Source organism: Lithobates pipiens, unplaced genomic scaffold, assembly GCF_037356315.1.
Source record: "Lithobates pipiens isolate NorthernLeopardFrog02 unplaced genomic scaffold, aLitPip1_a1.2 Scaffold_8, whole genome shotgun sequence".
Lineage (NCBI taxonomy): Eukaryota > Metazoa > Chordata > Amphibia > Anura > Ranidae > Lithobates > Lithobates pipiens.
Genome location: NW_027507903.1, coordinates 372,373,972 through 372,619,618, shown reverse-complemented (window position 1 = coordinate 372,619,618; position 245,647 = coordinate 372,373,972). Strand labels below are relative to the sequence as shown.

The window sequence follows — 245,647 nt, the reverse complement described above, 5'->3', positions numbered from 1 at the left end:
AGGTATCGATCCCCTCAAGATAAAACGCTCCCTCTGGTGGTGGAAGGACAGGGAGAACCTAAACAAAGGGGTTCATTGGGTCCTTCCTATCACTTCAACACTAACAACGGATGCGAGCAGTTGGGGCTGGGGAGCCCACCTCGGCTCAAACTGGGTCCAGGACAAGTGGACCCCGGAAGAGAAATGTTTCTCTTCCAATTGGAAAGAGCTAACAGCAATCCTGAGAGCTGTTCTAGCTTTTCACCCCACAATACAGGGTCACCATCTACAGGTCCGTTCAGACAATACGACGGCTGTAGCATACATAAACAAACAAGGAGGTACCAAAAGTCCTCGTTTGATGTTGGTAGCCAGACGCATTTTCCAGTGGGCAGAAGCCAATCTGGAATCTATTTCTGCAGTTCACCTGAAAGGGGAACTGAACAACACGGCGGACTTCTTGAGTCGACAAAAGATTTCGAACCAAGAATGGTCCTTACACCCAGAGGCATTCAATCTCATAACAACTCACTGGGGAAAACCAGAGGTAGACCTTTTTGCGAACAAAAAGAATGCAAAAGTTCCAAATTTTTTCTCGCTAAACCCAGGAGATCAGCCCCTGGCTGTAGATGCCTTGCAAACTCCATGGACTTTCAGTCTGGCGTATGCATTTCCCCCTCTTCATCTCATTCTGAGGGTCCTAGCAAGATTCCTCAAGGAGAAAACCTGTTTGATTCTAGTAGCACCTTTTTGGCCCAGGAGACCATGGTTCACAACGTTGCTACAATTGACAGATTGTCCGCCTCTAAGGCTTCCCTACAGACAGGACCTCCTGTCGCAGGGACCCCTTTACCATCCACAGGTCGCCACACTGAAGCTTTCAGCGTGGTTACTGAAGAGGAAATCTTAAAGAGTAAGGGCCTGACAGATGAGGTAATTGCGACCTTACTACAGAGTCGCAAACCAGTCATGAGGGCTATTTACAAAAAAGTCTGGAAAAAATTTAATAGCTGGCTGAATAGCCGTGACATAAATACGGCTAATATTCTACAGTTTTTACAGGAAGGCGTAAACAAGGGTTTAACCCTAAGTACTATTAAGGTACAGATAGCTGCCTTAAGTGTGTACCTAGATGAACGCTTACAGGAAAATCCTTTTGTCGCTAGATTCTGTAAGGCAGTCGCTAGACGCAAGCCAGTCAGAATCACCAAAGTCCCATCCTGGGATTTAGCAGTTGTACTAAAAGCTTTCTTGGGGTCACCCTTTGAGCCTATCTCAGAGGCCTTCTTAAGGCTTATTACATTTAAACAGTACTCCTGGTGGCAATCACTTCAGCCCGTAGGGTCAGTGAAATCCAAGCCCTTTCCATCAGGGAACCTTTTCTACAGATCCTAGAAGACAGTCATACTAAAGACAGACCCTGGGTTCTTACCAAAGGTAGCATCTAGCTTCCATAGGTCCCAAGATATTGTCCTCCCTTCATTTTGTCAAAATGCAGCAAATGAGAAAGAGGAACGTTTTCATTTATTGGATGTGAGGAGGTGTATTCTAGAATACCTTAAAGTAACAAATCCATTCAGAATCTCAGACTCCCTTTTTGTCCTTTTTTTCCGGACAGCGTAGGGGACAGAAAGCTTCAAAAGTAACCATAGCTAGATGGATTAGGCTAGCTATAGCAGAGGGGTATAAGGCCTTGAATAGAGATCCTCCTGAGGGTGTTAAAGCTCACTCCACAAGAGCGTTGTCTGCATCCTGGGCAGAAAGAGCTGGTGCCACCCCGGAGCAGGTATGTAAAGCAGCCACATGGTCAAGCTTTTCCACCTTTACAAGGCATTACCGACTGGACTTAATGTCTAGTCAGGATCAGGCCTTTGGGAGGAAAGTCCTCCAGGCCGTGGTCCCCCCCCTAATCTGGTAAGTACTTGGGGATCCTCTCAAGGGCTGTCCTGGAAGAACACTTGGGAAAACTGGAGTTAGTACTTACCGGTAACTCCTTTTCCGGTGGTCTTCCAGGACAGCACGATCCCACCCTTTATTTGATTATAGTGATGTACTAATGTTATTACCTGTTATGGTTTATATGTTTTTCAGTTCCATCCTTCGGTTCTTGGTGAATGACTGACCAGGGACCTGAGGGACCGCCTTTTGAACTGTGGCAATGTGTTTCCTGTGTCGATGGGAGGAGCTCCATCTCTCAAGGGCTGTCCTGGAAGACCACCGGAAAAGGAGTTACCGGTAAGTACTAACTCCAGTTTTCGGCAATTTGCCGAAAGAGAAAAATGTCCGAAAATGGGGTGGGGCTCCACCCCCGGTGCCGCCAATTACAAGGTTGTCGTATAGCGAGGAGAGCCACCGCCTGTTTGATTACAGCGCCAGTGCTCTGAATAGAAAGGTCCCCTCCATTGGATAGTATCCGCCCCGTACTGCGCAGGCACAGCGCTTGCGCAGCAAGGAGGACAAGGAGATGCTGAAAGTCTCCAAAGTTGAACAGCTGACCATCAGCTGCACATGGCGCCTGTGCACTTAATGGTCACCGCTTTGTAACGGCCCCTCACTTCACTCGCCGCGGTTCGGGCATGGCCTCTCTTCCCTCGGCATATTTTTATTCTAACTTTGTCCACTTGGATGGTGGGGCTTGAACCTGGACTCAGTGTGCAGGCGCGGACGATCAGCTGTTCACCTTCGGAATCTTTCAGCGTCTCCTTTGTCCTCCGTACTGCGCAAGCACAGTATAGGGCGAGCACTACCTGATGGGGGACAGTATTCGACAAGATACTGGGAACATCACAGCTTTCATCTCAATAGCTGTGTGTTCCCTGCCGTGAGCGCCATCATATACAGCCCCTCCCCCCTTGTCCGGGCACTTTGATAGACATATCACCCGTCTCAGGATTGGACGGGTGATCTGTCTAAGTTACCCGGAAAAGTGGGAGGGGCTGTATATGATGGTGGGCACAGCGGGGAACACACAGCTATTGAAATGAAAGCTGTGATGTTCCCGTCGCTGTAATCAAACAGGTGGCAGCTCGCTGAACACACTGGCTGCACAGGGGACACTGGCAGGCTGGGCTTGGCTGCACAGGGGACACTGGCAGGCTGGGCTTGGCTGCACAGGGGACACTGGCAGGCTGGGCTTGGCTGCACAGGGGACACTGGCAGGCTGGGCTTGGCTGCACAGGGGACACTGGCTGGCTGCATCTGATGGGCACTTGCGAGGCTGCATTGAGCTCTTGTACCATGACCCCAGTCTCTGGCCATCTCTTGTACCATGTCCCCAGTCTCTGACCATCTCCTGTATAAAAATATTTTTTAAAAACAGTAATTTTCGGTATCAGTCAGTTTCGGTTTTCGGCCTAGTGTATTTTTCATTTTCGGTTTCTGCACCAAAAAACTCATTCGGTGCACCCCTAGTTTTTACTGTGGAGAGAAGCTCTCCCTATCTCTATTTTTCGTTGGCGGGGCCTTAGGGTAGGTACCATTCGGTCTGCTGTTTAGCCAACCCAGCTTCTCCTGAGGGTGAGGAAGAAGCTTTGGGGGTCCCGTTCTCATTCTGTCCAAGGGGGTGTTGTCGGTGGTGCACCGTTCCTCATCGCATTCTGTGTGACAAGTGAGGGAGCTCGAAGCTGGACCAGACGACGTAGTGAAGTCACGTCCGGTGGGGGCGTGCACTTCTGCCGGGGCTGCTGTTTATGAGAGAGGGCTAGGCTCTGGCTGGAGCAAGCCTGCAAACACTTTAGATGTCAGCAAGCAGCTCAGGAAGGTGGGAACACCACGATCCTCAGCGGGAGATGTCTGCAGCCCAGACTACTCCTGATAATGCCAGCACCAGCCACTAAGGTGAGAGGAACCCTGGGGTGGGCATTCCCTTTCCCTTTTACTCGATAGCTCCATGGGTGTAGACCCCTCTGGTGGTCGAGGGGGTTGGGAGGTGGTACTGGGACCTTAGAGGCGTTTGGTCCTAGGGGCACTCCTGGGGACATTCTGCTTTGGAATATGGCCTTGCATTTGGTTTTAAAAGTGAGCTGGAGGACAGCGGTGCCCAGCATGCCCTTTGTGCAGTAAGCCTGAGGAACTGCAGTGCCCAGCATGCCCTTTGTGTAGTAAGTCTGAGGAACTGCAGTGCCCAGCATGCCCACTTGGTGCAGTAGGACTGAGGAACTGCAATGCCCTTTGTGCAGTAAGCCTGAGGAACTGCAATGCCCAGCATGCCCTCTGCGGTGAGCCTAGGGAACTGCAATGCCCAGCATTCCCTCTGCAGGGAGCCTGAGGAACTGCAATCCCCAGCATGCCCCTATTTTCAGTCGGGTTCAGCCCCAGGCTGCCCCCCCGCCAGCTCAGCAGAGTATTGCACCTGCCCACTGGTCTTATCGATAGGGTACCATGACTGGACGCAGCCTTCTATCAGGTTTCCAGGCATACATACCTTACCTGGTAGAGATCCCATGGACAAGAGGATGCACACATAGGGACAGGACGGAGACAATCTTGTCGTCCTTTCCCATGCTCTCACGGGGGGTGGCATATAGTGCGAATGCCTCATCTGATTCATTGCATATGTCTGCCAGATCCTCAGCCCTAGTCATCTCAGTTAAAGCTTAGCAGTAGGACAGTGCATCCAAGGCTAAGTTCTGTGGGATTCTCATGGGGGGCTTGGTTTGGTCCTGGTCTGGAAACCGTTTAGATCGGATGGCTGATGGGTGAGAGTTCTTTGCCATCTGGTGTAATATGGGGAAGCAAGCAAGGAATAAGTCTCGCTCTCAGAGAGAATTCAGGGTCACAAAGACCGCATTCCAAAGAGGTCTTGGGGTCAGAAAAGCGGGGCAAAATGTATGGATTTGTCATCCCAAACAGTCCGAAGGAAGATTGGAGGCCTTCCTCCCATAGCGGGTAGTGGTCTCCTCAAAATAATTTTTTCTAGGGATGGTAAGGAATGGTCACCGGCTTGATTTTGCAAGCCTACCCTTCCCGACCACTCATCACCAGCTTACCAAACGGATGTATGGAAAAGCATCAGCCTTACTACCCTCCCAGGAAAATCCTAAACATTGTATCAACAGTGGCTTAGTGGTTGGGACTCCAGACTAGCAGCACTCAAACCATAGATTCAGTCTCGGACAGGGTATGGCCTGCTTGGGGCTTGAATAGTAAATAGCAGAGTACCCTGAAAATAGGCAAGGGCCTAGTTACCAATGCCACATCAGTATGTTGTTTTAAAAGGGTGTTCCCGGTCATGGAAGCCATCAAAGGATGGCAAGACTGGGTCGTGAGTGTGCCGGCGGCTACTAGGAAGAGAAGCATGGTGGATTTTTAGATAAAAAAAATAAATAAATCGCCTCAGGGGTTAAACTTGAGGTGGGATCTGGGCTTGCACTTGCATTAAGAATTCCTCTCTTTAGCACTTCCTCTCGTTTTTCCTTTTCTCTCCTCTGGGGTCTTTTCTCAAGTCATCTTCCAGGACGGCACACCTGAGAGATGAGAGGCTCCTCCCTACAGGAAACACAATCAATCGACAGCTGTTTTAAGTCCCCACCCTTCCCCTTGATCCTCAGTTTTTGATTGTGTTTCTCCCTACACAGCGAAACTGTTTGTTTTTTTTCCAAATGACCCGAAGCCTGGGGCTGGTGGTCTCCCCCTGGGAGCCGGACCACAAGCCTGGGAAGCCTCTGGGTCTGGTAGGATATTCTTGTCCTTCCTGGGGGGTTCCCCTATCTTTTCCTCAGCAGAAATTGGAAGAGCCCCCCTGAGAGCTGAAGGACCCTGGGTACAGTGGTGTACCCAGAACTTCAGGGGCCATTATCCTGTCTCCCCCTCCTTACCTGTACAGGTGGTTGTTCAGACGGGGGTGCTGGCCATCGGTTCTTTCCAGGGGGATCTTGTCCCCGACTCATGGGTCCCCGGTAGCTCGCGTGGGCTGCCGGAGAGGGCGTGGCAACAAGCACCCGCGTCATTTTCAAACTTCGGGAAAATGGCGGCGGCGTTCTTACCCAGGAGGGAAGGCTGAGAGTCAGTAGGAGCAGGCGCCCACATCCTCCTTTCTCTAGAGCGAGGAGGCACCAGTTTACTATGGTGGATGTCTGCCTTAACCACCTCAGATATGAAGATGGGAATGAGGAATGGAAGGCATTGCCCCCCCCCCCCCCCCCCCATGTATATAGACTGACTGGTACAGTGCAGGACACAGCCTAACCTGGCACCTCCCTATGGGGACAGCAGTTGGGGGGGAGCACTTTGGCGGCTATCCTCCTTGCGTGTGGACCATAAGGATGGAAAAGCAAGCCCGCTGGCTGTGGCAAAAAGAGGAAGACGACAATGGTGAGTACTTTACTTTCCTTTTGCCGTGGGAATTTAGCTGCAAAATCCCCAATTCCAGCCAGAGGGTTTCTGGGCATTTGAGATCTCACCTGGGGTCTGGATTCAAATAGCCCTTAAGCTTCTGCTAAAAACACCAGCTGCAGCCCCTCTTACATCAGAGAAGCTGTATGGTGGACAGGTGGTGCAGAGGAACGAGTATGCCTAAACCACCTCAGATGAGAAAGAGGTAGGTAGGCCATTGCTCCCCCTTCCCCGTGTATATACTGACTGGTGCAGTGCAGAACCTGGGGTCGGGATACAAATAGCGCAGACACCACTGCTAAAACCACCAACCACAGCTCCCTCTTACAGCAGAGACACTGTGGTTATCGCAACAGTAGGTTGCCAGCCTCTCCCTACATGCCCAGTTGTGGTACATTTAGTAGGGATGAATATAGCGTACAGAGGGGACCTGGTAGATACAAAGTTACTTACAGGCCAGGTATACCACTGAACAGGTTATTAATTGGGCAGTGGTTGGTGGATTCAGAAGCTCCCCTGGTCAGCAGGTGCACTAGGTTACCGGCCCTATTAGCCCAGCTGCTAGGAATCTGAAGTTGCTTCACAATGTTTAAAAGCTGACCTAACATTCAAGGATGGGCAGAGACCAAGCTTCTGTGTGGCACAGTAGGGGTTCCCTTGTCACAGATCCTCCTTTTGGGGGTTGCCTGCTATAGTTAAATTTCATAAGCTCCAACCTCCCACTCCACCTTTACACTGTGTTTATATTATAGTGTAGGAGGTAAGAAGAGAGTTTTTTTTTTTTTTTTGGTTTGGGCTACAATCCACTCAGTGGCAGATCTAAAGGCGATTCACCATAGATCGCTCCCTACATCCTTTTAATTGAGGATTTTCTGTGCAAACCTATGCAAGAGCTACATAATTGATTGTTTGAAGCCTGCAAATAGCTATTTACCTCCCAGGCTAAACTGGTAACCACCTCTTCTAGAGAGGTCTTAAATTGGTCTCTAGGGCTGGGCTCATTGAGACTTTAGTTGCTAATCAGCACCATCTGGATATGTGCTGTCTAGCGTTTGCTCAGTCTATGGAGGTAAGGTAGGACAACAACTACTACTAATAGTAGGGTGTCCAACCATTTTAGGATCTGTTCCTTCACTGGTGGTGAAGGTTTAGTATCTACAGCCCAGGCTATGCCTATGAAATAAATTGCCTGTTGGTTATTTCATAAAGGGATAGACCATGACTCCTCATTGGCTGCACACCAGTAGACCTCAGTAGTGAAGGTTTGTGCTTGCTGGGATGTTTTTGTAGCACAGCAGAAATACACATTGAGATTTGTGACATCTCTGCTTAATAAGGGCTATATTGCTGTACATCAGAAATGCACTGCACTGAAGCTTGTTTGCTGTCCTTTATATACTAAAGGTACTGCTTTGTTTGGCTACAGATCAGAAAAATACAACAGTGTAGGTGGTCTGTACTTTCTGGTTTTGTGTTGCACAGCAGAAATGCACATCATTGAGTCTGGTGACATCTCTGCTCATAATGGTTATATTGCTGCACATCAGACATACACAAGATTGAGGTCTGTCTGTGGGGCTTTGTGTCCTGTTTTACTGCCTTGTTGGTTACTTATCAGAAAGACAGCAGTGAAGTCTGATGGTCCTGATTTGCGTGGCGTTGTGCTGATTCAGACAGTGCTATTAACAGCAATGGCTGCCGAGTTTAAACATGCGATTTGACATGTTGAGTCGCATGACAAATCATTTCAATATGGATGTGCTATCTCTATTCATAGTGTTTTTTATTGTTGCACTTCAGATTTATACAGCATTAAGGTCTGTGAGGTTTTGTGTCCTGTATTACTGCCTTATCAGAAAGGCAGCAGTGAAAATTTATGGTTCGAATTTGTTGGGCTACATAGCAGAAATACAAATTGAACCCCTGCCAGGTGTAGTACATATACTGCCTTTGGTAATCCATGTAGCACCACAAAGTGGTGTTGTGCTGATTTTTAGCCATGCGATTTGACATGTTGAGTCGCAAGGCCAAATCGCTTCAATATGGATGTGCTATCTCTATTCAGAATTGTTATATTGTTGCACATCAGACATATACAAGATTGAAGGTTGTCTGTCCTTTTTATGTCTTGCATATACTGCCTTATTGGCTGCATATCAGAAAGGACACAGCAGTGAAGGTTGCTTGTCTTTTTCTGATTTTGTTTTTGCTGCTCAGCTGAGACACATTGAGGATGGTTGCATCTCTGCTCAGTATTGGTATATTACTACACATCAGACATACACAAAGATTGAATGTTTGTGTCCTGTATGTCCTATATTTACTGCCTTATCGTTTGTATATCAGGCACAGCAGTGAGCAGTGTTTCTCATGGATCTACCTTTCTGCATCTTAGGGATACACAGCAGGGGTTTGTTGGCTGCAATCCTCCAGGGAGTCACAGCATTGGGGACCCCTTACTTGTTCGACCTGAAAATTGCTTTTTTTTTTTTCCCTGCGACCTGTGTAATCTTGAGGTCTGTGGATCCAGGAATCGGGGACTGCTGGTGTCGCACATACACAAATGGTACCCATTGGAAGCCATAGTATATGACTTCTCATGCGTCTTGCAGTCCCAAGTTGCAGGTTGGGTCGCACGGGTGTGGGAACCCTAAACTTATCTGTCCCTTCTGATTGAGGTTTTGCTACACAGCAGGAATACTCATCATGGCATTATTGTTTTATTTTGCAGCAGACCAGAAAGATTGCAGCTGTAAAGGCTGTCTGTCTTTTCCCTCAGTGTCTGCTTTTATGTTGTTGCACAGCAGAAATACTCAAGATTGAAGCTTGTTGGCGCTTTCTGTTTCAGAAAAACACAATGCTGCAGGTTGCTTGTGTCCTTTCTCAGTGTTGGTTCTATCTGAACTACACTACAGAAGTGCATGACAGAAAGGATTGTCTTGTGTTCCATATTTTTCCCTGTGGCATAGCAGAAATGCACAACACGGGAGTTGGTGTTCATATTAATCTTATAACTGTGGTGGTTTGTCAGAAATACACAACATAGAAGTTTGGGTCTTTCTGTCTTTATATTTATAGCCTTGTTTTGCTGTACATAGGTAAAGCACAACAGTAAAGGGGGTTCCTGTCCTTTCCGTATTTATATATCAGTTATGACCTAGCTAGCTGCACTTTAGAAATACGCAGCATTTAGGGTTTGCTTGTGTCTTAATGTTTTTAAGTCTTGGCAGCACATCAGAAAACCAAACTATGAGGACTGTTTGTCTACGTTGAGGTTCAGATTTGGGTCTCTTCCCATATTTGATATATTGGTTTAGCTAGTCACACTCAGGCACACAACATTGTTGTCTATGCTTGTGTCCTTTCTGTCTAAATCTATTGTGCCGTGCCCACAATCTATGATCATTTTATTTGTGATATTAATAATGCATGTATCACCTTTTTGTATTTCAGCCTTCTTTTCCATGGAGGGGCCAGGAGTTCGGGCTGCAGATGCCACATGTCAGAAAACCTTGACCACTTGCATTCAGGGATGCCAGAACCATTTCCTAGGGTTGAAGCCCTGTAGGGTTATGGGACACTGGAGGAAGGGGATAATGAATCGCCCTGTTTAGTAAGAACTTGGAGAGTTCTGTTCAGAGGAGTATTAGGGCCTGAGGATGAAGTATAAAGATGTATACACGATCGAATAGGTTTTGGCTCGGTGCATGGCCTTCATTTTGCCCTTTTAGCAAAACTAGACATAGCAATATGGGTAGTCTACTCCTGCTAGGGACTTTAATCTCCTGAAGAAGGCTCTCAGGCGTAAGTAAGGACATAGATTGGGCATGCCTTAAACCCAGGGTTCAAGCTTCTGTTAATCCATTTCCCTTAAGTAGGCTTCCCTTTAGTCTTTTGCTGACATAAAGATAAAAAGGAAGCAGTTTTATTTCCCTCAACAGGATAGTGTTAAGACAGGCCCTCTTATTGATTAATGTAGTGTCCTTGTCTTACACAGGTCTCTTATTTATCTTTTTAGTGGTTCTAAGTAGCACTTACAGGCATAATAGGCCATGGTTGTTAGATGTGTGAGATAGGCAACATTGCTAACCTGCAAGTTTAACATGTTTTCTGATTCCATTTTTAAGAGCCCATTTCACCTAGATACTGCATCTGAAGCGGAAAAGGCAGGAACATCTGTGGAGCAGACCTGCAGATCAGCCGCATGATCCAGCTAAGATGCCTTCATCAAGCATATGAGCGTATGGAGTGGAGCTAAAGCTCACTGCAGAGCCAAGGTTCGCCAAGAGGGTCTTGCAGTGGCCCCACCCTAAGGTAGGCCTGAGGTACTTGTTTATCCTCTCAGGTGTGCCGTCCTGGAAGATGACTTGAGAAAAATACCAGTGACTTACCGGTAACTGTCTTTCTGGGAAATCTTCCAGGACGGCAGGCCTACTTCCCGCCCGTTGGAGGAGGGAAAATTCTAGAACACTAGAAGGTGAGTACCTATGAGGAATGATTTCCCTTGTGAACCTGGTTCAGGAGTTACTTCTCTACAAACTGAGGATCAAGGGGAAGGGTGGGGACTTAAAACAGCTGTCGATTGATTGTGTTTCCTGTAGGGAGGAGCCTCTCATCTCTCAGGTGTGCCGTCCTGGAAGATTTCCCAGAGAGACAGTTACCGGTAAGTAACTGGTACTTTTTTTTCACATACCTGGATTATTTTCATTATTTTATTTTTTTTATTTGTTTTTCATTTTATGTTGTGTTTTCTTATGCATATGTGTATACGTGTATGAATATATGCACATAAACGTACATCACCGCAAGGTGTGTGAAAATTGGTGGCGTATACATGGATCACCCTAATATGTACTGCAGATGATTCTTTTTTTCGAATAATTTCCTGCTGTCAATCAAGACAATGGGTCTTGATTGACAGCTCTGATCTTTAGAGCTACTATTTATTTAAAGTTTTGTCTGTAAAGTGGTTATGACTAAGGACTTACAGGCTGAAACACATGTCAACTGACTTAATCTGCATTTGTTCACTGTGGCTATTTAATAAAATTAAGAATTTTTAAGAGCAACAACCGGAGTGCGGATCATTTTTTTTTCAACAGTAATGGCATTAGTGTTGGAGAAGGATGCATCAGCAACACTGGTGGAATTCAGGCTGCTCTGAGCCTGGGAGGAGGAAGATTAAGCAAGTTTTGTGAAGCAATAAATTGTGTTGTGGCTTGAAGGCTTGAAGGGTCTGCCACTTTGGGCAAAAAATACAGCCATGCCATGCCTGTTCTACGTGTGACTCTACCACTAGGTTGTGCTGCACCTGCTTGTTGAGTTGATCCGCTTCCATGCCCGGCACTGCTGACTCTTCACTTAGGCCTGCCTTTTTTTTAATGTTAATGCTTAACTTTTATTTTTAAAATGAGCATAAGGTATGTTGTTAGTGTAACATAGCTTTTGTATTATCAACTTAAAAACAAACTACCCATAACAATCAAAACCCTAAAAAAAAACATCAGTACTGCCTTATCTGTGCCTATGGGTGCCACCTTATCTGTGCCTATCAGTGCCCACCAGTGCCGCCTCATCAGCGCATTTCAATGAAGGAGAAAAATTACCTGTTTGCAAAATGTTATAACAAACTATGAAACATGATTTTTTTTTTTATTTTGCATCTTTTTTTGTTTGTTTAGCAAAAAATAAAACTCCCAGCTGTAATTAAATACCACCAAAAGAAAGCTCTATTTGTGGGAAAAAAAATGATAAAAATTTCATTTGGGTACAGTGTTGTATGGCCGCGCAAGATCCCAGGAGCAGGGAGGGTTGTTAGCACAGGGTCTGCCCCCCAAGTTCTGTGTATTGCGTTACCATTTTTGCCTAGTTCTCCTAATGGCAGGCTAACAAACCCATTTAGTTACAGAGAGGAGCTGTGTCGAGGGGATGAACCCCCTGATGAAGTCACGTGACCGTGACGAACACGCGTCGGGACGCTACCGGAAGTGACGCAATCGAGCTCGAGGCTCGTTTATACACTGCATATGAAACTTGTCTGCTTGTGAGTACAAAACTGTTTTGCTGTAATAAATCATCATATGTGTTAAAAATTACTACACTATGGGGCTCCCTTCCTCCTTATTTCTTTAACCCCGTACATACGCACCAATTGCCGAGGTAAACCACCCCCCCCCCCCCCACGCTGAGTGCTGCTGAGCAAATACTTAAAGGGACCAACACAGCGTGATAGGCAGGAGACGCCAGGATCTGTGGATACCAGGATCTGTGGATATCGGGACGAGACCTCGAGGGATAAAGAACAGGAGTTCAGAGGAGATATATATCACATGCTGTTACCTTACAGCTGTAAGGTAAGGGGACACCCATACTCCAACCACACAGGACCACGTGGGATATACTCACCTCTCTCACCACCATCACCGATTATATTGCTCTGTGCACATATATATATATATATAGACACTGACACTATATGCGATTTGTTGATATATGCGACTTTTGACATAATCGCCACTGGTTATCGCACAAAGCAGAATGGACACACTCCGATAAATGTTATTGTTTCATTTTTTATATAATTTCTTGTAGGTATTGTACACAGTTTTTTGATTATTTTGAGGGATTTTCTTTACTCCCCTAACACCAACATTGCTTATGCGTTTACTTTGATTTTCTGTCATTTTTCTGCACAATTGAATTATTGAGCTGCTCACTGTCGCATGAATATTGTTCTGATTATTTTATGGTAGAGGACACCCGCACGGATCTTGTTCTACCACTTTTGTGGCACTAGCACTTTATGCGACTTTTGTCAGCTACAACCCACCACTTCCTGCACATATGTTTTATTGAGTTGGTGACTATTTTATATATATTATATAATTTACCTTATAGTGTAGCAGAACATTTCACGTACCCATTCACCTTTTAGCACTGGCACTGTATGCGATTTTGTCAGCTTGAACAAATCGCATTGCGATTCACTATTCTTTGTGACTGCTTTAAGTATATTGTTTTATTTACTCTATGGTGTAGTAGATACCTCCATGATTCTATTTATCGTCTAGCACTGGCACTTTATGCGATTCTGTCAGTTTTAACAAATCGCATTAGGGATCACTAGTTCTAAGTATTGTGATTCTTTCCTTTTTTTATGCTTATTTATTACATTTGTCTCTTACCCTGAACATCATTATGCTATAGTGGTGAGAGTCTTCCACCACCCCCTCATAAAATACGCACAACTTTTTATATACCTTCTCTTACTTTATACGGGAATATATATATCACTCACAATCTTAGTGCCTATAGAATTTATTAGCCTCCTAGGCCAATTTCCTGTCACAGTACCGTGCATCACTACTTTTTTATCTTTTTACTCTGTTACTGGGACTCAAGCACCCCACTTCAGTGTATGCAGCAGTACGAATATCGGATTCTTTTCTGATTAGGCGCAGGAATAACTCTTTTCTCATAAATGGGTTTGTTAGCCTGCCATTAGGAGAACTAGGCAAAAATGGTAACGCAATACACAGAACTTGGGGGGCAGACCCTGTGCTAATAGCCCTCCCTGCTGCCCAGGCAGAACAAGTTTTATTTTGTCTAGTGAAGGAGAATGACCTAGGAACCCTGTGGGCCCTATGGTTTATTTTTTTTGATGCAGGTTTGATGTTTTTGCGCAAGATGAAAGATTCTGGGATCTTCTATCAACTGCCGGCTGGGTGACAGGCTGGTTAAGTTATCCTTGTAGTCTCCCCAGTCCAGCCATCGAGCATGTGCAGGCTGCAGCTAAGGCTCGGCAGGCCACGACATACCTCAGCTCCAGAGGTGGTCGGTGAGCTTCAATGCTCCGGGGTATACATATGACCGAACTACTGATGTCTGGATCACAGTATACCGGGCCAACAGCTACGCTGTAACTGCGCAGGAGTAGATCTGTGATGGAATGTCTCCCAGCTCTTCAGGACTGGTAAGTACGGCTCTCCCTGCTTCGGTGGGGTGAGCAGCTGGGCATTCCCTAGGAGGTCGATTCGGGGGCCACCTCACCTTCTCTTCTCTCCCACGTCCCTATCTCCCCTCCTTCCCCCCCCCCCCCTCTGAGGGGGGTGGCTGCATGTGCTGCGGGCAGTGTGTGTGTGTGTGTGTGTGTGTGTGGGGTTCGCTGGGTCCCTCACCTGTAGGGGGCTTTGTGCGGCTAGCGTTGGTCCCAAAATGTGTCTGTGGAGGTGTTCTTGCTAAATGCAGGCAGCACTGTTCTGTGATTTTTTTTTTTTTGTTTGTTTGTTTTCCTGACACCTCATGGCGCTGTCCGGCGGCCATTTTGACTATGGGCAAAGCAGGTTCCCCTTGTGAGCCTCAGCAGCCATTTTCTATAGGATTGTCCTATTAGTTGCATTGGCGGCCATTTTTTTTGAAGCCCAAGCGCTCTTTTCACCACAGTTCTCTTGTGACAGCATTACATGTGCTCTCACATGCTGTTTCCTGTGTCCACTGTGTATACAGGATGCTGGATGGCAATTCCCTGAACGCTGGTGCAAGCTCTGCAGATCGTTTCACCACTATTGTCTACAGCTGCTGCCGGCACAGTTTCCTCACTCTGCACTTGGGTAACCTCCTCGGGTCTACAGGCACGGCTAGTGACCATCACAGAACGCCCCAGGGTGGTGAGTCTGGCACTAGGAACCCCCCTCCCCCCCCAGGTGGCGGCAGCAGGAGGGTGGGACCTTCACTGTCCTAAGTCCCCTTGCAGGTGGCAGACAGGGTAGGGTCAGCATGGCTTCAGAAACTGGTGTTTCTTCCCCCAAAATCCAGGCTATTGCAACCGGGTCACCTGCGGATAGCACTGTGCCCATGGACACCCTGACGGGGGTCCTTAACTCCTTTGTTGCTAAAATAGAGGCAATGCATTGAAGGAAAGGTGCGCGTAAAAGGCCCCTACCCCCCCCCCCCCCCCCCGTCCTCTGGGGAGAGCTCCAATGCAGACTCGGGCCCTGCTGCGGCTGGTGACCCCTGCTCTGACCCATCAGACGAGGCTGACCAGGACCATTCGGACAGTGAGGATGATTGCCCATCCGGGTCCGGAGCGCGACAAAGCACTTGTTGAAGCACTTATCACAGCTGTGCATGATACCCTGAAGATCCAGGAGCCAGCGGATCCCTCTGCTGATGCACCTGTCCCTTTTGGGTCCCGCAAGCCAGCACGTTCACCTAAGGTGTTCCTGTATTTCGCTTATTTTGAGAAGTTCATCTACAGGGAATGGGGTCGGCCGTACAGGACCTTTTCGGTCCCCAAAAACATGGCGGTGCGTTACCCCTTTGAGGAAAGCCTTCTCAAAAAATTTTCAGCTCCTCCGGTCGTGGACCCCCCAGTATCTAGGTTAAATAAAGTAACCACGATCCCAGTTGAGGGATCTCCTGCATTCAAGGACCCCACGGATAGGAAGGCCAAGGCGGTGGCTCGTTCCTTGTTTACGGTTGTGGGATCAGCCGTGCTACCAGTACTGGCATCCGCACTGGTGTTGCAGACACTGACTGAGTGGGCAAAACTTTAGCACCGTGAATTGGGAGAGCAAAACGCCTCCCCTGTCTGCGTGGAACTAGCAGACCAACTAGTGCAAGGCCTTAAGTACGTTTGTGACGTGGCCCTAGATACTCTCCCTCTGCTATCCAGGGCTTCAGTGTCAGCTATGGTGCTGAGGTGCCTGATTTGGTTGAAATGCTGGTCTGCTGACCAGGCATCCAAAAAAGCCCTGACGGATCTTCCCTTCCTTGGCGACCGGCTCTTTGGAGCTTTGTTGGATGACATTATCAAGAATGCCATGGGTGGTAAGAGTACACTACTCCCACAGGCCAGGAAGGCTAAGGATCCACGCCGCAGGCAAGGGCCCTCTTTTTCCACTCACAAGCGGCTTTTTCGTCCACCCGGTGCTTCGACAAATGTTCCCAGCCCGACAGGACGTCCACGGACGGTCAAAAGTGTCCCTGGAACCCCAAGCCTAACAAGCCTGCGAACAAAAGTGCTACTGCATGAAGGTTTGCCCCCACCCGCGTATCTGTGGGGGGTCGCCTTCAGGAGTTTGCAGCCCGGTGGACCTCCCGGTTATCCGACCAATGGATCTGCGACCTGATTTCCACAAGAAGTACAAGATAGAGTTTCTCTCTTGGCCGCTAAACAGATTCTTCCCCTCCAGCATACCCACATCCCTGGTTCGCCAGGAGGCCCTGCTAGGGGCAGTAAGGGACTTGCTGAATCAGGGGGTGATTGTACCAGTTCCGGAATCGGAACGCTTCCAGGGGTTCTACTCAAATCTGTTTGTGGTTCCTAAGAAGGAAGGAGTACGTCCAATCTTGGACTTAAAAACCCTCAATCACTTTGTAAAAGTGCAGCGGTTCAGAATGGAATCAGTTCGCTCAGTAGTTGCTGCACTCCATCAAGGGGACTCCCTGGCGTCTTTGGACATCCAGGATGCGTACCTGCACATACCCATATGCCTTTGGCATCAAAAGTTTCTGCATTTTGGCAGTCGGGGAAGCCCATTACCAGTTTGTGGCTCTTCCCTTTGGCCTGGCAACAGCCCCCCGAGTCTTTACCAAAGTACTGGCTCCAGTATTGGCGTTGCTGCGACAACGCGGAATTGCGATCGTGGGTTACCTAGACCATGTGCTCCTGAGAGCGTCTTCCGCCTCAGAATTAGAGGAGGATTTGGCGATCACCATGCAGACCCTGCGTGAATTTGGGTGGCTGTTGAACCTAAAGAAGTAGGTGGTTGTGCCGACCCAGCGTCTGGAGTTACCTGGGTTTACTATTGGACTCCAGGGAAGTGTGGGTCTTTCTCCCCTCAGACATATTGCAGACTCTCAGATCCACGGTCAAACTACTGATGAACCGCAAGTGGTCGTCGCTCCACTTTTGCATGCGAGTACTGGAGCTCAAGGTAGTCTCCTTCGAGGCAGTACTTTATGCCCAGTTCCACACCAGAGTCCTGCAGAAGGAGATTTTGACAAAATGGGACAAATCTCTGTTGTCCCTGTATCGAAAGTGTATCGAAAGTGTCACGAGGATCCTGCCAGCAGTGGTCAGTCCGGACCTTCCGCTGCGCGCGGGTGTGCGCTCGTTGGCGCCAGGCGGGCTATTTAACTCAGTTGGTCACATCCAGTTCTTGCTGTCTGATCTACAGCGTGCGAGTACCCTGATGCTGAGAACCTGCCTTCTGTGACCTGTTGACCCGGCTTGTTTACCTACTACTCCTGCTATCCGCCTTCATCTGACCCCGGCCTGCCTGACTTCCCCTCTGCTTGATCCTTCGGTGCTTTTGCTGCCTGCCCGTTTACTGACCCGGCTCGTCCGACCATCCACCTGCTTGATCCTCCACTGACCGCCTGACCTCCGACCCGGCTTGTCTGACTGCTCGGCTTCCAGCCTCCTGTTCCGGTGCCGTCTGCTGCTCTACCTCCAGTAGTGGTTCCAGCACCTGCCTGAAGTCCTGCCTCTGCCAGAGTTCTGCATTGGTGTCCTGGTCCAGCCTCTCTGCCTGCCGCTCTGCTTCAGCTTCCTGCACCTGCCTGCTGATCCTGTTTCCCTCCGATTCCAGCCATCCCCTGATCCAGCTGTTGATCCTGCCAGACACTCGTGCCACTCTTGACTCTTGTGTTACCTGTATACACTACCAGGGCCCTTGAGTCGGAGCCATAAGAAAGGTCTCCTCCTGCAAGTCGGGCTCTACCACCAGGTACGTGACAGTATCAGGCAGCCATGACGGAGCCCGCGCAGGGAGCCTCTCCCATGGACGAACTTTGTTTGCATCTGGCTGGCCTCACCCAGGCTGTTAAAGAGGAAGTAAACCCCTTCAAACCACTTTAACCTACAGGTAAGCCTAGATTAAGGCTTACCTGTAGGTCCAAGCAATATCTCCTAAACCTATATGGTTTAGGAGATATTTGCCCGAAAATGGGCACCGCTGTCTACGGCGCATGCGCCGTAGACAGCGGCGCGCAGGCGCACTAAATGCGGCAAGTCCAAGAATGGATTTGCCTAATTTGTCGACTCCCGTGCGCATGCGCGGGAGTGACGTCATCGCGGCTTCGCCGAATGGCAGCGGCGGAGCTGCGAGACGCGACGCGCATGCGCGGGAGTGACGTCATCGCGGCTTCGCCGCTGTCATTGGTCGTGGCTGCGAGACGCCACCAGCAAGATGGATGCGGCGGACTACAGGGATCAGCGGCGACTTCGCTGGCTCCTGTGTCAGGTAAGTGACACATAATGAGCTACTATGCGATGCATAGTAGTCCATTATGCTTTACCTTTGCAGGGAAAAAAAGAGGAAGTAAACCCATCAGGGTTTACTTCCTCTTTAAGAGTCTGCAGGCGGGATATACTCGTTTGGAGGAAAAGGTCCAAGCTCTCACTTCACCCACAACCGCTCAGGGGCCTCTTCCGTCCGCTTCCGTCTCCAGCACCTCTTCTCCGACAGTGGTAATGTTGCCTCCCGAACCCAGAGTTCCCACGCCTGAAAAGTTTTCTGGAGAGCGAAGTAAATTCAGAGCATTCCGGAACTCTTGTGAACTGTACTTTGCCCTACAGCCTCGCACCTTCTCACTTGAGGCCACCAAGTGGGATTCGTGGTGTCCTTGCTCCTGGGAGATCCTCAAGCTTGGGCTCATCGTTTGGAACAGAAAGCAGAGGTCCTAACCAACCTGACCACCTTCTTTGATACGATGGCCCAGCTCTACGAGGACCCTCAACTCTCCGCCACGGCCGAAGCCGCCCTGCATACCTTTCAACAGGGGCGTAGGGCCGTAGAGGACTATGTCGCTGAGTTCCGCCGTTTGAGTACAGATACGGACTGGAATGATGCTGCCCTTCGTTACCAGTTTCGTATGGGGCTCTCAGACCCACTGAAAGATGAACTGGCTCGTGTGGGAGTCCCAAAAACTCTGGATGCCCTGATTAATCTGGCCATTCAAATTGATCGACGGCTGAGGGAGCGAAGAGCTGAAAGAGGTGCTGGGTCTACTCGTCCCTCCTGGATGCTGCCTCGGGTACCTAACTACTCTCATCCGGCTCCCACTCCTAGTCCTGTTCCAGCACCTGATACTTCCGAACTTATGCAGCTCGGAGTCCTTCGCCCTGCTCTCACGATGGAGGAACGCCAACGTCGTCGGGTCAACAACTTGCGCCTTTACTGCGGGGAACCTGGGCACTATGTCAGGAACTGTCCTGCCAAGCTCCGTAAGTGCATGTCTGTCTCGTCTGGCTCTACTACTGCTTGGCTTAAGACCTCTTCTCACCTCGCCCTTTCTGTCTCGTTGCAGCTCCCAGGAAGGACTTTGCAGGTCCCCGCTATCATTGACTCGGGGGCTTGTAGCTGTTTCATGGACTCTTCTTTTGCCAGTAAACACCAAATCCCTTTGCTGTACAAGGCTCAAGGACTCTCTATCCACCTGGCCGATGGCTCAACAATAAAATCTGGACCAGTTGCGCAAGAGACTACCCCCCTTTCAGTTTCTGTCTCCAATCTGCATTAGGAACTGCTTCGCTTGGACATTATCCCATCTCCTTTGTTTCCAATCATCCTTGGCATGCCATGGTTGCAGGCCCATAACCCTGCTATAAACTGGGTGACCGGGGAGATCACATTTTTCTCTCCTTATTGCCAGCAGTACTGTCTCCTGAAGAATCCTGGCGAATCCTCTGCCTTACTATGTCTGGACTCTGATTCTGAGCTTCGCCAAGCAGTTCTGAAGTATATAATGACTACCTAGACGTCTTCAGTAAGAAGGGGGCGGAAACTCTGCCGCCCCATCGGGCATATGACTGCCCCATTGAACTCCTTCCCGGGGCTGAAATTCCCTTTGGCAGGATCTTTCCACTGACCGAACTGGAACAGGAGACTCTGAAAATTTACATAGACGAAAACCTGAAGAAAGGCTTCATTCGACCCTCCACTTCCCCAGCGGGTGCAGGCATCTTCTTTGTGGAAAAGAAAGACCATACCCTCCTGCCCTGCGTTGACTACAGAGAGTTAAATAAGATAACAGTAAAGAATCGATACCCGCTTCCTCTGGTACCAGAATTATTTCAGAGACTGGGAACTGCCTCTACCTTCACTAAGCTGGATCTCAGAGGGGCCTACAATCTGGTTTGTATCAGAAGTGGGGATGAGTGGAAGACAGCTTTTCGTACCCGCTTTGGACATTTCGAATACCTGGTGATGCCCTTCGGATTGTGCAATGCTCCCGCTACCTTCCAGTATTTCATTAATGATGTCTTCCGGGACTATTTAGACTTGTTTGTCATTGTCTACCTAGACGATATCCTAATTTTTTTCCCCTTCTCTGGACTCTCATCGCAAACATGTTAAATGTGTCCTGGACTGGCTCTGGCAACACGGGCTGTATGCCAAAGCTGAAAAATGTGCTTTTGAACAAGAAAGTATCTAATTTCTGGGCCTAGTTATTTCTGTAGAAGGAATAAGGATGTATCCACAAACGATTTCTGCAATTCTTGACTGGCCAGCTCCCACTGACAAGAAAGGGGTCCAACGTTTTGTTGGCTTCGCCAATTTTTACAGGAAATTTATCAAGGGGTTCTCCGCTATCATCTGCCCAATCACGCAACTAACCAAGCAAGGGGTGCGTTTTCATTGGTCCCCGGAAGCTCAAGCCGCCTTCGAGTCCCTCAAGAGACTGTTTACCTCCGCGGATGTCTTAAAACATCCCGATTCTTCTCTACCATTTGTCCTGGAAGTAGACGCCTCAGAAATCGCTGTTGGAGCTGTCCTCTCCCAACGACAAGGTACCAAAGCTTCACTTTTTCCAGTTGCCTTCTTTTCCCGAAAGCTGTCCCCCGAGGAGAGAAATTATGACGTAGGTGATTGGGAATTACTGGCCATAAAATCTGCCCTGGAAGAATGGCGATACCTGTTAGAAGGAGCTGCTCATCCTATCCTGATCTGCACAGATCACAAGAACCTGGAATACCTGAAGTCTGCAAAGAGGCTGAGACTGCGACAAGCTAGGTGGGCCCTGTTCTTTTCCAGGTTCTCATTCCATGTTACTTACCGGCCCGGCTCCAAGAACACGAAACCCGATGCCCTCTCTAGGATGTTTCACAAATCCGAAGAAACTTCGCCCCCTGACACTATCCTGGCCCCAGGGAACTTTCTCCTGCTACAGGAAGATCTGCTCTCGGGGTTGAAACAAGCTTCCATGGGGTCAACACCCTTCGTTGGAACAGAGTTACAGGTCAGGGATGGACTGTTTTGGTACGGCAGCAAAATCTTTGTACCCGAATGCTTACGGGTGGCCATTCTCGAACTTTGCCATGATCATGCACTAGCAGGGCACTTTGGTGCCTACAAGACTGCTGATCTTGTCCAGCGTACTTTCTGGTGGCCCCAAGTACTTAAGGACTGTAGGAGTTACGTGGAGTCCTGCACCACCTGTGCTTGGAGCAAAACCCGTAGGTCCAGAGCCTGGGGGTTACTGAAACCTCTGCCCATTCCAGACAGGCCTTGGAAGATGTTGTCTATGGACTTCATTGTCGACCTACCCCCTGCAGCTGGGCATACTGCCATCTTTGTGGTGGTAGATCGGCTGTCTAAAATGGCCCATTTCATTCCGATGATGGGTACCCCCTCTGCTTCTGAGACTGCCCAGATGTTTATCAGGGAAATAATTCGGCTTCATGGAATCCCGACCGCGGAGCGCAATTTAACTCGCGGTTTTGGAAAGCTCCGTGTAAAGTCCTGGGAATTACGCTATCATTCTCCACCGCTTACCATCCTCAGACAAATGTTCAGACCGAGAGGACCAATCAGACCCTCGAGCAATACCTGCGTTGTTTTTCATCCTTTTCTCAAGATGACTGGGTCACACTGCTTCCGTTGGCCGAATTTGCTTATAACAATTCCATGCATTCTGCTACCAAGCAAAGTCCATTTTTTGCTAATTATGGTTTTCATCCAGCTTTCCTTCCTAATTCCATTCCTGAATGTTCTGTGCCAGCAGTCTTGGAAACTATACATTTTTTCTCCTCGAACAACCAATTATTACAGAAGACCATGGCAAGATCCCAGGAGCAGAATAAGGAAGTGTTCGACAGGAAGAAGCGGGGTGAATTGTTGCTTGAACCAGGTGACCGTGTATGGTTATCCTCTGCGAACCTTAGATTGTCTTGTCCTTCCAGGAAATTGGGTCCCAAATTCCTGGGCCCTTTCCCTGTAAAGAGGAGAATTAACAAGGTGGCTTATGAGCTGGAGCTCCCGGATTCACTCAAAATCCATCCTGTTTTTCACGTCTCCCTGTTGAAACCCTTTGTCCCCAATCCTTTTCCTGACCGGAATGTGAATCCTCCGGACCCTGTAATAGTGAATGGGGAGGAAGAAGTTGAAGCTATCCTGGATTGTAGGAAAAGGAATAACCAAGCTCAATTTTTAATTTTAAATGGAAAGGCTATGGCCCGGAGGAGAATTCTTGGGAGCCTGTGGAGAATATCCATGCAAAGACTTTAATCCAAGCTTTCAGGAGATTGCACTCTGAAAGATGGGCCCGGTTGGGCATCCGGAGGCTGCCCCTTGAGGGGGGGCAATGTCACGAGGATCCTGCCAGCAGTGGTCAGTCCGGTCGTGCGTGCGTGTGTGCGCTCGTTGGCGCCAGGCGGGCTATTTAAGTCAGTTGGTCACATCCAGTTCTTGCTGTCTGATCTACAGCGTGCGAGTACCCTGATTCTGAGAACCTGCCTTCTGTGACCTGTTGACCCAGCTTGTTTACCTACTACTCCTGCTATCTGCCTGCATCTGACCCCAGCCTGCCTGACTTCCCCTCTGCTTGATCCTTCGGTGCTTTTGCTGCCTGCCCGTTTACCGACCCGGCTCGTCCGACCATCCACCTGCTTGATAATTGGTACCTCCGCTGACTGCCTGACCTCCGACCCGGCTTGTCTGACTGCTCTGCTTCCAGCCTCCTGTTCCGGTGCTTTCTGCTGCTCTACCTCCAGTAGTGGTTCCAGCACCTGCCTGAAGTCCTGCCTCTGCCAGAGTTCTGCATTGGTGTCCTGGTCCAGCCTCTCTGGCTGCCGCTCTGCTTCAGCTTCCTGCACCTGCCTGCTGATCCTGTTTCCCTCCGATTCCAGCCATCCCCTGATCCAGCTGTTGATCCTGCCAGACACTCGTGCCACTCTTGACTCTTGTGTTACCTGTATACACTACCAGGGCCCTTGAGTCGGAGCCGCAAGAGGTCTCCTCCTGCAAGTCGGGCTCTACCACCAGGTACGTGACAGAAAGGTCCAGGTGAGCCAGCCAGTCAGGGACTCTCTGATCTGGTGGTTGAGGTCCCCGGTGTTTCAGTCCGGAAAATGCTTCCTTCCGCTGAAATGGACGGTGATCACTACAGACGCCAGTCTCTCAGGCTGGGGTGGAGTGATGGGGATTCAGTCGACTCAGGGCCTCTGGTCGACCAACGAATCCAGGTTGCCGATCAATCTGCTCGAATTGAGAGCGATCAGGTTGTGCCTCCACACATGGTCGACGTGTCTTCAAGGACGTCCGACCAGGATACAGTCAGACAACACCACGGCTGCGGCGTACATAAATCACCAAGGGGGAACAAGAAGCTCAGCCGCTGCTCATGAGGTCGCTCACATACTTCGGTGGGCAGAGTGACACGTTTTGGCCCTGTCAGCCATTTACATCCCGGGGATGGAAAATTGTAAGGCGAACTGGGTTGCTGGACCCAGGAGAATGGGCGTTGCATCCGGAGATATTCAGGCTGCTGTACCTGAAATGGGGCACACCAGATGTGGATCTATTGGCCTCCCGTCTCAATCGGAAGGTGCCGAGATTCATGTCCAGGACAAGAGATCCGTGGGCAGGCGCATCAGACGCGCTGGTGGCTCCATGGGATCAGTACTAGCTGATCTACGCCTTTCCGCCACTAAAACTGTTGCCACGTCTGCTTTGCAGAGTGGAAGCCGAGGGGATCCCAGTAATCCTGGTTGCCCCAGATTGGCCTCAGCAGACCTGGTGCATCTGGTGGCAGACGCTCCCTGGCGACTGCCGATGCGAGAGGACCTCCTATCTCAAGGTCCAATCTTTCACCCTGCTTTACCATCGCTGGCTTTAACGGCATGGCTATTGAGAGCCAGGTGCTGAGGAATCGGGGTCTGTCGGACTCGGTGATTCCAACTATGCTGAGGGTGCGGATATCTTCTTCTCGGAAGATATACCATCGTACCTGGAAGGCCTACATCTCCATGTGTGAGGAGAAAGGGTGGCATCCGCGATCCTTTTCTATATCCAGGATCCTGCTGTTTCTTCAGCAAGGAGTAGACCAGAAATTGGCGTTGAGCACCGTTAAGGGGCAAATTTCAGCCCTGGCCGTCTTTTTTTTTTTTTTTTTTTTTTTTTTTTTTTCAGTGACCCCTTGCGTCTCACTCATTAGCGAGTACCTTTGTTCAGGGGGTATGACATGTAGTCCCTCCGGTGCGTCCACCGTTACCCCCATGAGATTTGAACCTGGTGTTGGCGCTTCTGAAGCCGCCATTTGAGAATATCAGGGAGATTCCCCTGTTGACCCTTTCACAGAAAGTGGTCTTTCTAGTGGCCATCACATCGGGCAGGAGGGTTTCGGAATTGGCGACCTTGTCATGCAAGTCGTCTTATCTGGTCATCCACAGGGATAAAATGGTGTTGTCTGCAACTATCCTTTTCTACCGAAGGTGGTTTCTGCTTTTCATATCAATGAGGACATTGTATTACCATCCTTATGTCCTAAGCCGAAGCACCCCAAAGAGGTGGCCCTTCATGCTCTCGATGTGGTTAGGGCTCTGAAGGTGTACTTGTCTGCCACGGCTCCCTGTCGGAAGTCAGACTCACTGTTTGTTTCGGTGGCTGGTCCAAAGAAGGGTATGGCAGTCTCGGCCACCATTTCCAGGTGGATCAGACAGATTGTAGTCCAAGCCTATGCCTTGAAGGGGCAGGTGCACCCCCTTTCCAGTCAAGGCCCACTCTACAAGAGCAATCGGAACGTCTTGGGCCTTCCGACACCAAGCGTCTGTCGCTCAGCTGTGTAAGGCGGCGACCTGGTCGTCTGTCCATACGTTTACCAAGTTCTACAAGGTAGACGTCAGTGCATCGGCTGATGCCTGTTTTGGCAGCAAAGTTTTGCAGGCGGCCGTGTAGTTGCAGTTGAGATTTTTTCCTGTTTTTTTTTTTATAAAAATGCAGTACTGTTTGTTAATGCACTGTTGCATTACTTCCGCAAAAAGGTTGCAGTGTTGGGGATCTTTCCTGTTGAGTGCCTGGTTATGACGGTGTGTTTTTTCTATACACTGCTGTTGTTTTTTTTGTGAGTTTAGTTTCACTAGTTCCCACTTGCCATGGTGGATGGTGTTTTAATGCTGTTTTTTCCCACCCCTTGTTTGGCACTGTTTGGGGACGTCCCATTTAGTTACAGAGAGGAGCTGTGTCGGTCGGTGAATATAAGAGAAAATTAGGATTTTTGTACTCACCGTAAAATCCCTTTCTCCGTAATTCACAGACCATTACACAGCACCCACCCCTCCTTTTCTCTACGTTATACTGCTTGTTGATGTACTGAGTTCTGCCTGGGCAGTAGGGAGGGTTGTTAGCACAGGGTCCGCCTCCCGGGGCGGGACTAAAGTTCTGCGTATTGTGTTACAATTTTTGCCTAGTTCTCCCAATGGCGGGCTAACAAACCAATTTAGTTACAGAGAGGAGCTGTGTCGGTCGGTGAATTACAGAGATAATGATTTTACGGTGAGTACAAAAATCCTATTTTCTCTAAGTGTCTTCCAGGACAGCCCATGAGACCTAGGACTCCTCCTATTAGGACAGGAAAGACATTAACCTGAACCAGATAAAAGGGCGGTCCTCCAGGCCCCATGTCAGTATTAGTATTTTCTCTGGATGGAGTGTAACATGTTCCTGGAACCTGGTCCCTTAAGTCTCATGAGCAGGGGCTGTTATGGCTATTGGGAGGATTACTAACCTTTCTCCTCTGCCAGAAGCAGCATCTTCACTGGGGAGGTTGGTTGTGGCTGCAACTCCCTGTCCTCGGTGCTTGGGGAAGGCCAGGACCACGGTGACATCAGGCCCATAGCGTGGCTCGCAGAGTTGGCATGGGGCATCCTTTCCTCACTGACAGCGTGGCTGCTATGTGCAAGGGAAAGAGGAAGCTGCAGCGCTTGAGGGGGCTGAGCTACTGCTATCCAAGCTGGCCCACGGGATGTATCCAGTGGGGTCACTTCTGGGGCATATGACATCAACGGGCACCGGAGACGCTGGTTCCAGTCTCCATAAACAGCATGGACAGGGGACACTGGCTCTGGTGTTTAAAAAAAACAATGAAGAAACAGCAGAGGCTGCAGCCCACCAGAGGGGCAGGATGGATTCCTCTGCAGTACCTGCACAGGCAGTGAATACAGTCCCCAACACCAGCACCTCACAGGTAAGCCTGGAGTGTTTTGTGACCCTCTTGCTCTCTTGTGAGAGTGTCCCCCCCCCCCCCCCAACCAGTGGGAATGGGTGTAAAGGGACACATTTTCCTCCCTCCTGCACGAGGTGTTATGGAGTGATTGGTGGCTTAAGTTACATTGTGGGTCATCTGTTTTCTTGCAGACCAAGACTCAGGACAAGGCCCAAGCGTAGCCACCAAAAAAGGAAATGCCCGGTTTGCAGAAACAAATTGAGCTCCTCACGGAGCAAAGCAGTTTGTTGCACTTGTATAGACAGCTTTGTCAAAGATAATCCAGTGGTTTCCTGTCAGAATATGCCGACCTTGGTTAGAGAGGAGCTAACGTCTACGTTCAGCTCATTCAAAACTCTGATCGCTAAGATCAGAGTTTCCTCTCACAGGGTCAATCTCCAGATGGGACTCCAGCCCATCCTAGTGCTCCACAGCAGAGAGTGAGGACTCTGAGGAAGAAGCCAGATCTACCTGGTCTTCCCTGGAAGAATCAGCATCAGATGCAGGGCCCAGGCATAGACAATCCATCAGGGGCTCAAGGTATAAGTTATCATTAGAAGATGTTGATGACTTATTGAAAGCTATCTATACAACCTTTGAAATGGAGGAGGAGAATATACAAATGTCTAAACATGACCGTATGTAGGAAGGCTTGCATAAGAAAAAGGCTAATGTTTTCCCCATGCATAGTTCCCTTCTTAATACCATCAAGCTGGAGTGGGAAAATCCAGAGAGAAAAACGTTCTTTTCCGGTAACCCAAAAAGAAGGTTTACGTTTGAAGAGAACACACTGCGCAGCTATGAAATAAAAATCCTAAGTTAGACGCACGTCTTTTTCAAAAGGTTTCAAAAAAACACGCTTAGGGATCCTATGTATAAAGGAGGAGATATTCTTCTACGCAGGGCCTGAGACTCAGCCATTGGGAATCATAAACCAGCCCTAGCCTCTACTTGTGTAGCCAGAAATCTAGAAGTATGGTTGACATAAATACAAACACATCTCTTGGCAGAAACCTCTAGAGCAGTGGTCCCCATACTTTTTGCCACCAGGGACCTAGAGGCGATTCAGTTCGCATTGTGCGCTATACAAGTATTTCATTCATTCAGGGACCGGCTGCATGGAAGAAAATTGCGTGGGAGGTAAGTGATTTTTCGCTGGCAATTTATTGGTGCAATAGCTGGTGTTCTGGTGTTGGTGGTTCAATTATCACGGCCCTATGATTGGTATGGTGTCAGAATGATTGAAGCACATTATTACTTATATTACATTGTAATATAAATGAAATAGTTCAACTCGCCATAATGCAAAATCACTGGGCGCTCCTAGTGTGTCATTTGCCACACCGCCTGCCACCAGATGAGGAATGCCACTTGCCATGCTGCCTGGCACCACATGAAGAATGCCACTTGCCATGCTGCCTGCCACCAGATGAGGAATGCCACGCTGCCTGCCTCCAACTGAGGAATGCCACTTGCCAGTACCACAAGATGTAGATTTTCACTGAATTGCTGGCACTGATTCATTTAGCACAGAGGCAGGCCACTGTGCAGTGGGGGTTTTTGAGTTGGGGCAGGAGAGTGGCGATGCGGGACGGGCAGCGAGAGATGATGTCATCTCTCTGCTCCCCACCACACCTCCGACTTTCTGCAAGCTGCGAGGGTGGAAGAGCGGTGATGCTAGTCGGGCGGAGAGAGATGGTGTCATCTCTGGTCACCAGCCATTTCTCTCATCCGCCTGCCCACTTGCCTCTCTGTTCCAGCAGGCTTTCACCCACCCAGTAGCCTTGCAATATTATGTGGGCCAGTAGTGGGTTGTGGTCCGGTGGTTGGAGATCCCTGCTCTAGAGAACAGGTTCTTAAATCTTGCCCTCTCTTCTTTCGTGCAGTTTTTTTTTTTTTGGCTGATTCTTCTGCAGAATCGGTAAGAATGATAGCTAGGACCTCAAACTTGGTGAATTCGGCCAGAAGAAGCCTATGGCTTAAAACCTGGTCAGGCGACACTGCCTCAAAGTTATACCTATGTGACCTTCCCTTAACAGGCGATCATCTTTTTGGTCCAGGTCTGCAAGAGGCACTGGAATGCACTAAACCACTTGATCAGGTTTTTGATCAAAAACCTGCTTTACCAAAACACACTGTCTCTGCTAAGGTTAAAAGGGATAACTATTATCCCTTACCTGGATGACCTCCTAGTGGTGGCGGAGTCATACCAGAAATTATTAGGGGATCTCCAGACTGTACAGGACTTCCTTCAATCACTAGCCTGGATAATAAACAAAGAGAAGTCTTTCTTGATTCCAGCCCAGAAAGTGACATATTTGGAATACGAATTTTGCTCAGTAGACAAAAAAGTTTTCCTCCTGCAGGAAAAAGTCTCCAAAAATGATTCAAACAATGTCAGCCTTACAGACCAGTGCGTTTCACTGAGGGAAATCAAGAGCAGTGGGTCTGATGACCTTGCTTTCCCGCAGTGCCCTGGGCAAGATTTCATCAACACCCACTACAACTGTTTCTACTAAGGAACTGGGATGGAGTTGAAAGTTCCCTGGAAAAAAGGGTCTTGTAACCCTCCAGAGTAAAAAGAAGCTTGTGGCAGAGATCACACCTATGCCTAACAGGTGTTCTACCATGGTCCATTAGAATATCCCAGAGCATTACAACGGATGCGAGTTCCTGGGGACGGGTAGCCTCTCTCGGCAACAGAATGGCGCAGGGAAAATGGTCCTCAAGGGAAGCAAGAACTTTATCAAATCGGAGAGCTTCTAGTGGTTCAGAGAGCATTGCAGGCATTTCATAGAGATCAGGGGTCACAATCTCCAGATTCTATCCGACAAAATTGGTACTGTTGCATACTTCAACAAACAAGGATGTACGAGTCGTCAGATACTTCAATCTTTTGCCCAGGAGATTTTATCATGAGCAGAAGGGAATCTGGCCTCATTTACAGCAGTGCACCTGAAAGGGATGCAAAATTCAGCCTCTTTTACGCCTTCCCTCTGATCAGGCTAATTCCGGAAGTTTCTTTTAGAAGAAACAGATCTCATCCTAATAGCCCCTTTTTGGCCCAAGGGGCCATGATTTTCCCTGTTGCAAAAAGAAAAAGGACAACCCCGAAGGAGGTGGGACTTTAAAAAGTGACTAGAAACTTGTTAGAAAAGTTTTAAATGTTTATTATGTGACTATTAAAAAAAAAAAAACAATAACCCTGAGACTGATTTTTAAAATGACTTCTGAGCACATTGTTGTATTAACTTGCTGTATTTTGTTTTAACTAACTCCATAGTAAGTTGTAGGATGATTAGGCTTAACCATATATGGTAGCATAAGATTGTACAGGAAACCCTAATTAGCCAAAATAAAGTACCATCATGTACCAGGCACGCTATCTGTGTTTCCTCAGCCAATAGAAGCATAGAGGCTGTATTATTGTAGGTATTAGAAGGGGGGATATACATTGCTTTGTGTGAGTCTTACTGCATCTTTTGCCTTGTAAGCTTCTCCCTTTTGTGTGAAACATCAGAAATAAATTGTCTGCTTCTCAATACACCTGGAGTTTGACTGATCACAAGAGAAGAATAATCCTAACAAAACTCATGAAATATAAAAATATATATATATATATATATAAATTCCTTTATTGTTATACACCTATACAACATTTAAAAATAATTGAAAATGATCATTTAGAATACAAATCCATATAGGTAATAGATGGATATAGATACATATAGGAGAACTCTCTTTTTGAAGCTTGATGGAAACGTTTTTGGCTTAATGCCCTTCTTCAGGGATTCAATTCAAGCAATAAGAGTTAGAAATCTGGAAACTAAATATAAGATGTGCATTAATATTTTATATATCAACGGACAGCAAAAAGACACATATGGCAGCAAAAAAATCATGTATAAAAGCCAAGTATCTTGCAGCCAATGAAATCCATCCAACATCCCTTATTATCATAAGAAATAGCTGAAAAGATGGTACAAGTAGGCTTTTCCAATCACCACTCCTAGGTTGTTGCCAGCAAGAATCCCATAAGCAATCATTGGGAGAGACCTCCCAAGGATAATCAAAATAATATAATTTAGAGAAATATATCTTTGAATTACTAAAGGCATTTAAGGTATATATACACACACACACACACACACACACACGTGCCCGCACATATAATAGATACGCGCACATATACAAGCAGCAAAAGTTGCTCTCTAAATGTCAGTGCCACGTGTTTGCAGACAGAGTAAAAAGGTTTGGATATATACATACCGTGGATAGTGATGGAGTGAGCAACAATATTAATCACGCCCACAAATATTGTTTGCAGAAGACAACAGGGACAAATGATCCTCAATTCCAGGATAAATTCCTGTGTGAACAAGAGGTAAAGTGATGTATTAGCACTATGGCCTCCAAGGAGTAAATAAATAAAGAAGTATACTTGAACATTATCCAATAAGGAAAAACAAGATTTACCGGATTAGCGGAAGAAATTCAAAGTCCCATGTATGTCTACTAGGGCAGAGCCATGGCAGCTAATTGGGTAGCTCTCCAACGGCTCTTATATAGTCCAGAGAAGGACGCTCACGTCTGCGCATTAGCATGCATAAATGTCAACGTCACCGCGACCATAATGTTGATGGTTGCGTGTGATGTGACGTCACAGCGTACACGCATGTGCAATGGCATCGTGATGGGCCGATGGAGAGGTCAGACAAACCCCCTGCGTCAGGTGACAAAGACCAGGAGTGTATGGAAGGAAAAAGAACCCCAACATAACAAAAATTAAAATACGTCATGTAAGGAATCAAACGGATTCATGGCAAGATAATGAATAGTACAGAAACCAAAAACAAATCAACAGAATTGTATGTGTATAAATTATATAGTAGGAGTCATATCAAATGATAAGAATAATCAGTGAAGGCTGAGTTTATCTTCACATAGCAAGATTTTAACAATATTATTCTTCCCATACCCTTCTTCTTTTCAAGACTATTTGATTAATTAACAGTAAACTTGATCTAGATTTTAAGGTCGCCTTTTTGAAGGCCTTCTTCAAACAAGTACGGGAGTAACCCCTAAGGAGCAATCTATCTCTCAAATCGTTTGCCTTTTTTTAAAATATTGAGTCTTCTGTGCAGCTGCGATGCAAATATTGACTACTAGGGGAGGGATCGAATAAGGGGCACAGGATGAGCGCTATCAACGTGTAGGATAGTGTTGCAGGCTGTGTCCTTGCGATATAGCGAGCTGGTCAGGGTGCCATTTGATTCCTTTGAAATTGTAATGTCTAGGAAATTAACAGAAAAATTGCTGTATGTCATGGTGAAAGTTAAATTATAAGAGTTATGATTCATGACATCCAGAAATGATGTCAGTAAATCAGGTGAGCCATCCCAGACAATTAAAATGTCATCAATATATCGATTCCAACTGATGACATGTTTGGTCATGTCCAGAATAGCATCATCAGCAAAAAGAAGTTGTTCCCACTCCCCCAGGTACAGATTGGTGTAGGATGGGGCACAACAAGTCCCCATCGCTACGCCCTGTACCTGGAGGTAGTGGGAACCATCAAAAGAAAATACATTGTGATTTTCCCTGTTGCAGACTCTGGTCTCAGAGCCTCCACTCAGACTACCGAAGAGACAAGACCTGTTGTCTCAGAGTCCAGTGTTGAACCCACTGGTGGCTTCCTTAAACTTGACGGCTTGGTATCTGAGGAAAAGATACTAAGCGCCCAGGGGTTTTAAGACAAGGTAGTTAAAACCCTGCTAAACTGCAGAAGGCCAATTACTCGAGCTATATATTCCAAAGTCTGGAAGAAATTTAACTCATGGTTATCTGAAAACCAAAGATTAACTCATGATGTTCCATCAATTTTGGATTTTTTTTGAGAGGGTGTTGACAAAGGTCTTTCAGTTAGTACTTTTAAAAGTACAGGCGGCAGCTATCAGCATTTTTCTACAATTTTCTCTCTTGGAAAATCCCACTATAGCTAGATTCTTTAAATCAATATCGAGGTCCAGGCCGGTAGTGGTTAGAAGTTATCCAACCTGTGACCTGTCCCTGGTGCTTCAAAGTTTGGTAGAATTTCCTTTTGAGCCTGGAGGATATTTCAGTCAAATTACATACCTTAACCACTTCAGCCCCGGACCAATTAACAGCCTAAGGACCAGAGGTCTTTTTACAATTTCGCACTGCACTGCTTTAACTGGTAATTGCGTGGTCATGCAATGTTGTACCCAAACGAAATTTGCGTCCTTTTCTTCCCACAAATAGAGCTTTCTTTTGATGGTATTTGATTGCCTCTGCGATTTTTATTTTTTTTGCGATATAAATGGAAAAATTTTGAGAAAAAATAATTTTATACTTTTTGTTATAAGAAAAATCGAATAAACTCAATTTTAGTCATACATTTAGGGCAAAATTTATTCAGCCACATGTCTTTAGTAAAAAAAAAAAAATGTCAATAAGCGTATATTTATTGGTTTGTGCAAAAGTTTTATAGCGTCTACAAACTAGAGTACATTTTCTGGAATTTACACAGCTTTTAATTTACGACTGCCTATCTAATTTCTTGAGCTGCTAAAATGGCAGGGCAGTACAAACCCCCCCCCCCCCCCCCAAATGACCCCATTTTGGAAAGTAGACACCCCAAGGAAGTTGTGGAGAGGCAGGTTGAGCCCATTGAATATTTTTTTTTTTGTCCCAAGTGATTGAATAATGACACAGAAAAAAAAAAAAAAAGTTTACAAAAAGTTGTCACTAAATGATATATTGCTCACACATGCCATAGTTATATGTGGAATTGCACCCCAAAATATATTCTGCTGCTTCTCCAGAGTACGAGGATACCACATATGTGGGACTTTTTGGGAGTCTAGCTGCGTACGGCACCCCGAAAACCAATCACTGCCTTCAGGGTTTCTAAGGGTGCAAATTTTTGATTTCACTCCTCACTACCTATCACAGTTTCGAAGGCCATAAAAGGCCAAAATAGCACAAAACCCCCCCAAAATGACCCCATTTTGGAAAGTAGACACCCCAAGCTATTTACTGAGAGGCATGTTGAGTCCATGAAATATTTTATATTTTGCCACAAGTTCCAGGAATTAAAAAAAAAAATTTTTGTGTGCCTGTGTGTGCCTACATGTCAGTGTAGTGTTGGTGCACACTTACTTTCTGTCTTCTCCTCGTAGTCCGGTCAAAAAGACTGCCCCGAGGAGAATGACATCACTTCCTCCCTGCCTGTGTTTACTATACACAGAGGGAGGAAGCTTCTCATTCGCCAGGAGCGATCGAGAGGGGATGGCCAGAAACCAACGGCCATCCCCTCATCTTGGATCGCTCCTGAAGCGAATCGGACCGCCGTATCCAGCGGGAGGGGGGTCCGATCGGACCCCCCCAACCGCTGGAAGGCAAGCAGGTACATGTAGGTGCTTGTGCCTGCCTGTGCCATTGCGATGACGTACAATGGCAATACAGCGGTCCTTAAGTGGTTAAAGACATTTTTCCTTGTGGCAATTACCTCAGCTCGTAGGGTAAGTGAGTTACAGGCTTTGACGGATCTCGGATACCCCTGCTGGGCATCACCGCCAGACCTGTGCCTCCTATCCTCCAAAATGTATGCCTGCAGACTCGCCATAACCAGCCCTTAATCCCTCAATCATGAGACAAACCACACAGGTGGTGAGGGTTACACATGCAAAGCATAAATTGTTTATTAAATACAAAACATACACCTTTAATTTCAATACATTTTTATTAGGTTTTTCAAAGGAAGAATATACAGAAAGAAAACACAATCAATTAGTGGTTTACAATGACACATCAAACATCACGTTTAAACTTGGACAATAATTAATTATAAAATTTGCTTTGAATAACCCGCTGGGGCATTGCCTCCACCCCCAGACACCCCAACTGGGAGCTAATTGTAACGGAAGGCGGAAGGCAAAAAAACAAAACATACACCTTTAAACACAGTTAGGGACACTACCCATGGCTTTGTCAGAGGGGGTAGGGGACAAGGAAGCCCCTCCTTACACATCCCCTGCTGGGAGGTGTCTCCCAGACCTTTTGTCTACATACTGTGACCCAACACAATTAAACATACCAACAAGAGGGGGGATGGGGAGAGAAGGGATGTAGCATTATATTACATTACATTATCTCAATGCCATTTTGTCCCCAAGTCTCTCAGTCTCTTCTGGGCCAAAGTCTGTGGGAAGGAGGCCAGCCCACATCCCCCTCCAAAACACACAGTGACAGTGGGTTCTGTCACACAGGCCCTTTAGGAAGCCTTTCCTCACAATCTTTGAGGATTGGTTTTTTTTGAAGGCAGAGCTGGGATTTTTGCCTAAAGTGACCAGTACGTTTTACAGATCTCAAGACATTGTACTGCCAACCTTTTTGTAGTACTCCAAAGGGTGACCAAGAAAAGAAAAACCCCAGCAAAGCATGCTCCAATTTGCTACAACGGAGAAAAAATTCCTTCCTGATCCCCCAAGAGACAATCTGATTTTCCCTGGATCAACTTTACCTATAAATGTTAGTACCCAGTTATATTATGTACATTTAGGAAATAATCCAGGCCTTTTTTAAAACAACCTACTGAGCTGGCCAGAACCACCTCTGGAGGAAGTCTATTCCACATTTTCACAGCTCTTACTGTGAAGAAACCTTTCTGTATTTGGAGATGAAATCATTTTTCCTCTAGATGTAAAAAGTGCCCCCTTGTCCTCTGTGATGACCTTAACCACTGGCCGCCCGCCCTATAGGCAATTGACGGTGGCAAAGTGGTTGCATAATCCTGATCGGACGTCATATGACGTGATCAGGATTATGAGCCGCTGCACGCCCCCGGGGGTGTGCATCGCGGCGATCGTTGTTGCGGGGTGTCAGTCTGACACCCGGCAACTACGATCTCGGTAAAGAGTCTCTGACGGAGACTCTTTACCACGTGATCAGCCGTGTCCAATCACGGCTGATCACAGTGTAAATAGGAAGAGCCGGTGATCGGCTTTTCCTCACTCGCGTCTGTCAGTAGAGGAGAGCCGATCGGCTGCTCCTCTGACAGGGGGGTCTGTGCTGATCGATTATCAGCACAGCCCCCCCGAGGATGCCCACACTGGACCACCAGGGACGCCACCAGACCACCAGGGATGCCCAGCAAAAGGTAATCCTCCCTAGACCACCAGGGATGCCAGTCAGTGCCACAATGGATGCCAATAAGTGCCCACAATGGGCATCACTGATTGGCATGCATTATTGTTTGGCACTGGCATCCATTAGTACATTATAACACCAATGCCGCCTATGAGTGCCCACCTGTGCCGCCTATCATTGCCCACCTGTGCCGCCTATCAGTGCCCATCCGTGCCGCCTATCAGTGCCCATCCGTGCCACCTATCAGTGCCCACCCATGCCCATCTGTGCCGCCTATCCATGCCCATCTGTGCCGCCTATCCATGCCCATCTGTGCCGCCCATCCATGCCCATCTGTGCCGCCCATCCATGCCAGCTATCAGTGCCAATTTGGGCCACCTATCAGGGCCCATCCATGTCGCCCATCAGTGCCGCCTATCAGTGCCACATATCAGTGCCCATCAATGCCACCTCATCAGTGCCACTTCATTGGTGCCCATCAGTGCCACCTTATCAGTGCCCATCAGTGTAGCCCCATCAGTGAAGGAGAAAACGTACTTATTTACAAAGTTTTGAAACTGAAACAAAAAAAACTTTTTTTTTTCAAAATTTTCGGTATTTTTTTATTTGTAGCGCAAAAAATAAAAACCGTAGAGGTGATCAAATACCACCAAAAGAAAGCTCTATTTGTGGGGAAAAAAATAACAATTTCATTTGGGTACAGTGTAGCATGACCGCGCAATTGTCACTCAAAGTGCGACAGCGCTGAAAGCTCAAAATTGGTCTGGGCAGGAAGGTGTTTAAGTGCCCAGTATTGAAGTGGTTAAAGTGAATAACTCAACGCCAAGTTCACTATATGGACCACTTATGTATTTGTACATGTTGATCATATCCCCCTTAATCTCCTCTTCTCAAGAGGGAATAAAGTCAGTTCCTCTAATCTTTCCTCATAGCTGAGCTCCTCCATGCCTGTTATCAGTTTGGTTGCCCTTCTCTGCATTTTTTCCAGTTCCCCGATTATTCTTTTTGAGAACTGGTACCCAAAACTGAACTGCATATTTCAGCTGAGGTCTTACTAAAAATTTGTACAGGGGCAAAATTATATCTCTCTCTCTCTAGAGTAAATACAAGAAAGGACTTTACTCGCTTTGGAAACCACAGCTTGGCATTGCATGCTATTATTGAGGTTATGATCTACCAAAACCCCCAGATCCTTCTCCACCATCGATTCCCCCAGATATACTCCCACTAGTATGTACGATGCATGCATATTCTTATTCTTCAAGTGCATGATTTTACAATTATCAACATTAAACCTCATTTGCCACTTAGTTTCCCAATTAGTGCATTGAGGTTGGCTTATAAATTGGAGACATCCTGTAAGGATGTTATTCCACTGCATAATTTAGTGTCATCTGCAAAAACAGAAATGTTGCTTTTAATCCCAGATCCAATATCATTTATAAAGATATTAAAAAGTAATGGTCCCAGCACTGAACCTTGGGGTACACCACTGATAACTTTGGACCATTCAGAGTAACAACCAATAACTACTCTCTGAATTCTGTCTTTTAGCCAGTTTTCTATCCATTTACAGATTGATCTTTCCAAGCCTGAGTGTAGACTTTACCTTACACATGAGCTGTGTGTGGAGAACTGTGTCAAACGCTTTTGAAAAATCCAGGTATACCACGTCCACAGCCACCCCTCTGTCCAAGGTTTTACTTACCTCCACATAAAAAGAAATCAGGTTTGTTTCACAAATTCTATCTTTCATGAATCCATGCTGTCTGTTGCTTAAAATATTTTTTCCAGCAAGAACTTGTCTGTGGTCTTTTATTAAACTCTGCAGTATCTTCCCAACTATATAAGTTAAACTAACAGGTATATAGTTACTTGGTAAAGACTTTGATTCTTTTTTAAATATGAGCACCACATTGGCCCTGTGCCAATCCAGTGGTACCATTCCAGTCATCAACAAGTCCCTATATATTAGAAACAAAGGTCTTGAAATGACAGAGCTCAATTCTTTCAGGATCTGTGGGTGGACGCCATCTGGTCCAGGTGCTTTATCCACCTTTATTCTATCTAAATATTTCTGTACCATGGGGGGAGTGGCCTAGCGCATGGCGAGGACGGACATGTAAGCGACCAGCTCCCGCTCCCGTTTCTCTTCCCGCCGGCAGCAGCAGGGACCGAGGCCGCCACACGGCTCCACATGAGCAGGAGGGGACCCAGCAACACCCCCCGCTCCTCCGGGACTTCAAAGACGGGTGACATAGGGAGCTATTTCCCCGCGAAAGGCGATGGACACAGAGCGGCCTCCACTCCCAAGATGGCGGCGACCCGCTCCGCGGCCGCACATGCTGTCTCAGGTACGGCCTGTGGGCAACTGGCCCCCCTCCCCCCGCTCCCCGGACCTAGATGGGGACCCCCCGTGCAGCCCCTCTCCATCCAGGAGCCCGTCCCCCCAGGGCCACGCACAGAGGGGTAGCTGGGATATGGATGCCTATCTCAAAGCCCTCCCCACTAAGCAGGACATTGAATCCTATATCAACAGGCTGGAAAGGTCTTATGATAGAAAGATGAATGACCTCCGCAAGGATATTGGGCATAGATTGGAAGATATTGAACACTCAGTGGAGGAAACGATCTCTAGGTTATCTGAACAGGACACCATATTGCAGGAACACACTAACCAAATCCAGCAGCTATTTTATGGTTTGGATGACCAGGAAAATAGGAGTCGTCGCAATAACATCCGCATGCGCGGCTTGCCGGAGTCTGTTGAAAACAAGGACTTGCTTGCAGCGGCCACAAAAGTGTTTAACCAACTGCTTAACAAGCCTGAGGACTCCCTGATTGAAATTGATCGCATTCACAGATCTCTGGGCCCCCGCAACCAGAACTTGGCTTATCCTAGAGATGTTATTTGCCGTGTGCACTTTTTCAATCTCAAATCAGACATTATGCAAGCTGCCAGACATCAGGAGACCATCTTGTTTAACGAGACCCCTATCATGTTGCAGACGGAGCTGTCCAGGCAAACCCTTCTGATGAGGAAGGCCTTAAAGCCTGATACTGACGCTCTGCAAGCCAAACAAATAAAATATCGCTGGGGGTTCCCTTTCCAGCTTTCTGCAACCCAGAATGGCAATTCTGCGACTTTCAGCACGTTGGGGGACTTACCCACCTTCCTTGGAACTTTTGAGCTACCACAAATACGGATCCCAGCCACTTCATTCAACCACACCTGGCCTCCCCTTGTCTACTGGCTGGACAAAGGTCACCAAGAAGAAGCGCTCTCGTTCCCGTACCTCTAAATCTCCAAATGGATGAGACTCCCCCAACCCCACCGGCCGGTGGGGATCCTTATTTGCTGACTTTCCTCGGTCCACGAATCTTTGAGATATTTTGAGGTTAAAGTGTATGATGTATATGTTGCATAGCACCTTGGAAGCACAGATTCTTTTAGAGTTTGAACCACTTTGTGGTTCTAGTTGTTCACCGTTGGTTTACGCTTCTCTGCTTCTGGAAGGGTGCTTGATTGCCGTTTAACCTCACATGCCTTGATGCTGCCTAGCAACGCTCCTATATTATTCTTGTGCATTTTTTTTTGTTTGTTCATACTTCTTTTTTAGGTGTTTACACTTAGACGGGGGCGGGATACTATGTTACCGTTTCACGGTTCCCCCCCCTTAGGACTAGCAGAGTCTTCGTTGACTCTGCATTTACAATTTCAGTTAGTTTTTCAGAGGACATCCTTCCTACCAAAATGGACTTTAGAGGGTACCATCCAGCCAAAACTTTTTGTAGCATGTTACATGCCACTCGGGCTTTAACTCCCAGGTGGGTTACACCCATGTGCACTATTTCAGGGCACAACAGGCTCATTTGCACATTATCTTGCTCTAGAACTGCACTCACCCTCCTCCCCTCCTTCCCCACCTACCTTCTCTTTTCCCCTCTGCTCCACTCCATACTTTTCTATTCACTCCGGCTCTGCAGGCTCTCAGACTACCAACACACTTCACACTATCTATGTCCCACCTCATTATGGCAACCCCCATAGAACTTAAGGTATCCTCGCTTAATTGCAGAGGTTTTAATACGCCAGAGAAACGCAGGCAGATACTGCATCACTTCCATAAGGCTAAAACTCTCATACTGTTACTGCAGGAAACACATTTCCGTTCTGACTCTATTCCCGCTTTTCAAGATACACACTATACTAAGTGGTTTCATAGCACCAACCCCTCGGCTAGGACCAAAGGAGTGTCAATAGCCTTCCATCGCTCTTTCTCCCCAGAGGTGTTAGAAGTTGACATAGACCCTAAGGGGAGGTATTTGTGTTTGAAAATTGCCATTCAACAGCTGATTATAACCGTTGTTAATGTTTATCTTCCGAACTAGGATCAGCTCCACTTCTCACCTCCGTGGCTGATATTGGGAGGTGATCTTAATGCTCCACTCGTGCCTAGACTGGATTCCTTTACCGGTAAGTCACACATCACTTCCTCCTCCCTATCTAAAATGAGAGCGATCTTAGCTGATCTGTCTCTGGTTGACACCTGGCGCCTCTTCCACCCTTCCGAGAGAGACTTTACATATTACTCCTATTACTCCTCAGCCCACAATTCATACAGTAGAATAGACTTTATATTTTTGTCCCAACCACTACTAGACCTGGACCCCCAAAGCGACATAGGCTTGAAGTTGTGGTCAGACCACTCTCTGGTACATGTCACTTTGGGGCACAATCCATACCAAACGCGTAGAACCACGTGGAGACTGAATGACAATCTGTTCCACGACAGCATCTGTACTGCAGAGGTGTCGACAGCCATTACTGACTTTGTGCAAAATCATGTTCATGATGAGACCTCTGCTATGAATCAATGGGAAACCCTTAAATGTGTGCTTAGAGGCATTTTTATCCAGCACGGGGCCAGGCTGAAAAGGGAGCATACAGAGGACATTAAACGCTTATTTCACCGACTCCACACTCTCGAGTCCATGCATAAAACTTCCCTTGACCCGGCGACTCTAGTGGAACTGTCCAACACCCGCCGCGACCTACTACGCATCTTTTCTGACAGGGCGCTGACAGCTCGCAAAAAAAGGTCGCTATATCCACTACTCCCAGGCGAACAAATGTGGGAAACACTTGGCCAAGGTCTTACACCCCAGACAGCAAAGACAAAATATCCCATTTCTAGTCACCAATACAGGACAAAAACGGCATAAGAACTCAGAAATTGTATCTGAATTCAGGGACTATTATTCATCCCTCTATAACCTCCAACCGCACGCTGTCAGGGACACGCAGGCTACCACGACCACATTGGACTTACAAGGTTATGTGCAGGACACAGCCCTTCCTACCATGACGCCCGCGGAGGCTGACAATTTAGAACTGCCCCTGACTACCACAGAATTCTTGACTGCGATTAAGGAAATGAAGACGGGGAAAAGCCCGGGCCCGGATGGGTACACTCCACAGTTCTACAAAACGTTTGCGCAACAATTGGCCCCTATTATGTCTCGTGCATTTGAGGGAATAGATAATACCCACCCCCTATCTTCCCACATCCTCCAAGCCCAAATAGTGGTATTGCCCAAGCCCGGAAAAGATCATTCTCACTGCAGTAACTACAGACCCATTTCACTCTTTAATGTCGATCTCAAACTTTTTGCCAAGATTCTAGCCACCCGTTTAGCCTCTCTTTTGCCATCCTTAGTGCACAATGACCAGGTTGGTTTTATCCCGCAGCAAGAAGCTCGCGACAACACTACTAAGATGTTGCATCTTATTTCATATGCCCAACAACGTAACATTCCGACGTGTCTACTGGCGTGTGACGCTGAGAAAGCATTCGACTGTGTAAACTGGTCCTTCCTGCGAGCGACACTTGTACAAATAGGGATGCGGCCAAAATTACTATCTAAGGTGATGTCCTTATATTCTAACCCCTCTGCAAAAGTGGCAACGAATGGAGACTCCTCGGAGTCATTCCCAATCAGAAACGGTACCAGACAGGGGTGCCCCTTGTCGCCCCTGCTGTTTGCGTTCACGATTGAACATCTTGCACAAGCGATTTCGGGCCAACCCTGACATTCACAGGATCCCGACCCCCAGCAAACTCTCATTATATGCAGATGACCTGCTCCTTTACATTACCCAACCTCTAATTAGCATCCCGGCTTTGCTACACGAGCTTGACCGCTTCGGGGCGCATAGTAACTTTAAATTAAATATGACAAAAACGGAGGCCTTGAATATATCTCTGAAACCACGCACAGTATCTTTACTAAAACAGAGGTTCCCATTTAAGTGGCAACCGCAATCGGTTAAGTACTTGGGGACAGAGATACTTAATAATTGCACAGACATCTATGCCTTGAATTACAGCCCCATGTTGGCAAAAATTCGTCACTCGCTGGAATCTTGGCATAACCTCAAACTATCTTGGTGGGGGCGTATGAATGGGCTAAAAATGGACATCCTGCCTAAGCTACTGTACTTATTTCAGACATTACCCATAACTCTTCCCTTGGCTTTTTTCCGCACGCTTTGCTCCTTGGCGGTTAAGTTTGTCTGGCAGAATCACCCACCCAGACTAAGACATAGGATTTTATGCGCCCCTAAAGACAAGGGGGGCATGGGTCTCCTGGACTTTCAGTTATACCACCTAGCTGCCATCTCGTCACGACTCCTTGAATGGTTTCCGCGCCCCTTGACTAAACTGTCCACGATAATTGAACAAACCATGGCTCAGGTTGACCTCAGAGCCCTCTTATGGGGCTATCGTGCGAAATTTCGCACCATGCCTGGACTATCCCCTTTGACGATAGCTGCACTCACCCTATGGTACCGCAAACAAATGGCCCTTCACATCTCCACGGATCCGAGCCTGTTGTCATCCCTATTTGACAATCCGGCAATCCCGACACTGCACACAGGGAGACAATGCGGCTCTTACTCTAGGGACCAGTGGCCTACTGCCAAACAGTATGTACAGGCTACCGCCGGTCTGTTCTGGGCATCTGTAGACCCCGGACCGTTGATTCAGATAGACTGGCTCTCCAGACTAACTATAACGCAATACTGTAAGTCACTCCATCTCTCCGGCCAGGTACATAGGCCTCTCACAACCTTTGAGGATATGTGTGGTCTCTCTCAAACGCCTAAACACTCATTATCTCTGATCTACAAGGACATCCAGCTACATTCTTAAGACACACTTCCAAATTACACACAAAAATGGTCCAGGGACCTTGGCACTGAAATATCCACGACACACTGGAACACATCGTTTATGATCACCCACAAATCTTCCATATCTGGATTCACGCAAGAAAAAAATTACAAGCTGTTGACGAGATGGTACAGGGATCCAGTCACGGTGAGCAAAATGTATCCTGAGGCTGCGTTGCCACGGAGGAGCGGGCACGTATATCCACGTGTGGTGGGAATGCGACCAAGTACGCCCCTTTTGGGATAAGGTATTCAAAATTCATAATGATTTGTATGATGTCTGTGTGTTACCGACACCACAAATAGCTTTACTTTCCATACTCCCAGGTCCCCTGAGCTCACATCGAAAGAGTCTGTTCCGGTTCTTTCTGTCCGCAGCCCGTCATGTCATCTCACAGTTCTGGAAAAAGAATGTTGTCCCCCCGATTGCGAGGTGGACTGATGCCATGAACGATATTATGCTCATGGAAGAACTGCACGCCAAACCACCTGACAAATGGGATAACTATATGTCCCTCTGGTATCCCTGGCTCCTTCACTCCTCATCGGCCCGCTTTCTCAGTAGTGTGGCTTAGTGACAAGGAGGCCTTGCAAACATGGGGCACGGGCAGACTGTTCGGAGTGGTCTCACGGATCAAAGAGCTAAACGCGGACCCCCAGGTAGACTATCTGGGACCGTTCTTGTTAAATCCCTCTTATTGACACCCTGCCCCCCCCTATCTAGATGGACCAAGAGGTCACACAAGCGGCGAACCTGCCTCATGCCACGTAAGCAACCATTTTAGGCTCACAGGCTCCCTGAATACATAGACCCCCCGAACAGGGTCCTTGTATGGACATAACTGTAGAGGAGGGTTTATGATAATTTCCTTCTTGTGTGGGTTTTACTGTATAACTTGATGAGCAAACTGTGCAGATGCCTGTAAGTTGTTTTGTAAGCAATGCACTCCCTACCCTTCCCCAACCTTCTTCATTCTGTACCCCCCCTTCCCCCCTCAACTCTTACTGTATTTAACTGTTACCTGATTTGTAACAATAAAAAAAATTCAACCTTAAATATTTCTGTACCATATCACTTTTAAGCCATTATGGATCATTTGGGGCTGTGTCACTACCACCCCCATTATGGACATGAGCTCCCCATGCTCCTTTTGTATACACAGAGCTGAAGAAAATATTTAAGAAATTTGCCTTCTCTTTGTCCCCAGTCACACACTCAAGATTATTTTGTAAAGGGCCTACATGCTCAGACCTGACCTTTTTTATTATTAATATGTTTGAAGCATTCTTGGGGAGTTGTCCTACTATATTTTGCAATCTGTCTGTTTTGAATTTTTGCGTCCTTGAATTCCTTTTTTACATATTCTGTTATATTCTTTGTAACATTTAAAATGGTTTGGCTTGTACTTAAAACAGTATACTGTATAATTTCTGAAAGCAGAGGACTTGGATAATAAAAATTTCACCCTACACGTGTACTTCCCTCCAATCCACTCCTTCACTACAGAAACGCGCTGCTGTCTTTTTTTTGTTGTCTTGTTTATTTACCTATCTTTCTAAATAAAACTGTGCAGTCCTGCCCCCCCACCATAAAAAGTAAAATAGGAATGGGCAAAGATCCACTTTAACTTCTGTAGTTTGGAAGATACATCAAAGACCACATAGATTTTTTTTTTTTTTTTTTTTTTTTGCTAGAAAATAATCTTTTAAGCAATAGTCAGAATGAATTTACAAAAGACACAAACAAATCTGATTTCTTTTTAGGAGGAAGTAATTAAAAACATAGACAATGTAGTGGCTGTGGGCATAGTATATTTGTGTGTTGCCAAAGCATTTGACAGAATTCCCCACACACTGCTAATGTGTAAATTAAAGCCCTATAGGCTTAGAAAGTATAGTTTGTAAACAGAAAACTAGCTAAAAGGTGTATTCATAAGAGTAGTAGCTAAATGGTTCATACTCTGAGTGGTGTAAGGTTATTAGGGATATACCCCAGGATTCAGTTTTGGGACTGTTTGCAGATGACACCAAGCTCTGCAGTGGAATTACGTCTTCATAGGATGTCTCCAACTTAAAAGCCAATGTACTAGTTAATTGGGCAACTAAACTATATTACTAAAAGTATTGGGATGCCTGCCTTTACACGCACATGAACTTTAATGGCACCCCAGTCTTAGGGGTTAGTATTGAGTTGGCTCACCCTTTGCAGCTGTAACAGCTTCAACTCTTCTGGGAAGGCTGTCCACAAGGTTTAGAAGTGTGTCTATGAGAATGTTTGACCATTCTTCCAGAAGCGCATTTATGAGGTTGGGCACTGATGTGGACGATGAGGCCTGGCTCGCAGTCTCTGCTCTAATTCATCCCAAAGGTGTTCTACAGCATTGTGCAGGCCAGTCAAGTTCCTCCACGCCAAACTCATTCATATATGTCTTTGTGGACCTTGCCTGTGCACTAATGGCAGGCATTTTAGAACAGGGGCTATCCCCTAACTGATTCCACAAAGTTGAGAGCATGAAATTGTCCAAAATGTCTTGGCATGCTGACGCCTTAAGAGTTCACTGGAACTAAAGGGCCAAGCCCAACCCCTAAAAGACAACCCCACACCATAATCCCTCTCCACCAAATGATTTGGACTAGTGCACAAAGCAAGGTCCATAAAGACATGGATGAGTGAGTTTGGGGTGGAGGAATTTGACTGGCCTGCACAGAGTCCTGATCTCAACCCAATAGAACACCTTTGAGATGAATTAGAGCAGGGACTGCAAGCCAGGCCTTCTTGTCCATATCCGTGCCTGACCTCACAAATGTTCCTCCTGGAAGAATTCCTAAACCTTATTGACAGCCTTCCCAGAAGAGTTGAAGCTGTTATAGTGGCAAAGGGTGGGTCAACTCAATATTGAACTCTACAGACTAAGACTGGGATGCCATTAAAGTTTATAGTTTCATAGTTAGGTTGAATAAAGACACCAGTCCATCCAGTTCAACCTGAGTGAGAGTGTCTACAATTGTCCATATCCCTGTACATTGCACACTCACATTGGTCCCTACCCTCAAGGAGCCCACAATTTTTTTATGTGCGTGTAAAGGTTTAATGTGGATAAATGTAAAGTTATGCACTTGGGGGCTAAGAATATGCATGCATCATACATACTATGGGGAGTACAATTGGGGGGATCCATAGTGGAGAAGGATCTGGGGGTTTTGGTAGATCATAAGCTCAATAATAGCATGCAATGCCAAGCTGCGGTTTCCAAAGCGAGCAAAGTCCTTTCTTGTATTAAGAGAGGTATGGACTCCAGAGAGAGAGAGATATAATTTTGCCCCTGTTCAAATCATTAGTAAGACCTCATCTGAAATATGCAGTTCAGTTTTGGGCACCAGCTCTTAAAAGGGATTCTGGGGAACTGGAGAAAGTACAGAGAAGGGCAACCAAACTGATAAGAGGCATGGAGGAGCTCAGCTATGAGGAAAGATTAGAGGAACTGAAGTTATTCACTCTTGATAAGAAGAGATTAAGGGGGGATATTATCAACATGTACAAATATATAAGGGGTCCATATAGTGAACTTGGTGTCGAGTTATTCAGTTTACAGTCAACAAAGAGGACGAGGGGGCAGTCTTTACATCTAGAGGAAAAGAGATTTCATCTCCAAATACGGAAAGGTTTCTTCATAGTAAGAGCCATGAAAATGACTCCCTGCAGAGGTGGTTCTGGCCACCTCAGTAGATTGCTTTAAGAAAGGCCTGGATTAGTTCCTAAATGTACATAATATAACTGGGTACTAACATTTATAGGTAAAGTTGATCCTGGGAAAATCCAATTGCCTCTAGAGGGATCAGGAAGGAATTTTCCCCCCTGCTTTAGCAAATTGGATCATGCTCTTCTGGGGTTTTTCGCCTTCCTCTGGATCAACTGTGGGTATAGAATTGGGTATATGGGATTGTAGGAGATTATATATATATATATATATATATATATATATATATATATATATATATATATACACACATACACACACATATACACACATATGTAATTTTTTTTTTTTTTTGTGGTTGAACAGGATGGACTCTTTTTTTCAACCTAACTATGTGATTTCACTAACAGAGTCTTCTGCAGAAAGCAACATAACAAATTCGGTCAGTGGTCTTAGAAATACTTTGGCCTCATTCGGCTGGAAGATCTTGACTTCAACTTTACAAACATGCTTGTCCTCACTTGACAGTACTCTGGTGATCAGAACTAAAGGCCACTCATTCCTTTATATCTGGCAATCTCTCATGGAGCACAACATCACCAGGTTTGAGATTCGTTTTTTTCACTGTGTCACTTTCTCCTTGGTTGAAGAGTAGAGATATATTGTTTCTTCCATCGACTCCAGAAGGTATTGGCAAGAGTTTGTACTTGTCTCCACTGACATTTTGTAAAGGTCATTTTCATAAAACTCTCTAGCTGGAGCACCAACAAGGGCAGTCTTTTGAGTGAGTAACATAGCAGATTTGAGAATCACTGGATCCTCAGAGTCACTTGAATCTGATGTCAAAGATCTGGCATTAATGATGGCTGTGACCTCTGCCATAAAAGTCACTAGGCATTCATGATTAACCCTTGCAGTTCCTACTTGCAAAAAGATGGAGTCCAGAATTCTGCGGGCTATGCCTAACATCCTTTTCCAAACGCCTCCCATGTGAGAAGAGTGAGGTGGGTTGAAAGACCATGCGCAGCCTTGCTATCAGGGAACCTCCGTAACAAACGCCTGTTCCTGTATGCCAGCCACCAATCTCCGTTCCTCCAATGCGAACGCGCGTTCTCCATCACAAGCGGGAATGAACGAGTCCTGGATCTAGCTTGTGCATCCACCTGAACAGGCATGTGTGTGCATGCGCGCATGCCAACGAATCGTGGCGCACGGTGCCCTATTTAAATGAGGAGCCTGCTTAGTGTCAGTGCTGGATTGTCTCAGCTTGTTCCCTTGTACCTGCTGTTACCTTGCTTGACTGATCCTGATCCTGAACACTCGCCTCTCCCTTACTACTCTTTCGGATTATCCCTTGTCTGCCTGCACTGATCCCGGCTTGGACTTCTGATTACGGCTCTGTCTTCCGATTTTGTACCTTGCTGCCAGCCTGTTACGGACCTCTGCCTGTCCCCGACTAAGAGCCTGCCTCCCGTTTGTGTACCTCTCTGCCAGCTCGTTGCCAACTCCTGCTTGTTCCTGACTCTGCAAGTGACTCCGTTGGACATTTCCCAGACTAGTCCGGTGATTAGTATCTCACCTCCTCCTCAAAGGCTCCGTGTTCCTGATCTGCTATCACCTGTCTGCAGGCACCTGCACCCTTCCGCTGCCCTAGCAGTTTCTGTCTCAACCTCCAGTGGTGCTAGGACCAGGACCGTGCAAGAGGCCGCCCTCGTCATTTCAGACTCCTCTTTTCTTCCTCTTTTTTATTTTCCCCTTAGAAAAAGTTTAAAGGTAAAGAGTTTGATGCCCTGATGGGTCAGTATAGAGAGCATGGCCTGAAGGAAGCCAAGGAATCTGAAATGAATTCTCTCTTTGCACAGTTAAAATCACTGGTGGAAAATAAAGTTTCCCTCTATTGGCAGGTAGATAACTTTGAACACTATATAGAAGACGATATCAATCCTCTAGGTCTGAGGATCCAAATTTATTCGACTTTGGATAATTTGGATAACACCTTCAAAAAGAAGTGGGAAACTAATTTACACCAGTGTACCAAAACGATGATGCGTTTATTAATGGAGGAGTATCAAAAACGGATAAGTGTATTGAGAAGGAGATTGAAGAAGTGTATACAAAATTGGAAATGTTTAAGGAAGCATCTTTGTATAGGGAACAGGAGTAACGCATTAAAACACATATAGATTTGCTGGTTAAGGATTCCATCTCTCTAAAGGAAAATAAATTTTGGAGAGAGAAGGTCGCCTTTAATGAAGGAAAGGCCTACCGCTGGCTTCCCCGGAATCCTCAAGGGTGACAACAACAGAAGAGGACTAAGCCATTCTCTAGACGGACCAAAAATTCTTACAAACATAAGGAGGGGGAGATGGGTTCTAACTCATCTCTCAACTCCTCATCCTCCACATGTTCTCAAACTTCAAAGAAAGCAGTTAATAAACGAAAAGGGCGATCACCTGAACCCATGTTATGGAAGGCCCCGGAGGCACACAAACCTTGGGGGGGGACGGATCGTACCTTGAAGTCAGGGAATACAAGGAGTTGTACATCTACACTGGGGCGCCCGATAGGCGAATCCCCAAATACAAGTGGGAAGAATGATAACATAGAAAGACAATGACAACAAATGGGGGATCCCATCTCGGACAAAACTCTAAATGTGATTAATTCCAAATACGAACTATCAGTGGATGTAAGGAGCTTGTTTCTGCCCTTCCTCCAACACGGACATCTTTAAAGCCATCAAGGACGTGCAATTATTTGCACGGAAATTGATTTTGAATTATTTGTACACCAAACCACAACCAGACAAAACTTCTCATGAGAAGGAGAAGCAGGCTTTGGATGATCTGTTGTCCTTGCTGGAGGAACAAGAGCATAGGGAGGTGATTGACTCCATCGATCTTGATAAGCTTTTAATGACTACCATCACCCCAACCACAACGGGGATTTAGGGCAAATCCTCTTTAAAGAAGAAGTCAAAATAAGTTCCCTCCTTTGGCCCAAAACATCAATTTGAAAGCCTTTGTAACAATGGTGACGAAAGACCTTTCTAAACTACCTAAAAGATCACGCATAGACAACCTTTCTGAATCTGAGAGAAGGGCACTAGCCACACTAGAAAAACAACACCAAATAACTATAAAGCCATCTGATAAAGGTGGCAATATCATAGTAATGGACAATATTCAATATCTCAATATGTGTCAGAAAATTTTATCAAACAAAGAATGGTACCAATCAATCTCAAAAACCCGTATTGAAAAATTCGACAACAAATTTTTCTTACTAGTGGATCAAGCATATCTTAATAACACTATTACACAAACAACATGGGAATTCATTCAAACAAAACACTCCAAGATTCCAATGTTTTACAGCCTCCCCAAAGTCCACAAAGACCTTATAAATCCACCGGGTAGGCCTATTGTTTCAGGCAAAGGCAGCATCTCCGAAAACCTAAGCAGGTACATTGACGAACAACTTCGTCCTCTAGTGACTAACTTGCCCTTAGGGATACAACACATCTGCTACAACAGTTGGAGGGCCTCCACATCCCGAGGACGCTTTTTTGGTCACGGTGGATGTGGAGGCACTCTACTGTTCGATTCCTCACAACAAAGGCCTTGAAGTCATACAACACTTTCTTTCGCAATCCCATAGAGACGATAAGCCTTTACACCATTTTATCTTGCAGGGACTGGAATTAATTTTGTCACACAGCGCATTTGCTTTCCATGGATCCTATTTCCTCCAGATACAGGGGGTGGCTATGGTGACCTGCTGTGCCCCCTCTTATGCCAACCTGTATCTGGGGGAATGGGAGAACTTTTTCAGGCACTCTGTGACCAAATACTTATTTGGTATCGATATATTGACGATATCATTTTCGTTTGGAATGACACCTTTGAGGCCTTAACCCGATGTATGAGGGCCATGGAGGACAACACTTTCAATTTAAAATTTACCATGACGTGCGATCGGGTCAGGGTTAATATTTTAGAATTAACTATTTCAAAGAACTCCCAGGGGCATCTGGTTAGCTCTTTACACCGAAAAGAAACCGCAGGGAATACGATACTCTTTCCAACCAGTTCCCACCCAATCCCTTTAATAAGATCAATTCTGTATTCTCAATATTTGAGAATTCGAAGGAATTGCATGGAGGACTCCACTTTTATGATCGAATCCAAAAAGCTCCAACAACGATTATTACAAAGGGGTTATTTCCGTACATGTCTAAAGAAAGCCTTTAGGCGAGCCTGTACACAGGACAGATGTAATCTACTTAAGGAGAATGTGACAAACACCAATCTTCTAACAAAGAGGTATCTGGGCCGACTATGTTAATTATGACGTACACTGCTCAACACAGGTCCATACAGAGAATTATGAGAAGACATTGGCATATTCTTTCCATTGATCCCGTAATTAGGCAATTTATTCCCAAAAACCCTTCTATTACTTTCAGACGCTCCCGGTCATTGAAAGACCAGTTGGTAAGCAGTGAATATAAGTTTAGAGGTGACCCTTGCAAACGGCGGGGCTCCTTCAGATGTGGAGGATGTCCCCAATGCCAATTTACTAATATGGATCAGAAAATTTACTTACCCAGCCTCTCCACTTTGCAAATTGCCATACACACGGGGTAGTCTACCTATTAACATGCTCGTGTGGCTGTTTCTATGTGGGAAAAACAAAGCAGCCACTAAGCAAACGTATGAGTAGACACGTACTAAGCATGGGCACTTGTAATCCAGACCTGACTCTAGGCCACCATGTACGCGATATACACTCAGGCAACTTCCCTAGGATTAAGTTTATTGTGCTGGATCGGGTCCATCCCAATCCCAGAGGAGGTGATTGGGACAAGATCCTGCTACAAAGAGAAACGAGGTGGATAGTGGACTTATGTGCCACTAGTCCACCAGGCCTCAACGAATGTGTCAGTTTCAAACCCTTTTTGGAAGACTTTACCACAGGCACATAGGATGGCTTATAGTCGGTGTAATTAGTTTTGGACCTGCATTTTTGTGCAGAGGTGCGTTTTGTTTGACCATGTCTGCCCTGTTTCCTCCACCTTTCTCTTATTATATAATCTGCCTTGTTTCTAGTGCAAATAATGGTGTGCTATAGAGGGGTGCATACTTTTCGGGTACTGGTAATTTACACTAAAATATTATAACGGTTAAACGGATATGGAAATCCGGCAAGGGTTTTTTTTGTTTTTTTTGCCGCTTCCTGTGGCATCATTGAAGAGATATCCCCTCACTTCCTGTTCCCGTGACACCATTGAAGAGATATATCTTCACTTCTTGTCTCTGTGACACCATTGAAGAGGTATCACCTCACTTCCCGTCTCTGTGACACCATTGAAGAGACATCTTTTCACTTTCTGTCTTTGTGACACCATTGAAGAGATGTCTCTTCACTTATTGTTTTTGTGACACCATTGAAGTGGTGTCACCTCATTTCCTGTCTCTGTGACACCATTGAAGAGATACCACCTCACTTCCGGTCTCTGTGACACCATTGAGGAGATATCTCCTCACTTCCTGTCTCTGTGACACACTTGAAGAGGTATCGCCCCACTTCCTGTCTCAGTGACACCATTAAAGAGATATCTCCTCACTTCCTGTCTCTGTGACAACATTAGTGCAAATAATGGTGTGCTATAGAGGGGTGCATACTTTTCGGGTACTGGTAATTTACACTAAAATATTATAATGGTTAAACGGATATGGAAATCCGGCAGGGTTTTTTTTTTTTTTTTCCATGGCTGGTTGGTCTGTCCTGATTTTTGTTTTTAAATTTCTTATCCCGGATTATCCATTTCCCCCCGGGGGCCGCGTAGGGGGCTCCGTGTGGGGTATGGAGCCATGGCTAGGTCCGGTTTTGGTTCCCTTCCGGGTTTGCTGCCTCTGATGGGGTGTGGCGCTGTTGCGCTGCACTCCTCCGTGGTTGCCGTTGTGGTGTTGTTGCGGAGTTGCCTCTCCCCCTTACATGAAATCCTTTCCGGCCAGGAAGTGAGGTCACGTCCGGTCTGGATGTTGACACAAAATCCTTGACAACATTTATGAGGTCACTTCCGGCCCGGAGCATGCGCTCCAGGTAATGGAACGCACTGGCGGATTCGCTGTCTGCCCGTTTTTTCCTTTGGCTTATTGGCTCTATGGAAAGGACAATGTGTGATCTTAATGCGATGCGGCATCTATTGTTTTGTAGGCTACTCCGGATCAGGATTATGTTTGTTCCGCCTGCCTTTAGCTCTGAATTCCGGCTCCTCCCCCATGTAGTCAAGGTGTCAGCATAGGATGCAGTTTAAGGAACAAAAATAGGCTTTCAAGGCACTGTGCACTTCATCTCACACAGATTATTTTAGTTAACTAATTAATTAAGGGCCACTGGGGTATACTTATACTCCGTCGTCAGTAGTCAATGTTGCTACATCCCTTTGCCACATACATGGAAACACTCTGTGACTTGTGGGAGTATTTCTGTTTGCCCCACTGTGCTTTCATTTGGAGGATCAATTTTTAAAGCTACTTCTCTTTATAGGTCAATTAATCTATGGGCCGCATGGCCGAGCCCCTGGCTTCAGTCTCTCCTGCGGGCACATTCTCTTTGCAAATCTTGAGCCTATTGAGGCTTTTTGCTTATTTTGAGTAAAATCTTTTGTATATGAGAATTGAGGCACCTACAGATTTGTGCAACCCATTCTTTCTTTACACAGAAGATTGGGTAAGCCATTGTTTGTAATATAGTTTTTGTTGGCTATCCTCACTCTCTAGCACACCTCTGTCTGTCTTTTACTGATTGATTTTTTTTTGTTCTTTTAAGTACATCTTTATGCCTGCATGCTGTGGCCTCTTTTCTCTTTGGTGGAGGCTGGGCCATCTGTGATCTACGTATATCTGGATCACATTGGTTCAGTTCATTCTATTTTGGCCAAACTACTATGTGGTATAGGGCTATTTGAATATTTGGTGATAGCTTGGACAGGAATCTGAGAGGTGGCTCTATGGAATCCTTCTGATCTCTTCTGTTGCTTTTATGGGGTGTAGGCTCTCTTCTATACAGGGTGACCCTCTTAGACACCTCTAGACATCCTTTGGTAGCCACTTGTATGTTTCTTTATAATCTTTTTTCATTTTGCATAGGAAGGGTGGACCAAAAGGGAAGTAGTCATGGCCAAATACCAGTCTGGGACAAAGCCACACAAACCAATGACAGGCATTTGTATGGAATGGTCCCAATACATCTATCTTTGATTTAATATTTCAGGTGGGTTATCTCTTGATTATACTTTATATCCCCCTTTTTTTTCTCTCCCCCCCATTCTCATTCATGCTAGCACATGTAATTTTTTGCAAATTATTGTAAGATTGCATTCTTCTATGTTGTAGAGTTATCAACTTACCACCCAACTTTTTGTTCTTCATCCCTGAGGAAAGTTTTCAGCAACTAGAAACGCATCGGGTCTGGGGTTATCAGCTTAGAGTATGATTAATAATTATTGGTTGTTTTTTTAATGTAATTATGTGTTTATACCATTTTGCTACACCATAGGGACACTGTTTGCTTAGTAGTCGCTCCGGTTTTAATGTATTTAGGTGTATCTTTTGTTCTGTATTTGTTAATAAAATATTCATCTTTTTGATTTGTGTGTGGTGTTGGTGGTCACTTATAATCCCATTTATATAGGGGGATTTTTTTGTTCAAAATGTATCAGGGATGAGACCACCACACTAGAATCTTTTGATCCACTGTGAGCCCCCTTCCCTCTTTCGCTGTAAGGTACGTGACACTTTCTTACTCAAGTATCTATCTACACTGAGTGTGTCCAAGTTGGAAGGAATTTGTAGTTCCTTTGCTGCTCCTACAAAGTTAGTATCTGTCAGAGCGAATGAGTTTCACTGGGCCTCGGATTGCAATGAAGCGTCTAAGAGCATTAATAAAGTGTCCATTCCTCCTATGACTTCAGTATGGCTCGGATAGACATGCAGGTGAATATGACTGCCCAGTGTTTACTGTTTCAATGTACCCCTTTCGTGTACCGGGTTGTGACAGACCTCTCCTGTGTTTGTTTTACTTCCTGCAGAGGCGGAGCCGCATCACAGGGGGTGTGACGTCACCGACACATGCTCAGTAGCCTCGTGAAGCCATCAGCGGCCATCTTGGTAAACCCTGGCCATAAGCTGGCTATATAAAAAGGAGCTATGTGCCTTCATTATGGCAGAGGCTCTCAGTGGGAAGACATCTCCTGGCAGTCTCGTGCTGTGAGGGGATGGAGCCAGCCCAAGGTATTTATTTAAACTATGAAATGTTAATTTACAATTAAGTTGTTTTTAAAAATATTATAAATTATATAAAAATTTTATTTTTGGTTTCTCTTTGGCAGCCACCTCCCGCAGTTCAGGATCACAAAAAGATCCTCATCTACATCTACCATGCCAACCAAAAATCTTTGACTCACTGCCCACCCAAACCGGTCCAGTGGGGGCTCGTCTCAGGACCTACGTTCAAGTTTGGGTGGAATCTTGCACAGATCAGTGGGTCATTCCACGGTCCTCCCAGGCCACTTCTGGAGGTTCAGGCGACATCCACCTTGTTCTTCATTTCTACCCAACAAGATCCCAAGTTCCATAGAAAAAAAAAGGGAGATTCTCATTGAATATGTTCAAACACCGATACGTCAGGAGGCGGTAATCAGTTCCAGAGTCTGAAAAATTTTCAAGGGTTCTATTACCCAATCTTTTTGGTTCTCAAGAAAACAGGAGGCTGGAAACCGGGTTTGGATCTAAAGCATCTAAACAAATTCATCAGTCTGGAGCACTTCAAAATGGAATCGCTCAATGCAGTAATTCTAGCAGTACAGCCGGAGGATTGGATGGTCTCTATTGTGCTCAGAGACGCATACTTTCATATTCCAATTCATCACGATTTCCAGCCCTTCTTCAAAGTCAGGGAACTCTATCTTCAGTTTCGATGTCTGCCTTTTGGCATATCGACTTCCCCCAGAGCTTTTACAAAAGGTATTAGTAGCGTTTCTAACTCCTCTTCGGGAGAAGGGGATATGTATCTTACACTACCTAGATGACATCCTAATTCTGTCCCAACGCAAGGAGACACTCCAAACCCACCTACAAGAGGTAGTAGTCACGTTAACAAGGTACAGTTGGCCAATAAACTATCCGAAGAGTCAGTTTGTTCCAGCTCAGGAAATGATGAATCTGGGTGCTTTTTTCAATAACCTGAAGAAAGCAGTGTCACTCCCTCCAGAGAGGATCCCACTAATTGTAGCTAAGGTGGGGAGAGTGATGTTGAGCAAGACATTGTCAGCAGGGAATTGCCTGAGTCTTCTGGGAACGTTTTCCTCTTGCACCCCCCTAGTATAATGGGCCTGATGGCACCTCCGCACTTTCCAGCGAGGATTTCTCTCCCAGTGGAAAAAGGAGCCCCCTATCCCAGAAAATCCTAATAACTTGTTCAATGAAATCCAGTCTATGGTGGTGGACAAGACCCCACAACCTGCTAAACCAATGCTACCTAGGCCCCATCTGGACCACTCTTACATCAAATGCAAGTTGGCTGGGTTGGGGTGCCCACTTCAAAAGGTCAGTTGGTCCAGGGAAAATGCCAGTTCGACTCGGAAGGCATGGTGTCCAAAATTCTGGAGCTCAGAGCAGCCTGGATGGCGATATCGCATTTGGCATCCTCTGAGGGGCAAATCCATTTGCTACAGATGGACAACAAGTTGGCAGTGGCCTATGTCCAGAATCAAGGGGGGGGGACACACAGGAGGTCATTGTCCAACGAGGAGGCCCGAAGAGAACCTCACCAACCTCAGAGCGTCTTACATACCAGCTTTCAAGAATCACCTGGAAGATCGCCTGTCAAGGAAGTTCATGGACAACGAGTGGTCCTTGAATCAAACATTTTCCAATGGGGCATTCCTCAAGTGGACCTTTTTGTGTCCCCCCTCAATACCAAGACAGCCTGCTTTTTCACAAGGTTTCCAGTCCGAGGTTCAGTGGGAGTGGATGCCCTTGTCCAACCATGGAACTTCCAACTGGCATATGCATTCCCTCCGATCCCTCTGATTCTGAGGTGCCTTCAGCGTCTAACAGAAGAACATCCCCTACTGGTCAAGAAGACCATGGTCTACCCTGCTGCGCAGGCTCTCCCTCTGCAACCCCTTAACACTTCAAGTCACGCACAACCTTCTGTCCCAGGAGGACCTCTTGCATCCACATCCAGAGGTTCTGGATTTGAGGGTCTGGAGGTTGAGCGGGAAAAGCTGAAGAAATTAGCTTGCACCCACAGAGTGATTAAGATATTAGTTGGAGCCAGAAAAGCTTCCACCAGTTTTCGGAATTTGCAGAAGCTAACAGTTTCGACCCATTAAAACCAGAAACCCATGAAGTTCTTTTATTTCTTTAGAAAGGATTAGATCTAGGACTGGGACTTAGCTCACTGAAGGTTCAGGTCTTGGCTTTATGAGCTCTAAAGCCCCGTACACACGAGCGGACTTTTCGACATCCAAAGTCTGACGGAATGATTCCGTCAGACTTTTCGATCGTGTGTGGGCTGCAACGGACTTTTGATTCGCAAAAGTCTGACGGACTTTAGAAAATGGAACATGCTTCAAATTTTTCCGCCGGACCCGGCCCCTCCGAAAAATTCGCTCATGTGTATGCTATTCCGACGGACTAAAACCGACGCTAGGGCAGCTACTGGCTATGAACTTCCTTATTCGAGTTCAGTCGTACGTCATCACGTTCTAATCCATCGGAGTTTGGTGTGATTGTGTGTGGCCAAGTCCGCTCAGTCGAAAAGTCCGTCAGAACTCCGGCAGAACTCTGTCGGAACTCCGGGCAGAACTCCGGGCAGAACTCCGGGCAGAACTCCTTCGGAAGTCTGTCGGACATAAGTTCTCTCGTGTGTACGGGGCTTTACAGACACCAGATGGGCCTTCGATCCACTTATAGAATGTTTTTTTAAGGGCAGTCCTTAGATTAAAACCTCCAAGAAAGCCGCTATATCCAAAGTGGGATCCTTCTTTGGTACTCTCCATACTTGCAGCTCCTCCATTCGCTCCTACGGAAGACATTACTCTAAAGGCAGCATTTTTAGTTGCTATTATCCTCAGCCAAAGAGTCTCAGAGATCCAAGCGTTGGGAGCTGAGGATCCCTATATCCCGTTCTTTCCAGATAGAGTGGTCCTTCAGCAAATTCACCAATTCATCCCAACTCCCAGCCTTTGGAGAAGATCCAAGCAGCTCAAAGTTGCATGAATTAGATGTAGCAAGGACTCTATCATTACATCAGACTAACATCCCCCTTCCATAAAGATCAGTGTCTCTTTGTGATCCTTAAGGGCACAAGAAGGGGAATGGCAGCATCAAAGATGACTTTGGCAAGTTGGATGATATGTCTCATTCAGAGAACATATCTGGCTAGTGGGCTTCTGGTTCCAAAATCAATCAATACAAATTTAACGTGGGGTATGGCATCTTCTTGGGCAGCGTTAGCACGAGTCTCACTGGAAACAATCTGTTGTACGGCGAGTTGGTCATCATTCATGACCCACTATAGTCTAGATCCAGACGTGCTTACTTCTTGTGACTTCGGGAAGAAAGCGTTGCAGTTGTCTGCTCTATAATCTAAATTAAAATGTTTTTTTTGCAGCAACCCTGCCTGTGAGCGAGTTATTAACCATGTGTGTGCTGCCATGAAGGCACCAGGAAAATATTTTTTTATATAATCCTTAAATGTTTGAGTCTAGTTACAGCAATGGCGCATGGAGGGGTGACTCTATCTGTAGATTTAAATTGGTCCTGTGGGTTGGTTGGGGGCGGGGTAACCAACCATGTGTATTCTGCCATGGATAGGCACCAGGAAAGGAAAATTACGGAAAGGTAAGTATTCAATTTTCCGTTTTATGAACAGGTTTCTGGTTGGCAATGCAGTTTATTTCTTTGGCAAAGACTTCTTTCTGTACAGCAGAGATTATTCTGTTTTTGTTCTACGTCAGCTACTGTGTAGACCTTTTTACAGTGGTGCCAAACTCTGAAGTTATCATGAGATAGTGGATCACTTTTGTAGGACTGAGCTATTTAGGTTAGGCAAGTGATAGCTCGAACAAGTGACTTCCAGGTGGAGAACCTGCTAAAACGGTGGGTTTTAAACTGTTTGATAAAGTTTGTAACTAAGGTAGAAACCTGAGGGCGGATTTCCTGATCCTTGTATGCATCTATTAAATCAAATGTGGCAAAGTCATTAGTGTTGCAGTCTGGACTGTGCAGAAAGGTGGAACCTGTGAACCATTAAGTAATTTCAAGGTGACTGGCTCTAACAGATCTGGTTGCTAGGTCTGCAGGATTGCAGTCTGTAGGCACAAAATGCCATACTCCAAATATATAAATACCTGCATTCCTCTAAGTCTTTAAGGTTTGAGGCTAGCTCTGCATGACCATTCTTGAATATTTTCTCCATGAAGGAAAAGAAGTGTTCTCTCATCTCTGGCTTTCTTAGAATGTTGTGTCTTGGGAAGTGAAGCGTTTATATATGTTGTCTTTGTGGCCTGAAGGGAAGAGGTATAGCCCAGCTATTAGACTCATCTTTCTCTATGCTCTTTTTCATAACTTCCAGGAAGAGCCTACCCTCAATGGACATTGCTACCCGATTGTCCTCCTTTGCTTTCTTGAAGACTGTGCATCCTAAGTCATCTTGGTCACCATCATAGGTATTGCTGTTACAGAGGCAGGGGACTTGGGAAAAGAAGAAGAGGTACAGGGTTGCTGCGTGGTTATCTCCTTTAGGAGGATGTGATTTTGACAGGGTTGGAAAAGAGGACAATTATTCTCTAGTAGGGATGAGCCGAACACCCCCCGGTTCGGTTCACACCAGAACTTTCGAACGGACCCCAAATTCGAACGAACTTTAGAACCCCATTGAAGTCTATGGGACTCGAACGTTCGAAATTAAAAGTGCTAATTTTAACTGCTAATATGCAAGATACTGTCCTAAAAAGGGTTTGGGGACCTGGCTCCTGCCCCAGAGGACATGGGTCAATGCCTAAAATGTTTTTAAAAATGGCCGTTTTGGCAGGAGCACTGATTTTAATGACGATTAAAGTGAAAAAAAAAGTGAAATATTCCTTTAAATATGGTGCCTGGGGGGTGTCTGTAGTATGCCTGTGACGTGCCACGTGTTTCCCGTGTTTAGAACAGTCCCTGCACAAAATGACATTAAACGGAAATAACACCATTTAAAACTGCTTGCGGTTTTAATGTTATATCTGGTTCCTGCAATATGGTTGAAAATCATTGAGAAAAATGGCATGGGTAGCTCTCCCTGCCCATTACCAGCCTATTTGGGTCTTGTACGCATATTAAGGGGAACCCTGTACCCATATTAAAAAAAAGGAAATGCGTGTGGCCCCCAGGCCCTATATACTCAGAACGGCAGTATACAGGCGGTGCAAACAAGACAGGGACTGTGTAGGTTTGTTGTGTTAAGTTGAATCTGTTTGTAATTTTCAACTGGTACATTTTTAAAGTGTAGCTCCAGTCAAAAAAACTATTTTTAAGCTTTTTGGAAAACATAGGGAAGGGTTATCACCCCTGTATAATTTGTTTTATCGTCCATTTTTTTTCATCTCACTTGCTGTTGTCTCCTTCCGTTTGCAAGTAGGAGATGTTTGTAAATTGGATGTTTGAAAGTAGGGGCCTGCCCTATATGCTCTGCAGAAATGGCGGAACAAGGTGTTGGTTTTGCCACAACATTGTAAGCCCTCAAAGTGACTCTTGGTGGGCGCTGGAGCGCCCTGCTGTGAACGATTATATCAAGAATTGTAATTACATGCCATTGTTGAACAGTGGTAGAAAAATTGACCTTTGGTGGTTGTGGTGCTGGTGTCACAACACTATAAGTCCTCACCGTTACTCTGGGTGGGCACAGGAAGGGGCCCTCCTGTGAAATATTATATCAAGAATTGTAATTACATGTCCCTGTTAAACAGGGACAGAAAAATTGGGCCTTAGGCACTGGTGCTGGTGCCACCACACTGATACCTCTCCCATATACTCTAGTTTTATTGCAGGAATTAGCCCTGCTGCAAAGCATTGCATCAAAAATTGTACTTAAACACCCCTGTTAAACAGGGGCAGAAAAATTGGGCCTTAGGCACTGGTGCCACCACACTGCAACCTCTTCCATATACTCTAGTTTTATTTGCAGGAATTAGCCCTGCTGCAAAGCATTGCATCAAAAATTGTAATTAAACGCCCCTGTTAAACAGGGGCAGAAAAATTGGGCTGATGGCATCACCCAGAACCAGAAATGTTCTTCCAACATATCAGCGGAGGAGGAAGAAGATAGACAATCAACATAACAGGACAGTCACTCAGCATCAGCATAGGCAGTCTTGAAGGGATGTGATATTTCAAAAAAAATTATTCTGTTACATCAGCTTCAGGTGCTTGGTAGCTGTGGGTGATCCAAGACTGATTCATCTTGATGAAGGTCAGTCGATCAACTGATTCGGTGGACAGGCGCACCCTGTGATCGGTAACAAAGCCACCAGCAGCACTGAAGGTGCGTTCCGAAAGAACGCTGGATGCAGGACAGGCCAGTAGCTCAATTGCATACTGTGCAAGCTCTGGCCAGTGATCCATCCTCAAGACCCAGTAAGCCAGAGGATTTTCGGTGGGAAAGGTGTCCAAGTCTGACCTTGCCCCTAGGTATTCCTGCACCATGTAAATCAGACGCTGGCGATGGGTGCTGGAACCGATCATACCTTGGGGCTGAGGACTAAAAAATTGTCTGAAAGCATCAGTCAGACGGCCACCTTCTCCACCGCTCCTTCTGACCGATGCCTCAGCAACACGTTGTCCAGGACCAGGAGTTTGTAACCTCCCAGTCTCTGGGAACGCGTTGCACAGACCTTTCTGCAAGGCCTCCCGGAGATGTCTCATCCTCTGCTCCCTCTGCGATGGCAAGATAAGGTCGGCAACCTTACCCTTGTACCGTGGATCAAGGAGAGTGGCCAGCCAGTAATGGTCCCTCTCCTTGATCCGAGGAATACGAGGATCCTTCCGCAGGCTTTGCAGGATCAGGGAGGCCATGCAGTGTAGGTTAGCTGAGGCATTCGGTCCGGAGTCCTCTGGGTCACTAAGGACAACATGATCCGCAGCTACCTCCTCCCAGCCACATACAAGTCCACATGTTTCTTGGGACTGTAAATCATCCCTACAAGACTGCTGCTGCTGCTGCTGATGCTGATGCTGAGTGCCAGCCTCCACCTCCATGCTGACACAATCATCCTCCTCCTCCTCCTCTTCCTCCTCCTCATCCTCTTCCTGTGTGATGGGTGGCACAGCAGGAACACTGTCTGGATAAAGGGGGCCTTGAGAGGCAAGGAAGTCCTCCTCTTCCTGCCTCTGTTCTGCCTCAAGTGCCCTGTCCATTATTCCATGCAGCGTATGCTCCAAGAGGTACAGTGTCACTGATGCATGCACTGTCACTGCTCACCATCCTTGTGGCCTCCTCAAACGGTGACAGGACAGTGCATGCATCCCTGATCATGCCCCACTGGCGTGGTGAGAAAAAACCGAGCTCCCCTGACCCTGTCCTGGTGCCGTAGTCGCACAGGTACTCATTGATGGCCCTCTGCTGCGTGTGCAGCCGCTGCAGCATGGCCAACGTTGAGTTCCATCTGGTGGGCATGTCACATATAAGGCAGTTCTTGGGAAGGTTCAACTCCTTTTGGAGCTCAGCCAGCCGAGCACAGGCATTAAATGATCGGCGGAAATTCACACAGAGTTTCCTGGCCTGCTTCAGGACATCCTGTAAGCCGGGGTACCTGCCCAAGAACCGCTGCACCACCAGGTTAAGGATGTGAGCTACACAGGGCACATGGGTCAGTTGTCCCTGTCGGAGGGCGGAGAGGAGGTTGGTGCCATTGTCACAAACCACCATTCCTGGCTTAAGCTGGCGTGGCGTCAACCACCTCTCGGCCTGCCCCTGCAGAGCTGACAAAACATCCGCCCCAGTGTGGCTCCTGTCCCCCAAACAAACCAGCACAAGCACGGCATGGCATCGTTTTGCCTGCGTACTTGCGTAGCCCCTGGAACGCCTACGAAGCACCGCTGGTTCTAAGGACAGAGCACTGGAAGAGGCCATGGAGGAAGAAGAAGAGGAGGGGGTGGAGGAGAGAGGTGTCACAACCAATAGTAGCATTTTGGAGGCGTGGTGGCGGAACAACCTCCAACACTACTGCACCTTGTCCTGCATCCTTCCCAGCTGCCAGAAGAGTGACCCAATGGGCCGTGAAAGACAGGTAACGTCCCTGTCCATGCCTGCTGGACCATGAGTCAGCGGTAATATGCACCTTACCGCTGACCGCCCTGTCCAGCGAGGCAAGGACATTGCCTTCCACATGCCGGTAGACAGCCGGAATCGCCTTCCGTGAGAAAAAGTGGCGTTTGGGGACCTGCCACTGAGGAACCGCACATTGTACAAACTCACGGAAGGGGGCCGAGTCTACCAACTGAAAAGGCAGCAGTTGAAGTGCTAGCAATTTAGCCAAGCTAGCATTCAACCGCTGGGCATGTGGATGGCTGGGAGTGAACTTCTTTCGCCGTTCCAGCAGCTGGGGCAGGGACATTTGCCTGCTATAAATCGGACGTGGGTGTACCGCTAGCAGAGTTCCCGGAAGCACTTGGCTGTGACACACCTAATTCTACACCTTCATTCCTCTCAGAGCAGGTTTCAGAGAGGACTGAAGGTCTAGTGGGGTTGGAGATGCCAGCTGATGAGGAGCAAGGAGAGGTCCGCTTTGTTCTTTGGTGTGGGTCTTTGAGGTACGCTTGCCAACGAGCTGCATGGCAGGTCAACATATGTCTGGTCAAGCATGTGGTGCCCAAGCGGCTGATGTTTTGACCACGCGAGATACGCTTGAGACATATGTTGCAAATAGCAGCGGTGCGATCTGATGCACTCGTCTCAAAAAAGGCCCACACCAAAGAACTTTTAGAATAACGCGCAGAGGCAGCGCCCTGCCCAGGCGGAGCTCTGCGGTGTGATTCAGTCGGTGTGCTGCCCCTAAGCTGGCCCCCGGAGGGCATCCTACCTCGTTGGACATGTGCCTCCTCCTCTCTCCTTCCAGGCACCCACGTGGAGTCAGTGCCCTCATCATCCCCTCCCTCTTCATCGCTGTAGCAAACCTGGCAGTATGCTGCAGCTTGTGGAACATGACTGCCAGATTGCTGTCCTTCTTGAGCATCCCCTCTCTCTGCGCTCACGCTACTGCCTTCCTCTAGCTGAGTGTCATCATCAGAGCCCACAAAACACTGGGCATCCTCCTGGAGCATGTACCCAACACTGTGCTCAAAGAGTTCAGGAGACTCCTCAGGAGGACGTGGTGGGTCTAGGGAAGGAGTCACTGATGATGACATTGAGAGGAGGGAAGACGATGCATTGGTAGCTGCTTTGCTAGTACCCTGAGACTGGGTGAGAGAGGATGAGGAGGATGAGGAGGATGAAGAGGGCTTGGTCATCCACTCTACCAAGTCGTTGGCATGTTGCGGCTCAACATGTCCAGCTGCCGAGAAGAAGGACAAGCGTGGCCCATGGCCACGTGCTGATGACAATGCACCGCGTCCACGACCAGCACTGTTGTCTCTAGACACAGAGCCTGTTTGCCCTCTTTTATCGGCTCGCGCCTGTCTGCCTCTCCTTGCTGGCCTTCCAGACATGGTAATGGCCTGAAGGAAGTTGGGTAAAAAAGCAGTTGGGTAGTGTATATTGTGCTAGAGGCACACAACACCCACTAACTCCTGCAGATGCCTTTATTATAGAACACCAGAGATAAAGGGGTATATACAGATGTATACTGTGCTGTGCTGGAGGCACACACAACTTCCAATAACTCCTGCAGATGGCAAGTGGGCTCAAATAGAGAACAGCTATGTAGGTGGATATAGCGGTATGTACTGGGTACAGAGCACGCAGACAGCATGCACAAGCTCCTAACACTGACTGCAAGCTCTATTATAAAAGATAGATCACTAGCTATATAGGTGAGGTGAATATAGCCGTGTATACTGCGGTCAGGGCATGCAGACAACAACCACTACACAACAGCAAGATCGAAAATCGGCCGAAAACGATCGGTGTGTACTGTGTTGAAGGTACACAGAACACCCACTGCTTCAGACGGCAACACACTACACAAGGCCGCCGCGCTGGCGGCCTTATATAGTGTGGGGCGTGCACTACACAGCCTGAGCTATGATTGGCCACAGGCATCCTGCCTGTGGCCAATCATGGCTCTCCTCGCTGCTGGCGCTGCGATTGGCCAAGCATGCGGGGTCACAGTGCATGCTTGGCCAATCATGAGCCAGCAATGCACTGCGCCATCGCAGTGCATTTTGGGCCGTGAGCGCCACACGAATTTGGCGCGAACGGACCAAAATGTTCGGACTTCGCCGAACGGACGAACAGCCGATGTTCAAGTCGAACGTATGTTCGACTCGAACACGAAGCTCATCCCTATTCTCTAGTGTACTAGTGAGCAAGTTATTGACTGACAGATGTCGGTTTTTGTGTGCCGCCCAGTCAAACATCACCTATAATGAACCACCCAAGACCCAGTTTTTGGGCATATGGGTCATTATGAGGGCCATTGATCTGCTTTCTTGCTTTGTGGGCTTGCAAGATATCTCTCCCTTGGAGCAAGATTATGTGAGCCTGATCATCTAGCTCTGGTATGAGATGTGCTATGTCACTCAGGCGTGTCTGGCGAACTGCTGCATCTCGTGTGGGAAACTCAGGTCTGTTGTCTGGGATCTGATTGCACTCTATTATGGTCAGTAAGGGTAGAGATGTCTTGCCATCCATAAATTCTATTTGTAGGCCATCAGCCCTTTTCCCTGTCCTCTCCACTGTACCTGCACAGGTCCTAAGTGAGTAAGGACAGCTGGGGCTCTTAATGTTTAGAATGTCAAAAACACAGATCTAGCTAGTGGCTTGTTACTCTGGCCATCCAAGATGGCATAGAGCTTAAAGTGGTTGTAAACCCTTACAAACCACTTTGACCTACAGGTAAGCCTAGATTAAGGCTTACCTGTAGGTCCAAGCAATATCTCCTAAACCTATTTGGTTTAGGAGATATTTGCATGAAAACGGGCACCGCTGTCTACGGCGCATGCGCAGGCGCACTGAACGCGGCAGTTCCAAAAATGGAGCTGCCACATTTGTCGACTCCCGTGCGCATGCGCGGGAGTGACGTCATCGCGGCTTCGCCGAATGACAGCGGCGGAGCTGCGAGACACCACCAGCAAGATGGATGCGGCGGACTACAGGGGACAGCGCGACTTCGCTGGCTCCTGTGTCAGGTAAGTGACACATAATGGGCTACTATGCGATGCATAGTAGTCCATTATGCTTTACCTTTGCAGGGAAAAAAAAGAGGAAGTAAACTCATCAGGGTTTACTTCCTCTTTAACTCTGTTGTCTCTGCCACCTTTTGGGTAAACTCTTACTAGACAGATTTTGAAACATGATCTGCCACCTGTAATTGCTTTGCAGACTTCAGTGCACTGTGAAGTCATTGCTATTGTGTCTGTACTAGAGTCCTTGGCCTCCCCACCATACTCATTGTCACTATGGGTATGTGGGGAGGTTCTTGGAGCTGGCCCTGGCAGCAGAGCTGTATTGTGATCTGTGCTGCCACACTCTGTGCATTTAACACTGACCTTACAGTCCTTGGCGAAGTGTGTTGATGAAGAGCAGCACTTGTAACAGATGTTGTTCTCTTTGAGGAAGGCCTTGTGGTCCCGCGTGGTCTTTGCTCTGAAGGTTCTGCATTTCAGAAGAGGATGTTGCATCTTATGCAGAGGGCAGAACTTCACAGGGTCACTGTCTTGTTCCTCTGGCCGAGACTCTGCAAATCTGTGGGAAGAGATTAGTATTGTGCACTGCTACTGGAGCCCTGTGTTTCTTAGAGCTGAAAGAAGTGGCATAAGACACTGGAACAATTAAGCTGGGATCATCTTTTTTTTTTTTTTTTTTCTTCACAAAGCGGGATCATCTTTTTTTCCTGCTTGTATATCTGCAAAGTCCACAAACTCTCTAAAGGGGGGAAAAGGTACATTGCGTTTGTCCGTAGTTACAGCCATGAGTGATCCATCTTTCGTGCAACTCATAATGAAGTATTTGTGCTAAAGAGGGATTCCACTGAAAATAAATAATTAAAAGCCATCAGCTATAAATACTACAGCTGCTGACTTTTAATAAATGGACATTCACCTTTCCCAGGGTCCAGCGACGTCGGCAGCCGAGGCCGATCGATCGCTCAGCGCCGCCATTCTCCGTGAGGCAATCAGGAAGTGAAGTGTTGCCGCTTCACTTCCCGGGTTCCCTACTGCGCATGCGCGAGTCATGCAGTGCAATGGGAATGGTCCGCGCTGTCTCCGGGACCCGTGTGTGTCCCAGCAGACAGCGCGCCGGGACAAGAAACAGCATAGACTCAAGTGGGAGTCTATGCCTGGAAGTGGGTGCAAATACCTGTCTCAGCCGCTGTACACATGGTCGGACATTCTGCCAACCAAATCCGTTGGATTTTGTCCGACGGATTGTGTCCGAAACTGTTGCATACACATGGTCAGACCAAGTTGTCTGATTTAGCGGTTGCCAAGAACGCGGTGACGTAAGCCGTGTACGGCGGGACTAGAAAAGGGAAGTTTAGCACCATGTCCGGCACCCTTTGGGCTCCTTCTGCTGATCTCGTGTCTATCGCGTGTTAGTAGAAGTTTGGTGAGAGACGATTCACGCTTTTCAGATTAGTGATTCAGAACGCTACTGCTCTTCAGATTGTGCTTGTCTTTGCGTATCTGATAATCAGTGCGTGCAGTCATTAAGTATTTGTTTTTCATTGTGGACTATATCTTGGTATAGTACGCTTTGATTTGCATTTTTTATTGTCTGCTTGCTTCTGCTATTCAGGTCGTTCTTTCAGGCCTTGCTGTTTATCGGTGCTTTCTGGTGTCCGCTCTGACCAGCCAACCGTTTTCAAACCATGTTTAGTCTACGTGCTCGTCGTACAGTTTGTGCTGTGCAGGGCCTTAGTGTTGAGGTTCTTACTTTGACACAAGCCCGGTCCATGAACAGGGAGGGGAGGCGTTTGTGGACCAAGAATTGGTTGCGCCAGCGTGACCAGTTCTCGCACATGCCTTTGCTCCGTGAGATCCGGGAGAATAATCCTGATCATTTCAGGATTTTTCTCAGGATGACGGACCCCATTTTTCACCGTCTGCTGGCTTTGCTGACCCCTTATATCAGTAGGCAGGATACCTGCATGTGGCAAGCCATCACTCCGGAGCAGAGGCTCATTGCCACGTTGTGCTACTTGGCGACAGGGAGAAGTCTTCAGGACCTCAAGTTCTCTACAGGCATCTCCCCCCAGGCTCTGGGGATCATTATTCTAGAGACCTGTTCTGCCATCATTCAGCTCCTGCAGAAGGACTATATTATGCTAAGTTTTATCCTTAAACATCACATTCTATGTATTATATGATTGCTAATGTCATGCATTTCTTTCCTCATTCCCTAATTACCATCATTGCAATATGCTCTAATTCATATACTCTGCCCCTTTGTCCTCAGGCATATTTGCCTCACTAACTTCCCCGCCATGCTCTTCTTGGCCCATAAAACTATAGTCTAGTCACTTAACAATGTCTTTTGTCAGCTCCATAGTATTGCTTTCCCCTAAACACCCCCTAAAATCTCTACAAATGTGATGTGTGTGCTTCAATTCATGCAAAGTGACCTTTTTTTTATTTTTGGAGTTGTGCCAAACTCATTAGTAACCCCCCTCTCCCCAACTGCTAGCTCAGCTGATAGCAATCTATCTGATGACTTGACCAAACCCAATACACACTATACCTACCTTTTTCATGATCACATTTATGGACGAATTCACCAAAGCATGTAGTGTAAGGGCCTGCCTCAATACTTTCAAATGCTATTTTTATTTTTTTAACACATTAATTTTCTTGCTATGTACTAGCAGAATGTCAAAATGTGCTTCCATTTAGTTATTATGACACTTCTTACCTGTCCCGTGGGCTGCCAATAGTGTAAGTAAGGAGGGGCTTCCCAAAGTATTACACATTATTTAGCCATTCAGCTCTCCATCAAGTGGAGAGGGTTACCTGTCCTAAACATCCCCCCTCATTTTTTAGCAAGGGCCCACCATATGGGGGGGGGGGGGGGGTTATGACTCTCATTAGGGGACCTTATACTTTAGGCGCTTTAAATACTCACTTCACAAAATGTTATAAGAATTTTGACCAAAAATGTGGGTGTCTAATCTGCTTGCAAAGTTGATTTGTCAGATTACTAGTTGTTGTTCTTGTTTCACTACACAGTGTCCTTCAACGCCACAGGAATGGCAGACTGTGGCCTCCCACTTTGCCAGTTTTTTTTTTTAAGTTGTGCCTTTTTCACCAACAGTGCAAACCCAAGTTCAGAGCGAGATGAGGGGACAGTCTCTTCTTCAGATAACTTATTATGTTGTGGGTCTGCTACACACACCTTCTTTTTGTTAAAGAATGTATGTAGTGCATTACTGACCCAAATCGTGCTCATTTTCAGCACCATGGCTGGAAAATGGCATGATTGTCCAAATTTACACCTCACTGTGGGTTAGGGATGAGCCGAACACCCCCCTGTTCGGTTCGCACCAGAACCTGCGAACAGACCTAAACTTCGTGTGAACTTTAGAACCCTATTAAAGTCTATGGGACTCGAACGTTCACAATCTAAAGTGCTCATTTTAAAGGGTAATATGCAGGTTACTGTCCTAAAAAGTGTTTGGGGACCTGGGTCCTGCCCCAGGGGACATGGATCAATGCAAAAAAAAGTTTTAAAAAACGGCCGTTTTTTCAGGAGCAGTGATTTTAATAATGATTAAAGTGAAACAATAAAAGTGTAATATTCCTTTAAATTTCGTAGCTGGGGGGTATCTATAGTATGCCTGTGAAGGGGCGCATGTTTCTGGTGCTTAGAACTGTCCCTGCACAAAGTGTCATTTATGCAGGAAAAAAAGTCTTTTAAAATCACTTGCGGCTAAATTGTCGGGTCTCCGTAATACAGAGAACACTCAATGAGTGTTCTCTGTATTAGCCGACAATTCATTCATTCATTGATTTAAAAAAAAAAAAAAAAGCGTGGGGGTTCCCCTAAATTCAATTACCAGGCCCTTCAGGTTTGACATGGATATTAAGGGGAACCCCGTGTTAAATTTAAAAAAAAAAAAAAAAAAAGACGTGGGGGTCCCCCTAAAAATCCATATCAGACCCTTTATCCGAGCACGCAACTTGGCAGGCCGCAGGAAAAGAGGGGGGGGACAAGAGAGCGGCCCCCCTCCCTCCTGAACCGTACCAGGCCACATACCCTCAACATTGGGAGGATGCTTTGGGGGTCTGTGACCCCCCTCAAAGCACCTTGTCCCCATGTTGATAAGGACAAGGGCCTCATCCTCACAACCCTGGCCGTTGGTTGTGAGGGTCTGCGGGTGGGGGGCTTATCAGAATCTGGAAGCCCCCTTTAACAAGGGGACCCCCAGATCCCGGCCCCCCCCCCCCTGTTTGAAATGGTAAGGGGGTACAAAAGTACCCCTACCATTTCACAAAGAAAGTGTCAAAATGGTTAAATAAGACAAACACACTTTTGAAAAATTCCTTTATTAAAAAAAAAAAAAAAAAAAAAAAAAAAAAAAAAAAAAGATTCCAGCGGTGCTAATCCACTCTTGCTATCCAGCGACGGATCTCCGGGGTCCAGCGATGGATGATCATATCCAGCGACGGGGGATCTCTCAGTCCAGCGCTGTCCATACATCCTTCTTCTGTCTCCACTCCGGAGACACTGCAGAGAGCCCAGCGCTGACGTTTCTTATATTAGGAGGGCGGGGCCACCCGTCACCTGACCCCGCCCCTCTGACGCTGGAGAGGGAAGCCAGGGGTTCCCCAGTGACGTGTGGGTGACCCCGCCCCCTCTGATGTAACGCAGGTTTCCGTTACATCAGAGGGGGCGGGGTCACCCACACGTCACTGGGGAACCCCTGGCTCCCTTCACCAGCGTCAGAGGGGGCGTGGTCAGGTGACGGGTGGCCCCGCCCTCCTAATATAAGAAACGTCAGCGCTGGGCTCTCTGCAGTGTCTCCGGAGTGGAGACAGAAGAAGGATGTATGGACAGCGCTGGACTGAGAGATCCCCCGTCGCTGGATATGATCATCCATCGCTGGACCCCGGAGATCCGTCGCTGGATAGCAAGAGTGGATTAGCACCGCTGGAATCTTTTTTTTATTTTTTTCATTTTTAATAAAGGAATTTTTCAAAAGTGTGTTTGTCTTATTTAACCATTTTGACACTTTCTTTGTGAAATGGTAGGGGTACTTTTGTACCCCCTTACCATTTCAAACAGGGGGGGGCCGGGATCTGGGGGTCCCCTTGTTAAAGGGGGCTTCCAGATTCTGATAAGCCCCCCGCCCGCAGACCCTCACAACCAACGGCCAGGGTTGTGAGGATGAGGCCCTTGTCCTTATCAACATGGGGACAAGGTGCTTTGAGGGGGTCAGAGACCCCCAAAGCATCCTTCCAATGTTGAGGGTATGTGGCCTGGTACGGTTCAGGAGGGAGGGGGGGCCGCTCTCTCGTCCCCCCCTCTTTTCCTGCGGCCTGCCAGGTTGCGTGCTCGGATAAAGGGTCTGATATGGATTTTTAGGGGGACCCCCACGTCAATTTTTTTTTTTTTAATTTGATGCGGGGTTCCCCTTAATATCCATATCAGACCTGAAGGGCCTGGTAATTGAATTTAGGGGAACCCCCACGCTTTTTTTTTTTTTTTTTTTTTTTTTTTTTATCAATGAATGAATGAATTGTCGGCTAATACAGAGAACACTCATTGAGTGTTCTCTGTATTACGGAGACCCGACAATTTAGTCTCAAGCGATTTTAAAAGACAGTTCTAAGCACTAGAAACATGCGCCCCTTCACAGGTATACTATAGATACCCCCCAGCTACGAAATTTAAAGGAATATTACACTTTTATTGTTTCGCTTTAATCATTATTAAAATTACTGCTCCTGAAAAAACGGCCGTTTTTAAAACTTTTTTTTGCATTGATCCATGTCCCCTGGGGCAGGACCCAGGTCCCCAAACACTTTTTAGGACAGTAACCTGCATATTACCCTTTAAAATGAGCACTTTAGATTTCTCCCATAGACTTGCATAGGGTGTTCCGGCTTTTCGAATTTGCTGCGAACAGCCCAAATTGTTCACTGTTCGCTGAACAGGCGAACAGGCAATGTTCGAGTAGAACATGAGTTCGACTCGAACTCGAAGCTCATCCCTACTGTGGGTGTTTTTTACTAAAGGCACATCCACTATGCACTACAAGTGCACTGCAAAAGTACACCTGAAACTGCACTTGGAGTGCAAAGTGGACTTGCCTTTAGTAAATCACACTCCTTCTCAGCACAAACTCAAATTTGACTACAAATACATTTTATGCGCAATGAAAAAGGAAGCCACACATTGTTGAGAATTCAACTTTTTAATACAAGCACATTCACATGTGCGTTTTGAAAAGGTTTTTACAACAACCCAACAGATTTCAACTTGGAAAAGTGAAGACAATATCAGACATGAGTATGTACAAACTGGGCTGATATTGCCTTCATCACATGGGGTGTCACCCCTGAAAAGAACTAATTTGGAAGATGCACACAGTGTGTTAACATGTGCTATATCCCATCATGGGGGATCAATGTACATGCTTTGGGGCTGCAACCCCTTCATCTCAGCCACTTTCCACAAAACACGTACATTGATCCCCCATGATGGGAGATAGCGCATGTTTACACACTCTGTGCATCTTCCAAATTTTTAATTTCGCAAAATACATTTTTTTTTTTTTAAATAGCAAAAATAAAACCCTATCTAGTTTTTTTTTGTTTCACACTCTCCCCAAAACATCAATGATGTTCTTCATTTTATTTTTAACATCATTGATGTTTAGTTGGACAATTTCCAAATCCTGATTGCACCCCATTATCTCCCGATCAAGATCTGGGCACTTTCACTGGTAAAAGGGGAATCTTCTTCCACATCACCTACAAAACAAAGCAAACAAACACACCATGTAATCCAAATATGGTGATATACATTGATGAGCTTACCGGAAGCTGTGTTCTCCGACACTCACGTGTTGTGGTGACAATTTGTCCAACCTCCACGATCTCTCCTTCCTCCTCCTGCTCCTGCTCCTCTGTTTCTGCTTTTTGGAAGTTGCCCTTCTTTGGGAGGGGTATGGTCCCTGGTGTCCTCATACTTGCCGAGTCTTCTCTCCCCTATGAGAATGTAAACAAAGATTAATTAGCACACAGAGGGCCGAAATAGGAATCAGAAACATTGCTTGGAAGTGTTGTACAATTGTGTTTTTGGGCCGAGTTACAAGGTGAGAACATTATTGGGGACACTTTGTTAAGCTGGAATACTTCCCTGCAGAACGAGGTTTCATACAAACGAACCCATGACTTTGAAAGTGGCCATTTTAAAATGCACAACATGAAATCAAAGCACATGGAGCAGTATGCAAGCAAGAATAATCATATGAACACACAACTACTTACTTTTTTTAAGAACACGCTTGATCCTTATGTACTGCTTGTGCTCCCTCAGTTTCAGGTCTGACCAGCGTTTTCTCAGTTGATCCTTGGATCGGTGTACCCCAAAATTCTTCAGAAGACTCTTCACAACTTTATTCATGATCTTGGCCTTTCTGATTTTTGGGTTTGGGTAAGGTCCATACTTCCCATCATAGTCGGTCCTGTTCAATATGTTGACCATCTCCAACATCTCTCCAAAAGACATATTTGAGGCCTTAAATCTTGTCTTCCTGGATGGGGACATTTCAGACTCCGGGCTTTCCTCACCCTCCTCCTCGTTAGTGGAACTATTAGTGCACACCTGTGCTCTCCCCACTGCGCGGGAAGCGAAGGGGCGGGCGGAGTTTCACGCATGCGGACTGTATATAAAACGCAACACGTGTGTATCGTCCATACGATCTGGGAAGAGAGTGAGGCGCGGACGCGACGAACGTGGAAACGAAGGTAACATTTTTAACTTGGTGCTTCACTAGACTAGACTGCTTCTATCTAGGCCGATGTTGGGACAAGAGTAGGAGGGTTTTTAATTGCATTATTAGTATTTGAGGGTTTGTCTTGTGTTGTGTCTTGCAGACAATATGGATCCTTTCACAAATGAAAACTTTATGGGGCTATTCATAGAACTGTACATGGAGATGCCCTGCCTGTGGCAGTTCCACAACAAGTTTTATACTGACAGAACAAAGAGGAACGCAGCACTGGAGAAACTGCTTGCTTTGTTGCGGATCATGGTCCCCACGGCAGACATGGCCTATCTGAATGGGAAAATTGGGGCCATGAAGCTTACATATCTCAGGGAGAGAAAGAAGAACCTGGAGTCCTTGAGAGCAGGAGATCCAGATGCTGTTTATTACCCCAGGATGGTTCACTTTGACAGGCTGCATTTTCTGGTAGACCAAGGGGTACCCAGGCCACCACTCAGGCCACCACTCTCCAGGCTTCCTTCAAGGCATCCTTCACCCTCAGCTGAGGCTTCTGATGTCCAATCTGGGCCTTCCAGGCAGAAACATGTGGTGGGGCCCAGCTTGAGACAGGTATTGCATTGTTGAACATATTTCTTGTGTTACATTTTAATGATGTTAAATAGATGTTCTTATTGATCAGTAAGTTGTGATTTCTCAAAGTGGGTTACATCTCAATAGACAGTAGTGACCAAAAATGATTGGGACGGGAAAGAAAAATGCTGGGCTCAGAATGATAGTCTGTTCTATGTTCTATTTGGTAACATTCAATTTGCAAAAGCCAGGAGCACAAAATGGTGCGATTGATGATCAAAAAACTAAAACTATGTCCCCTTTTCATACACAGGAAGACCTCAGTCGGGGGGAGGCTGTGGCAAGTGGCAGCCAGGAGGTCGACCAATGCCCTCCTCCTCCTGCCCCAGCTACAGGAGCCCAGCCACAGCCTGGAAGGATGCCTGGTGGGAAGTGCCAAAGGAAGACGAGAGAGTGATGGCCTGGGTTGAGTCTGGTCTGCCAGAAGATGCAGCCTCTTGAAGATCCACATCCTGGGGACAGAAATGGCATCTGAATTTCCTGCTCTCTAGGACTTCGGGACCAGACTTCTCTCCCTGAGATATCTACTCCTCAGGCCACCAATTTTTTCAATTAGAATTTGTTCATGTCTGCCCTGGGGGCCAAAGGCTGCACCAAAGTTAAGAAGTTTCTCCAGTGCTGCGTTCCTATTTTTAGTTTCTAGCGACCAAAATAAAGGGTTTTTTTGTTTGAAGAAAAACTTGCGTATGTGTTTTCCTTCCAAAAGGCCAGTTTATTTGTGAGCAGGCAGGTACATTTCAAAAATACAAAGTGAAATAAACAACAAGGGGTACCAACACTAAACAACCTCCTGTAGATTAAAAAAGAAAAAACAAAATATCAAAAATAGAATAATGTTGTTGTAAGTTTACACACAAAAAAAAAAAAAAAAAAACACAAAAAAAGGAGAAATTAGCAAACTGTCTTTAAAGGAGATTTTTAGGGAATCCCCCCAAAAAAAACATCCAAAAAAGAAATAAAAAATTGTGTAGATGTGACGCAAAATAAAATTGTATTGCTGAAATGGTTAAAAAAGAGTAATGAAATCCGTTCGGGAGAAGTGTGTGTGACTATGAGCATCAAAAGAAGTTGGTTCTTGCAGCATTGTAAAGAACAAGAGAATGCACTTGATGAAAGAATTTTTAACATTGCAACGTGACGAATGTGCTATATCGCTTACGAGCAGTAGTTTTACCTGAACGAGCACTTCCGTGTCTAAATTTGAATGTGAGCATGCGTGGCACCTTATCCGTCGGAGTAGGCTACACATGATCGGAGTATGTCCGACCGGCCCAGTTGGTCGGGAAATATTTCCAACATGTTGGAAAATTGGGCCCGACGGATATTCCGAGGGAATCAGTCCGATGCATACCACACACAGTCGGATTATCCGACAACACGGTCTGATAGGACACATTCCGACGGATTCTCCGACCGTGTGTACAGGGGCTCAGACAGGTATCTGCACCCCCCTCCCCCCTGAAAGGTGCCAACTGACACCGGAGGTGGGGTTCCGATGAGCGGAAGTTCCACTTTAGGGTGGAACCCCGCTTAAGGAGTCAATGCCTCTAGCTGAGTCGAGAAAAGCAAGGCCAGGTATGTCTCCTTCTGCTTTAGCATCTTGTAACTCCATACACAGGTCACTGGATTCTCCGAGTCTCTGGTAACTCCTGCTAGGTATTTTTGGGAAGTCCTCTATCCTTTTAAATCATGTACTCTCTATAGCTTCTGGTGAGCCATAACATCTATCAGTCTGTTCTAGATGTTCGTAAGGCCTATTTCATATTTATATTATATTAATATTATATATTTATATTAATGTCTCTGATTCTCTTGGCATGCTCAGCAGAATCATTGCCAAGCCACTTTACAAGAAGGTCTATCTGTTCCCTGCAGAATAGATCTAGACCTTTAATGGTAGAAGATCGCCATGTTCTGTGGAGCAGTCCTGGAAGAAGCGACTGTCCAAGGAAAATGGTCCAGGACCAAAAGGACCTTACCCATCAACATTCTAGAGATTTGGGCAGCATGTCTGGTCAGGATTTAATCTGACAATGCCACAGCAGTGGCTTATATCAATCACCAAGGGGGCACCAGAAGTCATGCAGCCCAGGGAGAGATAAACCATATCCTAGCTTGGGCAGAGGAGCATGTGCCATGCATATCGGCAATCTTCATTCCAGGGATAGAGAATTGACAGGCGGACTAATTGAGTCGCCAACAGTTGTTCCCAGGGGAATGGTCCCTTCACCCCGAGATCTTCCTGGTCATAGAATAGATAACACATATTACATGAGTCGTAGGTGCTGCACACCCCAATTTGTTGTACTAAATGGAAAATCCCTCAAGGGGTTTAGCAGCGAAATTTGTTTGAAAAGAGAAGCAATAAATTTTTAATAAAAATTTATATTTATTTATTTGTGGCATGGTATCAAAAAGTATTTCCATAAATACACAGGGGTCATATGCTAAAGATGGGGGGTCCCGGATGTGGATCTGTTTGCGTCCAGGTTTGTGTTAAGAACAAGTGATCTACATGCACGCGGAACTGACATCTTAGTGACCCTGTGGGATCAGTTCTCACTGATTTATGCATTCCCTCCTGTTCTGATGCTACCTCGTCTTATTCGCAGGATCAAGCAGGAAAATAAGTCAGTTGTTCTTGTTTCCCCAGCATGGCCCAGAAGGTCCTAGTATGCAGAGATCGTAAGGATGGCAGTAGGGGACCCATGGATCCTACCACCATGTCCAGACCTGCTCTCACAGGGGCCAGTATTCCATCCTACCTTTACAGGTGCTAAATTTAATGTTTGACTATTGAAACCCACATTCTGAAAAATCATGGGTTTTCAGGTTCGGTGATATCTACCTTGATTAATGCAAGGAAGCCAACTTCCAGAGTAATTTATTATAGAGTCTGGGGGGCATATGTTTCCTAGTGTGAATCCAGGGGTTGGCATCCTACAAAATATGTTATAGGTAGAATTCTTGCCTTTCTACAAATGAGATCAGAAATGAAGCTGGCCTTGAGTACCATCAAAGGTCAGGTCTCGGCCTTATTAGTATTGTTCCAATGACCACTTGCTTCACATTCTCTGGTCCGTAATTTCATAGGGGGGGGGGGGGCACAGCTTAATCCGCTGGTTAGGTCACCCTTGAAACCTTGGGACCTGAATCTGGTTTTGTCGGCTTTACAAAAACAGCCTTTTGAGCAGATGCGGCTGGGAAGTTAGCTTTTTTGGTTGCCATATCTTCTGCAAGAAGGGTATCAGAGTTGGCTGCTTTTTCTTGAGCCATATTTAATTATTCACAAGGATAAGGTGGTATGGAGTCCTCATCCTAACTTTCTACCGAAGGTAGTGTCAGATTTTCAGCTAAACCAGGATATTGTTCTACCTTCATTTTTTCCAGAACCCTGTTTCACGGAAGGAAGAAAAGTTGCTACATTCTCTTGATGTAGTGAGAGCAGTCAAAGTCTAGTTGAAGGTGACTGCTCAAATTCAGATAACTGATGTTTTGTTTGTGTTGCCTCAAGGTCCTAGAAAAGGACAGGCAGCATCATAATCCACTATATCTAAGTGGATTTGGCAAATGATTGTTCAGCTTTATGGTTTAAAAAGGGAAAATTCCACCTTTTCAAATCAAAGCGCACTCCACCAGGGCTGTTAGTGCATCACAAGCCTCCATGGCTCAAATCTGCAAGACCGCAACTTGGTCTTCAGTCCATACATTCACCAGATTCTATCAGGTGGGTGTAAAAAGACAGGAGTGTATCGCTTTTGGGCGCAGCGTGCTGCAGGCAGCAGTATAGGTCCTCAGGTCTGATGGCATCCTACTTTTGTTTGTGTCTCCCTCCCCTCAGATAGCATTGCTCTGGGACATCCCATATAGTTACTACTATGGCTTTGTGTCCCGTGATGTACGATAAAGAAAATAGGATTTTTGTAACAGCTTACCTGTAAAATCCTTTTCTTGGAGTACATCACGGGACACAGATGTCCCTCCCCTCTTCTGGTATACACATGTATTGCTTTGCTACAAAAACTGAGGTACTCCCGGTAAGGGGAGGGGTTATATAGGGAGTAAAATTTCCTGTCTAGGGTGTGCCAGTGTCCATCACCTAAAGGTGGCCTATATAACTTGGGCACCAGTTCACAAAAATTATATTGTAGAACTGGAGAAAGTGCATAGAAGGGTAACCATAATGTTAAGAGGCATGGAGGGGCTGAACTATAAGGAAAGATTAGCTGAACTGAATTTATTCTCTTGAGAAGAGATAAAAGGGGAGATATGATCAACATGTATAAAATACATACAGTAAGTGGTCCATTGAACTGTTTAGCTAATTCACTTTCAGGGCATTACAGGAGGACAAGTGGGCACTCTTTTTCCCCATTTACACCTCAGCGTTTGGTAGCTTGAAGCTCCAAAACGCTGGAGAAGAAAAGAAAAATCAGTTCTCTATGGAGATGTTTCACATCGCCCCTCCAAGTCATGTTTGTGCGCAATTTCACTATAGTTACATAGTAGGTGAGGTTGAAAAAAGTCCAACCTATGTGTGATTATATGTCAGTATTACATTGTATATCCCTGTATGTTGTGGTAGTTTGGGTGCTTATCTAATAGTTTTTGGAAACTATTGATGCTCCTCGCTGAAAGCACCGCCTGTGGAAGGGAATTCCACATCCTTGCCGCTCTTACAATAAAGAGCCCTCTACGCAGTTTAAGGTTAAATCTAATTTCTTCCAATTTTAATGAGTGGACATATGTCTTATTAAAAACTCCCTTCTGCGGAAAAGTTTTATCCCTATTGTGGGGTCGTCACCAGTGTGGTATTTGTAAATTGAAATCATATCCTCTCTCAAGCGTCTAGTCTTCAGAGAGAATAAGTTCAGTGCTTGCAACCTTTCTTCATAACTAATACCCTCCAGTCCATTTATTAGCTTTGTTGCGCTTCTCTGTACTCGCTCCATTCCCAGTACATCCATTCTGAGGACTGGTGCCCAGGACTGGACAGCATACTCCAGATGAGGCCGGACCAGAGTCTTGTAGAGTAGGAGAATTACTGCTTTATCTATTGAGTTAATCCCCTTTTTAATGCATGCCAATATTCTGTTTGCTTTGTTAGCTACTCACCCCAAGGTCCATGCCAACAGACCTTACTTTGTACAGTAAATGTTTATGGGGAACTGTGTCAAATGCTTTTGCAAAATCCAGATACACCACATAGCCGTTCAACATGGCACCTCATGGCAAAAACCTGATTGAGGATTTGAAAAAAAGAATTGTTGCGCTACATAAAGATGGCCCAAGCTATAAGAAGACTGCCAAGACCCTGAAACTGAGCTGCAGCACGGTAGACCATCCAGTGGTTTAACAGGACAGGTTCCACTCAGAACAGGCCTCACCATGGTCGACCAAAGAAGTTGAGTGCATGTGCTCAGCGTCATATACAGAGGTTGTCTTTGGGGAATAGACATATGAGTGCTGCCAGCATTGCTGCAGAGGTTGAAGGGATGGGGGGGGGTCAGCCTGTCAGTGCTCAGACCCTACGTCGCACACTGCATCAAATTTGTCTGCATGGCTGTCATGCCACAAGGAAGCCTCTTTTAAAGATGATGCACAAGAAAGCCCACAAATAGTTTGCTAAAGACAAGCAGACTAAGGACATGGATTACTGGAACCATGTCCCGTGGTCTGATGAGACCAAGATTAATTTATTTGGTACAGTGGTACAGATGGTGTCAAGCGTGTGTGGCGGCACCCAAGTGAGGAGCACAAAGACAAGTGTGTCTTGTTTACAGCATGGTGGTGGGTAGGGATGAGCCGAACACCCCCCGGTTTGGTTCGCACCAGAACCTGCGAACGGACCGAAAATTTGCGCAAACTTTAGAACCCTGTTAAAGTCTATGGGACTCGAACGTTCGAAATCAAAAGTGCTCATTTTAAAGGCTAATATGCAAGTTATTGTCCTAAAAATGGTTTGGTGACCCAGGTCCTGCCACAGGGCACATGTATCAATGCAAAAAAAGTTTTAAAAACTGATGTTTTTTCGGGAGCACTGATTTTAATGACACGAAGTGAAAAAAAAAAAAAAAAGTGAAATATTCCTTTAAATATCGTGTCTGGGGGGTGTCTATAGTATGCCTGTGAAGTGGCACGTGTTTCCCCGTGTTTAGAACAGTCCCTGCACAAAATGACATTTTTAACGGAAAAAAAGTCCTTTAAAACTGCTTGTGGTTTTAATATAATGTCTGGTCCTGACAATATGGATGGAAATCAGTGATAAAAATGGCATGGGTAACCCCCTCCCCATAACCAGCCCCTTCGGGTCTTGTATGGATATTAACCACTTGCCGCCCGCCATATATCAAAATGGTTTTAATGTCCTGACACATCACAACTATGATCTCGATAAAGAGTCTGACGGAGACTCTTTACCATGTGATCAGCCGTGTCCAATCACGGCTGATCACAGTGTAAATAGGAAGAGCTGGTCATCGGCTTTTCCTCACTCGCGTCTGTCTTCTTCTGTCGTGTCTGCTCTTCTGACGGGGACGGGGACGGGGGTCTGTGCTGATCGATTACCCCCCCCCCCGAGGATGCCCACATTGGACCACCAGGGATGCCCAGCACCAGGTATGCCCCCCTAGACCACCATGGATGCCAATCCATGCCCACATTATTGTTTGGCACTGATTGGCATCCATCCCTACAATACTGTGCACTACAATGCCGTCCATCAGTGCCCATCCGTGCCACCTATCCCTGCCTATTTGTGCCACCTATCAGTGCCTGTCATATATCAGTGCCACCTCATCGGTGCCCATCAGTGCCCGTCACTGCAGCCCAGTCAGAGTGAAGGAGAAAAAAAAAAAAAAAAAAACTTACTTATTTACAAAGTTTTGTAACGAAAAAATAAAATAAAAAAACATGTTTGGGTACAGTGTAGCACAACCGCAGAATTGTCATTCAAAGTGCGACAGCGCTGAAAGCTCAAAATTCATCTGGGCAGGAGGGTGTATATGTGCCCGGTATTGAAGTGGTTAAGGGGAACCCCGTACCCAAATAAAAAAAAAGGAAAGGCGTGGGGCCCCCAGGCCCTGTATACTCAGAACAGCAGTACAGACAAGACAGGGACTGTGTGTAGGTTTGTTGTGTTAAGTAGAATCTGTTTGTCATTTTGAACTGGTACATTTTTAAAGTGTATCTCCAGCCAAAAATCTATTTTTAAGCTTTTTGGAAAACATAGGGAAGAGTTATAATCCCTGTAACATTTTTTTTTGCTGTCTGTGCACCTCTTCAGAAGATTTCACCTCACTTTCTGTCCCAATGACAAATGTTTTTTGAAAATTTGGGGTTTTTAGTAAAAGAAGGATTGGGATAAACATCAATGGCGAGGAGACACGTTTTTCCCATAACAACTCTTACAGAATAGAATTTCCCTTCCTGGGGTAGATTTCATCTCACTTCCTGTTGTCTCCTGTTTGCAAGTAGGAGACGTTTGTAAGTTGGGTGTTTGAAAGTAGGGGCCTGCCCTTTATGCTCTGCAGAAACTTGGGCCTAAGGTGTTGATGTTGCCACAACACTGTAAGTCCTCACAGTTACTCTTGGTGGGCGCTGGAATGGGCCCTACTGTGAAATATTATAGCAAGAATTGTACAGGGGCACAACAATTGGGTGTTAGGCACTGGTGCCACAACACTGCAACACCTCACAGAAACTCTAGTTGGAGAGCAAGAATGAGCCCTGCTGCAAAGTATTGGATCATAAATTGTAATTACATGTGCCTGCAAAATTGTGCCTTAGACACTGGTGCTGGTGCCACAACACTGCAACCCCTCACAGATACTCTAGCTGGAGCACAGAAATTAGCCCTGCTGCAAAGTATTGCATCACAAATTGTAATTACATGTGCCTGTTAAACAGGGGCTGAAAAATTGGGCCTTAGCCACTGGTGGCAGCGCCCAGAACCAAAAATGTTCTTACAAGCCATCAGTATGATCATTGAGGAGGAAGAGGATAGTCACTCAGCATAACAGGATAGTCACTCAGCATAGGCAGCCTTGAAGGGATCTGACATTTCAAAAAAAATTATTCGGTTACATCAGCATCAGGTGCTTGGTAGCTGGTGGTGACCCAAGACTGATTCATTTTTATGAAGGTCAGGTCGATCAACCGAGTCAGTGGACAGGCGCACCCTGTGATCGGTTACAAATCCTCCAGCAGCACTGAATGTGCGTTCCGAAAGAACGCTGGATGCAGGACAGGCCAGTAGCTCAATTGCATAATGTGAAAGCTCTGCCCAGTGATCCATCCTCAATACCCAGTAACCCAGAGGATTTTCAGTGGGAAAGGTGTCCAAGTCGGATCTTGCCCCTAGGTATTACTGCACCATGTAAATCAGAAGTTGGCGATGGTTGCTGGAACCGATCATATCCTGGAGCTACAGACTAAAAAAATGTCTGAACGCATCGGTCAGATGGACACCTTCTCACTGCTCCTTCTGTGACTGACCGAAGCCTCAGCAACACGTTGTCCAGAATCATGAATTTGTAACCTCCCAGTCTCTGGGAACGCTTTGCACAGACCTTTCTGCAAGGCCTCCCAATGAGGTTTCATCCTCTGCTCCCTCTGCAACGGCAAGATAAGGTCCACAACCTTACCCTTGTAACATGGATCAAGGAGGGTTGCCAGGCAGTAATGATCCCTCTTCTTGATCCGACGAATACGAGGATCTTTTCGCAGGCTTTACAGGATCAGGGAGGCCATGCAGCGTAGGTTAGCTGAGGCATTCAGTCCGGATTCCTCTGGGTCACTAAGGACGACATGATCCACAGCCACCTTCTCCCAGCCACGTACAAGTCCACGGGTTTCTGATCCCTAAAAGACTGCTGCTGATGCTGAGTGCCAGGCTCCCCCTCCATGCTGACACAATCCTCCTCCTCCTCGTCCTCTTCCTGTGTGATCGGTGGGCCAGCAGGAACACTGTCTGGATAAAGGGGGCCTTGAGAGGTAAGGAAGTCGTCCTATTCCTGCCTCTGTTCTGCCTCAAGTGCCCTATCCATTATTCCACGCAGCGTGTGCTCCAACAGGTGGACAAGAGGGACAGTGTCACTGATGCATGCACTGTCACTGCTCACCATTATCGTGGCCTCCTCAAATGGTGACAGGACAGTGCATGCACCCCTGATCATGGCCCACTGGCCTGGGAAGAAAAAATAAATAAATAAATAAAAAAAAAAAAAAAAAAAAAAAAAAAAGCTCCCCTGACCCTGTCCTGATGCCTTAGTCGCACGGGTACTTATTGATGGCGAAAGGAGGTAGATTGAAAATTGTGAAGGTAGGGGAGATGTGATAAAGAGCTCCCTATACCAATTCCAAATTCATGCTAACTTTACTGTTTTTTTCCCAAAAAATAAAAAAAAAACGTGTTTGAGAAAGTGCTGTGCAAAAACTGTGTGAGATAAAAAGTTGCAATGACCACGATTGTATTCTGTAGGCTCTTTGCTAAAAAAACATATATAATGTTTTGGAGTTCTATGTAATGTTCTAGCAAATAAATTATGATTTTTACATGTAGGAGAGAAATGTCATAATTGTCCTGGGTGCTCCACAACGCCTGATGGCTCTCCCTGCATGTTGGGCCTCTGTATGTGGCCACACTGTGTAAAAGTCTCACACATGTGGTATCGCCATACTCGGGAGTAATAGCAGAATGTGTTTTGGGGTGTAATTTGTGGTATGCATATGCTGTGTGTGAGAAATAACCTAATAATCTGACAAGTTTGTGAAAAAAAAAAAAAATCTTGATTTTGCAAAGAGTTGTGGGAAAAAAAATGACAACTTCAAAAAAACTCATCATGCCTCTTACTAAATACCTTGGAATGTCTTCTTTCCAAAAAGGGGTCATTTGGGGGGTATTTGTACTTTTCTGGCATGTTAGGGTCTCAAGAAATGAGATAGGCCGTCAGTACTTCAGGGGTGATCAATTTTCAGATATTGGCACCATAGCTTGTGGACTCTATAACTTTCACAAAGACCAAATAATATCCACCAATTTGTACTTATTTTTACCAAAGATGTGTAGTAGTATAAATTTTGGCCAAAATTTATGAAGAAAAATTACTAATCTGCTAAATTTTATAACAGAAACGAAGACTTTTTTTTTTTTACTGAATTATTGGTCTTTTTTCTTTTATAGCACAAAAAAAAAAAAAAAAAAAAAAAAAAAAAAAAAAACCTAGCAGTGATTAAATACCACCAAAAGAAAGCTCTATTTTGTGAAAAAGGACAAAAATTTCATACAGGTACAGTGTTGTATGACTGAGTAATTGTCATTCAAAAGGCGAGAGCACCGAAAGCTGAAAATTGGTCTGGTTATTAAGGGGGTTTGAGTGTCCAGTGGTTAAATACATTTTTCCTTTAGAAATGTCATTTTGTGCAGGGGCTGTTCTAAACACAGGAAACATGCGCCAATTCACAGGCATACTATAGACACCTCCCAGGTATGAAATTTAAAGTAATATTTCACTTTTATTGTTTTACTTTAATCATTATTAAAATCATTGCTCCCGAAAAAATTGCTCCCAAATAACTTGCATATAAGCCCATAGACTTTTACGGTGTTCTGGCGGCTTCGAACACCGCATATTGTTTGGTGTTCTGCAGAACATCCTAACAACCAAAGTTCTGTCCGAACTTATGCTAGGGCTGAACCGTTCGCTCATCCCTAGTGAACAGACATAGACAATAGTAACCGGTCAATAATTAGTACAGGCTTCCTGCCCGAGGTTAATCACAAACATGTGGCCGTACCTCCCGCAGAATTGCACTGATTCTGGTGGTGTATGGCTCTGAATGACCATTCAATCTAACAAACAAAAAATACATGGTATAATGCAGCTTACCAGTCATTAGATGCCATGGCTACATTCCTTTTTTTCAAACTTTTTGCTTTATTTTCACCTGGTGATTCTGCCAGTAACACACTTTTTGTGCTAGGATGACGATGCTCACTAAAGCCCCATACACACGAGCGGACTTTTCAACATCCAAAGTCTGACGGAATGATTCCGGCAGACTATTCGATCGTGTGTGGGCTGCAACGGACTTTTGATTTGCAAAAGTCTGACAGACTTTAGAAATGGAACATGCTTCAAATTTTTCCGCCAGAACTCTGCCGGACCCAGTTCCTACCGAAAAATTCGCTCGTGTGTATGCTATTCCGACGGACTAAAACCGACGCTAGGGCAGCTATTGGCTACTGGCTATGAACTTCCTTATTCGAGTCCAGTCGTACGTCATCACGTTCGAATCCGTCGGAGTTTGGTGTGATTGTGTGTGGCCAAGTCCACTCATTCGGAAAGTCCGTCAGAACTGTCAGAACTCCGGCAGAACTCCTTCGAAAGTCTGTCGGACATAAGTCTGGTCGGGTGTACGCGGCATTAGTCTTCTGTGTCAGGATAACTAAAACTAGATAGGACTATGAAACTCTGCCCCTCTACCATTTTCCATAACAGGAACATAACTTAAAGTTTGTGGGCCCCCAGATGCAAAAGTTGACCTGGGGCCCCCCACTACCACTCACTGTTTGCCAAAATCCTCCAAGTTGAGGATGAGCAGGATTGAGCAGCACTCCGAGCTGTAAAAGTGGTGGACTTGTAAACCTGTATGTACAAGAGGAAAATCAGCAGGCACTCTGATATCCAGATTCACAGCTCAGAGTGTGGTTTGCTTGCCCCCCCGTGTGCGTACACAGTTCAGCAGGGCAGGGAGAGCAGTGCTAGGTTGGACAGCGAGTGCACCACTAGGGGAAAGAGTTTGCCCAGTCACCCTGTGTAGGTGAAATCAGAAAGGGGGGGGGGGGTGTTAAAGTGTCACTTACCATCACTGATTTTGGGAGTTTTTTTATTTTATTTTATGTGGGGGTGCAAGACTTAAAACATTTTTGTACAGAGTGTATAGTAAATGTACTTCCTCTCCCCTGATGTATCCGAGCCAATGACAGAAGCACTGCCTCCACCCTGCTCTGCACACAGTAACAATGCTACATCCTGTAGACTGGGTGATGCATCTACAGGAGTACACAGAGTAGGATGTACAACTGCGCCCTCAGATCAGCCTCAATTCCTACACCAATTCTTGGACCTCCACAGGATTTGGGGCATCACTCCAAATCCTGCACCTCCACCCCTCATCTGTATTTTCTGCACCCTCATACCTTAGATCACCCCAATTTCTGCACCTGCACAACTCACAAATATGACCCCCAGTTCCTTCATCATCACATATCAGCAGGGCATAGGACAGGGGTCAATGGTCATAGCATGGGGTCAACGGAGAAAAGGATGGTGTCAGCAAGGCATATGATAGGGTTCAGTGTGGCATAGGATGGTGTCAGCAGGGCATAGGACAGGGGTCAGGAGAATGCAGGAAATAGCACACGGTGCAGCAGGGTATAGGACAGGGACAGCAGGCAAGAGGACAGGAGTCAACAAGGCAAAATATGCTGTCAGCAGGGCATAGGACTGGTGACAGCGGGGCATATGACAGGGTCAGCAGGGAAGAGGACAAGGGTCAAGCAGGGCATAGGATGACACCAGCAGGGCATAGTACAGGGGTCAGTGGGGCAGAGGAGAAGGGTCAGTGGGGCTAAAGGGCAGAGAATGGGGTCATGAGAACAGAGGACAGAGGATAGAAGTCTGCAGGGCAGAGGGTGGGGTACCAGGGCATAGAACAGGGGTCGGCATGGAAAAGGATGTTGTCAGCAGGGAACAGGACAAGGGTCATTGGGGTAGAGGAGAATGGTCAGTGGGCCTGAGAACAGGGTCAGCAGGGCAGAGAATGGGGTCAGGAGAACAGAGGATAGAAGTCTGCAGGGCAGAGGATGGGGTCAGCAGGGCATGAGACAGAGGTCAGTAGGGCGAGTGTTGAATCAGCAGGGTAGAGGATTGTGTCACTGCTGACAAGGCTTTCTGAAGTGTTGCTTATCTCCACACTGCACATAGCCGAGGTTGGATTCTTTTACAGACACAGTCTCAATCTGCACAATGTGTAGCTGGCTGTTGCAGTTCTGCTGCCTTTCCGATCTGATGATTTCATAGGTCAGAACTGCAACAGCCAGCTACCTACTGTGCAGATTGTCTGTACAAGTATCCAATCTCAGCTGTGTGTGGTGTGGCTAGAGGCAATCTGAAGACCCCGCCACCCTCAACGTGCCCGCCGGCTCCCCCTTTTCCGAGAAGGAGCTTACCAACTGTCACAAAATCTTTGGGGTGGGGGAGAGTCCAAACCACTGTTTGAGCAGATGGAAACCCAAGCGACAGAGAGGCACATGAGCAGGGTCGCTATTGCAACCTCTGTGGCCCCCTGATGCTACACCCATGCTTTGTGCCATAAAAGAATGTGGTTCTGTAGTCTTCAGAAATGGCTGAGAAGAATGTAATCCATAGCACTCAGCACAGGAAGTTATTATTACAGAAATTTTGTAAGCATATATCAACAGGTATTTTTTTAAACTTACCAGACCTATAACAAAACACATTTATCGGTATGTTTAACAGTCCAAAAAATTACCAAATAACAGAAGTTCATGATTGTTAGGGTTTACATACACTTCACAAGAGAAACAAATGGGGTTAAGTGATTTCACTTTTGAACTAGCTGAAGAGAACGTGTGTGTGTGTGTGTGTGTGTGTGTGTGTGTGTGTGTGTGTGTGTGTGTGTGTGTGTGTGTACACATAGTATCTCACAAAAGTGAGTACACCCCTCACATTTTTGTAAATATTTTATTATATCTATTCATGTGACAACACTGAAGAAATTATGCTTTGTTACAATGTAAAGTAGTGCTGTAAATGTGGTGTCCCCTCAAAATAACTAAACACACAGCCATTAATGTCTAAATCACTAGCAACAAAAAAGTGTGTACACCCCAAGTGAAAAATTTCCAAATTGGGCCCAATTAGCCATTTTCGCTGACCGGTGTCACATTAGTTAGTGGGACTCGTTAGTGTTACAAGGTCTCAGGTGTGAACGGGGAGCCAGTGTGTTAAATTTGGTATTATCATTCTCACTCTCTCATACTGGTTACTGAAAGTTCAACATAGCATCTCACGGCAAAGAACTCCCTGAGGATCTGAAAAAAAGAATTGTTGCTCTACATAAAGATGACCTAGGCCAGTGATGGCAAACCTTGGCACCCCAGATGTTTTGGAACTACATTTCCCCATGATGCTCTTGCACTCTGCAGTGTAGTTGAGCATCATGGGAAATGTAGTTCCAAAACATCTGGGGTGCCAAGGTTCACCATCACTGACCTAGGCTATAAGAAGATTGCCAAGACCCTGAAACTGAGCTGCAGCATAGTGCCCAAGACCATAGAGTAGTTTAACAGGACAGATTCCACTCAGAACAGGCCTCGCCTTGGTCAACCAAAGAAGTTGAGTGCACATGCTCAGTGTCATATCCAGAGGTTGTTTTTGGGAAATAGACATTTGCTGCAGAGGTTGAAGGGGTGGGGATCAGCACGTCAGTGCTCAGACCATATGCCGCTCACTGCATCAAATTGGCCTTCATGGCTGTCATCCCAGAAGAAAGCCTCTTCTAAAGATGATGCACAAGAAAGCCCGCAAACAGTTTACTGAAGACAAGCAGACTAAAGGCATGGATTACTGGAACCATGTTCTGTGGTCTGATGAGACCAAGATAAACTTATTTGGTTCAGATGGTATCAATCGTGTGTGACAGCAAACAGGTGAGGAGTACAAAGACAAGTGTGTCTTGCCTACAGTCAAGCATGGTGGTGGGAGTGTCATGGTCTGAAGCTGTACAAGTACTGCCAGCACTGGGGAGCTACAGTTCATTGAGGGAACCATGAATGCCAACATGTACTGTGACGTACTGAAGCAGAGCATGATCCTCTCCCTTCGGAGACTGGGCTGCAGGGCAGTATTCCAACATAACGACCCCAAACACTCCTCAAAGAGGACCACTGCCTTGCTAAAGAAGCTGAGGGTAAAGGTGATGGACTGGCCAAGCATGTCTCCAGACCTAAATCCTATTGAGCATCTGTGGGGCATGCTCAATTGGATATATGCAGGGCTCAAGTCCTGCGGGAACACATGGGAACAGAGTTCCTGTACTTTTTCCACAACAGGCAGTGGCGGAATTATCAGGGTCGCACCAGTCGCATCTGCGACTGGGCCCTTGAGTTCCGCCATTGTAGGGGGGCCCGCCGCCCGGAATATAGTCATTTACACGGAGAGTCCTGTAAGCCCCGCCCATCCTTTCCGGCTGCTCCGCCCATCCTCCCCGCCCATTCTCTCCACCCATCCTCTGCTCCCGCACTCACGGGGACAGTCCCCGCCCGCACAGTCTCCGCCCATCTTCTCTGTCCCCCCTCCCGCTCCGCCCATCTTCTCAGGCCACACCTTCACTCACAGGCTCTGCCCAGCCTCTCTGCTCACCCAAGACCAAGCACGGAGGAGGAACGAAGTTATCTGCAAGTGAGTGGCACCCATCGCTTAATAACAACACTGCCACTGATACCCCCTCCACACCACTACTGCCCATGATACCCTCCACACCACCATTACTGCCACTGATACCCCCCACACCACCACAACTGCCACTGATACACACCACCATTACTGCCACTGATACCCCTCCACACCACCACTACTGCCACTGATACCCCCCACACACACACCACCACTACTGCCACTGATACCCCCCACACACCACCACTACTGCCACTGATACCCCCCACACACCAACACTACTGCCACTGATTCCCCCTCCTCCCACAACACCACCACTAATACCCCCCACACCACCACTGATCCACCACACCATGACCGCTGCTGCCACTGATCCCATTCTGCAACCACCATCCTTGCCACTGATACCATTCCCTTCCCCACCACTCATCCCATCCCACCCCCCCAACCACCACCCTCACCACAGATCCCATCCTCCCACCACCACTGCCACTCATCCCATGCCACCCCCCTCCAACCATCACCCTTTCCACTGATCCCATTCCCACCACCACATCTGCCACTCATCCCATTCAACCCCCTCTATCACTGATCCCACCCCCCAACCACAACCCTTGCCACTGATCCCATCCCCCCTCACCACTGCCACTCATCCCATTCCCCCACCACCACCGCTACTACTGATCCCATCCCCACCCAACCACCACTGCTGCCACTCATCCCATCTCTCCCTCACCACTGCCACTCATCCCATCCCCCACCACGGATACCACTGATCCTATCACTCCTCAACCACCACTGCTGCCAATAATCCCATCCCCCGCCACCACCACTGGCACTCATCCCAGGGGCGTAACTACAGGGGTCACAATTGCCACTGAACACCTGGATGGGGGGAGGGGGGGCGTTTAGAGGAACAAATCCCCTCAATTTTTCTTCTGCAGCCACTAAAAGTCTGCTTCTCCTCCTGTCCCTCTGATAGGCATTAAGTGACTGCAGGAGGAAAATGGAGGGGATTTGTTCCCCCTCCTATCCAGGTCCTGCTGCCCCCGGGATCAGTGGGAAGAGCCCTGGCTGGAGGTCAGGGGGGCCCTCCATGGTTTCTTGCACTGGGGCCCTGAAGGTTCTAGTTACGCCTCTGACAACAGGAACTCAGTTCCCTTTAGCAGCCACATCCTGCAAATGCCCGAGTAACTGGTGGCTAGGCTGAGCTGCGGCTAAGAGCAAGAGCAGCCCAGCCACAGACACCACACCAGACAGAGCCACACTTACTGCTGGCAAGGATCCAGCCTGTGCCCACTGCCCAGTCAGTGCCAGACAGTCCCGGGGCCGCCGCCGACTACACCTGCAGCCGCTGTAGCACATTGCTAGCAGTGCAGCCCAACTCTGAGCTGCCAGACTTCTCCAGTTCAACTTCTCCTCTCCTGAGCTGAGCCTCCGAGTCCTCCTGCCCACGAGGTCCGCGCGAGTTTTCCGTCCGCCAGAGTCATTGATAAACTTCCAGGTTAGTGTGTTACACACACTTTGTTAGTTACAGTGAGCATGCTCCCTCTCAATTCTGCTGCTGTCTCCCCCACTCCCCCTCCGTTCTGCTGCTGTCTCCCCCAATCCCCCTACGTTCCGCTGCTGGCTCCCCCTCCGTTCCGCTGCTGTCTCCCCCACTCCCCCTCCATTGTGCTGCTGCTGTCCCCCACTCCCCCTCCGTTGTGCTGCTGCTGTCTCCCTCCATTTTTCCTCCATGTCCCCCTCCGTTCTGCTCTCCCCCTCCATTCTTGTGGTGATTATTCTGTTAGTTTGACAAGTTAACTTATTGTGTTTTTGTAAACTGGACCTTACAATAAATGCTGCACTGTATTTATTTTTTTGGGTGGGGGAATGGATCTTGGGTTGGAGTTCCCACACTTTTTTCCCCAGGACTTGACCCCTGGATATATGGGCTCAATAGTTCAACATCCACCAGCTCTGTGATGTCGTCATGGAGAAGTGGAAGAGGACTCCATTGGCAACCTGTGACGCTCTGGTGTACTTCATGCCCAAGAGGGTTAAAGCAGTGCTGGAAAATAATGGTGGCCACACAAAATATTGACACTTTGGGCCCAATTTAGACATTTTAACTTAGGGGTGTACTCACTTTTATTGCCAGAAGTTTAGACATTAATGGCTGTGTGTTGAGTTATTTTGAGGGGACAGAAAATTTCCACCGTTATACAGGCTGTACACTCACTACTTTACATTGTAGCAAAGTGCAGTTTTTTCAGTGTTGTCACACGAAAAGATATAATAAAATATTTACTAAAATGTGAGAGGTACTCACTTTTGTGAGATACTGTATATATCTATAGAAATCCATTACTACACAAATGCCACAAAGTATCCCGCTTACAATACGCCAAATAGCACAGAGACAAGCCTCAAACCTTCTGGCACAAAGTCATTTGGAGTGATTAGACCAAATAAATAAAGTGAAGGTTCTGGAGTGGCCATCTCAGTGTCTAGTGAGATCTCAAACATGCAGTTTATGCAAGACAACCCAAGAATTCACAGGAACTGGAGGCTTTTTGCCAAGAGAGATGGGCAGCTTTACCATCTGAGAAGATAAAGAGCCTTGTTCACAAATACCACAAAAGACTTCAAGCTGTCATTGATGTTAAAGGGGGCAATACATGGCATTGAAACTGGGGTATGTAAACTTTTTTGATCAGGGTCATTTGGGTAGTTTCTGTTGTCATTATGATTTAAAAAGAGTAAACACAGTTGATTGATAATAAATGGCTTCAGCCAAACACTAACCATTAATGAAAGAAAAGTTTGTGTTATCATCCATACTCTCTGAAAAATGGCCAAGAAATCAAATTCTGCCAAGGTATTTAAACGTATGAGTGTATATATATATATATATATTTTACACATATATTTTACACACACACACACACACACACACACACACACTACATATGTAGTAGTAGCAGAGCATCCCAGAGAGAGCCAGGAAAAGTCCTGTTTGGGGTTTATACATTGCCCAGGCTCCTCTCATACAGGTTTAGGGATCTCTGATCCACGATCCAGTTTGGGTCTCCGGCCTCTTCCCCAGGCCAATATATGCTCACCTGAGACAGCCAATGCTCTCAGCCTGGGAAATCAGATAACTCCTGTCTGTGAGAGAAAGAGGTTGGTAAAAGCTAACAAGCTGTGGGCTTGTTCAGCCTGGTAGCAAGGGCCTGTATTTGTGTATATTTGAGACATGGCAAGGTTTTTTTTTTTTTGAGACACTGTACAGCACCTGTATGACACAATTGTCACTACTAGGGATGAGCTCGGTGTTCGAGTCGAACACATCATCTTCGACTCGAACACCGGCTGTTCGGCAAATCCAGAACTTTGTGCACACAGGGCTGTTTTTAAGGCAGGGCAAAAGGGGCAGCTGCCCTGGGCCTGTTATTGTTGTGGGGCCCAAAGCAGCTGCCTCATACTTGCCAACTATCCTGATTTAAATTCCCTTGTCCCTTGAGATATTAGTCATGTGCTGTGTCCCAATATCTCAGTGTGAAGTGCTGCTACTAATGCTGCCCAGCTCTTCTCTATTGTTGTGTACATATGACTCACCTGCAGGCCCTGTGTTTACATGTAAATTATTGGCATTCATATGTAAATAGAGGCAGCATTGATATGTATATCATACCCCCCTGAGGTCATATCCACAGTAATCTCTAGCAACCAGTCAGCCAGCAGAAATCATGTGCTGTAACCTCTAGCAACTAACCAGTGAGCTGTAATATGTTCTGTAACCTCTAGCAACCAGTCAGTGAGCAGTAATGATACACTGCAACCTCTTGCAACTAATCACAATAGCTGCCTGATCTGATTCAGTAATCTGATGTCGAGTCTAGCTGCTATTTATTGTATGTCTCAGAGCAGGTGGAGAGCGAAAACTGCATGGGGAGGGGGCCCCCCCAAGAAAAGTTTTGCCCAGGGTCCAAGCAATATTAAAGATGGCCCTGCCTGCACAGTATATACCTGAAGCTACCCCTTATTGCTGGTGTTGTTCTGTTTCTATAACACAGGCAGCTGCAGCAGTTACAGTGGGTGTATTGGGCATCCTGCACCGTATACACCTGAAGCTACCCCCAATTGCTGGCGTTGTTCTGTTTCTATACCGCAGGCAGCTGCAGCAGTTACAGTGGGTGTATTGTGCCTCCTGCACAGTATACACCTGAAGCTACCCCCAATTGCTGGTATTGTTCTGTTTCTATACCACAGGCAGGCAGCTGCAGTAATTACAGTCGGTGTACTGTGTCATCTGATCAGTGTGCACCTAAAGCAATTGCTGGTTGTCTCATCTCCCTGCAGGCCATTAGTATGTCTGGAAGGCCAACAAGGAGAGGTAGACAGTCACAAACCAATAAAAAGAGGGCAAGCAGGCTCTGTGTCTAGAGGCAACAGTGCTGGTCGTGGACGCGGTGCATTGTCATCAGCACGTGGCCATGGCACATGCTTGTCCTCATTTTCGGCAGCTGGAGGCGTTGAGCTGCATCATGCCGAAGGCAGAGTGGATGATCAAGCCCTCCTCATCATCTCTCACCCAGGCACAGGGTACTGGCAAAGCAGCTTCCAACGCATCCTCTTCCCTTGTCTCAATGTCATCAGTCACTCCTTTCCTAGACCCATCATGTCCTCCTGAGGAGTCCCTCGAACTGTTTGAGCACAGTGTTGGGTACATGCTCCAGGAGGATGCCCAGTGGTTTGAAGGCTCTGATGATGATACCCAGCAAGAGGAATGCAGTAGCGTGCGTGCAGAGAGAGGGGATGCTCAAGAAGGACAGCAATCTGGCAGTCAAGTTCCACCAGCTGCAGCATACTGCCAGGTTTGCTCCAGTGATGAAGAGGGAGGGGATGATGAGGTCACTGACTCCACATGGGTGCCTGATAGGAGGCGGCACATCTCCAACGAGGCAGGATGCCCTCCGGGGGCCAGCTTAAGAGCAGCACACTGACTGAATCACACCGCAGAGCTCCGCCTGTGCAGGGTGCTGCCTGTGTGCATTATTCCAAAAGTTCTTTGGTGTGGGCCTTTTTTGAGACGAGTGCATCAGATCGCCCTGCTGCTATTTGCAACAGATGTCTCAAGGTTATCTCACGTGGCCAACACATCAGCTGCTTGGGCACCACATGCTTGACCAGACATATGTCGACCTGCCATGCAGCTCGTTGGCAAGCGTGCCTTAAAGGCCCACACCAAAGAACAAAATGGACTTCTCCTTGCTCCTCATCAGCTGGGATCTCCAACCCCACTATACCTTCAGGTTCGTCAATAGGTATCAAGCAGGAGAACAGCAGGATTCAGGTATCAGGACAAGCTGAAGATCCATTAACAACCGTCTGGGGTCAGAGAATTTCTTTAAATAGACCGTATGGCGCCAATTGGGGCCATGGGGGCACTCCTGCGTGAGCACGCAGTCTGCCGCGCACTCGCATTGATGTGCACAAGCATCTGCGTGCACCCGCGTGCATGCGCATGAGTGTGCACCAGACGGGAACTAATAGTTCTTACAGTACCATTGCACGTTTATAACTTTTGCTGCAGTTTTGGTGCATACATTGAGGTTTCAGGTGTTCAGTACCAGTTTCTAATGATATTGAGCACTTTTCCTACTACTCACCTGTCTGTATATACTCCCTATGGTAATCAATGAATTCTCAGTTTTATGTGCATATTGACTGCCATCTATGGTCTTCCTTTATATCTGAATTGTCACAGTGTTTTATTGTACTAATTATCTTCTTAGTAATTTTCTGAAGTGGTTAATTGACAATTTGTGTGAGACTCCATCTATTATTACAGCTGGTGAAGTGACGGGTCCCAAAGTTATGGTAAATACACTATAGTGAATCATCACTGTAATCTTTTGTTCAGTTATATTGTGTGTGTGGCTCTCATTTATAACACTACAAGCTTCTCAGAAAAATGAAACATGAGGTGTCAGAGGTGAGAGAGGACTTGCAGAGTCGGGGTAGCCAGAGGGGTTTAGAGTCAGACTCAATCAGCAGCCCCTATGGGGGTACCGCTACATATACATTATATATATTTAAAAAAATTGTGTCAAACACTTACCGTAATTTTCCTTTCCTGGCCCCAAGACAAGGCAGCATACATATGATATAGCTCTGCCCCTATATCCACCCACGGGACCCGTTTAGCTCTATAAAAGTCTGACTGAGAACTACCTCCCCCATTCTCTGTGTAAAGCAAAAAAGATCAGAGGGAGGGTTCGCATGCTGCCATGTCTTGACGTCGGGAAAGGAAAAATCACAGTAAGTACTCAATACAATTTTCCACCTTCCTTACGCCAGACATGGCAGCATACATAATGAGCTTTTGAGAGGGAGGGTTTAATGCTACAAACTTAATCTTTATTTGAGAATAGACATAAAAGCTTGGCTGTTTTCCTTCCAAACTCTACTGTAGTAAGAGCTGCTGGATCCACCCTGTAGTATTTTAAGAACTACAAAGTATTTTTGATGACCAGCTAGCCTCTTTGCAGACTGTCTGCAGAGACAATCCTGCCCGTTCCGCCCAAGAAGATGACATCACCCTGGTTGAATGATGAGCTCTAACCACCCCTGAAGCACCCCTTCTGGCTCTATATGCTCAGTGAATATTTTTTACTATCCAGGCCAAGGTGGTTCTGGCCGAGGCCTCTCTTTAAATTTTCATGATGAAAAAGTCTGTCAGAACTTCTGAATGTAGAAGTAGCCTGGAGATAGGCTTTGAGGACTTTTGGAATGTCCAACTCGTGCAGATCAGCATGTGAAGGCTGGAAGCACCCATTCACTGGAGTGATGAAAAAATCAATGCCACTTTTGGGACAAAATGATCCAATGGTCTCAGCACAACCCTGTCTAGAAAGAACATGGAATAAGTTTCTGCCGCCTCCAATTCTTGGTGTTCGACACCCTTCCCCCTGAAGTTATGGCTAATAGGAAAGACATTTTTAAGTCTATATCCCATAATGAACAGTCTTCTGTCAGAGTATGAGGAGGGTTTGCTAGAAAATTGAGGACTACTGCCAGCTGCTAAGCAAACTGAGCCCCAAATCCAATCCGGTTTATAGGAAAGACAGTATTTGAGATACATTTGGGTCAATAGGGTCAAACTGACATCCAGCTGCAAAGTTTGTGAACCTATACCATATTTTAGAGTAGATGGCATTGGTTGATCTCTTTCTGGAACTCTGTAAAGTGCTAATATCCTTTGGAGAACATCCTAACTCTTGTAACCCCTGCTTTACAATCTCCAGGCTGCCAAGGTCAGTCATGATGGTTGCAGATGTAGGGCATCTCCTTCAGAGAGGAAATGAGGAGTCACCAGCAGAGTAATCGGGGTGCACTCGCTGAGATCCATTGCCAGAGAGACCCATGGTCTGTGAGGCCAGTAAGGAAAAACTGACAACTGTCAAATCTCCTCAGGAATTTTAGGATTACAGAAATTAGAGGGAAGGCATAGGCCAGTTGCCCAACCCAAGGATGGGTAAAGGCAACTGTCCCCTCCGCTAATGGATGAGGGTAGCATGAGAGGAACCAGCTCACCTTGCAGATGGTTGATGAGGCCAAAATATCCATCTTGCTGACATCCCCACTCGTGGACGATCTGTTTGAACACTTCGGCGTGAAGGGATCATTCGTCGGGGTCCATGAATTGTCTGGATAGGTGATCTGCTTCCAAGTTCTGATAGCCTGGAAGATATATGGCCCTCAAATCTGAGAGATATTGTTGTGCCAATGTCATGATTGGTCCCCCCTCTCTTAAGAGGGATTGGCTGTGCTCCCTGCCTTGTTGCTGTATGTAGGACACTGCTGATGTGTTGTCCAGCTGGAGCAGGGCTGGGCGACCCTGTATGTGAGGCAGCAAGGTGGCCAACACCATGAATGCTGCTTGAAGTTCCAGAATGTTGGAAACTAGGCCCTGAGGGGGAAACTCCCCTCTGTCCTGCATCTTGAGTTGTTCGCAGGTGGGCCCCACCCTCATGTGCTGGCATCTGTGGTAACAATGATCCCTGGCTGTGGCCCTAATGGACCAAGCCATTTAGTGTTTTTTTTTTTTTTGTATACCACCAAAGACTGGCGCCTAAAGCTGGTGATTCTGATCGGCAGGGCTAGATAAACTCTTCCACTGCATCAGGAAACCTTGTTGGAAAACTGAGTTTCTATTGAGCCCAGGGGATCATCGGAATGCATGAAGCCATTGTCCCGAGAGGACTCATGCACTGGGATGCTGACATCACTTGTGCAGCCAATGCCTGTTAGAGTATTGAATTGGGCCCCTAGGAAGACCATATTCTGTGTACGCTCCAGCTGGCTTTGTTGATGCCTGTCCCTCAAACGCAAAGCTGAGGAACTGCTGGTATGACTGAAGGATCAGGACATGCGGATAGCAAGTCCACTGAAATCCTCCAGTCTCCTGGATGAATGACCTGGATTATGGTATGGAGAGACTCCATCCTGAGTCTATTCGGATAAATTGATTCAGCCTCTTGAGGTAGTTCTGGAGGCTGCCGTTTGAACAGACAATAATTGCCTTGTGCCACTGTGGACTGAATCTGCCATTTTTTGGCAGTGGTCTTGCCGGCACTTGGGCACTTTGAGCCCCCTGGCTCCTGGGTGGGCCTTGCATTATAAAGGCTTATGGGTATCTTGGGAAGCCGCAGGGGTCTTAGCTCTCTGCGACCTTATGAAGGTTGACTGTGTACCCCTCCAACGCCTTCTGTAGTCCTTGGATTGGCGAAAGCCTCAGAAATCCCAGTACTTGTTTGGCCCCTCTGGCTTCTGGACCTTCGATCTTGGGGCAGAAGACCTGATTTTCCTCCTGTAACCCTGGAGATGGTAGTCTCCAGTTTTTTTGGCCAAATGGCACCTTCCCATCAAAAGGCAATTTATAGCAATTCTGCTTTGAGAATGGGTCAGCCACCCAGGGTTTTAGCCACAGTGCTCTTTTGGCTGTGACTGAGCTGAGCATGGCTCTGGATGACCATTGCATGGTGTCTATAGCTGCCTCACCTGTGAAGTCCGCCAAGAGTTTGATCTCTTCAAGAGTCTTGATGATTTTTTTCTTTTGGCAGCTGGTTTTTGATCGCATACTCCAAGTTCTTCACCCCACTTGCATAGCACTTGCTACGGATGTTAAAGCAATGGTGGGTTTACAAGCACCACCTGCCGTGAGGTAAAACTTTTTTTAAGTCCATGTCAATGCGTCAATCAAGGATATTGTGAAAGGAGGAAGAGTCTTCCATCGGAAGTGTCACATTCTTGGCCAGTATGGTGACTGCCGCATCCACCTTTGGTGGGTTAGATAAAGGAGTCGCATCCTTCTCTGTTAGTGGATACAACTTCTGCAACCTATTTGTTGAAGAGGATTTTCTCTCCCCCTTTTCCCATTCCTCCTGAAACAGGCCTCTTATTTCTGTCATAAGAGGAAATGTAGCTACCTGTTTCTTTAGGTTCCTCCTATGGAACCCAAAGGCTTGTTCACACTTGCAGCAAGATCTGCTATTGGACTGAAAAGCAATCTGTGCTTAGGTCACTTTTCAGAGGCATTTGATATCACATAGAGGGGACAAGTGTTCCTGCTATGCGATTTTCAAAGAGCGATTTGTACACAATGTTGCAACTCGTATGGGGCAGCCCATTCACTTGGTGCCCTACGTGTACAAAAAGAAGCCTCTGTTCCTATTTAGGGGTGACCAGCTTTGCACAATGTTTTTAAAGGCGTGTTCTCCCATGCGACTATCATAGCAGAATCGCATGGCATTTGGGGTGCCCTGAAAGGATAAAGGGACCTAATGCATGTTGTTCAGCAGTTGTCATACAATTTAAAAATCAGATTGTATGGTGTGTGATAATAGGTTTTCTCCTTCTTTGGAGGAGGTTCCAGATGCTCGTATTCCAGTGCAGCTTTTGCTGCCATAATGAATGGTGGCATTAGCGCAAAATCAAAGCCTGAACCTTCAGGATCCTCTGCCGAGGAGGAGGCGATATCTTCTCCCTCTGCCTGGAAGGTTGGCTGTAATACTGGGTCTGGGGAATCAGCCTGCCTAATCTGCTGGGCTGGAGTCACCCCTGAAGTGTCTGGTACCCCTCTAGCTAGAGAGGGTTGAATGGCTTGGTTTAGACCTGGTGCAGGGCCCACACTGTTCATCCACTTCTGTCCTTGGTTGCCCGAGATGACTGGAAATTTCTACCAGGGAGTTGGAGACTACTTTCTTGGGCAAGGTTGACACCTGCTGACTCTCATACGCCTGGTCTCTGGCAAGCCGCCTGAAGCAGTTGCTGCAAAGTAGCTTTCCAGGCATATGGTCATCGCCACATGACCAACATTTGCCTTTTCGGGTGCTGGGCCCTAGGAGGAGAAGCTGTGTACGTTCTCTTAAGTGTACATTTGCGCCCTTTGTACTGGGGTCTGCCTTGGAAAAATCCTGATGATCCAGAGGGCCTCTGGACCTCCTTGAGTGGGTGTGTGAGCGGCCAGGTCTGCAATAAACAGGAAGACATGCTCGTCAGGGCAGAACGCACTCTTTTTCCCGCATCTTCATACTTAACCACTTCCCACCCGGCCAATGCATATATACGGCCGGGTGGGAGCCGTCTACTCCTGATAGGCCGTTCAGGAACGTCCTTCAGGGAGTAGCGGGATCGCGCGCGCGCGCAGCGGCGCGATCCCGATGTGCTCGTGTCACCCGGACACGGCACATCTCAGCTCGGCAGGAGGGCTCTGTGATTGGCCCTCCTGATCACATGACGGCCGTGTCCAATCACGGCCGTCATGTGATGTAAACAAACAGCCAGTTGCTAGGCAATCGGCTCTCCTCTCCTCACACGGAAGTCACTGCTGAGGAGAGGAGAGCAGAACGCTGCAGCCGGCTGATGATCAGTGAGTATGGGCTGCTTTTTACTCACTGATCATCAGTGTAGTGTAAACACACAACACACCACACAGTACACAGTACAGACACAGTCCCCCACAACACACATGTCCCCAAATAATAAAAACACATGTCCCTAATAATAAAAACATGTCCCCCACATATGTCCCACTAAAATCACATGTCCCAATGATTATCTGCACACATATGTACGTGATCACCTGCACACATATGTACATGATCATTTGCGTACATATGTCCGTGATCACACAAACCAATTATTATACATTTAACGGAATTTTTTTTACCAAAAACATGTAGCAGAATACATTTTGGCTTAAATTTATGACAAAATTTGATTTTATTGGATTTCTTTTCAAATAGAAAAAAGAAAATATTGTTTTTTTTCCAAATTTCCGCTATTTTTGCGCTTATATCGCAAAAAAAAAAAAAACTGAGTCGTGAATAAATAACACCAAAATAAAGCTCTATTTGTGCGAACAAAATGATAACCATTTCATTTGGGTACAGTGTAGCATGACCGCACAATTGTCACTGAAAGCGCTGAAAGCTGAAAATTGGGCTGGGAAGGAAGGGGGTGAAAGTGCCCTGTATTGTAGTGGTTAACAAAAGTTGGCCCTTACCTGGTATTGCGGTGGTCTTGGTTATGTGGTGTTAGGCTCATGCTGGAGGAATAACCGAAAAGTGCAAGGGGGACTGCATGGCAACAGAGAGAAACAAGAGAAGTGAGAAAGGCATCCATTACCTGCCCATTTGTTCTCTGTAATTAGAACACCTGAGAGAGAGAGAGTCAGCCCTCTCTCACCTCTGTTATAATAAAAAAAAAAGGGGCTAGTACAATTAGGAGGGCCAACACCCATCCACTCAAAAGGATAATTTTAAACTGGCTACACATCATACAATCCTCTGCAGATTGTTTTCCCTCAGATTTTCCAAAACCACACAATATAAGGTCAAACCTTAAAGGGGTTGTAAAGGTAAATGTTTTTTCACCTTAATGCATTCTATGCATTAAGGTGAAAAAACATCTCACACTGCCGGCGCCCCCAGTCCCCCCGTTTTACTTACCTGACCCCTCGAAAATCCCGCGCTCGCCCCCGCCGTCCTCTTCGCCGCTCAGCCTGGCCGCTGATTGGCTGGAGTGGATGGATTGAAAGCAGCGCAGCCATTGGCTCGCGCTGCTGTCAATCACATCCAATGACGCAGCGAGCCGGGGGGCGGGGCCTTGTGATACAGCGAGCGGCTATAGCCGCCGGTTGTATCACGGGAGCGCGCCCGCAGTGCTTCTCACCAATGCGAGGGAGCTCGCATTAACGTGAGAAGCACCTGCGGGAGGAAGCAGAGACAGCCGCCGAGGGACCCCAGAAGAGCAGGTTCGGGGCCACTCTGTGCAAAACGAGCTGCACAGTGGAGGTAAGTATGACATGTTTGTTATTTTAAAAAAATAAAATTTTTTACTTTACAACCCCTTTAAGAACCTCAATCTGTATGCAGTTAGGCAGGCCCCTGCACCACATGCAAATCCAAAGGAAATCAGACAACAAAAGTTGCACAGTGTGTATGGGGTCTTAAAAGACACGAGAGCAAGAAAAAGGAAAAAAGTTTTATAGAAATTGACAGACCTGAAAAGAGTTCCATAGGAGAGAAGACATCATGCAGTCCCAGCTGCTGGATCCGGACTCCAAAGCAGGCATGCCACAAGAGGATCGTCGTCTCTGATTAGAGAACACCTCAACCCCAAAAGACCACCAGAAGGGGTTTACCACCTTGTTGGTGCATTTAGCGTGCCTAAACCCTGGTGTTGCATACACACGGTCGGACAAAGTTGACGGAAAATCCGACCATTCGGAGCGTGATGACGTTCATTGCGACGGGACTTCGTTGCGGCTAGTAGCCAATAGCTTTGGTCTCGTAATTTGATCTGAGCATGTGTAGCGCTTTGTCCGATCGGAATTCTCTACAAACGATTGGAAAAACTCTGATCGGTTTTTGTTGTCAGAAAATTTGAGGTCCTGCACTCAAATTTTTTCCGTCGGAAATTCAGACGGAAAAAGTCCGATAGAGCCCACACACGATCGGATTTTCCAACAATATAATCCGATCGGACCTTTTCCATCAGAATTTCCGACTGTGTGTACAAGGGCTAAGATGTGGGACTGCGTACTGGGAGAGGCTTGAACCCAGATGGACTCCGACTTAGTCGGCAGGTAAGGGCTTATCCTGAGTGTAACGGTCTGTAGGTGCTGATCTTTTGAGGACAGAAAGGAGAATGGGGGAGGTAGCGCTCAGTCAGACTTTTATAGAGCTGAACAGGTCCTGTGGGTGGATATAGGGCAGAGCTATATCATATGTATGCTGCCATGTCTGGCATCAGGAAATTTGTTCAAACACCATTCGGACACAAGTCTATGGGACACGAACGTGAAAAATTAAAAGTGCTAATTTTAAAGGCTTATATGCAAGTTATTTCCATAAAAAGTGTTGGGGACCTGGGTCCCGCCCCAGTGGACATGTATCAATGCAAAAAAAAAGTTTTAAAAATGTCAGTTTTTTTTGGGAGCAGTGATTTTAATAATGCTTAAAGTGAAACAATAAAAATTAAATATTCCTTTAAATATCGTGCCTGGGGGTGTACTTAGTATGCCTGTAAAGCAGTGCATCTTTCCCATGTTTATAACAGTGCCACAGCAAAATGACATTTCTAAAGGAAAAAATGTAATTTAAAACTGCTCGCGGCTCTAATGTATTGTCTGATCCCGCCAATATAGATAAAAATACCAAAATAAAATGGCATGGATGCCCCCCAAAATACATACCAGGCCCTTCATGTCTGGTATGGACATTAAGGGGAACCCCGCACACACATTTTTAAAAAAATGGTGTGGGGGTCCCCCAGGCACTATTTACTCTGAACAGCACCATATATACTATACAGCCTACCCTATATAGTCTGCAGAAAATTGGGCCTGAAGCGTTGGTGGTACCAGAACACTGTAAGCCCTCACAGTTACTCTTGTTGGGTGCAGGAATGGGCCCCGTTGTGAAATATTAGATCAAAAATTGTAATTACATGAGCCCATGAAACAGGGGCAGAAAAACTGGGCCTTCGGTGGTGGTGATGCTCCACACCAAAAATATTTTTGGATGCTAGCATCATCAAGATTGAGGCAGTATAGGCAGTCTTCAAGGGATCTCACATCCATAGCAAATTCAATCAGTTATATCAGCATCATGATATCATGACTGAAAAATTGTTTAAAGGCATCGGTCAGCTGGCCACCTTCTCCACAGCTCTTCCTCTGACTGAATGAAGCCTTAGCCAAAGGTTGTCCAGGACCAGGAAATGGTAACCTACCGGTGTCTCGAAATGCATTGCATAAATCTTTCTTCAAGACGTCCTGAAGATGTTTCACCCTCTGCTCCCTCGAAGGCAGCATGAGTTCTGCAACCTTACCCTTGTAACGTGGATCAAGAAGGGTTGCCAGCCAGTAATGATCCCTCTCCTTGATACCACAAATCCTAGGGTCCTTTCGCAGGCTTTGCAGAATCAGGGAGGCCATGCAGCATGAGTTTGCAGAGGCATTTGATTCTGAGTCCTCTGAGTCACTAAGGATCTAAGTAACTATCTCCTCCCAGCCACGTACAACTCCTTGGATTTCTGGGGACTGAAAACCATCTCTTGAAGACTGCTGCTGAGAGTTATCCTCTACATCTATGCTGACACAATCATCCTCCTTCTCCTCCTCTTCTTCCTGTGTGTTTGGCGGGCCCTCAGGGATGCTATCTGGATGAAAGGGGCCTTGAAAGGTGAGGAAAAAGTGCCCTGTTCACGAAGCATGGGCTCCAGCAGGAAGACTAGAGGGACAGAGTCAATGATACATGCATTGTTGCTGCTCTCCAACCTTGTGACCTCCTCAAATGGTAACAGGACTGTCAAGTATCTAGTGGTGAGCCCGGAATGCAGAAGGAGACCTCTCTTGCGTCCCCGACTCACGGCCCCTGATAGTGGTGACAGTAGGCACGGGAGTCAAAGGTAGCACGAGTGTCTGGCAGGATCAGCAGCCGGAGGATGGATCAGGCTGACTTCAGGAACTGTAGCTGGACAAGCAGGCCCCAGTGGCAGTGGCAGGAACCAGTAGACAGCAGGAGACCAACAGGAACAGGTGGATCACTCAGGGGCAGGCACGCAGAAGAGTCGGGCAAGCCGGGTCAAACCTGACAGTCAGTACAGGAACAGATGCAGCAGGCAGAGGCAGGAACGTGGAGCAGGCCGGGTCGGTAACAGATGAGCACGGATGGACCAGAGGTTGAGACAGGTGCAGAGTCGTAGACAAGCCAGAAGTCAGAGGCAGGCAGAAGGCACAGAAGGTCACAGGTCAGGCCGGGTCAATACACAAACAGATCAGATTCAGGTAATAGTCTCAGGAACGCTGTAGATCAAGCAGCAAGATCTGGAGGGAGAACTGGGTTTAAATAGCCCGCCTGGCGCTGGTAACCGCGTGTGAACGTGCGCACCAGCACAGGCGTGCACAGACAGGTGACGGACCACTGTCCCCAGCCAGCCTTTCCTGACATTAGAACAATATGGTAACCGGGGTAATTGGCGCTACCTACAAATAAAACTCATTATATGTATGCATATCAATATATGATCCCGAATATATCATGCATTCATCTTAAAGAATATATATATAATAAAAGGAGGTATAACCCCAAAAAACTGCTATTCTGCGATTTTTAATTTACAAGCTACTCAGATGTCCCAAAAAACAACAAAATTCCTACTGTAGATTAATTTCTGGGATTGATAGATAGTTCCAGTAAACAAAGAAAAAGGAAAGAACCAAAAACCAAGCGACAACAAACAAGAAAACAAAAGATTTGTATCTATATCTCTAAAATCGCATTATCGCCAAACTAAGGTTAAGTGAGCAAATTCCCAGTAGGTGGCGTGTGTGAATGTGCTAGTGGAATTATAATCCCAAATATGCAAACTGTAAGTGCAAAACGCTAATATAGGTATATATAAAAGAATTTGTTGCCTAAAATCGCATTATCGCCAAGATATGCAAAAAACCAGTAGGAGGTGTATATAGATGTGCTTAATAAAATTAAAATTCAAAATGATACAACCTATAAATGCAAAATGCTAATATAAGCATATATATGAAAGACCAAAATATTAATGGTACATAAAATACGTGTCAGAAAAGTGCAAGTGAAACAACAAAAAACAAAAAGACAAAAAACAAAAAATATATATATATAAAAAAATATATATATAAAAAATATAAAAAACAAAAAAGCAAAAAAAAATATATATATATATATAAAAATGGAGTGACCTTAGACAACAGGCTATACCCTGGGACATTGTTTTTTGGTTTCCAGTCCTTTGTTTTTTGGGATAAAGTGCTATTAGCGTATGGTTATATTTTTTAATGGACTGTGGTTCCACATCTTGTCTCAATATATGAGATTTGTTTTTTGTTTTTTCCGTTTTATCATTTTTATGTTTTTATTGGTTTATATTTTTGTGGCAATAAATTGATTTTTTATACAAATCACACTATGGAGACTACAATTTTTTTCTTATGAGGATATATGAAATCTTCCCTTGGTTGCGATTGAGGAGCTGGACATCAGCAGGGATTGAGAAAACTCTCTCTGGATGCGAATGAAGAGCTGGATATCGGCAGACTTTGATTTCAAGGCGAATTACCCCTGCAGGGGTGCATTCTTCTGGTGAGTGGGGGACCTTGTGGGGGAACACAGAAGTCACGTTGGAGATTGCACAAGAAGCACTATAGTCACATTTGAACTTTTTGTAATTGCACCATTGAAGATTTTTTTGGAAATTTGGACACTATTTTTGCACTTTTGGTTATTATGGATTGTTTTTTCCAATTTAGGGGTTAATTGACTCTTTGCTTTTTTATATATATATATTTTTTTTTGCTTTTTTGTTTTTTATATTTTTTATATATATATTTTTTTTTTATATATATTTTTTGTTTTTTGTCTTTTTGTTTTTTGTTGTTTCACTTGCACTTTTCTGACACGTATTTTATGTACCATTAATATTTTGGTCTTTCATATATATGCTTATATTAGCATTTTGCATTTATAGGTTGTATCATTTTGAATTTTAATTTTATTAAGCACATCTATATACACCTCCTACTGGTTTTTTGCATATCTTGGCGATAATGCGATTTTAGGCAACAAATTCTTTTATATATACCTATATTAGCGTTTTGCACTTACAGTTTGCATATTTGGGATTATAATTCCACTAGCACATTCACACACGCCACCTACTGGGAATTTGCTCACTTAACCTTAGTTTGGCGATAATGCGATTTTAGAGAATATGGCTTTTTAGCGATATAGATACAAATCTTTCGTTTTCTTGTTTGTTGTCGCTTGGTTTTTGGTTCTTTCCTTTTTCTTTGTTTACTGGAACTATCTATCAATCCCAGAAATTAATCTACAGTAGGAATTTTGTTGTTTTTTGGGACATCTGAGTAGCTTGTAAATTAAAAATCGCAGAATAGCAGTTTTTTGGGGTTATACCTCCTTTTATTATATATATATTCTTTAAGATGAATGCATGATATATTCGGGATCATATATTGATATGCATACATATAATGAGTTTTATTTGTAGGTAGCGCCAATTACCCCGGTTACCATATTGTTCTATTTTTTGGAGGAAACACCTATTGGAGTTTCTTTCTTTGTGGGTGGCAGCAACCTAATATAATTAGTATTTGGCCGTAGCCACTGCTATTGCTATCCTTTCCTACTTCCCACCGTTGTTGAGCGCGGTTTTTCCTTAACTTTATACTTTCCTGACATTGCTCCCTCCCAAGGGGCAGCCTCTGGATGCCCAACCGAGTCATTTTCTCAGGATGGGATCTCTTGAAGGCTTGTATCAGATGCTTGGCATGTATGTTGCTTTCAGGCTCCCATGAGGGAACCGTATCCCTTCCATTTAATGAGAAATTGGACACAGTTATTTCTCTTCCTGCAATCCATTATCGCCTCCACTTCGAACTCCTCTTCACCATTGACCAAAATAGGAGCAGGGGGTTCTGTGGCTCGTCCTGGGAAAGGATTAGAGAGCGGGTTTCAGGAGAGAAACATGAAAAACAGGGTGTAACCGAAGTGATTCTGGCAGTTCCAGTTCGTATGGCACCTCATTGATTCTCCTCTTGACTGCGAAAGGACCCAGAAACTTAGGGCCCAATTTCTTTGAAGGGCAAGCGAGTCGGAGATTAACTGTAGACAGCCAAACCTGGTCTCCAGGTTTCAGAATCAGTTCCCCCGTCTGTTTTTATCAAAAGTCTCTTTGTTTAGCGCTTGTGCTCTGGTCATGGTTTCCCGCAACAGTTTATTGTTGGTACTGAAAAAATCCACAGTCTTGAGAACGGCTGGCACAGAACATTCAGGAACAGAGTTAGGTAGAAATGATGGGTGGTAACCATAATTGACAAAAAACGGGGTCTGCTTGATGGTAGAATGGATGGAATTATTATAAGCAAACTCGGCCAGTGGCAACAGAGAGAACCAGTCGTCCTGAGAAAAGGAGGAAAAACAGCAAAGATACTGCTCAAGAGTCTGGTTAGTTCTCTCTGTCTGCCCATTTGTCTGAGGATGGTATGCAGATGAAAAAGATCAATGCCAAGGGAACTGCATAGTGCTTTCCAGAACCGAGAGGTAAACTGCACCCCCCTATCTGATATGATGTTGGCTGGAACTCCATGAAGTCTGATGACTTCCCTGATAAAAACTTGTGCAGTTTCCGGTGCCGACGGTGTTCCTTTCAAGGGGATGAAGTGTGCCATCTTGGACAGCCGATCCACTACCACAAAGATGGCAGTATGGCCTTCTGAAGGGGGGAGTTCAACAATAAGGTCCATTATTTTCCAGGGTTAATTACCAGGGTCTCTCTGGAGCAGGTAAAGGTTTGAGCAGGCCCCAAGCCCTGGCCTTATTACCCTTGTGGCGATTACAGATGGTACAAGACTCCACGTATCTTTTGCAGTCCTTTGCAACTTGCGGCCACCAGAATGTGCGTTGCACTAGGTCAGATGTCTTGGAGACACCGAAATGGCCGGCTAGTACATGGCCGGGGCAGAGCTCGAGTATGGAGGCCCGAAGATTTTCTGGAATGAAGATTTTGTCCTCAAGCCAGAACAGACCGTCTTTCGCAAGCAGCCTTGCTTCTGCAGGAGGGGGGTCTTCACTGAAAGCTTGCTTAATCCGACTTAAAAGATCTTCTTAAAGAAGGAGAAAGTTTTCCGCTGACAGAATAGTATCCGGAGAGGTAGGTACTTTGGGATCATTGAACATGCGGGACAATGCGTCCGGTTTGGTATTTTTTGAACCCGGTCTGTAGGTGACATGGAAGGCAAACCTGGAAAAGAACAGCGCCCACCTGGCTTGACACGGCTTCAACCTTCTAGCAGATTTCAGGTACTCCAGGTTTTTGTGATCCGTATAGATCAGGATCGGGTGAGCTGCTCCTTCCAGAAGGTACCGCCACTCCTCCAAAGCAGCTTTTATTGCTAATAGTTCTCTGTCTCCCACATTGTAGTTTCTTTCAGGAGCAGAAAGCTTGCATGAAAAGAAGCCAACGGGTGGTAATTTTCTAGCAATGATTTTAACTTGAAACCAACAAATGTCAGAAAAAGGTTTAGTGTTTAAGTGGTTAAACTTCCCTCATTTATACACAGGTCTATTCCTTTGACAAATTGTTACATTGTTTATACTTAAGTTCCACTGCTAAAGAATGTTGTGATTCTTGGCAGACTGCAGCAAAGCAGAGAGAATTCTCTCTCTCAATCTCGATAACGATTCTTGGCGAATAATAATATAATACACACATATACACACACTTTGCATCAAGTGTAGCCTATACCTACAGTGCATTCGGTGGTGTACTGTTTCTAATACACTTCAGGCGGTGCATGTATCAATGCAAAAATAAGTTTTAAAAACTGCCGTTTTTTCGGGGGCAGTGATTTTAATAATGATTAAAGTTAAACAATAAAAGTGTAATATTCCTTAAAATTTCGTAGGGGGGGGGGGGGGGTGTCTATAGTATGCCTGTAAAGGGGCGCATGTTTCTGGTGTTTAGAACTGTCCCTGCACAAAGTGTCATTTATGCAGGAAAAAAAGTCCTTTAAAATCACTCGCAGCTATTATGAATTGTAGGCTCCGTAATACAGAGAACACTCATTGAAAGTCATTGATAAAAAAATAAATAAATAAATAAATAAAAAAGCGTGGGGGTCCCCCAAATTCAATTACCAGGCCTTTCAGGTGTGGTATGGATATTAAGGGGAACCCCGCGTCAAATTAAAAAATAATTGACGTGGGGGTCCCCCTAAAAATTCATACCAGACCCTTTATCCGAGCACGCAACCTGGCAGGCCGCAGGAAAAGAGGGGGGACGAGAGAGCGCCCCCCTCCCTCCTGAACCGTACCAGGCCACATGCCCTCAACATTGGGAGGATGCTTTGGGGGTCTGTGACCCCTCAAAGCACCTTGTCCCCATGTTGATGCGGAGAAGGGCCTCATCCCCACAACCCTGGCCGGTGGTTGTGGGGGTCTGCGGGCGGGGGGCTTATCAAAATCTGGAAGCCCCCTTTAACAAGGAGACCCGCAGATCCTGGACCCCCCTGTTTGAAATGGTAAGGGGGTACAAAAGTACCCCTACCATTTCACAAAGAAAGTGTAAAAAATAGTTAAATAAGACAAACACACTTTTGAAAAATTCCTTTATTAAAAATAAAAAAAATAAAAAAAAGATTCCAGCAGTGGTAATCCACTCTTGCTATCCAGCGACGGATGATCATCTCTCCGGGGTCCAGCGATGGCTCATCTGAATCAGCGCAGCAAATCCATCCATCTTCTGTCTCTACGGAGGATTTGAAGGCTGCAATGTTGGTTCCCAGGATGAGGAAGGGACTAACGTGAGCCTAGAGAGGGGGTGCCACAGAAGGACCAGAAACTGGCAGACATGTTCCCCCAGCTGCAGCATACTGCCATGTTTGCTCCAGTGATGAGGAGGGAGGGGATCATGAGGTCACTGACAGAGGAGGGGGAGGAGGAGGAAGAGGAAGGAGGGAGGACGGAGGAGGAGGCACAACTCAAACAAGGCAGGATGTCCTCTAGGGGGCAGCTTAAGCGCAGCCACCCTATTGCATCAAACTGCAGAGCTTCACAGGTACAGGGTGCTGCTCACTCACCTCTGACTTCTAATGCCGCGTACACACGAGCGGACTTTTGAACATCCAAAGTCCGACGGAATGATTCCGTCAGACTATTCGATCGTGTGTGGGCTGCAACGGACTTTTGATTCGCTAAAGTCTGACGGACTTTAGAATATGGAACATGCTTCAAATTTTTCCGACGGAACTCCGCCGGACCCGGTCCCTCCGAAAAATTCGCTCGTGTGTATGCTATTCCGACGGACTAAAACCGACGCTAGGGCAGCTATTGGCTACTGGCTATGAACTTCCTTATTCGAGTCCAGTCGTACGTCATCACGTTCGAATTCGTCGGAGTTTAGTGTGATTGTGTGTGGCCAAGTCCGCTCAGTCGAAAAGTCCGTCAGAACTCTGTCGGAACTCCGGCAGAACTCCAGCAGAACTCCTTCGGACGTCTGTCGGACATAAGTCCTCTCGTGTGTACGGGGCTTAAAGGTTCCTTGGTGTGGGCCTTTTCGACACATGTGCAGCAGATCGCACCATTGCTGTTTGCAACCCATGTCTAAAGCGGATCAAGCGTGGCCAGAACAGCAGCCGCTTGGGCACCACATGCTTGACCAGACATATGATGAAGTGAACAGCACTTGAAAGACCCACATCAAAGAAAAGGGTGGACTTCTTCTTGCTCCTCATCTGGGATCTCCAAACCTACTATACCTCCAGTCCTCTCAGAAACCTACACTGAGAGGAAGGAAGGTATAGCAATAGGTGTCCCAAGTACTTGCAGCCAATCTGCTAGCAGTACACCACCATCTGATTTTAGCAGGCAAATTTCCCTACGCCAGTTGCTGAACCGTAAAAAGAAATTCAGTCCCAGCCATCCACATGCTCAGCGTCTAAATGCTAGCTTTGCCAAATTGCTAGCACTGCAACTGCTGCCTTTTCAGCTGGTAGACTCTGTCCCCTTTCATGAATTTGTGGAATGTGCTGTACCTCCGTATAAAGTGTACTCACTTATGTTGCCAGTGGTTTAGACATTAATGACTTAGTGTTGGGTTATTTTGAGGGGACAGATAATTTACACTGTTATACAAGCTGTACACTCACTACTTTACATTGTAGTAAAGTGTTATTTCTTTAGTGTTGCCACATGAAAAGATATAACAAAAATGTGAGGTATGTATGTGTGTGTGTATATATATATATATTAGACTGAATGTGTGTGTGCATGTGTATGTATATCAAATACACTGCCACCAACTGAATAACCTGCCTGTTTAATCTAAATCAAGTTGTAGTCAGAGTCTTCATACGGAAATACGATGACCCTAACTACCAAGGCCTGAGGTGTGCCTTGGCCTGGCCAAATAGTATGCCTAAAAGAGGGCAAAAAGACACAAAGTAGGTGTGATGTGAAAGCTACAAAGAAGGCCCGCAACAACCGTTTAGTCCGGAAAATGCGAATGCCCGGCTGACTACAGAAAAGGGGGGTTACGTATGTAGCTGCTAACATGGAGGATCTCCAGCGCCCCATGAACCTGATGTAAAGAAAGGACCCCCTGCGGGACCTACAAAAATTGCCCAGGAACCAGATGAATAAAAAGAAAAGGGTTTAGGATTCCAGCCTGGTTTGGCAAGTAACCTGGACGTGAGAACAACTGTTTGTAGTGAGAGGATGGAGAAAGCGCAGACCCAAGGAATGATGCAGAGAAGGCCAACTTACTTACCCGACACCAAGGCTAAGGAACAGAAATATGACCACAAACCCCTAGCTTACCCATCTATACCAATGAAGGGGAAGTTGTAAGTGGTAAGAGAGAAACTGCCTAGAGCACTAACTGGGAACTGCCAAGGGAAGGAGACAGGAAGTCTGAAACACAACGAAAACCTGGCCGGTAACTGGTAGCCGTGCCAAAGAGAACATCCCCGACTCCCCTCCCTTGGCGGTTAGAGAGGGTGAGCCGCAAAAATGGACAGCTTGACAGGAGTTTGTCGGTCCTGAAAACTGGTCACCTGATAGATACTTCATGGAATTGGCAGATGAGGCCAAATTGCCGATGCAATACCCAGCGAAAGCCATAAACATGAACCTATGAGACCATCCCACCTTGTGAGAAGCCCACTGCAAACTCTGGATAAGAACCATTGGCCAGATTGATTACCCGAGACCACACTGCCCCCAGTTCTACAAGCCACTGTGAGAAATTCCAACATCACCTGAAGGCGCACTGAGAAGAACAGGAGCCGCAGCTGAAACCTCAGTGCAAGCCTAACGGGCTATGAACCCCACCATCCTTACTAACAAATAAGAGTGCATAGAGAAACTGCATGAACTGGGTTGAAGAATCCTGCACGAAACATGCGCTGCACTGGTGGATGGAAGAGGTTGAACAGAGTTGGAAATAACCCCCTGAATACTGCCCCCCCAGCTGAGGCCGGGAAAGGGGTACCTCAGCGATAACTGAGCTAAGAGTTTGGTCCCACCCCTAAAAATGGGGTGCTACCAAGCACTGAACCCCCATGCGACGGTGGAGGGATGAATGTGCACCGGCCTCCTCCGCAACCCACCCCAAACCCTGAACAGAGAAAAACACAACAAGCGAAAAGAGAACAGACAACCAACACATGAAACAATACCCCTACGTACCTGACAAGTATGAGGATGTAAGTGCAGAAATGACAAGACCAACAGCGCGTGAATGTAAACCTAATGCTGACACAACCCTAGTGTATGTAGTGAGTGAGCCCGAGCAACCTGCAGCGCCAAGACAGGTAATTAAAAAACGAACACTCAGAGCTGAGGTACCCACAGACCATGGTGGGTAGTAGTAAAGGTATGGTGAACGTACACGTATGACGTATGGTATACGGACGAGAAGATGGGACGACAATCAATTAAAAACTAAACCTCAGCCCGTATGGGTCCATAGACATGACGGACCCTGGATGTGAGCCCTAGCTAACAGACATACTACGAACATCAAGCTATGACATGAAAGTTACAAACGAAATGCTATGACAGAACAACAGAGACAGATAGCAAACAAACCCTCCGGGCTGGTGTACCCACAGACCGTTGGTGGGTGGACGTACAAGAGTGATGAAATAAGCGTGCAACGTATGACATACAGTATACGGGCGAGAAGACTGCGGGACGACAATCAATTAATAATGAATCCTCGGCCCGTATGGGTCCGTAGACGTGACAGACCCTGGATGTGAGCCCCAGCTAACATACACTACGAACGACAATAATGCTACAAATGGAAAAGCTATGACAGAACAACAGAGACAGATAGCAAACAACCCTCAGGGCTAGTGTACCCACAGACCATGGTGGGTAGACGTACAAGTGAGATGAAAAAAGCATGCAACGTATAACGTATGGTATGCGGGTGAGAAGATTGCGGAACGGCAATCAATTGAAACCAGGGCCAGATTAAGAACATCATGGGCCTGGTGCTGAGGATTTTGGTGGGGCCTTTTATAAACAATAAATAAATAAAAATGCAAACAATTTTTTGTGATAACAAATTAAAGAGAGAGAGGGAGGATGAGAGAGAGAGAGAGAAAAAGAGACAGAGAAAGGAGATGAAGGAGGTGTGAGGGGTAAGGAAGGGAGGATGAGAGAGAAAGGGGGGTGAGAGAGAGAGGATGCACATGAGCATGTGTGGGAATGGCATCAACGCAGCCTGGCCAAGGCAAGTGACGGAAGGCACAGAACCCAGAAGGAAGTCCGGGTGAAGATAGAAGTGCCCGGGCCCCGCCGGACTGATCACAGCATAGCACTGGAGGGCTCAGTCTGACAGGTAAGTGTACCCTAATGTGCTAATATGCTGGGCAAACTTGTACATTATAGCATAACCTACCCCAGGGCCTCTAAAAAGTAGTAATGTTAGAAAAGTTTACTACCACTTTAATATCACAGGAGACTCTCATGGGGCCCCCTACTGACCCTGTGGCCCTTGGGCAGTGCCTAAGTGCATAGTCAACATTTCAAAAATAATTTCAGGGACGCTTTTTTTACAAGTGCTATATTTAGAGTAGCTGACATCCCCTGTGTTCCACTATACATCACAATAGTAATTACAAAATGAAATAAGTACTAATAATGGGGCAGAACAAATATGAGGACTGTGAGATTTCCTTTAGTTGAACTGACAAAAGTGCCCATTCTAGAGCTGGTAACATTGAGGATATTCAGTATCATTTTAAAGAACAGTTTTTGTGGGTAAGAGGCATAGGGGAGGAGTATGGATGGTATAAAAGTGGGAAGTATGTGCAGGTGAGGGAGAGGAATGTGGAGGGTCTAACAGTGGGCACTATGTACAGGAGAGGAGTGCAGAGGGTATGGCAGAAGGAACTATGTACAGGAGAGGAGTGTGAAGGGTATGACAGTGGGAAGTATGCACAGCAGAGGAGTGTAGAGGGTATGACATTGGGCACTATGTATAAGAGAAGAGTGTGGAGGGTATGACAGTCAACAATATGTACAGGAAAGGGGAGGGCATGACAGTGGGCACTATGTACAGGAGAGAAATGTGGAGAATAGGACAGTAAGCAGTAATTACAGGAGAAGAGTGTGGAGGGAGGGTATGACGTGGGCACTATGTATTGGAGAGGAGTATGGAGGGTATGACAGTGAGTAGTATGTACAGGAGAGGAGTGTGGAGGGTATGACAGTGGGCACTATGTATAGGAGAGGAGTATGGAGGGTATGACAGTGAGTAGTATGTACAGGAGAGAAGTGTGGAGGGTATGGCAGTGGGCACTATGTATAGGAGAGAAGTGTGGAGGGTATGATAGTAGGCACTATGTATAGGAGAGGAGTATGGAGGGTATGACAGTGGGCACTATGTATAGGAGAGGAGTATGGAGGGTATGACAGTGAGTAGTATGTATAGGAGAGGAGTGTGGAGGGTATGACAGTGGGCACTATGTATAGGAGAGAAGTGTGGAGGGTATGACAGTAGGCACTATGTATAGGAGAGGAGTGTGGAGAGTATGACAGTGGGCGCTATGTATAAGAGAGAAGTGGTTGTCGCATATTATCTCTACTGACAACTGGTCTTTTGTTGACTTTTGTATTAAGATATTCTCATGAATAGGGGATCCAAGCAGCAGCAGTATTTTGAAACTCTACAGTCTCCAGTAAAGATACGCAATAGTGTATCAGCGCTTGTGTTTATACAAATTATAGACGCAGTGCACGAGAGTATAAACATTTTGTGGATTATAAGAGAGAAGTGTTGGAGGTATGACAGTGGGCACTATGTATAGGAGAGGAGTATGGAGGGTATGACAGTGAGTAGTATGTACAGGAGAGGAGTGTGGAGGGTATGACGGTGGGCACTATGTATAGGAGAGGAGTGTGGAGGGTATGACAGTGGGCAATATGTACAGGAGAGAAGTGTATGACAGCGGGCACTATGTACAAGAGAGGAGGAGTGTGTAGGATATGACAGCGGGTGTTATGTATAGGAGAGAAGTGTGAAGGGTATGACAGCGGGCACTATGTATAGGAGAGAAGTGTGGAGAGTATGACAGTGGGCACTATGTATAGGAGAGAAGTGTGGAGAGTATGACAGTGGGCACTATGTATAGGAGAGGAGGATGAAGTGATCTGGGAAGGAAAAATGTAAAGGTTTGTGGAAGGATGTTTAGGGACTGCGTAGTGCTTAAGTGGGCCAGACATGGATTGAAATTACACCAATTAAGCAGAGACCAGCCATAGTCGATCTATGTATGGGCTAGCTGGTTTTACACAAGTCAACCTATTAACCGACGTGAGTACAACCAGCCTTTCAGGTTTTCCCCAAAATAATCAGTGCTGCCAGCTATAGTTAGCAACACTAATCATTGTATTGACTGGCAGAACACAATAACACTGCGGGAGTGATTGCCCCATTCACAGGTCAGCAGGTGAGAGGGTGTGTGGGGACAGGCTGGGGAGAGATACTAGTCAGTCCCTGGGTAGGCACTGGTTAGTATCAGAGCCAGATACACACAGGTTACATACGCCACCATCGTTAGAGCGAGAGCAATAATTCTACCACTAGACCTCCTCTGTAACTCTAAACATGTAACCTGTAAAAAAATGTAAAGCAAAATCATGCTAACTTTTGTGTTTTTTTTTTTTTTATGAATGAAACTGTTTCTTTCCAAAAAAAAGTTTGAAAAATTGCTGAGCAAATATTGTGTAACATAAAAAGTTGCAAAGACCACCATTTTATTCCATAGGGTGTCTGCTAAAACAATATATAATGCTTGAGGGTTCTGAGTAATTTTCTAGCTTAAAAAAATGATGACTTTTACATGTAGGAGAGAAGTCTCAGAATGGGCCTGGGTGGCAAGGGGTTAATTATCATAAGTAATATACAAATAATTATTATAAGCACTGTGAGTTCATCCTCTCCGTCTGCTGCAGAGTGTTCCAGCTTGTATTTATACTGCCGCTCTGTATGTAGCTTCTGACAGGCTGTGCAAGGAGCCCAGTATCTCCGGAACCATAGATGATAGCAGCCCCATATTTGAACCAGTGCTGGAGTGGGTCTTTGGCTACCTACCCCCCAAATATGGGGTCTCTGTGACTCCTGATTGCCGAGCTATAATCCTCGAAGTCAATCCTTTTTTTTTTTTGGGCTAATGGGCCTATCTTGAGAAAGGGGCCTGGAGCTGCAGCTCCAATAGCCCCTATGTTAATCCGGCCCTGATTGAAACGAAACCTCAGCCCGTATGGTCCGTAGGCGTGACAGACCAGGAAATGAGCCCTGGCTAACAGAAAAGCTACGTACAAAACGCCATGACAGAAATCAGACAGGTAGCAAACAACCCTCCGGCCTAGTATACTCACAAACCGTGGTGAGTAGACGTGCAAAGAAATGAGCGTGCACCGTATGACGTGTGTTATACGGGAGAGAAAATAAAGGGACGACAAACAAAATGAAACAAACCTCAGCCCGTACGGATCTGACAGAAATGCAGGACAGAACGCTATGACGGAAATGCTGGACAGAAACGCTACGACAAAAATGCAGGGCAGGAACGCTACGACAGAAATGCAGGACAGGAACGCTACGACAGAAATGCAGGACAGGAACGCTATGACGGAAATGCAGGACAGAAACGCTATGACGGAAATGCAGGACAGAAAAGCTATGACGGAAATGCAGGACAGAACACTATGCCGGAAAAAAGCTGGACCGAATGATATGACAGAAAAGCTGGACCGAACGAACTGACAGAAAGCTGGACCAAACGATATGATGGAAACCCCTGGACAGAACGTGATGACAGAAGAACGCAGAGACAGAAACTTGGGGCTGAGCGCCGTGATAAACCCCCGTGACTGAAATGGGTGCCTGGACGTGCGGGGGGGGGGGGTGCGAGAGTGCTGGGAGGTGAACAGGTAGGTGAGTGCCCCCCCCCATGAAAACCGGGAAGCGTGTGGGCATCCCCTCCATGGAGCATGACAAGAGTTCCCGGGAGGTGAACTGGCTGGCAAGCGACAAGTGGACAGAAAATGGCTGAGACAGAAAATGCTGGACAGAAACGTTATGACAGAAAATCCTGGACAGAAACGTTATGACAGAAAATGCTGGACAGAACGCTGTGACCGAAAATACTGACAGAAATGTTGGACAGAAAACGCTGTGACCGAAAATGCTGGACAAAAAACGCTTACGACCGAAACCTGGACAGAATGCAGGCTGCGATCGACACATAGACCAAAGAAGTAAATTCACAAGAGACAGCAGCAACCCTGGCAGACCTGCTGTAATAATGATTGCTGTGGGTGGTCTGACATCCTCTGTCACAGCAGCAGAGATGTCAGTGACCGATCACCACCAGAGCACCATCGCCCCCCCCTACTGGTGGAGCGAGAGGAGAGGAGCAGGAGGGGACAGAACACTGACCCCCCACCAGGTGTGCGGCACAGATGCCAATCCCCCCCCCAGAATCGGCGGGAGGCCACCAGAGGCAAGCAGAGTGCATAGGAAGAGAGGAGCTGCCGGGAAGCCAATCCCCCCCCCACACACTGGGAGAAACGGCTGGTGCTCTGCACATGTGAGGGGAGAGGGGGAGCCTGCGGCGGCCGATCACCTCCCCTCCCCCTCACCAAGAGGATTGGTGGGCGCTCTGCACATGCAAGGGGAGAGGGGGAGCCGGCGGCTAGCCGAAGCCCCCCTCTCCCGGGGGAACACAGGCGGGTGGCCCCCTGTGGAGCCTGATCTACCCTGATATGTCAGGGGTCATATCTGTACAATAAATATATGAGACAGATCGGTCCTAGCAATCCTCCCCTATATTGGATATGTCAGGGGTCACATCTGTACAATAAATATAGGAGACGGATCAATCCCAGCAATACTCCCCTATATTGAGACCCAGTAATCCTTCTAATATGTGCAGTATGGCAGGGTGCCCCCTCTATATTGGAAACTGACGGCAGCCGAAAACCCCCCCACCCCCTCTCTCCTGGCGGAAACCAGGAGAAGCGGGCGGGCGGCCCCCTCGAGGAGCCAGACCCCCCCAAGGACAGGGAAGCTGGCGGGCAGCCAAACCCCCCCTCCACCCGGCGGAACAGCGGGAGAAGTGGGCGGCCCCCACGTGGAGCCAGGCCCCCCCAGGACAGGGGAGCTGGCAGGCAGCCAAACCCCCCCTCCACCCGGTGGAACAGCGGGAGAAGTGAGCGGCCCTCACGTGGAGCCAGACCCCCCCTAGGACAGGGGAGCTGACGGGCAGCCGAACCCCCCCTCCCGGTGGAACAGTGGGAGAAGCGGGCGGCCGCCACGTGGAGCCAGATCCCCCCTCCACAAGGGAGCTGGCCAGCAGCCGAATCCCCCCTCTCCCGGCGGAACAGCGGGAGAAGCGGGTGGGCGCCCCCCCGTGGAGCCAGACCCCCCCAGGACAGGGGAGCAGGCCAGCAGCCGAATCCCCCCCTCTCCCGGCGGAACAGTGGGAGAAGCGGGCGGACGGCGCGGCCCCCTTGTGGAGCCAAGCTGATGGTGGCTGAATCCCCCCCGCGTGAACAACAGGCAGGAGGCCCCCTCGTGGAAGGGGGTGATGCGGAGGATGGGCAGACTCCAGTGGTGCCTCAACCCAGAAATGAGCTGACGAAGGCTCTGATGGAGGAGGAGGGATTTACAGCCCTCAGACTCCTCCTACAAATTCAGGCTCGCCTGCGGCCAGCCTTCCAACCTATCTCTCTGTCCGTGTAAGCAGCCTTATATAGTGTGGGGCGTGGACTTATTTCCATGAACTATGATTGCATCAGGTGCATGCTTTGGCCAATCATAATACAGCAATGAACTGCAATCTCACAGTGCATTATGGGGCTTACTGTGGCGCTCAAATTTTCCATGAACACAGTATCTAATAGGGTCCCCCCAATTTCAGTGTCTTCTGTCCCCCTTCACATCACTCTCATAGTGTCTTTTCCCCCCCTTAGAACATTTCCTGTGCCCCCTCAAAGCAGTATACCCTGTCCCCTCCACCCCAGCATTGTGTTCTCTGCCCCAATAGTATCCTCTGCCCCCCATAGTGTCCTCTGCTCCCTGCACCCACGGACACACACACTGTACAGGTAGAACTCTTCTACCGTACACAGGTGTAACGCAGAGTGGCTGGTATCAGGGGCTGGATGGGGATGGGAACAGCTGAAGTTAACTTTTTACCTTTTTATATATTAACAGGCTGGTGATTGGTTGCTAGGATCACCTGGCAACCAATCACCTGCTGTTTAATGTAAAAGGTTAACTTCTGCGGTTCCCACCCCCATCCAGCCCTGCGATTTCAGCCGCTCGCTGCTGTCCAATAAAGAGGACAGTGGCGAACGTGTCCGCCGGCCAATTAATCATGGGCACTGAGAAGCTAGACAATTAGCAGTTGCGGGCCAGGTGCGGGTTGCCAACCCCTGCTGTGTAACATCTACAAGAATAAAAAAAATGTAGATCACTAATGTGCATGTACAAGCTGTGCTTGTATACAGCATGTGCTGCAACAGCTGAATAAAGGTAAACACATGCGTTGTGCATGTATAATTGTGCAGTTCCACCACTTGTGACTACTTGCAGAAATAATTTTGTTCACTTTTGTTTTTTTTAAATCAGGCCCAGTCAATTTTGGAAAATAAAGAAATGAATAGAAGTCCTCCCTAGTTTCATCTTCTATCCAATAAATTATTATTAATTGTTATAGCTTATGTAACGTAACAAAATTCAGTAGTTCTATTTTAACTAAAAACAAGAGTGATATGATTTGTTACATAAATCATGGAAGGTGACTATACCTATATTGTTCTACTTCTACATGCTAACAGTACTAGCATCTCAGTTACCAATGAAATCAACACTGCTGATAACAATTACTTAGATCAACACCTGTGCTGATAACAGCATAAGCCTAGACCTCTAATGTTTCTTTCCTGCTTACTGATTCCTCTGTACTCTTGCAAATACTCTACGTTTGTGCTTATTTCCCATACATCACACCAGAAGAAATATAGGAAGAACAAGGCTAACTTTCTAAAGTCTTCTATTTTATGTTTGCAGGTTGTTCAGAAGCGTATGGCCTTATTAAAATAAATCACTGCACTTCTAGCTTTTTAATGCATTTAGATATTGTGCCTAGATTACCTATCTACATTTTTTTTTTATTTGTGTGAGGGTTTTAATGGCAGTTTAATTGTTTAAAATCTTAAACAGACCTTTAAGGAAATTCATTGGATTCATACCTTACCATTTATGGCCACACACAGTGTAATCGCTGTGATTAATAGAAGCACAGTGAAGTCAGTCTGAATTTGGAATACCAAGTGCACTGCTCTACTCTTTCATGGGATAGATTGCTTTTTTTTTCCGGGATGTGAGTAGAAAGTGACAAATATCTAAAAGGAAGGAATTACTTCATACTGTAAGTATACTTTCATTAAATTATGCATATATAATAACTTTTAACAAGAATTATAAATGTAATATTTGTGTTTTCTAAAGTATTTTGTGTGCAAAAAAATGTTGCAGTTCAAAAAATTTTCAATGCAGTAATTTCTGCTGTGTTACAAAACATATAGAGTTGTTTAATGAGGCAGCTCCATGAGCAGTGATAATCTATAGCCCATAACATTTCAGTTTGATGTTGGTAGATGAATAAAAGGTGGTTACTGTAAGTATCTTGCACGTTGTTGCTTGCTTTATAGTTGTTCTTCAGTCTGTCTTCAATTATTACTAAAATTTTTATGAGATAAGGTATGTTAATGGATTTATTCAGCTAGGGCCTTCCACCACTTTATGGAAAGACGCCTTACATGGAAACACCAAGTGCAAAATATTCCATATTCTTGATTTGTGTTTTTGTATTTGTGCCATATAACACTTAGCATAAAGTTTACAAATAATATGCCACATTGTCGAGTAATAAAAAAAAATCTCATAAAAGAAGCACAATATAATTTAAGTAGATAAAAATATAATAATGTTATTACAAAATGTAATTGTAAAGCCTCATACACACGGTCGGACTTTGTACAAAATTTTCCATGGACTTTTGTACAAAGGGCGTGGTCCACAAGTTTGTATTGCATACACACGGTCGGACTTTTTGACAACAAACACGAACGTAATGACGTCACAACGTACTGACGCCGCTTCAAAAGAGGACGTTCAATGACTCCAGCGCCACCTTTGGTGAACTTCTGTATTGTAGTCTGATCTTTTGCATTGGTTCTGAGCATGCGTGTTTGTACCTTGTACAAAAGTCCGATGCTTTTGCGTACACACGGTCGGACTTTGCTCCATCGGACTTTTGTTGCCAGAAAGTTTGTCCGTTCGCACAGCCAACAAAAGTCCGATGAAAACAGAAAAAGTTTGTCCGATGGAGCGTACACACAGTCGGATGTTGCTCCAAAACAGCTCAAAAAAGTCCGACCGTGTGTACGGGCCTTAAGTGTTATTATAATGCATGTATTCATTAGTTGCACTAGAAATACTGTTGTGATCTCATACATTGCAACTCAAGAACATATATTTGAAAGTTTGCATGGTACTTTAGAATTACTGACTGACTTTAAGGTGAACTGATAGAACATTTAACCATTATAGCAAAAAATTATTTTAATAGTCAAATATTTTACACATTAAGTTCTAGACATGTGCAGAGTGAAATATTTTGTTTCGGAATTTCGTTTTCGTACGAAAAATAAATTTATTTAGTTACTCCCGAAATTCCTTTTTATTTATTTAGTTTTTCATTAAAAAATTGCATTCGTCCGAAAATCCACATGAATTACGGTCGAATCTGTCTTTGAAGGCTTATGATGTCTGTCGAATGTATAAAGAAGAGTCGACGGAGCTGCTAAACTCTATATAGCATACTTAGTGTGAACTTTAGAACCCTATTAAAGTTTATGGGACTCCAATGTTCAAAATCTAAAGTGCTAATTTTAAAGGCTAATATACAAGTTACTGTCCTAAAAAGTGTTTGGGGACCTGGGTCCTGCCCCAGGGGACATGTATCAATGCAAAAAAAATGTTAAAAACAGACGTTTTTTTGGGAGCAGTGATTTTAATAATGATTAAAGGGAAACAATAAAAGTGTAATATTCCTTTAAATTCCGTACCCGGGGGGGGGGGGGTCTATAGTATGCCTGTGAAGGGGCACATGTTTCCCGTGCTTAGAACTGTCCCTGCACAAAGTGTAATTTCTGCAGGAAAAAAAAGTCTTTTAAAATCACTCGCGGCTATAATGAATTGTCGGCTCCTGTAATACAGAGAACTCTCATTGAAAGTCATTGATAAAAAAAAAAAAGCGTGGGATGCCCCCAAATTCAATTACCAGGCCCTTCAGGTCTGGTATGGATATTAAGGGGAACCCTGCTTCAAATTAAAAAAAAAAAATTGATGTGGGGTTCCCCCTAACTATCCATACCAGACCCTTTATCCCAGCACGCATAAAGGACTTTTTCAAAAGTGTGTTTGTCTTATTTAACTTTTTTTTACACTTTCTTTGTGAAATGGTAGGGGTACTTTTGTACCCCCTTACCATTTCAAACAGGGGGGGCCGGGATCTGGGGGTCCCCTTGTTATAGGGGGCTTCCAGATTCTGATAAGCCCCCCGCCCGCAGACCCCCACAACCATCGGCCAGGGTTGTGGGGATGAGGCCCTTGTCCCCATCAACCCCAAAGCATCCTCCCAAAGTTGAGGGCATGTGGCCTGGTACAGTTCAGGAGGGGGGCCGCTCTCTCGTCCCCCCCTCTTTTCCTGCGGCCTGCCAGGTTGCGTGCTTGGACAAAGGGTCTGGTATGGATAGTTAGGGGGAACCCCACGTCAATTTTTTTTTTTTTATTTGAAGCAGGGTTCCCCTTAATATCCATACCAGACCTGAAGGGCCTGGTAATTGAATTTGGGGGAATCCCACGCTTTTTTTTAATTTATTTTTTTATCAATAACTTTCAATGAGTGTTCTCTGTCTTATGGGAGCCGACAATTCATTATAGCCGCGAGTGATTTTAAAATACTTTTTTTCCTCCAGAAATGACACTTGAAACATGCACCCCTTCACAGGCATACTATAGATACCCCCCAGGTACGAAATTTAAAGGAATATTACACTTTTATTGTTTCACTTTAATCATTATTAAAATCACTGCTCTCGAAAAAACGTCCCTTTTTTTAAAAACTTTTTTTGCATTGATACATGTCCCATGGGGCAGGACCCAGGTCCCCAGACACTTTTTAGGACAGTAACTTGCAGATTAACCTTTAAAATTAGCACTTTAGAATCTTTTCTCTCTGTCAAATCTTTTCTCTCTATGTCAAATATTTTCTCTATATAATCTTGGACTAATAGAGGTAAGGTTAGGCACATTTGACCACAGGTTCAATAGACACAGATTGTTATTGTCAGAGTCACGTCGAATCTCCTATTCTATATCGAACTGTTGTAACAACGAAAATGAAAATAAAGCATTTATTTATGTTGGATCTTTCGTTTTTCGGATTCTGCACTTTCGTTATCGTTTGTCAAAACGAAAATACCTGAAATTCGGACGAAAACGAATGCACATGTCTATTAAGTTCCCAAGCCCTTGTATGGGTGTACATTGTAATAAGCCCAGTGAGAATGGGGCCTAAATGTCAGAGGAGTTATCTAGCAGGTATAAACAATAACCACGTGCCTATCGGGCACTTTTACCCCCTTCCTGCCCAGGTCAATTTTCAACTTTCAGTACTGTCACACTTTGAATGACAATTGTGTGGTCATGCAACACTGTACCCAAACCCAAAATCTCTCTCCTTTTTTTTTTTTTTTTTTCCCACACAAAAATAGCTTTTTTTTTTTTGGTGGTATTTAACCACTTGCTGCCTGCCCTATAGCAGAAACACAGCGGCATAGTGGTTTCAAAATCCCCACAACTATGATCTCGGTAAAGAGTCTCTGACGGAGACTCTTTACCACGTGATCAGCCATGTCCAATCACGGCTGATCACAGTGTAAATAGGAAGAGCCAGTGATCGGCTTTTCCTCACTCGTGTCTGTCAGATGCGAGTAGAGCCGATCGGCTGCTCCTCTGACAGGGGGGGTCTGTGCTGATCGATTATCAGCGCAGCCCCCCGAGGATACCCACACTGGACAACCAGGGATGCTACCAGACCACCAGGGATGCCCAGCACCAGGTATGCCACCCTAGACCACCAGGGATGCCAGTCAGTGCCCACAATGGATGCCAATCAGTGCCCACAATGGGCATCACTGATTGGCATGCATTATTGTTTGGCACTGATTGGCATCCATCAGTACAGTATAATACAATACAATACAATTCCGCCTATCAGTGCCCATCCTATCCATGCCCACATGTGCCATCTTTCCATGCCGCCTATCCATGCCAATCCGTGCCAATTTGTGCCACCTATCAGTGCCCATCCATGTCGCCCATCAGTGCCACCTATCAGTGCCCATCAATGCCACCTCATCAGTGCCACTTCATTGGTGCCACCTCATCGGTGCCCATCAGTGCTGCCTTATCAGTGCCCGTCAGTGCAGACCCATCAGTGCCCATCAGTGAAGGAGAAAAATTACTTATTTACAAAGTTTTGAAACAAACAAAAAAAACATATATTTTTTTTCCAAAATTTTCGTCTTTTTTTATTTGTTTAGCAAAAAATAAAAACTGTAGAGGTGATCAAATACCACCAAAAGAAAGCTCTATTTGTAGGAAAAAAGTTATAACAATTTTATTTGGGTACAGTGTTGTATGACCGTGCAATTGTCATTCAAAGTGCGACAGCGCTGAAAGCTCAAAATTGGTCTGGGCAGGAAGGTGTTTAAGTGCTTGGTATTGAAGTGGTTAATCACCACTGGGTTTTTATTTTTTGCTGAATAAACGAATAAAGACCGAAAATTTCAAAAAACAAAAAAGAAAACTTTGAGGCTGGGTTCACACTATCATGAATTGGATGCGGGTTCTCCGCAAAAAATTTGCAATAGCAGGAGATTTTGACCAATGAAATTAATAAATTACAGCGCTCGCAGTGATGAAAATAATATATCACTAAATACAGTGAAAACAATTCATGAGTAGGTGAATGTCCATATATTGGTGAATGATGTGCTCCAATTATTTAGTGCGATCGTGCTCCAAAACTCGAAGTGTGCCACACTCCCTCTTGTGTCCCCACTCACCGGATGAAATGGACCCCCAGCTTTGCAGTCTAGGGGTCGTTCCGGCTTAGAGTGTTGGCCAGGGGTGGCAAATTCACATCAGGATACAAGGAAATCTCCCATGCTCATGACAGTCATGCGTGGATCATGGTGCCCAAAACGAGATAAAGGAAGGGGAGTATAGTGAGGTACTGTATGGTAAAGGTGTTTATTGTGCAAATTAAAAAAGGTACTTACAAGATGTAGGTTAAAATAAGCATGAATTAGCAAAGGATTGCAATGAGAAGCACCGCGAGTGTATATGTATGTATATGTGTGTGTATATATATATATATATATATATATATATATATATATATATATATATATATATATATATATATATATATATATATATAAATAATAAATAAATAAATATTTAATATATTTCTTTCACAGGAGATTTTAACTGAGTCGCTATGGAGCTGTTTCATATATCTCCGCTGTGGCTCCGGTGCAAATTTGCACAGGAGCCCTCTGCACCATTTGGTCCATATCAGGTCTGTATTCAGCCAAAAATTTGGGCTGAAATTGGACCTGGAAAGGTGAACATGCACCGGACTCCTGCTGTGAGCCACATGCGAAGATAGTTTGTTATAAAAATTTTCAAACGGGTAATTTTTCTCCTTCACTTATGTGCGCTAATGAGCCGCACTGTTAGGTGACACTGACAGCACTTGGGGGCACAGATTGGCAGCACTGGTGGTCACTGTTTTGACTGCACTGATAATCAGGACACTAATAATCAGTGCCTTGATTAATGGATAGATTGATAGCAGCACAGCCATTGGCTCCCGCTGCTATCAATCAAATCCAATGATGCAGGGGCCAAGTCTGGCATTCTGTGTCTATGCACGCAAATGCTGGACTTGGGAGCACAGTTGCAAGGTAACCCGCAGGGAAAGCGCTTCTCCCAGGGGATTTACTGATGCAAGGAGGAGCCGCAAGCGTAACCAGGGGAACAAGGTTTGGGGCCCACTGTGCAAAACAAACTGCACAGTGGAGGTTAATAAGATATGTTTGTTATTTAAAAAAAAAAACACGAATGGTTTACAATCACTTGTACATTACATTGTACAGTTAAAGTGTAATGTGTGGGAAGCTTAAAGCGGAATTCCACCCAAAAGTAGAACTTCTGCTCATTTTGTTTCCTCCCCCCCGGTGCCACAATGGATATTGACGGTTCGGCTCCCTCCTCTTCCCCCTGCCAGTAGAAAAGTGTAGCGGAGATTGGGCATGGGCAGTAGGGTTCCCGGCATGAAGCCGAAAGGCTGCAGTACTGGGTTCTGTTACCCGTAATGGCGGTGGCAGCACCCAACAGCTGATGGAAACATCAGCTGCGGTGCTGACATTGCTGGACTCCAGGACAGGTAAGTGTCCTATTATTAAAAGCTAGCAGCTGCAGTATGTGTAGCTGCTGGATTTTTATTTTTGCATCGTTGGGCGGACCTCCGCTTTAACCAGTTCCATACTGGGCCTATTCTGGCACTCCTCTTCTACGTGTAAAAATCATAATTTTGTTTGCTAAAAAATTACTCAGAACCCCCAAACTTTAAATGTGTTTTTCTTAGCAGAAACTCTGGGGAATAAAATGGCGGATGTCACGCGGTATTTGCACAACAATGTTTCAAACACGTTTTTTTTTTGGGGGGGGGGGGACTGTTTCATCAATTAAATACCAAACCTGTAAAGTTAGCCCAATTTTTTTATATAATGTGAAAGATGATGTTACGCCGAGTAAATAGATGCCTAACATGTCACGCTTTAAAATTGTGCACACTTGTGGAATGGTGCCAAACTTTGGTACCAAAAAATCTCCATAGGCGCCTCTTGAATTTTTTTTACAGGTTACCAGTTTAGAGTTACATAGGAGGTCTAGTGCTAGAATTGTTTCTCTCACTCTAATGCTTGCAGAGATAACTCACATGTGTGATTTGAACGGCGTTTACATATGTGGGCGAGATTTGTGTGTGAGTTCGCTTCTGCAAGCACATGGGCTTTTATTTATATATTATAATATTTTTATTTATTTATTTTACACTTTGTCTTTAAATTATTATTATTTTTTTTTTTTTGATCACTTTTATTCCTATTACAAGGAATGTAAACATCCCTTGTAATAGGAATGGTGAGTGACAGGTCCTCTTTGTGGAGAGATGTGGGATCTATAAGACCCCACATCTCTCCTCCAGGCTGGAAGATTGAGATGAAAAAAAAAGAAAAAAAAGACCGATCTTTTTGATTTCAGCCGAGATCTTGGCTTTGTTTACTTTCGCACCCGGGCCTCTGAAGGTAATAGAGATAACTGGGGACCATCTGGTCACCGGAAATCTCTATGATCATCATTCATTTACCCGGGACACAGATGGCACAGGTGAGCCAAGAGAAGCACCGGAGGGCGGCAGAAGGGGGGGGGGATGTCCCTTCCCCACATCTGTAAGGACGATCAAGTGGCTGAACTGCTGCCATGATTGTTCTTACGGTGTTGCCAGCTCTAAAAGATGATATCTGAGTGATGCCTGTGGCTGCAGGCATCGTTCAGATATCCCCACTGAAAGTCAAAGATGTCATATGACGTCCTTGGGCTGGAAGTGGTTAAAGTGACACTGTCAGGAAAATAACGTTTTTCAAAAAAGGTTTTACCCACAAATGAAGATAATACTTTCCTTTCCCACTGCTTGCGCTCCGTGGTTCCTCCTGTTTGCCTCCACATCACTACAGAATACTGTAGTGGTATAGAGGATGGCAGAATGAACCACTCAGCACAGTGAGGGACAGCAGATCAATGCTCCTGGAAGTATCAATTTCTCCTCGGACCTCATTATAAGATTTTTCTTCTAGCCTAGTACACATTGACTGAATGTAGGGAGGCATCAGCTGGTTCAATGAAAACTAGCCAACATTCGACCTGTGTGTACCGCAGTCGGTCCAACAGAAGTCGGCCAGTGTCCTGTCGGATAATGCCTCCGATGATCTGCGCAGGGCGTAACGTCACTCCAGCTGATATGTTGATCAGCTGGCGTGACGTCAACACTGTGCATGCGCAGATCATCGAAGGCATTATCCGACGATCTGCAAACCGTGGAAGGAGAATCGAATTGTCACATTCTGCCTTGCTGTCTGTCTCTGTGCATGAGCAACAAAATCCGCATCAACCCAAATCTACCTTGCAACACACTCAAATCTGCCCAACAACAATAATCTTCTGCCTGTGACTCTGTCTATGACGTCGCTCATGTGCAGAAAGAGCGGTTTGACTCTCCCTCTGCGCTTTGCAGCTTGTCGGATCATGCCTCAGACTATACACAGTGTTGATGTCATGCCAGCTGATCAACATCTTATCATCTGGAGTGACGTTACGTCCTGTACAAGTGCAGATTTTTGGAGGCTTTATGAGATGCACTATTTAACAGAACACAAGCTTCTGTCAAAGGGGCATGTCTGAAGGTCTGCCGCTCAGCTTCTGGCCGTTTCCCTGTCAGAACACAATAGAATAGCAGGGGAGATAGTTGTACTAATGTTGGATAGTTAGTACAGAACCTCCTCCTGAGCTGTCAGTTCCTCCTTTTTTTTTTTTCAGACCTACTGGGTTTCAAAAGAAAAAAATACTACTAGTGTGTACTGGGCTTAAGGTAGCATTCAGGGGTGTGGTGTGGCTCTCCTCTTTGGCAGGGAGATCTAGGGAGTGAAAAGAAAAACTACTATGGTGTAGTAGTTTGACAGATAATTGGATGAAATATAGGGAGAGAAGGTAAAATGCAATGGTGTACTCACATCTATATGGGAGATCTGACAACCTGGAGTGAAAGCCTTCAGGGAATATAACTGAAATGGATATTTTGATGATAGGCAACTCCTATCCTCATATTGATTAGTGGTTCCAAATTAATAACTACTGCAGTAGGGAACAGACACAAAAGATACGCTCAGCATCTTTCCAAATAACCGTTCTCCTTTATTATGACGCATTTGAAGGCTTTTATACACATGATTACGTAGGTATCACATTAATATTACAATTGTACATTTATGGTAACAAGGGGCGTTACATAGGCAGGCTTATTCTAATCAGAACTCGAAAGAATGCAAAACATGTACTGAAAACATTATTAGTGCCGTGTGCACAGTGAGGGCATTGTGCAATACATATAAAATAGAATACAATTATATACAGAACCTACAAATTTCCATTACAATAACTGACTAGAATATGACTGTAAAGCCTGGTTCAACCCAGTGAGCTGAACAAAAAAAACCTGACAGTTCAGGTCTGAGCCACAGTACTAACTATGCAATGTTGGTACAACAATCTCCACTGCTGCTCTATTGTGTTCTGACAGGAGGGACTGGGAGAACACTCTGATCAGTGTTCTCAGCCATTGGCTGGAAAGGCTGACTGGGAGCCAATCGGCAGACCATTTTCGGTCATGCCCCTTCGGAGCGGCTGTAGTACAGATGGGCCATATGTCACCTGGTTTTTATTGAACCAGCCAATGCTGTCTGACATTTGTCCCGTGTGTGCTAGGCTTTAGGTCACTCTCTCAATGCTTGGTGGAGTGGTCTGGGTAATCCTAAACTCTGGTTTCAGGATTCTGGTGTTTTCACAGTAAAAGGTCTATGAGTGCCAGGGCTGGGCTTTTAGCAGCTCCCGTCTCTGTGCTCAGGCAGCTCAGCTGCCAGACAATTGTCAGCAATCATTGATCCTCACGTGGCTTACCTGGTTATCATTACCTGCTACATCCAGCCCCTTCTGGATATTTACCCTGCCTTTGCCTTGGTTAAACCTATCTGGAGATTCTCTGCTGTGTTCCTGATGAAGACTTTGCCCGTACCTTTTGGTTCCTTATCCTGTTCTGCTGCCTCCGACTATGCTAATCTTTGGTTTCCTGATTTACTGGCTTGTCTGACTATCCGCTTTGGCTTCCGATCCCTGGCTATGTTTTGACCAAGTTTACTGTTCTATACCATTTTTACCATTCTACTAAAAGGTGTAATTTATATTTATTTTTTTTACTGCATTTTCTGTCCCAGTCTGATATATGGTTCCAAAGGCCATGAATTCAGAAGATGCAGGCAATCCACCTAGTGGTTATTTTTCTCCCTTCGTCTTTCAGGACAGCACCTGGAGAGAGCGCAGCTCCACCCACTTTCCCAGGAAACACTGCAGATCACTTTAAAAGACCGGACACTTCCACCATGGCCTCAGTTGTAGTGTTTCCTCCGGCCATGGTGGAAGCGCTGCAGGGAACCAAGGGGTGCTGCGCTCTCTCCAGGTGGGGAGGGTTTGAGGCATGCCACTGTTGCGCGGTTGGTACAGACCTGGCCAAGCTTCCTCTCTTCACGCGCGGGGGTCGCTTCGGTGCCCGCTCTCCTTCATACCCAGGGGGGTCAGGCTGTGGAGGTTCCTCCTTCCTTAGACCGGCGGCTGGGTTTGGTACGCGGCCGAGATTCATATCTCGCGCCGTTCGTCAGGCTCATGCCTTCCGGGTCCGGATGGCGAGTGCGTCATTTCCGGCCGGGGGCGGAACTTTCGACGGCGCGACGCGGCTTCCGGTTCCGGCCGCTGGAACGCAGGGAGAGGGGGCCGGTCTCCTCGGCTGACATAACTTCCGGGAGGCGCGGAATTCAAACAGATAAAGCGCCCAGACGCCATTCGATCCTCACTGACGATGGAGGAGGATCAATCGGCGGTGGCAGGAGCAGGAGCCACAATTGTCAGCCAGGCTCAGGTTAGCAGAGGCAGCGGTCTCTGTCATTGATGTTAGAGCTTGTTTGTTTTTTCTCCCTTCCTGACTTGAGGAAGCCTGCAGCATTGTTTTCCTAGAAATGTTATGTAGGAATAATGCTTTCAATGTTTGTTTAGTGAGTCTGTGGGGGGATTCACTGGCTGAAGAGCAAATAGAATGTGAAATCAGTTAAAATCTGTTCTATTTGGCAGCATATCTTCCTGTGTCTACTTTGTGTTTTGTAACTCAGGTTTGGCATCTTTTTTCTTGGTATATTTCAGAAAGCAAAAGAAAAGACCAAGCATGTGTCCCCTCCTAGCAAGAGGAGGTGCCCATCATGTAGAAATGTTCTAAAAGATTCTTGGACTAAGGTGCTATGCAGGTCCTGCATAAGCGACTTAGTCAACGAAGAAGCAGCCTCCAGTACCCCTGCGTCTCAGCAGGGAGAGCTACTAAGTTCTTTCAGGAAAGAATTATCAGACACTTTTGAATCTTTCCGGTCTTATTTAGACAGACGCCCAGCTGCGGGCGGTAGCTCAGCGCCCCGTTCACACTCATCAGCACCTGCACCCAGGGGGGGCAGTGACTCGGAGGAGGAGGAGGAGGAACACGCTATGTCCTCTGTTTCAGAGGAGGAGGCCGAGGAAGCAAAGGAGGCTTCCGCTTCTTCATCCCGGTATAAGTTATCCTTGGAGGAGGTGGATGACTTACTGAAAAATATCCACACGACTCTAAATATCACAGAGGATAAGGCCCAACTGTCACTACATGACAAGATGTTTCAGGGTTTGGGCGAGGTGAAACGCAGAGTTTTCCCTGTGCATAAGTTTCTATCCGAAACTGTCAAGAAGGAATGGAGAGACCCTGAGAGGCCTCCTTTCTTTTCTAGGTCTCTCAAACGCAGGTTCCCCTTTGAGGAGGATAGCTCACAGGTGTGGAACAAGAAACCTAAGCTCGACGCAGCCTTTTCCCAGGTCTCAAGGAATACGGACCTTGCGTTCGAGGACATGGGTATCCTCAAGGATCCCATGGACAAAAGAGCTGATTCCCTGCTAAGGAAGGCCTGGGACTCAACATTAGCAAACCTCAAGCCAGCAATGGCTTCAACTGTAGTAGCCAGAAATTTAGAGCACTGGCTAGAACAGCTAAAAGATCATATTGAGGCAGGAACACCTAGAAAGGACCTGCTCGATACTTTGCCTGTTCTCTTAAAGGCAGTAGGGTATATGGCGGATGCCTCGGCAGAGTCAATTAAAATGTCAGCCAGGTCCTCAGCCCTTATAATCTCAGCCCGTAGGGCCTTATGGGTTAAGACATGGGCAGGAGATACTGCCTCAAAAGCCAAGTTATGTGGTCTTCCGTTCGAGGGAGACTTGGTATTCGGCCCTGACCTCGAAGCTATTCTGGATAGAACGGCTGACAAAAAGAAGGGTTTTCCTCCTAAAAAGAAGGTGATTCCCCAGAGCACAAAGAATTTTCGTGCTTTTCGAAAAACCTCTGAGACCAAAGAGACAGGATATAGGAGGCCCTGGAAGCCTCAGAGGGGAAGGGGCAAGTCGGGAGTGTTATTCCGTCCCCCTACCCCAAACCCAAAAAACCAGTGACAGTCTTCCAGCTGTGGGAGGGAGGTTACAGGCCTTCCTTCCACAGTGGAAGTCAGTGACGGACAGTCTGTTTATCCTCAGTATAATAGAAAGGGGTTACAGACTGGAATTCGATCACTGCCCTCCCGCACAGTTTTACGTAACCCAGGCTCCTCAGGACTCAGAGAAGTCCGTAGCCATGATCTCTATTCTGGGGGAACTGATGCAGCAAAAAGTGATCATGGATGTTCCCCCCGAGGAGAGGGGATTGGGCTGTTACTCACACATTTTTCTTGTAAAAAAACCATCGGGCAAATTCAGACTGATCCTGAATCTGAAGATTTTAAACAAATCAATCAAATACAAAAGATTCAGGATGGACACAATCTTCTCGGTAAAGAGTCTTTTGATGCCAAACTGTTTTATGGCGTCCATAGACTTAAGAGATGCATATCTCCATGTGCCCATGGCCATAGCTTCACAGAAGTATCTGAGGTTTGCACTCAGGACGGGAGGCTCGGTGATACATCTCCAGTTCAGAGCTCTCCCGTTCGGTCTATCCTCATCCCCAAGGATATTTACCAAGATCGTAGCAGAGGCCCTAGCCCCCCTCAGGGTAGAAGGTATATCAATCGTTCCATACTTGGACGACCTTCTAATCTTTGCCAATACAAAACAGCTATTGGAGAGGGACCTGGGGAGAACAGTAAGACACTTAGAGGGCCTCGGATGGCTAATAAACAGGGAAAAATCAAGCATGATTGCATCCCAGTCGATAAAAGTCCTGGGGTACACCATCGACTCCAGGCAGGAAAGGATTTTTCTACCAGTAGAGAAGATAGAAAAGGTCAAGAGTGCTGTGAAGAGGACCCAGACAAACCTGCCTATCTCTGTCAGGGCAGCCATGTCTGTATTGGGCCTCCTCACATCATCCATTCCCGCGGTACAGTGGGCACGCTTGCATGCAAGGGAGCTCCAACAGGCAATTCTGACAAATTGGTCCTACGGGGACTCCCTGGAGAAACAATTCAAGATGCCCCCTCAGGTCCAGAGAAAGCTCTGGTGGTGGAGGGATCACTCAAATCTGGACAAAGGTCTACTTTGGTGTTTTCCGGTAGACCTGAGGCTGACTACAGATGCAAGCTCCTGGGGGTGGGGTGCCCACCTAGAAGGGCAGATGGCCCAGGGGAACTGGACAGTCAGGGAGTCCAGGAGGTCCTCCAACTGGAGGGAACTCAGGGCCATTCTGCTCGGGCTATGGGCCTTCAAGAGAGTGGTTCAGGGACTCCATGTCCAGATCCTTTCCGACAACGCCACAGCTGTATCATATATAACAAGGCAGGGGGGCACAAGGAGCAAGGTGCTGCTATCCTTGGCCAGCCAGATTCTGTCATGGGCAGAGGGCAACCTGAGGTCCATATCAGCAGTGCACCTCAAAGGGGACCTGAATGTGGTAGCAGATTTTCTGAGCAGGGAAAAAGTTCGGGAATCAGAATGGAGTCTGAACCACGAAGTTTTTCAAGAGCTGACTGTGAGATGGGGCCTACCTCAGATAGACCTATTTGCGTCACGAAGCAACAACAAGGTGAGGGCCTTCTTCTCTTTAAACAAACAAGATCAGGCAAGCGGACTCGATGCCCTAGCACACCCGTGGGATTTCCACCTGTGCTACGCTTTTCCCCCCTTTCAATTGATCCCTCTGGTTCTAAAGAAATTGCAGGGGGAATCCACGAGTCTAATCCTAGTGGCCCCCTTCTGGCCCAAAAGGTCATGGTTTGCTACCATACAGAGGATGGCGGTGGGACCCCACTGGGTTCTTCCGCTTCGAAAGGATCTCCTAACCCAGGGACCTCTTCAGCATCCGAACATCGGGCAACTCAATTTGACCGGGTGGTTACCTAGGAGCAAATTTTGAAGAGAAAAGGGTTATCTGATAAGTTAGTCACAACCCTCCTAGGAAGTAGAAAAGATACTACTAGGGCAATTTATTTTAAAACATGGAAACGGTTTAACTCCTGGTGCCTATCAAAGGAATTTCCTCCCCAGGAGATTTTTTCAGTTCTTGAATTTCTCCATGAGGGCATGGAACTAGGGTTGGCAGCCAGTACCCTAAAGACACAGGTGGCTGCTTTATCGGTTTTCCTTGAGAGACGATTATCTCAGGAACAGCTTATTATTCGATTTTTTAAAGCTCTGGCCAGAGCTAGGCCCGTGCCATTTAAGTTCTTCCCTAAATGGGACCTGTCCTTGGTTCTACGGGCATTGACAAAGGAACCTTTTGAACCCCCAGCAGCAACGACTCTCAGGTTGTGGTCGCTTAAGTTGGTCCTTTTAGTGGCCATTACATCTGCTAGAAGAGTAGGCGAACTACAGGCCTTATCAATAGTGGAGCCTTTCTGTTGCATATTCCCGGACCGGGTTGTTCTTAAAACTGACCCGGACTTCCTTCCAAAGGTCTCAACAGCCTTCCATAGGACGCAAGAAATAGTTCTACCCACCTTTTGTCCTTCACCTGCAAACGCTACAGAGAAATCTTTCCATACCCTAGATGTTAGAAGGTGTCTATTACACTATCTAGAGATCACAAGTGAGTTTAGGAAGTCAAACTCCCTTTTCATAGCGTTCTCAGGACCACGGAAGGGCTATAGTGCGTCCAAAAATACTATAGCTAGGTGGCTACGAATGGCTATTAGGGAAACCTATAGTGCATCCGGGGTTGAACCCCCCGCAGGGGTTGTCGCCCATTCTACTCGGGCAGTAGCAACTTCCTGGGCGGAAAGAGCAGGAGCCTCTCCGAATCGAATCTGTAAAGCGGCTACGTGGACAAGCTTCACCACCTTCACACGCCACTACAGGTTGGACCTGCTCTCAGCTTCAGACCAGGCGTTTGGCAGAAAGGTTCTGCAGGCGGTGGTCCCTCCCTAGAGTAAGTACTCTCTTATCATCTCCAGGTGCTGTCCTGAAAGACAAAGGGAGAAAAACCCTAGTTAGACTTACCGGTAACGGTATTTCTACGAGTCTTTCAGGACAGCGCCGATGACCCACCCTATATTGTGTTTGATAAATGTGGTGTTATTGCTATGTTTTCTGCTTATTTAATTTCAGCATGGCGGAGGTACTCTATGAACAACTGAGGCCATGGCGGAAGTGTCCGGTCTTTTAAAGTGATCTGCAGTGTTTCCTGGTAAAGTGGGTGGAGCTGCGCTCTCTCCAGGTGCTGTCCTGAAAGACTCGTAGAAATACCGTTACCGATAAGTCTAACTAGGGGTTTTTTTTTCCAGATTGGATGAGCAAGACCACCCCATGGATCAGTTTTCCATGGTGTTACAGACGCTCCTGATTCGTACTGCTCACCTGGATCCTCCCACTGTGGCTGTTCCAGTGCAACCAGTGTTGCGGGCCGTCCCAGACTGCTGCTCCAGTCTCTGTGCAGGCACCCACTTTGATTATTACCTCTCTAAGAGGTTTGCCTGGTTTGGGGGTGATCCAGCTCAATGCAGAGGGTTTGGGATATACTTAGAGATGCTGCCCCAGGTGTTCTACATGGATAGAAGCAAAGTATGCTTTATTATTTCTTTGCTTTCTGAGCCTTGGCTTGGGCAAATCCTCTATGGGAGACCATGGGCGTCCGCAGAACTTTTTCCGGGGGGGGCATCATTTCAAGGCCACTCATGCTCCGCCCCTTTTTGACAATCTCATGAAAATCTTTCCACTGGTAATACATATGTGTTATATAACAGATAATTCATCTTCACTTTGTATTGGAAGTTACTCTGGCAGCTGTGTTCCATGCCCATATAGCCTAGAGAATGTACATCTTTTTACATTGCAATACATCTGTTGTGGCCATATTTTGATCTGATACTGTCACTGTATAGGCTGTTTTTATCAAGATAAAAAATATGGCAACAACAGATGTATTGCAATGTAAAAAGATGTACATTCTCTAGGCTATATGGACATGGTACGTAGCCACCTGAGTAACCTTGCGGACGCCCATGCTTTCAAAAACCAGCCCTGGAAAAAATTTCATACCAGCCTCACAGCATTATTATACCAGCCCAACAGCATAACGTCATTATTTTCTTGTTCATGAAAGGGAAAACCATACATTTTAAAGCACATTTGATGAAGAGAGTATTAGATATAGATATGAAATCACATAGGGCTTTATATATATATATATATATATATATATATATATATATTAAAATTCCAGTTAATAGTGGTAAGTGATCAATCATCAGGGGGACCCCAGAAACTCAGAACGTGGAGAGTACTGGGGGGGTACAAAGAGCAGGGGGGAGTGGAGAGCAATTGGGGGGAGCTTGAGAGCACCAGTGGGGGCCAGAAAGCACGGGGGACTGGAGAGCACTATGGGGGGTGGAGAGCACATGGGTGGGAGCAAAATGCAGGGGGAGTGGAGCGTACAGGGGTGGGGAGTGGAGAGTGCTGGGGGGAGCCAAAAAGTACAGGGGTGGAGAGCACGGAGGGTAGAGAGCACTGGGGGGGCTGGAGAGCACTGGGGTGGGGGCTGGAGAGTGATGGGGAGAGCTGAAGAGCACTGGGGGGGAGAAAGAACAGGGGGGAGAGCACTGGGGGGAGTGGAGAGCACCGAGGGGAGAGCACTGGGGGGAAAAGAACAGGGGGAGAGAGGAGAGCACTGGGGGAGTGGAGGGCACTGGGGGGGGAGCACTGGAGGGAGTGGAGAGCACTGGAGGGGAAAGAACAGGGGGGAGAGCACTGGGGGGAGAACAGGGGGAAGAGCACTGGGGAGGAGAACGGGGGGAGAGCACGTAGGGGAAAGGACTGGGGGGAGTGGAGAGCACTGTGGGGGGAGCACTGGGCGGAGTGGAGAGCACTGGGGGGAACAGGGGGGAGATCATTGGGGGGGAGAACGGGGGGAGAGCACTGGGGGGAACAGGGGGGAGAGCACTGGGGGGGAAAGCACTGGGATGGTGGCTAGAGAAGGATGGGTAGAGCTGGAGAGCAGCAAGAACAGGGGAGGAGAAAACGGGGGGGGGGGGGCAGGAGAGTGTGATGGTGAAGGAGAGCACTGTGGGGGGGACAGGAGAGTGTGGTGGTGGAGGAGAGCACTGGAGGGGGTGGCAGGAGAGTGTGGTGGTAGAGACCACTGGGGGGGGGCAGGAGAGTGTGGCGGTGGAGGAGAGCACTGGGGGGGGGGCAGGAGAGTGCAGTGGTGGAGGAGAGCACTGGGGGGAGGGGCAGGAGAGTGTGGTGGTGGAGGAGAGCACTGGGGGGCAGGAGAGTATGGTGGTGGAGGAGAGCACTGTGGGGGGGGGGGGGGGCAGGAGAGTGTGGTGGTGGAGGAGAGCACTGGAGGGGGTGGCAGGAGAGTGTGGTGGTGGAGGAGACCACTGGGGGGGCAGGAGAGTGTGGCGGTGGAGGAGAGCAATGGGGGGGGCAGGAGAGTGCGGGGGTGGAGGAGAGCACTGGGGGGGGCAGGAGAGTGCGGTGGTGGAGGAGAGCACTGGGGGGGGGGGCAGGAGAGTGTGGTGGTGGAGGAGAGCACGGTGGTGGAGGAGAGCATGGGGAGGCAGGAGAGTGAGGTGGTGGAGGAGAGCCCTGGGGGGGGGCAGGAGAGTGTGGCGGTGGAGGAGAGCTCTGGGGGGGGCAGGAGAGTGCGGTGGTGGAGGAGAGCACTGGGGGGGCAGGAGAGTGCGGTGGTGGAGGAGAGCACTGGGGGGGCAGGAGAGTGCGGTGGTGGAGGAGAGCACTGGGGGGGCAGGAGAGTGTGGTGGTGGAGGAGAGCACTGGGGGGGCAGGAGAGTGCGGTGGTGGAGGAGAGCACTGGGGGGGGGGGGCAGGAGATTGTGGTGGTGGAGGAGAGCACGGTGGTGCAGGAGAGTGCGGTTGTGGAGGAGAGCACTGCAGCCCCCCCCCCTCGATCCTCCTATCCAGGCACTGTAGCACGGATGGACATCTACTCCTCTAGATGGCTGTGTTCGGCGGCCGCTCTGTAACACAGTCCCACCCCCCCAGACAGCTCGGGTGTGATAGGCGGAACGTTGATTCTATCTACTATCACACGAGCTGGTCTGGGGGGGGCGGGACTGTGTTACAGAGCGGCCGTCGAACATAGCCATCCAGCGCTGTGATCCAGAGGAGAGAGCGGAGGATGCAGCCGCAAGCGGACTCAGAAAAAAAAATGCAGCATGGCGGCAGCGGCAACACCTTGGGGATTCCAGGGGGGGTCTTGACCCCCCTTGCCCCCTGCTGCGGACGCCCATGTGGGAGACACTATTGTCCTGAGTTACCCAGAGTTTGTGGCTTCCTTTTGAAAGGGTATTAGACATTCCCACACATTCCATTTCTGTGGCCCAGATCCTCATGTCCATCAAACAGAGTACAAGAACTGTTGACGATTACGTCCTTGAATTCCGTAATGAGGTCTTAGTTGCTGATTTTTCCCATGGTCTCTTGGATAACATTAACCACTTTCAGACCGGACCAATTTGCTGGTCAAAGACCAGACCACTTTTTGCGATTCGCGACTGCGTCATTTTAACTGACAATTGCGCGGTCGTGCGACGTGGCACCCAAACAAAATTGATGTCCTTTTTTTCCCACAAATAGAGCTTTCTTTTGGTGGTATTTGATCACCCCTGAGGTTTTTATTTTTTGCGCTATAAACAAAAATAGAGCGACAATTTTGAAAAAAACGCATTATTTTTTACTTTTTGTTATAATAAATATCCCCCAAAAATATATAAAAAAACATTTTTTTCCCTCAGTTTAGGCCGATACGTATTCTTCTACATATTTTTGGTAAAAAAAATCGCAATAAGCGATTATTGATTGGTTTGCGCAAAAGTTATAGCGTTTAAAAAATAGGGATAGTTTTATAGCATTTTTATTAATAATAATTTTTTTTTTTTTACTAGTAATGGCGGCGATCAGCGATTTTTATTGTGACTGCAACATTGTGGGGGACCCATCGGACATTTTTGACACATTTTTGGGACCATTGTCATTTATACAGTAATCACTGCTATATAAATGCAGTGATTCCTGTGTAAATGACACTGGCAGTGAAGGGGTTAACCAGTGGGTGGCAGTGTAGGGTTTAAGTGTTCCTAGGGGTGTGTTACTAACTGTGGGGGGGTTGGACTTTAATTTAGTGAACACTGATCTCTGCTCCAATCACATGGAGCAGAGATCAGCGTCACTAGTTGCTAGGCAGAATGGAGAAATGCTGTTTACAACGGCATTTCTTCATTTGGCCGCTCCGTGAGACGATCGCGGGTATGCCCGCGGCGATCGAGTCTGCGGGTCCCGCGACCGGACGCACGGGGGTCCCGACCAGCGCGGGAGCGCGCCGCCGCCGCCGCGCTCCCGATGGCAGGGCGGCAAATTTAAAGGGACGTACATGTACGCCCATTTGCCTGCCCGTGCCATTCTGTCGACGTACATCGTCGTGCGCTGGTCGGCAAGTGGTTAAAGATGAGATAGCAGACTGAGACATACAGATCTGGAGAAGTTGATCGCGTTTGCCATTCTCATTGACTCCAGACTCAGAGAGAGACCTTCCTTTTTAAGGAGCACTTGCGGGAGCCTCCTGTACGTTTTTGGGTCCGAGATTTTCAGTCCCACCAATGCCTCCCTTCCCTCCCATGCCTCGTGGTACTGAGTCCGCCAGTGACGTAGAACCCATGCAGTTCGGTGGTGGAGAGGGCCTTTAAGAGGAGGGAGAGGTGCCTTAATTGTGGCCAGGCAGGTCACTTTTTGAAGGCTTGTCCTACCCGTCCTGGGAAACACTGGCACCTGAGGTCCTGTAGGGGACAGACCTTAGGTGGCTTTGTTACATCCCCAGTTATCCTGAAGGATAAGCCTCTAGTTCTGATTACCCTTTCTTGGTCTGAGTTGTCCATCAATACACAGGCTCTAATGGACTCTGGGACTGCAGGCCTGTTCATAGATAGTGCCTTTGTGTTTAAGCACTTGATTCCACTGCAGCTTCATGCCACTTCACTTGCCATTGAGGCTATTGATGGGAGACCTCTACAACCTGCCCATGAGACTTCTCTGTTGACCATGGCTGTAGGGGCTCTGCATCATGAGATAATCCAATTCCTAGTAATTTCCTCACCTCATTAACCGGTGGTCATTGGTTATCCTTGGTTACAGAGGCACAACCCCTCATTCGATTGGCATTGTGCTGAGGTTTTTTCCTCATCGGCACAATGCAATAAAACATATTTTCAGAAAGTGATTAAGGTCTTGTGCACCTCTTCACTCTCCTCCATGCCAGAGGAGTACCTCAAATTTAGCGATGTCTTTGACAAAGGTCAAGCCGGTAGTCTGCCTCCACACCAAACGTATGATTGCACAATTGATCTTCAACCCGGTGCCATTCCTCCTGGTGGTCGGGTCTACCCCTTAACATAAAATATGCCCATCAGAGTGCCCTTTACATAAAATGTGCCCATCAGCATGCTACTTATTTTTAAGGGTCAGGCTGATGGGCATATTTTATGTTAAGGGGTACTCTGATGGGCATAACAAAATGTGCCCATCCGTGTGCTCCTTAGCATAAAATGTACCTATTAGCGTTGCTCTTAAAATAAAATATGCCCATCAGAGCAAATAAGTAGCATGCTGATGGGCACATTTTATGTTATGGGACACTCTGATGGGCACATTTCATGTTAAGGGGCACTCTGGGCACAACAAATTATGCCGATCAGTGTGCCCCTTAACAAATTATGCCCTTCAGTGTGCAGGAAACATGTGTCCCACATACCTTGAGCTCAGGAGTAGTCAGTAGGGATGGCCGAATTGTTCGCCCGGCGGTCGGTTTGCGGCGAATTTCGGCTGTTCGCCCGATCAGCGGACTATTGCCGCCGTTCGCCCGGCGGACTTACGTGTTTACTGTGTAAAAAAACTTTGACCTATGATGACACATCCATCATGTGGTACAGGACAGCCAATTGAGACATTACAGCACATGGACACTTGGACATCCCCCCTAACTTATAAATAGACCCGATCCGGCGGCCATTTTACATTCTTTCTACTGTCACTATAGGGAGAGGTTGCTGTGTGGAGCAGGGAGAGACTGCAGTGACCCAAATCGCTACCTATTAGGTCCACAAAAGTTCTTTTAAGGACTAGTATGGTATAGGTGTAGTTCAGGATATAGGTTTGAGGCACTGCTATTCAAGTCATTGTTGCAGCAGATTGTCTTTTCTCAGTGCAGATAGGGACAGATAGGACGCTGTGTGTTGCAGAGAGGGACAGTCAGTTTAATCATTAGCTGGTACTATTAGGTCCACAAAGGTCCTTTTCAGGACTGGTATGGTGTAGTAGTACAGGATATAGTTTTGAGTGCTATTCAAGTTATTGTTGCAGCAGCCTGTGTTTTGTCAGTTTAAATAGGGACAGACAGGAAGCTGTGCGTGGCAGTGAGGGACAGTCAGTTTAATCATTAGCTGTTACTATTAGGTCCACAAAGGTCCTTTTCAGGACTGGTATGGTAATAGGGTTGTACACGTATAATATTCTTTCTTCCAAATATAGAAAGGATATTATACTTGACTGCTGCCCTTCTGCTGCAGTAGTCCTTTATGAGTATAGGGACTGAGGTACAGTCTGCTAATCACAACCTACTAGTTCCACAAAGGTCCTTCTAAGGACTGGTAAGATATAGCGTACTACAGTATATAGGGTTGAGTGAGGTACAGTCTGCTAATCACAACCTACTAGTTCCACAAAGGTCCTTATAAGGACTGGTAAGGTATAGTGTACTACAGTATATAGGGTTGAGTGAGGTACAGTCTGCTAATCACAACCTACTAGTTCCACAAAGGTCCTTCTAAGGACTGGTAAGGTATAGCGTACTAGAGTATATAGGGTTGAGTGAGGTACAGTCTGCTAATCCTTAAGGACTGGTATAGGTCCACAATATATAGGGTTGAGGTGCACTACTGCTTACTGCTGCCCTATTCTGCAGCAGTCCTTTATCAGTATAGGGACTGAGGTACAGTCTTCTAATCACAACCTACTAGTTCCACAAAGGTCCTTATAAGGACTGGTAAGGTATAGTGTACTACAGTATATAGGGTTGAGTGAGTTACAGTCTGCTAATCACAACCTACTAGTTCCACAAAGGTCCTTAAGGACTAGTATAGGTGTACTATTTGGTGTGCAGTATATAGTTGTGTAATACACGTATAAAATACTTGCACATACTTGACTTCCTCCTGGGGCTGCTTATTATGAGGGGCTACCACCATCCCTGTGCTGTGCTGACTTCCTCCTGGGGCTGTACCTCTGCTGTGCATATTATGAGGGGCTCCCACCATCCCTGTGCTATGCTCATTATGAGGGGCTCCCACCATCCCTGTGCTATGCTCATTATGAGGGGCTCCCACCATCCATGTGCTATGCTCATTATGAGGGGCTCCCACCATCCCTGTGCTGTGCTGACTTCCCCCTGGGGCTGCTTATTATGAGGGGCTCCCACCATCCCTTTGCTATGCTCATTATGAGGGGCTCCCACCATCCCACCATCCGTGCTATGCTGACTTCCTCCTGGGGCTGCTTACGGTGCAGGTGTCAGTGCTGTATATCATGGTGCAGGTGTCAGTGCTCTCTATCACGGTGCTGGTGTCAGATCACTCTATCACGGTGCAGGTGTCATTGCTGTATGTCACGCTGCTGATGTCAGTGCTCTCTATCACGGTGCTGGTGCCAGATCACTCTATCACGGTGCAGGTGTCATTGCTGTATGTCACGCTGCTGATGTCAGTGCTCTCTATCACGGTGCTGGTGTCAGATCACTCTATCACGGTGCAGGTGTCAGTGCTCTATATCACGGTGCTGGTGAGTGGTGATCATCTCCTGCACCCTCTTCTTTGCCTACCCTGACCTTCCCTCTCCTCCATTGCCTTCATGCGCTCCAGAGTCCTGAATTGTCACAATTTCACATATAAAAAAAGAATGCTTGTAGTTGTCGATCCCAGATTCACCTCATACATGTGTTATGTCATTGGCCATGTGGTGGGACTATGTGTGCACAGCTAGTAATTATTTTGTGGCTGCAAATTTGACCTGTAGGTTTGTAAAGTTCGCCTCCCATTGAAGTCAATGGGGCCCGCCGCAAACGTTACGGTTCGAGAACTATCGGTCGCGTTCGCGTTTCGCGTTTGCGAAACGTCCCATCGGAAGTTCGTCCATCACTAGTAGTCAGCACAAGCTGCAGTGGGGCGGAGAGCTGCGAGATATATCTCACAAGTGAGAGTCAGGACAGGAGCCGGGACCCCCGAGTAGCAGGGGGATGGGGCAGAGCGCGCACCTGATGTCACCCCCGGCTGGGCACTCTTGTGACAGAAAAACAGGAGACTCGAGTAGAAGGGCAGGCGCTCTAGTGACAGAAGACTGGGAGTGTCTGGGCTGTCTTAGGCCGCGTACACACGGGCGGACTGTTCGCCCAACCTTGTCCGCTGAACAGTGTTTGGGCGGACAGTCCGCTCGTGTGTGGGCTTTCAGCGGACAGTTTCAGCGGACAGTTTGACGGACAAAGTCTTTCGGAAATTCCGAAAAACTGTCCGCTGAAACTGTGTTTGAGCGAACAGTCCGCCCGTGTGTGGGCTTGTCCGCTGTACTTTCGAAATGAGCGGACTGTTCCCGCTCGGAAAGTCCGCCCATTTCGAGCGCGTGTACAGGTAGGCGGGGCCCGCGAAGGAGACGTCGCGGGCTCCGCCGCCTGGAATGGGCTTAAAGGGGAACCCCAACGCCGAAAAAAATCGGCGTGGGGGTTCCCCCCAAGTCCACACCAGACCCTTGTCCGAGCACGCTACCCGGCCGGCCAGGAAAGGGGGGCGAGCGAGCGCGCCCCCCCTCCTGAGCCGTACCAGGCCGCGTGCCCTCAACATGGGGGGTGCCTTGGGGAAGGGGGGGCCGCGCGGCCCCCCCACCCCAAAGCACCTTGTCCCCATGTTGATGAGGACAAGGGCCTCTTCCCGACAACCCTGGCCGTTGGTTGTCGGGGTCTGCAGGCGGGGGGCTTATCGGAATCCGGGAGCCCCCTTTAAGAAGGGGGCCCCCGGATACCGGCCCCCCACCCTATGTGAATGAGTATGGGGTACAATGTACCCCTACCCATTCACCTGTGAACTAAAGTACAATAAAAAACACAACACAGAGAAAAAATATTTTATTGCACAGCTCCGGGGGTCTTCCGTCTTCGGGGGTCTTCTCGCCGGACTCCTCCGCTATGTGTGTGTAGCTCTTTTGCTAGCGGAGGAGTCCGGCTTTCTTCCTCCCCGCCGCCGGCCTCTTCTCCCGACTTCGGGGGTCTTGTCCCCCTCTTCGGTTCTTCTGCCGGGCCACCGCGCCTGGTCCGGTGGCCCGGTCTTCTGTCGCCGTCTTCCGTTCTTCTGTCGCCGCCTTCGGTTCTTCTGCCGGGCCACCGCGCCTTCTTGTAGCTCTTTTACAGGCGGTGGCCCGGTCTTCTGTCGCCGCCGCCGCCTTCCGTTCTTGTTCTTCTTCTTGTTCTTCTTCTTCTCCTGGAGATGTTGACTCGACGAGCTCTCCGGCCGGAATGCCAGAGCCGCGCTGTGCGGTCACTTATATAGTGACAATGGGGCGGTGTCACATGGTATATGTCACATGGGTTGGTCACATGGTGACCCCGCCCCCTTACGATGTCATAGTCCCCATGTGACATCAACCCATGTGACCAACCCATGTGACATATACCATGTGACACCGCCCCATTGTCACTATATAAGTGGCAGCGGAGCGTGTCCCTGGCATTCCGGCCGGAGAGCTCGTCGAGTCAACATCTCCAGGAGAAGAAGAAGAACAAGAAGAAGAACAAGAACGGAAGGCGGCGGCGGCGACAGAAGACCGGGCCACCGCCTGTAAAAGAGCTACAAGAAGGCGCGGTGGCCCGGCAGAAGAACCGAAGGCGGCGACAGAAGAACGGAAGACGGCGACAGAAGACCGGGCCACCGGACCAGGCGCGGTGGCCCGGCAGAAGAACCGAAGAGGGGGACAAGACCCCCGAAGTCGGGAGAAGAGGCCGGCGGCGGGGAGGAAGAAAGCCGGACTCCTCTGCTAGCAAAAGAGCTACACACACATAGCGGAGGAGTCCGGCGAGAAGACCCCCGAAGACGGAAGACCCCCGGAGCTGTGCAATAAAATATTTTTTCTCTGTGTTGTGTTTTTTATTGTACTTTAGTTCACAGGTGAATGGGTAGGGGTACATTGTACCCCATACTCATTCACATAGGGTGGGGGGCCGGTATCCGGGGGCCCCCTTCTTAAAGGGGGCTCCCGGATTCCGATAAGCCCCCCGCCCGCAGACCCCGACAACCAACGGCCAGGGTTGTCGGGAAGAGGCCCTTGTCCTCATCAACATGGGGACAAGGTGCTTTGGGGTGGGGGGGCCGCGCGGCCCCCCCTTCCCCAAGGCACCCCCCATGTTGAGGGCACGCGGCCTGGTATGGCTCAGGAGGGGGGGCGCGCTCGCTCGCCCCCCTTTCCTGGCCGGCCGGGTAGCGTGCTCGGACAAGGGTCTGGTGTGGACTTGGGGGGAACCCCCACGCCGATTTTTTTCGGCGTTGGGGTTCCCCTTTAAGCCCATTCCAGGCGGCGGAGCCCGCGACGTCTCCTTCGCGGGCCCCGCCTACCTGTACACGCGCTCGAAATGGGCGGATTTGCCTCCTCCTTACGTGGGCGAGTCCGTTCATTTCAAAAGTTGAGCGAACTGTTTGCCCAACCTTGTTCGTCAAACAGTCCGCTCGTGTGTGGGCAAGTCCGCTCATGCAAATTTTGAGCGGACTGTTTGATGAAACTGTTTGCCGAACAAGGTTGGGCGAACAGTCCGCCCGTGTGTACGCGGCCTTAGCCCTTTCTCCTCTGGGCTGGCCACTCAGCTGTCGGCTAATTGCCAGCTCTCTTCTCTTTCCACAGTTACCAGCTGTTCCCGATAATGCTCGTCTGACCTGCCTATTTAAAGCCTTCCATCTCACGTTTGCTTTGCCTTTACGTTGGTCACATCACAAGGAACCATCTCCTGCTGTTTGTTTCAAGACTGGCTTGCTGACATCCCCCTTGGCTTCTTATCCTGCTTGCAGCTGCTCTCCTTGGATCCCTGACTTATGGCCTGGCTGATTTCCCGATCTGGTTAATGAACTTTGGACTGGCTGACTACCTGATCTCGCTACTGGACTACCCGATCTGGCTATGCTTGACTACGCTTTTTTCTATTTACCTTTTTATTTTTATTAATAAACAAGTGTGATTTGATTGTACTTCTGTCTCTGTCTGTTTCATGGTTTCTGACAGTACGTGAAGGCCATGAATTCAGAAGATACAGTCAATCCACTTGTTGGTAATATTTTTTCTAGATGAGCAAGATCACCGCATGGATCAGTTTGCCTTGGTGTTACAAATGCTCCTGAATGGCACGGCTCACCTGGAATGCCCCACGGTGGCTGCTCCGGTACAACCTGAGACGCAGGCTGTCCCTGCTGCTGCGCCAGTCTCTGTGCAAGCACCCGCCTCGAGTATTACCTCTATAAGAGGTATGTCTGGTTCTGCTCCACTTCCCCAGCGATTTGGGGGCAATACAGCTCAATGCAGAGGGTTTCTCAATCAGGTTGAGATATACTTCGAAATTCTGCCCCAGGCGTTTCCCACCGACAGAAGCAAAGTAGGTTTCGTGATATCTTTGCTTTCTGAGAGAGCCTTGGCCTGGGCTAACCCTCTATGGGAGACACAAAAACCTGTTGTCTTGAGTTACCCTCAGTTTGCTCCGCTTCTGCTGCCAAGTGCCTCATGTCCATCAAACAGAGTACGAGAACTGTTACCGACTATGCCATTGAATTCCGTACTCTGGCAGCAGAGGTTGCTTGGAACAATGAGGCCCTCGTGGCTGCTTTTTCTCATGGTCTCTCGGATTCCATCAAGGATGAGAGAGCAACCCGAGATATACCCACTGAGCTGGAGAGCTTGATCTCGTTTGCCATCCTCATTGACTCCAGACTCAGAGAAAGACTTTCTCGTAAGGAGCGCTTGCGGAAGCCTCCTGTACATTTGCCTCCGAGCTTTGTAGTCCCACCTATGCCTCCCTCACTTCCCTTGCCTCCTGGTACCGAGTTGGCCAATGAAGATGAACCCATGCACCTGGGCTTCATGCGTCTCTCTGCGGATGAGAAAGCCTTTAGGAGGAGGGAGAGATTGTGCCTTAATTGTGGCCAGGCAGGTCACTTTTTGAAGTCTTGTCCTACCCGTCCAGGGAACGCCCAAACCTTGAGTTCCTGTCATGGACAGACCTTAGGTGGCTTTGTTTCGTCCCCAGTTATCCAGAAGGATAAGCCCCTGGTTTTGGTCACCCTTTCTTGGGCTGAGTCGTCCATCGAGATACAGGCTCTAATCGACTTTGGGGCTGCAGGCCTGTTCATTGATGCTGCATTTGTTTCGCAGCACTCGATTCCGCTGCAGCTGCGTGACACTCCACTTGCCATTGAGGCTCTTGACGGGAGACCTTTACAGCCTGCCCATGTGACTCATGAGATGGTTCCATTGTCCATGGCCGTAGGGGCGCTTCACCATGAGATAATCCAATTCCAAGTTATTTCCTCACCCAGATTTATGCTGGTTATTGGTTATCCTTGGTTACAGAGGCACAACCCCTCTTTTGATTGGCTCCATGCTGAGGTTCTCTCCTGGTCACCACAATACAGTGAGACATGCTTTCTAAAGGTATCCAAGGTCCTGTGCACCGCTTCCCTCCCCTTCCTGCTGGAGGAGTACTGTGATTTTGGTGATGTCTTTGATAAAGGTCAAGCCGGTAGTTTGCCTCCACACCGGCCTTATGATTGCGCAATTGACCTTCAACCTGGTGCCATACCTCCTCCTGGCCGGGTTTACCCTTTGTCGGTCTTGGAGGAGAAGGCCATGGAGGAGTATGTTGCTGACACACTTTCTCGAGGTTTCATCCGCAAGTCCTCGTCTCCTGCTGGTTAGGGATGGCCGAACTGTTCGCCCGGTGGTCGTTTCACGGCGAATTTTGCGTGTTTGCGATTTACCCGATCGGCGGACTATTTCCGCTGTTCGCCCGGCGGACATATGTGTTTACAGTGTGAAAGAACTTTGACCCATGATGACACATCCATCATGGGGTACAGGACAGCCAATTGAGACATTTCAGCACATGGACAATTGGACATTCCCCCTACCTTATAAATAGACCTGATCTGGCGGCCATTTTACATTCTGTCTTATTTCAGTGTAGGGACAGGACGCTGTGTGGAGCAGGGAGAGACTGTAGTGACACAAATCGCTAGCTATTAGGTCCACAAAAGTCCTTTTAAGGACTGGTATGGTATAGGTGTAGTACAGTATATAGGGTTGAGTGCACTGCTGTGCTGGTGATTGCAGCAGCCTGTCTTTTGTCAGTGCAGGGAGGGAAAGGACGCTGTGTGCAGCAGGGACAGTCAGTTTAATCACTAGCTATTACTATTAGGTCCACAAAGGTCCTTTTAAGGACTGGTATAGGTGTACAGTATATAGGGTTCAGTGCACTGCTGTGTTGGTGATTGCAGCAGCCTGTCTTTTGTCAGTGCAGGGAGGGACAGGACGCTGTGTGCAGCAGGGACAGTCAGTTTAATCACTAGCTAGCTATTACTATTAGGTCCACAAAGGTCCTTTTAATGACTGGTATAGGTGTACAGTATATAGGGTTGTACACGTATAATATACTTTCTTCCAAATATAGAAAGAATATTATACTTGACTGCTGCCCTATTCTGCAGCAGTCCTTTATCAGTGTAGAGAATGAGGTACAGTCTGCAAATCACTAGCTACTTGGTCCACAAAGGTCCTTGTAAGGACTGGTATAGGTGTACTATTTGGAGGGTTGTGGTGCACTGCTGCAGATTACTGCCCTATTCTGCAGCAGTCCTTTATCAGTGTAGGGACTGAGGTACAGTCTGCAAATCACTAGCTACTGGGTCCACAAAGGTCCTTGTAAGGACTGGTATAGGTGTACAATATATAGGGTTGTGGTGCACTGCTGCAGATTGCTGCCCTATCTTGCAGAAGTCCTTTATCAGTGTAGGGACTGAGGTACAGTCTGCAAATCACTAGCTACTTAGTCCACAAAGGTCCTTGTAAGGACTGGAATAGGTGTACTATTTGGAGGGTTGTGGTGCACTGCTGCAGATTACTGCCCTATTCTGCAGCAGTCCTTTATCAGTATAGGGACTGAGGTACAGTCTGCAAATCACTGGTGTCAGTGCTCTGTATCACGGTGCTGGTGTCAGTGCTCTGTATCACGGTGCTGGTGTCAGTGCTCTGTATCACGGTGCTGGTGTCAGTGCTCTGTATCACGGTGCTGGTGTCAGTGCACTCTATCACGGTGCTGGTGTCAGTGCGCTCTATCACGTGCTGGTGTCAGTGCTCTATATCACGCTGCTGGTGTGGTGTCAGTGCACTCTATGACGGTGCTGGTGTCAGTGCTCTACATCACGGTGCTGGTGTCAGTGCTCTATATCATGGTGCTGGTGTCAGTGCTCTATATCACAGTGCTGGTGATCATCTCCTGCACCCTCGTCATAGCCTACCCTGACCTTTCCTCTCCTCCATTGCCATCATGCGCTCCTGAGTCCTGAATTGTCAAAATTTCACATATAAAAAAGAATGCTTGTAGTTGTTGATCCCAGATTCACTTCATACATGTGTTATGTCAGTGGCCATATGGTGGGACTATGTGTGCACAGCTAGTAATTATTTTGTGGCTGGAAATATTACCTGTAAGTTTTTAAAGTTCGCCTGCCATTGAAGTCAATGGTGCCCGCCGCAAACTTCGCGGTTCGCAAACTTTCGGCCGCATTCGCGAAACGTCCCGTCGGAAGTTCGTCCATCTCTAGTGCTGGTTTCTTCTTTGTGAAAAAGAAGAGCGGTGAACTGAGACCTTGTATAGATTATAGGGGTTTCAATCGTGTCACGATTAAGAATGCCTACCCGATTCCATTGATTTCAGAGTTATTTGACCGCCTCAAGGGAGCACAAAGCTTGACCTGAGAGGGGCATACAATCTCGTGCGCATTAAGGAGGGCGACGAGTGGAAAACTGCGTTCAATACCAGAACAGGCCATTATGAATAACTGATAATGCCTTTTGGCCTTTGTAACGCCCCAGCAGTTTTCCAGGAATTTTATTAACGATGTCCTCCGAGATTTGTTGCAATTGTGTGTGGTGGTTTATCTCGATGATATCCTCATATTTTCCAAGTCCCTGGAAAGCCACCACACAGATGTCTGTCGTGTACTTCAGAAACTAAGAGAGAACAATCTCTATTGTAAACTGGAGAAGTGCGAGTTCCATCGTGAATAGGTTACATTCCTGGGCTATGTAATTTCCACTGCTGGTTTTTCGATGGACCCAGAGAGACTGTCGGCAGTCCTACAGTGGCCTCGACCCGTGGGTTTACGTCCTCTGCAGCGTTTCCTGGGCTTTGCCAACTAATATCAGAAGTTTATTCGTAACTTCTCGTCTCTGGTCAAGCCTCTGACTGATATGACCAGAAAGGACGGTAACCCACAGAGTTGGTCTCCGGAGTCCATTAAGGCCTTTGAGACTCTCAGGGCTGCCTTTTGTTTCTGCTCCTGTGTTGGCACATTCTGATCCTACGTTGTCTTTTATCCTAGAAGTTGATGCTTCTGAGACTGGAGTTGGCGCCCTTCTGTCTCAACATCCTAATTCTGAGAGCGCTATGCATCCGTGTGGCTACTTTTCCAAGAAGTTGTTACTTGCTGAGTGCAATTATGAGATTGGTGACAGAGAGCTGTTGGCGATCATTTTAGCCTTGAAAGAATGGAGACATCTCCTTGAAGGTACCACTGTGCCCGTTCTTATTCTTACTGACCATAAAAATCTTACATTCTTGTCTGAGGCTAAGCGACTCTCTCCCAGAAGGGCGTGATGGGCTCTTTTCTTGTCGAGGTTTAATTACATTGTATGTCTCATTCTTACCCAGTACTAAGAATGTAAGGGCTGATGCCTTGTCACGACAATTTTCCTCCACCTCCAAGTCGGAGTCGGTACCGGTTCCTATGATTCCTCCTGATCGTATCTTGGCTACGGTTCGCACCAGTCTTACTTCTCCTTTGGGTGACAACATTCTTGCTGCTCGGGTCTATGCTCCTCCTGATAAACCTTGTGACCGCTGCTTTGTCCCAGAGAGTCTCCGTACTGCAGTGCTCCAGACTTACCATTCCCCCAAGGCAGCTGGCCATCCTGGGAAGAATCAATTCATTTGGGCCATCTCCCAACAATTCTGGTGGCCTAGTCTACGGGCTGATGTTACTTCCTTCGTAGCTGCCTGTCCCGTGTGTGCTCAGAGTAAGACTTCACGACATCTTCCAGTGGGCCTCTTACAACCCATACCCAATGGAGAGAGGCCCTGGACTCACCTGTCTATGGATTTCATTGTGGAATTGCCCAACTCGGAAGGCAACACTGTTATCCTTATGGTGGTTGACCGGTTCTCAAAGATGTGTCGTTGTATTCCACTTAAGAGGTTGCCCACCTCTAAGGAACTGGCTTCCATTTTTGCTCGGGAGATCTTTCGCTTACATGGGCTACCCAAGCTGATTGTCTCGGATAGGGTGTCAGTCAGTTTGTCTCCGGGTTCTGGTGAGCCTTTTGTGCACAGTTGGGAATCCAGGACGAGCCAATCAGTCCTTGGAGCAATTCCTACGTTGCTATATTTCTGACCATCATAACAACTGGTCTGACCTATTACCTTGGGCAAAGTTTGCTCACAACAGTGCCTTGAATTCTGCCTCCTGATTGTCTCCATTTATGGCGAATCATGGTTTCCAACCTTCCATGTTGCCTGACTTGTTTTTTCCGCAGAGTATTCCTGCGTTAGAGGGGTCTTCGTTCCACTTGGGTACAAGTCCAGGAGGCTTTGCGTCATGCTAATGATAGGTACAAACTCCATGCTGACCGCAGATGCCTGCCTGCGCCTTTCTACCAGGTTGGGGACAGGGTCTGGCTGTCATCTCGAAACCTCCGGCTTCGTGTTCCCTCACTGAAGTTTGCACCTCGGTTTATTAAGCCTTTCTGTATCCTTCGCAGGATTAACCCAGTAGCTTACGCATTGGACCTTCTTCCTAGTATGCACATCTCAAATGTGTTTCATGTCTCCTTATTGAAACCGTTGGTCTGTAACCGATTTACCACCTCGGTGCCACGTCCTCACCCTATTTCAGGTTGAGAACCATGAGGAGTATGAGGTACAATCCATTGTTGACTCCCGTAGGTTCCGTGGGCGCATACAGTACCTGGTGCATTGGAAGGGGTACGATCCGGAGGAATGCTCCTGGGTTTCATCCTCTGATGTACATGCCCCTGTCCTCCTCCGCGAGTTCCATAGACTGTTTCCCCTTAAGCCCGGTGGCCCTCCGAGGGAGAGGGGTCATGGGGGGGTACTGTCAGGGCTGGCTTAGCCCTTCCTCCTCTGGGCTGGCTGCTCAGCTGTTGGCTTATTGCCAGTTCTCTTCTCTTTCCACAGTTACCAGCTGTTCCCGAAGATGCTTGTCTGACCTGCCTATTTAAAGCCTTCCAGCTCACTTTTTCCTTTGCCTTCACGTTGGTCACCTCACTAGGAACCATCTCCTGCTGTTTGTTTCAAGACTGGCTTGCTGACATCCTTCCTGGCTTCTTATCCTGCTTGCAGCTGCTCTCCTTGGATCATTGACTTGTGGCCTGGCTGATTACTCGATCTGGTTAATGAACTTTGGACTGGCTGACTACCCGATCTGGCTACTGGACTCTGGCTATGCTTGACTACCCTTTTTTTTTATTTACTTTTTTATTTTTTATTAATAAACAAGTGTGATTTGATTGTACTTCTGTTTCATGGTTTCTGACAGGCATGACATCTTTTTGACTGCATACTTGCGTAGCCCCTTGAACACCTACGGAGCACCGCTGGTTTCGAGGACAAAGCACAGGAAGAGGCCATGGAGGAAGAAGAAGATGAGGGGGTGGAGGAGAGAGGTGTGTCACAACCAGTAGTAGCATTTTGGAGGCGTGGTGGCGGAACAACCTCCAACACTACTGCACCTTGTCCTGCATCCTTCCCAGCTGCCAGAAGAGTCACCCATTGCGCCGCGAAAGATAGGTAACATCCCTGTCCATGCCTGCTGGACCATGAGTCAGCGGTAATATGCACCTTGCCGCTGACCGCCCTGTCCAGTGAGGCATGGACGTTGCCTTCCATATGCCGGTAGAGAGCGGAATCGCCTTCCATGAGAAAAAGTGGCACTTGAAAATCTGGCACTGAGGAACCACACATTGCACAATCTCACGGAAGGGGCCGAGTCTACCAACTGAAAAGGCAGCAGTTATGCTAGCAATTTAGCCAAGCTAGCATTCAACCGCTGGGCATGTGGATGGCTGAGAGTGAACTTCTTTTGATGGTCCAGTATCTGGGGCAGGGAAATTTGCCTGGTACAATCGGACATCGGTGTACCGCTAGCAGATTGCCCACAAGTACTTGGCTGTGACACACCTATTTCTACACCTTCATTCCTCTCAGTGCAGGTTTCAGAGAGGACTGAAAGTATAGTGGGGTTGGAGATCCCAGCTGATGAGGAGCAAGGAGAGGTCCGCTTTGTTCTTTGGTGTGGGTCTTTAAGGTACGCTTCCCAACGAATGGCAGGTCAACATATGTCTGGTCAAGTATGTGGTGCCCAAGCGGCTGATGTTTTGGCCACATGAGATACACTTGAGACATATGTTGAAAATGGCAACGGTGCGAAACGATGCACTCGTCGCAAAAAAGGTCCACACCAAAGAACTTTTGGAATAATGCGCAGAGGCAGCTCCCTGCACAGGCGGAGCTCTGTGGTGTGATTCAGTCGGTGTGCTGCCCTTAAGCTGGTCCCTGGAGGGCATCCTGCCTTGTTTGAGATGTGCCTCCTCCTCCTCTCCTATCAGGCACCCATGTGGAGTCAGTGACCTCATCATTCCCTCCCTCCTCATCACTGGAGCAAACCTGGCAGTATGCTGCAGCTGGTGGAACATGACTGCCAGATTGCTTTCCTTCACGAGCATCCCCTCTCTCTGGGCTCACGCTACTGCCTTCCTCTAGCTGGGTATCATCATCACAGCCTTCAAAACACTGGGCATCCTCCTGGAGCATGTACCCACTACTGTGCTCAAACAGTTCGGGGGACTCCTCAGGAGGACATGGTGGGTCTAGGGAAGGAGTGACTGATGCTATTGAGATGAGGGAAGAGGCCACGTTGGCAGCTGCTTTGCCAGTACCCTGAGCTTGGGTGAGAGAGGATGAGGAGGATGAGGAGGGCTTGGCCATCCACTCTAGCAAGTCTTCGGCATGTTGCGGCTCAACACGTCCAGCTGCCAAAAATAAAGACAAGCGTGTCCCATGGCCACGTGCTGATGATGATGCACCGCATCCACGACCAGCACTGTATTCCTCTAGACACAGAGCCAACTTACCTTCTTTTATTGGCTCGTGACTGTCTGCCTCTCCTTGTTGGCCTTTCAGACATACTAATAGCCTGCAGGGAGATGAGAACACCAGCAATTGGGGTAGCTTTAGATGCACACTGCGTAGATGACACCGCACACTGACTATAATTACTGCAGCTGCCTGCCTGTGGTATAGGTTCTGAAGAACACCAGCAATTGGGGTAGCTTTAGGTGCACACTCTGCAGATGACACAGTACACCAACTGTAATTACTGGAGCTGCCTGTGGCATAGGATCAGCAGAACACCAGCAATTGGAGTAGCTTTTAGGTGTACACTGTGCAGATGACACAAAACACCAACTGTAATTACTGGAGCCGCCTGCGGTATAGGATCAGCAGAACACCAGCAATTGGGGTAGCTTTAGGTGCATACTGTGCAGATGACACAGTACACTGCCTGTAATTACTGCAGCTGCCTGCCTATGGTATAGGATCTAAAGAACATGAGCAATTGGGGTAGCGTCAAGTGTACACTGTGCAGGTGGCACAATACACAGACTGTAACTGCTGCAGCTGCCTGTGGTATAGGATCAGGACAACACCAGCAATTGGGGTAGCTTCAGGTGTACACTGTGCAGGTGGCACAATACCTCGACTATAACTGCTGCAGCTGTCTGTAGAGGTGTTTGGGGTGCTGTTTCAACCAGTCTCAATACACAGGATATGCACATTCACTTGCGGTTAATGGACTTTACTATGTATAATCCTTAATTGCGTTTCATTTAATTCTTGGTTCATTTATTCATTGTTAATTCATTTATGTATGTCACTTATTGGTGTGGGTTCATCTTCTTTTTCCTATGTTTAAGCACTTGACCTCCGGAAGATTTACCCCCTTCTTTGCCAGGCCAGTGCGATACGGCACTGTGTTAATTTAACTGACAATTGCACAGCTGTTCGACACTGTACCCAAATAAAATTGATGTCCTTTTTTCCAACACAAATAGAGCTTTCTTTTGGTGGTATTTGTTCACCTCTCAGTTTTATTTTTTGTGCTATAAACAAAGTGGTAAGTGTACAGCTTGTATATAGTACTAACCCACCGAAGTAGCCGCTGGCTTAATTGGGCTTACCGTTACCTTCTTTTCCTCAATTCATGTCTAGGGGTGTCCCGTGGTAGATGGCCCAGTAACTTGAGAGACTGATGACAGAATCCGCATAAAGGGATTTTATTTGCAAACGTAGACAATGAACAGTCTCTTAAATTGGGATCAGAAGGTTAGGATCAAAGTTCAGGTACTCTTATTGTCAAAGTCAAAAATGTAAGGACTTGCTTACTTTGACTGCATCCAGAAAATAGCCATTCACAACTGGATGTTCACTCAGGTTGGATAGTCCCTCTCTCACAAGGTCTAGCAGCCAACAAGGTACTTAACTTGGGAACAAGTCTCTGCCACAGACGTTGTTGTAGAACTTGCAAGGATAAGTCTCTGCCACAGACGTAGAACACATAGGAAACTAAACTTGTAGAACACTCGTGTGATACCTGGATCTTTCAGCCAGCTTGGCGATATCCACGAGACCAGATTCACTTTGGTACTTCAGCCCTTCCAGGCTCTTACTAAGAAACCAACCCGTACGTTGTCTTCTTCTGAAGAGTCCTCCCCTGGAATGCTATGAAGCTAATGGGTCTCTCCCAAACCGGAGACGGCACCCAAACACCTCATAACCCTCCTTTAGTTTCCTTGCCTCGGGCTAGTCAGCCCTGAGACAACAAGTCAGGTGGATCAAGCCATAGCCTTGCTGGGGGCTGGTCAGGAGGACCAGGACCATGAAGTCAGCACCTCCTTCTGGACCAGAACCCCCGAACCACGTGACGTCCGCATCTTAAGTACCCTCCCCCAGAAAGCACAGCAAGAGCCCCACTCCCACTGGGCAGGCTCCGAGAGAGGGTAAACTTAAAGCACCCAACCAGACAATAGTTCCATGCCTGCCAGAAGAGACCATGCCCCTGTGGTCAGGCTGAACATCCCATAGTCCATTCAGACTGATGCTGGGGTCCAAATTTAGACAATTTCACCCAAACCAAACTGCAGTGCAGGTGTAACCTTAAATTTATAAAAACATAGCGCATGCTCTTCAGGAGCCAGCGCTACATGTATAACAGTGTAAATTTGTTGTCCCGTCACAATAACTCAACACACAGCCATTATTGTCTAAACCAGTGGCAACAAAAGTGAGTAAACCCCTAAGTGAAAATGTCCAAATTTGGACCAAAGTGTCAATATAATGTGTGGCTGCCATTGTTTTCCAACACTGCCTTAACCCTCTTGGGCATGGAGTTCACAAGAGCTTCACAGGTTGCCACTGGAGTCCTCTTCCACTCCTCCATGACAAAATCATAGAGCTGGTGGACGTTAGAGACCTTGCACTCCTCCACCTTCCATTGGAGGATGCCCCACAGATGCTCAATAGGGTTTAGGTGTGGAGACATGCTTGGCCAGTCCATCACCTTTTACCCTCAGCTTCTTTAGCAAAGCAGTGGTCATCTTGGAGGTGTGTTTGGGGTCATTATGTTTGAATACTGCCCTGTGGCCCAGTCTCCAAAGGGAGGGGATTCATGCTATGCTTCAGTATGCCCCAGTACATGTTGGCATTCATGGTTCCCACAATGAACTGTAGCTCCCCAGTGCCGGCAGCACTCATGCAGCACCAGACCATGACACTCCTACGACCATGCTTGACTGTAGGCAAGACACACTTTGTACTCCTCACCTGGTTGCCGCCACACATGCTTGACACCATCTGAACTAAATAAGTTTCATCTTGGTCTCATTAGACAAAAGGACATGGTTCCAGTAATCCATGTCCTTAGTCTGCTTGTCTTCAGCAAACGGTTTGTGGCTTTTTTGTGTTTTCCATTATCTTTAGAAGGTTTTCTTCTGAGACAACAGCCATGCAGACAAATTTGATGCAGTGTGCGGTGTATGGTCTGAGCACTGACAGGCTGACCCCCCCCCCCCTCACTCCTTCAACATCTGCAGCAATGCTGGCAGCTCTCAAACGTCTATTTCCCACAGACAACCTATGGATATATTGCTGAGCATGTGCACTCATGTTCTTTGGTCGACCACGGGGAGGCCTGTTCTGAGTGGAACCTGTCCTGTTAAACCCCTGTATGATCTTAACCACCTTGCTGCAGCTCAGTTTCAGAGTCTTGGCAATCTTCTTATAGCCTAGGCCAGTGATTCTCAACCCTGTCCTCGAGTACCCCCAATAGGCCATGTTTGCAGGTTTTCCTTTATCTTGCACAGGTGCTTTAAACCAGAGTCAATGGCTTGATATTTTGGACAGCTATTTTATCTAAGAGAAATTCTCAAAACATGGCCTGTTGGGGGTACTTGAGGACAGGGTTGAGAACCACTGGCATAGGCCATCCTTATGTAGAGCAACAATTATTTTTTCAGATCCTCAGAGAGCTCTTTGTCATGAGGTGCCATGTTTAAATTCCAGTGACCAGTATGAGAGAGTGAGAGTAAACCACCAAATTTAACATGCCTGCTCCCCATTCACACCTGAGACCTTGTAACACTAACGAGTCGGATGACACTTTGGGAGGGAAAAATGGCTAATTGAGCCCAATTTGGACATTTTCACTTAGGGGTGTACTCACTTTTATTGCCAGCAGTTTAGACATTAATGGCTGTGTGAGTTATTTTGAGGGGGCAGCAAATTTACACTGTTATATAAGCTGTACGCTCAATACTTTACATTGCAGCAAAATGTCATTTTTTTCAGTGTTGTCAAATGAAAAGATATACTGTATTTATTGGCGTATAACACTAATTTTTACCATGAAAATCAGGTTCAAATAGCATGCGTGTTCTATGCAAATACTTAAATTTTAGCTTCCTTGGAGGGGACAGGGACGGGGGCAGGACAAGCATCGTCAGATTATATACAGTGAGAATGCCCTGTTTACTTGACAACCTCTGTAATAGGAAGTCCCATCTCCTGGCCCGCCATTGGACCACTGTTCTGTCTATCATAGGAGATTCTCACTGTATGTAAGGCTGCAGATGGGCATCGATCAGGCTGCGCTGATGGCAATGGTGAGGCTGCTGCATTGATGTGGACTGATGAGGCTGCATTGATGGCAATGGTGAGGCTGCAGATGGACACTGACCCTTATTTTTCTTCAAAGTTCCTTATTTAAAATCTAAGCTTTTTTTTCCCCTGAAACTACCTTCTTAAAATGAATGTGCGTTTTATACACCGATAAATATGGTAATATTTACAAAAAATGTTAGGGGTATACTCACTTTTGTGAGTTACTGTTAGTACTGTCGCTGTACTAATGACACTGGCTGGGAAGGGTTTAACATCAGGGGCAATCAAAGGGTTAACTGTGTGCCTAACCAGTGTTTTACTATACTGTGTGAGGCAGTGGCGTCACCACGGTTGGTGTCACTAGGTGCGGCATAAATTGTTGTCACCCCCCCCCCCCACCTCCACCAACTATAGTCCCCCTTCAGTACAGACTCTCCTCCATCAGTATAGACCCCTCAGTGCAGAATGTTCTCCATCAGTTCAGCCCCCCCTCAATGCAGACCACCTCTCCATCAGTGCAGACTCCCCTTCCATCAGTGCAGATACCACCCCCCCTCCATTATTGCAGACCCTTCCCTCCCATAGTGCCCCCAGCCTATGTCCATTTGCATTACATTTTTACCGACCTCAGGACAGCGTGGGATAGGCACAGCAGTGTGTCCCTTGGACTCCCTCCTACTCCCTCCTGTGTAGATGTGGGGGGCGGCTTCGGTCCGCTCTGCTGTGTGAGACAGGGAGACAGCCAGAGAGATGTGAGAGACCAGGGTAGGGGATGAGGACCATGCAGGATTAGAGGTGCCGCTACCCTCAGGTGTCACCCCTCTGGTGGGTGTCACCTGGTGCAGGCCGCACCCCCCACCCCCCCTAGAGATGCCACTGGTGTGAAGTGCTTTTACTATGGTAAGAGATGGAATATATTTCCAGCTTTGCAGGGACACAAATTCCATCCCTTCCCACCTATCAGAGCAGCGATATGCCTTGTTTAAATTGGCAGATTGCCGTTCTGTGTCTCTAACGGCAAGTGCCGGTGGATATCGGACATCCTGCACTAGCCGTTTGGCTTCTGCTTTATGTAATCACAAAACAAAAGCATATGTACCACCTACCCGCAAGAGTCAGATCACGTGATCCGGCACAGAGGTGCTGTCCTGTAGCAGTAAAACTGCTATATGAAGGATCTTAAAGGGGAAGTTATGCCTAAGCTTTTTAGGCTCGGCTTCTCCTCTGGGTCACAGGAGTGAAATTTGTTTTGCACTCCTGTGACCTGTTTTCAGCGGAGAGCTGTCTGAAGTCTGCTCTCCGCTGATGTCACTGCCATCAGTCCAGGCAGCTCGCCATCCGACTTCCCAAGTCTGGATCTTCCAGCTGCCTTGATTGATGGCAGTCTAAGCGAGCCACTGAGAGGGACGCTCCCCGCCCCTCCACAGCTCATTGTTCCAATCAGCATGAAAGATCAGAGCAGGAGAGATGCTGACTGACAGGCAGCATCTCTCCACTCAGGGAGGCGTGAGAACCAAGCCATCGGCGACGTTCGGTGGCTCAGTTCTCAGCAGCGATGCTGTGGGACAACTGCAGCATTGGTCTGATGCTCCATCCACTGAGGTAAGTATGAATTAAAAAAAAACACCATACTTCTCTTTTAAGTGTTTAGTTTGGAGATATTTAGAAACACTATGGGTTGATTTACTAAAACTGGAGAGTGCAAAATCTGCTGTAGCTGTGCATGGTAGCCAATCAGTTTCAAATTTCAGCTTGTTCAATTAGGCTTTGACAAAAAAAAAAAACGTAAGCTGGTTGGTTTCTATGCAGAACTGCACCAGATTGATTCAGCACTCTCCAGTTTTAGTGAATCAACCTCTATGCTTTGTATATCCTTTTGTGATGTTATACATGTGTTCCCTTCTTCTAAGCCCTTGTACACACGGTCGGAAATTCCGACCACAAAATCTGTCAGATTTTTTTTTGACGGATTTTGTCCGAAACTGGTGTTGCATACACACGGTCGGACAAAGTTGTCGGAAAATCTGATCGTTCGGAACGTGATGACGTTCGTTCCGACGGGACAACGTTCAGCCTAGTAGCCAATAGCTTTGCTCTCGTACTTTGATCTGAGCATGCGTGGCACTTTGTCTGATCAGAATTCTCTACAAACGATCGTAAAAAGTCAGATCGGATTTTGTTATCGAAAAATTTGAGATCCTGCTAGAGCCCACACACGATCTGATTTTTCGACAATATAATCCGATCAGACCTTTTCTGACGGAATTTCCGACCGTGTGTACAAGGGCTAACAGTTGTGCCGCGTACACACGATCGGAATTTCCGACAACAAATGTTCGATGTGAGCTTGTTTTCGGAAATTCTGACCATGTGTAGGGTCCATCTGACATTTTTTGTCAGAATTTCCGACCAACAAAATTTGAGAGCTGGTTCTCAAATTTTCAGACAACACAATCCGTTGTCGTAAATTCCGAGCATGTGTACACAATTCCAATGACAAAAAATTCCACGCATGCGCTATATTAAGTATGAGACAGAAGCGCTCGGTCTGCTAAAACTAGTGTTCGTAATGGAGATCACGCTGCAAAGTTTTTAATCCTTTAATGCAGCGCATTCGCTTCTTCTTTAGAATGCTCGAATAATTAAGTTTTTTGCTGCTGATATTCACAGAGTTCTGACAAACTGATTTCTTTATTATTTTTAGTGATCTCATGAATCTTTTTTTTTTTTTTTGGTTGATGCTGGTGTCCCTTGTTAATTTCACATTGTCTTTTTGAAATGTACCTGCCTTCTCACAAACAAACTGTCCATTTTGAACTAAAACACGGCCAAGTATTTGTGAAAATAAACTAGGCATTTATTAGGGGTCATAACAAAATAAAGAGGAAGGCATGCTGGACAAACTGGTGAAATTGGGGAAGCCTTTGTACTCCAGGGCACACATCAATTATTTGACAAGCAAAATTGGTAGCCCGAGGAGTCCATTTAATAAGGAGCACAATACGGTCCTGGACTCCGAGATTGGGAGCAGCAGCAGATGACATGTATGTTCTGAGGGTGTGGTCTTACAACAGCCTGCGTCTGTTGTCAGACCGGACTGAACGCAGGCCATCACTCTCTTGTCTTCCTTACATGCTTCCTTCCCTGCTTGCTTCTGGGCTGTGGCTCTGGTGTTGGAGTTGTGGCAGGTGGATGGTCCAACTCACACAGGTGGGTTTTGCATGTGAGTTTACCCCTCAATCCCTTACCCCTCAACCCCTTATTTAGGACCAGATACATCAATTCCTCACAAAAGAGGTGTTGGCCCACCTCCATTTCCTGCATTTTGCTGACTATCATGCAGACCTAGGCCTCTTGAAGATTGGGGTTGGTTCTGAGGGCCGCAGTAGCCTTCCGAATCAAAGAAAGCGGCGACTCCTCCACGTTCCTCCCCTTCCTGGTACTTTTTTTGGAAGGCGGAGGGGAGGAACCTGGGACTCATGCAGGCAACTGGGCCCAGCCACCTCCTGGCTGCCACTTTCCCCCGCCACCTACTGGCTGCCACTTTCCACAGCCTCCTCCTGGCTGTGGCTTTCCTGTGTATAAAATATTTTTAGTTTGTTAAATCATCAAAAATATCCGCGCTTAGGAGAGTGAACTGCAGCCTCCCTATAAAGCCCCACCAAAGTGAAGCAAGAAAAATATATACGTCAACAAAGGGATAATGGCACTGTTCCCAAAAGTAATAATACGTGCACCGTGTGCAAAACAATATATATCCTACCTACACCTCTAGATAAAAGTGTGTATACAAATAGTATCTCTGTAAATAAAGTGCTAGTGCATAGTAATCATAAAGTGTATCAAACACACAAAATGTGCAAAAGGCAGTTGTATGCAAATAACAATAAATGTAAAAAAATGTGATAAATTAATACTCTATAAGTTGATACGTATATATCTTCCTAAAGTGCAAAAATAATTCATTAATTAAATATATAAAAATTGATAACGTGCGTCAAAAATACTGTAAACTTATATATATATATTATTTTTTTTAATATATATTTTATTTTATATATATATAATTTTAATATAATATTTTATTTTATATATATATATATATATATATATATATAATATATATATATAAAATAATCAAAAAGTGCAACAAAAATTATGAATAAAATGTCCACAATTAATAGTGTCCAAAATGGGAATCTCCAAATAGTGATGATTGGAAAAAATAAAATGTAAAAATAAAAATCTTTAAACCACAGTCCACAGGTGAAAGAATGTGCAAATAGAGCAGAGAAAAAAGGTGACTTTTCAGTGCTTCCTCCTCTTGCATATGCACTCACAAGAGCGCCTCACTCCAGATGGGGTAACAGGCGTATACAACCCTTAGTGAACAAAAAATGCATCGCTTAAAATAGAAATAAATAATCACCCCACAGTGAGTAGAGTAATAAGGTGAAAATTGCAAATCAGTGGCATAGCATAAACTAAGCAAAATATAGTGAAAATGAAAAAAACACAATTCATATAAATAAATAAGTGCAAAAGTCCATGTAAAACATATCACGTGAATCAAAAAACTATTAAATTGGATGAATGAATGGTAACTATAGCCTGAAACAAGACCTAGACCATATAAAGAAACAATTGTCCCTTTAACAATGGATGGTTATTTCTCAGTGGCGAATAGCCGGAAATAGCAACAATGCCAAACATCAGGTGGCCGAAAAGTTGGATTGATATAGACACCACCGAGTCAACACCCCTTAGCGTTTCTTCATACAAGTACCACAACACACAGATTGTATACAAGGAAGGTAATGGGTACACTTACCCGAAGGTGTGGACCCACACACTTTAGTGGTGAGTCATTCAGGCATCAAGTTGCAACTAGCAGCAATCAATCCTCTCATGGGGGTGCTGTAGACCTCAGCTGCATCGAGCAATCCTTCGTACTCTCCACAGTCAGGATGTCCAATATGGGATACCACCAACTTGAACTCCACAGAAGTTACATGTATTGACACCCAGGTTAGTGCACGTAAAAAAAACTATATAAAAAAAAAGGGAAACAAAAGGCCTATTTTAATATATTTAATGTATATTGTATTTAATATCCAGTCACTGCCTTACATTACATTACTAAAAAAGAGAGGAGAGGAATATCGGCATTTGTTAGGACAACAGTAGTTGGGTGATCTGGGATTCCTGCTTTTCTCCAGCAGAGACCTGGGAGCACAATATTTAGCAGAGATTACTACCACTTCCACTGGCTGATCTGGGTGGCAACCAGTGCGATGATATGGCTGAACAATATATTAAATGTAATATGTGTACATGTAGATGGTACCAAGTAGGAAATAAAGGTAAACCAAAAAAAATCCATAACAGAAATAATAAATATATCTTCCAAAGAAATAAATATAATGAGATACCACAAAAAAACAAATACATATAATATGAATACTAAAAAAGTAATTCATTTTATGTATACACTAAGGCTTGTATATATATGAAAATATATGTATATACATATATATGTATGTCAGGCCTTCATGGGACGCACAGATGTAGAGAATGGGGATATGTAAGTGGGTGATGACCCTTAGTGATGGCCGAACGGTTCGCCCGGCGGTCGTTTCGCGGCGAATTTCCGACATTCGCGGTCCGCACGTTCGAACGCCTTTTTCCGTCGTTCGCCGCGGCGGACTTACGTGTTTAATGTATACAAGAACTTTAACCTTTGGTGACACGTTTATCATGTGATACAGGACAGCCAATTGAGACATGACAGCACATGGACACTTGTACATTCCCCCTAACCTATAAATACACCCGATCCGGTGGCCATTTTACATTCTTTCTTCTGTTAAGATAGGGACAGGTTCCTGTGTGGAGTAGGGAGAGATAAACCACTAGCTATTTGGTACACAAAAGTTCTTTTCAGGACTGGTATAGGTGTTAGGTGTTGATAGGTTTGCTGTGCTGCTGATTCTTGCAGCAGCCTGAGTGTCTTTTGTTAGTTTAGAGAAAGGGAAAGGACGGTGTATGCTACAGGGACAGCCAGATTAGTCTTTCATCATCATCATCATCATCATCATCATTAGCTGTTACTATCAAGGTCCACAAAAGAGCTGTTCCAGTAACCACTAATCGTTCTCTTTTTTTGCCAATTTGTATAGGGACAGGAAGGAAGCAGTGTTGTCAGGCAGTGAGGGTAATTTTAAAGACTTGCTGTTATTATTAGTTCCACAAAGGTTCTTTTCAGGACTGGTATCAGTGGTACAGTAATAGGCTTGTACATGTATAATATTCTTTCTTCCAAATATAGAAAGGATATTATACTTGACTGCTGCCCTTCTGCTGCAGTCTGCTAAACATTCACAACTCACTTGTTCCACAAAAGTTCTTATAAGGACTGGTAACTTGGTATAGGGTGCTACGGTACATAGGCTTGAGTGCGGTACAGTCTGCTGTTCTGTAAGGACCGCTATCGGTCCACAATAGATAGGGTTGACGTGCACCACTGCTGACCGCTGCCCTATACTGCAGCAGTCCTTCAGCGGTATAGGGACTGACGTACAGTCTGCTAATCACTAACACACAACCTGCTTGTTCCACAAAAGTTCTTATAAGGACTGGTAACTTGGTATAGGGTGCTACGGTACATAGGCTTGAGTGCGGTACAGTCTGCTGTTCTGTAAGGACCGCTATCGGTCCACAATAGATAGGGTTGACGTGCACCACTGCTGACCGCTGCCCTATACTGCAGCAGTCCTTCAGCGGTATAGGGACTGACGTACAGTCTGCTAAACACTAATACACAACCTGCTTGGTCCACAAAAGTTCTTATAAGGACTGGTAACTTGGTATAGGGTGCTACGGTACATAGGCTTGAGTGCGGTACAGTCTGCTGTTCTGTAAGGACCGCTATCGGTCCACAATAGATAGGGTTGACGTGCACCACTGCTGACCGCTGCCCTATACTGCAGCAGTCCTTCAGCGGTATAGGGACTGACGTACAGTCTGCTAATCACTAACACACAACCTGCTTGTTCCACAAAAGTTCTTATAAGGACTGGTAACTTGGTATAGGGTGCTACGGTACATAGGCTTGAGTGCGGTACAGTCTGCTGTTCTGTAAGGACCGCTATCGGTCCACAATAGATAGGGTTGACGTGCACCACTGCTGACCGCTGCCCTATACTGCAGCAGTCCTTCAGCGGTATAGGGACTGACGTACAGTCTGCTAATCACTAACACACAACCTGCTTGTTCCACAAAAGTTCTTATAAGGACTGGTAACTTGGTATAGGGTGCTACGGTACATAGGCTTGAGTGCGGTACAGTCTGCTGTTCTGTAAGGACCGCTATCGGTCCACAATAGATAGGGTTGACGTGCACCACTGCTGACCGCTGCCCTATACTGCAGCAGTCCTTCAGCGGTATAGGGACTGACGTACAGTCTGCTAATCACTAACACACAACCTGCTTGTTCCACAAAAGTTCTTATAAGGACTGGTAACTTGGTATAGGGTGCTACGGTACATAGGCTTGAGTGCGGTACAGTCTGCTGTTCTGTAAGGACCGCTATCGGTCCACAATAGATAGGGTTGACGTGCACCACTGCTGACCGCTGCCCTATACTGCAGCAGTCCTTCAGCGGTATAGGGACTGACGTACAGTCTGCTAAACACTAATACACAACCTGCTTGGTCCACAAAAGTTCTTATAAGGACTGGTAACTTGGTATAGGGTGCTACGGTACATAGGCTTGAGTGCGGTACAGTCTGCTGTTCTGTAAGGACCGCTATCGGTCCACAATAGATAGGGTTGACGTGCACCACTGCTGACCGCTCACCTATACTGCAGCAGTCCTTCAGCGGTATAGGGACTGACGTACAGTCTGCTAATCACTAACACACAACCTGCTTGTTCCACAAAAGTTCTTATAAGGACTGGTAACTTGGTATAGGGTGCTACGGTACATAGGCTTGAGTGCGGTACAGTCTGCTGTTCTGTAAGGACCGCTATCGGTCCACAATAGATAGGGTTGACGTGCACCACTGCTGACCGCTCACCTATACTGCAGCAGTCCTTCAGCGGTATAGGGACTAAGAGTTTTGTCACAGGGTCATTTAAAAAATGACATGCAGAGGAAGAGGCAGGCCCTTCCGCAGGGGTGGTAGGGGTAGGGCAGGAGCAACAGGCTTGAGCCAAAGTGGGAAGTTGCAGAAGGTGCGTTCAATTACTTTAAAGGATGCACCAGACTTGGTTGAGTGGCTCGCTCAGCCTTACTCTTCTGCACCCTCCTCATCCTCTCGATCTGCACCCTCTTCTTCACTCTCTGCTATGTGCACCCCCAAAGACACTACCACCAACAACACGACCACCACCACCACCACCACATACCTTCCGCTTGAGTCACTGGAATTATTTTCCGATCCATATCAAGAGGACATTTCTGATGCGCAGCCACTCTTGGTATTGGATCAGGAAGAGGAGGTAGCAACAAGCGCTACTCAGCAGTCTGACGCCAGTACCCAGATCAGCCCAAGGAGGAGGTTGGTCCCCGGTGTTGCTGCCTACTCCGAGATCTCTACTTATAGCGGTGGGGAAGGTGACGTTGATGATGACGTGTCTAGTGATGTCACGTGGGTGCCCACAAGAGAGGAAGAGGAGGGGAGTTCAGAGGGAGATATGGACCAGCAGATAGGGAGGAGAAGCAGCAATGACTTACATTGCACAGCAGGGACAAAGCAGACTGCAAATGTATCAGGAGCGAGTCATCGACCATGTACGGTCACATCTGGCGCTCCCAGGACACCGGCACATGGCTCCGCAGTGTGGGCTTTTTTTAACGTGTCCGCTGCTGACAATAGCGTTGCCATCTGCAATCTTTGCAGTCAACGCGTTAGTCGCGGTAAGCCCAATACTCACCTAGGGACGACCGCCTTAAGAAGGCACATGAGCAGCCATCACCGAGCCCAGTGGGAGCAACGGAACACACAAAGCCACACTGCAGGCTCTCACCGTCCAGCCTCGTCTTCTACTTCTCCTTCTCCTCTCTCCTCACAATTGTCCTCCACTCCACCTTCCATCACGCCAAGCTCACATTTTTCTGCAAAAAGGCAGGCTTCCGTGGGCCTAATGTTTGAGCGTAAAAAAATGATGATGCCGGATAACCCTCTTGCCCAACGGTTGGCGGCTGGCTTGTCAGAACTCATAGCCCGCCAACTACTGCCATATAAACTGGTGGACTCGGAGGCCTTTCGCAAATTTGTGGCCATTGGAACACCACAATGGAAGGTCCCAGGAAGGAAGTATTTCTCAGAGAAGGGCATCCCAGAGCTATATGGCCATGTTCAGCGGCAAGTGAATGTATCTCTGGCACACAGTGTCGGTGCCAAGATACATCTGACCACAGACACGTGGTCTAGCAAACACGGGCAGGGAAGGTATATCAGTTTTACTGCCCACTGGGTGAACCTTCTGACGGCCGTCAAGCATGTAACCCGTGGCACCCGTGTAGATTTGGTTTTACCGCCACGGATTGCATGCAGGCCTGACTCTTCTTCTCCTCCTCCTACTCCATCCTCCTCCCTCTCCTCCTCAGCTGCCTCCTCCTTTTCCGCTGCTAGCGTCTCTTCCACTGCACCGCCCAAGCTCCCCAGAACCTATTCCACATGCCAGGTGAGACGTTGCCATGCCGTGCTGCGTCTGTTGTGCCTGGAAGCAAAGAGCCACACTGGCCCGGCACTCCTTTCAGCTTTGCGTTCACAGGCAGATGAGTGGCTAACACCGCTCAATTTGACAGTTGGTAAAGTGGTGTGTGACAACGGTGCCAATCTGCTTAGCGCATTGAAACAGGGCAAAATCACGCACGTGCCGTGCATGGCACACGTCTTAAACTTGGTCGTGCAGCGATTCCTTGTCAAATACCCTGGGGTCCAGGACATCTTGCGGCAGGCAAGGAAAATCTCGGCCCATTTCAGAAGATCTTACACGGCCATGGCTCGCCTTGCTGACATTCAGCGGCGACACCATCTGCCGGTCAGACGTCTTATTTGCGATTGCCCGACGCGATGGAACTCAACCTTCTATATGCTTGATAGGCTGCTCCAGCAGAAACGTGCAGTTAACGTCTACCTGTATGAACTCTGCGAAAGAAACGGTTCTGGGGAGCTGGGTTTTTTTTCACCGCGCCAGTGGCTGCTCATGCGCGACACATGCAGACTTCTGCGGCCATTTGAGGAGATCACCAAACTGGTCAGTCGCAGCCATGGCGCCATCAGTGACATGGTACCTTATGCCTTCTTTCTGGAGCGTGCATTGCGTCGTGTCATTGATCAGGCTGTGGAGGAGCAGGAGCGGGAAGATGAGGAAGTCGCAATGCTGGATGAATTCCCAGGGGGGGCTACTCTATCTGAGACAAGTCAACAACAGGAGTCTGATGAGGAGTCAGAGGAGGATGGTGCCGGGGCGGATGAGCAGGAGCAAGAAGAGCATGCTTTAAACCTTTCTGGGATCCCTGTTGTGCGAGGATGGGGAGAGGAGAATGAAGAGGACGACATTATCCTGGATGATGAGCAGGAGCCAGGCCACCACACCGCTTCCACTTTAGTGCAAATGGGGGCCTTCATGCTCCAGTGTTTTAATAGGGACCCCCGTATAAAAAGCATGAGGGTCAAGGACCAGTACTGGGTGGCAACGTACTTAGACCCCCGGTACAAACACAAAATGGCGGAAATGTTACCGCCGTCGCAGAGGGCTGTCAGAATGCAGCACTTCCAGGCCTTGCTTCGAGAAATGCTGCATTCTGCTTTTGCGTGCGCTGGCAGAGGAGCAATTCCCACTCCCAGAGAAGGATTTGCGGGTACCAATCCAACAGCGCCTGCAAGAAGAGGCCGGTTTGAAGATGTGTTGGTGACTTCGGATATGAGGTCATTCTTTCAGCCGACCCATCGACAGGTGTCATCCGGATCCAGCATCAGGGAACGCCTAGACCGTCAGGTGTCCGACTACATTGGGTTAACGGCCGATGTGGACGCTCTGAGGAGTGATGAACCCCTAGACTACTGGGTGGGCAGGCTTGACCTCTGGCCAGAGCTTGCCCAATTTGCAATCGAACTGTTGGCTTGCCCCTCATCCAGTGTCCTGTCCGAAAGGACGTTCAGCGCAGCAGGGGGGATTGTGACCGATAAGCGTACTCGCCTAGCTCACCACAGTGTTAACTACCTCACATTTCTAAAAATGAATGAGGCATGGATCTCGGAGGAATTCAACACATGTGACCAGTAGACCATGTATATGTCTATAAACTATTTTTTTAATCAAGCACACAGACCTTCTTAATTCATTTGGCTCACTTCCTTGACCCAAAAAAGCACACCGTACTATATGCCCCTACCCTCCTCTTTGAAGAGGTTGAGCGGTGTCATATTTCTACTGGGGCTGCTTATGATATCCCTGTGCTGTGCTGACTTCCTCCTGGGGGTTCTTATTATGAAGGGATCACACTATCCCTGTGCTGTGCTGACTTCCTCCTGGGGGTTCTTATTATGAGGGGATCACACCATCCCTGTGCTGTGCTGACTTCCTCCTGGGGCTGCTTACGGTGCTGCTGTCAGTGCTGTATGTCACGGTGCTGCTGTCAGTGCTGTATGTCACGGTGCTGCTGTCAGCGCTGTATGTCACGGTGCTGCTGTCAGCGCTGTATGTCACGGTGCTGCTGTCAGCGCTGTATGTCACGGTGCTGCTGTCAGCGCTGTATGTCACGGTGCTGCTGTCAGCGCTGTATGTCACGGTGCTGCTGTCAGCGCTGTATGTCACGGTGCTGCTGTCAGCGCTGTATGTCACGGTGCTGCTGTCAGCGCTGTATGTCACGGTGCTGCTGTCAGCGCTGTATGTCACGGTGCTGCTGTCAGCGCTGTATGTCACGGTGCTGCTGTCAGCGCTGTATGTCACGGTGCTGCTGTCAGCGCTGTATGTCACGGTGCTGCTGTCAGCGCTGTATGTCACGGTGCTGCTGTCAGCGCTGTATGTCACGGTGCTGCTGTCAGTGCTCTGTATTACGGTGCTGCTGTCAGATGCCTCTATCACGGTGCATGTGTCATTCCGGTATGTCACGCTGCTGGTGATCATCTCCTGCACCCTCTTCTTTGCCTACCCTGGTCCCTGACCTTCCCTCTCCTCCATTGCCTTCATTAGCTCCATAGTCCTGAATTGTTAGAACAATTTCCCAAATAAAATAAAAATGCTTGTAGTTATCGATCCCAAATTCACCTCATACATGTATTATGTCATTGTCCAGATGGTGGGACTACGTTTTACCCCCTAATAATTACCACGTGGCCGCAAATTCGACATGAAGGTTTGCAAAGTTCGCCTCCCATTGAAGTCAATGGGGCCCGCGGCGAACGGTCGGTTTCGCGAACGTTTGGGTCCGTTCGCATTTCGCGTTCGCGAAACGTCCCGTCGGAAGTTCGTCCATCACTAATGACCCTTATACAAATAAAATTAGCAATTATGGAAACCAGAAAAATCGAAGATTAAAAGTTAGATAAGAAACGGTTAAGATCTATATCAACATTCAACCCCCTCGGAAACCAAGGAACCTAAACAATAAATACATTTTTTTTTTTATTTTGGGATACTCAAATTCTGTCTATCATAGGAGATATACTCGGATATTCTTATTACCTCCTCTCCAGTGATCATATATAATATCTATGCCATAAAAAATTAGGCCAGATAGATTATGTAATTCTTCAAAATGCCTAGAAAGGTTATGTTTCGGAAAACCACTTTTTATATTATTAATATGTTCTCTATTGCGAACACATAGAGGCCTAGTTGTCCTACCCACGTATGCAACCGACAAGGGCACTCGATGACGTAAGTCATGTGGGTGCTATTACAAGTGATCAGCTCTCTGATATCAAATTCCTTCCCAGATCTTGATTTAAAGGAGGTTTTGTTCCTCGGTTGCTTTTTACTCACATGGCAGGCTAAACATCTTTGGCATTTGTAAAAACATTTGACAACAACTTCACAGTTTTAGGAGGGTCAATCACATTTTTCACTAACTGGTTCCTAAGGGTTGGTGTTTTTCTGTAGATGAAACAAGGTTTCTTTGCAAGTATTCTGCTCAAAATCCTATCAGATTTTAATATAGGCCATCACTTCCTAACAATATGACCTATTGATTTGTATTGCTTTTCATGGCCAATGTTCAATTTCTCTTTAGTTTTCAATAATGAGTTCTGATCCAATTTTTCTATTTCCTGCTTCAATTTAAGTAACGGATCAATTGTATACCCTTTGTCCACAAACTTCTCTATCAGAGCATCCCCTTGCGTTTGGTAATCTTCCATATTGTAACAGTTCCTATGGACTCTTAGAAGCTGCCCTTTGGGTATATTCTCTTTACATCTCGGATGGTGACAACTCGAGGTGGGTATGTACCGATTGCGATCTGTCTTTTTGAAAAACGTTTTGGTAAATATCTCATCCCCCACTTTAAAGATCGGCAAATCCAAGTAGTGCACCTGATTCTGATCACACTGGCCAGTAAAAGTAATGCCAAATTTGTTCTTATTTATATCTCCCAAAAAGGTGTAGAAGGATTCGGATGTGCTTTCCCACAGAATAATTATATCATCAATATATCTGCAGTAAAATCTAATCTCTGGCCGTTTCCTACCATAGCTATAGCACTCCTCACACATGTCCATGAATGAGTTTGCCACACTTGGGGCATACTGAGCACCCATGGCAACACCCTTTGTTTGCACATAATATTCCTTGTGGTACCAAAAATAGCTTCTCTCCATTGATAATTTTAGGCCTTCCAATAAAAAAACAATTTGTTCCTGCCGGAGGTCCGTGCCCTCATGTAAGGCTTTCTCAACTCCTTCTAGTCCGTCCTTCTGCATGATACTGGTATATAGAGAATTCATGTCTATCATTGCCAGAAGTGATTCGCACCTTTAATTTGTTGCAGTTCATTGATAAGCTGTGTGCTATCCCTCAGATAAGACTTCCCTTTCTTAACAAGGGGTTTCAAAAATGAGTCGATATATTCCCATAGTCTAGAAAAAAGCAAATCCATGCCACTTACACTAGGTCTACCTGGTGGTCTATCTAGTCTCTTATGAATTTGGGGTAGATAGTAAATTACAGGGGTTCTTGTGGATTCTGGCGCCAAATACTTGGCTTCCTTCTGATTAAGAATACCAATTTCCTTCCCTTTTATTTACAAAAGTTCTTAGTTTCTTCCCATATTGGGGTTTAGGATTCACCTTTAATTTTTTATATGTATTTGAAACTTTAAAGAGGTTCTCCATTTCCATATCATAATCCTCCTTATTTAAAATAACCAACCCTCCCCCCTTGTCAGCAGGGCGGATCACAACTTCTTTCCTTTTTCCTAATGCTTTAATCGTTTTCCAGATGTGTCCACCCTTGGCATTCTTTGTCTTCAATTCGCTATGATCAATTTCGACCATCTTCTTAAATGCCCCTATACATTGATCTCCTGGAACTTTGGGGTTCATAATAGAGTTGTTCCTCAGGTTGGTATGTGTAAAATCCGTAACGGTATTCTTTGACATCCCTTTTTCATTAAGGGTAAAATGTTTTTTTATCTTTAACTTCCTAATAAACTTCTTGTCATGGTTATGCAGTGATCTTCCTGGTTGCTTACCTCCCCTCATGTGTTCAGACTAAGAGGCCAGCCACTTCCACCTGGTGGTTTTTATAACCTCTCTTCTAAGCATGGCTCCACCCCAGGCCCTATCATGGAACCTTTATTAACCTGTGCACTGCAAGCCAACAGTGCTGATCAACCATTGTGTATTCCTTTGTGTGTTCAGCTTCCTGTTTCCTGCCATGTGCTCTTCTGTTGTTCCGTTACCAACTTTGGCGTGTCTTTGACTATCCCTGGTTGCCTGTGATCCTGACCTTTTGGCGTGTCCCTGTCTATTTCTGTCTGCTTGTGGCCCCGACCTTGGCTTTGTCCCTCACCATCCCTATCCTCCTGTTGCCTACTGTGGGTGTGAGCTGGGGGACCCTGGGGGTCGCGACCTGGAGCCAGTTGCAGCCAAGTCCATTCTCACCACTCGAGGCTCTGGTGAACACCTGCTGGCTCTTAGACTCCACGCTCCATGGAATCTTGCGCTCTAACCCCGGTGGGACCTGTCTCCCGTCCGCAGCAGTCAGCCGTAGGGTCCACAACCTTGCGGTGCACTCCTGATCCCTACGGTGTGCATCTGTCACCTCGCCTCAAGGTGACCTGACACTTCTGTAAATCAATGTAAACTTAGAATTTATCAATATTTTTATCTGGTGCAAATTTGAGGCCTAAATCCAAAATACGCAACTCTTCATCAGTAAAAACAACATTAATTAAGTTGAAAATCCCTTGTCCTAGTACTCTCTTCTTCATTTTCTTCTTCCCTCCCCTTCTTCCTCTCGTCTGTTTCTTTCTATGCCTCTGTAAAAGGACTCCTGATCCCTTCCTGGATTCCTGGACCATCCATTCCTCATATTCATCCGCTGATTGTGAAAAGGGGGATACCCTTGATTCCCATTCGTCATGTCCTCTCTGTCCATATCCCCTGGAGGTCCATTTCCCCTCCAAAAGCCACTCTGATCCATTTGCTGGTTCCTCCATCCAGGGTCTTTCCCTTGGTCTCCCTTGGAAAAAATCCCCATCCTCTCTATACTCCCTTGTATTCTGGAAGTTCCGATGTTGTGTGTGTTTGTCCTCTTTCCCTAAAAGGGGAAAATCTATTGTAGGTAGGGATATTATACCTTAGAGTGCCAGGGGACCTCCCAAATTCTAGTCTCACATTATCATTCCTTCTTCCCCCCAGAAAAGTTGGATGGTTGATTCGGTGTTGTTGGTGGACCTCCCCTTCTCCCAGGGGGGGGCAATTCAAATCTTTGGCATGTATTACTGGGCCCCCTGTATTTCAACATCAATCCCATCTAATCCAGGACTCTCATCCATTGCGATTTCCTCTTCCTCTTCATTAAAATCTTCCACATCCACTATTATATTTAATTAATGAATTATTTTTGCACTTTAGGAAGATATATACGTATAAACTTATAGAGTATTAATTTATCAATTTTTTTTTACATTTATTGTTATTTGCATACAACTGGTACGGATTTTTTTGCACTTTATTTGCCTTTTGCACATTTTGTGTGTTTGATACACTTTACCATTACTATGCACTAGCACTTTATTTACAGAGATACTATTTGTATACACACCTTTTATCTAGAGGTGTGGGTAGGATATATATTTTGTTTTGCACATGGTGCACGTATTATTTTTGGGAACAGCACCAATATCCCTTTGTTGACATATATATATTTTTAGTTTATTGTTCCATAAACACAATTTTGAGAAATATGTTAAACAATGCTATACCTGACTCAAGCTGGGCTCCTCCACATCTTCTTCCCGGGTAGAAGGCCCAGGTTGGACTTCTGAAGCCTCATCTGAGGTGGAAAGAAGAGTATAAGGAAGGGTTGAGAGTGATTGGCCTGCTTTCAGTCTGGTCTGACAAAAACCGCAGTCTGTCATAGAACCAAAGCCTGGGGACACTTAAAACATCATCTGCTGCTGCTCCTGATCTTGTGGAATCCTGAACCTTCTTGCGTTCCCTATTATATGTGCTCCTCAGGCTACCAATTTTGGCCTTCAAATAGTTGATGTGTGCCATGGGGATCTGCGGCTTCACCAATTCCAGCAATTGATCCAACACTGCCTTCCACAGACAGGGCAGCTCTCTGTACATATCAATGAATTGGGGGAGGAAGTCATGATCATTGAATCGATCCATTTTCTCTACAAAACACAAGACAAACCCTAATGCCAGGCTAAGCTCCCCTAATCTTGTCCCAATATAGGCATCAATCTAGAAGCAGTATAGACCACTGATACCCCAAGTTAAAATTATACCTTCGTTATCACGATTGGCGCTTATGCTACTCTGTCCATCTCTCACATATTGTACGTATGACACACACGTGTTGCGCTTGATATACACTGCGCATGCATGAAACTCCGCCCACCCCTGACCTTCTTTCTAGTATATTCCCCATCCCTTCTCTTTCTGTGCAGTGGGAGAGCACATGGCGAAGCAAGTGCATTCAGAGGAGAGCAGCAACGAGGAGGACGAGGAAAGCCCAGAGCCACAAACGTCCCGATCCAGGAGATTTAAGGTCTCTAATATGTCCTTTGGTGAGATGGTGGACATCTTAAAGAGGGCTGATTATGATGGGAAGCATGGACCTTACCCAAACCCAAATGTGAGAAAGGCCAAGATCATGGTTAAAGTTGTGAAAAGTCTGCAGAAGTATTTTGGGGTATGGCGATCCAAGGATCAACTGAGGAAACGATGGTCAGACCTCAAATTGAGGGAGCAGGATCAGTACAGAAAAATCAAGAGAGTACTGCAAAAAAGTATTTTGTCACGTGTTCCTATTATTATTATTATTATTATTATTATTTTCGTGCTGCTCCATGTGCTTTTCTTTACTGTTGTACACTTTAAATTTGCAAGTCTCAGGTTCGTGGGCACAGTAACCTCGTTCGTTCGTTCGCCCACTAATACAATGTTTTTGGCAGATTCAGGTTAACTACATTTGTTCATGCCTATTTGTATTAAAATAAGTTTATTACATTGTTGTCTAGGGTTTGTAAATAGAATGAAATGCAAACTTGATTCAGTGTAAGGAGAGGATACTCAGCAGCTGTTTACACATCTGCACGCAGGAGCACTAGTGTGGGACACCAGAACAAACTTTTTAGCGTGTCTCACACAGGTGCTCCAGTGTATACTAGGGGTGTCTCCATCTGTGAAACTTGCACAAAAAAGGTAGTTATTCCAGCTTTCAAAAGGCAAAGAAAATCCATGTTTTAAGCTTGGAACTCTGGCAAAATAGACAATTGTACGACACTTCAAGTAATTTTTCATATTCCTATTTCTGGCCTCAAATATGAGTGTGCTAAGTATACCTATTTTTTACTTCACATAGGAGAGAAAAGACTTGGGACGTCTGAGGTCACCGGGGACCCCCAACCTTGGAAAGAAGGGGAACTCACAACACCACAACCTCAGGATGTGGAGAAAGGAGAGGTTCATGAAGTGGGTGAAATAGTGACCACAACAGGTGAGTGTCTGAGATCACAGCATCAGGTAATAGATATATGCCTGCATATTTATAATACGTGATGCGTTTTTTTATTTTAGGTGATGTGGATGTTGTGGAAGAAGAATCTCATTTCACAAGTGCAAGTGCACACGTCCTCATTGGGGAGATCAGGGTGTGCAATCGTGATTTACAGAAGATCAAGGAAGACCTCAATGATGTGGAAAAAAGACTCAAAAACAACATTGATGTTTTAGGCAGAATTTAAAACACCCCAAAATTCTTCTAGTATTTTTATTATTTTCACACATTTTAATTATTTTTTAGAAAGCCAAATTTTGATTTGCCATCACAGGATTTGAAGGTACTCATTTTGTGGGTGCAACCCCTTCCTCGCAACTAAAGTAAATGAGAGGAAGGGGTTGCACCCCTGAACACGTCCATTGATCCCCATGCTGGGAGCTAGCACATGTTGACATTAGGCATGGGATCAGGAGGGAAATCCACATTTTGATTCCCAATTTGTATGCATCTTCAAAATTTTTCTCTTTTACAGGGGTGACACCCATCTGATGAAGGCAATAGCAACACAGTCTGAACATACTATTGTCTGATATTTCCTTCACTTTATCAAAGTTGAACTTTGTAAGTTCCTGAGTTGTGCATGTTTATGGTTTTAACCCCCCTGGCGGTATTCCCGAGTCTGGCTCGGGGTGGAATGTTTATACCAAAAGCGGTAACCCCGAGCCAGACTCGGGACCGCATCGCTGGATCCAGAAGGACGCTTACTTACCTTCTCCCTTGGATCCAGCGATGTCTCCGCTCTGTATGAGCGGCTCGTCCTCCGCTCGATTCATCATGGAGCCGATCTCCGTTCCCTGCGAGTGTTGCGACGCACAGGGACGGAGATCGGCGCCAAATTCAAAAAGTGAAACACACAGTATACATACAGTATAATGTAATTGTACAGATTACATTGCTGTATGTAATTATTTCACATCCCCTTTGTCCCTAGTGGTCTGCCCAGTGTCCTGCATGCAGTTTAATATTATGAAAACTGTTCTTTATGCCTTGAAACTGGAGATTGTCTATAGCAACCAAAACTGTCCCTTTACATCAAAAATGATTTTAGACCAGCTAGAAAACAGTGATAATAAATTGGAATCACTCGCAGAATTGAGCGATAGCGATTTGTGGGGAGATCCGTCATCAAATACTGAAAAGTAATGACAGTGACAATTCTGCAACTGAGCAAATTTCAGTGTTTTTGATTTGATTACATTATTGAATAATTTTTATTATTGTTATATTATTATTTGGTATAATTATTTATAATTATTTATTATATTATAATTTATGATTTCATTTTTCAAACTTTATCATACCCGGGATGTCTGCTAGATTTAAGTGAGTTATTGCTAAGAATTACAGGACTACAATATAAAACACCAAATTTTCATGCAAAATAATTGTACCGCTTTTAGCACCTAAAATCCGAAATAATCGTACCGCCAGGGAGGTTAAACATGCCTGTTTAACCCAAAAAAGGCTATTTGTACAAATATGTTGGTTTGTTCAAAACCACTTTTCTAATGCACAAAATAAAATGTTTTCTACTCAACAAAGTGTGGCTTCTTCTTTCAATACTCAATACCAGTTTTTGTAGTAATTTGGTGTTTATAGTGACAATGGGAGTTATTTATTAACCACTTGACCACTGGGCACTTAAACACCCTTAATAACCAGACCAATTTTCAGCTTTTGGTGCTCACATTTTGAATGACAATGTCTCAGTCATGCAACACTGTACCCATATGAAATTTTTGTCCTTTTTTTCACACAAATAGAGCTTTCTTTTGGTGGTATTTAATCACCTCTCGGTTTTTAATTTTTTGTGCTATAAAAGAAAAAAAGACTGAAAATTCTGTAAAAAAATGAATTTTTCTTTGTTTCTGTTATAAAATTTAGCAGATTAGTAATTTTTCTTCATAAATTTTGGCCAAAATTTATACCACCACATATATTTGGTAAAAATAAGTACAAATTGGTGGATATTATTTGGTCTTTGTGAAAGTTATAGAGTCCACAAGCTATGGTGCCAATATCTGAAAATTGATCACACCTGAAGTACTGACAGCCTATTTCAATTCTTGAGACCCTAACATGCCATAAAATTACAAATACCCCCCAAATGACCCCTTTTTGGAAAGAAGACATTCCAAGGTATTTAGTAAGAGACATGATGAGTTTTTTGAAGTTGTCATTTTTTCCCACAATTCTTTGCAAAATCAAGATTTTTTTTACTTTTTTTTTTCCACAAAATTGTCATATTATCAGTTTATTTCTCACACACAGCATATGCATACCACAAATTACACCCCAAAACACATTCTGATATTACTCCCCAGTACAGCGATACCACATGTGTGAGATTTTTACACAGCGTGGCCACATACAGAGGCCCAAAATGCAGGGAACACCATCAGGCGTTCTAGAGCACCCAGGACAATTCTGACAATTCTCTCCTACATGTAAAAATCATCATTTATTTGCTAGAAAATTACATAGAACCCCAAAACATTATATATTTTTTTTAGCAAAGACCCTAGAGAATACAATGGTGGTCGTTGCAAATTTTTATCTCCCACGGTATTTGCACAGCAATTTTCTAACGCTTTTTTTTGGGGAAAAAAATGTTTTGTGCTTTAAAAAAAACCGTAAAGTTAGCCCAATTTTTGCATAAAGTGAAAAATTAAGTTATGCTGAGTAAATAGATATCAAACATATCACTCTTCAAAAATGCACATGCCCGTGGAATGGCGCCAAACGTCGTTACTTAAAAATCCGCATAGGCGACATTTTAAATTTTTTTTACTGGTTACATGTTTTGAGTTACAGAGGAGGTCTAGTGCTAGAATTATTGCTCTCGCTCTAACGTTCACGGCGATACCTCACATGTGTGGTTTGAACACCGTTTTCATATGTGGGCAGGGCTTACGTATGCGTTCGCTTCTGCATGCGAGCACATGGGGACAGGGACGCTTTAAAAAAAATATTTTTTTTTATTGTTCATTTTACTTTATTTATTTTAGTTTGACATTTTTTTCCCCCAAAAATTTTTGATCACTTTTATTCCTATTACAAGGAATGTAAACATCCCTTGTAATAGGAATATGGGATGACAGGTCCTCTTTACAGTGAGATCTGGGGGTCAATAAGACCCCACATCTCACCTCTAGGCTGGGAAGCCTGAAATAAAAAAAATAAAAAAAAGATTCTGGCTTTGATCGTATTGGCGAGTTGGTAGAAGCAGTGAGGGCGTCTATGGCTGGGTATTGCAGGGTATCACTGAGTATGGCTGGGTATCTCCAAGTATGGCTGGGTATGGCAATTTATGGCGGGGTATTGCAGAGTATTGGCGGGGTATTGCAGAGTATTGGCGGGTATTGGAGAGTATTGGCGGGTATTGGAGAGTATTGGGGGTATTGCAGAGTATTAGCTGGTATTACAGAGTATTGCCAGGGTATGGAGGGGTTAAATTCGATGAGCAGCGATGTGGGCACTGCAGATGCAGCCCACAGCGCTTCTGACACCGATCTCTTTCCCCTCCGCTGTACCGATCGGTACAGAGAGGGGGAGGGAGGAACCGGCGTCATAACATGACGCCGGTTTGTTTACAAGTGATCACTCCGTCATTTGACGGAGCGATCACGTGGTAAACGGGCACGATGAGCAGCCGATTAGCGTGATCCGTGATGCGCCGGGTCCACTGGACCTGTCGGTCACGGATGCTCTCGTGTGTGCGCCCCAGGGAGCGCGCGAGAGCAGAATTCTGGGAGGCCGTTAATTAACGGCCTCTCAGAGTTAAACAACCGCCCTGAAGCCGTTAATCGGCTATGGGTGGTTGTTAAGTGGTTAAAGGCAAATCCACTTTGCACTACAAGTGCACTTTCAAGTGAGGGCAGTTTGGGGACTTAAAACAATTACTTCATGGTGCTGAAAAGGATGAATTTTTTATCATTAATGCATTACATACATTAACGACAAAAACATTGTGTGTGTGTAGCAGACCCACAACATAATAGCTGAAGAAGAGATTGTCACCTCACGTAACAACTAAATTACGTTTGCACTATTTAAGAAAATTGCCAAAAAGAAAAGCCCATTGGAGAACCTAGAAGACAGCTAAAAGAAACAAGCAGTAAATCAAATGAAATATTCTTTCATTATAACAAAAATTTTTATCTAAAAAGGTTTATCAAACATTTTCTGGCATATCAATGCCCCCCCTACCTGCAATGTATTCCATATATTTTTGATGGACCTTGCAGGCACTTTTCCTCAGACCTCGGGGGCAAGCCAGGACGGCCAGCTTCAAGCGCAGTCAGGGTTGTTGTTTGTTCTGGAAATCCAGCCTCAGGCCCAACTGATGCCACATCGTTTGTAGCATTTCTCCTGAGAAAGTTGTGTAGAATGCAGCATGCATGTATTATCTGCTTTAGTTTATATTCTGCCATGTTGATTGGCATCAGGAACAGGGGGAACCACCGACACCACCGCCAACATCACAATACTATTAAACCCCTTGTAATTATAACAGTATGACCCCAAGTTGGGGGTGGCACGATGTGGATGTGTTTCCCATCAATTGCCCCTCTGTAGTTGGGGAAAGTCCCACCGCTGGGCAAATTAGGGAGCCACAGTCTGCCATTACTGTGGCGTTGAAGGAAACTGTGGAGTCAAACAAAGAAAAAAAATGTACTTTTGCACATAACATTGCTAGCAGATGAGACACAAACATTCTTGGCCAACATAAGTATAAAACATCTATTTTAAGGAGTATTTAACAACCTCAATACAGTGCACTTACACCCCCTTTCTGTCCAGACCAATTTTCAGCTTTCAGCTCTCTCACAGTTTGAATGACAAATACTAAGTCATGCAACACTGTACCCATATCAAACTTGCATCCTTCTTTTCACACAAATAGAGCTTTCTTTTGATGGTATTTAATCACTAGTGTTTTATTTTTATTTTTTGTGCTATAAATAAAAAAATACATAAATTTTGTGAAAAAATGCCCTTTTCTTTGTTTGTCATACAATTTTGCTAATTAGTAATTTTTCTTCATAAATTTTGGCCAAAATTTATACTGCTACATATATTTGGTAAAAATAACCCAAATTAGTGTATATTATTTGGTCTTTGTGAAAGTTATAAAGTCTACAAATTATGGTGCCAATCACTGTAAAACTGATCACATCTGATCAGGCCTTCAGTACATCAGTGCAAATACCCCCCAAATTACTCCTTGTTTAGAAAGTAGACATTCCAGGGTATTAAGTAGCATGGTGAGTTTTTTTAAGTTGTCATTTTTTCCTACAATTCTGTGCAAAATGAAGATCTATGTTTTATTTTTTTTTACAAAATTGTCATATTATCAGGTTATTTTTCACACACAGAATATGCAAACAACAAATCACACCCCAAAATACATTCTGCTACTCTTCCCAAGTAGGGCGATACCACATATGTGAGACTTTTACACAGCCTGGCCACATACAGAGGACCAACATTGAAGAAGCACCTTCAGGCGTTCTACAAGCATAAATGACATCTCATTTCTCAACTACCTATTACACTTTTGAAGGCCCTGGAACACCAGGACAATGGAATTGCCCCCAAAATTACCCCATTTTGCAAAGCAAACACCCCAACGTATAATCTATGAGGTGTAATGAGTCTTTTGAACGGTTTATTTTTTCCAGAAATTTTTGGAAAATGTGGAACAAAAATGAAAACGCATTTTTTTTTTTTTTTTACACAAAGTTGTCTATTTATAAGATATTTCTTAAGCCCCATGCACACTATCAGATTTTCTACAGATTTTTTCCTTCAGATTTACTAAAACCACATAACATGAGGTGAAACCTTAGGTGTTTCAATTTGTATGCAATCAGGCAGGCCCTTGCACTACATGGTTTTGGTAAATCCGAAGGAAAAAAATCAGCAGAAAATCTGATTGTGTGTATGTGGCTTAACACATAGCATGTATATAGCAAAAATTACACCCAAAATACATTCTGCTACTCTTCCCGAGTATGGTGATACCCCATGTGTGAGACTTTTACACAGCCTGGCCACATACAGAGGCCCAACATTAAAGTAGTACCTTTGTGCATTCTAGGAGCATAAATTACACATCTAACTTCATTTCTTTCCTACCTATCACACTTTTGAAGGTCCTGGAGCACCAGGACAGTGGAATTACCCACAAAGTGACCACATTTTGGAAAGCAAACACCCCAATGTATATTCTATGAGGCTTGGGCTGCAAATAGATACTCAGGTACTCTGATGGCCTGGTGACAGGTACTCTGGTACTCTGATGGCCTGGTTACAGGTACGCAAGTACTCCGATGGCCTGGTGACAGGTACTCAGGTAGTCAGATGAACTGTGACAGGTACTCTGATGGACTGTGAGGGGTACTCAGATAGTCAGATGGACTGTGACAGATACTCAGGCAGTCAGATGGACTGTAACAGGTACTCTGATGGACTGTGACCGGTACTCTGATGGACTGTAAGTGACAGGTACTATGATGGGTGGTGACAGGTCCTCTATATTGGGGGGGGGGGGGCAATTAGTGTGTGTTGGTGTATACTGTAAGCGGTAACGAGATGTTAACGCAATCTCCTCACACATCCGGTAACATCTCGTTACCGTGGTTTGTTGACATTCAGTGATCGGCTGTGAAAGGATCACAGCCGATCACGTAGATAAACAGCCAGCAATGGCTGTTTACCAGTGTTGGTGATGAGCAGTGTTCCCGGGAACACACCACCACTGACATGCATGCGCAGCACGCTTGTGCCGTGCCCAGTGGGGTGGAACCATCTGTGATCGGCCAATCACATGATAAACATGCCCAATGGCTGTTCACCCCCCTCGTTGGCGAGCGGTGTCTCCGTGACACGCCGAGAAAGGAACAGGGATGCGCGCACACGATCGCACGCATTCCCTGTTTAAATGGGAGGACATCATATGACGCCCTCCCGCAAAGAGAGCCGTGCCGCCTGGCCGTCATAAGACAGCAGGCGGTCGGCAAGCAGTTAAAGACAAAAATATAAGGTCCACCCCCTCGGATGGTCCATTTCAAAATTATAGGGGGGGGGGGATATTTTGGACATGTAACCACTTCATTGAGAGCTGAATGCATAAATAATGAAATAATGTGTGTTACTTTGGCCAGCCCCTCCTTACTTAAACTATTGGCAGCCCACTGGATAGGTAAGAGGTGTCATAATCCAAAAATATGAATACACACTGTTCAAATTGAAGCACATTTTTACATTCTGCATTTACCTATCAAGATAATAGGAGAGCAAAAAACTTCAAACCGTACCATTTGAAAGTATTCAGGCAGGACCTTTCACTACATGCTTTGGTGAATTCATCCATAAATATGACCACAAAAGAGGTAAGGGTAATGTGTATGGGTTTGGCAAAGTCAGCTGATAGAGTATTGGTATTGGCTGACTTAGCGGTTGGGGGGGAAGGAAGGGTTCCAAATGAGTTTGCCCCCCCCCCCCCAAAACAAAAGCCTTTTGCACTCTGCCTGAATTTAAGGACAGCAATAATATTTGTACACATTTTAGGGGTGGTTTAGGTTAAAACACTAATATGGCGCTGACAAAATACATTAACTAAGCTAAGTGTGTATGGGCCCAGGATAGCATGCTGGGGAGGTTAGCGGATGCAAATATGCATGAAGGACAAAAAAAGGACCATAAAAAATTCAAGCATGCATGAAGATAATGAAATACAATACATTAGCAAACATTAAATACATAGAATGTGATGCTAAAGGAGAAAACTTACCCTAATATAGTCCTTCTGCAGAACCTAAATGATGGCAGAACAGGTCTCTGGAATAATGATCCCCAGAGCCTGGGGGGAGATGTACGAGATGTCGAGAACTTGATGTCCTGCAGACTTCTCCCCGTCGCCAAGTACCGCAAGGTGGCGACTAGTCTCTGTTCCGGAGTGATGGCTTTCCGCATGCAGGTGTCCCGCTTGGTAATATAAGGGGCAGCATAGCCAACAGATGGTGAAAAACGGGGTCCGTCATCCGAAGATAATTCCTAAAATCATCAGGATTATTCCCACAGATCTCCCGCAACAAAGGCATGTGCGAGAATTGGTCACACTGGAGCAATCAATTCTTCGTCCATGAACTCCTCCTCCCCCTGTTCATGTACCTGGCACCTGGGTCAAAGTAAGAACCCCAACACCAAGCCCCCACATAGCACGAACTCTATGACGAGTATGTAACCACAACATGGCTTCAAAACGATTGGCTAGTCAGAACGAACCAGAACGCACTGAAAATCAGAAAGAACCCGAGAAGAACGAGCTGAAAATCAACACGAACTAGAAATAGAACACACTGAAAACCAGATGCTAACTAACTACATGTACTGAAAACCAGATACGGACCCACAAGCACAAATTAAAGAGCAGTAACAATCAGAAAAGCACAAGGCTAAAAAGCGTGAATCGTCTCTCAAACTTCTACTAACACGAGATTAGCAGGAGGAGCCCAAAGGGTGGCGCACTGGCCTTCCTTTTTCTAGTCCCGTCATACTTGTTGTACGTCACTGCATTCTAGCCGATCAGAATTTCTAAAACATTTGTGCGACCGTGTGTTTGCAAGACAAGTTTCAGCCAACATCTGTCGGAAATAAATCCACGGTTTGGTTGTCGGAAATTCTGATCGTCTGTATGCGGCATTAGAGTCCTAGAGGTCCGTCCACATACTGAAATCTGCAAGGACATTCCAAAATATAAATGTCCACTTCAGTAGTACAAGAAACAACACTTTTAAATATATATTTTTTGTCTGTAACAGTAGCAATAAATTATTTTCTCTTCTTTATATTGTTTTTTGCTTCTTTACCAGTATAGCATTTCCTACAGGTGCAAAAACCATCCAATCTCAGAAATAAGAACATTGAACAGTTTGGGGGACCTAGGACTGATTTGACTAATTTATCCCTAAGTTTGAACCTCTTCTGTAAATAAACTTTGGAAATTCTGGCAAAATCATGGTTAATGGCGTTCTTTTTTTTTTTGCCAGTGACGCTTAATAATTTTTTCTATTTTTTTTTTTTTATGCTTGTAAATTAAAGTAATATTAAATACAGTTTTTTTTGTTTTAAAACAAATATGTTTTAGTTACCTGCTCTGTGCTATGGTCTCCACCTCCCATCCCTGAGTGGCAGTGCCCCCATAGCAAGCTGCTTGCTATGGGGGTACTCATGCGTGCTTGCTCCCAAGCACTGCTCTGTGTGTCCCTGTTCTCATGAATATTGCTGGATTTAGATTGGGCTCATGCTGCATGCATAAGGTTTGTTACCTTCTGCCTTTATAACCACTGTAAAATCCAGGATGATAGCATCCCATTGGGGATTTCCTTCACAAATCTTATTCTTATCCTGTAACGATTCTTTCCTATCTAAACTGTTCACTTTTAAAAATTTTCTCCTGCATAAATCTTCTCTCATACCCTTTATAGATCAATCTCTTAGCAATCATTTCTGCCTGTTCAGGGAACACACTGAGGTTGATTTACTAAGACCTGGGAGTGCAAAATCTGGTGCAGCTCTGCATAGAAACCAATTAACTTCCAGTTTTTTTTGTCAAAGCTTATTTTAACAAGCTGAAGTTGAAAGCTGATTGGCTACCTTGCACAGCTGCACCAGAGTTTGCACTCCCCGGTTTCAGTAAATCCACCCTATTGTCTTCGGTGCGGTTTGTTTTCAGTCTGAAAAACTACTCCCTGGTTATGTTGTATAACCATGATCCATGATGGCAACTGCCTTTTTGGAATATATCCATTCCTATCACAAGTTTTAAAGTGGTAGTAAAGGCATTTAAAAAAAGAAAAAAAAAACCTGCAAGGTAAAAGGCATAGTGTGCTAGTATGCACCGCATACTAGCACAATATGAAAGACTAGAACCAAGCCTTCCAGCAGCAACCTGCCACCACTGCCCGAGGCTTCCATCTTCACCCAATCTTCCTTCTGGGTTCTGACTGGACGAGCCGTGCCACATGTGCACGGGAATCTCGGACACGGCAAACAGCTCTAAAGGAATGGCACAGGTATGCTTTTCCTTCAGAGCGCATGCGCTGCTGACGTTACTGGCTGCTGTTCTTAAACGGTGCACGTTTGATATTAATTTTACCTATTGGTAAGCTGCATTAAAAAAACGTACCTGTAGGTAAAGATATAAAAACAATGTTTTTAAAATGATCATTCTAATTTTTGATCGCAAATACAAAAACTCAATGGTAGTTTAATGTTGTTTCCATGTCAGACAGATGTCTTTTGATTCTCATTCAGTTTCTGTTTAAATCTCTCCAAGTTCTCATTATCTCCATTCCATATTATCAACTCTTCGTCTATAAAGAGATCATAACACTTTAATTGTTTTGGTTGATTTTTCAAGAAATATTCACATTTTGCCATAAAGAAGTTTGCCACGCTGGGGGCAAACTTTGCTCCATGGCAAGACCAGTCAATTGTTGATAATATTGGGAATCGTGGCGAAAGTAATTGCGCCTCAACCCAAACAACAGGCATTCGATAATAAATTCTTATGTTTGTTCAAGAGATCAGAGTATGTATCCAAAGCCCATATTACAGCTTCAATTGCATCTTTGTGGTCATTGAGAGTATAAAGTGAATTAACATCTGCTGTAATAATTTTACATTGTTCTCTACAACTTACAAACTTTTCTGAAGGACACCAAGCATGTTTTCCAAATTTTGGAAGATCAATTTTTTTCAACAATGGGGCTCTAGAGAAAGTGGAAAGTATGCACAGCGATTCACTTTTTCCAAATTTTATGTTACAGCCTTGGATTCATTTACAAAGACCAGTTAGGTTCTTTAGTAAATTAAGCCTATTTTTAAGTGTAAATGATAATCAGAAGTTTGTAACTATTGTCTTTTAAATGAGGTTCTTTTATTGTCTTGATCATTTCTACAGCAGGAATTTACTGATTGACTATATTGTATTGTTATTCAAATTGGGGTTATTCAACGATTTCTCATTCAAAATGACTAAGTATTTAGTATGTTGGAATGCTCAGTGCAGGTTCACACAGGGGCAACCTGTCAAGCGACAAGTCTCACTTCATTCAGTACAATGAAACGGTTCTAACAGGAGCGACTCAAGTCGCTCTGACTTAGAAAAAGGTTCCTCTACTACTAGGGGGGTAGCTTGCATTGACTTCTATACCGAAGTAGTTTTGCAAACCACGCTGAAGTCACGATGTACTCGGAGACTTCAGAGCCGACAGGAGTCGGGCCACTTTGACGCTGCCCTTGTGTGAACCGGCACTCAGATGATTTTGTATAATAGAGCTATATACAGGCATACCTCACTTTTAAGTACACAATGGGGGTTATTTACTAAAGATGGAAAGTGCAAAATCAGTCACACTTCTGCATAGAAACCAATCAGCTTCCAGGTTTTATTACCAAAGCTTAATTGAACAAGCCAAGGTTAGAAGCTCATTGGTTTATATGCAGAAGTGAGCCTGATTTTGCACTTTCCAGCTTTAGTAAATAAACCCCATTGCGTACTTAAAAGTGGGGTATGCCTGTACAGAATAGGGCATGGAAAAGAATTCCCCATATTTAAATATATCAGCAATGGCAATGATTGATTTTGAAAATGCCTATGTCATGCTTCAAATAAAATATTCACTGGAGTAACTCAAATATTTTATACACATACACACACACACACACACACACACACACACACACACACCACAAAATTAATAATTTAACTATGTAATTTTCTGCAGCCAGGGAACAACTTTCAAAACACATGTACTAATATTAGCACAATCCCATTTTTTTTATTGTATAGGGCAGTGCTGACAAGTGATATCTACCTCTGTTTAACTTTGTGATGTTTTAATTTTCAAACGTAACCTATACATTGTGATATCTTTACTTACAGCCATATAGAAAACACAATTTCTCTGTAAACAGATGAAATAATTATCGTTTGCAGTCCATAAATGAATTTACGATGGGAAAGAAACTTTTTATGGCTCAAAAGCGAGGAGAGACACGAGCAGTATGCTTGGGCATTGGAATGATTATATGTTCGGTAATGATGTTTTTTCTGTTGGGAGTCACCATTCTACCTAAGTATATAAAAAGGTACATTAAATTTATCGTGAAAATATTTAAAATGAGCTTCTTGTATTTACTGTCTATCCTATCAGAAATGTAGTCCTATTCACTGTCCTGCACATTCTGTAGCGTTATCTCAATCTCATTAGAATGTTTGTTAAGGCTACAGGACTCCACCATCCCTGTTATACTGAGAAATGAGAGAGGGTGTTATTAAAGCTGGCTACATATGGGTAGAATTTCAGCCAAAATAATCTGTTTATTTTTGTAGTCATTGGGGATGAAATCAATGGTAATTTTCTACAATAATGAGAAAATTTCTAACAGTGTATGTGGTTTTTGTTCAGTAAAGTCCATTCATTCTAAAATCAAATGCTAAAAGCAAACTGAATATTTTGAATGACATTATAATGTTCTGAGAATTTTCGTATACATTTTTCTAATGCCGCGTACACACGGGCGGACTGTATGGCGTACTTAGTCCGTCGAAACACATTTCAGCGGACAGTCCGCTCGTGTGTGGGCTTCAGCGGACTTTTTCAGCGTGCAGTCTGGCGTACTAAGAATTTCGGATTTTTCGAAATTCTGTCCGTCGTACTTTAGTTTCAGCGGACAATCCGCTCGTCAGTACGCTAGTTCGACGGACTAAGAATGGCGCATGCCCAGAAAGGATTTACACGGTGGAAGGGTGCTTTGCTGTGTATTGGACTTCCTATTTCTAGTCCCGTCGTACGTGCTGTACACGTCATCGTGCAAGCTTTCGACGGACTGTTTGTGCATCCGTGTGTGTTCAAGTCCGTTCAGTGGAAAGTACGACGGACTGTCTGTCGGATTGTATGACGAACTAAGTATGCCATACAGTCCGCTCGTGTGTACGCGGCATTAGACTTCCTAATAATTTTCAGATTGGGTTAATTGGGGTGATTAAACTCAAGTAGCAGGTGCATTTACAATGTCCAAACTGCAATTTTAGGATGTGGCAGCTCACTTTTATTGAGTAAAGGAAAAGTTAACTTAAACATCAGTTGCCCATGCAGGGGTTTCTTCCACATAACATGAATTAACGAAAATACCAAGCCACCTGGCTTATGTGTTGGCAGCACGGCTGCTCCTCTTACCAGTCCTTTGACTGTGTCATTCAGCTCTCTCAGAACACTTGGCTCTCTAGACTTCAGTTGCAGTGCCCTGCTGCTTGGCCCACCTCTGGCCTAAGGATTGTGGTAAATCCTGGAGACCCGCTGGCTTGTGGCTGGGTCCTCTGACTCCTTGTGAGACCTTCCGTCTCCCACACTGGGAGTGATCTCCAAAAATGAGAGCTTTGAGCAATTCTTAGACCTTGCTATATAATGACCCTGCACACCTCTGTAGTGAGCCAGGTTGCTAGCAAAACCTGGACCCAGGTTTGAATGTTCTGATTCAGAACTACCAAATCTGGAGAGATGCTAGTTCTTAACCTTGCATTAACCCTTAATGAGACTCCTGGGTCACCCTTTCCTATAAACTTATAGCGACAGAGCCTCTCTCTATCACACCATCTATGGCTAGCTTCATTTCTAACATGCTTCTAGTCCCTTCATAGAAACAGTAAAGTAAGTGAGCTTTGTTACCATAGGAAAGAAAGTGTGTTACTGACGGGGTCTCCAGGGCAAAACAGGGCAAAAAGCCTGAAAAAAAATTACTTTAGTGACCACATCTAAGGACTGGTAAACTGCAAAACATTATTTTTTTTCGGTTTAGAAGCACTTTAATTTTTAGTGTCTGTTTTACACACCTGAACAATCCATTAAATTTGTATCAAATTAGAAAGGCCCTTGATTATAGGAAGTGGGTGGAAGGTGGTATTGTTATGAGGGAGGTGTGTTCCAAAGTGGTGAACACACCTTATCACACCCTCGTCTGTGATGCGACAAGGATGTAAAGGCTTCAGGGACATGGCCTATAAGAAATGAACGATGAGACAATCTACAGGAAGTAATGGAATCTAAAAATCATTTAAAAAATTGAAATAAATGGATACGATTTTAAACCTCCTGTGGATAAGGTAAGTGAGAGAAAAGCACATTAGGATAGCTGGGCCAGAAATGCACGTTTTTTTACTGCACTTGTCGCCTGCTTTATCATGTGGCAAAATGTGTGTTCACTTCTGTGTTTGGTGTGCCGCTAACAATTACTGACACTGAAAGTGCAACTAGGTAATTTGCTAGGAGGAAACACCATCTAGCCAATCACTCTCTATCCAATCATACAGACCCTTGCACTACATCATGGGTGTCCCTTGGGCTGCATGCAGCCCCAGGGATTTAAGCATGCAGCCTGATCCCACCTGAAGGGACACTGAGGAAGCCAGGCAAATGCATATGAGGAGAAATGCCAGGGGGTGATGTGCAAACTTAATTCCTAAGTGAAGGGTGTGGGCTAATGAAGTCAGCTGGCAAACTTCTTCCTGTGTCCTACTGGTTTCTATGTTTCTGTCTGTATACCAGAAATATAAGAAATATAGCAAGGGTTAAGGTAAGGTCTTGTTCTCAAAATCAAAGAAAGCTTGTATTTTTCTGTAACTGGGCTACATTATTGGTATAGGGGAGCTGGGTTTTAGAAAAAAAGTGAACTTTGCCTTTAAAATCCAATCTGGGTGATGCTGTACAATGGGATTCAGCAACTTGTAGATCACGGACAGGTGACTGGAAGATTGCGGTCTGAGCTTGCTGACCTACCATTCCAGAACATCAGAGTGCTATGCAGAGGGACCACTTGTAATGTTGGAGCTGTAGCCAAAAGCAAGAGCCACATATGTCAATGACTCCTCTGTATTTCTGGCTCCTGTCCCATGCAAAGCAATACCAACTCCCCCTCTTATCCTTGCTAGCAGTCTCCAGAGTAGTGCCAGCAGGAAAGAAGAGATCTTCAGGTCAATGAGAAGCAATAATATATGCGAAAAAAGGTTGCACTTAATGTGCAGCAATACACTGGGCATAATAGCAGCCTGGTGGTGTTTTCGTGTTTTCTCCCCACCTGTTTTAAACCCTTGGACCCCTTTAGAAGCATGAAGTTGTGGGGCACTTGCAGAGTGGCCTCATTTACTTGAATGGGTCACAATTGGGAGGTGGTTGCACCCATCAAAAGCAACAGGGGGGCGTTAATTCGTGCTGCGGCATGTGTACACCAAATGGGGGTAGGGATTGGAAAAGGTAAAACTGGTATTCAACCACCCCTCATCTTTAAGTGTCACGGAGCCCTAAGGGTGCTGCTGCTGAATGCAACTAAGGGATCATGTGCAAGTGCAGCAGGCACTGCTTCTCATCTGAAAAGCAACCTGAGTGTGTTTGACAGGTGGTGATATGTTGCCGCCTCACCACCCGATTTAAACCCATGATTGCTGGGCAATGCACATGATTGCGACACAGTAGTACAGCAATTAGACGTTTTAAATTAGGTGTGAGAAGGAGACACTATGCCCGTTGATCTTTGACTTCTCCCATGTTGTTCAGGTAGATCTCCACCTCTGTAAGGTTGCCTATCCCTGCTGTACAAGGATTGCTAGATGCTGTCAAGTCAAATTCAGATACACACCAGTTGCAATTTATACACTAGTTGTTAATTATATGCAGTGGCGGTGGGTGAAGTTTTAGGATGGGGGGCGCCAGACCCAGCCCTTCCTTTTTGACCCCTCCCACTTGAAAATGTGCGTGGTTTCAACAAAATAGTGGGCGTGGCTCTAAGGTGGTGTGGTTAGTGTCTGAGATGAATGAGGGACGGAGGGGCAGCAGGCCCAGATCCTACACAACATAGAAATATGTGTATTCTAGAAAGTTTAACAATCAGCAGATAAAGATATTCCAAACACCTAGTGTTAGCACTTCAATCCCGGCACCATGGTTGATATGGTGTCAGGATGATTGACACATATTTCTATTATTACATTGTAATATAAAATGAAATCATTCAACTCACCATAATGCAGAATCAGTGAGTGTGTCACTAGCCACGTCGCCTGCCACCAGATGCCATCAGGTGCCATCAGGTGTCCCCAGTGGAGTCTCTCCTTACACCAGGTGCCCCCAGCAGAGTCCCTCCTTACATGCAGCTTGTGTCACATAAAATGCATCCTGTGTCCCACCAAATGCAGCAGCCTGTGTCCCACCAAATGCAGCAGCCTGTGTCACCACCAAATGCAGCAACATGTGTCACCACCAAATTGCAGCAGCATGTGTCACCGCCAAATTGCAGCAGCATGTGTCACCACCAAATGCAGCAGCATGTGTCACTACCAAATTTGCGCAGCCTGTGTCACCACCAAATTGCAACAACCTTGCTGTGTGTTGTCCTCTCCAGCGGTGTCTCCTGTGGAGAGGTCCGTTCCTCTCATACTTCCTGTTTCTTCTCTCCTGGGCGCAATTACAGAGAGACAGGAAGTGACATCAAACTGAGATGTCAATCAAAATAGATACTATGAGCGCTGGGCGGAAGCTAATCGGCGCTCCAGAAAGAGCCACAAGGCGGGCCACACACCTGCAAATGAAGCACCGCATCTGTAATCTTGTGATTGCATAGACATGGCTCTTCCAATAAGTGCACTGTGTCTGGCATCACACTGTGTCCGGCATCCGAACACAGTGCACTTAAGGACCCTTTTTTGTATTTTCTTTTTAAAGGGCCAGCTTTAAAAAAAAGTTTTTATTTTTTTGTTTTTTTTTTACTTTTTTTTTGTGACTGCCTGGGCCGCCACTGATTATATGCATTTAAAACAACTTTGTCACTAGCTGAAACAGGTGAACTGGAACTATCCTGTGCAAAAGATTTGTTATACTTACAAGTCTTAAATTAACTGGCTTCAATCTTTGCAGAGCTACAGCCACCACTGGTATCTGACATATAAAGGTATCTGGTGATAAATTAGGACACCCATGTGATTCGATTTCAGTGCGGGGGGAAAAAGTCCCTGCACTTTTTTCCTGTGAATTTAATACAAGTTCAGCCATACAACTGTATGGCGGAACTTGCATCTCACAGACATTGCATGTGATCAACATCTGCAGTGTGGGTGCGAATCACATGCAATGTTTAAGATTGCGCTAGTGTAAACCTGGGCTCATATGGGATTTTGTCCAAGTGCCACATATGTAGTCAGTAGGGCAGAGCATGGGATCAGTGGGACAGAGGACAGGGTCAGTGGATTGGGTCAGTAGGGCAGAGGACAGGGGTGAGTGGGTCAAAGGATGGGGTCAGCGGGGCAGAGGACAGAATTAGTGGGTCAGGGAATGAGGTCAGTGGGGTAGAAGACAGGGTCAGTGGGTCAGCAGATGGGGTTAGTGGGGTAGAGGCAGGGTCAGGGGGGCAGAGCATATGGTCAGTGGTGCAGAGGATGGGACCAGCAGGACATAGGATGATCTCATACCTGTGACCAATGGTCCGTTGGCATGGACCATAGGGTGAGTACATGTATTGAAAACTGGCTACAGGTGCGAGTTCTGAGGGTGGTGATAAATGGGGAGTACTCAGAATGGTCAGATGTGGGTAGTGGGGTCCCCCAGGATTCTGTGCTGGGACCAATCTTGTTTAGTTTGTGCATAAATGACCTGGAGGATTGGGTAAACAATTCAATCTCTGTATTTGCGAACAATACTAAGTTAAGCAGGGCAATAACTTTTCCACAGGATGTGGAAACCTTGCAAAAAGATTTGAATAAATTAATGGGGTGGGCAACTACATGGCAAATGAGGTTCAGTATAGAAAAATGTAAAATAATGCATTTGGGTGGCAAAAATATGAATGTAATCCATACACTGGGGGAGAACTTCTGGGGGAATCTAGGATGAAAAAAGACCTGGGGGTCTTAGTAGATAATGCAATGCCAAGCTGCTGCTAACAAAGCAAACAGAATATTGGCATGCATTAAAAAGGGGATTAATTATAGAGATAAAATGATAATTCTCCCCTGCTCTACAAGGCTCTGGTCTGGCCGCACCTAGAGTATGCTGTCCAGTTCTGGGCACCAGTCCTCAGGAAAGATGTACTGGAAAGAGAGCGAGTATTAGGGATGAGCCGAACACCCCCCTGTTCGGTTCGCACCAGAACCTGCGAACAGACCTAAACTTCGTGTGAACTTTAGAACCCTATTAAAGTCTATGGGACTCGAACGTTCACAATCTAAAGTGCTCATTTTAAAGGGTAATATGCAGGTTACTGTCCTAAAAAGTGTTTCGGGACCCGGGCCCTGCCCCAGGGGACATGGATCAATGCAAAAATAAGTTTTTAAAAACTGCAGTTTTTTCAGGAGCAGTGATTTTAATAATGATTAAAGTGAAACAATAAAAGTGTAATATTCCTTTAAATTTCGTAGCTGGGGGTTATCTATAGTATGCCTGTGAAGGGGCGCATGTTTCTGGGGCTTAGAACTGTCCCTGCACAAAGTGTCATTTGTGCAGGAAAAAAAGTCTTTTAAAATCCCTTGCGGCTAAATTGTCGGCTCCCCGTAATACAGAGAACACTCAATGAGTGTTCTCTGTATTAGCCGACAATTCATTCATTCATTGATTAAAAAAAAAAAAAAAAGCGTGGGGGTTCCCCTAAATTCAATTACCAGGCCCTTCAGGTCTGACATGGATATTAAGGGGAACCCCGTGTCAAATTAAAAAAAAAAATGACGTGGGGGTCCCCCTAAATATCCATACCAGACCCTTCAGGTCTGATATGAATATTAAGGGGAACCCCGCATCAAATTAAAAAAAAAAATTGACGTGGGGATCCCCCTAAAAATCCATATCAGACCCTTTATCCGAGCACGCAACCTGGCAGGCCGCAGGAAAAGAGGGGGGGACGAGAGAGCGGCCCCCCCTCCCTCCTGAACCGTACCAGGCCACATACCCTCAACATTGGGAGGATGCTTTGGGGGTCTGTGACCCCTCAAAGCACCTTGTCCCCATGTTGATAAGGACAAGGGCCTCATCCTCACAACCCTGGCCGTTGGTTGTGAGGGTCTGCGGGCGGGGGGCTTATCAGAATCTGGAAGCCCCCTTTAACAAGGGGACCCCCAGATCCCGCCCCCCCCCTGTTTGAAATGCCATTTCAAACAGGGGGGGGCCGGGATCTGGGGGTCCCCTTGTTAAAGGGGGCTTCCAGATTCTGATAAGCCCCCCGCCCGCAGACCCTCACAACCAACGGCCAGGGTTGTGAGGATGAGGCCCTTGTCCTTATCAACATGGGGACAAGGTGCTTTGAGGGGTCACAGACCCCCAAAGCATCCTCCTAATGTTGAGGGTATGTGGCCTGGTACGGTTCAGGAGGGAGGGGGGCCACTCTCTCGTCCCCCCCTCTTTTCCTGCGGCCTGCCAGGTTGCGTGCTCGGATAAAGGGTCTGATATGGATTTTTAGGGGGACCCCACGTCAATTTTTTTTTTTAATTTGATGCGGGGTTCCCCTTAATATCCATATCAGACCTGAATGAATGAATTGTCGGCTAATACAGAGAACACTCATTGAGTGTTCTCTGTATTACGGAGACCCGACAATTTAGCCGCAAGTGATTTTAAAAGACTTTTTTTCCTGCACAAATGACACTTTGTGCAGGGACAGTTCTAAGCACCAGAAACATGCGCCCCTTCACAGGCATACTATAGATACCCCCCAGCTATGAAATTTAAAGGAATATTACACTTTTATTGTTTCACTTTAATCATTATTAAAATCACTGCTCCTGAAAAAACTGCAGTTTTTAAAACTTTTTTTTGCATTGATCCATGTCCCCTGGGACAGGACCCAGGTCCCCAAACACTTTTTAGGACAGTAACCTGCATATTACCCTTTAAAATGAGCACTTTAGATTTCTCCCATAGACTTGTATAGGGTGTTCCGGCTTTTCGAATTTGCTGCGAACAGCCCAAATTGTTCACTGTTCGCTGAACAGGCAATGTTCGAGTCGAACTTGAGTTCGACTCGAACTCGAAGCTCATCCATAGCGAGTATAAAGAAGGGCAACAAAGCTAATAAAGGGATATGCAATTAGCGGACCTCCAGCTGTTGCAAAACTACAAGTCCCATCATGCCTCTGCCTCTGGGTGTCATTCTTGTGGTGGTCAGAGCCTTGCTATGCCTCATGGGACTTGTAGTTCTGCAACAGCTGGAGGTCCGCTAATTGCATATCTTTGGCCTAGAGGATATTAGTTATGAAGAAAGGTTGCAAGCACTGAACTTATTCTCTCTTGAAAAGAGAAGCTTGAGAGGGTATATGATTTCAATATACAAATACCATACTGGTGACCCCACAATAGGGATAAAACTTTTTTGCGGAAGGGAGTTTAACAAGACTCATGGCCACTCATTAAAATTATAAGAAACGAGGTTTAACCTTAAACTAAGTAGAGGGTTCTTTACTGTAAGAGTGGCAAGGATGTGTTATTCCCTTCCACTGGCTGTGATCTCAGCTGGGAGCATTGATAGTTTTAAGATACTATTAGAAAAGGAACTGGAACGACCGAAACATACAGGGATATACAATGTAATACTGACATATAATCACACACATAGGTTGGACTTGATGGACTTGTGTCTTTTTTCGACCTCGCCTACTATATAACTATATCAGGGATATGCAATTAGCGGACCTCCAGCTGTTGTAGAACTACAATTCCCATGAGGCATAGCAAGACTCTGACAGCCACAAGCATGACACCCAGAGAAAGAAGCATGATGGGACTTGTAGTTTTGCAACAGCTGGAGGTCAGCTAATTGCATATCCTTGAACTATATGATTGCAGTGTGATCCCTGTAAGTATATACAATGTAGTGTTTGTGTCTCGAGTTTAGTTGCAGCATTTTCCCCTCCTACCCTCTAGTGACAGGCAGCAAGGACACACCTGCAGTGACCTCACACTATCCCTTCTGCAGTCACCTTGTCCCCTCCCCCACCCCAGACACAGCCCAGACAGGGATCCCTCAGGCACCTGCAAGGTGCTTCTCTTGGATGTTCTTCCATAGCAGGCCTTGGTGGTAGAGGTCCTTTAACTTCATCATCATCATCATCATCCTGGCTCCTTCCCTAGATGGCTCTGCATGTGAGTGTCCTGACAGGAGGAGGAGCAGGTGAGAGGCTACAATCGGCCAATGCACTGCTCCAGTACTGCCACATCACCCGGCTCCACTCTGCTCTGCACACAGCCTCTCCCTAGCCAGCCTCCTTTCGGGGATTGGCACTGAACAGAGCTGAACCTCCCAACCTCCGCAGCGGAGCCCTGGGTGGGCAGAACAGAGGGAGGGGTCGGGAGCTGATAATCTTAGGTGGGGATACTGGCAAAGGACTGAGCTGCCCTGCTTAGAGGCAGAGGCGGCTCTTTATTTAGGTAAATTAGGCAGCCGCAATGCCTAATTAAAGAGCCGCCACTGCTCTTCTGCCTGGGGGGCGGCACCGCCCCCCTGAATAATGCTGTCCAGGGCAAACACCTTGTTTGCCTCGTGGTAGATATGCCCCTGTCCATGAAGATTCTGGGCATTGCGCAACAGAGAGGCATTGTGCCCCTTTTTTTCACTTTAAGCATACCATAACAAATGTTATGGCAAATGGGTGGCAAAGTGGTGTAGTGGTTAGCACTCTCGCCTAGCAGTAAAAAGGGTTTGTATCCCAACCATGACACCACCTGCCTGGAGTTTGCATGTTCTCCCTGTGCCTGCGTGGGTTTCCTCCGGGTACTCCGGTTTCCTCCCACACTCCAAAGAAATGCAGGTAGGTTATTTGGTTTCTGTCCAAAATTGGCCCTAGTATGTGAATGGGAACCTTGGATTGTGGGCTCCTTAGGGGTATGGACCAATGTGAGTTTACAATGTACAGGGATAGGGACAATTGTAGACACTCACTCAGGTTGAACTGGATGGACTGGTGTCTTTATTCAATCTTACTAACTATGTAACTGTGTATCAGAAAGGGGTAAAGCATTCATGAATACAATACCTTAATTAAACATTCAAATAGTGATATTAACATTTGTACAATGATGTGAAGGACATTTTGATAAACAATTTTAATGTAACATTTTGCCTTTTGAAGTGTGTGGACTGCAGAATCTACATGTACCCTTGTGCGAGCAACTTTCAAAGACAAAACGAACTGTATCCATAACAGCAATACAAAACCTGAAAGTATTTTAAAATACCCATGCCTGGAAGTGTTGGTAAATCTTAATTTTTCAGAAGACCTTTTTATGCTTTATCATAATGAAGAATCTCCAGAATGGAATAACAAGGTAATGCTCATTTGCTTCATATTTTGCTTTTTGCTTTTTTGGCTACTACTTGCCTAAGGCTGGAATCATACCTATGCAGTTTTAGAGATTTTTGCATTTTGCAGATTTGCACTACAGAACGCGTTCCATAGGAAACCATGTTAAATGGATTGTAGTGCAAATCTGCAAAATGCAAAAAGCACTAAAACTGCATAGGTGTGAATTCAGCCTAATTCTTTGCATAAAAGCAAGGAAACCACCCATTAATAGATTAATGTGGTTTTACTAATCAATTGTACAAACTGCTTAAAAGTACAGGAAAACAATACAAGAGATACAGAGTACTAAAAATAAGCATACATACAATTTAAGATAATCTAAAGGTAATTTATCTTCTGTTATGATTTCCTAGTGAACATGATTTTTGTAGTCCCAACAGTCCCTGAATAGTTTGCACAGATGTTTTTATTCTGTGGCCCAGTCTACATCATTCCCAGGAATTTCTCCTCTGTTGCAGTTCCCTCGACTTCATCATCATCATTTACAGCCCATTGTCTGTTCTACGTGCGCTTAATCAGAAGGTGTAATGCTATACGTGCGCTTAATCAGAAGGTGTAATGCTATACGTGCGCTTAATCAGAAGGTGTAATGCTATAGTTACAGCCTTTTTTGTCCTAGGATTCATGATCTCATCAATTTAGTGAAACACTGACTTCCAAATTCAAAGGTGATCATATGATGTAAAGCTGAATTTAATGGAGGTGCCACTGTGTATAGGCCTCTTTAATCCACAGTCATTACCCTTGTTCCCTCCAGTTTCCATACTGAAAACACTGGAGCAGGGAAAGTGTTTGCAGCAGGCCTAAGGACTCCTGTTCTCAATAGTCTTCTGCTCTCTTACCAATAACCAGTGCCAGTGTGTTCTGCCTTCCTAAACCTTCAACATGCATCACTCCTCCTTTTTGATGGGGTAGGTTTCCTGGTAAAAGCATGACTTCCGCTCCAGTGTCCACTGAAGCCATCACTTGTGTAGGAGAAGATGACTTTTCCAACAGTACAGTGACAAGTGCATATGGGCAATCTCCTGCTCTCACTGCCCTAACTGCTGTAACTGGCCTTCCCATCATAAAGAAAAGGGAACACCGCCCAGTTCTCCCTCCTATAACTATAACCCCTCTCCAGGATAAAATGATTTGAGTTTTGATTCTCCTGACAGGAGGGGTCAATTTTGTTTCATCCAAATACATGCAGGTGTTATCTTCACTAGAAGTTGTCCTAACCCTGATAGTTTTCCCCACTGTTTTCACCTTTTCAGCAATCCTACTTTAGAAATCCCATCTATTTCATATTTAGGTGCTACTGCCTTTAATGGGTGCATCCACATTTATCTCCTAGAGGTAACTAGCCGGGTGTTTTGTGCCTGTGTCTTCACTGACTTTCCATTCTTCTTTGATCTTTTTTGCTTTCTTTCCTTCTGCCAGGCTTTAACCTTATCTGCCTTATATATTGCCCTGACAGGTTTCATTTTAGACACAAATATACATTTTTTGTTTTCAAAATAACATACAATTATGAGAATAAAGCCACAACAAGATTGGGTAGAGTCTTATACATATTGCATAAACCATAATGAACATGTCAAACATAGCCAACAAGCATGTACGTAAAGGCAATGCACATGCAGTCTTGAGGGAAAGAAATAACCCACAAAAATATGGTGGCATAGGCTGTATAAAAAAAATGGTAGATGGGATAGAAAAGAAGGAATAGGAGATGACTTGAGATGGCCGAGACTAGAAAAAGAAAGATAGAGCAGAAGAAGGTAAGAAGGACAGACAGTCTTAAGCGACAAACCAAAGCCAGGAGAATAATAGAATTCATGAAAATGATAAAAATAATAACAATAAGAGAACCACAGGGGGTTACACGACTCAGCAGCAGTGCTACAATCCAGATGTCCTCGTAGGAGATCACTAGTGGGACCTTGTTGCCTCCTGATTAGGAGGTTTGAGATTGCACTTATGTATGAGCATTGTGGGGCAGTAGTATTTCCTCCATAAGCATATATATCATTAAAGACCCACAAGGATAAGGAGGGGGTAACATTTGTCTTCCAATGTAGTGGTATTGTTGTCAAGCTGCTAAAGGAAAAGACATAGTAGGCTCCATTTCTGAGAAGCTACTGATCCCGGGAGTATGGAAAAGAGTGCTATCTCTGGGTTGGGGTCAAGGACTCAAGCATTGTTGTAAAATGCAAAAACGTGACCAAAAGGGCTGGATCCCACAGCATATTTTATATATTTATGTATGTATGTTACTGTTATCTCCAACATGTGACAGGTGTGGGTGGAAACATCTTATGTATTGAGGCTGGGTCCTTGTACCACCACCACAGGAGCTGTCGTGAACAGAGTAGGTACCTGGATGTCTCATGGAGAGAGCATAACTGCTCATACTTGGTTAGTGACTGTTGGGTTTGGACAAAGGCAAGCAATTGCCTACAAAAAGAGGATAAATTTAGTGTAGTAAGCCAATCCCCAGGTCCTCCAGGGAGAACGGATGTTCCCGATTGTGAGCGAATAAAATTTGGCACTAGCCATTTGGCCATCCATACCCTGTGGAAATGAGGGATTGTCAAAGTGAAGTGAAGGGGAGACGGGTCTGAGGATATGAGTATTGAGGCCTCTCCTGGACCAAAAATGAAGGGCAGCAAGCGTCAGTGATGAGGAAAATTGGAGGTCGACAGGGGATAGATCTTGTTCTACCATTGTGGAAGCCTCAGTGAAGTTGCAGGAAAACCATTCAGGTGAGCGTGACAGCAGAGCAGCTTTATGGTAGAGTTCATAGTCGGGTAAACCAACCCCTCCCTGAAGTTTCAGGAAAGTGAGCAATTTATGTCGAACCCTCGAAAATCCCAAATTCCAAATAAAACTTATCGAAAGGGAGCTTTAAGGAGTCCTAAAAAAATGTTTAGGAACCACTACAGGGACAGTCTGAAATAATTAAGCCCCATACACACTTATCTACTGATATTTTCCAGCAGATTTACCAAAACCATGTAGTAGAAGGTCCTGCCTGATTGCATACACATTGAAACTCCTAAGGTTTGTCCTCATATTATATGGTTTTGGTAAATCTGAAGGAAAAACTCAGCAGATAATCTGATAGTGTGTATGGGGCTTTAGAGTCATTTTGGAAGAGTGTCCATTTTTAACCACTTAAGGACCAGTTAAGGACGCAGTTCTGCTGCAGCAGGTTGGCTCCCCTGGGCAAATCACCGTAACTGTACGTTGACCGCTTTAAGAGCTCTAGGGGACACGCGATTGCTCCTGACAGAACAGAGATTTGTCAATGTAAATAGACAGATCTCCATTCTGTCAGGGGAGGAAAGACAGATCTGCTGTTCCTACTGATTAGGAGCAGCGATCAGTCTCCTCCTCCAGGCAGTCCCATCCCCCACAGTTCTAAACACTCCATAGGTAACACATTTAACCCCTTGATCGCCCCTAATGTTAACCCCTTCTCTGCCAGTGACATTTATACAGTAATCAGTGGTTATTTTTTAGCTCTGATCGCTGTATAAGTGTCAATGGTCGCAGAAAAGTGTCAAAAGTGTCCGCTCTGTCTGCCGCAATGACACAGTCCCACTAATAATCGCTGATCACCACCCTTACTAATGCCATAAATCTATCCCCTATTTTGTAGATGTGATAACTTTTGCGCAAACCAATCAACATACACTTATTGTGATTTTTTTTTCTTGAATTGTCTTCCAGGGCAGCTTCCGAGAGATAGGCTCCTCCTCCCTGAAACGGGAAACAAATTAGTCCACTTTCATAAATGTGTTAGCCTTACCTGCGTGCCTCAGTTGTTTTATGTTTCCTTCGGATCCATAGGAGCTGCAAAAAACATGTATTGTTTTTCAAGTCTCTGTGCTTGTTGCAGGAGACTCCCTGTCCAGCATCCCATCCAGCCCAACGGGCCTTGGGATGGTGAGCAGGGGCAGCAATTTGAGCAAATCAATCTGCCTGAGGTTTCACCCCTACAGAGGGGTCTGCAACCACCCCCGAAGCTGGAGCACATGCACTGGCATTCTCCCCGGGATACCGCTCTCCTTGCTGGTGGAGGGACCCGTCTGTGGCTTGCATCTGACCGCCAAATGGCTGCTAGTGGCAGCCACACTGAAAGGCTTCTGGCACAGCCTCTTTCCCGGTCCATCCGCCCCACACACTTACCACCGTGATTGGTGTCCACTGCACTCCGCAGTCTGCCCTGGCTCATCTCCCTCATGGAGGCCTCACCAACGCCAGAAACTTAATTTCCGGTCACGCGGTTCCGGTCGGCGCCAATTTTCTGGAAGACTGGAAGGCTTCTAGGAAAATAATAGAGCGGGGCACTTCCGGTGATGCCATTTACTGGCAGTGGTGCAAAATAAAGAGAAAAGAAAAAAGAGAAAAAGGCAAAAAATCTGTGGAAATCACCCTCCCTAATGGAAAGCCAGGAAGGAGGACACCAGCAGGAGTGGCATGTGCAGGTATGTCCACCACGGGGTCAGCTGGGGGAGGGGCTGGAGCTTACGCAGAAGCAGTTAAAAAGGTCTCTTTAAGCAGAGGATCCTGTTGGCTGACCATGTCTGATGCCTCTCCACCCTGCCCTGCAGATCTGCCCTGGTCCAAGGTAAACCAGAGTACTCTGGAGTCACCTCTGTCTTTACCTCACTACAAATTTGTCTATTTACATGCGGTTTGGTAATTGCCTACCTCACAGGACCTATGTACTTGATTTCAGACAAGGACCCCAGAGGAAAGGTAAGCGAAAAACAGCAACAAAGCATGCCACCATTTTCTGCATTATTGGAAAAAACCTTTATGGCAAAAATGCATAGACAAGATAGTGCCCAAATAATCGCAAGGTTACCTAAAAGACCTGCTCAGCTCTTTCAAAAAAGAAATAAAGAGCACCATGTCACCCCTAAGGTCAGCAATTGAGAAGTTAGAGACTCCGGTAAGTGCAAGCAGGGGTGGCAAACCTGAATCCAGAGATAGCTTCCACCTGCACAGCCTGTACCTTACTAATTTGGTTGACCCAGCTACAAGAGATACTGGAAAGTGACACACCAAGAGAAAAATTTGTAAGAACTATTCCCACACTGACCCGAACTGCATATTTTCTAGTGGATGCCTCGGCTGAAACTGTGAGAATATCTTCAGGGGCCACAGCTCTAGTGAACTCAGCCCAAAGATCCCTGTGGCTGAAGTCATGGGAAGGTGATATGCCTTCCAAGAACAGACTATGCAGAATCCCATTCACAGGGAAGGCGCCCTTTTGGCAATTCAAAACAATTCAACAAGCCGGGAGGAAAGAAGTGCTGGGGACAGCAAAACAAAAAAGGGTGAATTCATCCTCAAGCCTCCTAACCCAAAGAACAAAAAACAATGACGGTCTTCAGGTGTGTGGGGGGCAGACTCGCAGCTTTTGGCCACCAGTGGATGAAAGCAACAGGGAACAAATTCATCCGTCGCACCATAGCAGAGGGCTACGCGATAGAATTTTCTGCCCGCCCCCCAACCAAGTACCTAGTAACCATCCTATGAAAGGATGAAGATCGGGCAAAGGCCTTTCTGAAGTCCCTTAAAAAAACGACTAAATCGCAAAGTGATTTGCCATGTCCCTCAAAAAGAGGAACAAAGGGGTTTTATTCACATATCTTTTCAAAGAAAAAAACGTCAGGCAAGCTAAGGCTCATACTGAACCTCAAGCCACTCAACAAAAGAATAAAATACAAAAAATTCAGGATAGAGTGTATCTATCTATTCAGTCTGAAATATCCTACCACAAAGAACATTCATGGCCACAATAGACCTACAGGATGCCTACCTACATGTCCCCACAAAGGAAGGCCATCAAAAGTTCATTTAGGTTTCCTATTCAGGGACCGGCAACCACCCTGCACCTGCAGTATACAGCTCTACCTTTCAGCATCTCTTCTGCGCCCAGGATCTTCTCAACGATAATGGCAGAAGCTCTAAAGGGCTTAAGACAACAAGGCATTGGCATCATACCATACCGAGACAATCTACTGTTCTTTGTGGATTCATCGGAGACCCTAGAGACCAACCTGTGCACAAGTACTGTATATCGACTCCTGACGGATAAGCTCAACAAGTTTGGATTTCCTACAGGAAGGAGCAGACAAGAACATCTCTCAGAGCACGCTTAAGGTACAAGTGGCAGCACTCTCCTCCTTCATGGACACCAGACTTGCAGATGATCTGCTGATAAAGCGATTCCTAATGTCACTGAGCAGAGCTAGACCTACAAAAATTGGCAGAACTCCAACATGGGTTATGTCCACAGTGCTCAGAGGGTTTCTCTCTTCCCCCCATTTGAACCAATGGAAGACAGCTCAGACATAAATCTTACTTTAAAAACTGCACTTCTAATAGCCCTGGTATCGGCCAGAAGAGTGAGCAAAATCCATGCGCTTTCTATGATGGAACCATACTGTCGGGTACAAACAGACAAAATTATTCTCTTGCCAGACCCAACTTTTCTACCCAAAGTCTCTTCAGCATTCCATAGGACCCAAAAAGTCATCATCCCATCGCTCCCAAAATCTATGGGCATCAAGAAAAGAGACACTTACAATAAGCTACATGTAAGAAATACACTCATAAAATACCTCGACAGAACGAAGGATTGGCAAAGAACTACCTCTCTATTCGTCCTCTATACAGGAGTCAACTAAGGAAAACAGGCATCAAAAAACACGATCAGCAGATAGATAAGAATTGCCATACAGACGGCCTATGAGGCACAAAACCAGACCCCCTCCAAGCGGGATCAGAGCACATGCAACCAGAGTTAGCAGTAGTGCACCTCCTACAGCTGAGGGGGGGAGGAGTCTAGTAATGGTGTGTGTCTGCACCTAGCACGTCAGGTGTGCATCAGGTCTCCCGCCACGGCAGTAATGCCGCCGCCCGTAGCACCGCACTGATCCTGGCTCTAGCCTCACCGTTTATGTGGTAGGGGCCCCCCTCCCTCCGCTCTCTCCCCCTCCCCTCGGTTCGTACATACCGTGTGGCGGCGGTCGGATGTGCTGTCTATGGAAGTGGCCTCTTTTTGCCTGGGAGCGAGTCCGGCGAGACCAGGGAGAAGCCCGCTGGAGAGGACCGGCCTTGACGTTTGGACGCTGTGACTCCTGGACTCCCGGAGCTTGGAAACCTTCGGAAGAACGACAAAAGCGCCGGACGCCCTCTGCTGGGGAAGGAGGCACGGTGCACTTCGCAGAAGTCCCATGGAGTTTCAATATTAACAAAGGAGGACGTTAGAACTCTATGGGAGGCCTTTGCTCCAGCAACATCAATACGAAATCCCCGGAGAGTGAGTACCCGTCTAAAGGGTAGGTGGACTTATATTATATTATTAAGTATTAAAACCGCAGAAAAATGGCACTGTGGAAGACCCTGTAGAGAAGATAATAAGAAGGAGGCATGTGTGCTAGTTCCTGAGGATAGTATAGCAAATAATCATGGTGTGATCAGCAGGAGACCCACGCAAAATAAACAAAAAAGTTTTATACTCAAATCGAATCTTTTTGAACATTAACGGAAAGAGGAATGGGGAAAAAGGGGGGGAGAACTGAATACTGGTATATCTTTATAAGGCCGGTTGCGATATTGCGACAGTAAAGTTACATCATATCGCTTCCCCGGGGTCGCAAGTACTATTCGATAGCACCCAGAATGGAGGGTCGGGCTGGACATAATTAGGAAGAGAGATATTTTAAACAGGCATCAAGGAGGTAAGGGAAAAGGAAAGAAGAGAGGAGGAGAATCATACAAACAAATTAGAGTGTGCCACTGTATCGTGATAAATGAAAGGAAATGAAATGAAATTAGGAAGCCCCGGCGCAATGATTAAATATGTCACGCAAACAGCGGTAATGAAGAAACAACAGTCTGAAAAGCAACAACACACAAGAAGCTCACAGGCTGAAAATAGAGACAAAAGGGAAAGAGAAAGAGATAAGAAACATAAAGAGAAAAGAAGGCATCAAGCGCAAAATAACTCCTCACATGACCAAGATATACTACCTGATATACCACCTGAGGAAGAGTCTGACCAAATACTTGAATCAGACCGTGATACAGAAAGTACACTAATTCACCCGACTCAACAAGAAAACCTCCAAGCTTTGCCTACTAAAAACGAAACAATCTCCATGTTCGCAGCCCTGGAAAATACCATGAAAGCGGAAATGGAAAGACTACACAAAAACTTAGGACATATACTGGAAAGGGTAGATGAGGTAGAAAAAAAGGTGGAAAAAGATACGAATATAATAAAGAAACTAGAAGCAGAAATAGTATATTTAAAAAAAGCACAACAAGAACAAGCATATAAAGCTGAAGATCAAGAAAATAGAGACAGAAGAAAAAATTTAAGAATACGCAGAGTCCCAGACGCACTAAAACGAGAGGATCTTATAGATATAATTAAGAAGATATAACTAATCCAATAAATATAGAAAGGGCGCACCGATTAAGGAAACCTAAGGATCTGCCACAGGATACGCCACGGGATATAATAGTGCGATTTCAAAATGAAGAAGATAAATATCAAATATGGAGAAATATAAGAGCAAACGCACCACTAAGATATGAAGGAAATGACATTCAGATATTACAAGACCTATCACAAGAAACCCTAAGGAGAAGAAGAGCCCTAAAACCATTATTGGCAGTGATGACTGAGAATGGTGTACAATATAATTGGGGCTTCCCCGCATTCCTAATAGGTAGAAAAAATGGTCGAATAGGAAGACAGACATATCGAAGAAACAACAGATTTTTGTAAAAAATTAGATATCCCAGCACCGGGGGAGCAGGGGTGGGAGGTGGGAGACGAGGCGGGGAATTAGTCCCTCCCCCTCTTCCATGAGAGGAGGAGGGGGAGTGGATAAGAGAGGATAAATAAGGACAGGGGCACGGTCCCCCCTCCGTGGTTGTGTGGTTTCTTTTTTCCCCGGGTCGTCTCTTCCCCTTCCCTCCTGCTCCCTCCCCCTTTTCTTTTTGGGGGGGAGGGGGGGCGAGCTGAGAGGTGGGGGGGGGGTGAGCTGGGAGGTGGGGGGGGCGGGGAGGTATGGTGGGGGACACGATGCCCCTGGCATGCGGGATTACCAACTCGCAAGTAATAGGCGAGATGGATTTCGACACCGCCAAACAGAATTCCACCCCAGGGTTAAGGGACAAACGGAACGAGGGTGTTCCTGATAAAATGTCCTGGACCAACGGGTCATTTTTACATCAAAAGAAGGAGCAGGGAGGGGGGGGAAGGAAGGGAGGGTAAATCTGTTGGCATGAATCCACTAAATGTAATAAGAAAATATCTAGACTTGTCTAATGCTGGAGATTAAGATAGCAACATACAACGTTAGAGGAATGAATTCTCCAAAAAAAGGTATAACATTCTTAAAGAGTTGGAGGGATATTCTGTGGATATTGTTTTTTTACAGGAATCGCACCTATCTCAAGATTCCAACATTAGGCTACGCACAGCAAAGTTCCCAACCTGGTACTATGCAGACTCTCTGAGTAAGGGATCTAGGGGAGTAGCGATCGGGATCTCTAAAAATGTTAATTGGAAGGTAGAAGGAATGAAAGCGGACCCAGAGGGCAGGTTTTTATTTCTAAAAGGCAACATAGCAAAGAAAAGATATACATTAGCGAACATTTATTGTCCCAATAAGGGCCCAAAAAAATATCTAAATCTAATCTTGAATACACTAAAGAAATATAAAGAGGGCCATATGATCTTGGCTGGTGATCTAAATTTTGCTATGGACCCTGGCATAGACAGTACGTCACATGGTCTTTCCCAGGAAAATAAACAACACAGAATCCTAAAAAAGAAAATACACACACAACAGCTAATGGATACCTGGTGAATATCTAATTTAGGAAAAAAAGACTATACGTATTATTCCTCAGTCCATGACATGTACGTGAGACTGGACTACATATTTGTAGACCATGAACTATTGGAAAATGTAATAGATGCCAAGATAGGAACTATTACCTTATCGGACCATGCGCCGGTAATAGTAAAATTTAGAGAGCAAGAAATGGAGTGTAGAAAAGGGACATGGAGACTCAACGAGACTCTACTAGAAAATGAGGAAATAGAGAACATCATAAAAGTAGAGATTGAACAATACTTTAAAATTAATGATACTGATGAAATGTCTAAAGCGACCCTATGGGAGGCTCATAAATCCCTAATCCGTGGTAAACTAATTTCCATAGGTGCCGGGAAAAAAAAAGAAAGTGAAATGAAATTTAATGATTTAAAAAAAGAACTCTACGCATCAGAACAAAAGCATAAGAGTCAATTAGATAAAAATATATATAAAGAGATCACCCATAAACGTACACAACTAAAGGACATGATGGAACAAGAATCAAGAAAAGTACGGTATACAAAAACGTAGCCAAAGAAAGATATATGTGGGGAAATAAAACGGGGAAACATTTGGCCAGACTAGCACGGGAAAAAAAAGCCTCAAACTATATAGAAAAGATCAAAAATGCGCACGGCGATATGAAATTTAGAACATCGGAGATAGCAAATGCTTTTAAAACATACTATAGTGCCTTATATTCAATCAGGAATACTGAGACAGGAAAACAGAAGGGGATTAGGAAAACCAAAATCCAAGAATATTTGAGTGAGATAAATTTATCTAAAATAACTCCAGAGATGTCTAAGAGTCTAGAAGACCCGATTACGCCACATGAAATTGACAAAGCAATAAAGGAAACGCCGAATGGGAAAAGCCCAGGACCAGATGGTTTTACCATCAGGTACTATAAGAAGTTTAAGCAGCAGCTGGTCCCAGAATTATGTAAATTTTGGAATAAATTGGGTGAGGAGGAGGTTCGGAGGAAAGAATCACTATTGGCAAATATAACAGTTATCCCAAAACCTGGCAAAGATAACTCTATCTGTTCCAATTACCGCCCTATAGCGTTGTTGAATACGGATACTAAATTATACGCAAAGGTATTAGCGACAAGAATAAAAAATCTTTTGCCAGAATTAATCAATGGCGATCAAATAGGATTCGTACCCGGCAGGGAAGGCCAAGATAACAGCCTGCGGACTTTGTTACTCATGGGGAAAGATAAGGAAAGCAATCCCCCAATGATACTAATTTCGATTGACGCCGAAAAGGCTTTCGACCGAGTTGACTGGAGTTTCATAATGGAAACCCTACAGAATGCAGGCCTCGGTCCAAAAATTTTGAAATGGATAAATAACCTATACACTCAGCCGTCAGCTAGAGTTGGGGTGAATGGGAGTATGTCATCCGCATTTGATATGTTAAATGGTACAAGGCAGGGGTGTCCCCTCTCACCCTTATTATATGTGATCGCTTTGGAGCCATTATTAGCAAAGATTCGAAATAATGCTAACATAGGAGGGGTTAGAATGGGGGGAGAAGAACATAAGGTGGCGGCATATGCGGATGACATACTCCTATACATGACTAATCCACGATTGTCGTTACCCAGTTTAATAAAATAAATCAGAGAATATGGCGCACTTTCTAATTTTAAAATAAATCCAATAAAAACAGTTATTTTGAATGTAGGATTAGACAATCGGGAAGAGAAAATGTTACAACAAGAATTCCCCTTTACATGGGAAAAAAAAAGAAATAACATATCTAGGGATAAAAATTACAAAGACACGCCACGAGTTATATCAAGCTAATTATATTCCATTGGTAAATTAAATTAAAACATTGTTAGGGAATTTAAATAAAGGACCAATTACATGGACGGGAAGAATTAACATGTTGAAGATGGTGGTTTTACCAAAAATTACATATAAAATCCAAATGCTTCCGATCAACATCCCAAATAGTTTCTTTAAAATAATAAAAACTTTGTTCTTAAAATTTATATGGCAAAATAAAAAACCTAGGATAAAATATAACATATTAACCAGGAAAAAAAATAGGGGGGGAATGGCACTACCAGACACTTATAGATATTATTTTGCAATTACTTTGGCGAGATTGGTGGAATGGACAAATTTAAGCACCAAAAAGAAATGGGTAAAAATGGAGGAGTCACTTATTGGTTCACAATTACAAAAAAATATATGGATTCCACCAAAATTTTGAGTAGTTAGCAGTAGGGCGACACTTAAAATATGGGACGTAGTACACCGGAGAAACAAATGGGTATATAACTCACCACTAATCCCTTTAGAGGGCACGATTTTTTTTATTCCAGGAAAGGGCACACAAGTAGGGAAACAAATGAAGGATTTACAAATAAAAGATATCATGAGGGACGGGAAGCTAATGTCAAAACAAGATTTAATAAAGAAGCATAGTTACAGATTCAACATTTCATTAACTCTATCCCAAAACCAATAAGAGATGAAAATATGTTAACACCAATGGAAAAACTTTGTACGGTGAAAATAGCAGTAAAACATAGCTTCTCACAGGTATACGATATCCTTTCAGAAATAGAGGACCAAGGGACTATACTATCTATAGTCAAATGGGAACAAGACATGGGTATCAAAGTAGATGAGACTTCGATGATCGATGCAGTGCACAGTTATGTATCGGATACAAAATCAATTGAGGCCAATTATAAATGCCTGATGAGATGGCATTTAACACCAGATAAATTACACAGAATAGATCCCTCCAAACCTCAGGGCCGGATTAACATAGGGGCTGATGGAGCTGCAGCTCCAGGCCCCTGCCTTAAAATAGGCCCACCCAGCCAGCAGCATAAGCCCGATTTTTTTTTTTCCTGTCCATAAACTTCTATGGGACAGGAGAAGTGTGTGTAAATGTAGGGGTGTCTGGCTGCATCTGTGTTTGCTCACTGTGGTTATTACAATGTCACAGTGCACAGTTCCCCCCCTACACAAATGGAAGAGGCTGAGTTGGCTCTGCCTTTCCCCTCCCCCTCTGTGAAGTCTGTGCAGTGAAGGAGCCGTGTGGGTGGGAAACACCGGCAGATAGAAGGTGATCAGGATATCTGTGAGTGATGAGCCTCCAGGGACCGTCCACATGTGAGCTCAGTGACTGGTTTCTTATATCCCTTTCCCTCGTTATTAACTTTTTTCACCAGCAGTAGCTGTTATAACTGCAGCCAAAGTGTTTAGAATTGTGTCATCAGCCTGTGGTAGTGCTTGGTGGCCCCTTGTGCTTTTAGGTGGTTCACACTGATTTGCTGTGTTTTGGCCCATTGCTGGTGTATCCACAGTTTTCCTGCGTTTTACCCCCAGTCCTATAGATTTCTATTAGGTTGTTTGTTTTTTCTGCATTTTCTGAAAGTGCACCAAAATTCCTGCATGCTGCATCTTTGGCACACTGTCAGAAAATGCAGCAAAAACCTGCAACCTGATATAAATCAATAGGACTGCAGCTAAAAATGCAGATACATGAGCAGTGCAGCCAACTGCAGCACACCAGTGTGAGCCCAAAAGCTTGCACACACAACCCTGTACAACTTGGTCTAAACAAAACTCCTGGCATACATACATACAGCCATACCATCCCAGCTCAGGAGGGGTGGGGGCTCCAGGGATTTGATTGACTATGCAGGCCCTGTCTCTTCTATCCATCTGGGCAGAGTCTTGGAGGCAGTGGCAGGCTGCTGGTGGTAAGTGGCACACTGTATCTGGTGACAGGCTGTGGGTGGCGAGTGGCACACTGTATCTGGTTGCATGCTGGTGGCAAGTGGCACACTGTATCTGGTGGCAGGCTGCTGATGGCAAGTAGCACACTATCTTGTGGAAGGCTGCTGGTGGCACACTGCTGCTGGTGGCAAGTAGCACACTATCTGGTGGAAGGCTGCTGATGGCACACTGCTGGTGGCAAGTGGCACACTGTATCAGGTGGCACACTGCTGGTGGCAAGTGGCACACTGTATCTGGTGACAGGCTGCTGGTGGTAAGTGGCACACTGTATCTGGTGACATTCTGCTGGTGGCAAGTGGCACATTGTATCTGGCATGCTGCTTGTGGCAAGTGGCACACTGTATCTGATGGCAGGCTGCTTGTGGCAAATGGCACACTGTATCTGGTGGCATGTTGCTTGTGTCAAGTGGTACACTGTATCTGGCATGCTGCTTGTGGCAAGTGGCACACTGTATCTGGTGGTACACTGCTGCTGGTGGCAGGCTGCTGATGGCAAGTAGCACACTGTATCTGGTGGCAGGCTACTTGTGGCAAGTGGCACACTGTATCTGGTGGAAGGCGGCTTGTGGCACACTGTATCTGGTGGAAGGCGGCTTGTGGCAAGTGGCACACTGTATCTGGTGGAAGGCTGCTTGTGGCAAGTGGCACACTGTATCTGGTGACATGCTGCTGGTGGCAAGTGTCACACTGTATCTGGCATGCTGCTTGTGGCAAGTGGCACACTATATCTGGCATGCTGCTTGTGGCAAGTGGCACACTGTAACTGGTGGCAGGCTGCTTGTGGCAAGTGGCACACTGTAACTGGTGGCAGGCTGCTTGTGGCAAGTGGCACACTGTATCTGGTGGCAGGCTGCTGTTGGCAAGTGGCACACTGTATCTGGTGGCATGCTGCTGGTAGCAAGTGGCACACTATCTGGCATGCTGCTTGTGACAAGTGGCACACCGTATCTGGTGGCAGGTTGCTGGTGGCAAGTGGCATGCTGCTGGTGGCAGGCTGCTGGTGGCAAGTGGCACACTATCTGGTGGCAGGCTGCTTGTGACAAGTGGTACACTGTATCTGGTGGCAGACTGCTGGTGGCAAGTGGCACACATAAAGAGGGATTCCGCCCCCAAAAAAATAATATAAAGCCAGCAGCTATAAATACTACAGCTGCTGACTTTTAATAAATGGACACTCACCTGTTCCGGGTTCCAGCGATGCCGAGGCCGATCGACCGCTCATGCCTCGGCTGCTGCCGCCGCCATTCGAAGTGAGGGAATCAGGAAGTAAAGCGAATCAGCTTCACTTCCCGGTTCCCTACTGCGCATGCGCGAGCTGCGCCGCGCAATAGGAAATCTCCGCGCTGTCACTGGGACCCGTGTGTGTCCCAGCAGACAGCGCGGCAGGGCAGGAAATGGCGTAGACTCCCGTGGGAGTCTATGCCCGGAAGTGGGTGAAAATACCTGTCTTTGACAGGTATCTCCACCCCCCTCCCCCCTGAAAGGTGTCAATTGTGACACCGGAGGGGGGGGGTTCCGATCAGCGGAGGTTCCACTTTAGGGTGGAATCCCGCTTTAATCTGGTGGCATGCTGCTGGTAGCAAGTGGCACACTATCTGGCATGCTGCTTGTGACAAGTGGCACACCGTATCTGGTGTCAGGTTGCTGGTGGCAAGTGGCACACTGTATCTGGTGGCAAGTGGCACACTGTATCTGGTGGCAGGCTGCTAGTGGCACTGTATCTGGTGGCACACTGTATCTGGTGGCAAGTGGCACACTGTATCTGGTGGCAGGCTGCCAGTGGCACACTGTATCTGGTGACAGGCTGCTGGTGGCAAGTGGCACACTGTATCTGGTGGCATGCTGATGGCAAGTGGCACATTGTATCTGGTGGCAAGTGGCACACTGTATCTGGTGGCAGGCTGCGGGTGGCATCTGGCAGCAGGCAATGGTAGCAAGCGACACACTGCATCTGGTGGGAAGTGACAAGCTCAGGTTCCCACTGATAATGCATCATGGTGAGTTGAACTATTTCACTATATATTACAATGTAGTAATAGAAATAATGGAATTTGATCATCCCGACGCCATATCAAGCATAGCGTCAGGATGATTTTAAGTGCTAAGTGCCATTTGCCTGAAAAATCACCCCCCGCCACCTATTTCCCCATCAACCCGAGACTACATCCCCCCTCTTTTTTTTTTTTGGGAAGGGGGGGATCTCCCTGAATGGCAGTTTGGAAATGTGGTCTCCTATGTTGCTGCTGTTGAGAGACCGCATAGCAGGTGGTATTGGGGGTGTTGCTGCTGCTCAAAGGCTGCACGGCTGATATTACTGGTGAGAGTATATTTAATTTGTTTTAGCAAAACATTTTTGCATTTTCATTTTGTTTCCGTAAAAAGGCCCACCAAAATCCTCAGCACCAGGCCCATGGTGCTGTTAATCTGGCCCTGCCAAACCTATACAATGTTGGAGAGAATGTAAATTACCCGGAACAACATTTCACTTATGGTGGGAATGCCCAGAGATAAAACAATACTGGTGCAATATAATAGCCTGTATAGAAATAATAACAGGTGAAAGAATACCTTGTGGTCCTGGGGAGTGTTTGTTTCTGGGGGCAGAAGAAAAAACTAGTAACCAATTAAAAAAAAATAAAAATACGCTAGTACCCTTTTTGCTCAATGCGGCAAAAGCCTTAATACCTAAAAATTGGTTACAGGTAAAAATCCCCCCCATTAGAGAATGGATACAAAGAGTGGAATACATCAATAATATGGAATATTTAAGTAAAATGGAAGAAAATAAAATAAAAAGATATTGGGTAATTTGGGAAAAGTGGAGAATATTTAAAAAGACAAAATACTATATCCAAGCACTAGCGGAATAAGGTGAAATGGATTCAAGGAGGGCCAACAGATTATTTAGAAGAGGGATGGGGGGATGGGATAAAAATGAAAACAGTAAAGTAAATAAGAAAAAAAAAAATTGAGCTTAAAAGGTATCGTATATATAAATGTAATTGCATTGAAGGAGATGTTACCTTTATTTTTGCTTTTGTTATGTAATAAAATTTGAATTGATTAATTAATTAAAAAAAAAAAAAATCTTTTGCCACAATGATGTGAAGTTGGATAAGAGGGATTCTGAGCGTCAAGCTGATTTGAGTCCGTTGGTATAATGGAACTTACTGAGATGGCAAAAAAAAAAAAAAAAAAAAGAGCACATGCAACCAGAGCCTGGGCCACCTCGGTTGCAGAGAAAGCAGGGGCAACTCCGGAGCAGATCTGCAGGGCAGCAACATGGTCGAGCTTCAGTACCTTTGCAAGGCACTATCGTATACACCAGATGTCCGACCAAGATCAGGCATTTGGTCGCAAGGTGCTCCAGTCTTTATCCCCACCCTAGTAAGTATTGCTTGATATTTCCTCTCGGATGCTGCCCTGGAAGACAATTTGAGAAAACAGAGTTAGGTACCTGGTAACTCTTTTTCTAAGAAGTCTTCCAGGGCAGCACTAGTTCCCACCCTAAAGCAATAATGCCAGGTATAGTGGGGAAGCTTTAGCTTACTGAGAGTTCCTTCATTGCTTTAATAAAACGCAATAATAATAAAATAATAATAATAATAATAAAAGGCACGCAGGTAAGGCTAACAAATTTATAATGGTGGAATAATGTGTTTCCTGTTTCAGGGAGGAGGAGCCTATCTTTCGGATGCTGCCCTGGAAGACTTCTTAGAAAAAGTTACCAGGTGCCTAACTCTGTTTTGTTTTTTTTTGTTTTTTTACCAAAAATATGTATATATTTGAATACATATTGAATACAATATGAATACATATTGGCCTAAACTGATGAGAATTTTTTATTTTTATTTGGGGCATATGTATTATAGCAAAAAGTAAAAAATATATTTTTTTCTAAATTGTCACACTTTTTTTTGTTATTGTTTTATAGCGCAAACAATAAAAACCACAGAGGTAATCAAATACCACCAAAAGGAAGCTCAATTTTATGTGGGCACAACCGCGCAATTGTCAGTTAAAGTGACGCAGTGCTGTATCGCAAAAAATGGCCTGGTCATTAAGCGGTTAAAGTGTTATGTATGTAGCGCCCTGCTCCTAATGAGCAGACGCTATTGTTTTTCAAATTTAAGTTTTCTGAAGCTGCAGTTGGGCTCAGGCTAATTATTCCAAAAAGTTTTGGTTTCTGTACCAGTTCAGCTGGGTTGCACTAGTTTCCACTTGACTGTAGGTGTCCCTGTCACCACCGGTAAGTGTGGAAATGCAGCAAGCTTGATGTATTGAATACCATCTTTTGCTCAGAAATAGCCCAGTGGGAGTGGTTTCCCCGCTGTGTATTCTGAGAGAGGGTATTTAAGGTACCGACACCATTTTGTGGGGTTCTTTTTCTGGGGTTCGCTATCCTGACCTCATGTCCCTTCTGGCCTGGGGTGTGCTGGCCCGAGGCTTTGCAACTGAGAGAGTAGGCCAGAAAAAAGGTCCTGGGGTGGGGTGATCCAGGGGTGGTCCTGTGCTGTCTCACCTGCGGAGAGAGGCCAAGAAAACTGGAGGATCCAGGACTTTTCTAGGAGAGGACCGAGCACAAGGCTGGTATCTCTGGAGGGAAACCTGGAAAGCAAGCAACCCAGATCAACACCCATACAGTATCGCCGGGTCGGCTGAAAGGAAACTGGTACTGCATGGCAGTTCTTTAAATCTCTCAAAATCTCTCAAGAATGCTTTAGTTCAATTGACAAGTCAGTGGCAGAGACTTTGTTTGAGCATCTCACTGGCTGCTAGGTCAAGTGAGAGGGGCCTATCCGGTGGTTGCTGGATCCAGTCTGTGGAGCTGTTTGTTCTGCTGTTTGTTTGATCAATACCTCTAACCCGCAATTATCAGGTGTCTGAACTCCCCTTAACCCTTTGACACTATTGAAAGACTTTGTGTTTATCCCAAATAAATCTTTGAAAAACGACTAATGCCACGTACACACGATCGGAATTCTTGTCGGAAAAAGCTCTGATGGTTTTCCCGACGGAATTCCGACGGAATTCGGCTCAAGCTGTCTTGCCTACACATAGTCACTTCAAATTCTGATTGTTTATAACGCGGTGACGTACAACACGTACGACGGGACTAGAAAAAAGAAGTTCAATAGCCAGTAGCCAATAGCTTCTGTCTTGTAGTTGAATCTGAGCATGCGTGATTTTTGGCGTTTCAGAATTGCACACACACGATCGGAATTACCGATAGAAAGTTTTTCCGTCTGGAAAATTGAGAACATGCTATAAATTTTGGTTCATTTCCTTGCTTATCATGCATCCAATGTACTAGTATAATTAAGGGGAAATCCTTTAATCATCCAACTCAAGGTTATAATATCCCTATAAAAGATAATTTTACATGTCAATCGACATATGTTATATAGATAATTAAATGCCCATGTGGTTTAATTTATGTAGGTGAAACTACACAAAAAAGTCAAAGATAGAATAGTTAGATATAAATATTCTATTAGGGATAAAAATGACAAATTACCCCTTTCCAGACATTTTTTAGAAATGAACCATACGGTTTCTCAATTAAGATACATGGTAATTGATGGTATTCCAAATAACAACAAGACGAGGGGGTATTTGGAACTGAGAAAAAGAGAAGTTTACTGGATAAATCGCTTAGACTCTTTGTATCCTAAGGGGTTAAAGACGGATTTTGATCTTTATCTGTTTTTATGATTATTTGATGTTATGAATCTCTTAATATGTGGATTGGTCGGCTGAAAATTGTCCGATATGATACCACATTATGAGATTGTTTTGGACATTTTTGTCTTTTTGTTTTTTTTGTACATTTTTTTGCATTTTTTCTAAAGCATATATATATATATATATATATATATATATATATATATATATATATATATATATATACATTAATCTGATCATGAATTGATTATGTTTTTTTTATATATTTTTTTTTAGATTAACTATATTATCAAGTATATTATCATCTAGGGAAGTATCCTATTGTCCCATTTTTCAGCTGTTGTTCCAAATGTCTATAGATAAAAAAATGGTTAATAAGAAATACAAAGGATTTACTATGGAGAATGATTCCAGCTAAATTCAATTAACTGATTAGTGGCATTTGTTAGCCATGAGCCTTTATATATGTAGATTGTTATATATTTTTCATTGCAAGTATGTGGTCATGAGGAAGGGCGATATCATGTTTAGCCCGAAACGTCACCTGAATTATACCTGATGTAATGTAGTTTTTATCAATAAATTTTCATTTGTTTGTGCAGCAATCCCTTTTTGTTTTTTTTATATTGAGTCCTTGGGAAGGACTTGATTGCTGGCACATTTGTTTGATTGATCGTTTGTGCATCTCACCCACCATTTTTGCCATATATATATATATATATATATATATATATATATATATATATATATATATATATATAAAATAATGCGACCAAACCACGGTAAGGAGGAGAGGCCCCTGGAATCCAAGTCTTTCCATATACGGCATAATAACAGAGCATAATTAACCGCTAGCTGACCAGCCGCCGCAGTTGTACTGCGGCAGCATGGCTCGGCTGCGTGAATCGCGTTATGCTATGTCGTTAAACAGCCACTAGGAGGCGCTTGCGCGCTGCCGGAGGCATGCACGCGCACCCCCCCACTCTCTCTCCGAGCCAATGCGAGTGCCCAGCGGTCTCGATCGGGCACACGGAGAACCGGGAGCTATGTGTGTAAACACACAGTTTCTGGTTCTCTGAGCAGTAAATTGACAGATCGTCTGTTCATACAGAGTATGAAGAGCGATCTGTTAGTTTCCTGGCACAGTAACATCCCCCAGTTAGAACACTCCCTAAGATACATATTAACCCCTTCACTGCACCCAAGTGTTAACCCCTTCACTGCCAGTGCCATTTTTACAGTAATCAATGCAATTTTAAACGCACTGATTGCTGTATTAATGCCAATGGTCCCAAAAATGTGTCAAAATTGTCCGACGTGTCCGCCATAATGTTGCAGTCATGATAAAATCACTGATTGCCACCATTACTAGTTAAAAAAAAATTATTAATAAAAATGCCATAAAACTCTCCCCTATTTTATAGATGCTATAACTTTTTCAACAATCAACCAATCAATATACACTTATTGCGATTTATTTTATTTTTTTACCAAAAATATGTAGAAGAATATGTATCGGCCTAAACTGAGGGAAAATAAAATATTTTTTTTTTTATCTATTTTTTTGGGGATATTTATGATAGAAAAAAGTTAAAAATAATGAGTTTTTTTTCAAAATTGTCGCACTTTTTTTGTTTATAGCGCAAAAAATAAAAACCTTAGAGGTGATCAAATACCACCAAAAGAAAGCTCTATTTGTGGGAAAAAAAGTTTTATTTGAGAGCCACGTATCACGTCCCTGCAATTGTCAGTTAAAACGAAGCAGTGCCGAATCGCAAAAAGTGGTCAGCCAGCAGTCCGGGGCTTAAGCGGTTAAGGGCATATAGGTTAGTTAAGTCAGTAGGTATTGTAATGACTAACTATGAAATACCTTTGATTTGCCATTGAAAGGAAAAAATGGACTGCAATTGGGATAGCATATTTGCTGGTAAGGAAATGTTAAGGGCCTCTGTTTTGGACATATTTTGTTTAAAATTGCTGAGTGCCCCAAATTTATGAAATTTATGTTAGAGAGGGGATAAATGTATGTGATTGTTGTGTGTGTGTGTGTATATATACTAACAAATCGTCGTCATAAAGGGAAAGTTCATGATGCAGAGAAGGGGTCTGGATAGTTATAATAGCACGTGCCATATGACAGAATAATTCTAATGCTGTGTACACACGACCGGACTTTCCGGCAGAAAACATCCGACGGTCTTCCCGACGGAGTTCCGGCGGACTTCCGACCGAACGGACTTGCCCACACACAAACGGACCAAAGTCCGTTAGTTTTGAACGTGATGACATACGAAGAAAAGGAAGTTCAATAGCCAGTAGCCAATAGCTGCCCCTGCATAATATTTGGTCCATCGGACCAGCATACAGACGAACGGTTTTCCCAATAGAAATTGATTCCGTCGGACAGATTTGAAACATGTTCTATTTCTAGGTCCGTCTGAATTTTTGAAAAAAGTCAGATGAAGCCCACACATGATCGTAATATCCAACGGAATGATTCTATCTGACCTTTTCTTCCAGAAAGTCTGGTCGTGTGTAGGTGGCATTAGTGTTCTATAACTATAATACAAAGTAAGGGGGAAAGTGGGCAATCCTGTCTCTTGTTTCATTCGCAATATAGAACAGTTTGGATGAAGTGTAATTCACTAAAACCGAGGTGGGCTGTTGAGAAAATAGGGACATAACTTTAGCAACAGAGTCTTTCTTTAGGCCAAGCTGTAACTGGAAAAGGCATAGAAACCACCAATTAACCCAGTCAAAAGCCTTCTCGGTGTCTAAGGAGAGAAGGCAAGCTTTTAAGCTATGTCATTGGATGAAGGAGATATGGTGGATGGTCTTTGTGGTGTTGTCCCTAACCTCCCTTCCAGAAACAACCCAAGGTTCAGGGATAATAGAAATGTTGGCAGTTAGCAGTCCTTTGAAAGGTAAGTGGGAGTCATTGGTAGAGTTAAATGCCTTTGCTAGAAGTGGGGCAAGAAGCTTGGTGAATGTTTTGTATAGGTGCGGTGAGAACACGTCCGGGCCAGGACATTTCTCCTGATTTTCGGATTAGGTTGTATAGTTGAGGGAATAATATTGCCAAAAAGAGGTTGAAATCCATTGGTTCTTACACATCTGATGTATATCAGCACTATGTATGAGTTGTATGGGATGGCGTGGTGGACTTGAGTGTAGGACCCTCGCTAAGTGTTGGTCACATTAATTGGCCAAGGAATAATGATAGTTGCGGGCATTTAGTGAGTTTGAGTCAAGGATTTGAAGCAGGTCGCGTTGTGCATTTGTCAGGTCAACAAAAACCAAGGTATCTAACTCCCGTTTATGAAGGGACTCAAGAGTAGCCATGGTAAAGAGCAAGCAAATAATCTCTATCATAGTTCCATAGTTCCATAGTTCCATAGTTACATAGTTAGTAAGGTTGAATAAAGACACCAGTCCATCCAGTTCAACCTGAGTGAGTGTCTACAATTGTCCCTATCGTTCTAGCTTTCTTCAAGCGAGACCCATGCTGAATGAAAATACCCTGGATCACACATTTCAAAGTCTCCCACTGAGTGACCGAGCTAGTCTGATCTAAGTCATGGTCTCAGACAAAGTTCTGTATTGCTCCAGTGATATCAGCAACACAAGGGGAGTCCTTAAGTAGGTTATTATTAAGGCGCTGGGACAAGGAGAAGACATATAGGCCAATTTTAGGTAAACAGGTGCATGGTCTGACCATAAAATGTGGCCGAGGGATGTTTGTAGGGGAGTGTCTAGAAGTGATTGGGAGACAAGGAAATAGTTGATGTGACTATATGAGTTGTGGGCAACCGAATAGTAACTGTAGTCTATTTCCATGGGATGCTGAATGCGCCAGGCATCTACTAACTGAACATCATGCAAGAGTGATTTGATGTGTGATAGTGCAAAATGAGAAATAGAAGACTACCAGAAGATCTGCCTATGGGTGGGGACAATCCAAGAATGAAGTCTCCTCCCACGATAAAACAAGGACCTCCGAATGATGGCAATCTGGTGAAGACTGTTAAGTGAAATTAGCACTGGTCTTGATTATGGGTGTATATGTTTGCCACGGTAAAAACAGAAGTTTGGTATTTCAGTTTGAGAATAAGAAAAAAACATGCAGGGTCTACTAATGAGTCCAGGAACTTCAGAGCAAATGATTTATGAAAGGCAATGGATACCCACCTTACTGTAGATTTAGCCTGTGGATTGGTGCTATGATACCAAGTGTGATAATGGCGATTATGAAGGGTGAGGATGTTATCGTAACGAAAATGCGTTTCCTGCAGGAGTATCATTTTGGATTGGGCAATATGAAAATGGTACAGTACAGGGGCAGACTGGCAGCCCATGGGACCCCCCACACAATAGGAGATCATGGGGGGGCCACCTCTGTCCCTGTCCACACTCAAGCCACACAAAACGCCACCTACTTATTGCACTGTGCCCACATTACATACGTTCATCCCTATCCCCTTTAGCTGCAGTGGCAGCAGCTGGGGATGTACACTTGCTGCAGCAGGAATTAAACCCCTTTTTGCTTTTGGTGGGTGATCGCGACCCATTCAAGTGAATAGGGCCATTCTGCAAACACTCTGAAACCATGTGCACTGCATGCAGTTGCAGCATGCTAGTGTGGGATCCAAGGGGTTAAAGCAGGTGATGAGGAGGCAATACCATGCCTCCTCACTGCCTGCTTTAACCCTTCTTTTTTCCCCCCGTTGTACTGCACAAGGTTGCATGGCCTTTGTAGAGCAGCCCCATTCACTTGAATGGGTTACCATTGGCAGGTGCTACACCTGCCAAGCGTGACAGGGTGTATAATGCCTGCTGCATCTGCAAAATGTGTACACCCCACTGCAGTTAAAGGGGGTGTGGTTGAGGGTGAGTAAACACAGGGCTCAACTATGAGGTTTTACCCCCCCCCCCCCCCCCATGGCGAATGAAAACAAGCCCTTACTGTCTTGAGCTCCCTATCACAGTTGGTGTTTAGGGGACACCTGGGATGAAGACAGAGAGGGACCCCTGAGATGACAGAGGGACCCCTGGGATGAGGACAGAGAGGGTAACGTGGGATGAAGACAGCTGGGAGGGTCCCCTGGGATGAGGACAGCTGAGAGGGTCACCTGGGATGAGGACAGAGGAGAGGGTCCCCTGGGATGAGGACAGAGGAGAGGGTCCCCTTGGATGAGGACAGCAGAGAGGGGGTTCCTGAGATGAGAGCAGAGAGGATGCAGGATCCGAAAATTGTAAGGGAACCAATAGATGCAGCAGAGAGGGACTATCAACAGAAAGTCTATCCGGGTGTACACATCATGAACAGCTGAATAGTAACTGTAGTCCTTCACCGTGGGATGTAGCACCCTCCAGCAGTCGACCAGGTGATGGTCATGCAGGGATTTACGAAAGTGTTTTAGAAAGGCAAATGAGTGAACTGAGCATCCCGAGGAGTTATCCAATTGTGGGCCAGGGCTTACAGTATCTCACAAAAGTGAGTACACCCCTTATGTTTTTTTTTTAAAATATTTTATTATATCTTTTCATGTGACAACACTGAAGAAATTACACTTTGCTAGAATGTAAAGTAGTGAGTGTGCAGCCTGTATGACAGTGTAAATTTGATGTCCTCTCAAAATAACTGAACACACAGCCATTTAATATCTAAGGTCCCATGCACACGGGACGCTGCTAAACGTATGTTCAGAGGCAGTTGGACGCTTTTTTCAACTGCCCCTGAACTCATTCAGTGTTATCCTATGTGACCATGTACGCAGTCTCATTTATTGCCATTTTTAGGCAGTTGCATCTAACAGCGTTTCTTCGAAAGCAAAAAAATGGGTTCAGACGTCGAAGATTTCCATGTTTCAGACACCAAACACAACTAAACGCAGTACTGGCGTTTAGATGTGTTTTTGTTTAAGCGTTTTTAAAGGTACCCTATATTTTTGACCTGAAAAGACAAAAATATGATGGAAAACGATGAAAAAACATTAAAAAAAAAGTTTAAAATGTTTTAATTACTTGCGATGATTCATAGACCATATATATACCCCTTGATGCAATGCAATACACCACTAGCATTGCTGTATCCAAATTTTAACTGGAATTTGACCCATATGTTTAGATTTGACCAAGATGATCCCACCATTGAGCTTGCCCCGACTTGGTATATTATAAAAAATTAAATTAAAGTTTAAATTTGCATAAAATAGACAAAATATATTTTTTTCAAAAAATAAAGGAAAAACAAAAATAATACCTCTGTACATCTATAGATATATAAATATATGAACACACCTGATTGTCACCTGACATTCCTCTGGTGACACACTCTTCCTCATGTTGGTGTCCATGCGTGTCAGACTGGTTTGTACTTTTTCTAGTAGAAGGTCAAATGTGGCAATGGACATGCGTGTGAAATTAAAAAATTTGTCGGGGGAGGTATGCAGCTGTACGTACATGTTGGAAAAAATATACTACCAACATTCACTGCGCAATCAATAGATGGGTCCAGTAGCGACAAACTCTGACTCTGGACCACGCACGCAATTTTCTATGTCGTTCTAGCCTCCTCAAGAGCAATGTCCGGAGAATTTCCTCACATATACTCATTATGGGATCCATTGCAAATAAATCACAGAAATAGAGGCAAATACAAGTATACAGCTGTCCTCTCTGCTGCTGCTGCTCAAGCTGATCAAAATGGCTGAAATACTTAAATAACAATTTTTGTTTTGAGCTTTGGGAGGGTCTTAATGAGGTTATCTTAATAAACGCTTCTAGACGCAAATGCGGTAAAACAACGCTAAATGTGTAAAAACAGGCATTTCTAAACTCTAGTTTCAAGTACTTCAGAGAAGTTTGCCCCAGTGTCCCGTGCACATGGAGCCTAAACCGCTGCCAACAAAAGTGAGTACACACCTTAGTGAAAATGCCCAAATTGGGCCCAAAGTGTCAATATTTTGCCTGGCCACCATTATTAACCGACTTGGGCATAAAGTTCACCAGGTTGCCACTGGAGTCCTCTTCCAATCCTCTGTGACGACATCATGGAGCTGGTGGATGTTAGAAACCTTCTGTTTGAGGATGCCACAGATGATCAATAGGGTGTAGGTCTGGAGACATACTTGACCAGTCTATCACCTTTACCCTCAGCTTTTTTAGCAAGGCAGTGGTCGTCTTGGAGGAGTGTTTAGGGTCGTTATTGTTGGAATACTGCCCAGTCTCCGAAGGGAGGAGATCATGCTCTGCTTCAGTATGTCACAGTACATGTTGGCATTCATGGTTCCCTCAATGAACTGTAGCTCCCCAGTGCTGGCAGCACTCATGCAGCCCCAGACCATGGCACTCCCACCACCATGCTTGACTGTTCACCTGGTTGCCGCCACACACGCTTGATACCATCTGAACCAAATAAGTTTATCTTGATCATCTCATTAGACCATAGGACATGGTTACAGTAATCCATGTCATTAGTCTACTTGTCTTCAGCAAACTGTTTACGGGCTTTTTTGTGCATCATCTTTGAAAGAGGCTTCATTCTGGCATGACAGCCATGCAGATCAATTTGATGCAGCATGCAGCATATGGTCTGTGCACTGACATGCTGACCCCCACCCCTTCAACCTGTGCAGCAATGCTGGCAGGTTGATATGATGATATGATGCTGAGCACCTGCACTCAACTTCTTTGGTCGACCATGGCAAGGCCTGTTCTGTCTGGAACCTGTCCTGCTAAACCACTGTATGGTCTTGGCCACCTTGCTGCAGCTCAGTTTTAGGGTCTTGGCAATCTTATAGCCTAGGCCATCTTTATGTAGAGCAATTGTTTTTTCAGATCCTCAGAGTTCTTTGCCATGAGGTGCCATGCTGAACTTCCAGTGAGCAGTATGAGAGAGTGAGAGCGATAACATCATATTTAATGCAACTGCTCCCCTGAGACCTTGTAACATTAATGAGTCACATGACACCGGGGAGGGAAAATGGCTAATTGGGTCCAACTTGGAAATTTTCACTGGGGGGTGTACTCACTTTTGTTACCAGCGATTTAGACATTAATGGCTGTGTGTTGAGTTTTTTTGATGGGGCAGCAAATTTATACTGTTATACAAGCTGTACACTCACTACTTTACATTATAGAAAAGTTTAATATCTTCTGTGTCTTCACATGAAAAGATATAATAAAAGTTTTACAAATATGTGAGGAGTGTACTCACTTTTGTGAGATACTGTACATTAAAATCACCTCCTAGTATCAGTTGTCCCTCTCTGAAGGGGAAATGGGAGTCTAGAACCAAATCTAGAAAGGTGAGCTGCTGTATATTTGGGAGTACACTACCACAAAAGTAAATTTACACCCAAAAATGGTGCCCTTAAGGAACACATATCTACCATGTAGGTTGACCCTATGGTCTATGGGAACAAAGGGACACTGTTTTTATGGATTGCAATGGCACCCCCCCAGACTTATGGAGCGTTGAGTTGCTCAGGTACCACTGGCTATACAGATAGGTAGGTAAGCGGGGGCGAGTCAGTGTGAAAGTGTGTCTCTTGCAACAAAAGAACATATGCGCCCAGGAGTTTTGCCTCAAGCCACAACTTACTGCATTTGAAAGCCAAGCCCAGACGACAGAAATTATAGGAAAACAATCTTCAGGGAGGCCATAAGGAGAAGAGATTCGTTGGGTTACCCGATCCTCACTGGTAATGTAGAGAAACCTGCAGCATGGCAAACCAGAAGTCAAGGGGTGCTGAAAAAGCATAAAACCAAGATAAGAACCTGGAAAAAAGAAACAGTAATGCTCGAAGGGCATTTCTAAGTGCAAATGCAGTGCTGGTTGGTGAGCTCTGCTCGATCCTGCAAGGAAAAAGCGGGGTCCAGCAGGCAGAAAGGGGTCCCAAACAGGGGACATAACTCTGGAAAAGTTGGTCTACTGGGTGTAGGTGGTGAGACACAAAGTGTGAGTCCAGTGGGGAGACCTGCTATCTAAAGCCTCATACACACGATAGGACTTTGTACAAACTTTCCCTTGGATTTTTGTACAAAGGGCGTCGGCCCTGAACTTGTATTGCATACACACAGCAGGACTTTTTCAGCCAACTTTCACCAAATCATGTGGTTTTTCTGCTCTTTACCACCACCTTTGTTCAACTTCTGTATTGTTGTCTGATCTTTTGCATTGGTTCTGAGCATGCCTGTTTGTATTTTGTACAAAAGTCCTATGGTTTTCTGTACACACGATCAGACTTTGCTCCATTGGACTTTTGTTGCCAGAAAGTTTGTCCGTTCGCACAGCCAACAAAAGTCAGATGAAAACCAAAAAAGTTTGTCCGATGGAGCGTACACACGATCGGATGTTGCTCCAAAACAGCTAATTTGCATGTTTGTTGTCAAAAAGTCTGATTGTGTGTATGGGCCTTTAGAGGTACAAGCCTATACCCCATATTGTGATAAGAATGTTCACAGCAGCCAGGATGGGAGAATCCTTGGTAAAGTAGATGGAGTGAGCAAGGCCCAGATCTCAAGGTGCCTCTCTTGGAGAGGAGGGCTGCGGTGCTGAGTGACATGCACCACCAAGGTTTCTGTTCCGTTCTCTGCAACGTGCAGGATACCAGGGCTGTGGGCGAGCGGGGAGTGGGATCTCCGGTGCAGATCGCCAGTCCACTGAAGGCAACTCCAGATCTTTCTGAGGAAAACCATCTTTGTTCTGCAGGATAAATTGCTGCCCATCTTTAGTGACATCTGTAGATCAGATATGCAACCTTTCAGGGAGTATTTATGGAGCTTGCATATGGTGTCTCATGGCTTATTGGGGTCCTCAAATGGTGGGCGAAGAGCTCTATGTGCACGGTCAATTTCAATTGTAGGTAGGGACTATGTCCCGGGGCACAGTAGCTTCAGGCAGTCCCCTAATGCAGTGGTCATCAACCTTATCCTCAGGGCCCACTAGCAGGCCAGGTTTTATGTATTACCTTGGGGAGAGGAACACTAAAATACTGCAATCGCTGAGCAGCAAATTATATCACCTGTGATATACTTCAGTTATCTTGCAAAAGTGGCCTGTTAGTGGGCCCTGAAGACGGGGTTGATGACCACTGCCCTAATGCAGATGTTCACCATGCGACTCTGGTTTTTTAGATCATCCATTTGATTCAGCATGGGATTTATTCTGAGGTCTTGTGTCTTACATTTCTCAGTAATAATTTGCTCTTTCAATGCATACCATAATTGCAGCCGGTAAATAATAAAGTATACACAGCATATAAATTGTTTCAGACATCCATAGAACATGAGCAATGACAGAAGGTAATACAGATATTTTGACTTTTCAACTAAAACATCAACTAACACTTTTGATCCAATGCATTAGAACCATTTCTTTAACCAACGGATTATGTGGATTTTAGTGCATCATCTTTGAACATGACCTAACCCGTTTCTCCTATCTCCTTCCTTCTCTCTCTCCAAAGCCCCCCCCCCCGCACCCCACTCCCTCGATTTCAGTGATGGGTCTCTAATGCAGGAGTCTATTCAACACCAGTTGCAGTGGAGCCAGACTGGGATCATCAAGCCACGGCTGCCAAATGAGATCTAATTTTCTCACAGCTTTCCTGTGGCTATAAGCTAGTCGCTCCCTAAGAAGAAGTGAATTTACCTAAGTAATCCATTGTTTCCCTGTGGGGACTGTAGATGCCATCCAATATCTAGCTATGTTTCCTAGCCAGGTACAGCAGCCTGGTTATCATGTAATATATTCCACTCGGGTACATCTCCTCATCAATTGCACCTAGTAGGTACACCAGGGGGTTCAGGGATATCGGTATCTGAGCCAATCTAGAAATATATTGGGATACCCCCGCCCAATATCGGTGGAGTTTGGGACATCTCCAAAGTAGGTATATAAAATCCCCCTGGTGTACTTTACATTTTAGACAGAGAGGGGAGTGTCTCCTGCCCCAATCATGGAGTTGTATAAGTGTTCTATAGGCTCTATGTAAAATAAACAATTGGGAGAGTTTGAAATGCTGAGACAGATGTTGCAGGTATTGATTCCAAAGCCATGTCCCATTGATCCCCATCTATGTCTCCAATGTCTTCCACCCACCTGTTTCTGCATTTAAGAGAGGCATGATCTTGGACAGAGGACAACAACTGTGCATATATTTTAGATATCAGTCCCTTCCTGTTGTCCGCCCGGAGGACTTCCATTAGCAAAGAAGAGGATGATACAACCAAGGAGTGTGTTTGTTGCTGTGCCCGCAGTGCATGTCTAAGTTGAAGATATTTATAAAAGCCCATTGAAGTGAGCTGGAATTCTGTGCATGACTGTTTGTATGTTTTCAGGACGGTCCCTTCATAACGTTGAGGGAAGAACCATATCCCTTTCTGTCTCCAGGAAGAGAACCCTTGCAATTCAAGAAGTTCCGGGTACCCGGGATTGTTCCATAGAGGTGTAAAGGGCAATGGGCCTCTAATAGTCAACTTTTTGGAATTCCTCCCATACCTTTCTAAGGAGGTCACCGGTTGGGAGGCAGCCTTTAGTGCGGGATAAGACATAGTGATCAATTTAACTATGGGGTCCTCACCTGTATCCTGTCCCCACCCCGCTAGTTGTTGAATTTGTGCAGCTAAGAAATACATTTTGGCGTGTGGTACTGCCAGTCCTCCCTAATCCTTCCCATATTGTAAAGTGGTCAAACTAATTCTAGCCTTCGTTTTCTTCCATATTAAATCTTGCATTAAAGAATCAATGAGTTTGAACCATTTGTTTGAAATCGACATAGGAGAGTTGTGAAAATGATATAGGCGTTGCGGTGCCCATACCATTTTAATTAGGTTCACTCTGCCTACCACTGATAAGGGAAGCTTACACAGCTAGTACATTTGACTTTCTGTCTGTCCAGTAGTGGGCCCAGGTTCAACCACAAATAGTCCGCCGGATCTGGGGTAACCACTACCTCTAAGTATTTAAAGCTGTTTGCTATAGTAATTTGGTTCAGTCCTGTGGGTAAGGGTGCTGTCAGGGGATCTATGGGCATTAATATTGATTTGGACCAATTTATAGTAAAGTCTGAGAACTCACCAAAGTCAATTTTAATCCCCGTCACTGTTTTCATAGAGACAGCCCTATCTCCCAGGTAAATAAGTGTGTCATCTGCATAGAGGGATATCTTATCCTCCGGCAGGCCTCTATGGAACCCCAAGACCTCAGACGTGTTGCGGATTAAAATAGGTAGAGGCTCTACCACCAGAGCGAACAGCAATGGGCATAATGGGCAGTCAGGGTACTCCAGTTAGAAATTGACTGGAGTAATGGCACTGCTGGAACAGTTAAAGGGCAAAAATTTATAAACCTATTACAGGACAATTTTATGGTCCAGTTTATTGAGGCCCCAACTAGGAATGATGCTCTGTTGGACCTGGTAATCTAAAACCATGCAGAGCGTATTACTAATGTTCCTGGGTAGCAGTGACCATAACGTGATTTGATTTGATGTTAGCTGTAAGCAAAAATCACATACGGGAAAGATAAAAACACTTAATTTCAAGAGCGCAAATTTTCCAAGGATGAGGGCTTCTCTCCAGGACTTAGACTGGGAGAGAATATTGGCACCAATGGGCACAGAACAGAAATGGGAATTCACTGCAAAGTATATTCCCATGGGCAATAAGTTTAAAAGGCTAAAAATAAAACCTACGTGACTCACGGCCAAAGTTAAAAAAGCTATAAACTATAAGAAAAGAGCTTTTAAAAAATATAAAAATGAAGGCACACTAATGTAATTTAAATGTTACAAAGAATCTAACAGAATATGTAAAAAAGGAAATCAAGGATGCAAAAATTCAAAACAAAGACAGATTGCAAAAGATTACAGATTGCAAAAGATTAGCATTGGGATTCAGTGCCGCTTTTGTGAGTAGTATTCTATATTCAATAAACTGGTGTTTTTTTTACAATTTTTTTTTACAAATGGAGAGCACTATATATGTTTTATTGAATTTTACATGGATAATGAATGCCTAAGAGTATGACCTGGAGTTATCGAATGAATGTGGAGATCGATTGAAGGACCATACAGGAAGTCAGCTCTCTACTCTGTGATTACCCTTTAAAGATCTTGGTATGCAGAAATAGTAAAGATGGTGGTAGGGGCCTCTTGGACCCTCCACTATGTCCAGATCTGCTATCGCAGGGGCCTTTGTTCTTTCTGTTAGTTCAGAGGTCCATTCATTAAGGTGAGTGGCTTGTGCCTCTGGTGGTGGAAACACTGAAAAGGATGCACAGTGATTAATACCATTTTCAAGCACCCTGTTATAGTTGTCCACTATCAAGGGTTCTTTTTTCTTCCTGTCGATGTGTCAGTAGTTGACACTTTTTTATTCTTCAGAAGGATGCATCAAGGATGCAAAAATTCAAAACAAAAGACAGATTGCAAGATGGTAGGACAAACCCCCAAAAATTCTTCAAATATATTAATAGTAAAAAGGTCAAGTCTGAGCATGTAGGCCCTTTACAAAATAATCTGGAGTGGGTGACATGGGGACCAAGAGAAGGCTAATTTCTTAAATACTTTCTTCAGCTCTGTGTATACAAAGGAGCATAGGGGAGCTCGTGTCCATAATGGGAGTGGTAGTGACACAGCCCCAAATCCACAATGGCTCAAAAGTGATATGGTCCAGAAATATTTGGACAGAATAAAGGTGGATAAAGCACCTGGATCTGATGGCATCCACCTACAGATCCTAAAAGAATTGAACTCTGTAATTTCAAAGCCATTGTATCTTATTTTTAGGGACTCATTAATGACAGGAATAGTACCACTGGATTGGCGCAGGGCCAATGTGGTGCCTATATTTAATAAGGGAACAAAGTCTTTACCAAGTAACTATAGACCTGTTAGTTTAACTTCTATAGTTGGGAAGATACTGGAAAGATTAATAAAAGACCACATAGACAAGTTCTTGTAGGGAAAAAATATTTTAAGCAACAGACAGCATGGATTCATGAAAGACAGAAGTTGTCAGACAAACCTGATTTCTTTTTATGAGAAGGTAAGTAAAACCTTGGATAGAGAGGTGGTGGTGGACATGGTATACTCGGATTTTGCAAAAGCATTCGATACAGTTCCGCACACACGACTCATGTGTAAGGTAAAGTCTACAGGTTTGGAAATATCCGAGTTTGTAAATGGATAGAAAACTGGCTAAAAGACAGAATTCAGAGAGTAGTGGTTAATGATTCTTACTCTGAATGGTCTAAGGTTATCAGTGGTGTACCCCAAGGTTCAGTGCTGGGACATTTACTTTTTAATATCTTTATAAATGATACTGGGTCTGAGATCAAAAGTAACATTTCCGTCTTTGCAGATGACACCAAGCTATGCAGTGGAATAACGTCCTTACAGGATGTCTCCAATTTACAAGCTGACCTCAATGCTCTGTCTAATTGGGCGACTATGTGGTAGATGAAGTTTAATGTTGAGAAATGTAAAGTTATGCACTTGGGGGCTAAGAATATGCATGCATCATACATTTTAGGGGGAGTACAACTGAGGGGATCCATAATGGAGAAAGATCTGGGGTTTTTGGTAGATCATAAGCTCAATAATAGCATGCAATGCCAAGCTGCGGTTTCCAAAGCGAGCAAAGTCCTTTTTCTTGTATTAAGAAAGGTATGGACTCCACAGAGAGAGATATCATTTTGTCCCTGTTCAAATCATTAGTAAGACCTCACCTTGAATATGCAGTTCAGTTTTGGGCACCAGTTCTCAAAAAGGATATTGGGGAACTGGAGAAAGTGCAGAGAAGGGCAACCAAACTGATGAGAGGCACGGAGGAGCTCAGCTATGAGGAAAGATTAGAGGAACTGAATTTATTCACTCTTGATAAGTGGAGATTAATGGGGATATGATCAACATTTACAAATATATAAGGGGTCCATATAGTGAACATGGTGTTGAGTTATTCGCTTTACAGTCAACAAAGAGGACAAGGGGGCACTCTTTACATTTAGAGGAAAAGAGATTTCATCTCCAAATACGGAAAGGTTTCTTCACAGTAAGAGCTGTGAAAATGTGGAATAGACTCCCTGCAGAGGTGGTTCTGGCCAGCTCAGTAGATTGATTTAAGAAAGGCCTGGATTATTTCCTAAGTGTACATAATATAACTGGGTACTAACATTTATAGGTAAAGTTGATCCGGGGAAAATCTGATTGCCTCTCGGGGGACCAGGAAGGAATTTTTTCCCCTGCTTTTGCAAATTGGATCATGCTCTGCTGGGGTTTTTTGCTTTCCTCTGGATCAACAATGGGTATAGAATTGGGTATATGGGATTGTATATTATTATTATTATTTTTTTTGGGGGGTTGAACTAGATGGACTTGTGTCTTTTTTTAACCTGAATAACTATGTTACTATGTAACTCCACGATCTGGGACACTTTTTTGCTTTATGTGTTATAGTAGTTTTATTCAAGCGCTGCACTGCTTTTTTACTTATGGTCATAGATACAGCCCAGAGAAGAATGTGTTTTTACCCCAGCAAAGATCAGTGCCATAAAGGAACTGGTCCAAGGGGTCAGGGCAAAGAAGGGTCCTTCCATTTGCGTTTGTATGAGGTTGTTGGGGAAAATGGTGGCTTCATTTGAAGCAGTTCCCTATGCTCAATTTCATTCGAGAATGCTGCAAAACCGTATCCTATCGACCTGGAACAAGAAGATTCAGGCTCTAGATTTTACAATGCGTTTGTTGCCAAAAGTGTACCAGAGCCTCAGTTGGTGGAGGATATCCGAGAATCTGCAGAAGGGGAAATCCTTCTTACCGTTTACCTGAAAGGTGGAAACAGATGCCAGTCTTTCAGGTTGGGGAGCAGTCCTGGAAGAAGCATCTGTCCAAGGGAAATGGTCCAGAACCGAAAGGAACTTGCACATCAACATTCTAGAAATTCGGACAGCATGCCTAGTCCTAAGGGCCTGGACATTCAGGTTTCAGAATTCTCCTCTCAGGATTCAATCCGACAATGCCACAGCAGTAGCTTATATCAATCACCAAGTGGGCACCAGACGTCAGGCAGCCCAGGGAGAGGTAAACCATATCCTAACCTGGGCAGAAAAACATGTGACGTGCATTTCGGCAATCTTCATTCCAGAGGTAGAGAACTGGCAGGCAGACTACTTAATTTTGCCAGCAGTTGTTCCCGTGGCAATTGTCCCTTCACCCCGACGTCTTCTATGCCAAAGATGGGGGAACCCTTTCTACTTCAAACATTGAGGAGAAGGCATTGCGGGCAAATGTGTCTGTGAGCCATGCCTCGATGATGGCCACCGGGTTTTTTCCCTCTGCCCTTTCAGGGACACCCACCACGCAGATGTTATTTCTGCATAGGCGATTCTCCATGTCCTCCAGACAGAAGCATCTTGTGCATAAATCAACAATCAGGGGATCTCTGTGATGAAGATCTGGAATGCTTCTTCTTCGAATTTGATACAGAAACCTGAGGCAATTCAAGTGTGCTAAGAAAGTTTAGTAAATCACCCAACATATGGTGGGGGGTGCAGTTTTGCCCTCCTGGTGAACTCGGAGTTGGAAAGAGAATTTCCCTCGGTGTTTGGTCCATCGGTCTTGAAGTAGTTGTGTGAGTGGTTTTTGGGTTCGTCGCATGGCCAATGTATGGCATGAGAGATCCGGTAGCAGCATTACAGGAGTCTTGTTAAAGAGTATGCCTTCTTAACCTTGTAGAAGTGCACACAGCATAGGGTATCACGGACAAATGAAGAATCCAAATTCCTCAAGATTCTATGTACTCTATCTAGTTCATGAGGGGCATCCTTTTGCTGCTGAAGCGATTGGTTGAAGATAGTAGTCACCGCTGTGGCCAGGTCCTTGGCCTCGACTGTCTCTCTGGTTTACCCTGTATTCTGATAATGTTGTGGTGATTCCGATTTTCCAAATTGTCTTGTTGGTACATACGCTGCTGCAAAAGAACTGTGTGTGAGTTCAGGGTCTCCTCGTGAGATTGCAGAGCATTAAACAGACCATCCGTGGTGCTCTCGATATCTTCCATGAGGACCCCCAAATCCTTCTTGCGCTCAGTGATCTCCTGTCTGTATGTCTTCTCTATACGCTTCACACAGTGCTCAAAATCTTCTTTGGTAGGTAGTGATTTTATGTAAGAATGCAGGGATCTAATGTGAGACTCCATATCCCATCCCTCACCAAAGCTGTGAAAGGCTGTGTTTGCGATGTGTGAGCCTGTCAGATCCCCCAGGGGATAAGGGGCGGCTTCTGGAGCTTCCCTGAGTGTAGGCTGTGGGTAGCTGGTTTAGAGGTGATAGCTGGCAGTAAAAGGTTCTGTGGAGCCTAAAGGACCGGGAGCTGCACAGGGACACATTCTACAGTTCCATGCGCCAAGCAACCCCCTTCAACAGGTTTCATTTTTGGTCTCCCTGATTGTTTTAAAATGGTAGCCTTATGAATTTTGCCTCCCAGCACGAATAAAGGTGATTGAACAAACAGCACAGACTTAATCAGTTAGCAGAATGCAGAGAAGATGCAAAGGTCTCCATATGCTGACCTATTCATTCTTGGATCTTAGTCCTGTTACACAGCCCAGGCATGTACCGGGCCTGGTGCCCCATCAGTTCAAAAGGGGGACTCAAGCACCTGGATTCTTTCCTAGGTGTACACAATATAACTGGGTACATTTATAGGTAAAGTTCATCCAAGGAAACTTCCCCCCTACTGTAGAAAATTGGATTGTGGGGGTCGCCTTCCTCTGGATCAACTGTGGGTATAAGATTGTGTATATGGGATTGCATGGTTGTGTTTTTTTATTTTTTATTATTGGATGAGCTAGGTGTTGTCTTTTTTTTTTCAACCTAACTATGTAACTATTTATAACTATGTCACCCCCCTCTCTCACTAATTGCAGTGTTGGCACTTTGAAATAAATAAGTCGGTTTTGTGTTGCAGTTTGGGCACTCGGTTCACCATCACTGGGTTAGGGTGACAGGCTGCAGAGACAGGAGAGAGGATGGTGAAAGGCAGCAGTGATAAAAGAAAGAGAAGTGTGACAGGCTGAAAAGTCACAAGAGAGAAGGGCTATCAAGGCTATAATGATACAAAAGAGAGGAGGGTGATGGGCTTCATAAACACAAGCTGGATGCATTCCACCACTGGCATATTATAATCTTGGTTATTTTTAATAAATAATAACAACAAAGTAGTTTAAAGCTTCATACAAATCTTTTTTTTTTTTAGTTTAAGTTGACTGACAATAGCTTTTAAGTTGTTTACCCTGTAAAGATATCTGGAGGAAGCTCTGCCAAGCACAGGCTGTGTTACTCCCCTTGTCTATGATGTATATGTGCTGGGATTAACAGGGAGATGAAGCCTCCATCAATCACCATCCTTAGCCCCCCCCATAGTGTTTAGCAATATTGTGACATGAAGGAGCAGGAAGAGGAGTGTCATTTACCACTGTGTATCCACTTACATGTGTGAATCTATAGTCACATGGGCTGCACGGCTAATAATAATAAGGATCAAATGAACAGCTTAGAGTGGATATTGAAACTGTAGCATGATTAGTAGATGTCACCAGCTGGTCTACACAATCTCAGGCTGCAACGGGAACACAGACAAGGAAGGGGGACAATGAACAGCAGGATCAACCAGGATTTTTGCAGTCTACAGAAACAAATGCTCTAGTGGATGAGTACGAACACTATGTAATATAGCATGTATTGACAGTTTTTTGACAGATTTGGGTTTGATAACACTTCAAGTACTAACCCAAAAGTTAATAACAAACTGAGTGAAAAAATGTCAAGTATTTTAAATAAATATTTTGCTCAGTTATTGATATAAATATTTAGGAACATATTTAGTAACATTTAGAAAAGTACTGGGGAGCAAATCTCATTACATCACAGTATATATAAAGTGTATAACATTTATGTAAGCGCTTTAAAATTAAAGAGGTATTAAACCAATTATAAAGCTTTGGTATTTTTTTTATTAAAATAACAAACATGTCATTCTTACCTGTTGTGTGCAACCTGTTCTGTGCAAATGTACCTGTTGTCACCTTGTGATCTGGATAAAGGAGCACAGGGGCACCACTGAATAGCAGCATTGTTAATCTGCATTTAAACAAGCAGTTACGGCAATATTTTTTTTTTCTTCTTTTGGGATAAAGGTTTTACATAAATGGTTAAAAACTGATCATTGTAAGCACCCCTGTCTATGGTAAATGGTCTGTCTCCACACTCTTAACTGCTACATTTGCAGTAGTCATTGTTCTGTTAAGCAGCAGACTTACTGACTAGATTACCAGGTGACTATAAAGAAAAAGTCTATAAAATAAAAAATAACATAGCCATAACCTCTAAGAACTAGTGAGCTGTAATATAATGTTTGCTTTTGTGTTTAAAACCGCTTTATGCTTTATGGAAAGTGTTTAATAAAACTAGAGGAAGTAAACATTTTGGTTGTTTATGCATAGCAACCACGACTTCTCCTTTGTATTGCTGGTGTATATTATGGCAAGGAAAGCAAGTGGTTTGTTACAACTGTTAACACTTCAATTTCTTTTATTTATTTCAAACATATTGTAAAGATTACAGATAATAAACAACTGTAATTTTTTTTTTGTTTTTTTTTCAGTGTTCCTACATACCCGAATGCAAGCAAAACTACACAGAAGTAACATTGCATATAAAAGAAATTCAAAGGAAATTTAATAAATCGTCTTCTTTTGTTTGCTATTTTGACCCAAAAGGAAAATATAAGAGTACTATTTTAATGAGAAAATTTGGACCCCAGAAGATGATTTCATATTTTTTTTGGCCAACATCGATGTTTGCTGTTGGACTTTGTGTGGTTATTATTGTTAAAATCAGCCAATATTTTGCCATGATTTCTTTGCAAGCAAACAAAGCACTTGAAAATGTCAAAACCTAAACCAGCTATTTGTATCTAAAATATATTTTGTTTTGTAATTTACAAGCACAGTTGTATTATATATAAATGAGTAAAGGAGGATGCTGAGCGAACAAAAACAAATAAACATGGTATAAACAATGTAATTGTTATGTTAGGTAGGTGGCTAATGTTGAGTAGTGCTTACTAAATACACATGGACAAATATAAGCTGCTGCACATATTTAGTAACATCTTGTGGAACTAAACTCACCCCAACAACCTTTGTTTTTATTATATCCCCCAACCCCTCCTTCCTCTTACATTCCTCTTTTTTTTTATCATTTTTTTTTTACCTTTTAAATTTTTCTATATTTGTAGCTCTTCCAGGATTCTGGCCACATGTGCACAAGTGCCGACAAGCGATATAGTGGAAATCTTCCAGAAGTTGCAGCATTTCTGTGCACAGGCAGAAATCCTGCTGTGCATACATATGGGACACTGGTACCTGCCAGGTCCTAGATACCTGGGAGACACATACATGAGAGATTCAGGTACTTATGTTAGTTACAGTACATAGTTAGTAGTAAGGTTGAATAAAGACACCAGTCCATCCAGTTCAACCTGAGTGAGTGTCTACAATTGTCCCTTCACATTGCACACTCACATCAGTCCCTACCCTTAAGGAACCCACAATCCAAGGTCCCCATTCTTATAATAGGGCCAATTTTGGACAGAACCTACCTGCATGTCTTTGGAGTGTGGGAGGAAACCAGAGTACCCAGAGGAAACCTAGCAGGCACAGGGAGAACATGCAAACTCCAGACAGGTAGTGTTGTGGTTGGGATTCAAACCACCGACCCATTTCAATGCTAGGAGAGAGTGCTAACCACTACACCACTGTGACACCCAAGTTGTATATTAACAAACAGTTGCTATCTTTTAAAAGACTACACATCTAAATCAGTTTGTGTTTTTTGCCATTTGCTGTGTTTTTGTTGGCTTTGTTTTGCAAAAACACTCTGTATGACTAGTGTCACTATTTTATAACAATAATATGGCCTGTTTTCACAAAAACTATTGCAGATAAAGTTCAAGAAACTGACAATTTCTGGCAAAACCCAATATTCTACTGGTGTCTGAATTTGTTGGAATTAATGGAGACATGTTTAGAAAAGCTCCTGCTGTATTAGGAATTTATATTTTTTCAGTACTAAGCATACCACTAGTAGGGATGGGCTTTATGCTCGAGTCGAACATGAGTTTGACTCGAACATTGGCTGCTCACCAGTTCGCCGAACAGCGAACAATTTTGGGTGTTTGCGTCAAAATCGAAAGCTGAACACCCTTTTAAAAGTCTATGTGAGAAATCAAAAGTGATCATTTTAAAGGCTTATATGCATGGTATTGTCATAAAAAGTGTTTGGCGACCTGTGTCCTGCCCCAGTGGACATGTATCAATGCAAAACAAAGTTTAAAAAAGTCTGTTTTTTCGGGAGCAGTGATTTTAATAATGCTTAAAGTGAAACAATAAAAGTGTAATATTCCTTTAAATGTCATACCTGGGGGGTGTCTATAGTATGCCTGTAAAGGGAGCATGTTTCCCGTGTTTAGAACAGTCTGACAGCAAAATGACATTTCTAAAGGAAAAAAAGTAATTTAAAACTATTCACGGCTATAATGAATTGTCGGTCCAACAATACACATAAAAGTTCATTGATAAAAATTACAAAATTTCCCTACAGGGGAACCCCAAACCAAAATTAAAAAAAAAATGCGTGGGGGTCCCCCTAAATTCCATATCAGGCCCTTCAGGTCTGGTATGGATTTTAAGGGGAACTCCGTGCCAAAAAATTAAATAAAAAGGCGTGGGGTCCCCCCAAAAATCCATACCAGACCCTTATCCGAGTACGCAACCTGACAGGCTACAGGAAAAGAGGGGGGATAAGAGAGTGGCCCCCCTCCTGAACCATACCAGGCCACATGCCCTCAACATTGGGAGGGTGCTTTTGGGGTAGCGGCCCCCCCAAAGCACCTTGTCCCCATGTTGATGGGGAGAAGGGCCTCATCCCCACAACCCTTGCCTGGTGGTTGTGGGAGTCTGCGGGCGGGGGGCTTATCGGAATCTGGAAGCCCCCTTTAACAAAGGAACCCCCAGATCCTGCCCCCGTGTGAATTTGTAATGGGGTACAAAGGATTAAGATTAGAAAAGTTAAAATGTAGGTGATGCATTTCCTTGATTTCCTTCATTACCTGAATATATTTTGGGCCAAGAATTAAAAAACACTTATTCTCTTCTGCAATGTATAGTAACAGTATATCAAGTAAACCCCCCAATCTTTATCACTAATTAACTCAAAATGTGAAACTTCATAAGGGTTTATTCAGCCATATATGGCAGCAAAATTACAGAAGGGGTGCTTAAATACCATCTAGATCTCTCCATGGGGGCAAGTAGGTAGTCGCCCCTCACTGGTGTACTGGTTTTAGAGGTCCAAGGGTCTCCTAAACAGTACCACCGTGCATGCAATGAGGATATTCCCAAGCCACTGATTTTCCGCAGCTTCCTGACGACGCTCAAATGCGAAACGCATAGGAGTTGTGGGAGACATACGGTCCTTGAATACAAGCCAGGAACAGGTCGGCCCAGTGGAGGGAGACTATCACCACCTGCGGAACATCAGTGGCTTGCCCTATTTTAGAACGGTTTTCTCATTGCTGGAAAGGCTTGGTGTCGGCCAATAGACACATTGAAATGTGAGTGCAATAAGTTTTTTTATTGATTTTTCCATTAAAGTTAAAACGGTTTTACACTATATTGGTTCCATTTAATTTTGTATCAATATATGGACGTTGAGGAATTGCTAACGGGAGGAATGCGTTGTGGATTGGTTATCCTTTGAATGAACCGAAGGCTTACTGATTGGGGATATCTGGTGAGTGGCCATTCTGCTTGGTGACGGTGGCACAGATTTGGTTATTTTAGTTGACACAAGTGGACTTTTGATTAGAAGATGAACGGTGATTAAGACGGCAAAGTTGGAGCATTCGAATTAAAATATCACACAATAAGGACGCTATATTTTTTGCAATTATTAATTAATGTCTTGTGTATATATTTTGGATAATATGGGGGCACAGTGATTATTTAGTGAATATACCGTATATACTCGAGTATAAGCCGAGATTTTCAGCCTCTTTTTTGAGGCTGAAAGTGCCCCCTCGGCTTATACTCGAGTCACCGCTGTCTGACTGCTCGATCAGCGTATCGAGCAGACAGACGGCGGACATTAAAATTTAAAAGCCGCGCCTCCTTCTCCGCCTCCGCCTGTGATAGGCGGAACACTGAATTTCCCAGCAGTCAGTGTTCCACCTATCACGGACATCCGCTCATTCTCATACTACGGACGAGTATGAGAGGATGTCCGTGATAGGCGGAACACAGGCTGCTGGGAAATTGAGTGTTCCGCCTATCACAGGCGGAGGCGGAATTTTGAATTGTAGAATGGCCGCCGAGAAGAGCGGCGATCCATCGGCACGGGACGGGACGGAGGAGGCACGGGACGGAGGAGGCACGGCACGGGACGGAGGAGGCACGGGAAGGAGGAGGCACGGCACGGGACGGAGGAGGCACGGGACGGAGGAGGCACGGCACGGGTCGGAGGAGGCTCGGGACGACGGCGGCTCGGGACGGAGGCTTGGGACACAGGTAGGCTGGACACACACACAAGGCTGCACGGACACACACACACACACACACACACACACACACACACACACACACACACACACACACAAGGCTGCACGGACACACACACACACACACACACACACACACACACACACACACACACACAGGGATGGATGGATGGATGGATACACACACACACACACACAGGGATGGATGGATGGATGGATACACACACACACACACACACACACAGGGATGGATGGATGGATGAATACACACACACACACACACAGGGATGGATGGATGGATGGATGGATACACACACAGGGATGGATGGACGGACACACACACAGGGATGGATGGACACACAGGGATGGACGGATACACACACAGGGATGGACAGCCATGTCTCACCCTCGGCTTATACACGAGTCAATAAGTTTTCCAGTTTTTTGGGGGTAAATTGGGGGCCTCGGCTTATATTCGGGTCGGCCTATACTCGAGTATATACGGTAAGTATTATTAGGCATACTCTATTGAGAAGGGGGTAGTATAAATAGTGAGTGGGAGGCGCAATCCCCTAAAGATATATATAAACTATTCTCTTGGTATGTTTCTCAGTGAGTTCTTAATAAACAGACCCCTGGGTTTCTTTTAAGAAAGGCTTTTACTTTATTTGGAGCTGAAATCTAATTGCAAAACTTGTAGACTTGTACCACCAGTGTCACTATTTATAGATAGATATAAGGTAGGTTTCCAGTCATTTCTTGTCATTCTGTTCTAAGAAGGTAGGCATTATCTTTTCAAAACCCTATTCTCTATAGAAGCTAGAAAAAAATAAAGCTTGTTTTGTTTTCTCAAAAATACTTTCAGGTTTAGCCAAAACAGCTGATGAGTAGATTACTATGAATATCACTGTCTTTCTAAATAAATTAAATCTGTTTTCACAAGGGATCTTGCTATCCTAATACATGGTGCCTACAATTTCTGGCAATATGCATCTAGTGTCACTATTGCTAGAAAAGAATAAACCTTAACAAAAACGTATTTTTCAAACCATGGAGAGTATGCAACC

At 45.6% G+C, this 245,647-nt stretch overlaps 1 protein-coding gene across 1 annotated transcript; it reads left to right on the top strand.

The window, feature by feature from the left end:
* The first annotated feature begins 122,095 nt into the window (after window positions 1-122,095).
* On the top strand, window positions 122,096-243,697 carry LOC143963841 (putative calcium-activated potassium channel subunit beta). Its single transcript, XM_077473580.1, has 4 exons — window positions 122,096-122,251; window positions 191,148-191,353; window positions 201,363-201,558; window positions 240,627-243,697. The coding sequence occupies exons 2-4, from the start codon at window positions 191,220-191,222 to the stop codon at window positions 240,921-240,923; spliced, it is 627 nt and encodes a 208-aa protein (XP_077329706.1). The 5' UTR covers window positions 122,096-122,251; window positions 191,148-191,219; the 3' UTR covers window positions 240,924-243,697.
* The last annotated feature ends 1,950 nt before the right edge of the window (window positions 243,698-245,647 follow it).

Bases quoted from the DNA above. Each gene is read 5' to 3' on its own strand.
- LOC143963841 (XM_077473580.1), top strand. From the start codon at position 191,220: ATGGGAAAGAAACTTTTTATGGCTCAAAAGCGAGGAGAGACACGAGCA. The intron at 191,354-201,362 runs GTACATTAAATT...TGCCTTTTGAAG, and splicing joins CTACCTAAGTATATAAAAAG to TGTGTGGACTGCAGAATCTA. The intron at 201,559-240,626 runs GTAATGCTCATT...TTTTTTTTTCAG, and splicing joins CTCCAGAATGGAATAACAAG to TGTTCCTACATACCCGAATG.